The sequence below is a fragment of the Salvelinus namaycush genome, chromosome 6, assembly GCF_016432855.1.
Source record: "Salvelinus namaycush isolate Seneca chromosome 6, SaNama_1.0, whole genome shotgun sequence".
NCBI lineage: Eukaryota > Metazoa > Chordata > Actinopteri > Salmoniformes > Salmonidae > Salvelinus > Salvelinus namaycush.
Genome location: NC_052312.1, coordinates 10,521,351 through 10,806,643, shown reverse-complemented (window position 1 = coordinate 10,806,643; position 285,293 = coordinate 10,521,351). Strand labels below are relative to the sequence as shown.

General features: G+C 43.4%; 16 protein-coding genes, 1 long non-coding RNA gene and 3 other non-coding genes across 31 annotated transcripts; 9 read left to right on the top strand and 11 right to left on the bottom strand.

Moving 5' to 3' along the window:
- Nucleotides 1–825: 825 nt before the first annotated feature.
- LOC120049640 (tetraspanin-5-like) lies at nucleotides 826–43,836 on the bottom strand. The gene is made up of 10 exons (XM_038995958.1): nucleotides 43,508–43,836; nucleotides 26,559–26,609; nucleotides 18,536–18,682; nucleotides 16,907–17,077; nucleotides 13,625–13,750; nucleotides 13,024–13,071; nucleotides 12,651–12,767; nucleotides 5,147–5,208; nucleotides 1,919–1,964; nucleotides 826–1,740 (listed from the first exon to the last, which is right to left on the bottom strand). Exons 1-9 carry the CDS (start codon nucleotides 43,586–43,588, stop codon nucleotides 1,952–1,954), a joined length of 816 nt encoding a protein of 271 aa, XP_038851886.1. The 5' UTR covers nucleotides 43,589–43,836; the 3' UTR covers nucleotides 826–1,740; nucleotides 1,919–1,951.
- A 12,423-nt stretch (nucleotides 43,837–56,259) lies between these two features.
- LOC120049639 (DENN domain-containing protein 4C-like) lies at nucleotides 56,260–111,262 on the bottom strand. Its single transcript, XM_038995957.1, has 34 exons — nucleotides 110,872–111,262; nucleotides 87,785–88,095; nucleotides 86,066–86,318; nucleotides 85,441–85,510; nucleotides 83,946–84,115; nucleotides 83,177–83,418; nucleotides 82,883–82,949; nucleotides 82,744–82,802; nucleotides 81,449–81,593; nucleotides 81,045–81,220; nucleotides 80,773–80,873; nucleotides 80,343–80,561; nucleotides 77,732–77,877; nucleotides 77,218–77,256; nucleotides 76,446–76,579; nucleotides 76,143–76,275; nucleotides 71,416–71,622; nucleotides 71,105–71,233; nucleotides 68,854–69,001; nucleotides 68,393–68,524; nucleotides 67,995–68,120; nucleotides 67,698–67,841; nucleotides 66,396–67,516; nucleotides 65,894–66,095; nucleotides 65,562–65,653; nucleotides 65,141–65,316; nucleotides 62,169–62,360; nucleotides 59,634–59,823; nucleotides 58,725–58,835; nucleotides 58,301–58,438; nucleotides 57,905–58,022; nucleotides 57,517–57,670; nucleotides 57,316–57,380; nucleotides 56,260–57,091 (listed from the first exon to the last, which is right to left on the bottom strand). Exons 2-34 carry the CDS (start codon nucleotides 88,081–88,083, stop codon nucleotides 56,955–56,957), a joined length of 5,835 nt encoding a protein of 1,944 aa, XP_038851885.1. The 5' UTR covers nucleotides 88,084–88,095; nucleotides 110,872–111,262; the 3' UTR covers nucleotides 56,260–56,954.
- Nucleotides 111,263–115,211: 3,949 nt separating this feature from the next.
- Nucleotides 115,212–122,726, bottom strand: LOC120049638 (HAUS augmin-like complex subunit 6). The gene is made up of 16 exons (XM_038995956.1): nucleotides 122,290–122,726; nucleotides 121,991–122,086; nucleotides 121,826–121,904; nucleotides 121,578–121,710; nucleotides 119,978–120,122; nucleotides 119,585–119,647; nucleotides 119,386–119,440; nucleotides 119,103–119,276; nucleotides 118,617–118,816; nucleotides 118,268–118,397; nucleotides 118,046–118,148; nucleotides 117,873–117,951; nucleotides 117,454–117,586; nucleotides 117,172–117,258; nucleotides 116,330–116,462; nucleotides 115,212–116,224 (listed from the first exon to the last, which is right to left on the bottom strand). The coding sequence occupies exons 1-16, from the start codon at nucleotides 122,415–122,417 to the stop codon at nucleotides 115,458–115,460; spliced, it is 2,505 nt and encodes an 834-aa protein (XP_038851884.1). The 5' UTR covers nucleotides 122,418–122,726; the 3' UTR covers nucleotides 115,212–115,457.
- LOC120050175 lies at nucleotides 117,015–117,145 on the bottom strand. Its single transcript, XR_005477178.1, has one exon.
- On the bottom strand, nucleotides 117,673–117,803 carry LOC120050174. Its single transcript, XR_005477177.1, has one exon.
- Nucleotides 122,727–122,797: 71 nt separating the features above from the next.
- On the top strand, nucleotides 122,798–126,097 carry LOC120049233 (tripartite motif-containing protein 16-like). Its single transcript, XM_038995468.1, has 6 exons — nucleotides 122,798–123,622; nucleotides 123,768–123,863; nucleotides 124,072–124,305; nucleotides 124,544–124,703; nucleotides 124,825–124,884; nucleotides 124,999–126,097. Exons 1-6 carry the CDS (start codon nucleotides 123,032–123,034, stop codon nucleotides 125,526–125,528), a joined length of 1,671 nt encoding a protein of 556 aa, XP_038851396.1. The 5' UTR covers nucleotides 122,798–123,031; the 3' UTR covers nucleotides 125,529–126,097.
- A 618-nt stretch (nucleotides 126,098–126,715) lies between these two features.
- Nucleotides 126,716–130,567, bottom strand: LOC120049637. Of its 3 annotated transcripts, XR_005477129.1 has the most exons (7): nucleotides 129,214–130,567; nucleotides 129,001–129,044; nucleotides 128,813–128,852; nucleotides 128,525–128,695; nucleotides 128,390–128,426; nucleotides 127,925–128,240; nucleotides 126,716–127,637 (listed from the first exon to the last, which is right to left on the bottom strand). It is a non-coding gene; the product is annotated as an uncharacterized LOC120049637 (long non-coding RNA). The 3 variants fall into 3 exon arrangements; XR_005477127.1 differs by having other exon boundaries at nucleotides 129,001–130,567; XR_005477128.1 differs by having other exon boundaries at nucleotides 127,925–128,171; nucleotides 129,001–130,566.
- A 1,662-nt stretch (nucleotides 130,568–132,229) lies between these two features.
- On the top strand, nucleotides 132,230–136,821 carry LOC120049483 (translation initiation factor IF-2-like). Its single transcript, XM_038995748.1, has 4 exons — nucleotides 132,230–132,335; nucleotides 133,641–134,273; nucleotides 134,389–134,676; nucleotides 135,414–136,821. The coding sequence occupies exons 1-3, from the start codon at nucleotides 132,230–132,232 to the stop codon at nucleotides 134,502–134,504; spliced, it is 855 nt and encodes a 284-aa protein (XP_038851676.1). The 3' UTR covers nucleotides 134,505–134,676; nucleotides 135,414–136,821.
- A 2,127-nt stretch (nucleotides 136,822–138,948) lies between these two features.
- On the bottom strand, nucleotides 138,949–144,027 carry LOC120049636 (perilipin-2-like). Of its 2 annotated transcripts, XM_038995953.1 has the most exons (9): nucleotides 143,929–144,027; nucleotides 143,576–143,607; nucleotides 143,019–143,214; nucleotides 142,470–142,552; nucleotides 141,856–142,141; nucleotides 141,088–141,272; nucleotides 140,789–140,896; nucleotides 140,307–140,597; nucleotides 138,949–139,536 (listed from the first exon to the last, which is right to left on the bottom strand). In XM_038995953.1, the coding sequence occupies exons 2-9, from the start codon at nucleotides 143,603–143,605 to the stop codon at nucleotides 139,414–139,416; spliced, it is 1,302 nt and encodes a 433-aa protein (XP_038851881.1). In that variant the 5' UTR covers nucleotides 143,606–143,607; nucleotides 143,929–144,027; the 3' UTR covers nucleotides 138,949–139,413. The 2 variants fall into 2 exon arrangements, with proteins under 2 accessions (XP_038851881.1, XP_038851882.1); XM_038995954.1 differs by lacking the exon at nucleotides 138,949–139,536 and having other exon boundaries at nucleotides 139,834–140,597; nucleotides 143,929–144,024.
- A 3,287-nt stretch (nucleotides 144,028–147,314) lies between these two features.
- LOC120049634 (stabilizer of axonemal microtubules 2-like) lies at nucleotides 147,315–149,931 on the top strand. The gene is made up of 4 exons (XM_038995952.1): nucleotides 147,315–147,460; nucleotides 147,940–148,122; nucleotides 148,259–148,458; nucleotides 148,552–149,931. The coding sequence occupies exons 1-4, from the start codon at nucleotides 147,402–147,404 to the stop codon at nucleotides 149,589–149,591; spliced, it is 1,482 nt and encodes a 493-aa protein (XP_038851880.1). The 5' UTR covers nucleotides 147,315–147,401; the 3' UTR covers nucleotides 149,592–149,931.
- Nucleotides 149,705–158,763, bottom strand: larp7 (La ribonucleoprotein 7, transcriptional regulator). Its single transcript, XM_038995951.1, has 13 exons — nucleotides 158,485–158,763; nucleotides 157,967–158,200; nucleotides 157,527–157,627; nucleotides 157,340–157,423; nucleotides 157,085–157,249; nucleotides 156,881–156,986; nucleotides 156,352–156,714; nucleotides 156,061–156,196; nucleotides 155,671–155,825; nucleotides 155,315–155,430; nucleotides 155,041–155,200; nucleotides 151,178–151,269; nucleotides 149,705–150,995 (listed from the first exon to the last, which is right to left on the bottom strand). The coding sequence occupies exons 2-13, from the start codon at nucleotides 158,181–158,183 to the stop codon at nucleotides 150,918–150,920; spliced, it is 1,773 nt and encodes a 590-aa protein (XP_038851879.1). The 5' UTR covers nucleotides 158,184–158,200; nucleotides 158,485–158,763; the 3' UTR covers nucleotides 149,705–150,917.
- Nucleotides 158,764–170,475: 11,712 nt separating this feature from the next.
- LOC120049632 lies at nucleotides 170,476–173,472 on the top strand. The gene is made up of 3 exons (XM_038995950.1): nucleotides 170,476–171,186; nucleotides 171,386–171,476; nucleotides 173,266–173,472. Exons 1-3 carry the CDS (start codon nucleotides 170,752–170,754, stop codon nucleotides 173,415–173,417), a joined length of 678 nt encoding a protein of 225 aa, XP_038851878.1. The 5' UTR covers nucleotides 170,476–170,751; the 3' UTR covers nucleotides 173,418–173,472.
- A 1,017-nt stretch (nucleotides 173,473–174,489) lies between these two features.
- On the bottom strand, nucleotides 174,490–177,189 carry LOC120049631 (ceramide-1-phosphate transfer protein-like). Of its 2 annotated transcripts, none has more exons than XM_038995949.1 (5): nucleotides 176,871–177,189; nucleotides 176,699–176,764; nucleotides 175,663–175,880; nucleotides 175,156–175,524; nucleotides 174,490–174,948 (listed from the first exon to the last, which is right to left on the bottom strand). In XM_038995949.1, exons 1-5 carry the CDS (start codon nucleotides 176,943–176,945, stop codon nucleotides 174,720–174,722), a joined length of 957 nt encoding a protein of 318 aa, XP_038851877.1. In that variant the 5' UTR covers nucleotides 176,946–177,189; the 3' UTR covers nucleotides 174,490–174,719. The 2 variants fall into 2 exon arrangements, with proteins under 2 accessions (XP_038851877.1, XP_038851876.1); XM_038995948.1 differs by having other exon boundaries at nucleotides 176,699–176,769; nucleotides 176,871–177,184.
- Nucleotides 177,190–177,450: 261 nt separating this feature from the next.
- LOC120049630 (extensin-like) lies at nucleotides 177,451–186,101 on the bottom strand. 2 transcript variants are annotated; one of them, XM_038995946.1, is made up of 5 exons: nucleotides 185,616–186,100; nucleotides 185,127–185,180; nucleotides 183,394–184,408; nucleotides 178,553–178,689; nucleotides 177,451–178,001 (listed from the first exon to the last, which is right to left on the bottom strand). In XM_038995946.1, exons 2-5 carry the CDS (start codon nucleotides 185,139–185,141, stop codon nucleotides 177,888–177,890), a joined length of 1,281 nt encoding a protein of 426 aa, XP_038851874.1. In that variant the 5' UTR covers nucleotides 185,142–185,180; nucleotides 185,616–186,100; the 3' UTR covers nucleotides 177,451–177,887. The 2 variants fall into 2 exon arrangements, with proteins under 2 accessions (XP_038851874.1, XP_038851875.1); XM_038995947.1 differs by lacking the exon at nucleotides 185,127–185,180 and having other exon boundaries at nucleotides 185,616–186,101.
- A 1,331-nt stretch (nucleotides 186,102–187,432) lies between these two features.
- On the bottom strand, nucleotides 187,433–193,692 carry LOC120049231 (zinc finger HIT domain-containing protein 1-like). The gene is made up of 5 exons (XM_038995467.1): nucleotides 193,615–193,692; nucleotides 191,740–191,916; nucleotides 191,479–191,558; nucleotides 188,440–188,609; nucleotides 187,433–187,916 (listed from the first exon to the last, which is right to left on the bottom strand). Exons 1-5 carry the CDS (start codon nucleotides 193,637–193,639, stop codon nucleotides 187,895–187,897), a joined length of 474 nt encoding a protein of 157 aa, XP_038851395.1. The 5' UTR covers nucleotides 193,640–193,692; the 3' UTR covers nucleotides 187,433–187,894.
- Nucleotides 193,693–207,504: 13,812 nt separating this feature from the next.
- On the top strand, nucleotides 207,505–226,832 carry LOC120049629 (coronin-1B-like). Of its 2 annotated transcripts, none has more exons than XM_038995943.1 (11): nucleotides 207,505–207,584; nucleotides 208,940–209,145; nucleotides 209,798–209,920; nucleotides 210,257–210,386; nucleotides 218,512–218,693; nucleotides 221,133–221,252; nucleotides 223,077–223,181; nucleotides 223,302–223,447; nucleotides 223,697–223,754; nucleotides 223,958–224,296; nucleotides 224,868–226,832. In XM_038995943.1, the coding sequence occupies exons 2-11, from the start codon at nucleotides 208,942–208,944 to the stop codon at nucleotides 224,988–224,990; spliced, it is 1,530 nt and encodes a 509-aa protein (XP_038851871.1). In that variant the 5' UTR covers nucleotides 207,505–207,584; nucleotides 208,940–208,941; the 3' UTR covers nucleotides 224,991–226,832. The 2 variants fall into 2 exon arrangements, with proteins under 2 accessions (XP_038851871.1, XP_038851873.1); XM_038995945.1 differs by lacking the exon at nucleotides 207,505–207,584 and adding an exon at nucleotides 207,611–207,942.
- A 6,216-nt stretch (nucleotides 226,833–233,048) lies between these two features.
- On the top strand, nucleotides 233,049–245,230 carry LOC120049628 (ribosome biogenesis protein BOP1 homolog). Of its 3 annotated transcripts, none has more exons than XM_038995942.1 (3): nucleotides 233,049–233,093; nucleotides 242,869–242,998; nucleotides 243,320–245,230. In XM_038995942.1, the coding sequence occupies exon 3, from the start codon at nucleotides 243,322–243,324 to the stop codon at nucleotides 243,985–243,987; it is 666 nt and encodes a 221-aa protein (XP_038851870.1). In that variant the 5' UTR covers nucleotides 233,049–233,093; nucleotides 242,869–242,998; nucleotides 243,320–243,321; the 3' UTR covers nucleotides 243,988–245,230. The 3 variants fall into 3 exon arrangements, with proteins under 3 accessions (XP_038851870.1, XP_038851868.1, XP_038851869.1); XM_038995940.1 differs by lacking the exon at nucleotides 233,049–233,093 and adding an exon at nucleotides 235,835–236,018; XM_038995941.1 differs by lacking the exon at nucleotides 233,049–233,093 and adding an exon at nucleotides 240,029–240,245.
- A 385-nt stretch (nucleotides 245,231–245,615) lies between these two features.
- trnaa-cgc lies at nucleotides 245,616–245,687 on the top strand. Its single transcript has one exon. It is a non-coding gene; the product is annotated as a tRNA-Ala (tRNA).
- Nucleotides 245,688–245,985: 298 nt separating this feature from the next.
- LOC120049625 (E3 ubiquitin-protein ligase DTX4-like) lies at nucleotides 245,986–269,939 on the top strand. 3 transcript variants are annotated; one of them, XM_038995938.1, is made up of 8 exons: nucleotides 245,986–246,319; nucleotides 247,021–247,235; nucleotides 250,026–251,130; nucleotides 266,783–266,844; nucleotides 267,148–267,309; nucleotides 267,722–268,104; nucleotides 268,250–268,339; nucleotides 268,492–269,939. In XM_038995938.1, the coding sequence occupies exons 2-8, from the start codon at nucleotides 247,028–247,030 to the stop codon at nucleotides 268,720–268,722; spliced, it is 2,241 nt and encodes a 746-aa protein (XP_038851866.1). In that variant the 5' UTR covers nucleotides 245,986–246,319; nucleotides 247,021–247,027; the 3' UTR covers nucleotides 268,723–269,939. The 3 variants fall into 3 exon arrangements, with proteins under 3 accessions (XP_038851866.1, XP_038851865.1, XP_038851867.1); XM_038995937.1 differs by having other exon boundaries at nucleotides 245,986–246,337; XM_038995939.1 differs by lacking the exon at nucleotides 245,986–246,319 and adding an exon at nucleotides 246,367–246,822.
- A 10,746-nt stretch (nucleotides 269,940–280,685) lies between these two features.
- LOC120049230 (myb/SANT-like DNA-binding domain-containing protein 1) lies at nucleotides 280,686–283,462 on the top strand. Of its 2 annotated transcripts, none has more exons than XM_038995465.1 (3): nucleotides 280,686–281,230; nucleotides 281,507–281,794; nucleotides 282,336–283,462. In XM_038995465.1, the coding sequence occupies exons 1-3, from the start codon at nucleotides 280,971–280,973 to the stop codon at nucleotides 282,634–282,636; spliced, it is 849 nt and encodes a 282-aa protein (XP_038851393.1). In that variant the 5' UTR covers nucleotides 280,686–280,970; the 3' UTR covers nucleotides 282,637–283,462. The 2 variants fall into 2 exon arrangements, with proteins under 2 accessions (XP_038851393.1, XP_038851394.1); XM_038995466.1 differs by having other exon boundaries at nucleotides 280,687–281,224.
- The last annotated feature ends 1,831 nt before the right edge of the window (nucleotides 283,463–285,293 follow it).

Here is a 285,293-nt window from a genome sequence, read left to right as displayed (position 1 = left end):
GGTTGGAAAACAAGACATGAGGATCCTAGTCTCGTAACCTGTATTTAACTCTCCTGCCACCTCCCTACAAGCATTTATTTAATTGTTTTGACTCACTGCTGTACACTCCACTCACTGATCATTGAGCTAGAAAACTGAAAGCACACAGGGATTTGAGCCAGGAACCCTCAGCACGGCAACCCATGTGTTACGCCCTCCACCACCAACAAATGTCAGGAAGTGAGTTCGTTTTATTCACTCACTGGTCAGCTCCCCCTGCTGAGCAATCGAACAAATCACATTCAGCCCTCAGAACAAGATTGAATATGAAGTGACAGGGATTCCTAAAGATTGACACGTCACAGAGGTATTGAAAACAGAAGACCACCATCGCAAGAAATGGACATTAAGTTCTATCCCTGTTTTTCAGTTCATTGAATGTATTGACAATTCATTTTTTTATTTTTTTTTTATTTTTTTTTTTATAAATGTTATCCCCTTTTCTCGTGGTATCCAATCGCTGGTAATTACTATCTTGTCTCATCGCTACAACTCCCGTACGGGCTCGGGAGAGACGAAGGTCGAAAGCCATGCGTCCTCCGAAGCACAACCCAACCAAGCCGCACTGCTTCTTTAACACAGCGCGCCTCCAACCCGGAAGCCAGCCGCACCAATGTGTCGGAGGAAACACCGTGCACCTGGCCCCCTTGGTTAGCGCGCACTGCGCCCGGCCCGCCACAGGAGTCGCTGGAGCGCGATGAGACAAGGATATCCCTACCGGCCAAACCCTCCCTAACCCGGACGACGCTAGCCCAATTGTGCGTCGCCCCACGGACCTCCCGGTCGCGGCCGGCTGCGACAGAGCCTGGGCGCGAACCCAGAGACTGGTGGCGCAGTTAGCACTGCGATGCAGTGCTCTAGACCACTGCGCCACCCGGGAGGCCCGACAATTCATTTTAATGTAGAGTGTGCAGAGATCAGACCTTGGTCAAATACATTGATACTTGGAAGTGTGCTTGATTTAGCTTGTCTGTTACAATAGAACCAATCGACTAGTCCCCCCAAAAGTGCAAACTCTTGCTAAATCAGGCCCACCTCAAGTATTAAGGTATGTAACGTACCTGTATGTATTTCACCCAGGTAGAGATGCCATGAAATATAACGAATGCCCATCTGTGCCACAAAAACGCTTGAGCCGACAAGGCTACTGCAGTTCAAAGCAAACGACTTGAGGGCTGCGACTACTAATATACATTTGCATTCTAGCACCATTACTCTCTTCCCTAATGCTCAGTGTCGCCACAAATACAGCTACCATTTTACTGTTAAAAATACCTGTGTCAATAAGAACTTCTGTCCATCATGAATTTAAACGAGAGTCCATGCCATTGTGATAGGCATGCAGTGCATTTACAAACACCCCCCAAGTTAATTTTGTCTTCGTTATTTTCTGTACATTTCTACACAAAGTGTTTACCACATGGATGGAACCGCATGGAACAAATGGGATGCAAAGCGTGGGTAACTTTCCCCAAATTCCCAAAAATCCTGATTGGAGGAATCTTCCAACTGGGATTTCTGGAAAACCTGGGAATTTCTGGAAAGTTACAGTAATTTTGCAACGCCAAACACATCTTTAAAATGGATCACAATGTGCCAGTCATCATGACGGAATATGGTGCAGGTGGTATCCTTCCCAGTTCTAGCAGGCTTCTAGCATCTTTTGATGCTCTGAAACTGGCGTAGCCATGCTGAAGAGACCTTGGGGCAAATGGAAATCAAGGTCAGACACAGCTCTTAAAACAAACTAATCATAGTCCCAGTATTACTAGGGCAAACGTTGAGAAAAGTCAACAACACGGTTGTATTTGCGACAAAACAGAACTATGATGTATTGTACCATTTACGCTCAGCTAGGTGACTTGGTAGTGATCCTTACCTGTGCGTTCCTGGGTCAAGACGGGCCGCGACATCAGGTAAATAAACTACACAGCAAGAGAAAGCAAAAGGAAGGTTTAAAACATGTTCCTTTCATTACATAAGAGCAAAGCCAGGGAGGGGGAGCATTCAGAATGCCTGAAGTTGTCAAATATTATCAGGTGTTTTTCAGTCCCACTCTGCTGCATATTCAGTAGTGTTCTCAATACTCTGGAACCACATGTTAAATTCAATTCTATTTACATTCCTGAGTTTTCGGTGAACATGTAATGCATCATCAATACACCCCTGGTGGAGAAGTTGGGTGGGAATGGTGCAGGGAGTCACAGAGTGATGGCATGGCACAGGGCATCAGAGTGGCAGAGTTTGAGACAGTGACAAGAGTGGGAGAGTGGCCAAAGGATTGGTGGAGGGATCTGAGGGAAGTTGGGGGTTATTCTGAAACTGTTTCCATTCTTCATGACGACAGGATCTGGGTTGAACTGATGGCTGAAGGAAATGGGTCATGTCCTTAAATCTATTGGCAGACTGCTGCCAACAGGGAGCTAGTTAAGCCTCCATCTTATCCTGACATTTTGATTTACATACCCATGCGAATGTTATACGTCAGGGATCATCAATTAAATTCAGCCGCAGGACAATTATTTTCTTGAGCGGATGGTCGTGGTTCCAGAGCACAAAAAAATATATATTTTTAGACTGCCAATTGACAGCAAGAAGCCTAAATGGATATAATATTTGACTAAAACAATTCTTTCAAACCTTGATTACATTTGGGAACATAGTCCTGCTTAAGGTGCCGTCTTTCGGATGGGACGTTAAAACGGTGTCCTGACTCTCTGTGGTCATTCAAAATCCCATGACGGTTATTGTAAGAGTAGGAGTGTTGAGCCCGGTGTCATGGCTACATTTCCAACATGGTCACCTAATCCTCCCCCTCATCCCTGATTGGCATATCACTCCTCACCCTGCCACCTGATGTGTGTCGCTGTGCATTACAGAGGTGGGTGCCGCTCATTGCTGGTGGATGAGTTGAGTTTCCCCCTACTATGTAAAGCGCTTTGAGTACCTCAGTTGGATAATATAACATATTATACAACTCTATTATGCTTGGGAATACTTGGGAACAGATTTCCTAAATTAAAATCCTTTGGAGCTAATTTCCTGTTTTTACAGTCGTTTACGACCAACAATAAAAACACATTTTTGCTCAGAAAACTTTGGCCAAATAAAACACATTCAATCTATAATCTTAATAATCTTAAGGACAACAACAACACCCACCGGCTACAGTTCATACGGAGGACAACCACAACACCCACCTGCTACAGTTCATACGGAGGACAACCACAACACCCACCTGCTACAGTTCATACGGAGGACAACCACAACACCCACCTGCTACAGTTCATACGGAGGACAACCACAACACCCACCTGCTACAGTTCATACGGAGGACAACCACAACACCCACCTGCTACAGTTCATACGGAGGACAACCACAACACCCACCGGCTACAGTTCATACGGAGGACAGCCACAACACCCACCTGCTACAGTTCATACGGAGGACAACCACAACACCCACCTGCTACAGTTCATACGGAGGACAGCCACAACACCCACCTGCTACAGTTCATACGGAGGACAACCACAACACCCACCTGCTACAGTTCATACGGAGGACAACCACAACACCCACCTGCTACAGTTCATACGGAGGACAACCACAACACCCACCGGCTACAGTTCATACGGAGGACAACCACAACACCCACCGGCTACAGTTCATACGGAGGACAACCACAACACCCACCTGCTACAGTTCATACGGAGGACAACCACAACACCCACCTGCTACAGTTCATACGGAGGACAGCCACAACACCCACCTGCTACAGTTCATACGGAGGACAACCACAACACCCACCTGCTACAGTTCATACGGAGGACAACCACAACACCCACCGGCTACAGTTCATACGGAGGACAACCACAACACCCACCTGCTACAGTTCATACGGAGGACAACCACAACACCCACCGGCTACAGTTCATACGGAGGACAACCACAACACCCACCTGCTACAGTTCATACGGAGGACAACCACAACACCCACCTGCTACAGTTCATACGGAGGACAACCACAACACCCACCGGCTACAGTTCATACGGAGGACAGCCACAACACCCACCTGCTACAGTTCATACGGAGGACAACCACAACACCCACCTGCTACAGTTCATACGGAGGACGAGCACAACACCCACCGGCTACAGTTCATACGGAGGACGAGCACAACACCCACCTGCTACAGTTCATACGGAGGACAACCACAACACCCACCTGCTACAGTTCATACGGAGGACGAGCACAACACCCACCGGCTACAGGTCATACACACGCTCGCGAGTATGTTCCTCATGCGTAGTATGCAGACCCTTTTTTTCCAGAGTGAGGCAGGGGTCGGTGCATGGAGAGAGAGTGCGGGGGCACCCTGACAAAGTATGGGGGATGAAAAATGAAGCATGAGGTGAGTTGGCATGACGATGGTGTGGCAGAGTAGCATTGTGGCACAGGGATGGGATAGTTATGTGGACAGGGGGTGCTGTGCTCCTGTCTCCTAGCTGAGTGGCCAGCTGGAAGTAGCACAGCGCAGAACCTTTGCTAAATGACTCAGTCAAACTAATAGGTTAAGTTAGCAAGCAGAGCAAAGTCAAAGAAAGTACAAATAAAAGTTTTTATAAAAGTTTTACTCAGCATATTCTGGATCTAGGTTGATATGTATCCAAAAACTAGTAAGAGCCTTGTAAAATGCAGATTTAGTGGTTACAAACATCAATACTGTTGAACTTTTCTTCATTTTAAGAGAAGGAGTTAAATTCCACCATTTGTTTCTTTTACAGCAGCTTGATACATACGGCGCAATATCTTCTTACTTTATTCTATGCCAAATATAATGAAGCACTTTTTCTAAAATAGTGTCTGGTTTTGAAAATGTGATTCCAAATTCCCTTTAGGTCCACATAATGGCACACTTTCAAACAAAACACCATTTAGAACCTTGGATTCAGTGATTGATTTTCCATGCTGTTAAAGCCTATCCTACGGAGTGTCAAAATCAATAATGAATCCAGTTAATAAAACGTGGTCGGGAATGAGGAAATACATCAGATGTGATAGAATTAACTTGAGACGTTCATTTGAAGTATTTTATATTTTCTCACCAGCTTGCTCTCACAGCTTCGATGTCACTAACTAAGTTTTGTGCCAAGCATATTCCAAATATCTGTAAAAGAAAGATAGATAATTATGAATGTGATGTCTTTTGTAATTAAATCATGTTTCATTAACATTTAAAAAAAAAATATATACATACATACATACATACTGAACATAAACACAACATGCAACAATTTATTTCAAAGATTTGACTGCGTTACAGTTCATATATGTTATGCTGGTGAATGAGGACCCAAAAGCGACGTAATAGAAACAGAGTCTTTATTCCAGTCTTAAACAAACAATGATTCTCCTGGATATTATCAAAGGTAAATCCAAAACAGGAAACTGAAATCCTCTCGTCAGAAGAGAGGAACGACTGGAGACGCGACCACAGACTGCAGGTCGCTTCAGGAAGGCACAGGCCGTAGCTGACATAGACACCTGCTCACACGCAGCATCTGAAGAAGGCAAAAACACGACAGGGCGGAACAAGGACACAGAACAGCAAACATCAAACAAGAATCCGACAAGGACAGAAGCGGAAGACAGAGGGTAAAATAGGGGACAGGTGTGAAAGAGTAAATGAGGTAGTTAGGAGAATGGGAAACAGCTGGGAGCAGGAACGGAACGATAGAGAGAGAGAGCGAGAGAGGGAGAGAGGGAGGGGGAGAGAGAGGGATAGAAAGAGGGAAAGAACCTAATAAGACCAGCAGAGGGAAGCACAGGGACAAGACATGATGATCAATGACAAAACATGACAGTACCCCCCCACTCACCGAGCGCCTCCTGGCGCACTCGAGGAGGAACCCTGGCGGCAACGGAGGAAATCATCAATCAACGAACGGTCCAGCACGTCCCGAGATGGAACCCAACTCCTCTCCTCAGGACCGTAACCCTCCCAATCCACTAAGTACTGGTGACCACGTCCCCGAGAACGCATGTCCATGATCTTCCGTACCTTGTAAATAGGTGCGCCCTCGACAAGGACGGGGGGGGGGGGAGGGAAGACGAACGGGGGCGCGAAGAAAAGGCTTGACACAGGAGACATGGAAGACAGGGTGGACGCGACGAAGATGTCGCGGAAGAAGCAGTCGCACAGCGACAGGATTGACGACCTGAGAGACACGGAACGGACCAATGAACCGCGGAGTCAACTTGCGAGAAGCTGTCGTAAGGGGAAGGTTACGAGTGGAAAGCCACACTCTCTGACCGCGACAATACCTAGGGCTCTTAATCCTACGTTTGTTGGCGGCTCTCACAGTCTGCGCCCTGTAACGGCAAAGTGCAGACCTGACCCTCCTCCAGGTGCGCTCACAACGTTGGACAAAAGCCTGAGCGGAGGGAACGCTGGACTCGGCGAGCTGGGACGAGAACAGAGGAGGCTGGTACCCAAGACTACTCTGAAACGGAGATAGCCCGGTAGCAGACGAAGGAAGCGAGTTGTGAGCGTATTCTGCCCAGGGGAGCTGTTCTGCCCAAGACGCAGGGTTTCGAAAAGAAAGGCTGCGTAAAATGCGACCAATCGACTGATTGGCCCTTTCTGCTTGACCGTTAGACTGGGGATGAAACCCGGAAGAGAGACTGACGGAAGCACCAATCAAACGACAGAACTCCCTCCAAAACTGTGACGTGAATTGCGGGCCTCTGTCTGAAACGGCGTCTAACGGGAGGCCATGAATTCTGAACACATTCTCAATGATGATTTGTGCCGTCTCCTTAGCGGAAGGAAGCTTAGCGAGGGGAATGAAATGTGCCGCCTTAGAGAACCTATCGACAACCGTAAGAATCACAGTCTTCCCCGCAGACGAAGGCAGACCGGTAATAAAGTCTAAGGCGATGTGAGACCATGGTCGAGAAGGAATGGGAAGCGGTCTGAGACGACCGGCAGGAGGAGAGTTACCTGACTTAGTCTGCGCGCAGTCCGAACAAGCAGCCACGAAACGGCGCGTGTCACGCTCCTGAGTAGGCCACCAAAACCGCTGGCGAATAGAAGCAAGCGTACCCCGAACGCCGGGGTGGCCAGCTAACTTGGCAGAGTGAGCCCACTGAAGAACAGCCAGACGAGTAGAGACAGGAACGAACAGAAGGTTACTAGGACAAGCGCGCGGCGACGCAGTGTGAGTGAGTGCTTGCTTTACCTGTCTCTCAATTCCCCAGACAGTCAACCCGACAACACGCCCCTCAGGGAGAATCCCCTCGGGGTCGGTAGAAGCCACAGAAGAACTAAAGAGACGGGATAAGGCATCAGGCTTGGTGTTCTTATTTCCCGGGCGATAAGAAATCACTAACTCGAAACGAGCGAAAAACAACGCCCAACGAGCTTGACGTGCATTAAGTCGTTTGGCAGAACGGATGTACTCAAGGTTCTTATGGTCAGTCCAAACGACAAAAGGGACGGTCGCCCCCTCCAACCACTGTCGCCATTCGCCTAGGGCTAAGCGGATGGCGAGCAGTTCGCGGTTACCCACATCATAGTTGCGTTCCGATGGCGATAGGCGATGAGAAAAATAAGCGCAAGGATGGACCTTATCGTCAGACTGGAAGCGCTGGGACAGAATGGCTCCCACGCCCACCTCTGAAGCGTCAACCTCGACAATAAATTGTTTAGTGACGTCAGGAGTAACAAGGATAGGAGCGGATGTAAAACGCTTCTTGAGGAGATCAAAAGCTCCCTGGGCGGAACCGGACCACTTAAAGCACGTCTTGACAGAAGTCAGAGCTGTGAGAGGAGCAGCCACTTGACCGAAATTACGAATGAAACGCCGATAGAAATTAGCGAAACCGAGAAAGCGCTGCAACTCGACACGTGACTTAGGAACGGGCCAATCGCTGACAGCCTGGACCTTAGCGGGATCCATCTGAATGCCTTCAGCGGAAATAACAGAACCGAGAAATGTGACAGAGGAGACATGAAAGGCGCACTTCTCAGCCTTCACGTAGAGACAATTCTCTAAAAGGCGCTGGAGTACACGTCGAACGTGCTGAACATGAATCTCGAGTGACGGTGAAAAAAATCAGGATATCGTCAAGGTAAACGAAAACAAAGATGTTCAGCATGTCTCTCAGTACATCATTAACTAATGCCTGAAAGACAGCTGGAGCATTAGCGAGACCGAACGGCAGAACCCGGTATTCAAAATGCCCTAACGGAGTGTTAAACGCCGTTTTCCACTCGTCCCCCTCTCTGATGCGCACGAGATGGTAAGCGTTACGAAGGTCCAACTTAGTAAAGAACCTGGCTCCCTGCAGAATCTCGAAGGCTGACGACATAAGGGGAAGCGGATAACGATTCTTAACCGTTATGTCATTCAACCCTCGATAATCCACGCAGGGGCGCAGAGTACCGTCCTTCTTCTTAACAAAAAAAAACCCCGCTCCGGCGGGAGAGGAAGAAGGCACCACGGTACCGGCGTCGAGAGAAACAGACAGATAATCCTCGAGAGCCTTACGTTCGGGAGCCGACAGAGAGTATAGTCTACCCCGAGGAGGAGTGGTCCCCGGAAGGAGATCAATACAACAATCATACGACCGGTGAGGAGGAAGAGAGTTGGCTCTGGACCGACTGAAGACCGTGCGCAGATCATGATATTCCTCCGGCACTCCTGTCAAATCACCAGGTTCCTCCTGAGAAGAGGGGACAGAAGAAACAGGAGGGATAGCAGACATTAAACACTTCACATGACAAGAAACGTTCCAGGATAGGATAGAATTACTAGACCAATTAATAGAAGGATTATGACATACTAGCCAGGGATGACCCAAAACAACAGGTGTAAAAGGTGAACGAAAAATCAAAAAGGAAATGGTCTCACTGTGGTTACCAGATACTGTGAGGGTTAAAGGTAGTGTCTCACATCTGATACTGGGGAGAAGACTACCATCTAAGGCGAACATGGGCGTGGGCTTCCCTAACTGTCTGAGAGGAATGTCATGTTTCCGAGCCCATGCTTCGTCCATAAAACAACCCTCAGCCCCAGAGTCTATCAAGGCACTGCAGGAAGCAGCCGAACCGGTCCAGCGTAGATGGACCGACAAGGTAGTACAGGATCTTGATGGAGAGACCTGAGTAGTAGCGCTCACCAGTAGCCCTCCGCTTACTGATGAGCTCTGGCCTTTTACTGGACATGACATGACAAAATGTCCAGCAGAACCGCAATAGAGGCAAAGGCGGTTGGTGATTCTCCGTTCCCTCTCCTTAGTCGAGATGCGAATACCTCCCAGCTGCATGGGCTCAGTCTCTGAGCCGGTGGGAGGAGATGGTTGAGATGCGGAGAGGGGGAACACCGTTAACGCGAGCTCTCTTCCACGAGCTCGGTGACGAAGATCTACCCGTCGTTCTATGCGGATGGCGAGTGCAATCAAAGAGTCCACGCTGGAAGGAACCTCCCGGGAGAGAATCTCATCCTTAACCTCAGCGTGGAGTCCCTCCAGAAAACGAGCGAGCAACGCCGGCTCGTTCCAGTCACTGGAGGCAGCAAGAGTGCGAAACTCTATAGAGTAATCCGTTATGGATCGATCACCTTGACATAGGGAAGCCAGGGCCCTGGAAGCCTCCTTCCCAAAAACTGAACGATCAAAAACCCGTATCATCTCCTCTTTAAAGTTCTGATAATCGTTAGAACACTCAGCCCTTGCCTCCCAGATAGCTGTGCCCCACTCCCGAGCCCGACCAGTAAGGAGTGATATGACGTAAGCGATCCGAGCTCTCTCTCTTGAGTATGTGTTGGGCTGGAGAGAGAACACAATATCACACTGGGTGAGAAAGGAGCGACACTCAGTGGGTTGCCCAGAGTAACATGGTGGGTTATTAACCCTAGGTTCCGGAGACTCGGAAGACCAGGAAGTAGCTGGTGGCACGAGACGAAGACTCTGAAACTGTCCTGAGAGGTCGGAGACCTGAGCGGCCAGGGTCTCAACGGCATGACGAGCAGCAGACAATTCCTGCTCGTGTCTGCCGAGCATTGCTCCCTGGAACTCGACGGCAGTGTTGCGAGAATCCGTAGTCGCTGGGTCCATTCTTGGTCGGATTCTTCTGTTATGCTGGTGAATGAGGACCCAAAAGCGACGTAATAGAAACAGAGTCTTTATTCCAGTCTTAAACAAACAATGATTCTCCTGGATATTATCAAAGGTAAATCCAAAACAGGAAACTGAAATCCTCTCGTCAGAAGAGAGGAACGACTGGAGACGCGACCACAGACTGCAGGTCGCTTCAGGAAGGCACAGGCCGTAGCTGACATAGACACCTGCTCACACGCAGCATCTGAAGAAGGCAAAAACACGACAGGGCGGAACAAGGACACAGAACAGCAAACATCAAACAAGAATCCGACAAGGACAGAAGCGGAAGACAGAGGGAGAAATAGGGACTCTAATCAGAGGGTAAAATAGGGGACAGGTGTGAAAGAGTAAATGAGGTAGTTAGGAGAATGGGAAACAGCTGGGAGCAGGAACGGAACGATAGAGAGAGAGAGCGAGAGAGGGAGAGAGGGAGGGGGAGAGAGAGGGATAGAAAGAGGGAAAGAACCTAATAAGACCAGCAGAGGGAAGCACAGGGACAAGACATGATGATCAATGACAAAACATGACAATATAAGGAAATCAGTCAATTTAAATAAATGTATTAGGCATTAATCTATGGATATTACGAGTGGGAATACAGATATGCATCTGTTGGTCACAGATTCCTTAAAAAGGTAGGGGTGTGGATCAGAAAACCAGTCAGTATCTTGTGTGACCAACATTTGCCTCATGCAGCGCGACACATCTCCTTCCCATAGAGTTGATCAGGCTGTTGATTGTGGCTGGTGGAATGTCGTCCCATTCCTCATCAACGGCTCTGCGAAGTTGCTGGATATTGGCAGGAACTGGAACATGCTGTCGTACCTGTTGATCCAGAGCATCCCAAACATGCTCAATGGGTGACATGTCTGGTGAGTATGCAGACCATGGAAGAACTCAGACATTTTCAGCTTCCAAGAGTTGTGTACAGATCCTTGCAACATGGGGCCATGCATTATCATGCTGAAACATGAGTTGATGGCGACGGATGAATGGCACAACAATGGGCCTCAGGATCTTGTCACTGTATGTCTGTGCATTCAAATTGCCATTGATAAAATGCAATTGTATTTGTTGTCTGTACCTTATGCCTGCCCATACCATAACCCCACCATGGGGCACTCTGTTCACAACGTTGACATCAGCAAACCGCTCACCCACACAACGCCATACACGTGGTCTGAGGTTGTGAGGCTGGTTGGACTTATTACCAAATTCTCAAAAATGACATTGGTAGAGAAATTAACATTAAATTCTCAGATCAAGACCCTGGTGAGGACAAACAAGCACGCAGATGAGCTTCCCTGAGACCGTTTCTGACAGTTGTTCAAACCCACATTTTCATCAGCTGTCCAGGTGGCTGTCATTAGATGATCCCCGCAGGGGAAGAAGCCGGATGTGAAGGTCCTGGCCTGGCGTGGTTACACGAGGTCTGCGGTTGTGAGGCCGGTTAGTACTAACAAATTCTCAAAAATTACGTTTGGCTCGGCTTATGGTAGAGAAATGAACATTACATTATCTGGCAACAGCTCTGGTGGACATTCAGCAGTCAGCATGCCAATTGCACGCTCCCTCAAAACATCTGTGGCATTGTGTTGCGTAACAAAACTGCAAGTTTTAAAGCAGCCTTTTATTGTCCCCAGGACAATGCTGTGTAATGTTCGTGCTGTTTAATCAGCTTCCTCATATGCCACATCTGTCAGGTGGATGGATCATCTTGGCTAAGAATAAATGCTCACTAACAGGGATGTAAACAAATTTGGGCACAACATTTGAGAGAAATATGCTTTTTGTGGATATGGAAAATGTCAGGGATCTTTTATTTCAGCTCATGAAACATGAGACCAACACTACATGTTGCGTTTATATTTTTTGTTCAGTGTATACGTGTTTATATTGTCACATATGCCAGACAGGTGCAGTGAAATGTGTTGTTTTACATGGCCAGCCATAGTAACCAGTGACTGAGTCACATGCAAGCTTCTCTGCTCTGAATTTCTGCTCGTTTAATCCACTTCAATCAGTGTAGATGAAGAGGAGGAGACAGGTTAAAGAAGGATTTTTAAGCCTTGAGACAATTGAGACATGGATTGTGTATGTGTGCCATTCAGAGGGTGAATGGACAAGACAAAAGATTGCAGTGCCTTTGAACAGGTTATGGTAGTAGGTGCCAGGTGCACCGGTTTATGCCAAGAACTGCAACGCTGCTGGGTTTTTCACGCTCAACAGTTTCCCGTGTGTGTCAAGAATGGTCCACCACCCAAAGGACATCCAGCCAACTTGACACAACTGTGAGAAGCATTGGAGTCAACACTGGCCAGCATCCCTATGGAACGCCTTCAACACCTTGTCACCCTGATGAGACAAGTTAATGTTCTGAGTCGGAGTGTAGCTAGTCTTGTTTGTACAGTAGGCTAAAAGGAGTCAAAGAAACGTTTCTCTCACCTGTAACAACGCAACTCCTATGAAGATCCCAGCCACTACCGTCAGGTTGTCCTGTAACCACCTCTCAAACTGTGGCACACAGCCTTTCACATGGATGTAGGTCTTCTGCTCTACGTCCTACAACAAGGGACAGTAACATGTTAATTAGAGAGAGCTCCTTAGCTTGCAAATGGCATGAAAGTCAAACATACACCTTCATTATACAACCATATGTGATCATTAATTATATAACCCTTTATAATATAATTTGACTTTCTATATTCTGAGTATTATCTCTTAGATGCCATAATAATAAAGGTCACTATATCAAGGAAAAGTGTAAAAGGAAAAAGGAAAGAGGTAGATGGAAAGAGAGAAATGGAACAGCACTCACAGTTTTGGCTCGTACGTCATAGCCACACTGCGTGTTTATCACGTCCTCCTAATGAAGAGAAATAGAAGTGTTATCAAAAAAAGCAGATGTCAACTGTCATCATAACCCTGACCACCACTGATAATACCACTGCCACACATGACCATTTCCTGTTCAAAAGATGGACAGTTTTTCGTCGGACAATCATCATTCGTTGTCATTTAGCCGGCAACTCCCAATTAAGTGTTAGCTCCATCCAAAATTCTCGGGACACAAAATTCCAGTGTGTTGGTGCCCTTAACCTTGGTGCCAGTCTGAGAAATGAGTTTTGCCCTCTCATAGATACTGTCATCGGGACAAACCAAATAATGGAAAACCATGTAAATCTGTATTTTCAGCGACTATAGTACTCATTCATTTCAATGTAGGATCTTAATTTGACCACTCTTTTGTTGCAGAGAATGTTCCTGCACAGTAGCAAATGCAAACTTGTAGTCTAGTTGAGGTTTAAAAAGGCTTCTGAAGTTTGTAATTTTCACTTTAAAATGTAAGACTTGATTTGCCGAACCCCATGACCCATGTCTCTGACCAACCCTCCCTAGCCCCTGTGAGAGTTCCTTGCCGCAGGGTCCTTGGTGCAGCAGGAGAAGGGGACCCCACATTTCTCCCGGCTGGGGTTGGTGTCCGTGCAGTTAAAATAGATGTTGAGGTTCCAGTCGTCCGCTCCGAATGCGCCGCAACAATCCCACTAAGGAGAAGAAAGCAGAGAAGAAGAGAACGTCAATAAGGAATCCATGTTTTATTTACCTTTTTATTTAACCTTTAATTATCCAGGAAGTCCCATTGAGATCAGGATAATTATTTTACCCCACAACACATGCACGCGCACACACACACGCACACACACACACACACACACACACACACCTCTTCTGCAACGGTATCATACACGATCAAAACAAAAGAGGTTCAATGTTTAGAGGGGATAACGTTGTAGTGAATTCCTCTCTCGTCTCACACAGCATCAGTGTGGGTGGAGTGTGACCAACAGAGATTGGGGAAGGCTTGACAACAAGGCCCGTATTCACAGTGTCTCAGAGGAGTGCTGATCTAGGATCAGTTTTGCCTTTCAGACCCTAATGAATAACAAAGGGGTGAACTGATCCTAGATCAGCATTCTAACTCTGAGTTGCTTTGTGAATAGAGGCTCAGATGGAATATGATCTGGGAGTCATATGGTCAGAGTCGCCACAAGCGTCTCTGCCAACCAGTTGGCTACACTAACAAAGGTCTGCTACTGAATAGAGAAACTGACTCTAAGACCAATCCAGCGCCAGAGAGGAGATTCTACTCAAGAAAGCCGTTGTGAATTCAATAAAAACGTGGGGTTTTCTTACAATATAAGAAACCTGAGTGACGATTTTAAGACACATTCTTAAGTGAAGCAAAACAACTTAAATGTAGATGTCATGTATTACAGTATATCATATTTCATGTTTTATTACACAGCAAGCTGTTGCAAAACTACTGTATTGCACTGTAAGTAATTCAGCATAACTCTAAACTGGTAATCTCACAAGAAGCGTAAGCTTAATAGCTTTAGCACGTAATAATAATTTGACGAGGTGATTAGCAGCCCAATAAGGAAACAGAGTTCAGCTAGTGCCGGGGTAAATTGTATTGAACACTGTCATTAGCTTCCCACTGTTTATCTCCCTTTTTCCCCCCTCTCTTTCACATTTTGTCTGTATAAAGCCATTTCCATAAAGAAATGTTTTAAACATAAATGTGTTTTTTTGTCACATTTAGGTCATAGGTGCTTAAGACTATGATTTGTCTTGAGAAGTTCATACCCTTTACACACAGAGCAATAAGACATTTTCAAACACATTTGAAACAATCTGGAACAAATATAGGGATCAATTATGAAACATGTACAAGGTTATTAATTTGACACACAACCTAAGTACAGCAATGGTAGTAACTGCAGTTTCACAGCAATCTAGTGAGTTCATTGATTAGATTCAAGAGAAGCAAATCCCAGTAGACACTTGGGCCCTCAAGGACTTGCCCTCTTCTGAAATATCTACTGGAAGTCATTGAAGTGTTTAAAAAAGGCAATCTCGATTTCAGTAACTTAGCCTATGGATGCCACAGTTTGTTTTGGTTGCAGTGCCCCAGGTGGGTGGAGATTTCAATTTAGTGCCAGTGGTGGCTGGTGCCACTAAATTGGAGGAGGAGCGCATTGTAATAGCTGGAATGGAATAATGGAAATGTATCAAACACATGATTCTGTCACATCCTGTTTCCATGTGGTTGATACTGTTCCATGTATTCCATTCCAGTCTTAACTATGAGCCTTCCTAGCGGCATCCATACTCCGCCACCTCATTGCCAAAGTCAATCAAATATGAACACCACCACTGTGAACACCTGCACTCATTTAGCTGCTCTGTGATTGTTCCCCCATGTATCTCAAGTGTGATGAGAGAGTTGCAGTCCTCTTTTACCCGTCTCAGGTTAGAGCACTGATACTGTGGTTTGTCACATCTCCACCCAGAAACGGTTAACTTGATGTCTTTACGTCCTTGGGATCCACAAAGTACTCTGATCGCCTCCTGTGTCAGCCAAGTGCAGAACAACTTACCGTTATGGTCTTCTCTGGCGAGCCTCGTCTTGTAACAAGAAAACGAAAACACCATGACCATTCATTCCTGCTGGAAATATAGGCATGGAAAAGGATGCCAATCAAGCTGAGCAGAGATGTATAACTTCATGGGGGGGGTTCAGACTTCGGGTAAGTTGATTCTTTTATCCAGTATCGTAACTGTAAATCAGTTGGCAGGTCAATGTGGAAATGCTCCTTCAGGAAGCAACTCGTTTTTCTGTTAAACAGGCCAAATAGAAATGGCAAAATTCCATTTCCCAAGTTGATTGCAATTCCATCAGCAAATCCTTCTTAGCTTGGTGATCCTTCTCTCTGACTCTTGCTCATCACACAGAGCCAATGATAGTGCTGTGAAGAACTCTTAGAGGGTGAGGTGAGCAAAGCTGTAATCAGTTTGGCAGCTGATTGTCTTTTTCATTAAGATCTTGTTCAAAAACAATGACACTTGGGAGAGCCCAGAAAACTCTTGAATCTTAATAAACAATAATAAACAATGATTAATTTAAGATTGACTTTGAGTGTCCCATGTGTAGAATTCAAACGACAACAGCATGATCATTACACAGGTGCACCTTGTGCTGGGGAACAATAAAAGGCCACTCTAAAATGTGCAGTTGTCACACAACACAATGCCACAGATGTCTCAAGTTTTGAAGGAGCGTGCAATTGGCATGCTGACTGCAGGAATGTCCACCAGAGCTGTTGCCAGAGAATTGAATGCTAATTGCTCTACCATAAACCACCTCCAACATCATTCCAACTGGCCTCACAACCGCAGACCACATCAAACCACGCCAGCCCAGGACCTCTACATCTGGCTTCTTCACCTGCAGGATAGTCTGAGACCAGCCACCCGCACAGCTGATGAAACTGAGGAGTATTTCTGTCTGTGGGGAAAAACGTATTCTGATTGGCTGGGCCTGGCTCCCTAGTAGTTGGGCCTATGCCCTCCCATGCCTGTGAGTGGGGCTACCAGGCTCTCTCCTAATCACTCACACATTCACACTCACACACACACACACACACACCTGCTCCTAACCCCGCACCTTACCAACTCTTCACCTCACTCAAACCAGAGCTCCATGGAATAAATGGAACAGTATAAAACACATCAAACATTTGGAAACCTCATGCTTGACTCAGTTCCATGTATTCCATTACAATGAGCCCATCCTCCTATAGCTCCTCCCACCAGCCTCCTCTGACACACATTCACACTGATTTTCAAACGCGTACATATTCCTGAGTGAAGTCTATAAGGTTCTGGAGGTCGATGTCGTCACGGTATGCCCGGATGTTGTTATTGATGAAGAAGTTGAGCTGGTCCTTGATCCAGTCCTTGAAGGTGAAGGCCAACACTCCAGCTGTCAGCTCCAGGAAGAAGATGATCCCCAGGAACACAGAGAACTGGAACAGAATGGGGGGGGGGGGGGGGGGGGGGGGGCATGTGAGCAAACATAGAACAAAGCTACGATTAAGCCCCAAAGTCCAGTGTTTCTCACTCCATTCTTGGGGGATCTAGAGGGATACAGGGGGTGTATATTTGTGTTCTAACCCAGCACTAACACACCTGATTAATCAGCTGTAATTCTGACATGTCATAGAGGGGACATGGAGGGCTGGTCTCTCAGACTCAGATTAAGCCTACTCATCATGGACTATACAGCGTGGGACAGTCCAAGAATAAGCTTAATTTGAGTCCAGGAAACTGGGGAGGGAGTGGGATTTCAAAGTGGAGTCAATGATGAATATACACTGCTCAAAAAAATAAAGGGAACACTTAAACAACACAATGTAACTCCAAGTCAATCACACTTCTGTGAAATCAAACTGTCCACTTAGGAAGCAACACTGATTGACAATAAATTTCACATGCTGTTGTGCAAATGGAATAGACAAAAGGTGGAAATTATAGACAATTAGCAAGACACCCCCAATAAAGGAGTGGTTCTGCAGGTGGTGACCACAGACCACTTCTCAGTTCCTATGCTTCCTGGCTGATGTTTTGGTCACTTTTGAATGCTGGCGGTGCTTTCACTCTAGTGGTAGCATGAGACGGAGTCTACAACCCACACAAGTGGCTCAGGTTGTGCAGCTCATCCAGGATGGCACATCAATGCGAGCTGTGGCAAGAAGGTTTGCTGTGTCTGTCAGCATAGTGTCCAGAGCATGGAGGTGCTACCAGGAGACAGGCCAGTACATCAGGAGACGTGGAGGCCGTAGGAGGGCAACAACCCAGCAGCAGGACCGCTACCTCCGCCTTTGTGCAAGGAGGAGCACTGCCAGAGCCCTGCAAAATGACCTCCAGCAGGCCACCTCCGCTTTTCATGGACAAAGACATATACACTCCCCTCTGTATTTATTTCGACAGTGAAGCTAAAACTTTTAGTTTGTGACTCCAAAATGACCCAATACATTATTCACCATTCAGTTCCTATTGGGCACAACATAATCCGAAACACAAGCAAAACAAACTGCAAATGCATCCAACAAGTTTGCAGTCACAAGTTTGATGTAGTCAATGTGTGCTAGGACTATGGAACCAAATACTAAACTTTTGACTACTTTAATACACTATAAGTGGATTTGTCCCAAAACGTATTACACATTCAAATAGAGGGACTAAATACTGTACATAAAGTGCTTTAATTTCTAAACGGTAAAACATACATGTATGAAAATACCCTCAAATAAATGGTTTACATTCTTTACTGTCATCTCATATGAAAGATTTGATCTCAAATCCCAAATGCTGGAGTATAGAGCCAAATTAAATAAATACAGAGGGGAGTGTATATTCATATATTTGTTAATGTCCATGTCTAAGGGGCGAGCCGAGTGGGAGTGAGAGAGTTGTGGACGTACAAACTTGAGCAGGAAGGTGTTTTCCCTCAGCGCTCCGATGCAGCCGGCAAAGCCCAGGATGAACATGACCCCTCCCGTCACCAAGAAGAGCCAGACGGGGTCAAAGCCCCCCAGGTCTGTGATGGACGAGATGTTGGAGAGAACACCCTAGAGACAGAGAGAGAGAGAGAGAGAGAGAGAGAGAGAGAGAGACAGAGAGAGAGAGAGAGAGAGACACATAGAGAGAGAGAGAGAGAGAGAGAGAGAGAGAGAGAGAGAGAGAGAGACACAGAGAGAGAGACACAGAGAGAGAGAGACACAGAGAGAGACACAGAGAGAAAGAGAGAGACACACAGAGAGAGCGAGAGCGAGAGCGAGGAGAGAGAGAGCTTCAATGTGTTAACAGTGAGCACAGTTAGAATTGTATGCTTTGCTACTCTTCCAGACACGAGGGCGGTCCAGGAAAAAGACTGATCATCTATTGTACTTATCAGATTATTTATTTGTGTAATATATACACTATGTGGATACCTGCTCGTCGAACATCTCATTACAAAATCATGGGCATTAATATGGGCATTAATATGGAGTTTTTCCCCTCTTTGCTACTATAACAGCCTGGCTTGCAGTCGGTGTACCAATTCATCCCAAAGGTGTTTGATGGGGTTGAGGTCAGGGCTCTGTGCAGGCCAGTTAAGTTCTTCCACACCGATCTCGACAAACCATTTCTGTACAGACCTCACATTGTGCACAGGGGCATTGTCATGCTGAAACAGGAAACATCCCCAAACTGTTGCCACAAAGTTGGAAGCACAGAATCATCTAGAATGTCATTGTACGCTATAAGATTTCCTATCACTGGAACTAAGGGACCTTGCCCGAACCATGAAAAACTGCCCCACATGATTATTCATTCATCCTCCACCAAACTTTACACTTGGCACTATGCATTCGGGCAGGTTGCCTTCTTCTGGCATCCACCAAACCCAGATTGGTGGATTCACCAACTTCCAGTTGGTGAAGAGTGATTCATCACTCCAAAGAAAGCGTTTCCACTGCTCCAATGCTGGCGAGCTTTACACCACTCCAGCCGACGCTTAGCATTGCGCATGGTGATCTTAGGCTTGGCCATGGAAACCCATTTCATGAAGCTCCCGACGAACAGGTCTAGTGCTGACATTGCCTCCAGAGGCAGTTTGGAACTCGGTGAGTGTTACGATTTTTACACGCTACGGAACTGCAGCACTCGGCGGTCCTGTTCTGTGAGCTTGTGTGGCCTACCACTTCGTGGCTGAGCCGTTGTTGCTCCTAGACATTTCCACTTCACAATAACAGCACTTACAGTTGACTGGGGCAGCTCTAGCATGGCATACATTCAACGAACTGACTTAATCCTATGACGGTGCCACTTTGAAAGTCACTGAGCTCTTCAGTACGGGCCATTCTACTGCCAATGTTTGTCTATGGAGATTGCATGGCTGTGTGCTCGATTTTATACACCTGTCAGCAACGGGTGTGGCTGAAATAGCCAAATCCACCAATTTGAAGGGGTGTCCACATGCTTTTGGCCATGTAGTGTATGAGACCTTACCCAGCTAGCACATTTGGCTCCTTGGAAGTTGCGGGAACTAAGTTTTTGGTTTCCCATTGGTTCCGGGAACGAAACAATACGTTTCCTGAGCATTAAAACAGAACGTTTTTTTTTACGTTCTGAGACCGGAAGTAAAACGTTCGCCTGTTCTGAGAAAAGATATTTTTAGGTTGCGGGGAGGTTCTGAAAACGTTTTACTCTGGTTCATTGCAAGTTTTCCTTGGAGGTTTTATTAACATTCTGAGAACAGAAATGCTAGGTTATTTGAAGGTAATGAAGTAATGTTCTGAGAACATTCTTTAAATGTTGTGAATGTTTTGAACAAAATGTAAAGGTTATTTGGAGGTTTTTTAATAACTTCCTTAAAACTTTCACTGAATGTTTCAATAAGACTTCTAGCTTAAGTTAATTGTTTTGAACTCCAGCACAGATAGGACACATGGACATTCATTAAATTAGGCATTAATCATGCAAAGACATTTATTTTTTATGATGACACGGATTCAATGAGATTCAAACCTCTAATCTTATTTTTTCTATCCATGGAGTAAGTCCCCTTCGACACCAGGATCGAGCTAGCATGCCAGTTTTCTTTTTACTCATACTGTTAATTTTAGTTTATTCAAACAGACCCCATTTCAAAGGAAACAAGCACTCATTAAGATCAGGTGTGGCCAATTAGTGGCCACGGCCAACACACCTGAACATACTTAACAAGATAGCGGATAGAGAGAGTTTTATTGACGCTGAGAACAGAATGTACAGTGCTTTCAGAAAATATTCATACCCCTGGACTTAAGCCACATTTTGTTGTGCTACAGCCTCAATTCAAAATGGATTAAATATATATTTTTCTCACCCACCTACACACAATACCCCGATATGACAAAGTCAAAACATGTTTTTCGAAATGTTAGGAAATGTACTGAAAATGAAATACATCTCATTTACATGAGTATTCACACCCCTGAGTCAATACATGTTAGAATCACCTTTGGCAGCGATTACAGCTGTGAGTCTTTCTGAGTAAGTGTCTAAGAGCTTTGCACACCTAGATTGTACAATATTTGCACATTATTCTTTTAGAAAATTCTTCAAGCTCTGTCAAGTTGATTTGTGAATATTGCTAGACAGCCATTTTCAAGTCTTGCAAAAGATTTTTAAGACAATTTAAGTCAAAACTGTAACTCGGCCACTCAGGAACATTAAAGGTAGCTTTGGTAAGCAATTCAAGTGAATATTTGGCCTTGCGTTTTAGATTATAGTCCTGCTGAAAGGTGAATTTGTCTCCACGTGTCTATTGGAAAGCAGACTGAACCAGGTTTTCCTCTAGGATTTTGCCTGTGCTTAGCTTAATTCCGTTTCTTTTTATCCTAAAAAACTCCCTAGTCCTTGCCAATTTCAAGCAACATGCTTGAAAATGTGATGAGTGGTACTCAGTGATGTGTTGTGTTGGATTTGCCCCAAACATAACACTTTGTATTCAGGACATAAAGTTCATTTCTTTTCCACATTTTTGCAGTTTTACTTTAGTACCTTACAGCCATTCAACTATGTAACTGTTTTAAAGTCACCATTGGCCTCATGGTTAAATCCATGAGCGGTTTCATTCCTATCAGGCAAGTGAGTTAGGAAGGACGCCTGTATCTTTGTAGTGACTGGGTGTATTGGTACACCGTCCAAAGTGTAATTAATAACTTCACCATGCTCAAAGAGATATTCTATGTCTGCTACCAATAGCTGCCCTTAGTTGCGAGGCAATAAAAAACCTCCCAGGTCTTTGTGGTTGAATCTGTATTTGAAATTCACTGCTCGACTGAGGGGCCATACAGATAATTGTATGTGTGGGGTACAGAGATAAGGTAGTCATTGAAAAATCATGTTAAACACTGTTATTGCACACAAAGGAACGTATTATGTCACTTGTTAAGCAGAGTTTTACTCCTGAACTTATTTAGGCTTGCCATAATAAAGAGGTTGACTACTTATTGACTCAAGACATTTCAGCCTTTCATTTTTTTATTAATTTGTACAAATGTCTAAAAACATAGTTCCACTTTTATATTATGGGGTATTGTGTGTAGGCTGGTAAAACAAAATCTTAATTTAACCCCTTTTAAATTCATGCTGTAACACAACAAAATGTGGAAAAAGTCAAGGGGTGTGAATTCTTTCTGAAGGTAGTGTATATGTGGGGAAGGTAGTGTATATGTGGGGGCGGCAGGTAGCCTAGTGGTTAGTGTTGGGCCAGTAACCGAAAGGTTGCTAGATCAAATCCCCGAGCTGACAAGGTAAAAATCTGTTGTTCTGCCCCTGAACAAGGCAGTGTTCCTAGGCCGTCATTGTAAATAGGAATTTGTTCTTAACTGACTTGCCTAGTTAAATAAATATGTTTTTAAATAACATTCTTAGAACGTTATGTTGAACTACTGAATTTCCCGCAGAAGAACGTTGTTTCTTAACGTTCTCTGAAAAATTTGAGAACATTACTTTAAATGGAACCATGAGGAAACCTGTAGGAAACGTTATGCTGAAGTATTGAAATTCCCACAGAAGAACGTTGTTCATTAACATCCTCTGAACTACCAAACATTACATTAAATGTAACCATGTTTGAACTTTTAGGAAACGTTCTGTTAAAGTAATGTAATACCAAGAAAATAACTTTAAAGTTCCTTAAATGTGCTAAGAATGTTCCAAAGCTAAGGAACTACCCTGCGCCATTCCTAGAATGCTGTGGGAAGGTTGTATGGAGAATATCCATATCACAACCACTCTCTCACCAAGCTCTAAGAAATACGGTTCTCAGAACGTTATGTGCTAGCTGGGTATGTTCTGTTCTTACTGTATATTGTTCTTCTTATGGTATAATTTCTTTGTGCAATATACAGTACCAGTCCAAAGTTCCGACATACCTACTCATTCAAGAGTTTTTCTTTATTTTTTATTATTTTCTACATTGTAGAATAACAGTGAACCTATGAAATAACACATATGGAATCATGTAGTAACCAAATTGTTAAACAAATCAAAATATATTTTATATTTGAGATTCTTCAAAGTAGCCACCCTTTGACTTGATGACAGCATTGCACACTCTTGACATTCTCTCAACCAGCTTCAGGAGGAATGCTTTTCCAACAGTCTTGAAGGAGTTCCCACATATGCTGAGCACTTGTCGGCTGCTTTTTCTTCACTCCGAAGTCCAACTCATCCCAAACCATCTCATTTGGGTTGAGGTCAGGTGATTGTGGAGGTCAGGTCATCTGATGCAGCACTCCATCACTCTCCTTCTTGGTCAGATAGCCCTTACACAGCCTGGAGGTGTATTGGGTCATTGTCCTGTTGAAAAACAAATGATAGTCCCACTAAGCGCAAAGCAGATGGGATGGCGTATTACTGCAGAATGCTGTGGTAGCCATGCCGGTTAAGTGTGCCTTGACTTCTAAATAAATCACTGACAGTGTCACCAGAAAAGCACCACCACACCAACACACCTCCTCCTCCATGCTTCATGGTGGGAACCACACATGTAGAGATAATCCGCTCACTTACTGTGCGTCTCACAAAGACACGGCGGTTGGAACCAACAATCTCATATTTGGACTTATCAGACCAAAGGACAGATTTACACCGGTCCAATGTCCATTGCTCGTGTTTCTTGGCCCAAGCAAGTCTCTTCTTCTTATTGGTGTCCTTTAGTAGTGGTTTCTTTGCAGCAATTCAACCATGAAGACCTGATTCACACAGTCTCCTCTGAACAATTGATGTTGAGATGTGTCTTTTACTTGAACTCTGTGAAGCATTTATTTGGGCTGCAATCTGAGGTGCAGTTAACTCAAATGAACGTATCCTCTGAAGCAGAGGTAATTCTGGATCTTCCTTTCCTGTGTCGGTCCTCATGAGAGCCAGTTTCATCATAGCGCTTGATGGTTTTTGAGACTGCACTTGAAGAAACTTTCAAAGTTCTTGACATTTTGACTGACCTTCATGTCTTAAAGTAATGATGGACTGTCGTTACTCTTTGCTTATTTGAGCTGTTCTTGCCATAATATGTAAATGGTCATTACAAAAAATAAAAATAAAAAGTATGAATGTATGTACTTGTAAGTCGCTCTGGATAAGAGCGTCTGCTAAATGACTTAAATGTAAATGTAAATGTCATTTACCAAATAGGGCTGTATACCACCCCTACCATGTCACAACACAACTGACTGGCTCAAACACATTAAGAAGGATAGAAATTCCGCAAATTAACTTTTAACAAGGCACACCTGTTAACTTCTCTGGGATATGTAGGACGGTAGCGTCCCACCTAACCAACAGCCAGGGAAATTGCAGGGCGCCAAATTCAAAACAACAGAAATCTCATAATTAAAATTCCTCAAACATACAAGTATTATACACCATTTTAAAGATAAACTTCTCGTTAATCCAGCCACAGTGTCTGATTTCAAAAAGGATTTACGGCGAAAGCACACCTTGCGATTATGTTAGGTCAGTACATAGCCACAGAAAAACACAGCCATTTTTCCAGCCAAAGAGAGGAGTAACAAAAAGCAGAAATAGAGTTAAAATTAATCACTAACCTTTGATGATCTTCATCAGATGACACTCATAGGACTTCATGTTACACAAAACATGTATGTTTTGTTCGGTAAAGTTCATATTTATATCCAAAAATCTGAGTTTAGGCGGGACGCTACTGTCTCACTTGGCCAAAAGCCAGAGAAAATGCAGCGCGCCAAATTCAAATAAATTACTATAAAAATCAAACTTTCATGAAATTACACATGAAAGATACCAAATTAAAGCTACACTGGTTGTGAATCCAGCCAACATGTCAGAATTCAAATAGTATTTTCGGCGAAAGCAAACGATGCTATTATCTGAGGATAGCACAATTGTAAACAAAGAGAGAGAAGCATATTTCAACCCTGCAGGCACGACACAAAACGCAGAAATAAAAATTTAATTCATGCCTTACCTTTGACGAGCTTCTGTTGTTGGCACTCCAATATGTCCCATAAACATCACAAATGGTCCTTTTGTTCGATTAATTCCGTCGTTATATATCCAAAATGTCCATTTATTTGGCGCGTTTGATCCAGAAAAACACCGGTTCCAACTTGCTCAAAGTGGCTACAAAATATCTCAAGGTTACCTGTAAACTTTGCCAAAACATTTCAAACTACTTTTGTAATACAACTTTAGGTATTTTTTAACGTAAATAATCGATAAAATTGAAGACGGGATGATCTGTGTTCAATACAGGATTAAAACAAACTGTAGCATGCTTTCTGGTTACGCGCCTCTAACAAACAGTACACTTCACTCGACCGTCGTTCTGAACAGGGCTACTTCTTCATTACACAAAGGAAAAACCCTCAACCAATTTCTAAAGACTGTTGACATCCAGTAGAAGCGGTAGGAATTGCAAGAAGGTCCCTTAGAATTCTGTATTCCCAATGAAAACTCATTGAAAAGAGAGTGACCTCAAAAAAATTAAAATCTGAATGGTTTGTCCTCAGGGTTTCGCCTGCTAAATAAGTTCTGTTATACTCACAGACATGATTCAAACAGTTTTAGAAACTTCCGAGTGTTTTCTATCCAAATCTACTAATGATATGCATATCTTATCTTCTGGGGATGAGTAGCTGGCAGTTGAATTTGGGTATGCTTTTCATCCAAACGTGAAAATGCTGCCCCCTATCCTAGAGAAGTTAATTTAAATGCATTCCAGGTGACTACCTCATGAAGCTGGTTGAGAGTGTCATCAAGGCAGAGGGTGGCTACTTAGAAGAATCTCAAATATAAAATATATTTTGATTTGTTTAACACTTTTTTGGTTACTACATGATTCCATATGTGTTATTTCATAGTGTTGATGTCTTCACTATTATTCTACAATTTAGAAAATAGTAAAAATAAAGAAAAACCCTGGAATGAGAAGGTGTGTCCAAACTTTTGACTGGTACAGTACATGTATATCTTAATCTCTTCATTCAAAGACTCAATCATGGACACTCTTACTGCCATTTGTGGCTGCTTTGCGTGATGTATTGTTGCCTCTACCTTTCTTGCCCTTTGTGCTGTTGTCTGTACCCAATAATGTTTGTACCCTGTTTTGTGCTGCTACCATGTTGTGCTGCTGCATGTTGTTGTCATGTTGGTGTTTCTACCATGCTGTGTTGTTGTCTTAGGTCTCTCTTTATGTAGTGTCCTATTGTCTCTCGTCGTGATGTGTGTTTTGTCCTATATATTTATTTATTTTTAATCCCAGCCCCCGCCCTCGCAGGAGACCTTTTGCCTTTTGGTAGGCCGTCATTGTAAATAAGAATTTGTCCTTAACTGACTTGCCTAGTTAAATAAAGGTTAAATAAAATAAATAAAAGTATATTAGACATCATTGTATGTTCTTATAGGGTTCTTATGTTACCCAGTCTCACTCACCTTCTCATTCCAGGCCCATAGTCCAATCCCCAGGAAGGCCACACCGAGCAACTGAAAGAGGACAGACAATAAGTAACATTAATAATCACATAACAAACCTCAGGGAGATACCCAAAGGGTGAAACCTCCCCCTCAAGTTCACTTTTGTTGAAATTCCCGGAGGATGAATTATCTTTCAATTTCACCTTCGATGCTTACAAAGGTTACAGAAACACACAACTCCCATTACTTCACTTTCGAGTACTAAATTTCATGTTTGGACATCTTCAATTGGGTAATCTAAACAGGAGTCAAGCAACAATAAGCAGGAATGTACAATCCTCCTGAGGAGTTTCTTCACCCTTAATAAGTAGCCTACAATGTCTGCAAAGTAAAGAAATCATTGGTTTAATCATTTCTTGGCCGATTTTTCAATTTAACATTTTAGTCATTTAGCAGACGCTCTTATCCAGAGCAACTTACAATTAGTGCATTCATCTTAAGATAGCTTGATGAGACAACGACACATCACAAGTACATCAAGAACATTTTCCCTGAAGAAAGTATTTATCATCAAAGTCAGTGGTAGTAGGAAAAGTGCCTTTTTTTGAAGAGGGGGAGGGCGGGGGGGGCGTGAGAGTTATTTAAGATAGTCTTCAGAGAGGTAGGATTTCAGATGTTTTCGGAAGATGGGCAGTTCCCCTTGACGCCACACTGTCCTGACTTTAGGGGGAAGCTTGTTCCTCCATTGGAGTCCCAAGACAGAGAAACGCTTTGACTGGGCTGAGCGGGAGCTGGGGTGGGACGGCCAAGAGGCCAGTAGTGGTGGAATGGAATGCTTGAGGATTCCTGAGAGGAAGAGCAGCTCCGTTTTGTTGAGGTTGGCCATGAAGTGGTGGGCCGATATTCAAGCTGAGATGTCTGCCATGCATGCAATGCATGCAGAGATGCGTGTCACCAACTGGGTGTTAGAAGGGTAGTTGAGTGTCATCCGCATAGCAATTATTGGAGAGACCATGTGAGGATATGACAGGGACAAGTGACTTGGTGCAAAGAGAATTGAAATTTTGAAGCCCTTTAAATTCCAGGTTTGTCTCGGTTTGACAGAACTAAAGGTAGGCTTGGTGGTAACATTTAAAACCACTGTCTCAGGGTAAGTTGAGGGGGGGGAGTTCGAAGTGTCTGCCTGCCTGTCTATCTGCATGTCTGTCTATCTGTCTATCTATTTGCCTGCCTATCTGCCTGCCTATCTGTCTGCCTATCTGTCTGCCTGTTTATCTGCCTGTCTGTCTAACTGCCTGTCTGACCGTCTGTCTATTCTGTTTTTCTGCCTGTTCATCCTTCTGCCTGTCTGTCTGAGAGGATGCTGTGGGGGCCGGGCATTTGGAAGCTGACAATGCCGGGGCCAATTCAAACAACAACAACAACAAGTGAACGGGACAGGCCCAAGCTCCACCCTTCTAGCTTGTCTTGATCAGGCCATGTCAGCCAGCTATGTTTAACTCTGCTTGTCCTATAATGTCACTGAATGATACGAACAAACTGCTGCATCTACAAGCCAGCAACAGAGGACACTGGCAGAGTGGCTATTGCACCAAGAGCCACTTCATGTGGTTGTAATACAGAGCTGTTGGTTAAGGGCTGGTCTGAGATCAGAGGCTAGAGGGGAGTGCAAAGATGGTGACACAACCAAAAGAGATGTGTGGCTACATGAGCTGAGCTGTAAAGAGGAGCAGCACACCTCTAACTTTCAATCAGCCTTCGTTCGATGATCAACGATGCAAGTTCATTGACACTCTGGAGAAGAATAACTGCAAGGTCATTACATGTAAAAGGAAGGCCCAATATTGATGGCCATAGTGATGATCCTATTTACTGTCCGTCAGTGGCAGGGGCCCACTAGGCAAACACTTTCCACGTCATTTCAACAACAAAAAGTCTATGTGATGACATTGAATCAACGTGGAAAACAAATTATATATTTTGAAAGTCATCAACGTAAGGGAATTGTCTTTTTTTCACACAACTTTTAACCTAAATCCGATGACATTGTGAATTTTTTTGTTGAATTCACATTTAGTTGACAACTCAACCAAATGTAAATCAAAACTAGAAGTTGAACTGACATCTGTGACCAGTGAGGCAGAATGAGCAGTCCTGTTTGTCCTGATGGTCGGAACACCCCAAGGGCTTGGATCAATATGCTGTACCAACACGAGAAACAGCTAAGCCTCATCAGCTGGGGGTTTCACACTGTCAATAAACACATACACGGCACACACACCCACGCACACATTCAGACATGCAAACTGTAACACTCGTCTAATGCCTCCTCCTCAGACGAGGAGGAGGAGTAAGGCTCGGACCAAAATGCAGCGTAGGTTGAATCCATAATGATTTATTATACAAGACGAAACACTATGAACACTAGAACAAACTACAAAACAATAAACGAAGTAGACAGACCTGAACTTACGAACTTACAATAATAACACGAAGAACGCACGAACAGGAACAGACTACAAACAAGAACGAAAACGAAACAGTCCCGTGTGGTGCGACATACACAGACACGGAAGACAATCACCCACAAACGAACAGTGTGAACAGCCTACCTTTATATGGTTCTCAATCAGAGGAAACGTCAAACACCTGTCCCTGATTGAGAACCATACAAGGCTAATACCAATGAACCTAAACATAGAAACACATAACATAGAATGCCCACCCCAACTCACGCCCTGACCAACTAAACACATACAAAAACAACAGAAAACAGGTCAGGAACATGACAGAACCCCCCCCCCTCAAGGTGCGAACTCCGGGCGCACCCCTAAAACTCAAGGGGAGGGTCTGGGTGGGCATCTGTCCGCGGTGGCGGCTCCGGCGCAGGACGAGGACACCACTCCACCATTGTCTTTGTCCCCCTCCTTAGCGTCCCTTGAGTGGCGACCCTCGCCCCCGACCATGGTCCATGAACCTTCACCAAGGCCCCTCCTAAATATAGACAACTCAGGACAGATAGGTAGCTCAGGACAGAGAGGTAGCTCAGGACAGAGAGGTAGCTCAGGACAGAGAGGTAGCTCAGGACAGAGGGGCAACTCCGGACTAATGGCAGCTCCGGACTGAGTGGCAGCTCCGGACTGAGTGGCAGCTCCGGACTGTAGGGCAGCTCCGGACTGTAGGGCAGCTCATGACTGTAGGGCAGCTCATGACTGTAGGGCAGCTCATGACTGTAGGGCAGCTCATGACTGAAGGGCAGCTCATGACTGGAAGGGCAGCTCATGACTGAAGGGCAGCTCATGACTGAAGGGCAGCTCATGACTGAAGGGCAGCTCATGACTGGAGGGCAGCTCATGACTGGAGGGCAGCTCATGACTGTAGGGCAGCTCATGACTGTAGGGCAGCTCATGACTGTAGGGCAGCTCATGACTGTAGGGCAGCTCATGACTGAAGGGCAGCTCATGACTGGAGGGCAGCTCATGACTGTAGGGCAGCTCATGACTGAAGGGCAGCTCATGACTGAAGGTCAGCTCATGACTGGCAGATGGCTCTGGCGGATCCTGGCTGACTGACGGCTCTGGCAGATCCTGGCTGGCTGGCGGCTCTGGCAGATCCTGGCTGGCTGGCGGCTCTGGCGGATCCTGGCTGGCTGGCGGCTCTGGCGGATCCTGGCTGGCTGGCGGCTCTGGCGGATCCTGGCTGGCTGGCGGCTCTGGCTGCTCATGGCTGGCTGGCGGCTCTGGCTGCTCCTGTCTGGCGGAAGGCTCTGGCTGCTCCTGTCTGGCGGAAGGCTCTGGCTGCTCCTGTCTGGCGGAAGGCTCTGGCGGCTCCTGTCTGGCGGACGGCTCTAGCGGCTCCTGTCTGGCGGATGGCTCTGAAGGCTCATGACAGACGGGCGGCTTTGAAGGCTCAGTACAGATGGGCAGTTCATGCGGCGCTTGGCAGACGGACAGTTCAGACGGCGTTGGGCAGACGGGCAGTTCAGGCACTGTTGGGCAGACGGGCAGTTCAGGCGCCATTGGGCAGACGGGCAGTTCAGGCGCCGTTGGGCAGACGGGCAGTTCAGGCGCCGCTGGGCAGACGGCAGACTCTGGCCGGCTGAGGCGCACTGTAGGCCTGGTGCGTGGTGCAGACTACAAACAAGAACGAAAACGAAACAGTCCCGTGTGGTGCGACATACACAGACACGGAAGACAATCACCCACAAACGAACAGTGTGAACAGCCTACCTTTATATGGTTCTCAATCAGAGGAAACGTCAAACACCTGTCCCTGATTGAGAACCATACAAGGCTAATACCAATGAACCTAAACATAGAAACACATAACATAGAATGCCCACCCCAACTCACGCCCTGACCAACTAAACACATACAAAAACAACAGAAAACAGGTCAGGAACATGACACAAACATTCATGCAAATCACAAATGGAGTGATACACAGAAATGTGGTAGCTTGGTAGCTAAAGGCATCCGTTGTCGTGACGTCAGAGAGGACTTCGACCTGTCACTCATCTCAGCTTGGCTCACGGTCACATATAACCCTGCATGACATGCTCACACCAAACATGCCACTGTAATAACTGACACTCACAATGTCACTGTAACAGAGTGGGAGCAGAATAAGCCATCACACCACCACAATCAGTATTATCATTACTGTGTAATTACAGTCCTAGTTTTGATTTCATGACAGAGACAATGGAGTTAAAAGTAAGCTGTATTTTCATATATTTACAATTGAGTCATTTAGCAGATGCTCTTATCCAGAGTGACTTACAGGAGCAATTAGGGTTAAGTGCCTTGGTCAAGGGCACATCGGCAGATGTTTCACTTAGTCGGCTTACGGATTCAAACCAGTGACCTTTCGGTTACTAGCCCAACGCTCTTAACCATTAGGCTACCTGCCACCCTATACATGATGACTCACTTTGGGAAGAGAATAATGGTGTTAAATCTCAGGTTGTTCAGTGCTGTATCAGAGCCACCTTATCAACACACACTGTGAATCACGTAGTCTAGATATGGTTAGTTTACTGTGTGTTTTGAAGAACCATGCGCGGCTCTAGGGAAAAGAGAAAGTGGGTCTGGTCCTCTGGGTACCATTTTGAAGGTAACCTGGTTGAGGGAAGAGAGAGCCATGATAATTGAAGACACCCTAAATAAAGTAAACCATCTAACATGTTAGGATAAGGTATATTTTATATCTGCATCATTGAAAGATGGATTAAAGGTTACTTTACACATAAATACTAGCTATTTGTTTATAAAACGTGTGTGAATTATAACCCTCTCTATAATGAATTCTCCCTTCAGCCATTGAAAACAAGACGAGTGCAACGTTAGCGCAGGAAAATGCATACTGTCACTTTAATTCCCTGAGATGGCATTGAATATTAAAATGGGTGGCAAGACCTGATAGCTTTTCCGAAAACCTATACACATTCAAATGTAGGTAACTTGACCTGACGATGTCCCGGACATTTTCTGGAGGGTCTTTTACACAGCTCACTGCTCACATAAATATTGCAGTGGAGCCAAATGTCAGCTTGCAAGCTCATGCTGTTTCTATGGCGACGCCTCTAGTGTCTAGATTGGTGGAGGGGGTGCCGGTGAAGTTAACTGGGCTGCTGGGGGGCACAGAGCTGAGCACTAAGCATTGAGCTATGGGAGAGACATTGGGAAAAGAAGTCCGCCAATACGCATGTGTGTCAAATCAATATATAGAGAGAGGGCACCGTATAGGCACCGTATAAGGCACCGTATAAGGCACCCTATTCCCTATATAGTGCACTACTTTTCACCATGCGCCCATAGACCTCTGGTAAAAAGTAGTGCACTATGTGTAGGGAATAGGGTGCCTTTTGGGGGATAGACATACATTATGCTACACAGATTCACACTCCTTGGTTGGACTGAGAGTATTGCTTCAGAGATGATTGACAACGAGACAAATCCATATACTAAAACCGTCAGACACTATATCAGAACTGATTAAAATGAGAATATCTCCAAGGGCCAGAGGATAAATGTCCATTCAGCATTATTTCAACACTCTCGGGGGTCTCTGTCTAAACTCACATGGATAGATTTAAGCGACGAGGAGGATTATCATACTGTATAAAGCTATAGCCATATTTCCCCCACACTCCTCTGTGTCCATACAGATTTAACTAGATCCACTGAGGTGACAGTGACAAATTACACCCTAACCCTTTGGTTTCCATGGTTCTTGTTTTGTAAAGACTCCAATTGTGTAACATGTTACCCCGAACTTCACCAGACACTGCGAGGTCCTCCAGACTTTGGTCCCAGACGGACCACTCTCCTGGCTGCGGTTCTATTACTATAGCTGTGTCCAAAGCCTTCATTTATCCACTGACCTTCAGTTCATTACAACTCCATGAGAACTTTCTGTAATGTTGATAGAATGTAGTGTAGATACAACTTTTATATAATGCAAATATTGACTTCCAATGCCAGAAAGAACAAAATGATTTGGGTTATAAATGATCATGTTAAAAAGTGGTTGAGTGCATTCAGTGAGTTACAACCTTTACATTTTACTCATTTAGCAAACGCTCTTATCCTGAGCGACTTACAGGAGCTTTCCTCAAGGGCACAGACAGATGTTTCACCTAGTCGACTCAGGGACTCGAACCAGCGACTTATTGGTTACTGGCCCAACGCTCTTAAAATCACTAAGCTACCTGCCGTCAAAAGTCGTGCTCACCTATGAGGTCGCACAATATTTGGAAATACTGAATGTATGAATTACATTGGGCATCATGTGAATGTGTGGCCACACAAGGAGAACGTTTTTGAGAAGGTGTTGGATCAGATAGCATATGCCATGACAGAACGTTTTAGGCTGACACTGCACTCATAATCCCATTGAAAAGCAATCAATTATTGACACAACCTCTCTTCAGCTCACTAGCTCCATTAGTTAAATCTGATGTCATACGCACCTACACTACCGTTCAAAAGTTTGGGGTCACTTAGAAATGTTCTTGTTTTTGAAAGAAAAGCACATCATTTTGTCTATCAAAATCACATCAAATTGATCAGAAATACAGTGTAGACATTGTTAATGTTGTCAATAGTACCCGCAAAACACCAATCTCAACGTCAACAGTGAAGAGGCGACTCCAGGATACAATAGTCATTTACAACATTAACAATGTCTACACTGTATTTCTGATCAATTTGATGTTATTTTAAATGGACAAAAAAAATGCTTTTCTTTCAAAAACAAGGACATTTCTAAGTGACCCTAAACTTTTGAACGGTAGTGTATGTATTACACAATGCACGGTAGCCTGGGGCGGCAGGTAGCCTAGTGGTTAGAGTGTTGGGCCAGTAACTGAAAGGTTGCTGGATCGAATCCCTGAGCTGACAAGGTAAAAATGTCTCATTCTGCCCCTGAGCAAGGCAGTTAACCCACTGTTCCCAGGGCACTGAAGACAAGGATGTCAATTACGGCAGACCCCCGCACCACTCTGATTCAGAGGGGTTTGGTTAAATGCGGAAGCCGCATTCAGTTCTCTTCCAAAGACATTTAAGTTGTAGTCCTGTAGTTTATCGAAGCCTTCTCTCACACACACAGGCTATATGGTTACATCTTGAAGGCAACAGGAGAGGGGATCTCCCACTCTATGGTTCTGGCCTTTGCATCTCAGCAGCAGATATGCATTAGCCATAAAGAGCTCAACTCTTCACCAGCAACCGTATTAATCTCAACATCAGCTTTACGAAAAATATCAAAAGCACATATTTTATAGGCCTAAGCATGCCGGCGACATGGCTACATTGCACTAACATGAAAGGTTAAACAGGCACTTGCTGCCCCATTACTGAAGACCTCACTAATGGCAAAACTATCAGTACAACACTGGCTCTCACGGTCATGGACATGGCAAACGGCACTGAAAGCAGACAATGGCGAATGGGAAAGACTTTAGGAGGGTGGCAAGAGGGAGGGGTGGAGGGGTTGAGGGAAACAAAGGCGATGGAGGGCGTTGAATGGGATTACATTAGCATTGAATTGACCAGGAAACCGGCCTGTCGGTATCAATTCGGCCAAACTCCTGTGAGCCAGAATGAGACCTGAGAGAGTCACATGACCTCAACGTGACATCATCTGAATGGGACAAGGGGAGAAAATCTCTAGTCTCCTATTCCCAGTCCAAAACCAGACAGAGCCATCCTTCAGGGAAAGACGTTGAAGAGCCAAATTAGATTATCCGGCCCATACGGTTATTATATTACAATGACATTGTTATTGTCTTTGTCCCTCTGGAGATGAGAAATTACTATTGAGCTCAGGCTTGTGCATTTCTCTAAGAGAGCAGTTGAAACTAATAAGAAAACATGTTCCACCAACAATAGAATCTGAAAGGTTTATTTAGTACATGTTCCAGCTACAGGTTATTCTATAATGAGCTCTTCCTGTGTCTGAGATGAAGTCCCTGAAATAATGGTTGGAGCTTTAGAAGCTATCCTCCTCTTCAGTGTGTACTCGTAGTCCAGCAATCCATGACAGGCTATAGTTTCGCAGTAGATTTGAGACAATTCACTAATTGGCCTAGTCACAATTCGATTATTGTTCACCTAACACTAACACACCTAAACTGTCTTGGAATCAGTGGCGATTTTAGCATGTAAATCTTGGTGGGTCAAACAAAACAAAAAAAATTAGGATGCATGCCAGCAAAGCCACTACACAACACTAATCAATAAATGAATTGCACTATAACAGTGACAAATGGTGCCCACAAACTGTTAGGGCCTACATAAAGCTGTCCCAACAGCAGTCCCAACACCTTACCACTGATACACCTGGCTATCAGCAGAGCCTTGTCTGGCAGTGAAACAGTTCATTCAGCCTCATTTACTGCCTTTAAAAAAAAAGCTGATGTGGCTGACTTGCTTAAACAAATGTGGTTTCTACAGACAATTTACAGTGCTGCTTGAAAGTATGTGAACCCTACAGGGCTGGTCATTATTTTGCTATAAAATATTAAAATAACATATAAAATCCTTTAATGACAGAAACAAAAAATATATATATTTCATTGTTTATTTAACAAAAGTGGATTATTTAACAAAAACTCAGATTTGATGTGTGCAAACATATGTGAACCCCTTCAGTCAATAGCTTGTGACACCTCCATTAGCAGCAATAACTTGGAGTAAACATCTCCTATAGCCAGTAATCAGTCTCTGACATCTGTTTTGAGGGATTTTTGTCCACTCCTCCTTACAGAACTCAGCCAATTGAGTGAAGTTTGAGGGGTGTCTGGCATGAACTGCCCGCTTCAGGTCCTGCCACAGCATCTCGATTGGATTTAGGTCAGGACATTGACTTGGCCAATCCAAAACACAAATCGTCCTTCTCCTGAGCCATTCTTTGGTAGATTTGCTTCAATAGGTTCAATTGGGGCGTTGTCTTGTTGGAAGATCAATTTTCGGCCCAGCTTTAGCTCTTTTACTGATGGCCTGATATTCTGTTCCAGAATCTCCTGGTAATATCTCAGAATTCATGGTTCCCTTGACGATGTGGAGTAATCCAGGTCCAGAGGAGGAAAAGCAGCTCAAGATCTTGACATTCCCACCACCATGCTTGACTGTTGGGATAAGGTGGTCTCTGGCAAAGTTAAGAAGGGCAGTTTGGTTATTTTTGACAGCAAAGGCTTCTTCCTAGCAACCCTCTCATGAATGGCATTTCGATTCAGTGTTCTTCTTATTGTTGAAGCATGCACAGTTACCTGAGATGCAGCAAGGGAGGTCTGCAAATCTCTAGATGTTATGTCCAAAACTCTTGAACGTGCCGTCCTTGGCCAGCTCTCCTGCTATCTCTCTCAGAATGACCTTCTCGATCCAAATCAGTCAGGTTTCAAGACTAGTCATTCAACTGAGACTGCTCTTCTCTGTGTCACGGAGGCGCTCCGCACTGCTAAAGCTAACTCTCTCTCCTCTGCTCTCATCCTTCTAGACCTATCGGCTGCCTTTGATACTGTGAACCATCAGATCCTCCTCTCCACCCTCTCCGAGTTGGGCATCTCCGGCGCGGCCCTCGCTTGGATTGCGTCCTACCTGACAGGTCGCTCCTACCAGGTGGCGTGGCGAGAATCTGTCTCCTCACCACGTGCTCTCACCACTGGTGTCCCCCAGGGCTCTGTTCTAGGCCCTCTCCTATTCTCGCTATACACCAAGTCACTTGGCTCTGTCATAACCTCACATGGTCTCTCCTATCATTGCTATGCAGACGACACACAATTAATCTTCTCCTTTCCCCCTTCTGATAACCAGGTGGCGAATCGCATCTCTGCATGTCTGGCAGACATATCAGTGTGGATGACGGATCACCACCTCAAGCTGAACCTCGGCAAGACGGAGCTGCTCTTCCTCCCGGGGAAGGACTGCCCGTTCCATGATCTCGCCATCACGGTTGACAACTCCATTGTGTCCTCCTCCCAGAGCGCTAAGAACCTTGGCGTGATCCTGGACAACACCCTGTCGTTCTCAACTAACATCAAGGCGGTGGCCCGTTCCTGTAGGTTCATGCTCTACAACATCCGCAGAGTACGACCCTGCCTCACACAGGAAGCGGCGCAGGTCCTAATCCAGGCACTTGTCATCTCCCGTCTGGATTACTGCAACTCGCTGTTGGCTGGGCTCCCTGCCTGTGCGATTAAACCCCTACAACTCATCCAGAACGCCGCAGCCCGTCTGGTGTTCAACCTTCCCAAGTTCTCTCACGTCACCCCGCTCCTCCGCTCTCTCCACTGGCTTCCAGTTGAAGCTCGCATCCGCTACAAGACCATGGTGCTTGCTTACGGAGCTGTGAGGGGAACGGCACCTCCGTACCTTCAGGCTCTGATCAGGCCCTACACCCAAACAAGGGCACTGCGTTCATCCACCTCTGGCCTGCTCGCCTCCCTACCTCTGAGGAAGTACAGTTCCCGCTCAGCCCAGTCAAAACTGTTCGCTGCTCTGGCACCCCAATGGTGGAACAAACTCCCTCACGACGCCAGGACAGCGGAGTCAATCACCACCTTCCGGAGACACCTGAAACCCCACCTCTTTAAGGAATACCTAGGATAGGATAAAGTAATCCTTCTAACCCCCCCCCCCCCCCCCCCCCCCCCCCCCCCCCCCCCCCCCCCCCCCATCCCCTTAAAAGATTTAGATGCACTATTGTAAAGTGGCTGTTCCACTGGATATCATAAGGTGAATGCACCAATTTGTAAGTCGCTCTGGATAAGAGCGTCTGCTAAATGACTTAAATGTAAATGTAAATGTTTGGGTTGGCTTTTACCTGATTTATTATCGTTCTTGTGGCTCTTGGGGATATTTTGAAAGGGCGTCCACTTCTAGGCCGAGTTGCTGTCATGTTAAATGCTCTCCATTTGTAAATGATTTGCCTCACAGTGGACTGATGGAGCTCAAATATTTTTGAGATGATTGTATAGCCTTCCCCAGACTGATGTCCTCTGAGATCTCCTTTCCTCTCGGCATGGTGTGGTTTGTATTCACTTGGATGGGTAGCACCAAACTGACCACGTTTCTTATCTCTATTTATCAGAGTCCCACCCAAACTCTTTCCTAACAATCTCTCCTTTGATTGATTCATTTTGTACCCAATTATTTACCCACCTGATTCTACTTACCTACTTAATTTAACCAATGCAACTTGGGGTTCACTTATTTTTGCACCTGCACTAATTCCTTTTTAATTCTGTTTTTCTACGACACGCATGATTTCCTCTACACCAGTGGAGGCTCCTCAGAGGAGGAAGGGGGGGACCATCCTCCTCAGTAAACTTCATAAAATAAAATAAACATTTAAAAAGTTTTAATTTTTAGATAAAACTATTCTAAATATATTCACATTTCACCAAATAATTTATTAAAACTAGAGGTCGACCGATTATGATTTTTCAACACTGATACCGATTATTGGAGGACCAAAAAAGCCGATACCGATTAATCGGACATTTTTTTAAATTTATTTCTAATAATGACAATTACAACAATACTGAATGAACACTTATTTTAACTTAATATAATACATCAATAAAATCAATTTAGCCTCAAATAAATAATGAAACATGTTCAATTTGGTTTAAATAATGCAAAAACAAAGTGTTGGAGAAGAAAGTAAAAGTGCAATATGTGCTATGTAAGAAAGCTAACGTTTCAGTTTAAGTACCTTGCTCAGAACATGAGAACATATGAAAGCTGGTGGTTCCTTTTAACATGAGTCTTCAATATTCCCAGGTAAGAAGTTTAAGGTTGAGGTTATTATAGGAATTATAGGACTATTTCTCTCTATACCATTTGTATTTCATATACCTTTGACTATTGGATGTTCTTATAGGCACTTTAGTATTGCCAGTGTAACAGTATAGCTTCCGTCCCTCTCCTCGCTCCTACCTGGGCTCGAACCAGGAACACATCGACAACAGCCACCCTCGAAGCAGCGTTACCCATGCAGAGCAAAGGGAACAACTACTCCAAGTCTCAGAGCGAGTGACGTTTGAAACGCTATTAGCGCGCACCCCGCTAACTAGCTAGCCATTTCACATCGGTTACACCAGCCTAATCTCGGGAGTTGATAGGCTTGAAGTCATAAACAGCACAATGCTTGAAGCATTGCGAAAAGCTGCTGGCAAAACGCACAAAAGTGCTGTTTGAATGAATGCCTACGAGCCTGCTGGTGCCTACCATCGCTCAGTCAGACTGCTCTATCAAATCATAGACTTAATTATAACATAATAACACACAGAAATACGAGCCTTAGGTCATTAATATGGTAGAATCCGGAAATTATCATCTCAAAAACAAAACGTTTATTCTTTCAGTGAAATACGGAACCGTTCCGTATTTTATTTAACGGGTGGCATCCATAAGTCTAAATATTCCTGTTACATTGCACAACCTTCAATGTTATGTCATAATTACGTAAAATTCTGGCAAATTAGTTTGCAACGAGCCAGGCGGCCCAAACTGTTGCATATACCCTGACTCTGCGTGCAATGAACGCAAGAGAAGTGACACAACTTCATCTGGTTAATATTGCCTGCTAACCTGGATTTCTTTTAGCTAAATATGCAGGTTTAAAAATATATACTTCTGTGTATTGGTTTTAAGAAAGGCATTGATGTTTTTGGTTAGGTACAGTCATGCAACGATTGTGCTTTTTTCGCAAATGCACTTTTGTTAAATCATCCCCCGTTTGGCGAAGTCTTTGTTAGGAAAAAATAGTCTTCACACAGTTTGCAAATAGCCAGGCGGCCCAAACTGCTGCATATACCCTGACTCTGTTGCAAGAGAAGTGACACAATTTTCCTAGTTAAAAGAAATTCATGTTAGCAGGCAATATTAACTAAATATGCAGGTTAAAAATATATACTTGTGTATTGATTTTAAGAAAGGCATTGATGTTTATGGTTAGGTACACGTTGGAGCAACGACAGTCCTTTTCGCGAATGCGCACCGCATCGATTATATGCAACGCAGGACACGCTAGATAAACTAGTAATATCATCAACCATGTGTAGTTAACTAGTGATTATGATTAATTGATTGATTGTTTTTTATAAGATAAGTTCAATGCTAGCTAGCAACTTACCTTGGCTTCTTACTGCATTCGCGTAACAGGCAGGCTCCTCGTGGAGTGCAATGTAAGGCAGGTGGTTAGAGCGTTGGACTAGTTAACCCTAAGGTTGCAAGATTGAATCCCCGAGCTGACAAGGTAAAAATCTGTTGTTCTGCCCCTGAACAAGGCAGTTAACCCACCGTTCCTAGGCCATCATTGAAAATAGAATGTGTTCTTAACTGACTTGCCTAGTTAACCTCTAATTCCTCCCAAACCCGGATCCGGGAGCACCCCCATCAGTAAAAAAGCTGACTAGCATAGCCTAGCATAGCGTCACAAGTAAATACTAGCATCTAAATATCATTAAATCACAAGTCCAAGACACCAGATGAAAGATACACATCTTGTGAATCCAGCCATCATTTCTGATTTTTAAAATGTTTTACAGGGAAGACACAATATGTAAATCTATTAGCTAACCACGTTAGCAAAAGACACCACTTTCTTACTCCACCATTTTTTTACTCCATCAGTAGCTATCACAAATTCGACCAAATAAAGATATAAATAGCCACTAACCAAGAAACAACTTCATCAGATGACAGTCTGATAACATATTTATTGTATAGCATATGTTTTGTTAGAAAAATGTGCATATTTCAGGTATAAATCATAGTTTACCATTGCAGCCACCATCACAACTCTCACCAAAGCGACTAGAATAACTACAGAGACCATCGTGTATTACCTAATTACTCATCATAAAACATTTCTTAAAAATACACAGCGTACATCAAATGAAAGACACAGATCTTGTGAATCCAGCCAATATTTCAGATTTTCTAAGTGTTTTACAGCGAAAACACAATATAGCGTTATATTAGCTTACCACAATAGCAAACATCACAACAGCATTGATTCAAGCCAAAAATAGCGATAACGTATAAACCACCAAAATATATTAATTTTTTCACTAACCTTCTCAGAATTCTTCAGATGACAGTCCTATAACATCATATTACACAATGCATATAGAGTTTGTTCGAAAATGTGCATATTTAGCGGCACAAATCGTGGTTATACAATGTGATTAGTGGCCAAAACTTCAAGCAATCTGTCCGGCGCCATCTTGGAGAGGCACCTAATCTAATCGAAAACTATTCATAAACTTTACTAAAAAATACAGATTGGACAGCAAATGAAAGATAAATTAGTTCTTAATGCAATCGCTGTGTTATATTTTTAAAATTAACGTTACTGCGCAATACAGCGTGCGCTAAAGCGAGACCGCACTGAAATTCATGGCGGAATTATTATTTGACATTTGTCAACATAAATACGAATTAACAGCATAAAGACTGCTTACTATTTGCTGAGCTTCCATCAGAATCTTGGGCAAGGTGTCCTTTCTCCAGAACAATCGTCTTTTGGTTGAAAGATGTCCTCTTGTCCTGTCGAAATAGCAGCTAACGATAGCCACCCACTGGAGAGGTGTCCAACTCGTGAAAGCGCATGACAAAGAAATCCCAGAAAATCGCAATAAACTGATATAAACTGCTATAAGTCGGTTTAAATTAACTACCTTATGATGTCTTTAACAACTATAACGAATAAAAACATGACCGGAGATACAGAACTGCTAAAACGAAAGCTTTGCAGGAGGCCATAGTGATGTCCCTGATGCGCCAGGCGCACCGTTGAAAAGAACGGTACTTCCGTTCCACGGTCTTATATAGGGCCCCAGATTGCGCAATCGACTCCATTCAAATTCTCCCCGCTTACTGACATCTAGAGGAAGGCGTATGCAGTGCATGTAGCCCGATGGCTTACATGGGGACTTATAAACTGACCTCAGAACAGGGACCTCGATTTCTGAAATCTCACTCCCTGACAGGAAATGTGCTGCAGAATGAGTTCTGTTTCACTCAGAGAAATAATTCAAACGGTTTTAGAAACTAGAGAGTGTTTTCTATCCAATAGTAATAATAATATGCATATTGTACGAGCAAGAATTGAGTACGAGGCAGTTTAATTTGGGAACGAATTTTTACAAAGTCGAAATGGCGCCCCCCTGGTGTCAAGAGGTTAAATAAAGGTGTAAAAAATATATAAAAAAATATATATTTTTAAAAAATCGTCCAAATCGGTGTCCGATTTCCGATTGTTATGAAAACTTGAAATCGGCCCTATTTAATCAGCCATTCCAATTAATTGGTCGACCTCTAATTAAAACACTCTGTTTTGTAATGAAGGCCTACAGTAGCCTCAACAGCACTCTGTACCAGGGTGTAGCTAGAGGACATCTAGCTTCCGTCCTCCTCTTGGTACATTGACTTCAATACAAATCCCAGGAGGCTCTTGGTTCTCACCCCCTTCCATAGACTTACACAATAATTATGACAACTCCCGGAGGACGTCCTCCAACCTATCAGAGCTCTTGCAACATGAACTGACATGTTGTCCACCCCAATCAAAGGATCAGAGAATTAATCTAGTGCTGAAAGCATAAACTACAGCGAGCTAGCACTGCAGTGCATACAATGTGGCTGAAACACCTGCATTTTGGAGCTGCCTTACTCAAGAAAGCAAAGAGACCATCCATATTTGTATGGAAGCTTTATTAACTCGATTTTATTTTACATTGTTTGCAAACGGATATGTGACACGTATTAATGCCAAAATAACATGCAAAACAGGCAACTACAAAAAATGTGGGGCTCAAAACAGGTAGGGCTCTGCACCTGCCAAGAATGACTGGTCGCCACTGCCTGGAATGAACATTCAAATCAGGCTTAGTGTACTATCTTACGCAGTGGGAATTGAATGGGACATAATGTTGTCTGATGATGATATATTGCATATTCATGTTTATTCATACATTTGCATGTGAGGACAATAAGCTTCTCACGTGTCACGTACGTGAGTTCGTCACGACAAACAAGGACAGAAAGCCGATTACCGGGGACACTGGAGTGTAGGCGACTTTAAATTAAAAAGTGCTCTGGGTAGCAGCCTACAGTATGTGAAGGCTATTGTGAATGTCAACAAATCTAAATAATCAAGATTAAAAAGCGCTTGTAATGCATATCAACACAAACAAAAGGTTTTGCTGCTATTCACATATCGAACGATCACATTTGAATGTTTATCATCGGCTATTATAGCATATTATTATAGACATAGTTAGCTTGTGAGGGATTGGTTGTAAAATAAGCATGGAAAAATGACAAATGATCATTTCATTTATGAAGCCATTTCCTCTAGATGGGCCTACTGTTTAATTTAACAACATGGATGGAAGATTGCCCAATAAAAGACAACGAGAGACAAATATAGCAAAAATTAAAAAAAACACTTACCCAAAATATTATGTTAAATCCAAAAATAAAATATTTGATGCAGCAACTGACTTCATGACCTTTAAATTGTTTCCCTGACATGCTTGAATTTCATCAACATACAGTACGCTTCATACGCGGATAAGTCAACGGGATCTTGGGCTCGCAAGTGGCAGGTTCAGCGATCCAGTTCTTGCAACTTGCTGCCTGCTCGATTCATCCAAATAAACATAATGTAGTCTATCCCTTGATACGGATGTCACACTGATAAAAGCAGAACAATGCACAATCCAGCACAGGAAAGAGCAACAAACGTCAACCTACTAGGCTATGTATTTAGAACTAACTGACTAGTGTTCTGCCCGCAGCACAAACGATGTCACGTTCGTATGATAACGAGGAAACCTTCAAAATAAAATCCCGCATTTCAAAGCATTGCAATGTCAATAACTAGTTAAAATTATTTATAAATGATACTCAAGAAGAGGCTATGCGTTCTATGGAAAATAATGAACTATGTATAATGTTTGTTCGAACGCGCTAGCAGACTGGAATTTACCTTCCACAAAGTTGCATTATTTTCCAGAGAATGCATAGAGCCCCTAGTTGATTATATCGTTAATACCATGCCTATACATTTGCCACTAGAAATGTGTTCAACATCCACTGAAGTAGCTAGCAAATTTAGGCTACAGTAGTTGCCATGGTAACCAAACACACATATTTAGCTAGTTTAGCTAACAAAAACATCAGAATATGAAAATCGAATTCAACAATAGCAATACTGTTTTCAATTAGACTTTTTCTTTCAAAATCATCTCAAACAAAACTTGTAAAAAACTATAGCCATTGAGTTCTACCATGCAAATATACAGTGCTTTATTGTAATCGCTCCTCTTTCACCCCAGCTGCCAAACTAACCCTGATTCAGATGACCATCCTACTCGTGCTAGATTACGGAGACGTAATTCATAAATCAGTAGGTAAAGGTGCTCTCGAGCGGCTAGATGTTCTTTACCATTCGGCCATCAGATTTGCCACCAATGCTCATTTTAGGACACATCACTGCACTCTATACTGGTCATCTCTGTATAACCGTCGCAAAACCCACTGGTTGATGCTTAGTTATAAAACTATTTTAGACCTCACTCCCCCCTATCTGAGACATCAACTGCAGCCCTCCTCCTCCACATACAACACCCGTTCTGCCAGTCACATTCTGTTAAAGGTCCCCAAAGCACACACATCCCTGGGTCGCTCATCTTTTCAGTTCGCTTATCAGTTCCAGCTAGCGACTGGAACGAGCTGCAACTACAAACTGGACAGTTTTATCTCAATCTCTTCATTCAAAGACTCAACCACGTACACTCTTACTGACAGTTGTGGCTGCTTTGCGTGATGTATTGTTGTCTCTACACTCTAGCCATTTGTGCTGTTGTCTGTGCCGAATAATGTTTGTACCCTGTTTTGTGCTGTGTTGCTACCATGCTGTGTTGTCGTCTTAGGTCTCTCTTCATGTAGTGTTGTCGTGATGTGTGTTTTCTCCTATATCTTTATTTAATTTATTTGGAATCCCTGCCCTCGTACCCGCAGGAGGCCTTTTAGTAGGCCGTCATTGTAAATAAGAATGTGTTCTTAACTGAATTGCCTAGCTAAATTTAAAAAAAAAAAAAAAGGAAATAATGCATGTCTAGAATGCCCTTCAAGGCAATCAGAAATGAGTATTCAACAATGCCATGGTATCCACCTAGGGCGTGTTCGTAAATTCACTCTGGCTATCTACTCCGATTTCAGAGCGCTCTCATCTGAGTGTGCCAGAGCGCAGAATAACTGATGAATTTATGAACAATCAACACCCGTTGAATATGGCCGGTGTCAGTAAACATGCAATTAAATTGTTGCCAGGAGCACAGTTACAGTCAGTCACCAATGCTCTGGATAACATGAAAACGGCCTAACCAGCTCTGCTAGGGTGACAAAAATGGTCAGAGTGAAGTGTTCTCTCATTTATGTCTGGAAGTATCTAGCAAGCTAGCCATCCTACAATCTAAGCTTGATGCCCTCAATCTCACACAAATTATCAATGAACCTACCAGGTACAACTCCAAATCCGTAAACACTGGCACCCTCATAGATGTCATCCTAACTAACTCGCCCTCCAAATACACCTCTGCTGTTTTCAATCAAGATCTCAGCGATCACTGCCTCATTGCCTGCATCCGTAATGGGTCTGCGACCAAACGACCACCCCTCATCACTGTCAAACGCTCCCTAAAACACTTCTGCGAGCAGGCCTTTATAATCGACCTGGCCGGGGTATCCTGGAATGACATTGACCTCATCCCGTCAGTAGATGAGATTCTTTAAAAGTGCCTTCCTCACCATCTTAAATAAACATGCCCCAATCAAAAAATGTAGAACTAGGAATAGATATAGTGCTTGGTTCACTCCAGACCTGTCTGCCCTTGACCAGCACAAAAACATCCCTGTGGCGTTCTGCATTAGCATCGAATAGCCCCCGTGATATGCAACTTTTCAGGGAAGTTAGGAACAATAATACACAGGCAGTTAGGAAAGCTAAGGATAGCTTTTTCAAACAGAAATTTGTATCCTGTAGCACTAACTCAAAAAAGTTCTGGGACCCTGTAAAGTCCATGGAGAATAAGAGCACCTCCTCCCAGCTGCCCACTGCTCTGAGGCTAGAAAACACTGTCACCACCGATAAATCCACTATAATTGAGAATTTCAATAAGCATTTCTCTACGGCTGGCCATGCTTTCCACCTGGCTACCCCTACCCCGGTCAACTGCCCGGCACCCTCCACAGCAACCCGCCAAAGCCCCCACCACTTCTCCTTCACCCAAATCCAGATAGCTGATGTTCTGAAAGAGCTGCAAAATCTGGACCCCTACAAATCAGCCGGGCTAGACAATCTGGACCCTCTCTTTCAAAAATTATCTGCCAAAATTGTTGCAACCCCTATTACTAGCCTGTTCAGTCTCTCTTTCGTATCTTCTGAGATTCCCAAAGATTGGAAAGCTGCCGCGGTCATCCCCCTCTTCAAAGGGGGTGACACTCTAGACCCAAACTGCTACAGACCTATATCTATCCTACCCTGTCTTTCTAAGGTCTTCGAAAGCCAAGTTAACAAACAGATCACCGACCATTTCGAATCCCACCGTACCTTTTCCGCTATGCAATCTGGTTTCAGAGCTGGTCATGGGTGCACCTCAGCCACGCTCAAGGTCCTAAACGACATCATAACCGCCATCGATAAGAGACATTACTGCGCAGCCGTATTCATCGACCTGGCCAAGGCTTTCGACTCTGTCAATCACCACATTCTTATTGGCAGACTCGACAGCCTTGGTTTCTCAAATGATTGCCTCGCCTGGTTTACCAACTACTTCTCTGATAGAGTTCAGTGTGTCAAACTCTCCTTCCGTGGCCTCCAACTGCTCTTAAACGCAAGTAAAACTAAATGCATGCTATTAAACCGATCACTGCCCGCACCTGCTCGCCAGTCCAGCATCACTACTCTGGACGGCTCTGACTTAGAATACGTGGACAACTACAAATACTTAGGTGTCTGGTTAGACTGTAAACTCTCCTTCCAGACTCACATTAAACATCTCCAATCCAAAATTAAATCTAGAATCGGCTTCCTATTTCGCAACAAAGCACCCTTCACTCATGCTGCCAAACATACCCTCATAAAACTGACCATCCTACCGATCCTCGACTTCGGTGATGTCATCTATAAAATAACCTCCAACACTCTACTCAACAAACTGGATACAGTCTACCACAGTGCCATCAATTTTGTCACCAAAGCCCCATACACTACCCACCATTGCAACCTGTACGCTCTTGTTGGTTGGCCCTCGCTTCATACTCGTCGCCAAACCAACTGGCTACAGGTTATCTACAAGTCTCTGCTAGGTAAAGCCCCGCCTTATCTCAGCTCACTGGTCACCATAGCAGCACCCACTCGTAGCACGCGCTCCAGCAGGTATATCTCACTGGTCACCCCCAAAGCCAATTCCTCCTTTGGTCGTCTTTCCTTCCAGTTCTCTGCTGCCAATGACTGGAACAAACTGCAAAAATCTCTGAAGCTGGAAACACTTATCTCCCTCACTAGCTTTAAGCACCAGCTGTCAGAGCAGCTCACAGATTACTGCACCTGTACATAGCCTATCTATAATTTAGCCCAAACAACTACCTCTTCCCCTACTGTATTTATTTATTTATTTATTTTGCTCCTTTGCACCCCATTATTTCAATTTCTACTTTGCACATTCTTCCACTGCAAATCTACCATTCCAGTGTTTTACTTGCTATATTGTATTTACCTTGCCACCATGGCCTTTTTTTGCCTTTACCTCCCTTATCTCACCTCATTTGCTCACATTGTATATAGACTTATTTTTCTACTGTATTATTGACTGTATGTTTTGTTTATTCCATGTGTAACTCTGTGTTGTTGTATGTGTCGAATTGTTATGCTTTATCTTGGCCAGGTCGCAGTTGCAAATGAGAACTTGTTCTCAACTAGCCTACCTGGTTAAATAAAGGTGAAATAAATCAAATAAATAGCCTATTGGACGAGATCCACGCTCGCTCTCGCTTGTTGAATGTGAAATAGGCTACACTACAGCATTAAGAACGGGTGGGGAGTTGGAAAGGAGAAACCCATACTTTCCGATAGTAGGCCAATCTTAACCCTGGGCTACATACATCCTGACAAAATACGTCATATGAGTTACCTGGTAATGTACCTTTCTGGACCTTATAAACGGTCGAGAATAGAGCTAAACTGAATTATTTCATAATGAAACAAAATAGGACGTTTAAGAGGTTACTCAAATTAGCCTACATCACTGTAGTTTATGGCCTATGGACAATAATTGTGTACTCACTTGATAAAAATAATAAATTCCTCATTGTACTTTGTTGTTGTAGCCCAAGGATAAAAATGATCGTCTAAAAATATAGGCCTAATCATCATGTTGTGGGGGTGCTTTGCTGCAGGAGGGACAAAATAGATGGCATCATGAGAGAGGAAAATTATGTGGATATATTGAAGCAACATCTCAAGACATCAGTCATGAAGTTAAAGCTTGGTCGCAAATGGGTCTTCCAAATGGACAATGACCACAAGCATACTTCCAAAGTTGTGGCAAAATGGCTTAAGGACAACAAAGTCAAGGTATTGGAGTGGCCATCACAAAGCCCTGACCTCAATCCTATAGAACATTTGTGGGCAGAACTGGTAAAGTGTGTGCGAGCAAGGAGGCCTACAAACCTGACGCAGTTACACCAGCTCTGTCAGGAGGAATGGGCCAAAATTCACCCAACTTATTGTGGGAAGATTGTGGAAGGCTACCCAAAAGGTTTGACCCAAGTTAAACAATTTAAAGGCAATGCTACCAAATACTAATTGAGTGTATGTAAACTTCTGACCCACTGGGAATGTGATGAAAGAAATAAAAGCTGAAATAAATCATTCTCTCTACTATTATTCTGACATTTCACATTCTTAAAATAAAGTGGTGATCCTAACTGACTTAAGACAGGGAATTTTTACTAGGATTAAATGTCAGGAATAGTGAAAAACTGAGTTTAAATGTATTTGGCTAAGGTGTATGTAAACTTCCGACTTCAACTGTACATATTACCTCAACTAACCGGTGACCCGCACATTGACTCTGTACAGGTACCCCCCCTGTATATAGTCTCGCAATTGTTATTTTACTGCTGCTCTTTAATTACTTGTTACTTTTATTTCTTATTCTTATCCATATATTTTTTAAACTGCATTGTTGGTTAGGGGCTCGTAAGTAAGCATTTCACTGTAAGGTCTACACCTGTTGTATTCGGCGCATGTGACTAATAACATTTGATTTGATTTGAATGTTGGGCTGTAGAGAACTTTTGTATCTGTCTCAGCTAAAGTCCGGTGGAAAATACTCAGTAGGGTCTCTACTAACCAAGTATGGTTAGCTTTGGAGAGGGACTGTGTCGCACGGCCTTCTGCTGGCTTTTTACTCCACCCCCTCCATAGCCCCCAATGCAATACACTGTAATAGACTGTACATGGGATACATATTGGCTTGTAGAGATACGTTTTCTACCTGTCTCAGCAAAAGTAGGGTGGGAAATACTCAGTAGGGTCTCTACTAGCCGTTTCTTTATAGAGAAATAAAATCAAGAACTTTGTGGAACACTGGGCTGAAGGGAGTTGTAATTTTCATTAAGCAAGTATTCAACCTAGTTCAGTGCAAAAATGTGATAATTAATTACAATGAGCATAATCCGTTGCGCCAGTTTGTTCCGGCTCAGAGGAAGAGGCGAAGCGAGAGGTTTCACGCGCGCCAAAATCTGTCCAAAATAAACCCAATGTGTTTCTGTGGGCTTATTTTGGATTTAAGCTTGTCGCCTGCCTGCCTTCCCACCGTTGAGACAACAACTCCCATTGTTAGGGCATAGACATGAGCACCTCGTCATTTTATACAGATCTCTGGATGGAAAGGCCTACACTTTTAAGCCTGTACCTTAGGTTAGATACACACAGACCACATGAGAGAGGAATGTACACAACACAAGGACGAGATGGACAGAGACAGTTCATGAACACCTTATCTACTTTGAAGAACTAGTCAAATGATTTTGTCAGACAGCTGTGCAGCATACTTAGGCAGGCTAGCTAAATAGGATGACTAAGGGGTGCACATTGGCTGACTGCTACTGCCTGAGCAGAGATGAGATAGTTACTTTAAAGGAAAAATCCACCCAAAACCACTTATTCCTTTAATTTACAGTGTTAAATAGCACTAATATGTTAAACAATTTTTGGGGTGAACAAATGTTTCATTTTGACGTTTTAAGGTTGGTAGCAACATGGAAAATCGTTGTGGAAATCTGTTGCAACTCCAGTCGACTACAGTCCACTACAAAGTCCACAAGCTCTCTCTAAGGGCTGGTCGGCAAGCTAGCAAACGTAGCAAAACACAATAATACCAAAGACAATATCAGCATGTAACATAGTTAGTTAGCTGTAAAATCGCCTAAACAAGCTGCACTATCAATTTAGGAGTCTGCAACCACACCATGTTCAACCTGCAGATCCTTCAAGGAGTGTCTGGGAGTCTATTAGGCACTAGCTCAAAAACCCAACATTAGCAATAATTTTGTGCAATGAGGGCGTTATATGTTCCTTCATTCATTGAATTCCTATCTCCTTTCTATAATGTCTCGGGCAATGGAACCATATGCAATGCACCCTGGACTAAAGAGGCAGGCAAATAGGGAAAATGTGCTAGACCCTCCGTTAAATTAAACATTTATCGAGGTAGGAATATCGCAAATATATGATCAATGGCTCATTCGAGAGAAGACATCCTCCCGATTTTTGACATCGGCCAGTATTAAAATCTGACATGTATGATAGACGTTTTCACGATCTAAAAGTCGTATTCCTATTCACTTCCAGTGTAGTGAGCGCGAGTTTATCACGGTGCTATGTCATATCGGACGGATTTCTGCCTGCTTTAATGCCAATAACTCAGATACACAGGAAAACATGACATGACAGAGGGAATTGACAGAAAATCACTCAGAGATGCACAAAAACAATATAACATTCAAAATGGGTGAACCTTTAAGAAATGAAAAATAGTTATCAAATAAAAAAGTAATACACAACTGAAATATTTTATTATTTCATAGTCTTTTCCTATTTTTCTTTTGATGTCTATCCAATGAGGACCTGACAGAGACAATGGAACATTTTCAATGTTTTGGTAATTCAATGTTCACTATTTTTGGCTTTGAAATGTCCATTAAAAAGCCCGACAATCATTGTAAGGTCATTATTTCGTAATGCATTTCATGTTTAAAAAAATAAAAATTCGCACTGAAACTGAACCGACCTCAACAAGCACTAATCGGGCGCTTTAGAGGGGGCGGAGAACGACACACTCCAAAACTAACCATATTTGGTTAGTAGAGACTGTAGTGACTATTTCCCACCCCACTTCAGCTGAGTATACCGTGTATTGCGTTGCAGTGATAGGAGTCGTTGGTGTAAAGAGTCACCAGTACATTTAGGTTTTGCAGACTCTATTGAGTAATTCCAATAACATATATTTGTATTTGATTAAAAGTGTATTTCTTTAAATATAGCGTACACAATAGCTTTAAATACACCAGTGTTTGTGTAAACTTTCAAAATAAATGCTGGGCTCCCGAGTGGCGCAGCAGTCTAAGGCACTGCATCTCAGTGCTGAGGCGTCACTACAGACCCTGGTACGATTCCAGGCTGTGTCACAACCGGCCATGATTGGGAGTCCTTTCGGGCGGCGCACAATTGGTAATGCATAGGGTATATGAAACTACACAAAGTGGATGTCTACATATATCCAGGCTACTGCAGTAGGCTATCTATAATGCATAGTGGATATGAAACTACACAAAGTGGATGTCTACATATATCCAGGCTACTGCAGTAGGCTATCTATAATGTATGGTGGATATTGAGTTCTCAACACATCTATTGACTGACCTCTCCTCAATTGGTCTTCTCTGTCTAAATCCTTCTATGGACACTCCTGAATTCCCGATGTGGCAGGTACCTCTGAATGGGATGGCACTCATTATAAAAGCTTAGGAGTTGGATGATCACTTCACTACCCAGTCAGCGGGCAAGATTGTTGTAATGATGGTTGTTTACTAATGGTTAAATAAAACATTTACACATGAATTTGCCTTGTGGAGCACCAGGCTCCCATTCTCGTCTGTGTAGCACAGCTAGAAGCCCACCACGTCCAGAGGCTTGGAGGAGAACATGAAGGGGGACACGCCGAACACGTCGTAGCCGGACGAGGGTAGCTGATCCAGGGTGGAGAGCCTCTCTACCAGGGGGGTGTCATGCTCAGGCCCCCCGCGTCAGGCTGTGTAAAGCTACTGTGACACTGAGGGTGTCGGGGTGGAGGGTCTTGCAGAGCAGGACAAGCTTGGAAGCCATGGAAGGCTTCAGGTTATGGGCCTGCTCGGTCCAAGGAACATAAAGATAGACCATGTTGATCAATGGAGTTGATTGCATCCAAAGTCAGCCCATAGCACACAACACACAGACATGACGTTCCTGGAATAAGACACAGGCATCAATTAACAACATCACATACATAACTTTCCTGGGACAACTATGGTATAATGTAGTTGATATTAGCGAACTACAAGCTAATATTATTTTCAGGACTAAGAGGAATTTCACTAGCTATAAAACATATTGCTCAAATTCCATATGAGGACCAATCAATGTCAGGAAAAAATCGTATTTATGGTAACCGTTTCAAGTTAGCCTCCTACCCAGGACTCTTTGTAAACTCTGCACCAGTCCCGGGCCTCTTGTGTGTGTAGGAGCTGGTAAACCTGTCTCATATATGGGTGTGGTTTGGCTTGATGCGGTGCAGACAGCTTATTGATTTGCAGTATCTCCAAGTCGTCTGTTAGAAATATGCCCCAGGCACAATTCAACAGCAGAAGGAACAGCATGACATGCAGGCATCTCAAACAGGCAGTAGGCTAATGCACCTAATAAGCTGATTTGCACAGAAGAACCTTTAATTCAAAAACCTTAAACTTCGCGAACAGGATTTTGAGGTAATTCACCTAAAAAGCTGGTTTGCACACCACCATAAAACTCTAAATACAAACCTTTGATCAAAAAATCTTCTCAAACAGGTGTCGTGGATGAGCCAATGTGTAATCATCTTCTTATCTGATCCCAGGATGATGGGAAATGCTATTTCTGTCTATAGAAAAACTCATTCAGATTGGCTGGGCTTGGCTCCCCAGTCGGTGGACCTGGCTCACAAGTGGGTGGGCCTCTGCCCAGTCATGTGAAATCCATAGAGTGGGGCCTAATGAATTCTATTCAATTGACTGATTTCCTTCGATGAACTGTAACTCAGTAAAATCTTTGAAATAGTTGCTTGTTGCAGTTATACACTGCTCAAAAAATAAAGGGAACACTTAAACAACACAATGTAACTCCAAGTCAATCACACTTCTGTGAAAACAAACTGTCCACTTAGGAAGCAACACTGATTGACAATAAATTTCACATGCTGTTGTGCAAATGGAATAGACAAAAGGTGGAAATTATAGGCAATTAGCAAGACACCCCCAATAAAGGAGTGGTTCTGCAGGTGGTGACCACAGACCACTTCTCAGTTCCTATGCTTCCTGGCTGATGTTTTGGTCACTTTTGAATGCTGGCGGTGCTTTCACTCTAGTGGTAGCATGAGACGGAGTCTACAACCCACACAAGTGGCTCAGGTAGTGCGGAAGTAGGAGAGATAAAGACGTAGATAAACTAGAAAGAAAACATGCTATGAATATGTTTTTCTTGCAGTCATAATGAGATATGAAAAATATTATTCTAATCTCAGCCCACTCCCTGTATACAATGACAAAGGTCTTGGTCCCAACCACAATGCCCTGGGAGAACTTAGTTGTTCATGCAGTTGTGCTCTTCCTTCCTGGTCCTCTTCAGGCATGATATTGTGTGTATTTGTTAAGACCAAGAACTGTAAGTCTTCAGAAGCAGTACACTGTAAGAGTAGTATGTACAGATACACCAATAAAGTTGATGATCTTGTACATGACTTGACTTACCTTGTACTCATGCATTGATGTTTTTGCATCTTGTATCATTTAATCGGCTATTGCAAAGGGCTATGATGATAATTGTCAAATGTGCATTCATGTGTGCGTGCATTCAAATTGTGTGCTCAAATTTGTTTACATACCTTTTAGTGAGCATTTCTCCTTTGCCACGATAATCCATCCACCTGACAGGTGTGGCATACCAAGAAGCTGATTAAACAGCATGATCATTACACAGGTGCACCTTGTGCTGAGGCCAAGAAAAGGACACTAAAATCCATAGATTAGGGCCGGATTAAATAATTTAAATTGACTGATTTCCGTATGAACTGTAACTCAGTGAAATCTTTGAAATTGTTGCATGCTGTATTAATATTTTTGTTCAGTATATATATATATATATATTTGTATTATTATTATTTTTTTTTATACATATTGTTAGTATTTTAAAATCATTAATTCTAAAAAGGTATTTTTCCAGAACTGTGTTGGTGTTTTGGTGGCAAGATGTACTCCCTTAATGCCATGTTGAAGAGTGGGTTAGTAATTGTCTCCAAACCAATGCAGTGACTAATGCAAATAAATCACTAGATGCAGGGTTTGTTTTGAATCAGGTCACAACTAATTTATTGCGGCACAATAGTGTATAGACATTCACATCAATTCCACAGGACAGTAGAGGGTCCGTTTAACCATTTTGTATAGAACGGTCTTTCTGTACATCCTCTGGCAAGCATATCATCATAAGCTCTTAGCCAACAGGAAACGCTCAAATGTACAATACCACATATGGTGGAATCACTTCAATATAAGAAGTTAGTCAAATGTATAACACCACTGTGTGATTGGACTGATACATGTTCTATAGTCCGTCCATATGTTACCATATCATAATAACAAATCGTTGGAATTAGGTTTATTTTAGGTTTCCTGTAGGTTTTAGATTCTCATCCCATTTACTGATTTGGAAAGAAATGGTGAATTAAATGTTCATCGGTGGTAATGTTTGATGTTTAAACCTTTAAAATGTTGGAACAGAGGATAACAATTGTGGTTAAATCATGTACTAATCTAAGCAGGGCAATCTGAACAATGAACAGTATATTTACACATCTGTATATTCACCCATTGTCCTACAACGCGGTGTGTAGAGCCGTTGTAGGAGTTAGGATACTTTCTGGAATGTAATTTGGGTCCGTATTCTTAAAGCATCTTAGAGTGCTGATCTAGGATCGGCACTTCTATTCATAGGCGCTGGGCACATCTCTCCTGTTTGAATACACTATACCACGTTTGTTTTAAGTCCTTTACGTTCTGTGTAAAGTCTCTTCCGCTCTTCATTGTCAAAATTGATATTCCATTCACAATCAATGGAAAACAAGAGACGTGACAAAATGAATTAAGGCAGACCACACTAACATGTAAACCTTTAAAGCTAGCTTGTCCAAAGAAAACAGTATTTGCCATAACTACAATGCTTCATAATGCTTTCCAAGGGAGATGTAATAATCTATATATTATGGTTTATGATTAAGGAGTAACCCAAGCATGTACACAAGCAGATTTTTTATCACATGAATGCATATATTGGCATATTTTACCATAATCGTTTTACTGTACTGTATGTTGCAGTTAAAAATGAAATCGTTAAAAACATAACACATTGGACTGACTGACTGGTCACTACTGAGGTACCGCAGTAACTTACCATGGTTTCTTTTCATGTGAGAGAACCGCTCTCGTCTCTTGCTTAAGGCATGGAGCGATGGCAGGAGAAGGAAAGAGCTGCACTTCAGTGGTTTGGCATCTTAGTTCCCTTCCAATTCACGCTTACGTTTGATGTCTAGCCCCAAAATATCTGGAACATTCAAGGTTTTTGGGTATACTATCTCTCTCCTATTGGGATGTCAATATTGTAAGAATCCAACCTCATATAGTTCTTGCTTTTCTTTAAGACACAAGTGCAGGGTTCTGGAATGTTCTCGAACTGATTTAGACTGACTGTGGCAGCCTCAAACCGCCCTTATCCAACACTTATTCACACACAAACAAGAGAAAAGTACTCCTCAAAAATAAATTGCATCGAGAGAAACACCCACAAAGACAATAGCATTTGTTTATATGACTGAATCTGGAGAAATTATCAAGGAATCAATATTCCTCCTCGTTTTGAAAAAAAGGCAACCCCGGTTTTCAAATTTCCCACATGTAGAAAAATATGTACAAAAAAGACAAGCAATGGACTGGTAAAGTTACCGTTTCTAAAAGTGCACATCAATGACAGTGACGATCAGTATTCTGTCCATGGGTGAATGGCCTCCTAGGTTACTACAAGGTGGTTCTAGAGGTCACCGTGGGGCTACAGGACAGTAGGACAGAGCTGGAGCAAGGTCACTCAGGACTGGGCAGTGAGATACAGACTTCACTCGCTCTACAACATCGATAAAGAAACACACCATTTCATAAAGAACAAGTCTCTCTCCCTCACCCTCCAGAATATTCACATAAATAACTATTTGAGTTACAATCGGCCTGCGGGAAGAGCTACAATAGGCAGGAGAAAAAACAGGGCCTTTCAGGATAGGGATAAAAACAAAAGTACCATCTTTGGGCGATAGGAGGGTGTAAAAATGATCTGTCCAAGATTCTCCCTTACACCCTGACCCACCACTACCCATCAAGTTTCTTTCCCCTTTTTCTCTGTCCCCTCTCTCTCTCTGCTTCTCTCAATGGCGTGAGTGAGGGCCACAGGTGGAGTGCTTCTCAGACCGTCCAGTAGAGGGCAGCGGTGGCAAGGTCAGATGACTGGAGCTCCAAAGCACTTGAGGCACCACTGGACATTGCTGTTGGGTGGCCGGTCAATCTTGTGCAGGGTCTTGAGCTGCTCTGTGCTCAGATCATCAAAGGCCAGGCGGTATTCACGGTCAAAGGCCTCTGTTGGAAACACAGGAGGGAAGATTATCGAATCAGAACATGATAGAAACCTGGAAATATAATTTGTTTTTTTTATACAAATAGCTTATCAAACTCAGGATAGAAAAGCTCATAGTAGTTGTGGTAACTATAGCAGTCTCAACAACACATTGGTTGATTGGAATTACCCAAATCCAAGTCTTGGTTTAAAGAGAGTGGTTGGGTTATGAAAACAGTTCACTCACCGACATCAATGTCCTCCCGTCCCAATGCCACAAGCGCCAGGAAGAGGATCTCCCTATAGATACCCCTGATAAGATACAGATCGATTGATTCATGAATAGATCAAAACAGTACAGACAGACACCAACAGAGAACATTGACAAATGCAATGCTTTCATCTCACAAAATGGATCACCCAAAATCATAAGCTTCAGAGGACGTACCTTTGGCGTTTGACCTCTGGGTGCCGCTTGACCTCTCGGAGGAGCAGATTGATGGGGCCGTATACGTCGTTGGTCTGGATGCTGCGGACGATGCTGTTGAGGAGGGTCCGTGTCTCCTGATGGTCCGTGGGGGCCAGGGTGCCCTTCTTCTCCACTGGGGAACAACAGATGGCTCATTACTCATTACATTCACTGTTCAATACATTAGAATAATGTGTGTCATGGGTATGGATATTTTTAAATAGCACACATCCCAAAGTGCTGTCCATTAATGAATATGGCCAAAAATACATCACACACACACAGACAGACAGAGACCCAGAGAGAGAATGCACAGTGTTCTGATTGATCAGACGTACGAGCTCTCTCTCTCTCTCTTTGTACTCACGCAGGGTCCTCCAGCTCTGGTAGAGGGGATCGCCAGGCTCCTGGTGCAGGTTGATGTTGTCCCACAGCAGCTGCACATACACCTGTTTACTGTCCTGGGACAGGGAGGTCTGGGGGAGCTGCAAACATAGTGAATGAAAAATACAGACAAACACAGTCATCTTCTGTTGCCCTACTTGAACAGTGCTCCGGCGTGATCATAAGTAGAGAGAGCAATGTTCCTAAACTGCATGTGACTATCTGCGTGAGATTGACCACTAGTCTATTGTTACAGTATTCTCAGGTGGAGAGGAGTAGTATGTGTGTGTGTCTGTCTGGGTGGGAGGGTGTGTGTGTGTGTGTGTGTGGGTGGGTGGGTGAGCATGGGTGTGTGCGGGAGCTCTGCATGGCCATGTACCTGTACTCCGTTGTTGCAGTGTTCTGAGGTGAGGATGAGGCCAGGCAGGTAGCTAGGCAGGTCCAGGCGACAGAAATAAAACACCAGGTTCCAGAAGATGATGGGGTGCTGACTCAGGAATTTATGGGTGTAGATCACCTGGTTGTGAATTAAACAGTGCTCAAAAAGGGGTACTACAGCTTATTGTTCAAATCTGTCAAGTCACTGGGATGATGGAAACAGCAAAAGCAAGGTTGAAAAATGACCAGATCTGCTAAATGACTTAAAAAGTCAAATGGGACACACACAATAGCATCTTGACATTATTGACACATAACTAAGTCATAATACATGTGACAATCTATGGGTTCCATTTTGCGGTCCTGTCTAGTTGAAATGTTGCATCTTTCTGAACATATTCTTAGGTCTGTTAAATGTGCGTTACCTGGTCCCCCTCGTTCTCTAGTAGGGTCTCCAGTTCTTTGCGGAGGACCAGGGGGCTGAGGTAGGGCACAGACACTGGCATGGGGTTGGGCCGCTTTGGTCCCAGGCCATCCTGAGGGAGACACATACAGACGGCTTTAGGCAGTTGCGTAACTCCTTCTGACCATCCACACAAGATAACATTTGTTGGAAGGTGAACCTTCGCCCCAGTCTGAGGTCCTGAGCGCTCTGGAGCAGGTTTTCATCAAGGATCTCTATGTACTTTGCTCTGTTCATCTTTCCATTCGATCCTGACTAGTCTCCCGGTCGCTGAAAAACATCCCCACAGCATGATGCCTCCACCACTGTGCTTCACTGTAGGGATGGTGCAAAGTTTCCTCCAGACATGCCAGTTGGCATTGAGGCCAAAGAGTTCAATCTTGGTTTCATCAGACCAGAGAATCTTGTTTCTCATGGTCCGAATCATTTAGGTGCCTTTTGGCAAACTCTAAGCGGGCTGTCATGTGCCTTTTTCTGAGGAGAGGCTTCCGTCTGGCCACTCAACCATAAAGGCCTGATTGGTAGAGTGCTGCAGAGATGGTTGTCCTTCTGGAAGGTTTTCCAATCTCCACAGATGAACTCTGGAGCTCTGCCAGAGTAACCATCGGGTTTTGGTCACCTCCCTGACCAAGGCCAATGCACTGTAAATGCATGGCCAGTATGCATGCTGCAGTTTTAGAGTACAGGAAAATTACATTTCAATGAAAGTCCACAAATAGAAAGTAATTTTCGACTCAAAGATGAATTTCAATTGATACCCTGAATTGACTCAAGTCCTGGTGCGCTGGAAGTGGTAAGGTTTGAGAGGACATTACTGGGACATTGTGAGGACATTATTGGTACGTTAAGAAAACATTCTAAGGACACTCACCACCTCTGTCAGGCTGCAGGGCAGGCTGGTGGTGGACACGCCGTGTCCGGGTTGTCTCTGGGCAGAGACCAGGCTCTGTAGTGGCCCGCCCACGCTGTTACTGCGCGTCAGAGACGTCCCCCGCTTCCCTGCCTGGAGTTCCAGCAAGCCCAGAGGGTCCGACTGAGCCGGCTCCGGTACCGGTACCAAACTGACAACCGTACAGAGGAGGGGAAATACAGAGACATAGGAACTTTAACAACAGAAACATTTACAGCAAGAGTGAGTCAAGTCGTCAGCTTGTGATGTTTCGGCTCTGACAGTTCAATTTAAAAGAGGAAGAAGTTAACATCATTTGGGTACACGTGATGGCCCTTATAATAGTATCAAATATATTTAGAACTGGCCTCTCGAGTGGCGCAGTGGTCTAAGGCACTGCATCGCAGTACTAGCTGTGCCACTAGAGATTCTGGGTTCGAGTACAGGCTCTGTCGCAGCCGGCCCATTGGCCCAGTGTCGTCCAGGTTAGGGGAGGGTTTGGCCCGGCAGGGATGTCCTTGTTCCATCGCGCACTTGTGACTCCTGTGGCGGGCCGGGCGCAGTGCACGCTGACACTGTTGCCAGGAGTACGGTGTTTCCTCTGACACACAGCTGTGGCTGGCTTCCGGGTTAAGCGGGTGTTGTGTCAAGAAGCAGTGCAGCTTGGCTGGGATGTGTTTCGGTGGGTGCATGGCTCTCGACCTTTGCCTCTCCCGAGTCCGTACGGGAGGTGCAGCGATAAGACAAGACCAATTGGATACCACGATATTGGGGAGAAAAAGGGGCTTTTATAAAATTGTATATATTTTTTTAAAACACACACTATATATATATGTAAACTCAGCAAAATAAGAAACGTCCTCTCACTGTCAACTGCATTGATTTTCAGCAAACATAACATGTGTAAATATTTGTATGAACATAACAAGATTCAAACAACTGAGACAAACTCAACAAGTTGCACAGACATGTGACTAACAGAAATGGAATAATGTGTCCCTGAACAAAGGAGGGGGTCAAAATCAAAAGTCAGTAAGTATCTGGTGTGGCCACCAGCTGCATTAAGTACTGCAGTGCATCTCCTCCTCATGGACTGCACCAGATTTGCCAGTTCTTGCTGTGAGATGTTACCCCACACTTCCACCAAGGCACCTGAAAGTTCCCGAAATATTTCTGGGGGGAATGGCCCTAACCCTCACCCTCCGATCCGATCCAACAGGTCCCAGACGTGCTCAATGGGATTGAGATCCGGGCTCTTCACTGACATTCCTGTCTTGCAGGAAATCACGCACAGAACGAGCAGTATGGCTGGTGGCATTGTCATGCTGGAGGGTCATGTCAGGATGAGCCTGCAGGAAGGGTACCACATCAGGGAGGAGGATGTCTTCCCTGTAATACAGAGCATTGAGATTGCCTGCAATGACAACAAGCTCAGTCCGATGATGCTGTGACACCGCCCCAGACCATGACGGACCCTCCACCTCCAAATCGATCCCGCTCCAGAGTACAGGCCTCGGTGTAACACTCATTCCTTCGACGATAAACGCAAATCTGACCATCACCCCTGGTGAGACAAAACCGTGACTCGTCAGAGAAGAGCACTTTTTGCCAGTCCTGTCTGGTACAGCAACGGTGGGTTTGTGCCCATAGGCGACGTTGTTGCCGGTGATGTCTGGTGAGGACCTGCCTTACAACAGGCCTACAAGCCCTCAGTCCAGCCTCTCTCAGCCTATTGCAGACAGTCTGAGCACTGACGGAGGGATTGTGTGTTCCGGGTGTAACTCGGGTAGTTGTTGTTGCCATCCTGTACTTGTCCCGCAGGTGTGATGTTCGGATGTACCGATCCTGCTTAGGTGTTGTAAATGTGGTCTGCCACTGCGAGGACGATCAGCTGTCTAAGGCACATTCACACAAATGAGCAGGGACCCTGGGCATCTTTCTTTTGGTGTTTTTCAGAGTCAGTAGAAAGGCCTCTTTAGTGTCCTAAGTTTTCATAACTGTGACCTTAATTGCCTACCGTCTGTAAGCTGTTAGTGTCTTAACGACCGTTCCACAGGTGCATATTCATTAATTGTTTATGGTTCATTGAACAAGCATGGGAAACAGTGTTTAAACCCATTTAAATGAAGATCTGTGAAGTTATTTGGATTTTTACGTATTTTCTTTGAAAGACAGGGTCCTGAAAAAGGGACGTTTCTTTTTTTGCTGAGTTTATATATAGAACTAAACCAAGATACTTCATCTGTGTTCTTTTCAATGGGAGTAAATGAAGCATAGTGGGCAGAGCCAAGAACAAGCTAGTGAGACCCCATTGGCACATTCCAACATGCATTTGCATATTTCTGTTAGGGAACGTCTGCAGAATGTAGGCCCAGTTGCATTTCGCTCCATACTCCCCCCACTGGGCTTCCTCTCCTCACCAGATTTATACATCCGGTGAAACATCTGGGTCCTTGTTCTACCTGTGTTAGTATCGTCACTAAGTCATTCATGAGACAGGCATTTCTGTGAACAGACCTCTTGTGAGTGGCGGTTTGGCTGGCCGGGGCTTCCCCTGGGTCCTCAGAGGAGGATTCTGGGAAGCTGATGAGGTCCAGGCGCGGGGTGTCTGCTGCAGCCCCCACCTTGAGCACAGTGGAACCCGTAGTTGTGGGCTGGTGGCTGGCGCTGTGGATACTGTCTCCTGATGCACTGGGCTTCAGGTAGAACCTGTAGGGGAGATCAACACTATGAAACAGAATAGAGCATACACAACTATCCAGCCAAATACAGTACTGAGAAAAAGTATTCGCCCCCTTTCTAATTGTCTCTATTTTTTCATATTTTTATACTGAATGCTATCAGATCTTCAACCAAAACCTAATATTAGATAAAGGGAACCTGAGTGAATAAATAACCCAACAATTACATACTTATTTCATTCATTTCATAAACAAAGTCATGCAACACCCAATGCCCCTGTGTGAAAAAGTAATTGCCCCCTTACACTCAATAACTGGTTTTGCCATCTTTAGCTGCAATGACTGCAACCAAACACTTCCTGTAGTTGTTGATCAGTCTCTCACATAACTGTGCAGCAATTTTTGCCCACTCTTCCACGCAGAACTGCTTTAACTCAGCGACATTTGTGGGTTTTCAAGCATGAACTACTCGTTTCAAGACCTGCCACAACATCTCAATTGGGATTAGGTCTGCACTTTGACTAGGCCATTCCAAAACTTCAACTTTTTAGCCATTTTTATGTCGACTTGATAGTGTGTTTCAGATCATTTTCTTGCTGCATGACCCAGCTGAGCTTCAGCTCACAGACAGATGGCCTGACATTCTCCTTTAGAATTCTCTGATATAGAAGGAACCATGTATTCTGCTCTGTAAAGGTAAGTCATCCAGGTCCTGAGGCAGCAAAGCATCTCCAAACCATCACACTACCACCACGCTTGACCGTTGGTATAAGGTTCTTAGTGTGGAATGCGGTGTTTGATTTGTCAGGCGTAACAGGACCCATTTGGTCCAAAAAAGTTATACTTTTGACTCATCTGTCCATAGAACATTCTTCCACGAGTCTTGATGATCATCCAGGTGCTTCCAGATGCTTTTTGGCAAACCTGAGTCAACTTTTTGGATGAGATGGGTCCCATATATACACACACATGTTTGCAGCCACTTAGAACATTTTAAAGACTTTGACAACTGCAATAAGGTATCTAACATTATCCCGTTAAAATGTTTTCAAAGTTTCTGACAAAGCCTTCCACCTTATCCTTGAATGCAGACATTTTTGTGTGAGCGCTTGATTGTGTTTTGTACATGAAATCTGATTTAGTGTGTCCAAATTAATTGAGGTTAAAGGTCCAATGCAGCAGTTCTCAATATCAAAAACAAAACAAAAGTAGCATCTTCGCAAAGATTAAGAATTTTCTAGGACTGGTCTGAGTGGGGAGGGGGAAACTGAAAACTAGCTGTTATTGACAGAGATTTGGAACTATTTCTTATTGGTCTAAAAACGAATTTACTGCCTGGTGATGTCACCGGGCAGTCCAAAACTCCATCCCACCAAAACAGGCAAAAATAAGTACTTTCAAACAGCTCGTACAATAAAAGGGCATTATCATTAATTTCACAGCATTATTCCAACCTCAGTGTGGAAATATACACTACCGTTCAAAAGTTGTGTCACTTCGAAATGTCCTTGTTTTTGAAAGAAAAGCTAATTTTTTGTTCATTAAAATAACATCAAATTGATCAGAAATACAGCGTAGACATTGTTAATGTTGTAAAGGACTATTGTAGCTGGAAACAGCAGATTTCTTATGGAATATCTACATAGGCGTACAGAGGCCCATTATCAGCAACCATCACTCCTGTGTTCCAATGGCACGTTGTGTTAGCTAATCCAAATTTATCATTTTAAAATGCTAGTTGATCATTAGAAAACCCTTTTGCAATTATGTTAGCACAGCAGAAAACTGTTGTTCTGATTAAAGAAGCCATAAAACTGGCGTTCTTTAGACTAGTTTAGTATCTGGAGCATCAGCATTTGTGGGTTCGATTACAGGCTCAAAATGGCCAGAGTTCCTCTGTCCAGTGTCTGTTCTTTTGCCCATCTTAATTTTTTATTTTTATTGGCCAGTGTGAGATATGGCTTTTTCTTTGCAACTCTGCCTAGAAGGCCAGTATCCCGGAGTCGCCTCTTCACTGTTGACGTTGAGACTGGTGTTTTGCGGGTACTATTTAATGAAGCTAGTTGAAGGACTTGTGAGGCGTCCGTTTCTCAAACTAGACACTAATGTATTTGTCCTCTTGCTCAGTTGTGCACCGAGGCCTCCCACTCCTCTTTCTATTCTGGGTAGAGCCAGTTTGCGCTGTTCTGTGAAGGGAGTAGTATACGGTGTTGTATGAGATCTTCAGTTTCTTGGCCATTTCTCGCATGGAATAGCCTTCATTTCTCAGAACAAGAATAGACTGACGAGTTTCAGAAGAAAGTCCTTTGTTTCTGGCCATTTTGAGCCTGAAATCGAACCCCCAAATGATGCTCCAGATAATCAACTAGTCTAAAGAAGGCCAGTTTTATGGCTTCTTTAAACAGAACAACAGTTTTCAGCTGTGCTAACATAATTGCAAGAGGGTTTTCTAATAATCAATTAGCCTTTTAAAATGATAAACTTGAATTAGCTAACAACGTGCCATTGGAACACAGGAGTGATGGTTGCTGATAATGGGCCTCTGTACGACTACGTAGATATTCCATTTCCAGCTACAATAGTCATTTACAACATTAACAATGTCTACACTGAATTTCTGATCAATTTGATGTTATTTTAAAAGGACAAAAAAAAGTTGCTTTTCTTTCAAAAACAAGGACATTTCGAAGTGACCCCAAACTTTTAAACGGTAGTGTATATAAAACACAGGGAAATCACTGGGTTTTAAACAGGAAAGATATACTATTAAACGGATCTATTCAACGATCAACAAATCCAGACACCCACGCTGTGTTGGTGCGCAGGTCGTGGAACTCAACGTGGAGCAGAGGCAGGAAGGCGGTGCGGCAGAAAGGACAGGTGGTGTTGAGGTTGGAGTCGTCTGCCGTCCAGCCCGCCATGATCTCCTCGTCGTACACCAGACACTCACACGACCGACACAGGGAGCAGCTGGACATCAGCACCTAGGAACACGCGGAAACGCACACAGAAACATTACAGATGCACCTGGCATAGGCTACTTGAGGATCCCTGGCTAGATAACAGCAGCAAACTCATGTTATGGATAGCAAGATGTCACAGTCTAAAATGACTCTATAGCTCCTATGTATGTACTGCCAGGTTACTAAAGCACTTGTACTCACTCTTTGACTCGGTGAGACAGAATGTTGAGTACTGTAGCCAGTAATTGTGAGTATGATATTCTCACCTCTAGGGCACAGTTTTGGTAGATACTTGAGGAGCTGGTGTGGTGGGAGCCTTGATCAGAGTCTGGACCTCTCCCTGGCCGTCCTGGAGTCACTACACACACACACACACAGAGTATACAGTCACTCACTTCTACACTCAGTTTTCAACCATACACCCGTCCACATATTTTTTGTGTGTTTACTGTGCGCGCACAGGTAACGTTTCGACTGTGTATACGGGTAACGTTGTTTGTCTCTGCGTGCATGCATAGGAGTATGTGAGTATATGCCTACATACTTTTGTATTTATATAAGCTGTGTGTGTGTGTGTGTGCGAGCGCGTGTATCTTACGTGTGGAGTGAGGTCCTCTTCCTGTGTCACTGCTGCTACTGCTGCTGGCCAGGCTGGTGCTGCTCTGTGTCAGTCCGTTGGACACCAGGCCTTGGGTTGGCCCTCTGTGGGTGGGACTGTCCCCTCCACCCCCTGACAGCATGGACTCATCCAGCCCGGCAGGGAAACTATCCCTATCCCTGTAGCCCGGGGCCAGCTCATCCTGGGGAGAGGGGGGAAATAAGAAAAAATTCAAACTTCCAAACGATTCTGAATCTTCATATTATTCCCATGTACAACATTGAACGCATTCTGCAATATGATTTGCGAGGTGAAACTGAAATGAGAAGCTCTGCTTGCATAATGAAAGTCTTACATAATTTTTCTGTATATAATGGTGTTTGACCGTGTGGTATCTATATCATCCGGCTGTTGCAGGTTATTTTTGTGCAATTAATTACCATTTTACTGTTATTTCTTAGTTAATCTATGTATGCATGTTCTGCAGTCCATCCCCGCTCACCTCGTCATCGGAGTAGGAATAGGCTGAGGCCACGGCCCCCCACACTTTGCTGGCCAGGTTCCCTGCCTGCTTCATGCCTGACTTCAACACGTCCATCTTGGGACCAGAGAGCAAGGTGTCCATCTTCATGCCTGAGATGGAGTTGATGACCGAGCCCAGCGAGCCGTTTTGCGATGACCTCACCAGCGCCGTCAGTGACGACCTCGGGCTGGCCACAACACCGCCGGAAGAGGCGGGGCTCCTGGTGGCCATACCGGTGAAGGTCTTGGAGCGCGTGACAGCGGCAGGGCTGCGTTTGGGCGTCGAGTCCCCGCTTGAACCCCCTGGGTGTTTGACAGGGGGCACAGGGAGGCTGGACCTCCGTTCTAGAGCTTGCTTAACTGGGGCAGTGTCCGGGGAAGAGCCCCCTCCCTGGCCCCCCTGGTGGAACTCCATACTGGAGGACTTGGGGCCCAGTGGGCTTCGCAGGCTCATGTACATCTCAATTTCGTCTGCCAGGTTTCGGGACACCACGGCGGGCAGGGAGTGCGGCAGCTCCTGGCTGGTTACGGACGCCAACTCTTCGTGCTCTGAGACCAGCAGGGAGAGGGGATCAGCCCCGACCTCCACCTCCTTCATCTCCAGGGTTGGCAGAGAGCTATCACCACTCCCCCCTAAATCTCCTTCCTCCTCCAACTTCAGTCCCATCTCATCCTCCCCGTCCATTCTCTTCTCCTCTTTCCCTAGCCCCTCCTCCAGTGCGGTTGGGTCCAGTACAGAACCCTCCTCTGACAGTTTCCCCAGCATCGGACCACGCCCCTCTGACTCCAACTCCTTAAAAAGGGCCTTGGATGGCAGATTTGTAGGCGGTTGGGTGGTGCCACACCCAGAAAGGGCAGCGGCGAGGATTCGGGCATCGGCGCCCATGCGTCTCGCAATGTGGTCCACGCCATGTTTCTCCATCAGCATGCCGGCACGACTCTCGACGCTGAAGCTGCAGCTGCGCTCCGAGAAGGCCTTCTGGCGCTGGCCCTGAACTGCAGGCCCCTCCTCCCCAGAGCCACCCGGGGCTGCAGACTCACCCTCCTCCGGCAGAGAGACATCCTCACTCTGGCTGCGCAGAGAGAACAGCTTCCCTGGGCCTGGTGGTAGAGATGAACACAGAAGCATGCCTTCAATTCTGGGGGCCTTTTTCTGTCCGGAAGTTTACTCAACCCCCCCCAGTGATATTCAGTGATATTGCAGATGTTACCCTTAATATCAAATGTGTCAACCTCAGATTGAGATCAGGTTTATAAGTTTGGGTCTGCTCCTGTCACTTACCAGTGTCTCCTCTCTTCGTGGCGGTATCGAAGCTCCCTCCTGTGGACAGCTTGACGATGCTGGGGACATGTGGGATGGCTTCAACAGGGCTGGTGGGCTCCGCTACGACCACAGAACTGTCCACCGAGCCAGCTATGTCCCCACCTGAAGAGACATTATCCCACATCAATTGATTTTTTTTTATTTTATTCATTTTTGCTGATAGAAAATCCTGAATAAAAGTGCATGCTCAACCAGCAGACGAGTTCTTCTAGATTAGACTGGTGTTTATATTTTGGAAACGCCTGATTTGGTTACCATTGTGCTGTGCTTTGGGCTTGCTGCGGTGATCCACATCGACAAGAGGGGCTGCTGATTGAGCCAAATCCACTTGCTCCTGATGCAACTCATCTTTAGAGCCGTAGCCCTGGTCAGACTGACCTCCTGTGGGACACAAACATATTGTTTTCATCAACCCAGTCCGTTCAGATCTGTGCATTTCTAAGGAGTTGGGGCTCAGTGCTCGGAGCTATAGGCTAGTATCTAGGGGTGAGGGGCTAGCAGCTAGGGGATAGGGGCTAGGAGCTAGCAGCTAGGGGCTGGGCAAAGTTGTGTGAGTGGCCTGGTCCAGTGTTTCCAGGCTGTAGCCTACCTGTGCTGCAGCCTACCTGTGCTGCAGCCTACCTGTGCTGCAGCCTACCTGTGCTGCAGCCTACCTGTGCTGCAGTGGTTGTCCGTGGCATCTCCTATGATGAGGCTGCGTGCGAACAGCGTGTGATCCTCTCCGTTCACCTCACTGGAGTGGTCTGCACTCCCGTGGCTCAGCCGGTCACCGCTCACTGACACCACTACAGACAGAGAACAAGCCTACATCACTTCCTGTGTCCCAGATCAGAGTTTTAGGTGAGTAAGGTAAAAGGGAGCTACTGCCTTTTACCATGTAGTAGTTATACAAAGAAACAAAGCAATACAGCCTGTACAGTATAATACTGTATTATTGTGAATTGACTTTACTGTCCTACAATCAAGCACTGATTCATTACATTGCATCGTTAAAATGGATTTAAAACATTTAGAAAGAAATATGCATTTGGTGCAAAACCTGTTGTGATTCCACTCCAACCTAAGTGAACGACACTCTCCCATGCTCTGTCCCTGTAGTGTTCTGACACCTCACCTGTCGTGATGATGGTAGGTCCTTCCGTGGCGGGCATCCGGTGGAGTGCCTGTTTAAATTGGGCCACAGTGCGCACCACGTTGCGAACCTTGGCCCACATGAAGAGACCGCTGCGGTTCCGACTTGGCCAGGGGCCTTCCAGAACAGCCTGGAGGAAAGAGCGGATTGCAAGTTAACATGGACCTGCTTTCAATTTAGGTATTTGTATGAGCTAGTTTAAAGTGCCCTAACCCTCCCTACACCTTTGCCCTAATCTTAAATGTTTGCAGATATATAAGGTATAAGCAATATGGTGGAATCTCCACCACTAAACATATTAAAGGGATAGTTCAATATTTTGGTAATGAAGCCCTTTATCTACTTCCTCAGAGCCTGATGAACTAGTGGATACCATTTTTATGTCTCTGTGTCCAGTATGAAGGTAGCATGCCAATGTTTCCTGTAGACTTCCAGTCATTGCGCTAACGCTTGTTAGCATTATCTCACAAAACTACTGCTAACTTCCTTCATACTGGACGCAGAGACACAGAAATGGTGTCCATGCGTTCATCAGACTCTCGGGAAATTGACCAAATCTATCCCTTCAACCCTATCCAGACCAAACACTGAAGGGTCAAAGGAGATGGGGCAGGGAGCTAATTGGACTGCCAAAATAAAGGAAACACGTGAGTAAATGAGGGATACAAGGTATATTGAAAGCAGGTGCCTCCACACAGGTATGGTTCCTAAGTAATTAACATCCCATTATGCTTAGGGTCAAGTATAAAAATACCCAGTTGCCCATTATTTTGGCTACCATGGCTAGTTGGAAATCTCAGTGACTTTGAAAGAGGGGTCTCAAAGGAGTATAGGGTGGGTGTGTATGTATATATACACACACATATATATACATACATACATACATTAATACACATATATATATACATACATACACACATACATACATACATACATATATACATATATACATACATACATACATACACACACACACCCACCCTATACTCCTTTGAGACCCCTCTTTCAAAGTCACTGAGATTTCCAACTAGCCATGGTAGCCAAAATAATGGGCAACTGGGTATTTATATATATATATATATATATATATAATATATACACACACATACATACATACACACACAAAAGTTTGGGGTCACTTAGAAATGTCTTTTTTTTAAAGCACATTTTTTGTCCATTAAAATAACATAAAATTGATCACAAATACAGTGTAGACACCATCACTCCTGTGCTTCAATGGCACGTTATGTTAGCTAATCCAAGTTTATGGTACTTGTCCTTTTGCGCAGTTGTGCACCGGGGCCACCCACTCCTCTTTCTATTCTGGTTAGTGCCAGTTCGCGCTGTTCTGTGAAGGGAGTAGTACACAGCGTTGTACGAGATCTTCAGTTTCTTGGCCATTTCTCGCATGGAATAGCCTTCATTTCTCAGAACAAGAATAGACTGACGAGTTTCAGAAGAAAGTTATTTGTTTCTGGCCATTTTGAGCCTGTAATTAAACCCACAAATTCTGATGCTCCAGATACTCAACTAGTCTAAAGGAGGCCAGTTTTATTGCTTCTTTAATAAGCACAACAGTTTTCAGCTGTGCTAACATAATTGCAAAAGGGTTTTCTAATGATCAATTAGCCTTTTAAAACGATAAACTTGGATTAGCTAACACAACGTGCCATTGGAACACAGGTGTGATGGTTGCTGATAATGGGCCTCTGTACGACTACGTAGATATTCCATAAAAAAAAAAAATCAGCCATTTCCAGCTACAATAGTCATTTACAACAATGTCTACACTGTATTTTTGATCAATTTGATGTTATTTTATTGGACAAAAAATATGCTTTTCTTTCAAAAACAAGGACCTTTCTAAGTGACCCCAAACTTTTTAACAGTAGTGTATACATACATACATACATACATACATACATACATACATACATACATACATACATACGTGTCTCTGTCACCAGATCTCAACCCAATTGAACACTTAAAGGAGATTCTGGAGCGGCGCCTGAGACAGCGTTCTCCACAACCATCAACAAAACACCAAATTATGGAATTTCTCGTGGAAGAACGGTGTCGCATCCCTCCAATAAAGTTCCAGACACTTGTAGAATCTATAACAAGGCGCATTGAAGCCGTTCTGGCCCAACGTCCTATTAAGACACTACGTTGGCGTTTCCTTTATTTTGGCAGTTACCTGTAAGTGTATGGGCTGGTTAAAGTAACCTACCTTGTTGTAGTAGCCATAGGTGATAGCGTTAGGGTGCACCCCTGCCTTCTTCATCTCCACCAGAACACGGACGGCCATGACCGGCTGACCGTACAAACCACACAGCTGCATCACTACACGGTAACACACCTACAGAGGGAGAGATGGTGGCTAATAATAACAACCTAATAGCTACAGTAGACTTCCACTGTCCACACACAACCACACATGTTAACGTTGACAAACACCTTTACACACCAATCTCCCCACCATCCCCACAACCAAAACCCCACAACCCAACCCTTCCTATACCCCAACTCCCCTCCCTTCACCTCATCCAGGACCTCCACCTCAGAGGTCCTCATCTTGAGCAGGACGTTGTAGGCCTGCTGCATGGCCCAGCTCTTTGACTGGACCAGCCTCACCCCCACGGGCAGACAGATGAACCACAGACTGTAGCAGTGGCTGAACAGACACTTGGCCCACAGTGGAGGGTCGGAGTAGAAGCGCTTGGCCATCTTGTAGGCCAGCTTGATCTCCTGCAGAGGGGCAAAGTTCATTTCTGTTCAGTTTAAATGAGCTTTATTTGTCACTTTAATGGGGGTGGGAGACATGAATACAGTTGAATGATTATGAGTGATTCCAGATGATGTTAAGTTTATTATTATCCTGTGCTATTTCCTCATGGTCAGAGTTGGGAGGAGAGTGTGTGACTGTGCACGTTCCTAATGGTGAACCTTCCCTCTCTCCGTACAACAATGGCCTAATAATACTGCATGTGGCCTTCTGAGGCGAGAGTCTTTCAAGTGCCACAGAAATATTAACGCCCACATACTGACACCCACCACGCAGTGTTTGTGGTATGTGTTTGAATATAAAAATGTGTGGTGCATGTTATGGAATCTATTTATATAATTAGATTAGTAAAAATAAATGTTTTGTAATACCCGTGGTATACGGTCTAACATACCACGGCTTTCAGCCAAATCAGCATTCAGGGCTCGAACCACCCAGTTTATATTATGTAATCTATTTATTTTCAAGGTACTTTTTAGGTCTTCTACACGTAGCCAGACAAGCGCTACACATACACAGCAAACAGTTTTGTCTGACCTGGAAAAATATATTGGCCTCCCACAAAAGCAGAGGACAACAAAACAACAAGAATCACAAGACAAAGAAAGCCTGTTTCCTGGGAGGTCTATTATTCTAAAAACGGGTCACAGTGACCCCCTTCCCCAAAACACACACACCCCCTCTTCCATCTCTGTCCAAAGTAAGCTGGTTGTCTGTACTTGGCCTAGACAGAACTCAAAGAGCAGCAGTGTTACAGGCCAGAGTCTGCTATTCTACTCTGCCCTATTGTAAATAAGTTGCTGCTGATGACAGTGGTGAGTGACTTATTTTTATTAGAACCAGCTTGTGTACCATTCCAGAAGGAGAATGGTTGTCCAAAATGGCACCATATTCCCTACATAGTGCACACATCACCCTATAGGCCCTGGTGAAAAGTACAGTACTATATAGGGAACAGGGTGCCATTTGGGACACCGGGTGAGAGAATGACTCAGCAGCCGACAGCGTCCATGGCAGGCAACGTTATTCCCTGACTGGGGAATTGGTCATGTGGTCAGGGCAGTAGACAGGGCACAGTGAGTTAAACTAAAATGATCAGGACAATGTTGTTGACCAATGTCTGTTGACCAAGATGGCGCTGCAGTGAATTGTAGCAGTTTTACGGGCTCCTGAGCAATTCTGCTTTTTGTGTTTTTTTACCCTGGTCTTAACTTTATTTTTTATTTTATTTTTTTATACATAATGTCTCCGACATAATTTTCTATGACCAAAAACAGCATCTGGACATCAGAACAGCTTCGAGGCACGCAACACTGAACCATGCATGAGAGCCCCAGCTGTTCCGGACAACTGTGTGATCTCGCTTTCCAGAGCCGATGTGAGTAAGACCTTTAAACAGGTTAACATTCGCAAGGCCACGGGGTCAGACAGAATACCAGGACACGTACTCAGAGCATGTGCTGACTAGCTGGCAAGTGTCTTCACTCACCTGGTCTGTAATACCAATTTGTTTCAAGCAGACTACCATAGTCCTTGTGCCAAGAACACCAAGGTAATCTGCCTAAATGACTATCGCCCCTTAGCACTCACATCATCAGACACACTGACCATCAACACAGGGGCCCCTCAGGGGTGTGTAATTCATCCCCTCCTGTACTCCCTGTTCAACCAGGACTGCGTGGTCTGACGACACAACAGTGGTAGGACTGATCACCGACGACGATGAGGCAGCCTATAGGGAAGAGGTCAGAGACCTGGCAGTGTGGTGCCAGGTCTCTGATTTGAGGGCCAATGTCATGGACTACAGGAAATGGAGGAGCGAGCACACCCCCATCCACATCGATGGGGCTGTAGTTGAGCGGGTCAAGAACTTCAAGTACCTCAGTGTCTACACACCCTTAGGAGGTTGAAAAGGTTTGACATTGGCCCTCAAATTTCAAAAACTTCTACAGCTGTACTGCCATCCAGGACCTCTATATCAGGCGGTGTAAAAGGAATGCCTGAAAAATCGTTAAAGACTCCAACCACCCAAGCCATAGACTGTTCTCTCTGCTTCCGCATGGCAAGTGGTACCGGCGCATCAATCCCGACACCAACAGGCTCCTGAACAGCTTTTATCCCCATGCCATAAAACTGCTAAATAGATACACCACATGACCAAAAATATGTGGACACCTGCTCATCGAACATATCATTCCAAAATCATGGGCATTTAACACTGAGTTGGTCCGCCCCTTTGCTGCAATAACAGCCTCCACTCTTCTGGGAAGGCTTTCCACTAGATGTTGGAACATTGCTGCGGGGACTTGCTTCCATTCAGCCACAAGAGCATAAGTGGGGCACTGATGTTGGGCGGTTAGGCCTGGCTCGCAATCGGCATTCCAATTCGTCCCAAAGATGTTAGATGGGATTGAGGTCAGGGCTCTGTGCAGGCCAATCAAGTTCTTCCACACCTATCTCAAAAACCATTTCTGTATGGACATTGCTTTGTGCACGGGGGCATTGTCATGCTAAAACAGCAAAGTGCTTCCCAAAAATGTTGCCACAAACTTGGAAGCACAGAATCGTCTAGAATGTCATTGTATGCTGTAGCGTTAAGATTTCCCTTCACTGGAACTAAGGAGCCTAGCCTGAACCATGAAAAACAGCCCCATTATTCCTCCTAAACCAAACTTCACAGTTGGTACTATGCATTGGGGCAGGTAGCTTTCGACTGGAATCCGCCAAACCAAGATTTGGCCATCGGACTGCCAGATGGTGAAGAGTGATTCACCACACCAGAGAACACATTTCCACTGCTCCAGAGTCCAATGGCGGCAAGCTTTACACCACTCCAGATGATGCATGGCATTGCGCATAGTGATCTTAGGCATGTGAGCGGCTGCTCAGCCATGGAATCCCATTTCATGAAGCTCTGAACGAACAGTTCTTGTGCTGACGTTGCTTCCAGAGGCAGTTCAGAACTTGGTAGTGAATGTTGCGTGCTACAGCACTCGGCGGTGCCGTTCTGTGAGCTTGTGTGGCCTACCACTTCGACGCTGAGCCGTTGTTGCTCCTAGACATTTCCACTTCCCAGTAACAGCACTTAGTTGACCGGGGCAGCTCTAGCAGAGCAGAAATTCGAAGAACTGACTTGATCCTATGACGGTGCCACTTTGAAAGTCATTGAGCTCTTCAGTACTGGCCAATTTACTGCCAATGTTTGTCTATGGAGATTGCATGGCTGTGTGCTCGATTTTATACACCTGTCAGCAACGGGTGTGGCTGAAATAGCTGAATCCACTAATTTGAAGGGGTGTCCACATATGGGGCGACAGCGTAGCCTAGTGGTTAGAGTGTTGGACTAGTAACCGAAAGGTTGCAAGATCGAATCCCCGAGCTGGCAAGGTACAAATCTGTCGTTCTGCCCCTGAACAAGGCAGTTAACCCACTGTTCCTAGGCCATCATTGAAAATAAGAATTTGTTCTTAACTGACTTGCCTAGTTAAATAAAGGTAAAATTAAAAATGAAAAAATACTTGTGTGTAGCTAAGAAAATGGCTCCACGGACTATCTGAGTTGACCTTTGTATTTTAATTTTGCACTGTCTCTATCGTCACTCACAGGGCTCTACGCACACGTCACTCACACACTCTATGCACACTCCAACATAAACACTCACTCCATAATTTGCTCACACACACACATTTATACTGACACTACAAACACTCACATACAATCATCATATACACTGCTGCTACTCTGTTTATCATATATCCTGATGCCTAGTCACCATAGCCCTATACATATCTACCTCTATCGATCCAGTATCCCTACACATTGTAAATATGGTACTGGAACTGACCCTGTGTATAGTATGCTTATTTACTTTATCGTGTTCTTATTTTTATATCTCTTGTGTTTTTGTTCTACCTTGTTATTTGTAGTATTACATTGTTATTGATTATTGCATTTTAGGGGATAGAGCTTGCAAGAAACGCACTGACATTAAAAATGGAAACATACACCCTACCGCACTAACTCTCCTGCACTCTACCCACACACACACACACTATACGCCCACACTTTCACACTCACCACGTACGCTCTGCTACGGTTTTACCTATCCTGTTGCCTAGTAACTTTACCCCTAACTATATGTACATACCTTCCTCAATTTCCTCATACCACTGCACATCGACTCGGTACTGGTACTTCCTGTATATAGCCATGTTATTTTCACTCTTTATTTTTATTAACTGTGTATTTATTCCTCATGTCACCATTTCGATTTTATCTTTAACTTTACATTGTTGGAAAAGGACCCGTAAGTAAGCATTTCACGGTCAGTCTAAACCTGTTGTTTTACAAAGCAAATAAAACGTACTGTACCAGAAGTAGCCTGTTACACCTGATCCTCTGGCTAACTGTTTGTTATTGTACACACCATTGAATCTATCCCATGATCCTGCAACTGTGCGTGTGTGTGTGCGCACGCGTGTACCTGCTTGGTCCTCTTGGCCAGCAGTGCAGGGCTGCTGGACAGGCTGGCCCCTGGTGTACTGCTCCTCAGCGCTGGTATCACCTCTCTGGGACGGTCAAACAGGTCCATACGCAACCGAGGGAAACTCTTATAACTAACAGAGTGAGAAAGGAAAAAAAACACCACAGGTATGAGAGTGAAGCTAATTCAGACCCGCTTCCCTTCCTCTGAGCCAGACGTCCACTGTAAAACACTACCGGTCTCACTGGTGTTATTGTGCTGTCAATTTGTTGGTGGTGCAGCATGTACTGGGGGGTAGCTCACCTGTAGCGGGTAGGGGGATCAGATTCATCCTCGGTGTTGGGAGGTTCTGGGGGCATGACGAAGACTGTATGCTCGCTCTTCTGTGATTCGTCTAGTTCCATGAGCTTAGTGTCCTCTGAGGACTCACCCTCCACCTATGGAGAGAAAAACATGTTGTCAGTGTCAGCGCACATGGCCATACACACACAGACAAGCCTCTCGAGTGGCTCAGTGGTCTTAGGCACTGTATCGCAGTGCTAGCTGTGCCACTAGAGATTCTGGGTTTGAGTCCAGGCTCTGTTGCAGCCTGCTGCGACCGGGAGACCCATGGGGCGGCGCACAATTGGCCCAGCATCATCCGGGTTAGGGGAGGGTTTGGCCGGCAGGGATGTCCTTGTCCCATCGTGCACTAGCAACTCCTGTGGCGGACCGGGCGCAGTGCACGCTGACCAGGTCGCTAGGTGTACGGTGTTTCCTCCGACACATTGGTGCGGCTGGCTTCCGGGTTAAGTGGGCATTGCGTCAAGAAGCAGTGCGGCTTGATTGGGTTGTGTTTCGGAGGATGCATGGCTCTCGACTGTCGCCTCTCCTCAGTCCGTACGGGAGTTGCAGCGATGAGACAATTGGATACCACGAAATTGGGGAGAAAAAGGGGTAAAAATGAAATAGAAAAAAATCTATAAATAAAAACAGACAAATCAAAATCACTAAAACCATTCTTCTAATGCATAAAAATGAGAGACTAGTTGGAAAAGGAGATATGTTAAAACTTGATTAGTGTCCGAGGGATTACCTTAGTGCCTTTGTCGTTGCCTTTATCAGAGGGAAATAGCTGCAGGGGGAAAAAAGTAAAGGAACAGATTAAATCAGAGGAAAATGAGCCTTCCTCCGTCAGTCTCCTCTGGAGGAATGTTACGACTGAGTCACCAATAAAACACATTAAAAACAGTACCACAGAAATTGGGTTCCGAAAATTGACATTGCTCTAGGGCCATGTTCTTGTCTAGCAGGGTTTGGGGGGAAATTCCAATTAAAAAAATCTAAAAGTGAAGTTCATTTTCAAAGATACATTTTCAATTAATTAATTGATGTTCAGTTCACTTCCTGGCTTGATGGGAGTTGGAATGGAATTGGCCAACCCAGCAGGCAAAGCATAAAAAAAATGGCATCATTACAAGCAGTTTTAGCTGCAGGGAACACTGTTGGAACTCAAAATCATTCATTGAATTTCAATTAACTCCCTGGATTGACGGCGTTGATATTAAACTGACCCCCCACACGGACTCCTGTTGCTTGATAATGCTCACCTTCTCGATGCAGTCGTCGAAGAAGGCAAGGCCTGTGTCCTTGTCGCTGACGAATGTGCACTCCTCGATGAAGCGGATGAAGATCTGAGTCTTGGTCAGCTGCGAATAGAACTTCTGGTGGGCTCGCTCCCTGCTCTTTAGGAAACCTGGGAGAGGACAGAGAGCCAGGTCAATGGGCCTATCCCATAGGAAACCCTCAGGAAATGCTACACAAATGTTATCTAAACACTAAAACGCTGTGTGGCCAGAGTCAAAATAAAATGCCAAAAGAAATTTGCATTGTGTGGATTTTATAGTGTCCTTATTTTAAATTACAATTCTCCAGTATTAAAAACCAAATGTATATTCAGTGAATGGGTAGTGTGGGACTCAGTGAGATGGTGAACTAACCTTTTAAATCAAACGGGCAATAGAATATAATGGTATAAGTATATTTTCTTACGAATGCATTATGTAGTTGAAAGTATTTAACCCAGGATGAAGACAATATAGCCATTACAGATGGTCACATAACCAAGATGTGTAGCTCTTTCCCCACTGGTTCTGCAGCCTCCATTGGCCTCCATGGACCTAAATGAGGATGTGATCCCTTTCCAAGAAGCCTACATCAGTGGAAAGTCTTTGCAGCCAATGCCACGGATGGTTGATTTCAGATACTTTGAGCAATGACTGAGTAGGCCTGTGAAATTAAAGATTTGCCTGTTATGAACACTTGGAGCAGCAGTCAGATACGCTGTCTGGTTAGCACAGCTCCTGGATGACATTAAAACAATGTATAATATACAGTACCAGTCAAAAGTTTGGACACAACTACTCATTCAAGGGTTTTTCTTTATTTTGACTATTTTCTACATTGTGGCATCAAAACTATGAAATAACACATATGGAATCATGTAGCAACCAAAAAAAGTGTTAAACAAATTAAAATATATTTAATAATTGACATTCTTCAAACTAGCCACCCTTTGCCTTGATGACAGCTTTGCACACTCTTGGCATTCTCTCAACCAACTTCATGGGGAATGTTAATCCAACAGTCTTGAAGTAATTCCCACATATGCTGAGCACTTGTTGGCTGCTTTTCCTACACTCTGCAGTCCAACTCATCCCAAACCATCTCCATTGGGTTGAGGTCAGGTGACTGTGGAGGCCAGGTTATCTGATGCAGCACTCCATCCCTCTCCGTCTTGGTCAAATAGCCCTTACACAGCCTGGAGGTGTGTTTAAGGTCATTGTCCAGTTGAAAAACAAATTATAGTCCCACTAAGCGCAAACCAGATGGGATAGCATATCGCTGCAGAGTGCTGTGGTAGCCATGCTGATTAAGTTTGCCTTGAATTCTAAATAAACCACTGACAGCCACCAGCAAAGCAACCCCACACCTGCTCCTCCATGCATTACACATGCAGGGATCATACGTTCACCTACTCTGCATCTCACAAAGACACAGCGGTTGGAACCAAAAATCTCACATTTCGACTCATCAGACAAAAAGGACAGATTTCCACAAGTCTAATGTATATTGCTTGTGTTTCTTGGCCCAAGCAAGTCTCCTCTTCTTATTGGTGTCCTTTAGTAGTGGTTTCTTTGCAGCAATTCGACCACGAAGGCCTGATTCAGTCTCCTCTAAACAGTTGATGTTGAGATGTGTCTGCTACTTGAACTCTGAAGCATGTATTTTTGGGCTGCAATTTCTGAGGCTGGTAACTCTAATGAACTTATCCTCTGCAGCAGAGGCAACTCTGGGTCTTCCTTTGCTGTGGCTGTCCTCATGAGAGCCAGTTTTCATCATAGCGCTTGATGGTTTATGCGACAGCACTTGGAGAATCTTTCAAAGTTCTTGAAATTTTCTGGATTGACTGACCTTCATGTCTTAAAGTAATGATGGACTGTTGTTTCTCTTTGCTTATTTTAGCTGTATAAATAAATAAAAACCCTGTAATGAGTAGGTGTCCAAACTTTTGACTGGAACTGTACATTGTACAATTATAATACTTTGATAAATGTGTTAGATTGCAACAAATAAATTATCATTTGACTGTTATTTTAACGTTTTTTGTTGTGGTATTTTTACGCCACTTTTTCTCCCCAATTTTGGTGATATACAATTGGAATCCAATTATGATCTTCTTTCATCGCAGCAACTCCCCAACGAGCTCGGGAGAGGCGAAGGTCGATTCATGCCTCCTCCAAAACATGAGCCGCCAAGCCGCGCTTCTTAACACCCGCTCGCTTAACCCGGAAGTCAGCCGCACCAATGTGTCGGAGGAAACATCGTTCAACTGACGACCGAAATTCAGCTTGCAGGCGCCCGGCCCGCCACAAGGAGTCGCTTGAGCACGATGAGCCAAGTAAAGTTTTAGTATACAAATTATTTTCTTAACTGTCTATTAGCACATTTTACGTCCGTTTTGTGTACAGCATGTGTGCAAGATTTTGTTCTGGGTACCGTGATAAATGTTGTGGGCAAATAAATGAATTAAGGACTAAAAACGACCCATTCCCCATTGTTTCGGTGTAGGTCATTTAGTGAGTCGGAGGCGGTGGCCTTATTGGAGGGGACTTGGGTGATGGGTTTGAGATGAGAGTGGTGAAACACATCCACACTAACCCTGTAGGTCATATAGTGAGTCTGCAGAGGTGGCTTTCTCAGAGGGGGCCTGGGTGATGGGTTTGAGGTAGGAACGGTAGCCCTTCAGGATGTGGGCCATGAAGCGCAGCAGGGCCTCTTGGATCTCCATCTCCAGGGAGGTCATCTTCTTGTGCCAGGTGAAGTCCGCCTCGATGGGGGTCATCTCCACCGCCAAGCCCTCCTGGGCCGTCCTACGCACTGGAAAACAGCCACCAGATAGGGATAATTACATTTCACATACTAAAGGACTAGGGATAGCAGGCTAAACATGCTATTGACTTATATCCTTTTCACCAATCACACTATGCTGTATCAGATATTTTCCAGCACGGTTCCATGTCTCAGGCATGAAGCAGTTTCTATGAGACTCGAGAGTAAAGTTGAACTAGAATTATATGACTGTTTGTACCGATGCCCAGCTGGTGTTGCAGGTTGGTCAGGGAGTTAAACAGACTCTTGCAGGGCTTCTTTGGGAGGTTCTTCCAGTTGCTGTGTTTCTTCTCATCAGACCTGCAAAGATGGTTCAGAATGTTAGGTGTTATTGGAATATGCACATGCTGGTGTAAATTATAAAATACCTCATACGCGATATAACGACTGAAAAACGGTTTCTATCGACAACAGTGAGGATAGGTGTGTTAACAGATGGGGGAATGCTACTTTAAAGTGTATGGATCTTACAGGTAGATCGTATTGGTGTCCAGGTCCACACAGACCACGTCCGGCGGGGGGTCATAGAGGTCAAAGTAGCGGGAGTCCACACCCACAATGAAGGGACAGGGTGCGTTGAGGACCCCCGCCAGGGAGAGCGGGCAGAGGGGGATGTACGGGCACTGCCACTGGAATGGAAAAATCATCTAGATAGCAGGACATAGACAGAGAGAAAATCAAACTTCTATTTCACATTTTGCTCCAACTTTTTCACATTTTAACCTAATGTCATTCCTACATGGGCCACATAATGTATACAAGCGGTAACTGGATAAAAAAACTCCAACCAACCAACCCATCCATCTTATTTATATAGTCCTTTTTAAAACACTTGTCACAATTAAAGCTGAGTGACCATATCCTTTATCACTCACCGCCACCACAGCCTCTGCTACCCCGGTGAGTACAGCGGGTCTCAAGGAGTGCAGCAGGATCTTACTCTCCAGCAGGACAAAGTGCAATAGCGTGGCACAGTTCTCTGAGCCCAGGTTAATCAGCAGTGTACTGTAGTCTGCACCACTGAGGAGAGAGAGCAAGGGACGAGAGATAGGAGAGGGGGAAAGGAGAGTTGGGAAGAGAGGAGCACAGAGGTATTGGGGAAAGGATTCAAACGAGACTCAGGGATACAACGTGTCATGAAAGGTTAGATTGGATGAAAAGTTTGTAAACGGTACATGTGCAGTGAAGAAGGTGTGTGGTTAAATCAGAAAGGGGTGAAGGTAAACTGGGGGTAAATCAGGGAGGTGTGAAGGTAAACTGTATTGAGACAAAAGATCAGGTTACAAAACCTGGTTCTTTTAAAAACCTTTTAAGGGGAAAAACACTTTATTTTATTTTCAGAGAGTAATAGGTTCAAACTTTACATAGCAGCAAACGCTTGTAAATCTGTGCCAAAGGCACTAGCCAGCAAGTCTTCCAGTCCCAAAAGGCATGAACTCACTAGCTGACCATCTATTGAAGAGTTTGTGGTCATAGACACATCTTTATGAAAATAAAAAGAACTGAAAGTCCCGCACGCTGAATATGCTACCAATTTAGCACCTTTATTGACAATGTTTTGAATCGACACAGTTCTTCTTCAGGTCAAACGAAAATCCATGTTGGATAGAAACATTGTGCAGGCCTTTCTGTTCTTCTCACTAGCTGAGCAACAACAACATATTCAATTCTGAAATGAAAAGTCTGGAAAGGAAAAAGCCTGATGGAAGACATGAGGTTTCTTGGCAGAATGCAATAGCAGCACAACAGTTTATTTCATCTGTACAGGCTCTGTTTCTGCACTAAATAATGACGGACCTTTCCACAATGTGACAGACAGGCAGTGCTGTTTCTGGGACAGTCCTAGTGCCTGTTTTCCAGTGGTAGTTTCAAAGTGTGAATATTTGACCTGGGAAAACTGTCAGGAATTCACGCGTTTACCGAGACAGAAAGTTTGGAGTGTGCTTGGTGGATGATTGCCTTTTCTAACCCCGGTATTTCCTCTGGAAAAACTGTAGTTGATGCTCTACCATGACAACGGAAACGACCGGGCCCTTTCTCTCTCTCTGTTCCTGAAGTTTTTCCTTAGGCCCTAGATTATCCTGTCACTAAACCAGTTGTCGAACGGACGTACCCTCTGAAATCAAGCTATTGAAAAAAAAAAAAATTGATAGCCTAGAAAAGGTCTTACCTGAGAGGCATAGGAGTACACACAGGTTGTGCGAGCATCAAAGTGTCGTGTGCAGAGAGCTGAAAGAGAATACAACGCTGTCACAACAGCGACACCAACATAAACTGCCTTCGCCAGCATAGAAATAACGACATCTCACCTGGACCAAGATTCTGGGCCTCTGAGGTGAGGGGAAGGACACGTTGTGCATGAAATGTGAGATGTGCCTGGCAAAGAAACACACGCAAGCAAAATAACAGCATTAGCTTCAAACATCCACCTACTCCTCTCCAGACCCGGGTCAAATACATACGTCAAACACTTTAATCTTGAGCTGCGTCTGATTTCCAGGTACAATGAAACAACGGAATAGTCCCAAAAGTGAAAACCCCAAGCTAAATCAAGCACATCTCCAACTCAAATCCCCAACATTGACAAATGACGTCATCCTTACTTTTCGATGGGCAGCGGGTGGGGGCCCGAGACGGACAGCTTGTAGAGGAACATGAGGAATTTGCGGAAAGACTCGAAGAAGGGCCAGCGGGAAAGGAGGCAGATGCACTTGTTGGTGTTGACTGTCCGGTTGGGGATCATCTTCTTCTCCACGGTGGTGAGCAGGCCCAGCTGCACCTTCTGCTTCTCACTGAGGAGATCTATGGGGTAGGCCTCATAGAACTGGATGGCCGCGCCGTACACCTGGGACAGAGCAAATTAGATGAAAGACATATTGACAAGAATTTTAGGGACTTTATCGAACACCCTTCACACATTTTTATGATAGGGTGAGTAACATTTATGCACACTTTAAAATAAATTGCGAAATGCAACACAATTATATAACTAAGTACATTTTGAAAAGCAAATTCCCTACTCCTAGCTCAGGGAAATGCAACGTGGTTTGTGACATAACTTGTGATGAGATTGTAGTTCAGGTGCCTTGATACACACAACCTGAGGAGAAAAGTAATAATTCTCCCCAATCCCAATGTCACATGCAGCTCGGGAAGTGAGACTTGAATGTTGACTATTACAACTATCACAGGGCTGTTCAATTCCTGTCCTGGAGGACCAAAAGACTTCCGGTTTTCATTCTCTCCTAAAGAAAAACTAAAACAAGTGTTTCAGCCCTGCAGGACATAAACCGAACAGCCCTGATCAATCTATTCACGAATCATTGTAAATCCCTGTTCACTGATATAATGCCATTGTTATAGTCCACCTACCTTTTCCCCAGAGGAGTTGGTTAACACAAAGGTGGAGAAAACAGGCAGAGGGTAGCGTGTGTTAGGGGTCCAGCATTCGATCTTAGCCCCCATGGGGAGGCAGAACAGGGGCACAGACTCAGACAGGGGGAATGACTCATAGTTATCCTCTGGGTAGCGGAAGATGAGGCCTGGAGGAGAGAGAGCAATCAATCCATCTTTTTTTATACTGCCAGTCACACACAAGACATGTAATAAACCTAGCTACATGTAATGTGAATCTAACTGGGGTACACATGATGTCAACAGATCCCACTACACAACATTGAAGGGACGAGAGGAGGATGAAAGGACAGAAATTGGAATAAGATCAAACCCCTTTCACTCGTCATCCCTTCATTAAAGTCAGCCAGTGTGTTGAGATTTAGAACACATTATTTTCAAAAGAAATCAACACTTTGCTGACCAATACCTTGTCACCCATGGCCTATTGTGAACGTTAGAGAATGTTGTAAACAAAAAAGCAACTGAAGGAGTAGGCGGGGTAGGAAGCAGTGTGTGGTCTGGCAAACAAACGTCGTCACCTCACAGGAAGAAGGCTTAGTGAAGATAAAGCGTATGTGCATGTGGAGTCTCTGAACAGGGGCCCGTCTAAGCCAACACCCAGCTCTGAACTCAGAAAGTAGCAAGTTGGAGACGGGGACAAACTGCTGCATTTACAAGAAGGTGGATACATAGCGTTAATGAAACCATCTGAACAATTTAAGGGGTAAATGTGTTCAGAAACATTACAAATGCATGTGTAGAAAGGTATAGTCCATAAGAACCTGTTTGGAGGTCATTTAAGTGAAAAACCCAAAAGTGAAAGGATAAACCATTTAACACCGGGTGACAGCATTGACGCACACCCCTATTTTCCACCTTGAAATAAATTGGCACCAGAAATATGCCAATGAGAGTCGCCGTGAACCCGTCTAATGTGAGGCCGGTGCCCTTTTCTAAACTCCAGGTGGATGAATAGTGATTTCAACCTAGGACTGTGTCCCAAATGACACCCTATTCCCTATATATAGTGCACTACTTTTGACCAGTGCCTATAGGAAATAGAGTGGCATTTGTGACGCAAAACATATCTCGAGATTCAAAAACGCTGACAACAGCCCCCAAATCAATCCTGCCAATTTCTAGCCATTTATTCCAGGAATCATCAGGGAGAATGTGGTTCAGTTTCCAGGTATTTGAGTGACAGATAATAGAGCTGTCATTTGCCAGTGCATTTAGTCTTATCGACAGCACACAGAAAGCTCCTTTCAAATGAGATCAATCATAGGAGATCAACGTACAATTACTGTGAAGTCAACTCAGGCACAAAGCAAGTGGAAACATATGGTAAACAGCATTGAACAAAGGCTAGAGAAAATAATAGCTATCCATCAATGAGCGCAGAAAAGAAAGACTGATGCGGAGAGATGGGTAGATTGAGAGTAACAAAGAACCAATAGCGCGTGAGACTCACCGGCTTTGTAATTAATGGAGTTGGACACCGACACTGATTTCTTGTAGCACAGGAAAACACTAGAGCCCCACTGGAGGAGGAAAAACAAGACCACGTGACTTTGGGCTACAAACAACATTTTCAACGATTCATTTCGACAGAATGTGCTCAGCGAGGTTGAGTGGCATGGCCTGAATTTCATATCACGGTATATTCCAGCTCCATACTGTAGATTCCATACCCATTGATTCCCCAAAGCTCTACTTTTGTGGGCCAGACGAAGACCCTTTTAGGGGTCGAAATGTTGTAAACCAACCGAAAAGCTATGTGTTGGAGCAATTGAGTTTGTGGACATGGTTAAGAAAGTAGCCGTGTCTAAACCAGAACTGCCCGTAGGGCAGGAGCCCATCTCCTGTTTCTGTAGCGTGAGGGAGCTTGATGTACAAGTCCACCCCTGGACAGGGCTCTAGTCTATCTCCTAATGCAGAATGTCAAGCACAGAGGCATCGGGTGCCATTTTTACAGTCTTTGATATGACTCGATGAGGGATGGAAGCCCCAACCTTCCAATCACAGGAGGGAAACTCTAATCACAAGGCCACTGAGTTAGTCATGAGCCTACTTCATTACCAGTGGCCTCAACTCACCATGCCACAGTTGAGGTTCTTGTCCACCTTGCAGAAGGTGTGCGGCGGCGTCTCGCCCTTGCTGGTGACGATGACGCAGATGTCGGTGACGGACAGGGAGTTCTGGGGCTGGACGGGCGGCGCGCGGCGTAAGGTGATGAAGATACGCTGTGAGGTGGCAGAGCTGTTGTTGACGTTGGCACAGCGGCCATACGGCGTGGCCTGGATTACCTCACAGCCCTGGATGAGACGCTCCTTACCTTCATATAACACCCTGAGATACAGAGAGGGGGGGGGGGGGGGGACAGACAGAGAGGGGGGGACAGAGAAAGAGGGGGGGAGAGAGGAGAGAGAGATAATATTAGTGTATAATATGTACACATTCACCCACATCACACATGAACACATACAACAACAAACACATTCACAAACTAGACAGAATCATTCTGCAGATGAAGTGGATTGGAGGTTGGGGAAAAATGGATTCAGATGGATGAGCAATTACTTTCACAGAGTTACAGAGTCTTTCACAAACTGGTAAGAATGAAAGGGAAACAGAAAGACCCAGTACCACCATGGCCAAAAGAAAATAAGCCTAGGTATGGCCAGCGTCTCCAACTACAGGACACCACTGGAGTGAATTTTCGAAATGTTGTCCTACATATCCCACTGTAGGTAAAAACTGAGAAAGAAAGAAGGAAAGAGTGTCACAGACTAATGCCTTCGCCCACGCGGCTACCCTCTGACCTGCATTCAAAAGGCCTGAGCGTCAACTTGTGAGGAAGCTGAGATTGGCAGATAGAGTGTTGCAAAGTGCTGGCAGCGGAATGACTCCTGCCTACACAATCAGTGCTCACTCAGACCTGGCTTCTTGTTCACTCTCTGCAGACAGAGTGTGACCTACTGTAGTAGGCAGTCACTACCACAGAACACAAATGTTTCACTGAGCCATCTCTGGAGTTTAACCCCAATAGATACCGCACAGTCTACTTCAGAAAACATACAAATTGTAAATAACCTGGTCTTTTGAAGTTTATTCAACCTTGCAACACCAAAAGAGGTTTTGGAGTCTCGATGAGTTTGCATGGTGCAAAGTTTAAAACTTCAGTGTAGTCCTATTTCAAGTAAAGCCAATGGGGGTTATTGCTACGCACCTCCCTCTCTGGCCACAGAACGTTACATGGCCGCTGGAAACAAAACAGAACTGCAGTGAAGGCAAAACGCAAAAGAGTAGATATTGTCCACTGGTGGGGGAATATCTGTGGTTTCTAGACACTAATTGAAGTGGGTGACGTCACTCTTCCAAAATGCAACATTATTGGGAGCTCTTATTTCCCTAATAGACAGAAAAGGAAAAGTGCCTGAAAATGAAATGATTTACTTCACAAATTGGGATGCATTCAATAAATCTAGCATATAACCCATTAACTCATAATAAGCACGCACTATATTACCAAGGGTTAGTCCACAAAAGCGCAATAATATACCAGAAGCAATATTTCACTACCATTTTCTCTCTTATCAGTGGAAATGTATTAAACCAGATGTACTTAGCAGCTTTATTAGAGATGACTACTCCGGTAATTGGTCTCATTAGGATGAGTAAGGGACTTAGAGGTTATGGCTTTCCTGTTTTAGAGTTACACAATGGTATCACTAGGGTTAACACTTTAACTAGTGTGGTGCTCACACACTTTGAATAGTTAATTTGGGTTCACAGAAGTGCACACACACACATACCCGATGTCAATGAGCGGGGGCTTGTCGTGGCCCCTCTTGTAGCAGAGAAATATCTCGGGGCTCTTAAGGCTACCATGGTTGAGGTTGGCCTGCTGCGCGCTGTAGGTGCTCTCGATGCAGGTGAAGCCCTCCGGCACCGTCTCGCCCGCCGACTTGTTGATGACAGCCAGGTCAGTGATGGGCGCCTTGGGCCCGCTGGACTTGGTCTCCGACAGGTCCTGCTCCAGTGGCGTGGACTTGTCCGTCAGCCCGGCCACCACAAAGTAGTCGGTCACACGGTGACCCTTGTCCTCGATCATGACTGGGCGTGCCTGAGGAGAGAGAAGATCAAAGGTGAGGATAGAGGTCAGAGAATGTAGCCTAGGTCTTAGGGTGCCATTTGTGACGTAGCCTATGCGCACTATGTAGGGAATATTTATTTAACTCGGCGTGTCAGTTAAGAACAAATTCTTATTTACAATGACGGCCTACACCGGCCAAACCAGGACGACGCTGGGCCAATTGTGCGCCGCCCTATGGGACTCCCAATCACGGCCGGTTGTGATAAAGCCTGCAATCGAACCAGGGTGTCTGTAGTGACGCCTCAAGCACTGAGATGCAGTACCTTAGACCACTGCGCCACTTGGGAGCCCAATAGGTTGCCATTAGGGTGTTAAAAGTATAAAGGGAATAGGTTCACTTTTAGGACAGCCTTAGTCTATAGATGGTACTGAGGAAGTCACATGGGAACGATCGCCTACTTATACCTCACTTTCACCATGGGACAGTCCTATACATTCTAACAGCATATGTAGAATCCCTGATATGATTGTATATGTCTAACATTAAGTGAGTGCCTGAACAGCATCCCACCATAAAGTACCTAATGTACTTAAGGAATGACAGGGGTCTTCTGAAATGACTGGACTTGTTCACTTCCTGGTCGCAGACTGAGGGGCATGGAGAGAGTTAGGAGCTTCGTGACTCGGGAGAGGCAGAGCAGTGTGGAATCCACTGTGAGCATAAATCAAGACGAAACACAAGTCTTAAAAAAAAACAGTGTGAAAACTAAAGAATTGGAGTCTTGTTATTCTTTTCACATGGGATATAAAACGTTTCCATCCGGAGAATAAGGACGGCTATGCTAAAGCTCAGAGATGATTTAACAGATGTTCCTGCTGTAGAAGACGTAACATGACTCACCAATTAGCAGTAATAAGCACCATGGCAAATATTTAGTAATTAGCATATGTATTAGTGATATGCAATTTATTCCTCGTGTTACTATTTTTCGCTCTGCATTGTTGGGAAGCAGTTTACACCTGTTATTTACAACGCAAGTTTGACTCAGAGGGGGTGGCAACTATCATAGCTGCTCTCTCTTTGTGGGTATAAAAACCAATGACTTTTATAATAGTCTATATGGTACTCAAATCCCTCAACATATCTCTGAACAAGCCATTGGCTGGGCACGATAAACACAAGCATAAATACTGTCAACGGTACAGCCCCTCAAATAACTTGCCAGCGTAAGTCCAGGTCATCTTGCATAATGTGACATGTGAGAGTGTGGGGATCCCATTGAAGACAAACTGCTTTATACACTTTGGAGCAATTGGAGGAGTTCTCTGTGGTGCAAACAGGGCTTATTCAGACGTCCAATAAAAACACTGGGCTTTGGAAGGAGAATATAGCATAAAGAAGCAACACGGCCGTGTAAGAAGAAAGAAAAGCTAAGAAAGCAGCGGAGACCCACACAGGAAGAGACATTTTCCAGTCGTGAGTCAGGAGTCAGCTGCAGCATGGGGCAGGAGCCAGAACGAAGAAAGGAGCAACGTGGCTCCTCTGAACTGAAAGAGCACACGGCTCTGGACTTAATTTAGCCGGCTTCATAATAGTGTTTAAATCATCTCTGTCTCAGACTTTTAGCACGGCACCATGACCTCGTTCTTGCCACTTAACAGGGCAGACGTTATCCAGTGCGTCACGTGTAGCAACATGAGCAGCAGAGGAAGAAAGAGGTTCAATCTCCACACAGGCGGTTGGGGAGGGAAGCATAGCAGGGTTTCTTTATTCACCAGCAGCAAAGTCAAATGGGAGTTTCAGGATATCCCTCTGGATTTAGCAGCCTTTAATTATCTCACTAAAAAGGTGTAGGGATAAAAAGAACTGCTACCAACTCAACGAGGAGCAATATTTTAGATCAGAGGTACACAGCTCAGCATCAAGAATCTCAGAGTAGGAGTGCTGAACTAGGATCAGATTCTCCCGTCATGTAATTTTATAAACTGTCATCAAAAAGGCTAAACTCATCCTAAATCAGCACTCTTACTCTAAGGCACTTGATACAGTCGCAGTATGCTAATCAAAGACTGATTTCTCAGCACGACTCAAGAGTCTGAGTGGTGCAGCCCTGTTGGATTTCACCCTCAAAGCATTACATCATGGTCCAGAGCCAGACAATACAGTTTCATGTTTTGTGAAAGATCGAGGGCTTCCACAAACAAGGAAGGCCATAAAAAAAAACGCCTTGATTAATGAGCAAGGGGTGGCATCCCCTCTGATGGGGTTTGGTTGTAGAATACAATGGAAATGCTAAAGTTCCCTGGAGCGTTCCAATGGTCAAATGGTGAGGGAAGGCGGGTGGACGACATATGCACACAGTAGCTTCCTCTTTGGCTAGCTCAATGGAGAGAGTGAGTGGGACAGACAGGCCCTCAAGCTCAAAGGAGCACACAGATGCATCCCATAGAACACTCTTTCCCGTGGCCGTCTCCTTCGCTCTGAGGAAGGGGGGGGGGTGCAAACCACAGCCAGCATTCCTTCCATACCATGAGGGTTTGTCATGCTATTGAATCTATACATGTCCCATGTAGTCCAACCTAGAGGGTAATGTTAGCCTACTTAGTGGTACTTTCCAAATCAGGGGACAGAGACATACGCAGAGTACTGATCATGGCTGATATTGAATCTTGGCCAAAATACTTCCTCCGAGAATGTGTGTGTGTGTGCAAATCAAAAAATGCATGCAAATTTATTTTCGCGTCGCGCATTAAACAAAGTTCTCATCCAAATGAATCCGAACATGCTTTCTCTTACCACAAATATGTTGTTTGTCCAACCCCTTCACCATTCAGATAGTGAGTTAGTTTGATTCAACAGAACCCGTAGTATGCTATGCAGTGCACTATAGCAGACAGAGGAGATAAGGCACTGACAGTCCTACTTTCTGCAGAGATTTAAACCATCGTATCCATGGTTACACCTCACTGGTAACAGAGTCGAGAACTAGACTTTTGTTTTTTTTATACATTGTTTACCATATAATAAAGCACACCATAAAATGTGTTCCAGCTAAACGCTCCGTTATGACACAGAGAACGTGTTGGTCTGGTGGTGGTTAGTGGACTTGTGACTGGAAAACAACTTGTCTTGTTAGTTTTTAAATGTGTATGCGTAGGCAGAGGGGTCTGGCGCTCTCAAAGTAGTGTCAGACATTTCACATCAAAACTCTGAAGACCACTAATTGGTCTTTTGACAAAGCACATCAGTGCTATTCACATCCGATCTTTTTCAGATCTGATTGGTCAAAAGACCAATTAGTGAAAAAAAAGATCAGAATTGGACTGCCAAAGTAAACACACACACACAAAAAACACAGCTGAATTTACAGGTTTTTGCACTATGGCAACATAACACAAAACTTAGTGACTGACGTATTGTTTGTTTCAGAGCTAATCAATACTATACTGTATTGCCATAATATCTAAATTATAACATTGCATTACACACAGCTTAACGAGGCTAGCCTGAATGGGCTTTTAAAGCAGCTTGCCAAGTGCCTTGTGACAACGAAAATATCGATATTGATGGACTAGGGACACACTGTCATGATAACTAGACCAGAAGCATACACCTATTTAGAGTAGCCTCTAGACTTGTTCATTCAAGCAGCTGTCACTCAAAGTGTGTTGTCACGTTTGTCTGAGTCTGACGCCTAAAGGGGTCTACACAAAGAGCCGACAGAGGTCCGTTTGTGTCGCTCTACACGTAGTTGTATGTACATTTGTGTGGCCAAATTATTTGGAACCTCTGTCAGCTCCGTTTGAGTACACTGTGTAGATCCCTTAGAGTGAACATAGTGTTGAGAATTAAACTATGAATTGACATTGCGCTAGGGTGGATGGGTGCTAGCCTTAGCCTAGCTACGCATGGTGCTATCCTGAGGTGCTAAGCTCATGTTAACTGATGAGAGGTCAGGGGTCAGCAGCAGAGCAGTGTTCATTCCTTGACCCAGAGGCCCTCATTCTTTAGCACTGTCCATGTGGTGCCAGTATGGAGGAACCTGATTTCAAAATCATCACTTAAATGTAGTAATTAGTAGTAGTAGGCTTAGTAGTAGGCTTAGTAGTAGTAGTAGTAGTAGTAATAGTAATAGCAGCACCAGCAGTAAAAGCACTACTACAAGTAGTAGTAGCAGCAGTAGTAGCAGTAGTAGTAGTATAGTATTAGCGGCACTAGTAGTAGCAGTTGCAGTAGCAGCAGCAGGAGTACTAGTAGCAGCAGCAGGAGTACTAGTAGCAGCAGCATCAGCACTAGTAGTAGCAGCAGCACTAGTAGTAGTAGCAGCAGCAGCACTAGTAGCAGTAGTACTAGTCATAGTAGTAACAGTAGTAGCAGCAGGAGTAGTAGTACTAGTACTGGCACTTTTTGCCAGCCCTGTCTGGTCCAGCGACAGTGAGTTTGTGCCCATCGGTGACGTTGTTGCCGGTGATGTCTGGTGAGGACTTGCCTTACAACAGGCCTACAAGCCCTCTGTCCAGCCTCTCTCAGCCTATTGCGGACAGTCTGCAGCACTCATAGTAGTAGTAGTAGTAGTAGTAGTAGTAGTAGTAACAGCAAAACTAGCACTAGTAGTAGTAGTAGTAGCACTAATCGTAGTAGAAGCAGCGGCACTAGCTGTAACCTAGCAGTAGTAGCAGCCGCAGCCTAGCACTACTACTAGTAGTAGCCTAGCACTACTACTAGTAGTAGCCTAGCACTACTACTAGTAGTAGTAGTAGTCTAGCACTACTACTAGTAGTAGTAGTAGTAGTAGCAGCCTAGCACTACTACTAGTAGTAGTAGTAGTAGTAGCAGCCTAGCACTACTAGTAGTAGTAGTAGCAGCCGCAGCCTAGCACTACTACTAGTAGTAGCCTAGCACTACTACTAGTAGTGGTCTAGCACTACTACTAGTAGTCTAGCACTACTACTAGTAGTAGTAGTAGTAGTCTAGCACTACTACTAGTAGTAGTAGTAGTAGTAGTAGCAGCAGCAGCAGCCTGGCACTACTAGTAGTAGTAGTAGCAGCCTAGCACTACTAGTAGTAGTAGTAGCAGTAGTAGTAGCAGCCTAGCACTACTAGTAGTAGTAGTAGTAGTAGTAGTAGTAGCAGCCTAGCACTACTAGTAGTAGTAGTAGTAGCAGCCGCAGCCTAGCACTACTACTAGTAGTAGTCTAGCACTACTACTAGTAGTGGTCTAGCACTACTACTAGTAGTCTAGCACTACTACTAGTAGTAGTAGTAGTAGTAGTCTAGCACTACTACTAGTAGTAGTAGTAGTAGTAGTAGTAGCAGCCTGGCACTACTAGTAGTAGCAGCCTAGCACTACTACTAGTAGTAGTAGTAGTAGTAGTAGTAGTAGTAGTCTAGCACTACTACTAGTAGTAGTAGTAGCAGCAGCAGCCTGGCACTACTAGTAGTAGTAGTAGCAGCACCCTAGCACTGCTAGTAGTAGTAGTAGTAGTAGTAGTAGCAGCAGCCTAGCACTACTAGTAAAAGCAGCAGCAGCATTAGTCATAGTAGCAGCAGCACGAGGAGTAGCAGCAGCAGGTGTGTGTATGTGTGTAAACCAGAAATGATCGACACTGATCACTTATTGCAGGCATTTTGCTAAAATCGTTCATTACGATAAGTAGCCTATACTAGAGAAATGTGAAGTTTTAAATGAAATAAGTTGACTAATATGACAGATTGTTAATGGGACAATTGATGGCTACAACCATAAACCTAGTTGTAGTAGTTGAGAGAAATACAATTTAAAAAAAGGTGGGACAGATTAATGTTAAAAACGTATCATTCTATTTATCATTATACCATCAATTAGTCAATTTATCGTGATATGGATTTGTCCATACAGCCCAGGTGTGGGGATTAGGACACTAAAATCCACTAACATAAACCATATTGCCTTTTGGTACATATTTTCTGTTGAATAAAATTACCAACTCAAACGATTAGTTCACAATCTCACTGGATTATTGAAGACTACTCATACACGGAGCATAAAACATTGTGGACAGTTAACGTTAGACCACGAACATCCACAAAAAGAGCTCCTTATTCCTCTAGCTGTCTGTGTGGTGCCAGCAGGAGTCGTGAACAAACCCTTATCCCAGATCATCCTTTAAGGTGGTAGAAGTAGTAGTAGTGGGGGGTATGACTCATTCATGGCCATGCCAGCTTCCCGGCAGCGTGGGCACAGATGCCTGCTCCCTCACATAAACAAGCAACACAGGCACGCAGACAGACACACTGTACTGCCAGTCCTGCCAACACGCCATTATACCAACGCAGTTAGGCCTACATCAAATCTGTCAATCTGCACCTTGTAAGGCTCAGAACAAAATAAATCCCCCAAAACTCCCTACAACCACAACAAAGTCATGTCGTAATTTGTGTAGGCCTAAGTAAACTAATGCACACAGCATCTCATATCAAACACACCCTTCGCTGGAATTAAACAGAGGAAACATCACCCTTTATAATCACTGTCTGGTATGGATGATACTTCCTTTATCCCCCGGGATAAGAGGCATCACGGCTTCGTATTCAGCACAGGGTCCTGACAAAGTGATTAGCTCCACCGCCGTTTCCCTGACAACGGCACTCTCAACCAACCCAATTGCTTGGAATTCTGCAGCACAATGGATTACCTGCTGAACACCTACACTTAGAAAAGTACCCCCAACACACACCACACCCACACATCCTGAGAGATGTGTTGCCTGCCTGCCAAAAACCTGATCCACCATGCCAAGAGCCTCCTTCTGACACATAGGGCCAGATCAAATTCCTCCAGTAGACAGAGGGAAAGAGAGGAAAGAGACAGTGAGAGACAGAAAGAGAGAGTTGAGAGAGAGGCCCTTGTCAGGTGTGTCAGGCCACATGCCCCACAGAGCAGAGAATGTGTGTTTCCTTGTGGGAAACAGTTACCCAGAACACACACGATATGACTCACATATTGCACTAGTACAATAAGACGACAAGTAGGCGGCCAGTACTTTACAATAAACTTTAGTGAACTAACAGAAAACATTTACATAATAAAACATATAGGAGCAGATAAGCATTGTACATCAGGAGGCACAACTGCAAAGCGTTGAGACAACTAGTCTTCCAATGAGAGAAGAACAAGCAGAAGTTCTTCTCTTTGTGGGCAGACTATGCAGGGTAGACAAACACTGGCGCTGCCATGGCAACGCAACCCCAACAATGCCAGGCAGCCTCGTGTTGTTATTCTATCTGGCCAGGGGTGAGTTGCCATAGGAAATCAATCTGGTGTGAGTCTTTAAAAGGGTGGCGCGCAGAGACTGTATCCCTACATGCACTCTGAGGTCTACAAACAGTTAAATTCAGATGTAGGCCTACAGTAAATAAAAGCAGGGAAGGGCTGTTTTAAAGTCCACTTTAAACATCCGGAAAGCAAATAAAGATAGCTTAGGTAGGGATTGAACTAAAAGCCTTTGAGGTTTGTGGTGCTGTAAGGTTCAGTTGGTAGAGCATGGCTGTAAAGCATCTCTCTACACCCGCAATAACATTGCTAAATATGTGTAAGAGACGAATAAAATGTGATTTTTATTCTATTGGGAGTTCAATACCCGGTGCCACCCATACATAAAATGTATACACGTTGCTTTGGATAAAAGTACCTAGTGGACTTGTGACTGGAAAACAACTTGTCTTGTTAGTTTTTAAATGTGTATGCGTAGGCAGAGGGGTCTGGCGCTGGATGGATTAAATAGATTATTATAAATTAAAAAGCGTGCATGGACTCCATTCTCGTTCGGCCATCTTGTCTTGTGAGGATAGCAGTCTGTGTAGACTACGGGGAAACATGGAAGAGGCATCGGCCAATCAGACTGCGTGGCCAGAACTAACCGTTTTACAATCTGACACCAACATAAAATGAGTCAGCAATAAAATGTGTTGAGACAAAACAGTGACAAAAGCAACTGCAGGCCTCAGGCTAATAAAACAAATGAATATGAGAGCATTATCAAGCCCAGAGGTTCATAATAATAATAATAATAATAATAGACAATTGAACTGGTCTGTGAAATGTCCATTGTACTAACTACAGTCTTTCCTAATGTTGTAACTTGAGCCCGAGTCACTAAAGGTTGTGAAAAAAAAAAAAAAAAAAAAAGGCCCCTCCCTAACAAAAACCTGTTCCTGTGTACCTCTGGGGCAGAGCTGAACTACTCGGGCGTCACACTGTATTTGTTTGGCCTTTACTATAGGAGCGCTGTCTCCGCTATGCTGGCTGTGTGACTGAGCAACAGAGGGCCATATCAAGTGCCAACACTACTCAAACCACTCTTGTTTTCACCCAACTTTCACATGTTGTATTCATTAGACACCAAAACAGAAGACAACGGACAGGGGGGGGGGAGACAAACAGGGAGGGCCAACCTGAACTGCAAAACGTTTTGCTACGGTGTTCCCCAATGAATATGTCCCAAGAAAAAAAACATTCTGACATGGAGGCATGACCTGAACTTGTCCAATAAGAACGCACATTTTCTGTTTCAAAACATTTCCGTACATTGTGCTCTTCAGAACACAGCTCTGTTGTAGCCATATGGCAGAAATTCCCTTCGTCTTTGGCCAACCACGGGGGCGTGCTGGCCAGTTCCTCACACCCAAATTATATATATATATTTTTATTTTTTTTTTTATTTTTTTTTAAATCTCCATTGAGTCTCTCGATTCACAGGGAACGAGAGGCCAGGCCCCTCTATGCATGTGTTTTGATGGAAGTCATGTTTTTTTGGCTGTTGGGCTGGTCTCAACTTGAAAACCTGACCTGCAAGCAGCCCTTCGCAGCTGATTCTGAACGGACCAAAGAAATTACAAGAGCAATATGTATATTTATAGATGTGGAAATGCGCCCATTCTCAGTGGGTGAGAATAGGGGGTTTCAGCATCTTGTGTAAGTGCCCGAGCCACGTTACGAACTTCGCCCGCTCGTACCCATTTCAGCAAACAGGTAGTACTCGCTCTCTATAAGCAAGCTAAAGCCCAAGTTGTCAATGAATTGGCCAATGCACCCAGTGTTGCGTTTAATTACAGATTGATGGACCTCCAGGGTTACAGAGCGCTCAGAGTTTCTAAACTATGAGGTGTAACATCGCGAGACTTCCGGGAACGCTTGCAAAAATGACCAAACAGAACAGGCCGGGGTTTGGGATTGAGAAGTGAAAAATTATTTGTTAGTTGTTCATTTAATCAAAATCTAAAAAGGCACAAGCTAGATTTGACAGGCCATTACATTACCCCGGACTGTGAAAGACACACCCTCTTTATGAAAGTCACACAAGTGCACATATTTTTTATCTTTGTAAGAAAATATTATAGCATAGACCTATACAATGTCAGCCTTACATATTGATTTCACGAACATATTTCACTTTATTTTACTGTTGTTTTCATTTAGGAAAATACAAAGGGTTGTTATTCCTGATTGTGCTCTCATCAGGCATTATGACTCATGATCATATATGGAATACCAACACTTTGTATTTTCTTAAATGAAGCACACAATTACTCAACACTAAAATAAAGTGCAATATGCGTGTGAAATCAATGTAAACATGGCTATTAAATAAACAAAAATTAACTACAGTAACTGTTGGCATTACATTTTCCTGCTATACCAAAACGTGACCCCAAAACCGCAATACGTATCGAACCATGGGTTTGGTGAATCATTACACCCCTAACCGTATTTTAAAAATCCATACCGGTATGTACGATATATCCCCCTTCCCAGCACTCTTATAAAGTTTATGATAGTACCTTGTCAACTTCTAAGCAAGATCTACACAAATCAAGGGAATAAGCAGTAGGGGCAAAAAGCCTCATCTATAGGGTTATAGTGGTTCCTTCTTCAGCGTGAGCTGTAGAGTGGAACACCCCTAACTACATCCCCAATGGTCTCCCCCACCCACAGTTAGTGATCTCATTCCTGTCACACAAAACACCATGGATGCTAGATCTTGTGGGGGGAAGGATGGGTGCTTGTGTGTGGTGTGTCGTCATGGACAGCAGACAGCTTTGTCTCAATTATTCCAGTAGATCAGAGCCCCCGTCATGCAGCTCCATTTAGTGGGGACTGGGGACCAGCTTGTCTGAGGAGAATGGCAATGGCAGTGAGTGACACATATACAGTTGAAGTCGGAAGTTTACATACACCTTAGCCAAATACATTTAAACTCAGTTTTTCAAAATTCCTGACATTTATTCCTAGTAAAAATTCCCTGTCTTAGGTCAGTTAGGATCACCACTTTATTTTAAGGATGTGAAATGTCAGAATAATAGTAGAGATAATGATTTATTTCAGCTTTTATTTATTTTATCACATTCCCAGTGGGTCAGAAATGTACATGCTACCAAATACTAAATTTAGTTTATTGCCTTTAAATTGTTTAACTTGGGTCAAACGTTTCCGGTAGCCTTCCACAAGCTAGATGTGTGTTTCATCAGACCAGAGGACATTTCTCCAAAAGTACGATCTTTGTCCCCATGTGCGGTTGCAAACCGTAGTCTGGCTTTTTTATGGCGGTTTCGGAGCTGTGGCTTCTTCCTTGCTGAGCGGGCTTTCAGGTTATGTCGATATAGGACTCGTTTTACTGTGGATATAGATACTTTTGTACCCGTTTCCTCCAGAATCTTCACAAGGTCCTTTGCCGTTGTTCTGGGATTGATTCACACTTTTCGCACCAAAGTACATTAATCTCTAGGAGACAGAACGTGTCTCCTTCCTGAGTGGTATAATGGCTGCGTGGTCCCATGGTGTTTTTACTTGCGTACTATTGTTTGAAACAGATGAAGGCAGTACCCTCAGACGTTTGGAAATTGCTCCCAAGGATGAACCAGACTTGTGGAGGTCTCCAGTTTATTTTCTGAGGTCTTGGCTGATTTCTTTTGATTTTCCCATGATGTCAAGCAAAGAGGCAGTGAGTTTGAAGGTAGGCCTTGAAATACATCCACAGGTACATCTCCAATTGACTCAAATGATGTCAATTAGCCTATCAGAAGCTTCTAAAGCCATGACATCATTTTCTGGAATTTTCCAAGCTGTTTAAAGGCACAGTCAACTTAGTGTATGTAAACTTCTGACCCACTGGAATTGTGATACAGTGAATTATAAGTGAAATAATCTGTCTGTAAACAATTGTTGGAAAAATTACTTGTGTCATGCACAAAGTAGATGTCCTAACTGACTTGCCAAAACTATAGTTTGTTAACAAGAAATTTGTGGAGTGGTTGAAAAACGAGTTTTAATGACTCCAACCTAAGTGTATGTAAACTTCTGACTTCAACTGTATACACAAACACACCTGTCATACAGAGTTAGTGAGAGAGAGATATGAGCGTATCACAGAAAGAACTAACAGAGTTCGTCTACCGAAGAACAGATGCTTCTCTCTCGATAACTGTTTACAGAAAGTTTCAATAGGTTGCAATGACAGGAATCCCATTGCCTTATTTTCATGCATCTGAGTTGAAACCCTACACAATTTAGTAAGCCATCTCCTTCCCATTTACAGTGCTATAATCAAACAATACTTCTGATCGAACACAAACAGGATTCAGCAATATCTCCAGGGAATCAAATAGAACACAAACTAATATCCAGAGGGTCCTGAGAGAGGGCAAAGCAATTAAATTCATATAAATTTGAGGCTCATTCCAGTTCACACAGCAAATATTGCTCTGACAATTAATTCAAACCTACATTCTTCAAAGACAAGAACAATGTGTTTGTCTCACCCCCATAACATCAGGATATAGATTGATTGAATATACTTCAAAATACTTTCATATACAAGATACATCAGCATATTACGTATAGCCTGCCCTAAACACATGGTAAGAGCCTGCTTTCGTCAATCTGGTGACAGCTTGGACTAATACCCCCATCGTGCAGGACCCATGTCTCCCTCAAGTGCCACTCCATGGTTTTAGTCTGCCTAGAGCTCGTGGCAAAGCAGCGGCCCTGCCACCTGTCATCACAGAGTGGTTTCTGTCTGCGCCACAGAGCTGGGACAAGGTTGCAACAAAACTCCCATTTGAAAGGAAAGAATAACAGTAAAACCAGGTCTTCTGGTCTGGGGGAGGAAAGCAGGCTTTTAATGGGGTCAATTCAAGTGGTGAAAAACCCTTTGCCTGTTGGGATTCAGATGGAATTCCCCCCCCCCCCCCCCCCAACACACAAAAATGAAGTCAAATAGTGACTTCAGTGATCTTCAGAGCTCGGTCTTGTCTACACTTGACACTTACATGTGACTTCTGCTCTCAGAATACGAAGCTCACATTGAAGAATACAGGTCTAGGTGCACAAAAGTTGCTTTGTGGTCTGATTATATTCAGAACTGGCTGACCACTTCAGGTGGTGATTGTGTGCGAATTTCTCCTCAGTCTGGACACAATTAGGCTACCAAAAGGCAATCCAGTGGCCGATGTCATCAGCACTCCTCCCAAAAAGTCTCCCGAAAACATGTGTTTTTGGGACCGAGGCACCTTTTCATTATAACGTTGAAGGAAATCCATTCCTAGTGTGTGAGGAACGTGTTTGCTGGCCTCAAATGCTAGCCAGCTAGCTAATATTTAAAATAAATAAAAAATGGGGGGGGGGGGGGGGGGGGGGGGGTCTGCTAACCCATTTGCAATCCCTTTAACGTTGCTTGCTAGTTAGCTACTGCCATAGTTGTGATTGTCGCGTTACCATATTTAGCCTATTCCACCATTAATAGAACGCATACTGGCATTTGATATAGCGCGGGAAAAGGGAATCCGGACACACTGTGGACACGGTCGACACATTCAAAATGTACAGTACCAGTCAAAAGTTGACACCTACAAGGGTTTTTCTTTATTTGATTCCATATGTGTTATTTCATTGTTTTGATGTCTTCAATATTATTCTACAATGTAGAAAATAGTACAAATAAATAAAAACCCTGGAATGAGTAGGTGTGTCCAAACTTTTGACTGGTGCTGTAGGTGTAGATGCATGACGCGTTTGGAACACTAAAGCTGCATGAACTGTCAAGTCTAGACACGGCCTTTGATAACAGGCAGCAATCAGCCAAAAATTCCACCGATGCGCAGGTAAAGCGGAAAACATCGAATAGCTTATTGAAAATGTTTGCCAGAGGCAATGAGCCTCATCTGCAATTTGCAGCAAAAAGGGAAAACAAATCTGTCTACGGAAATGGAGAAAATAATGCAGCCATCCAGCAGAATGGGAAAACAAGAAGCTGAGTGAAAACCCACATGACTGGGAAAAAGAGTGATTAAAACGTACTCCATGGGCACCAGCTGTTTTTCAGTGTAAGCAACATGTTGACTCAACTCTGATTCAACTCCTGATGTTTTTTCCCTGCTCTGGGTAACCAAGTGCAGTCCGACGTCAAGACTAATACATTACACAGTGTTTCCCAAACTCGGTCCTGCACGTTTTGGTTTTTGCCCAAGCACTGCGCAGTTGGTTCAAATAATCAAATCTTGATGAGAAGTTGGTTATATGAATCACTTAAAATAAGGGCTGTATTTAGTGTAGGCTTAGCCTGTCGTGATGATTTGATAACCATGTAAATCATTAGGACAAGGTGACTTATCAATATATCCCCAGCAAGCTCCTACACGGCATCTCTAGCTGACACCTTTGCTAACAGGTATTGTATCGATTTAAAACTTGCACAAGACAGTTCACAGAATTGTCCATTTAAGACATTTTGCCAATTTATTCATTACTACATTTAGCTAACATTAGAGAGTTAATCCAGAAATTTTTACATTAGCCTCGATTCGGCAGTCTCATCCAGATCATCATGGCATTTGTAGTTCTTTATGATTACCACATGAGCAGCTAATCAGCATTTCATTTTGCAGGGGGTAAATACAGGCAAATATACTGATAAAAGTCACCCTATCCTAGAGAGACTTACATGGTTTTCAAAACGTCACACCAGGGTAAGCCTACACGAAACACAGCCCTTACTTTAAGTGTCTCTAAAATCCCCTATGGGAAAAATTTATGGTGGAAAAACGATTGGAACCATTTCCCTGTTTGACCTCTAGGTTTTATGGGTATTATGACTCATACTGTGGTACTACTCTATGATAATGTCATATTCCTAAGTCTTCCAGGTCCTAGTGATTATCCAATTTCACGTCGGAGCATCATCTGATTTCAACAGACAAGCAGAGTATACACAACAGTTGAGAAATAGAGCGGCAGAACAATCAATTCTACACACGACAAGCTGTAAACTTCCCTCGCATCAATTCTATGAAAAGCTGTGTCAAAAGCTGAGTTTTCCAAGGCAATTTCATGATGCATCTCATGCAGGCATAAGAGCACAATAACACATCAGCACTAAAAATTACAAATATGTTTTGTCACATATACCAGACAGTTGCAGGGAAATGTGTTGTTTTACAGTCAGCCATAGTAGTAGGGCACCCCGGTGCAAATTAGGGTCAAGTGCCCTGCACAAGGGCACGTTAACAGATTTTTCACCTTGTCGGCTCGGGTATTCGAACCAGCAACCTTCCAGTTACTGGCCCAACACACTAACTGCTAGGCTAAATGCAACCCACAAGTTCAATACAATAGGCTACATTACAGTGAATACATAGATTTGAAGTCAGGAGTTTAAATGTATTTGGCTAAGGTGTATGTAAACTCAGTTTTTCACAACTCCTGACATTTAATCCTAGTAAAAATGCCCTGTCTTAGGTCAGTTAGGATCACCACTTTATTTTAAGAATGTGAAATGTCAGAATAATAGTAGAGAATTATTTATTTCAGCTTTTATTTATTTCATCACATTCCCAGTGGGTCAGAAGTTTACATACACTCATTTAGTATTTGGTAGCATTGCCTTTATGTTGTTTAACTTAATTCAAACGTTTCAGGTAGCCTTCCACAAGCATCCCACAATAAATTGGGTGAATTTTGGCCCATTCCTCCTGACAGGGCTGGTGTAACTGAGTCAGGTTTGTAGGCCTCCTTCCTCGCACACACTTTCAGTACTGCCCACAAATTGTCTATAAGATTGAGGTCAGGGATTTGTGATGGCCACTCCAATACCTTGACATTGTTGTCCTTAAGCCATTTTGCCACAACTTTGGAAGTATGCTTGGGTCATTGTCCATTTGGAAGACCCATTTGCGACCAAGCTTTAACTTCCTGACTGATGCCTTGAGATCTTGCTTCAATATATCCACATAATTTCCTATCCACATAATTTCCCTTCCTCATGATGCCATCTATTTTGTGAAGTACACCAGTCCCTCCTGCAGCAAGCACCCCCACAACATGATGCTGCCACCCCCGTGCTTCACAGTTGGGATGGTGTTCTTCAGCTTGCAAGCATCCCCCTTTTTCCTCCAAATATAACGATGGTCATTATGGCCAAGCAGTTCTATTTTTTTTCCTCCATTAGACCAAAGGACATTTCTCAAAAAAGTACGATCTTTGTCCCCATGTGCAGTTGCAAACCGTAATCTGGCTTTTTTATGACATTTTTGGAGCAGTGGCTTCTTCCTTGCTGAGCGGCCTTTCAGGTTATGTCGATATAGGACTCGTTTTACTGTGGATATAGATACTTTTGTACCCATTTCCCCCAGCATCTTCACAAGGTCCTTTGCTGTTGTTCTGGGATTGATTTGCACTTTTCGCACCAAAGTACGTTCATCTCTAGGAGACAGAACGCGTCTCCTTCCTGAGCGATATGACGGCTGCGTGGTCCCATGGTGTTTATACTTTCGTACTATTGTTTGTACAGATGAATGTGGTACCTTCAGGCGTTTGGAAATTGCTCCCAAGGATGAACCAGACTTGTGGACGTCTACAATGTTTTTTCTGAGGTCTTGGCTGATTTCTTTTGATTTTCCCATGATGTCAAGCAAAGAGGAACTAATTTTGAAGGTAGGCCTTGAAATACATCCACAGGTACACCTCCAATTGACTCAAATTATGTCAATTAGCCTATCAGAAGCTTCTAACGCCATGACATCATTTTCTGTAATTTCCCAAGCTGTTTAAAGGCACAGTCAACTTAATGTATGTAAACTTCTGACCCACTGGAATTGTGATACTGTGAATTATAAGGGAAATAATCTGTAAACAATTGTTTGAAAAATTACTTGTGTCATGCACAAAGTAGATGTCCTAACTGACTTGCCAAAACTATAGTTTGTTAACAAGAAATTTGTGGAGTGGTTGAAAAACAGGTTAATGACTCCAACCTAACTGTATGTAAACTTCCGATTTCAACTGTACGCAAGAACACAATATCCCAATGCATATTTGTGGCTTTCCCAGGTGGAGTGCCCCCTTGACTACCAGCCAATGGAAAAAGGTGACATGCAGGCAGTGTCCATTTTTATTCAAGTCTACTAGTTGGAGGCAAAGGGCCTAATACCGACACGGGGTTGGTTCACTGACTGTATGAGGTTATGAGGGTCATGTATGGGTCCTTTTGAATGACACCAGTGTGTTTACAGTGCCTTCAGAAAGTATTCACACCCCTTGACTTTTTCCCCATTTTGTTGTGTTACATCCTGAATTTACCATCGATTCAAATTAGATTTTTAGTCACTGGACTACACACAATACCCCATAAGGTCAAAGTGGAATTTAATTCATTAAACATTAAAAGCTGAAATGTCTTGAATTAATAAGTATTCTACCCCTTTATGGCAAGCCTAAATACATTCAGGAATAAAAATTTGCTTAACAAGTCACATAATAATTTGCATGGATTCACTGTGTGTGCAATACATGTTTAACAGGATGTTTTAATGACTACCTCCTCTCTGTACCCAACACATACAGATAATTGTAAGGTCCCTCAGTCGAGCAGTGAATTTCAAACAAAAATTCAACCCCAAAGACCTGGGAGGTTTTCAAATGGCTCGCAAAGAAGGGCACCTATTGGTGTATCTGGGTAAAAAAAAAAAAAAAAAAAAAAAAAAAAAGATGACATTGAATATCCCTTTGATCATGGTGAAGTTATTAATTACACTTTGGATGGTGTATCAATACACCCAATCACTACAAAGATGCAGGCACCCTTCCTAACTCAGTTGCCGCAGAGGAAGTAAACTGCTCAGGGATTTCACCATGAGACCAATGGTGACTTTCAAACAGTTGGAGTTTAAATGGCTGTGATAGGAGAAAACTGAGGATGGATCAACAACATTGTAGTTACTCTACAATACTAACCTAATTGAGAGTGAAAAGGAAGACTGTACAAAATATTCAAAAAAAAAACATGCATCCTGTTTGCAACAAGGCACTAAAGTAATACTGCACAAAATGTGGCAAAGCAATTAACACTTTGTATTCAGGACAAAGTTGTTTGGGGCAAATCCAATACAAGACATTACGGAGTACCACTCTCCATATTTTCAAGCATAGTGGTGGCTGCATCATGTTATGGGTATGCTTGTAATTGTTAAGGACTGGGGAGTTTTTCAGGATAAAAAAAGAATGCTAAGCACAGACAAAATCCTAGAGGAAAACCTGGTTCAAATTGGCTTTCCACCAGACACTGGGAAATTAATTCACCTTTCAGCAGGACAATAATGTAAAACATAGGACCAAATCTACACTGGAAATTTTATACAGAAGACAGTGAATGTTCCTGAGTGGTCAAGTTACAGTTGACTTAAGACTACTTGAAAATCTATGGCAAAACCAAAACATTGTTGTCTAGCAATTATCAACAACCAATATGACAGAGCTTGAAGAATTTTGAAGAGAGTAATGGGCAAATGTCACACAATATAGGTGTGGCAAGCTCTTAGAGGCTTACCTAGAAAGACTCACATCTGTAAATCGCTGCCAAAATGTGCTTATACAAAGTACTGACTCAGTGGTGTGAACACTTATCTAAATTAGATATTTCTGTATTTCATTTTCAATACATTTGAAAAAAAATTCTAAAAACATGTTTTCACTTGGTCATTATGGGGTATTTGTGTGTAGATGAGAATATATATATTTTTTATCCATTTTGAATTCCGGCTGTAACAACAAAATGTGGAATACGTCAAGGGGTATGAATACTTTCTGAAGGCACTGTAACTACTAAAGTCGGGACAATACCAGTATTGCAATATTGTTATCCATGGCAAAAATGAAAAAAACTGCGCAGACCAAACTCTTTGGTCCTTTAAAACCCTCCTGTATGTAAAATATAGTCTACTATAACTTGGAAAATAAATAACTCTGGATGACAACAATGATGTACGTAGAACACCATCTCTAAAGAGTCTTGTAAAGAGAGATGTCAATACAACCTGACAAAATGTTCACTCGTCTTTCTACCCCTCTTTTCACTCATCAGACAGCAACTAAAAGCAGGTTCTCTGTGTCAGTGTTCCATTCGAAGATGGCTTTGTTACCATCTGAAAGTTGGGCACTATGAAATATAGTACTGTTGCGTTGGTGTTTATAATGCACTTAATGTCAAAGAATTCATACCGCCTACATATCCAACAAAAGACATGCTTTATATACAAGCCTGATAAAATGTTTGCACTGCAAGGCGTGATGTTGTCTTCTGCCCATGAGTGTAGTGTTGGCTGTAGGAGATACAGAATAAATACAAGGCTAACAAACACTCTTCATCATCTGTCTGACGTATTTTTGTTTAACCTTTATTTTACTTGGCAAGTCAGTTAAGAACAATTCTTATTTTCAATGACGGCCTAGGAACAGTGGGTTAATTGCCTTGTTCAGGGGCAGAATGACAGATTTTTACCTTATCAGTTTGGCGATTCAATCCACCAACCTTTCAGTTACTGGCCCAACACTCTAACCACTAGGCTACCTGCTTATGATGACTATAAGCAGGAAACAGGGAGAGAAAAATGGGAGAGAATGAGTTTTCAAAAGGCTAAAATATACTTGAAAAAGGCTTAATTACAATATTTATAATTGAATAGCTCTGGTGCCATTATAATACTTTGGGGTACTCATTAACAGGTGAAATGCAGCGGTTTAGAATCACACAGAGGAAGCTGAAGAGTGAAGGAAAGCTCAGCTGAAACGTCAAGACTCACTGCCTCCTTCCTCAAGCGTGACGGGCGGCCAGACAAAAAGCATTGTTTCCACAGGGAAGTGGAGGGAGAGGGGAAACACTCACTGCCCTAACTAACTACACTGACAGACGAAGCACCCAGATCCATTGAAAGTTCAGAACAAAAAGATTGCAGAGACATCCGAGTCAGAGGAAATGAATACGTCACCTGAGAAGACACCAAAGAATGGATTCTTTCAATGATCCTTTGCAAAGTTGGAAGAGTAGGCCTATCTCCATTTATAAACGACTTCCTGATTGTGTGTGATGTGCACGTCTTATTTAGAAAACTGAAGGCATGTGCTAGTGTCAATACTGCACTGTGGCTTCAGGTGAATTGAGGCCTATTATGGTCTATAGAAACATGAGTATTGGGATGCAAAATCTTCAAACTAAGAGTAGGACTAAATTAAAATACAGTATTTAGAAAACAAGGCCATTTAAAAAAAAGTTAAAATGGCAAAACATAAAGCTTTGTTGTGAGCACTAGAACACCAATGAATTCTAACTCTACTTGGCCAAACTAAATTCCCTCATATGAACTATTGCTATAACTCAATTAAGAGACTGAAGCCATATTCTGATTCTCCTCTGCTTCACACAGAACGAACCACAATATCAATTTCCTCTGTGGCACATCTGAGACGCACCTAAACAGCATGCGGAAGTGAAGCATATAAATGGTATCATATTTATTTTTTGCAGGAAAAGGCCTACCTAAGTACATGCTGCACAAATTAATTATTACTTTTTCAACATTGTATTTGTCAGAGGATGGGCAGTGCCATTGAGGCCAGCTCCATTTTGAAGTAGTCAATTTTCTTCTTCTACGAATTGGTAAACAAACTAAGACTGTGTACTGCCCCCTGGAGTGTGTTGTATGAACAGGTACCAAAGCCACAGTTGGCAATTTACTGCCACATGCAGTTATGGAATGTTTGCTCAAGAGTATAATTCATTGGCTGAACACTCCTGATGACCTGGATGGAATTATGTGATCCTTTCTTTACCCATCGGAAGTCCCACCCAATTGACTACTAAAAAAATGGTTAAAGTTCTCAATGGTGTTGCCCATGCTAACACAGGCTTTTCGGCACTAGAGTCCTCTATCTATCTCTATGTTTGAGCCCTGTTCATTGTTGTTCCCTTGCCAGACTGCTTCCTTATTTTCCCCTGTCACCTGACACAGATGTCCTGGCACCTAGTTGAAATATCTAATTTACCTAGTGTCAGTCAAGTCTGGACACAGCTACCTCATGAAGCTGGTTGAGAGAATGCCAAGAGTGTGCAAAGCTGTCATCAAGGCAAAGGGTGGCTACTTTGAAGAATGTCAAATATAAAATATATTTTGATTAGTTTAACACTTTTTTTGGTTACTACATGATTCCATGTGTGTTATTTCATAGTTCTGTCTTCACTTATTTCTACAATGTAGAAAATAGTAAAAAAAATAAAGAAAAACCCTTGAATGAGTAGGTGTGTCCAAACTTTTGACTGGTACTGTATGCATGAAGACACACCCAACTGGGGCCATGACCCAGTTAGTCATGGCATAACATTGAATGTGCCAAAACTTACTCAGTCACAAGTTCTCACAACAGACACACTAGTAAGTACTATGGCACCACTTGCTAGAGCGCAGCATTTCATTGCATTCCAACACTAGCGGTTGGCCTGAAACAATATTCAAGATAGAAATCTGAATAGATTGTGTAATTCATTGTTTCCCATGCACAGAGACAAGTCAGATTATGTTCCTCCTCACGAGAGTATAGTCTTATTTTAGGGAATACTGTGCCACAAACTGCATTGCTAGTAAAATGCCTGAGCTGACACACACCCCAAAATGTTTGTAGAGGCGCTGACTAACAAAGAATAAACTGTAGAAAAATAAAGTCACACTTCACATATGGTCCCAACAATTTCATGTGTTAATAATTTAACATAAAATCAACATTTCGGCAATGCAGCACCAATTAACCCATTAAATTTGGTAGCATATAGAGCAGGGATGGGCAACTGGCAGTTCCGCCTGCAACCCCCGAATCAATTACCCCCCTTATATAATAGCAAAATCTCTCCACCCATGGAATAGTGTAAAATTGTAGCAAACTTGCTTTAAAACTGCAACATTTTCTCTATGCCCATGGCAAAATGTGTAAAATTACAGGAAATTAACTCTAAAACAAAATTACACTTAGGGCCCCAAAAGGTTAGGGCCTGCTCTGACTGCATGAGTGGGTATGGATGTGGGTACGCAGACCCGCGAGCCATTGTGGCCCCTCATAATGAGTTCAGATTTTTTTTCACCTGCATCAAAGTTGCCCATCCCTGATTTAGAGGGTGAGACTTTCTTTTAGCACAAACGCATTGCTACCCTAATGGAAACCAAAATGTGGCTACAGTACCTGTGGGGAAATACCATTCTTTGCCCTGCTGGGACTAATGCCGTAGACGACTGGCACAGAGATGCCATCAAATCAAGCTTTACTTATACAGCACATTTTAGAGATAAATGCAACGCAATTTTCTTCACAGAATAATATATATTTTTTTAACTATGAAAATAAAAACTGAAAATATGTACTACAAAACAAGAGGATAAAAACAGAAAGACTAACAAAGCACCCTAAGGAAAAGCAAAGCTAAAAAGGTGTATCAAGATCTCTTAAATATGCCCACAGTTTTGGCCCTCAGGTTGCCATGGCAGACACACATGGAGGCCCGCATAGAGGTTAGGGAGGAAGGAATGACACATTCTGTTTGTCACTGCAGCGCCTCAGTTGCTTACTGGCAATCAGTCAAGTGCTGAGCAACATATACTGTATGTGAGCATCTTGGCTTGCAGGAACCTGTAGGTTACAGAGCGTCATTGACAGACATTTAATTCTTACTCAACTTAGTCAGTGTCACACGAATGCAGACGGACATTGCAAATTCAGTAACAAAAGTCCACTTAGGCTTAGCCTAAACTGAGGTCCACACTTTGAATGACATGTAGTAGAGAATTGTTTTGGAATTACTAGGCTACTACAAGTGCTCTCTGCATGTTTATTTTTTTAGGCCCATTACCACATGAAACGTATATTTTCCTGTGGAGAATGGCATTTGTGAAAAACAACAATTAAATGTTCTAGTAAAAAAACAAAAAAAAGTTATAGTATGAGTGGTGGTTGTTTCATTTGATAGTATATTGTTGGAATTGATCTTAAGACTTTTTTTGCTGGGAAAGCGAGGCAGATATTTCAAAAGACAATGGTTTTGCCTGACAATAGACTACCTGAGTGTTGACACACCCAAGGCCTACAGGAGAACCCATCTCTCACAGTATAAGGGGCCTAGAGGGGGCGGGGGAAGTGTTACGTTCCAACTGTTGCATCGTAGCCTATGGCTTTATTATAAAAGTAGGTCAACATTTGATCACTGAAAACAAAGCATTTCATTCTCAATAAGAGACAGTCCGTCTGTTGCGCAGTAAAAAAAACTAATTACGCAGACACCGGGCTCTAGCAATACATTCACGCAAAGGATTGCAATTTAAATGTTTGAAACATTGCATACCGTTAAACTGCATCATAAAGTACGTTTATTGATACAAAGTTAAAGCGCATAGAACCCTAACAAAAACAAACTTGCTTTAGCTCCCTAACCAGAATAGGCAGGCAGTGCTGTAATACTTACCAGCTGTTTACAACACTACAAGAGACAATTTTGACATGTAGGCAATTTGCAGCTTTCACCCGCTCGAGTTATTCCGATCCAGTTTTAGATTACAAAACCACCACTGAAGGCACAAAGTAAACGCACTTCGATAATCCTTGGAAACTTTGTCACACTTGTTCGCTGAGGTATAGCTTGTTCACGACACTCTTATCGGTAGCTGTCGGTGCAAGCAGTCGCCATGTTTGCGTTTGGTCACACTTTGGTGAGCAATTTTTTATTTTTTTTACACTGCTGCATGAGACAGAATGAAACCGCCCAGGGGATAGTGACTGGCACTCAGATGACAAACCCTCTCCGCCTTTTTCCAACCGCCTCTTGAAGCCAGTTTATGCTTAATCTGAAAATGTGGTCGGAGGCTTCGTATGGCGTGCGTGACGCAATCGCGGAGCCTCCAGCGGCCAAATCAAGCTCTGTACCGCATCGCCGTGCGCCTATCAAATTGTGTAACAATGCGGAGGGCTCTGTACAGCTGCATTGACATGATTGGTTGACGGTAGGTGGGGGCGGGAGGTCCTATACAAACACAAACTCACTTCCTTGACAACTTCCTTCACAACAGCTCATCTCTGCTCCACGAAGCGCAAAAAGTATGTTTTCTTTGACTTCTGCGGAGGCGCATTTACTGTATGGTCACTGCAGATTTCGGCTTGACCATGTAAAGCCTATGCCCCTACCCCCATGTGAAATGTAATGCATGATGTCTTGACACCAGAATATTGTAGGCTGTAAATTCAACAGGTGTTGAATTTTTTTTCATTTAGTGACAATATATTTTATCTACAAGCTCCCTTAGTCAGTTTGGGTGTTATATAGCCAATACTAGGTCTACTGCATAAATAAGCAATTTTTCAAAAATCAAGTAGGCCCATATTTCATGAATTGAAAAGTCCAATGAGAATTAATCCCAAAATAATCCAATGATTATTCTGGATAACGTATAGTTTCCCATGACTAAATGTTCTTACTGATGAGACCCTTAAACCCTTAAGAAGCTGAAATATTTCACTTTTATACATTCCCCAAACGCTAGAAAAATGGGACTGAATTATACTGAACAAACATATAAACAGAACACGTAAAGTGTTGGTCCCATGTTTCATGAGCTGAAATAAGAGATCCAGAAATGTTCCATACGCACAAAAAGCTCATTTCTCTCACATTTTGGACACAAATGTATTTGTTTATATCCCTGTTAGTGAGCATTTCTCCTTTGCGAAGAAAATCATCCAACTGATGGGGCATATTAAGAAGATGATTAAACAGCATGATCATTACACAGGTGCACCTTGTGCTGGAGACAATAAAAGGCCACGCTAAAATGTGCAGTTGTCGTCAAACACCGTCACAGATGTCTCAAGTTGAGGGAGCGTGCAATTGGCATGCTGACTGCAGGAATGTCCACCAGAGCTATTGCCAGAGAATTTAATGTTAATTTCTCTAACATAAGCCGCATTTTAGAGAATTTGGCAGTACCTCCAACTGGAAGCTCATCTGCTTGGTCGTCGTCCTCGCCAGGGTTTTGACCTGACTGCAGTTCTGCCACAAGTGAATTCAGTGGGGAACACCCAATCTTTCTGTTAAGATACCTTAACAGAAAATGAAAACAAAGTTATCCAGTAAAATACTTCTTGATTTCACTCAAGTAGTATTTGGTTTTAAATATGTAATTGCTAAAATATATTTAAGTGTCAAAAAAATGTATTTCAAATTCCTTATATACTGAACAAAAATATATGCAACAATTTCAAAGGTTTTACTGAGTTACAGTTCATATAAGGAAATCAGTCAATTAAAATAAATTCATTAGGCCCTAATCTATGGATTTCACTTGACTGGGAATACAGATCTCTTGTAGAACAAGACTTGTTCACAGACACCTCAACAACAAAGTAGGGACGTGGATCAGTAAACCAGTCAGTATCTGGTGTGACCACCATTTGCCTCATGCAGCAGGATACATCTCCTTTGCATAGTGTTGATCAGGCTGTTGATTGTGGCTGGTGGAATGTTGTCCCACTCCTCTTCAATGGCTGTGCGAAGTTGCTGTTAAATTGGCAGGAACTGCAATGCGCTGTTGTACACGTCAACCAAGAGCATCCCAAACATGTGCAATGTGTGACATGTCTGGTGAGTATGCAGGCCATGGAAAAACTGGGACATCTTCAGCTTTCAGGAATTGTGTACAGATCCTTGCGATACGAGGCTGAACAGCACGACGCTGGGCCTCAGGATCTCTATAAAATGCAATTGCGTTCGTTGTCCGTGGCTTATGCCTGCCCATATCCCCACTGCTACCATGGGGCACGAGAGTATAGTCTTATTTTAGGGAATACTGTGCCACAAACTGCATTGCTAGTAAAATGCCTGAGCTGACACACCCAAAAATGTTGACATCTTTGACACCAGCAAATCGCTCGCCCACACCATCTGCCCGGTAGTTGAAACCAGGATTCATCTGTAAACACACTTCTCCATCGAAGGTGAGCATTTGCCCACTGAAGTCAGTTATGACACCGAACTGTAGTCAGGTCAAGACCCTGGTGAGGACGACTAGCACGCAGATGAGTGTTTTCCTGAGACAGCTTCAGACAGTTTGTGCAGGAATTCTTCAGTTGTGCAAACCCACAGTTTCATCACCTGTCCGTGTGGCTGGTCTCAGACGATCCCGCAGGTGAAGAAGCCGGACATGGAGGTCCTGGGCTGGTGTGGTTACATGTGGTACTGAGGCCGATTGGACATACTGACAAATTCTCTAAAACGACATTGGAGGCTTAAGGTTCGAGAATTTAACATTAAATTCTCTGGCAACAGTTCTGGTGGACATTCCTGCAGTCAGCATGCCAATTGTACACTCCCTCAAAACATGAGACATCTGTGGCATTGTGTTTTGACCAAACTGCTTCTTTTAGTGTCCATTTATTGTCCCCAGCACAAGGTACACCTATGTGATGATCATGCTGTTTAATCAGCTTCTTGATATGCCACACCTGTCAGGTGGATGGATTATCTTGGCAATGAACTGCTCACATCCCGGTTACATACATTTGTACACAATGAGAGAAATGTTTTTTGTGCATATGGAAAATGTATGTGATTTATTTCAGCTCATGAAACCAACACCTTACATGTTTATATTTTTGTTGTGTATTAAGCAAAGCAGACTGCACAATTTTCTTGTGTTCTTAAATTTACAGATAGTCAGGGGCACAACCCAACATAATTTAAAAACATAGCATGTGTGTTTGGTAGGTCCACCAGATCTGAGTCAGTAGGGATGACCAAGGATGTTCTTTTGTGAATTGGACCATTTTCCTGTCCTGCTAAGCATTCAAAATGTAACACGTACCTTTGGGTGTCAGGGACAATGTATGGAGTAAAAAGTACATTTCTTTAGGAATGTAGTAACATAAAAGTAGTCCAAAATAAAAATTCAGAAGTACAGATATCCCCCAAAAAACAACTTATGTTGTACTTTTAACAACACTATGCTCACTGGCATACTGAAGAGGTGTGCTCTTCAATGACTAATCCTGGTTTCAACTGTACCAGGCAGACAGCGTGTATGACCTGTGGGCGAGCAGTTTGCTGATGGCAACTTTGTGAACAGAGACTACATACAACAAACACAATTGCATTTTATCGATGGGAATTTGAATGCAGAAATACCTTGACAAGATCCTGAAGGCCATTGTCGTGCCATTCATCTGCCGCCATCACCTCATGTTTCAGCATGATAATGCACGGCGCCATGTCGCAAGGATCTGTACACAATTCCTAGAAGCTGAAAAATGTCCCAGTTCTTCCATGGCCTGCATACTCACCAGACATGTCACCCATTGAGCATGTTTGGGATGCTCTGGATCGACGTGTATGACAGCATGTTCCAGTTCACTCCAATATCCAGCAACTTCGCACAGCCATTGAAGACAAGTGGGACAACATTCCACAGGCCACAATCAACAGCCTGATCAACTATGTGAAGGAGATGTGTCGTGCTGCATGACGCAAATGGTGGTCACACCAGACACTAATTGGTTCTGATCCACATCATGTTTTTTTCTTATTGTATCTGACCAACTGATGCATGTCTGTATCCCAGTTATGTGAAATCCATAGATTTGGGATTAAGGAAATCAGTCAATTGAAAAAAAGATGCATTATGAACTTTAACTCAGTAAAATCTTTGAAATGGTTGCATCAGTGTAGTTTAGATGATTGAACCCCCAATAACGCCATGCAAGTGTAAACAAGGCCTTTACAAGCCCAGGAACTGAATCCCCAAAAATATTTAACCCTGATTGACATTGGTAAGAATTTAATTCATTTAACAATATACAATTCATGTTTGTTTATTCTCACCCATCATATGTCATTTTAGACAAAAAAAAATATTTAACTTGTTTCTATAGGAAAAACAGACCATGTTAGATTGGCACAGATATGTACAAATATTTTAATTGCATGTGCTTTGAAATTAGTTAGCCTTAATTGTGAAAAAGTAAGAAACTAGAAGACTGCTCAGAAAATATATAAATGTGGTGACACTACAGGTCATCTATGGGGGAGAATGTGAACAATTGCGGGAGGTTATACTGCCCTGTTCTTGGCGGTGAGGGGCTCTCTAGAGTGTCCAGATCCAGGGAAAAGACCTTGTCTGTCACTTCCACTGTGGCTGCAGTCTCCAGTGTTGCTGCCATCAGCCAGTCGCTGGTGTCCAGGCTCCTCTTGTCATGCTGTGAGGGAGAGGGCTCTGGCGCCCCCTGGCGGTGGTCCATGAAGGAGGCCTCTCCAAAAGCCTGCTGGATGTTGTCCAAACGCCTGCGTGCGTCCAGCAGGGCTGGCTCAGTCTCTGTGGTGAGGAGATATGGGATGTGGGGGAGGAGCAGCTCTTCCTCCTCGGTGTTGGATATGTCCCTGGAGTTAATGGAGGTCAGGAGGCTGCTGTCGTTGCCCGGCAGCTCAGGAAGTGTCTCCTGATCTATACTGAACTGCTCGGGGAACACCTCTTGGTTGATGCTGAACTGGACCACGTCGCTGTTGCTCAGGCTATTGAGGGCCTCCATGTTGGAGGAGTCCCAGGACAGGGTGGACATGAGGGAAGCCTGCTGGGGGGCTGCAGTACTGCACCCGTTGGTGGGATCCAGGCTTGTGTTCAGGGAGGTAAAGTCGTGGCCAAGGGAGGCCTCATGTACCTCACTGAGGGGCATGAGGCACCCGAGAATGTTGTCGCAGTCAAACGTAGCAGACAGGGGAGGCTCAAAAGGCCTGCCTTCCTTCACTGCCCTTCGCCAGGAACTCTTCACATCCAAAACTGAAGGGGGGGAAAAATGAAAGAATTGCTCCTCTGGCCAACAAAAGTCAAAATTGAAGAGCATTCTGCCCTTCAAATTACATCAAATAAAGGTCCAATACTCACTCAAACTCTCTGGGGTACGTGGAATCTGCTTCCTGGTGGAGAAAGGGTCTTCGCCAAGAGTATGGAGTAGGTCTCCCAGCTCAAGTCCTCGTAAACTTATGTTGCCAGGGCTGGTGGTCACAGCCTCCGCAAACTAAAAACGCACACAAACAGTAAGGAATTGAAAATGCTCCATGCATGGCATGTTAAGCAACATGGTACAGACAATACCAGTCATACGCAGATCAGAGGTTAGAACAGAAATGTTCCACTCGTGCCGAGCAGAACCCCTATTTATTTAGTTCCGTTCCAGTGTTCCGACTAGCATTATACAGTTCTGCACCAGTTCAAACCCCAAAAAAGTAATGCTTCAAATAGTTATTTTTTACCATTTAAAATTAGCAGTTTTTACATTTAGCCAAATCATTAACTCCACCAATTAGCGTGGACAGAGCAGCTTGCTATGGAACATGTAAGCTAGTTGTTTACATGCTTGATGGACAGTTAAGTGCAGGCGCGTGATGTGACAGATTTGACGGGTGTGGATAGAGTGAAAGAGGGGTGAACATTGAGGGGGCTTGGCTTGAAGCGCTGAGCATCATGACATATGAATTGGAATGGTTTAGGCCATTATTAGCATCCTAACTTCACTGAATTATACATTCTCCTCTGTTCCCAGAACCAGTTCCAACCCGATGCAGGTATGGATTGTCTGCTCCGTATCTGTCCGTTGCGATTTCACTCAACTCGCCCCGGTCATCAGAGAGCAGGTATGCTATAAGGAGAGCTAGCGACAGTCAGAGCACAGCTCAGGACTGACCAGATATCTGCCTCCCATCAACCCCCCCATATGGAAACTGTACCCGATTTGCTAAGTTGTCAAACTCAGAGTCAAGGATCTGAGCCTTTTTCTTCACCGCAAACACACGAGGAGTCTTCCTTACACTGGCCTATAAGGAAACAGAATGGTCACAAAGGTGATTAAACATGTACATAAATTAGGGACATATTTTGGTATTCAGGGGTGAATAAAAGGCCAAAAGCCTTTAAATCTAAAAAAGATTTATAACATTGAATTAGCTAAAACAAAGCCTTAAAATATATATTTTTAAAGCCAATTAGGATGTTTGTTGCACATCACCTACCGGCAGGTGGCTTGGTGAGGGAGCTTTGGCAGGGACAGCCAGAGGAGATTCACAAAGTGCAGGGAGGGGAGTCAGTGGGAAAATGTCCACACTAGGAAGATATGCAATCATCTCAACAGCTGGAGGGCAAAGGCTGTCAAAAAAAGAGACCTGTTATAAAGACATTCTGTGGATCAAATGATGTTGGAGATATGGTTAGAAAAAACAAGACTGGATAACGGTTGTCTGCTCCGTATCTGTCCGTTGCGATTTCATTCAACTCGCCCCGGTCATCAGAGAGCACGTATGCTATAGGGAGGGCTTGTGACGGACAGAGCACAGCTCAGGACTGACCAGGTATCTGCCTCCCAACAACGGAGTATTCAGAATATTAGTTGCCCATTAGCAATGAATGCAAGGCAAGAAGAGTTTTAATATACCTTTTGAGGGTATAATCCACTGTGGTAACGGTCTCCATTGGAACAGAGTCAGTCGCCACAGGCTTCTCCTCAGGAAATTCTAAGTTATGAAATCACCACAAGGTACCACTTGTTAAAATATTCAGTTAAACAATAAAAGCAACTTAGAAGTGGAAATGTTTTGTTTTACTCACCGGGTAGCTTGGCCGGATACTGAGAGAAGATGCTGGATTTGAAGCTGGCGTCGGTGGCCGGCTCAAAGGACAGAGGAGCCATGGGGAACAGAAAATCCAGGGCCTAAAGGGATAGAGAGTACACCCCTCAGTCAGATTTGAATAGCCCTGGCCTAGGGAGTAGGGGCTGTTGCTGGACAAAGCCATTTAATACATCCATGTCAAACTAGAAAAGGCACTTACAGGATCCTCGTTGAGGAACGAGGTCAGCGGCGTGCGTTTCAAACAGTCCGCCCACTTCCGGTCCCACTCCGCCTCCAACTTTCTGATGAGGCTCTTCACCTCGGGAATTTCTTCCTTTGAAATCCTCTTCCTGGTAAGAGAAAGACAGTGATGCCAGAGAGAACAGAGCTTGACAGTTTAAAATAGCTATTAATACTGTCCAAGACGGATTTAAATTGCTGCTGTCTTGTGTTAAAAGACAACGAATTACAAACATGTTAAATGCTGCTACGCAATTCAAACAGTATTACATAAACTGGGTAGCAGTACCCCAACAAGCAAGCCTCTGCGATAGCAGTTTGTAGCCCACCTCATGACTCGGAGATCCTCAATGGCGCGGGCCATCTGTAGGTTCCTCTCCTGCAGGTGCAAGGGGTGGAGCTGGGCGATGGGGGTGTGTCCTGCCACCCGGGTCCTTTCCTCCCCTAGGAGGACCAGAGCCTGGTGGAGCAGCTCCAGCATACGGAGGATGTTTAGCTGGCCTGCCTCGTAAACACCGCCCACACTCGACTGGCGAACACACAGAACTTACTTAGTGATAAACACTAGAGCAGTACCCACAGCACTCAGAAAGTTCCACTTATTTGTAGCATTTCCAGTACTAGCATACCTGATTCAATCAGTTAACTAATCACCATTCATTCGTTTCATCGGTTGTGCTAGCTCTGGAACATATCAAACATGTGGAACAGCTGGGGTTACTTGAGAGGTTTGGGAAACATTGCGCTGACATAAGGACTAGATTCCAAATGCACCATCACCCGCTAAACTAAAAAGACATTTTTGCGCATCTCACCAGGTGGGACAACTGCTCTATCCGCTCTAGCAGAACCCGGGGGATTTTGAGGGCAAGGTCCGTCCCATCCAGGGTGTACTGGTCCACATCTCCCCTGATGACACTCTCCACCACCCGCCGCGCCTCCTCCAGGGTGGACAGCACTCCGTCCATGGACGACCACAAGGAGCGAACCTGAGGTGTGTTCAGAGGTGAAACGGTCAGACTATTGCAGATAGAAATGTTATGAATGTCCATTTCTAGTCATGTTATACAAACTATAAGTCATTTATAAAATGAAAACCTTCTGAATCTTGTCAGCTTGAGGGGTTCCCTCCTGTTCAACTTTCTTGTGACGCCTGGGCAGGGGAAATACATTTATTTTACCAGCTGCCATTGATTATTAGCACTTGGTGTGTAATGTTTGATACAAAAAAGTTTTACATCTCAACTACAGCCCCCCAAAAATACTTCAAAAAGGGTAGATGGAGACTCATACATACTTGTGCAAATCATCATACTTTGCATCTTCAGCCCTCCAATCTCTCAAAGACTTCACTCTTGACCTACAAGAGAGAACAGATGTAGAATGGCAAAACAAGGCACATTTGAAAAGAAACAACAGTTGACTGGCAAAGGCAAGACATTCACCTCCGGCCATACAAACTCCAAACCTCTGTGACCACCTGGTTTTAAGAGGGCGGCTTAATGATTACCTGCTCATCATTTGCACCTGTGCTAATTAGCCAGAATCACGACACACCTAACCAATGAATTTTTTTTTATCCAACCGAATTGGTCTCAACATAAATGACACTTTTCTAGTCATTGTAAACATCAGTGTATCTACAAAAACACATCCAATGCCTGTGGTTTGTGTAGTTGCCATGACTTACTGGGCCTGTCTCTGGTACTCCTGCAGCATCCGGTCCTGTTCCACAGCTCCTCTCAGGAATCTGGTCTTGATCAGCTGAAACCGCTTCAGCGCCATTTCCACAGAAGAGGCAGGGGCTGCCGCTGCCTCTGGGACCCACGTGCCATCTAACACACATTGGCTGCGTTCACACAGGTAGCCCAATTCTGATATTCTTTCACTAAATCGGTCTTTGACCAATCACAGACCTTTTCACATTAGTTTTTTTTTTTTTTACAGAGCTCATCTGATATCAGAATTGGGCTGACTGAACATACCCACTAGCTAGGTTTCCATCCAATTGTTGACAAAGTGATTATTGTAAAATATGGCAATTTTCCCACAAGAGATGTTTCCATCAAAAGTACCTCTTGCGGATAAAAAATAATAATTTAAAGTCTGTGCGTGATGACATAGTGCACATAAAATAACTTAGCAGTTAAATCCCCATGTACCAAAAAAACAAACAAGTTAAATTGGTTTGCTTCACATGTAACTCTACTGATGGGTTTGTCACACAAAAAAAGTGCGTTATATAGTGAATATGCCCACTGTTAATGGCACGTGCACTCTAACCAATAGCTTGCAGATACAATGCGGGTATAGTCTACATGAGACTATTATGGACAAAAGAGCAAGATTATGTAATTTGTCAAACAGCAGCCAAGCATCGATCATCATGTCACCAGAATAAGACCCTGGATATTTATTGGAAAGCAGCATCACGCTCATCACATTGCACTTTCACCACCCTGTGAAGCTCATGATTTATTTCATCTGTAGCCTAATAAACTGCATGTCTTCGAGTCGTAGTGGGAGGACCACACAGCATGTCATCGCGTGACTCCAAGTTTCCCTCAATATAATGGTTATTATACCAATATTTGTGCATAAAAGCATTTCCACCGCCATTTCTCACATAATCTTATAGACACAAACACCCCACCTTCTCTAGCATATTTTGTTTTGTCGACATTTGGAAAGTTACCCAACAAATAAGCTGTTTCCATCAGGCCTGTCGTGACATGTACTTTATGTGCATAGAAAGGTTAGATGGGACCTGGTTATTGACAAACAGTTGCAATTCACAGGGAGATGAAAAGCCAATTCTGCCTTTTTATTTTACCTTTATTTAACTAGGCAAGTCAGTTAAGAACAAATTCTTAATTTGGTAACTGCCTTGTTCAGGGGCAGAAGGACAGATTTTTTACCTTGTCAGCTCGGGGATTCGATCTTGCAACCTTTCGGTTACTGACCCAACGCTCTAACCACTAGGCTACCTGCGTTTAGACAGGCAGCCCAATTCTGCCATTTTTTTCACTAATTGGTCTTTCGACCAATCAGATTAGCTCTGAAAAAGATCAAAATCTGCTTGTGTGAAAGCAGCATAAGAAGTCCAAACCTTGGGCTAGTCATAGTGTAAATTTGATAGCCCCATAATGACAAAGCAAAAACAGGTTATTGTGTGTAGCTTGAGGGGGGGAAAACAATTTAATCCATTTTAGAATAAGGCTGTAACATAACAAAATGTGGAAAAGTCAAGGTCTGAATACTTTCTGAATGCACTGTATAGGTCTTACTACCTGTTGAAAATGTCTTCATCTCATGCAACATGACATGATTGGCTAGATGGAGCATAAGGTTGACGAACTTGGGTCCACCAGGCGAGAGGAATAGTGACGCCACCACTTTGGGAACTGTGCTCCCCTGCTCATCCTGAAAGCACAGATCAAGTTCAAACACTTTAGACCTGTTGACCAGACAGTATGCGTCTGCTGCAACAAGTAGGTCAAATCGTGTACATCTGAAAGAAGACATGTCAAATCCTTACCATTAGATCTCGCAGCCAAGCACAGGTCACCTTACGGAATTCGGCATCTGCTTTGTGGCCCAACACTGGCCAGCAATGCCTGCATACAAGACCCAGCATTTTACATGATTGCAAAAAATGACAAATGTGTTGAGAAACAAGCCGGGAATGGGACCATCATCATACCTGTATGCATCGTGGAAGCGTGCAGGGTTGAGTTTTTCTAACAGGAAATGGGTAACTATGTAGAATGCGTCCTTGTTTGGTTTGTCAAACATATTGCTGTTGGTGAAAAACTGGTGTCAAAACAGGCTTTTGACTGACCTGAGAGAATGGAGTCGTTCTACCTCTGCCTATTATTTTATTTTCATTGTCATGACATCGCCAGTTTGTCTCACTGGTTTGAAACAGGGTTGCAAAACTGATGTTGATACTGTCAACGCTAACTGTTAACGTTAGCTGTTACCACAACAATCAATACTTACGGTCCAAGAATCATGTGTTTGACATTGGCTTTGCTGGCTCCTGATGATGCTGCGACTTCGGGTTGAAATCCAAGACCCACAAGAGACCACCACAGATATTTGCCGTTCGTTCTCTGAAGAGTCGACATTCTTCCAGCAAGCTGACAGTTTTGAGATCTAAAAGTTATCTAACTGCTAGCTAGCAGAAGACTGAAACATACGATGCAACTAAATTAACGGTAGCTAACTAAATTGTCTAGCTAGTTAACGTTAGTTGGGCAGAAAGCGAACATAGCTAGCGATAGTAACTAACGTTACCGTCGTCGAATTTCAACAAATGATACAAATACAATTGCCGTAAAAAATTAAAGCATGTACACCATACATATGTAGTTACTCGATATTACGCATGCCAACTTCGATGAATGTCTTCTTCAAACCGCCAAATATTTCAAGAAGAAAATAATTAGCCGGATGCTGATATGCATACTTCCTGTGTTGCGCATAATTTTGTCCCCTGCAGATCTCGGATTGATCCTTCGCTGCTAGTCGATTCAACAATAATAACCACATTTGAATTGTCATATCTTGAATTGATAATCACGACTGGTAAAATGTGTATTATTGAATTGGAATTAGACTAGTTCAACTGGGGGACTGGGATATATTTTAAACGTCTAGCTGTCTAGATTAATTCATTAATTCACGTTTTGTTTGTATGTAGCATTGCTACCGGGGTGTGTCTTTGTGAGTGATCGGTGAAATGGCTGAGCAGGGAGTTCTCCTGGACCAGGGCCAGTTCTGCTGCTCTATCTGCCTGGATTTACTGAAAGAGCCGGTCACTATCAACTGTGGACACAGTTACTGTAGCAACTGTATTGAGGACTCCTGGGATAAGGATGACCCAACGGGTGTCTACAGCTGTCCCCAGTGTAGACAGACCTTCTCTCCAAGGCCTGCTCTGATGAAGAATAGCCTGCTAGCCATGGTGGTCGGGAACATGAAGAAGACAGGGCTCCAGGCTACTTCTCCTGCTCTGTGCTTTGCTGGACCTGGAGATGTGGAATGTGATTTCTGCAATGGGAGAAAGCAGAAAGCTCTCAAGTCATGTCTGGTGTGTCTAGCCTCTTACTGCGAGACTCATCTCCAGCCTCACTATAATGTAGCTCCTTTGATGAAGCACAAGCTGGTCAAAGCCACCACACAATTACAGGACAATATCTGCTCTCATCATGACAAACTGATGGAGATTTTCTGCCGGACCGATCAGCAGTGTATCTGTTATCTGTGTACCATGGATGAACATAAAGGCCATGATACAGTCTCAATCACTGCAGAAAAGACTGAGAAACAGGTGAGAATCAGAGCTAATCTTAAGTTATTGTGATCAAAACAACATAGCAAAAAAACATCACATGTAGATAGGCATATGAGACAGATTTGCATTGTTAAATCGCATCACTGCCATGTAGCTCAATAAAGTGTTTTTTTGTCCACAGAAGCAGATAGGGACGAGTCAGCAGAAGGTCAACCAGAGAGTCCAGGAGAGGGAGAAAGAGTTGAAGGAACTGCAACAGGCTGTGGAGTCTCTCAGCGTGAGTATTGACCAGAGGAGATTAACCATGTCATCTTTGTTGCAGTCGTGTTGGGCAGATCATATGATCCCAAACCGCCTGGAGAAGCGTTTGATATCTCAGGAACCACAACGATATGATATAGCAATCTTCTGAGGCTCCAAGTCAGAGAAAGAGAATAGACTTTTTAACATAAAGCCATCTCTTGTCTACATTTGTGTTTTAACAGCGCTCTGCACAGGCAGCAGTGGAAGAAAGTGAGAGGATCTTTACAGAGTTAATTGACTACATTGAGAGAAGGCGCTCGGAGATGAAGGAGCTGATCGTAGCCCAGGAGAATTCAGCTGTGAGTCAAGCTGAAGCCCTCATGGAGCGTTTGGAGCAGGAGATCACTGAGCTGAAGAGGAGAGAGATTGAGCTGGAGAAGCTGACACACACAGAGGATCACATCCATTTCCTGGAGGTAGCTTCACTGAGTGACCATCTGTCTGTTATTGCAAAAGGAACTCGTTATTCTGGGGTGGGTTTACCAAAGCCTTTGTAGCTAGCTAAAGTAGTGAGTAGTATGTTATTTATATAGCTAGCGGACTTAGACTTATGTCTCTCGTAGAGTAGCAAAGTGCTTCATTTTAGGAATTTGTTAGTTCACACACAGAAGATTGACTGTCAAACATCCATACAAATAAATTCTCTCTCTGCAGAGTTATCAGTCTCTCGCCAGTCCCAGTGTATTTTCAGACTTGCCCACCATCGATGTCCGTCCTCTTCAGTACTTTGAGGATGTGAGTGAGGCTGTGTCTAACCTGAGAGAGAAACTGGAGGGCATCTTGAAGAGAGAATGGTGCAGAATCTCCACCAGAGGTAGGTTAGAAAGTACCATCTGTTCCATCTGCATACTTTGATGACATTGAAGTTCTAGCCTACACTGCATTATATTGTCTAATCATAACACTCTTTCACTGTGTGTGAATGTGCGTTTCAGTGAATCTAGTGGATGTTCTACACCCACCCGAGCCCAAGACCAGAGCCGACTTCTTACAATGTGAGTCCAATTGCTAACAGTTGTCTTTTCAATGATACTCACCACAAACCCTGAGATGCAAGTAAAGAGGGGGACTCATATCATATCTTTTTTTCTTAATTTCTCTTCCCTCAGATTCATGTCGGCTCACCCTGGACCCAAACACGTTATACAGACAACTCTTTCTGTCTGAGCGGAACAGAAAGGTGAAACTGAAGCGCAAAGGCTACTCCTACCCCAGTCGTCCAGACAGATTCACTCAATTGTGTCAGGTGCTGTGCAGGGAAGGTCTGTCTGGGCGCTGTTACTGGGAGGTGGAGTGGAGTGGGTGGAAGATTTATGCAGGCGTTTCGTATAAAGACATCAGCCGATCTGGGCCTGCGGATGATTGTCAATTTGGACACAATGACAAGTCCTGGAGTTTAGAGTGCTGTAGTAATGGTTACTTTTTCCGACATAATAATGTAAAGACTGAAGTGGCACGCCCTCAGTCCTCCAGAGTAGGAGTGTACCTGGATCACCAGGCGGGCACTCTGTCCTTCTACAGTGTCTCTGACACAATGACCCTCCTCCACAGTGTCCAGACCAGATTCACGCAGCCCCTCTATCCTGGGTTCTGGCTTCATTGCTTTAAGACCACAGCTGAGTTATGTGAGTTAGACTAGAGACCTATGTCAGTGATGCTTTACCCTACTATTCTGTGAGTTGTTTATCAGATATAAAACTTTCCTTCTATGAACCTCAGAGGATTGACTCTCACAGATTGAGCTCTCTGTAGTCTAGATAGAATTTGAGGTTATTTTCCCCAAATTGTAGGATGTTTAAAATCAAGTAGTCGAGTTAATCTAATGTCTGTGTTAGTCAGACAATCCATATCACTAGTGAGATTTTACTTCTGACAGTATGTATTAGGGCAGGCAATACATTGTTTTCAGAATGATCTCTGAACTTGACATGTCTGTGTGTTATTGCGTATTCTATGTCAGCAATTTTTATGTAGGCTACTGTGCATATATTGCAGTCAGCGTTTTTTTTGTTGTTGATGGTATATTCAATTTGTATGTGTCCTAGAACTCATGTTGCATCATGTTACAGGTCCCCTCGAGGTCCATATTATACCAATAGTTTTTCAATCAACTGAAGTAAGTAGTTTACTGAGCCCTTATTAACTCAATATTGACAATGCTGAAGCAAATGCAAACTGATAAATAAACTGTGTATTTGTTGAACATCTGATTAGTGTATTACTTCTTAAACCTTCAGAGCCTCCTAATGCTCTCGTGACAATCAGTCGTTGGTGTCATATTTACATTTGAGTCATTTAGCAGATTATATTATTGTTATGAGAATTTTGTTATCAATGTTCATAAACTTCAATTAACCTACTCAGTCTGCAACCCAGAGTTTGTAAGATTCTGGTTTAAATGAAACAGACAGATTTCTCAGCTTACAATAGTCAAAATGTTTATTCACGAGGACGTCCTAACATCAAAAATGCAAACCCAGTCTTTATAACACACAAACAAGTTCAAATCTTAAGTTACGCCTTGCTCAGACAGTCTGTGTTTTTCCACTACATAGATACATTGTTTAATCTGCAACGATGTTTCATCATTTTCTGCAAGCCTAACAGTTTCTCCCCTCCACGGGTGGAGACAGAATGTCCTGTAAGGAACACAGTATTACAACTTGTCTGTCGATAGCTCCTCTTATCATTTGTTTCCTACTTGCACCATGCTTACGTACTAAAAAGGAACAAAAGGTCCTTGTTCTAATTCTGACTAAAACGACACACATCATCAGATTATAGTTTTATGATTCTAATCAATTTCATACAATTATATGGTTTCAGAGTGGAATTATTTAATCATTATCTTTCAACATATAAAATATTTTATCAATTATCCAGAGCGATTTACAGTAGTTTGCCTTGTTTCACAGCCTGAGGAGAACTGGAACCACTCTGGGCCTGCTCCTCAGAAAGGAATCCATCATTTCAGAGGCTTCAGAACCTACATTAATTGTAGTTGTTAAATGGTCTTCTGACATAGCTGGCAGATTCCTTTCACTGGCCAGATTACTTGAAAGCTCAGGTGTGCAAGCAGACGTTTGTGCAGATAGACTTCACTAAAAACTTTAGTAGCTTCTGACTTCAATTCATCACTGGATAATTTATCAATGGTTGTCATTACAGGAGATCCAAACATTTTCTCAGAAGGTGAAAGTACGAGGATGTTTTGACTCACCAAGCTGCCAGGGGATACAGTCTCTTTCAGATATTTTTTCTCAGCTAGGGAGTCTTACAGAAGACCACCAACACTATCCCTTGAAGCGGGAAAAAAATATGGACTTTGTGCGATTTCTCAAAGCGCATCCATTGTTCCTTACTCTCCTTCCTGGCATTCTCTGGAGTTGACCATAACAGCCATGACCTCTCCTGTCGACAGTGCAAAGGAAGCCTCAATGTCCACATTCTCCTTAGATGGATCGGTTTTGGCTTGAGGCGCAGCCTGTCCAGTGACTCCAAACCTCCACAGCTTGGCACAGATAGCAGACACCAGCTTCTGGGCGGCCTGCATGGTATATCGCCTGCAGGTGTCACACAACACCGGTCTTGATTTACCTGAGCTGGAACAGGAGATGATCAGTGCGATGTCAGAGTTCACCTGACTCACGACATCTCTGGCCACAGATCTTTGATCCCAAAGAGGGCATTAAGAGGATCTGTCAGTTGAGCGTCTCCTCTATGTGCCCTCTGCAACGACGTCTGGGAACTTCAAAACAAACACAAGAATCGATCAATCTTGAATAATTTTACATATTGATCTCTACAAATAAATACTTTAAATTCACCTAAATCACAATAATTGTAATATTTAGTTCTCTAAATATGTGGTGTCTGCCTTCTTACTACCATAAAAACAGTCGTTCTTTAGCTTTTCATTCTTAGAACTGTCATATGCTGTGTAATGTGTGAAAAAGTTAGCCTGAGTTCAGTATGTATACGGTGCTAAGATCAGTCAGGTCAGGCACACAGTTGAAGTGTGGTTGGTGAACATACCTTGTGGAAGAACGTGGAGGGGGTGTGTGGGAGCTGTAAAATTATCTGCCACTGCCACTCGTCCTCAATTCTCTGTTGTGGTAACTGTGTTCGGGGATCATTTCTTGACCCGTTGACTACACATGGCCTTTCCACTGCCAGGCCTCTTAGGTAGACCTTCATTAAATTTCACCACATGTTCCTGGATGCACGCACTCTGATCCAGTCAGCGAGGGAGAGGCGCTAGCTTCTTTAACGGCATCTAGCTCTAATATATGTGCAAGGGTCAGGGTGAGGATTTCTTCCGCTATATGGAAAACTGTTTTCGCTCTATTCCCTAAATATTTTGGTTTCAATACAAAAAAAGAGCATGATATTTATTCTTGAGGGGCTGTGGTGTCAAGTGCTTAGTTAGTCAATATGATAAACTTCATGTCCAACTTTCTATCAAATAATCACACATCAAATGTTGACAGATAAACTTACAGGATTTCTCATGCCCTCCTGAATCACCTTCCACTGCCTGATAAAGACACAAGTTAACATGTTCAGTTGTTTTGTAGTGGTCCAGACAGGGTTGTTGTATAAAGAATGGACGCTATTGAAAGATTTTGAGCATACCTATCAGTGAGATTCCTCATGAAATTGATGAGGATTGGGAAGCAGACGTCCTCTCGGATAAAGTAGACTCTTCCGTAGTTCCTTCCTCCTGTAAGAGTTGAATTACTGCCACTCTGTTTTGGTATTTATCTGGATACTGAGCTCGGGGTGAACAGAATGCCACCGAGGGACCTAAAGGACATGAGCTGTTGTGTTTTTAAAAGAATGAATCTGAACAACAAAGGGCACACTAACCAAACAGTACATGTACTGGGAAAAGCAATAATTTAATATAGAAAAATCTCTAACCTGCTTCAGAAGTTTTCTTGGAACTTGATTTTCTCTTCATCTTCAAGGAAACAGATTTCAGGTCCCACATTAATTATTATCCTTAATGTGTTGCACCAAGTCAAGGCAGCCCATAATTTAGCCAATACATAGGCAGATAGTAATTAAAACCTAGCAAGGAACCCAAATGACCAGAGGACTAATCTTACCTTCCTCTCATTGTTCAGCTGAACTCTTCTTTCTTCACCTTCTCCTATACAGTGTTCATCAAAATGAAAGTAAGAGTTTTTTTTATATGTATGAAGCTGTCGAAAGACATAGGACTGCCTCTTTTTCGTCTGACATTGAATCAAGTTTGTAAAATGAAACAAGATAGCTTAAAACTGAGCAACAAAAAGAAATGACCAAAGGATCAATCCTACCTTGACAGACTTGTCCTTCTCCTTTAGTTGAGTATCTCTTCCTTCACCTCCTCCTTCATCCCTTTCTCCTGATGACTATCTTATAATTCATGTTATAAGCAACTTTTGTTGTTATAATCATCATAGCCTACAGTATATATACAGTGTTCATGAAAATTAAGCTTTACATTTTCTTCCTTCATATTTTAATCTGTAGACATTTTATAAACGTTTTGTTGAAAAGACTATAACACAAAGCTGCCAAATAGACCTAGAGCGTTTTCATCTAACATTGGATCAAGTTTGTAAAAGGAAACTTAAAAGCGCAGAATTGTGTCCTAGTTATAGGCTATGCCCTCTAAACAGTCTGATCCGTGGACACAGAGGGTCTGTCTGAAATGCAGCCAAAGTAAGGATAAACAGGTGTTGAGCTTTTTGACATCATAATGGTGTAGTTGTGACAACAGTGGCCCTGGACAGGAATTGAAGTCCATGCAATCATGTCCCATTAAAATAGCCTACTGTAGTCATAATAAGACTTGTGTTGTAGGCATAGACCCAATAACTGACATGTGCAGCCCATAGCTCAAAATCTGTAAGTTCTTATACTAGGGTTATATTTTTTGAATGTACAATAAATTATAATGTGGGTACTTAGCATAGGCTAGGCGATTCCATGGCAAGACTAGTCTACTAAAGGCACAGTTCAGTCATAGTCTATTTAAACCAAATCGGTGTATATAGTTGTTTTCAGGGGTAGAAATTAGGTTCTCTGAGCAAAGTACAATAGGTGTCAACTATGATTAGACAGAGAAATCAAAGTAGTTTGTGAAATTATGCTGCGTTCAAGACAACTTGGAACTCAGAAATCTCCGACATCCGACTTCAGTGCATTCAAGGGCTTGTATTCGGCGCATGTGACAAATACAATTTGATTTGACAACTGGAACTCTGGAAAAATACAAGGATTCGACTGGGCAAAATGTTTTTTGTATGGTCATCCATGTTGGAATTCCAAGTCGGAAACTCTGGGATCATCCTCTGGCGTCTAGACTTGACAGTTCATGCAGCTTTTGTTTTCTGAAAATGATGTTCTGAACACGTTCTGCGTCTACATTTACATTGAAATGTGTCTACCATGTCCACATTGTGTCCGTTCCCGCACTATATTCAAATCCCAATATGGGTTCTAAAAACGGTGGAGTAGGTAAAATATGATAACACAACAACAACTGATGGCAGTAGCTAACTACTGTAGCTAAGTAGCCAGCTAACCTCTGTAGCTAGTTAGCAAGCAACGCTAAAGGGAATGCACATGAGCTAGCATAACTCTAGCCAAAAAAAAAAAAAAAAAATCTAAATATTAGCTAGCTGGCTAGAATTTAAGAGGCTGGAAAACACATTCCCCACACGCTAGGAACGTATTTCCTCCAACTTTATAATGAAAAGTGCTGATGACGTCACCCACTGTATGCACTTTCGGTAGCCTGATTGCATCCAGACTGAGGAGAAATCCGCACACAGTGCATCCCTGACCACCACCTGAAGTGGTCAGACAGATCTGAACACAATCAGACCACAACGCAACTTTTTGTTGCATCTAGATCTGTATTTTCAACGCAATCTTCCTATTCTGAGAGCAGAAGTCACATGTAAGTGTCAAGTGTAGACAAGACAGAGCTCTGAAATCACTGAAGTCACTATTTGACCTCATTCTTTTCTGAGTTTCCTGTTGTCTTGAAAGCATCATATCTCTAGACCTAGGCTATATAATTGTGATTCTCATAACTATTGCAATTTATTTTGTTTAATAGTCATATAGTTTCTGTTAATGAAATGTGTTGGAAGTCGCTTACCTTTTCTTCATCCATATTTGTGTTGAATTGCTCATGTGACTTTCCGTTGTCTGATGTAATCGATTATGATGGACAGTAGGACAAACTCCTCCTGGACATATTAAAATGTCATGTATGTTGTACATGACGTCATAGATGTGTGTGTGTGTGTGTTGATGAGGCCCAAAAATTGCTACCTAACATTTATAATAACGTTTTGCCTAAGCATCTATACGAATGGTGTGCTGGTATTTTAAAAAACAACAACATATGTTTAAATAATGCCAAACAAAATAATATCCAAATGACCTTACTTCAACCGATAAGGAAAAGCAAAACGCTAGAGAGGAAGTCACAAACTATTGAGACGTACCCCGTTTCCATAGGGTTATGCCTCTCCAGTGCTTTCCTTTAGTTTACGTGACACACCAGATAGGGGTTACATCACATTCATTCAGTGAGCTAAAGGCAAATGGAAAGCTCTGCTTCATACCACGTGACTTACATAATGTGGAAAAAATTTGCGTGGCGCGCAAAGCTGCGAGTATGAAAATCTTTCTGGTGGCAGAAAATAAGAATTAAGAAGAAATATCCGACATCCGAAGAATATAAAGCAGTTAGTTAGCTAAATGGTTGTAAGAAGCTAAGCCAAGTAAGTTAGTTCAGAAAATATTCAAACCCTATCTTATGGCGAAATATTGTTTACTAGCCAGGACAGCTTGCCGTGATGTTTTGTTGACAATCAATGCATAACAATTAAGACGTTAAAACCACGTTTTGCCGCACCTGCTAGCTAGCTAATTGGAAAGTTCCCCAAGTGAGTGAGGAAATGGACCCTACATCAAGATTTTCAGGTTTGTTGAATTGTTGTTTTAATAATGATTTTCATTGTCTGTCACTTCGACAAGCCTAGTCCTGCCACTTCTTTGGTAAGTTGCCGAGGAAGTACAAATAGCTAGCTAGCTAAAGAGCGAATGTAAGGACTGACATTCCATGAGACTGACATTGTACTTTCAAACATATAACGACATTGTTTACAACTAATTTCATGACACACCAAAACAGTGGAGTGTACTGACAGGAACTGCCTAACTTCCACCTCTGATAACAGGTGCTGATCTCCCTCTATCCTCCCTAGTCTCCTGGTGTCACCACTACTCTGATGTCTGCTTCCATGTGGCAAGTGGCTCAGCAGCGTGACGATGCAGTATGGGAAGCTGGAGGAGTTTGTGACTCTGGTGACAGATGGTTCCGGAGCTGCTGACCTTCAGGCAGAGGGTCCAACTCATCCTGGGACTGAGAGCGAGGGTGAGATGGGTGGAAGTGTTTAGGGTTGAGAATGATGTAGGGTCGGGGGTGAAATTCAGACTTTTGTTCGCCCCTAGCCCCTGGATCTCAGTGACATGGGATTGGTGACCGAAGATCGCTCTCTTCACAATTTCCTGAACGCCTTGTATTCACTCCTTATCAGTTACATATTTGACTCCTCAGTTTGTCTCCTCAGTATATAAAATGCATACATCTCCTGTTTCAGCTGGTTCTTGAATTGTGTGGTGGTGTGTAGTCTAACCCAGCTGGGTACAAAACCATCCAGCCCCATCTAGACAGAATCCATTCATGCACAATGTGTGAGGGGGTACTTAACCTGCAATATGTGTAACACACACCAGTCTGTTAAAGGCAAGTCTGCTTTACCTAGTTGCAGATGTTTACAGTTGTTTTGTGTGTGATTGCATATTCAGAGCAAAGTCAAAGAAGTGGAGGTATCAACGGATAACTTTGTGGAGTTGGTCCAAACACTGCTAGAAGACCCAACGAAGAGGGAACACATCAGGTGAGATAATATCTAACGTCTAGATCCTGTCACAAATCCCTGCTTCAAAGGACTAGAATGACCTTGAGGGGAATATTGAGTATGATTTGACTACTACATACATTATGCCTGGGTTTAAACTACATAATGACTACATAACACCTGTGTTGGAGGTGTTCGCTGTGCAGTACAGCTCTAGGTATGATACAGCGCTGCAGATACTGGTGTGGCGGTTATTTGACAGACTGGAGGAGATGCTGCCAGTTGCCAGCTTTACACAGTACTGACGCCATCTCACAGGAGGTTGGTGGCACCATAATTGGGGAGGACAGGCTCGTGGTAATGGCTGGAGCAGAATAAGTGCAATGGTATCAAACGGGGTTTCCATGTGTTTGATGCTATTCCATTTACTCCGTTCCAGACATTATAAACCTTCCTCCCCTCAGCAACCTCCCTCCTATTAGATCATCTAAAACACGTCGACATTCATTTGTAAACTTGCTTGAAATGTAGGTAAAAAATATATATTTTTAAATGGCCCCCTCCATGAATGAAAAAACATCCCTAAGTATCAACAGAGTAGGGGTCCTGTGGGATTGGGCTGTGCTTTTCTCCGTTCTTCAGGCATGCTTATGTAACCGGTGTGAAATGGCTGGCTAGTTAGTGGTGCGTGCTAGTGGCTTTTCAATCAGTGACGTCACTCTCACTGAGACCTTGAAGTAGTTGTTTCCTTTGCTCTGCGGCTTTTGTGGAGCGATTGGTAATGATGCTTTGAGGGTGACTGTTGTCGACGTGTGCAGGGGGTCCCTGGTTCAGGCCCTGGTTGGAGCGAGGAGAGGTCCCTGGTTCAGGCCCTGGTTGGAGCGAGGAGAGGTCCCTGGTTCAGGCCCTGGTTGGAGCGAGGAGAGGTCCCTGGTTCAGGCCCTGGTTGGAGCAAGGAGAGGTCCCTGGTTCAGGCCCTGGTTGGAGCAAGGAGAGGTCCCTGGTTCAGGCCCTGGTTGGAGCAAGGAGAGGTCCCTGGTTCAGGCCCTGGTGGGGGTGTGGACAGGGCCCTGGTGGGGGCGAGGAGAAGTCCCTGGTTGGGGTGAGGAGAGGGCCCTGGTTGGTGCGAGGACAGGGCCCTGGTGCGGCCTTGGTTGGAGCGAGGACAGGGCCGTGGTTGGGGCGAGGGGAGGGCCCTGGTGCGGGCCCTGGATGGGGCGAGAGGAGGGCCCTGGTTGGGGCGAGAGGAGGGCCCTGGTGCGGGCCCTGGTTGGGGCGCGGAGAGAGATGGAAGCTGTTCTACTTATTATTCTCAACCTCTCAGACAGCATCTATTCTCAACCTGACCCTTACTGACCTGGAGGAGTGTGAGCAGTCTGTCTCTGTCTCTGACCCTGAGCATCTGAAGACACTGCTGCAGCATCATAGACATCCTGGGCACCTTAAAGAAGGTAAGGATCCCTCAGGTGATCTACTTGAACTTCACCTCTGTGGTAAATGCTTGTGGGGGATTCTCCTGAAAGAGAACAGCTTTAGTAAGCCGGTTGGATTCTCTCTTTTTTCCAGATGTTCTCTTCTACGACTCTGATACCATCCTGTCCACATTGTTCCTCCTCGTTCCCTCACTGGAGTCTAAACCGACCCAGAGAGGTGGAGGAAAAGGCAGGGTGAAGACGGAGTGATGTGACGACAGAAGGAAGGAAAGACAGAAAGAATTGGAGCATGGCGAGGAGGGACAGCAAGAAGTCAGCGGGGAAGATGAAGACACCAATGAGGAAAGTGATGAGGACACTAAAAGACTGGAAGAGGCTGGGAACTCTGGGCAGCAGAAACGGCCATCAGGGGCCGTCAATGGTATTGAGATTAAGGACAGAATATTTTGCATAGATACACTGAGTATACAAAACATTTAAGAACACCTGACTGACCAGGTGAATCTTATTGATGTCACTTGTTAAATCCACTTCCATCACTGTAGATAAAGGGGAGGAGACAGGTTAAAGAAGGATTTTTAAGCCTTGAGACAATTGAGACATGGATTGTGTATGTGTGCCATTCAGAGGGTGAATGGGCAAGACAAAATATTTAAGTGCCTTTGAACGGGGTATGGCAGTAGATGCCAGGCACACTGGTTTGTGTCAAGAACTGCAATGCTGCTGGGTTTTTCACACGCAAAAGTTTCCTGTGTGTATCAAGAATGGTCCACCACCCAAAGGACATCCGGCCAACTTGACATACCTGTTGGAAGCATTGGATGTGTTCCTAATGTTTGGTATGCACAGTACTCTATACATGGTCTCCTGAGTTTAAGTTTGGTTACTTTTTCGAGAAGCAGGGTCTAGGTTTGACTACCGCCTATCTTACAATAACATTGTAAAGTAACTTATCCCACCTTTTTGCTTTTTTGTTGTTGTTATTGAATTTCTCACTCTACTCCGTAACTCAATTTAGTGGACAGTTTCTATAACTGCACAACAGATTTCTGCATATTTAAAATTTTAAAAAGATTATCGTCTCATCAGCTGCTGATGACAATCTGCAATGGAACGTTGAACTCAGCAATTTCACTCTCCTGTGTTTTGTACCTGCAGGACAAGCTAAAGCCGAGCCCCCACAGTCCCAGGGCTTCTGCTCACAGTGTCAATTCTCTGACAGGCGATAGACCACCCTCCAAGAGCATGTCATGAAGAACCATCCGAATGAGGACAGCAGGATCCTGGGCTCTGGAGAAGCTGGAGCTGAGAACAACTCCCTGCCTGTCAGTGAGACAGAGAACTCCTAAGTCAAGAAGACCAGGGAGAACAGGTACATTTGTTCCCAGTGTGGGAAGGGTCACAAAAACTAATCTGACCTGAGACGACATGAAACAGTTCACTCTGAGGCAAAGCCGTTCCATTGTGACCAGTGTGAGAAGAAATTTCATTCAAATGTGGCTCTGAAATAGCACCGTCGAGTTCACACTGGAGAAAGGCCATACGTTTGCTCACATTGTGGCAGGGGCTTTAGGAACACGGAAGTCTTGAAATCACATGTACGCACTCACACTGGGGAGCGACCTTTTGTCTGTTCCATCTGTGGGAAGGGATGAAACCAACAGCGAATACTAGTAGGTCACCTCAGGTGGCATAGAGGGGAGAAACCGTTCTCGTGTACCGTTTTTGGAAATATTGTTTCGTACCTTAGGTGCCTTGTTGGTGCACTGACTAACACACACGGATGAACGCCCCAAAATCTGTGAGCATTGTGGGAAGAGGTTTTAGAAGAGCTTGCGATCTCACAGTACATCGGCAGATCCACACAGGCGAGCGGCCGTTCTCCTGCACAGAGTGTGACAAATGCTTCACCTCCCACAGCGACCTTAGCAGACACAAGCGAATTCAAACAGGAGAGAAACCTTACAAGTGTAGAATGTGCAGTAAGAGGTTCACTGAAAGTGGCAACCTGAAAGTATACCAGCGGATTCATCGGGAAAAGGCCACATTTACAGGTTTCAGTGAGTAATATCAGTACAGTCCACCACCAGTCACCAAGTGTGGCAAGAAAGACAAACAAACACACATTATATTGGGGATTTTTTTTTCTTCCTGTTTATAACATAATTGTTATTTCATAATAACAAATGATTGACTTGCATCGTAATATGATCTTTCTCGTAATAATAAGGTAATTGGTTATTTTGTTTCTCCAAGTGGCAGCTTTTCGACACCGTATATTAGGTAATCACACAAATATTAATTGAATCCTGCCCACTAACAGTCACCGACATGAAAGCTAGTCAGTCAGGGAGTGTCGAACATTTGAAAACAGATTGCTACAGGAGTACAGGGCATTGTGCTCTATAGGACTCTACAGAACTCTACGGTGGTGAAGATAAAGGGATGCTCGCTAGAATTATAGTTTGACCACGGAACGTGACTTGACATAACCACCTTATCATATACAGTTGAAGTCGGAAGTTTACATACACTTAGGTTGGAGTCATTAAAACTTGTTTTTCAACCACTCCACAAATTTCTTGTTAACAAACTATAGTTTTGGCAAGTCAGTTAGGACATCTACTTTGTGCATGACACAAGTAATTTTTCCAACAATTGTTTACAGACAGATTATTTCACTTATAATTCACTGTATCACAATTCGTGGGTCAGAAATTTACATACACTAAGTTGACTGTGCCTTTAAACAGCTTGGAAAATTCCAGAAAATTATGTCATGGCTTTAGAAGCTTCTGATAGGCTAATTGACATCATTTGAGTCAATTGGAGGTGTACCTGTGGATGCATTTCGTGCCTCTTTGATTGACATCACAGGAAAATCAAAAGAAATCAGCCAAGACCTTGTAGACCTCAACAAGTCTGGTTCATCCTTGGGAGCAATTTCCAAACGCCTGAAGTTACCACGTTCATCTGTACAAACAATAGTACGCAAGTATAAACACCATGGGACCACGCAGCTGTCATACCGCTCAGGAAGGAGATGCGTTCTGTCTCCTAGAGATGAAAATACTTTGGTGCGAATAGTGCAAATCGATCCCAGAACAACAGCAAAGGACCTTGTGAAGATTCTGGAGGAAACAGGTACAAAAGTATCTATATCCACAGTAAAACAAGTCCTATATCGACATAACCTGAAAGGCCGCTCAGCTAGGAAGAAGCCACTGCTCCAAACACACCATTAAAAAAAGGCAGACTACGGTTTGCAACTGCACATGGGGACAAAGATTGTACTGAAAAAGCATGTGCGAGCAAGGAGGCCTACAAACCTGACACCAGCTCTGTCAGGCGGAATGGGCCAAAATTCACCCAACTTATTGTGGGAAGCTGGTGGAAGGCTATCTGAAACCTTTGACCCAAGTCAAACAATTTTAAGGCAATGCTACCAAATACTTATTGAGTGTATGTAAACGTCTGACCCACTGGGAATGTGATGAAAGAAATAAAAGATGAAAGAAATCATTCTCTTCTATTATTCTGACATTTCACATCCTTAAAATAAAGTGGTGATCCTAACTGACCTAAGACAGACAATTGTTACTAGGATTAAATGTCAGGAATTGCGAAAAACTGAGTTTAAATGTATTTGGCTAAGGTGTATGTCAACTTCCGACTTCAACTGTATCTATACTTCTCTCATCAAATCAACGGGTACACCTGCTCCCAGTGTGGGAAGGGTTTCAGAAACCACTGTGACCTGAGACGACATGAAAGTGTTCACTCTGAAGCCAGGCAGTTCCTTTGCAACTAGTGTGAGAAGAGATTCACACTGGAGCAAGGCCGTATGTTTGTTCACATTGTGGCAGCGGCTTTGGGACTAAAGCAGTTTTGCAATCACATGTACGCACACACCCCGGGGAGAGACATTTTATCTGTTCCATCTGTGGGAAGGGATTTACAGTCGAATATACTGACATTACACCTCGGGGTGCACAGAGGGGAGAAAACGTGCTTATGTAGCGTTTGTGAAATGGCCTTTTACATCTCGGGTCACTCAATGGTACACATGAGAAAACACACAGGTGAACGGCCCTACAGCTGTGAACATTGTGGGAAGAGGTTCAGCGTACCATGAATGCTCGCACAGTATCTGCGGAGTCACACAGGCCGCAGCAAGCTGTATGAAAAACGTTTTTTCTCCAACAGCGGCATTAGAAACCACATGAGAACTCATACAGGGGAGAAACTTTATCAGTGTATAAAGTGTGGCAAGAGATTCACTGAAAGCGGCAACCTGAAAATACACCAGCGACTTCATTGAGATTAAGTCTCAATGTTGTCAAAAAGGTCTTGAGGGATGTTGTGCTCTACAGTTTTTGCCATATGTCATTAAGACTTGATCGGAAGTCATGTTAAGGATTCCTGGCAATGCTTTTGTAGAGATTTTGTGTAAATGACTATTCCTCATATTTGTTAGACATTGTCATGAAGGCGTTATGAGCATTATGTCAAATAAAGTGGTCCCAGCTTTTCTTTAGTTTTGTAAGTGTCTTTACTGAATAAAGAACGGATCATTGAAACACAACCACACACAGGTTACATTTACTCCTAAATGATCTGCAACTGAGAATGATGTATTCTTGTTAGTCTGTATCCCACTGTCTTCCATTATATTCAGCAAAGGACACCATGGTTACTGTATAGCTGCAATGTTTATTTAAAGGCTTTAACCTGCCATGAAAATACGCTGGGAACGTGGCCACCTTCTGTGCCTTGTAGTTTTTAAACGGTTTAGTGCAAGAAGTACAAAAATGAAAAACGCTGTCATTAAGGCATCAGTAGATAATCCACAAAAATGGTATCTTAAATGACTGCGTTCATGGATTCTATGATATCTTGAATCCCATTCAAAACTGTATTTTTTTTTCACAGCGAATAAATATTTTTTCATTCCACAACAGAACAGACCTTTGTTCAAATCCATGTGTATTTAATACCTACATATTAAAAACATAGTGTATTTTCAAATACAGTGTCCAAATCAACTACTATGAATGTCTACCAATGGTATTTCAAAAATATTAGAATCTATTTTCAAATATAACTAAGCATTACAGACAGATGATCTGTGGACATTTTATTTATCTGACAATGCAGGTTATTGGTGGGCAAGGGGAGCTGATAGGGGTTCGTTGCTGTTGGACTCATCTGACATGCCATCGTCCTCAACTGAGGAGAGGTCAGGTTCCGAGGCCAAGTCTGAGAAGGTGAAGTCTGGTACCTGCCAATGGAAAATGCAACTAAGTCCAACAAATAAAACAGCCTAATGGTATGTTCTTAAGACTACAAATAAATACAGGGAGGGTTGCATCATTCTTGCAAAACCTAGTCCTGGAAAAGCATACCACTACTGTTCAGTTAGTTTAATCACTCAACTCCATATCCAAGATATCTCAATGCATTACACACACAATTCACTGAAGCGGAAGATGGGTGTGACAATGTATAAAAACACCAAATTCCATTTTCTCATGCTTTCAAACCGGCTTATTTTCAAGGCAGCAAGGCAACACACACATGAAATATTAACCCATTTATTAAGACTTGTATAAAGATGAAAGCATACATGGTTATGCGTTAACATGAGTCTATAACTACTATATGGCAAGTTATGATTACAACAGGATATAAAGTGATGTCAAAAACAACCGTATCAAAAGCACTGTGCTGCATAAGACAAGGCATGGGCAAATGTAGCTAGATTATTGAGCACACACGGAGCAAAGTTCAGTCAGAATGCCTAAACATTGTCAAACAGTATGTCAACATTTATTCATCAACATGCTGAATAAATGCAGGCTCATTAGTGTGACTATCAGGGATGTTTGATGAAGGAATAATACTATGGGATATGATAGAAAGTCGTTAAACAGGCAGCTAGTGCTTAGAGTCCATGGATTTCATCTCCACCTCTGCGGGGGCTGGTGTCTTCTGGGACGGGGAAGATGCAGCGGTGTGGGGTGGGGCCAGCCGGGGGTAAAAGGGACCTACCAGCCAGTTGAGGGGCGTGTTGTTCACCAGGTAGTCCATGACGTCATCCAGCGACTCCTTCATCTTGTTCAGATGGGCCTTGCTGCTGGCTAGAACGCCATCCGACAGGTCCCCGAACGCCGACGCTTTGCTGAAGCTGGAGTAGATTTGCGAGGCAGAGTGGCTAAGGGACAGCGCCTCCTCCTGGATGTTCTGTGGAAGGCCCTGCAGACCAGAGACTAGCGCCAGGCACGTTGTCTGCAGCTGCTGAGTGAGGGAGCGCGCCATCGCCAGGGTCCTCGACTCTATGTTCTGGGGGAGAAATGAGGAAGTCCGTTTAATGAATCTGTATCTTCACATTAAAATAGCCTTTCCCCAATGATTAGCCAAATAAAATAACTGAAATATGCAATTTAGATGCAACCTGCCAGAGGGTAGATGTACAATCTGACTTGGCTAAAATAGTATTTTATGAGGACTGCTCTTTGGAACGTGATCATTACCTCTGCCTCATTGCCATCTCCTTCATTAGACTTCCACTCGACCAGGGAGCTCAGTTTGCCTTTCACCTTCTGGTTAGCTCCGTCAATATTCTTTCTGGCGTAATCAATCTAAAAGGGTTGAAAATAAAATAATAGATTAAAAAAAATCTGTCTCATTCTCTCAGTATAAAACGAGTCTCATGAGATCTATAGGATCTTAATTTTCAATCATTTGAAAGAAAGGTAATCTCATCCTCTGAAAATGTCCACATTCTATGGACAATAAAAGTTCTCGATTTCCACAATTTGATGTCACTCACCAGGTCCACAGTGTGGTTGAGCTGTGAGATGGACTCCTGGCTGCGCTGCTTGGTGTCTTTGACCTGGGCCAGGGCCTTGTGGTACGCCCTCTTACGCAGCTTGGTAGACAGAGAGCCCAGACGGACATAGTAGTTAGGTGCATCCTTGGCCACGTCGAACCCTTTCACCGTTTTAGCCTCCATTTCTGTCCAGATGAAAAGAGGAACATGAAATAAAGCATTGCATTACTTTGAGAGTTTTGTGTAAAAAACATCAAGCGCCTTATAAAATCATTATTGTAATCATCGTAAATGCTGACCTTGTATGGGTTTAGAAGTTAGCATGCGTATTGAATGTTTTCACACATTCTAGGAAATGGATTTATGAGTAGTTCACTTTCTAACACAAAGTCCATTGACAACATTTATGTTTTGGATTGTAGGAAAACATTGTGTACAGGATTATGCCTCTTTATATCTGTACTCCAAACCAAGATAATTCAGCCCCCCAAAAAACAGACTTTTCCCTCATTTGGTCATTAGAAAACACTCTGAACAAGTTTATTATCTGTGATCATGACCGAAGCCGAATAAGCTCCCCTTTTGCTGGAAAATGTATGAATTTAGATGTGGTTGTTTAACCTAATTTAGTTGAATGTGCTGATTGTAAGTCACTCTGGAGAAGAGTGCCTGCTAAATATCACCAGCATAGCTCAATTGTATCAATGACTGATCCTAATGCTCGGGTTGTCAGCCCACTGAGCCACAAGTTAGAAGCCTGACACTCACCCAGCTCGTCCTCAGTGCGAGGCAGGTACTGGTCCACCAAGCGCTCGGAGGTGGTGAGGGCCGTGTCCATTCCACTGCTGACCATCTGGGCCATGCGGCTCTCCATCACCGTGTTTACGCTACCACTGACCGCAGCCCGGGTCATCTGCATACTGTCCTGCACAGCGCCCCTAGTCCGGTCCACCGCGCTAGTCAAGGTGTGGGACACACTGTCCTTGGCCCCCGTGACGGTGACAGACATCACGTCTTTGACACCGGTCACTGCATCCTTGGTGTTGGCAACAATCTAAACAGGAAGAATTGGATTGAGAGAAAAGAAATAAGGTAATTTTTCAGTTATCCTTCATTTAAAAAGTGAAGTCACATCGAGGTTGACATCTGATTTTCAAGTGAGCCCTGTGCTTTAAATGACCGCTAACTGACTAGACACTTATTTACGACACAGGGAGAGCCAGATCCAAATGGGTGACCCGTTTGTCACCCAAGGGTACGAGTCATTACTCCTCTCTCTACGGTTGGCCTCCCTGACTGGCATGTGCTTGATTCGTTGTGAAGTGTGTTGTCGCGATGCCAGTCAGTGCTAAGTAAAGACTGGGCAGCGAGTCATCACATACCTGCTCAGAAGGCTGGTGTAGGATTGGCAAGGTCTTCTCAATCTTATCCAAACCTTTACAGGCCAGGTCATTGGCCATGGCAACTGGGGTCAGAAAAAGGCAGAAAATAATGAGCTAAATGTATCACATTCAAGGTTGGGAAGGGAGAGTAATAATTTGTATCACTACACAGGAATACATACACAAAAAAAGTCTTACTGCTTCAAGGCAAGGCCTTACACATTACTGGGTAAAAGGTCATGTTGTTGAGCAACAGCTCAGAGATGACTGGCCAGACTTCATGCTCCTTACAAATGTATTAGGAAGTCGGACTCAATCTTCTCATCGTCACAAAAGGCTTGGCAGTTCACCTCAGTGTTAGTAATAAGCATGTGCTTAAAATATTATGCTAAAAATGCAATTCTGGCATCTCACAATAGCGTATTTTTTCCCGTTTTTTTAGGTCTCCGGATTTTACCAATGAATCAAACAGATGAAACTCAATATGTAGGTCTACATTAGTGAAAGTATACCAGGTTGCTATAGATTTGGAGATGGCTAGATTCTTACTTTGTGGCTCCAGCTTGCCGATGATCGGCGCTGCACCAGTGAGGGCCACAGTGGTGATGGTTCGCACCCCCAGCTCGGCCACCTCACACATGGACTTGAGGTAGGGGTGGTTATCCTTGGTGGTGCAGTAGGCACTGGACACCATGTCATAGGTGGAGCTCACCAAGGGGAGGCTGGCCACCCTCTCAACCACATTCTGGTGACAGTTGAAAATGGATGTTAGAACACTCGGTCAACAAAATATCTCAAGTACAAACAAATACTAGGTTACAGGTTGCTAAGGAGGTTAGGATGAGCAACCCAAATCATATCAACTGGAGGCAATTAGCTAAATAATGATTGTGAATCCATGTCTGGGACACTGGTCCTGCCTACAGTAGTATAGTGTAAAACGGTGTAACTTGCTAGGATTTTTCACAATACTGGACAAGAAAACACCGAATCAATAAAAAAAAGTAATTATCAATGCCACTTGAACATGTTAGTTATTTGACTTTGTGTATGTTATATTCTGCTCTCATGTTTCATTTTTAGATACTTTAGTCCCAAAGTCAAACCTGATTATTGACGACTTCAACTGACTCCATGTCTGCAAACATAAACAAGAGGAGAAAAGTAAATGTTATACAAAATAAATCAGTCGTTTCATTAAAAAGATAAAAAGAGAACTAGTTCATTATTTTCTGCTGACTAAACGAATTAAACTATCTACCTCTGTATGTTCTGACCTACCCCACGACAGCATACACATTAGTGCAAGTGATATTGATTGATACAGTATAGCAAAGGTTACAGCAGCGCAGTCAAAATCGAAAGATGAACTCTCACGTTCGGACAGTTTTCCACAAAACACAACCACCGTCACTCATAAGCAGCCTATATAATAAAAAAAATTGAAAAATGTACCTACCAAATCTGTTGGTTAACTTTGGTAAATGATGTTCCCAGCAGTATAGTAACTCACTCTATATCAGGTTTGATTTGACAGTGAACAGACAGCGTCCGTATTTATAATATCTGCTTCTCGCGAGATATTGCTCATAACTTGACGTGGACGCCACTAAAAAATCTAGGGCAAAGGTAACGGGCACGAATTGTCCTGCATCACTTGAGAGTAAATGATGTCAGACATACATTGTATGTGCTTTATACTTGATAGTCAACATATAGTGGATATCCCATAGTGATATGGTCTATTTATTTCAGTGCATACAATGTCATAACTTTCTGCTGTTTGGATTCTATTCTATGCTGGTTATGTTCAGAGAATATCTTTGAATCGTGGTCCCTAAAAGTAGGTGCTGGCCATTTTGGATTACATCCCGAGCAAAAAGTCCTAGGATTCCATAGACTGACCAGCTATTGAACCTGGATTTTACAGTACTTGAGTCTTTACAGTCAGGGGTGTCCGAATAATGGATACTTTTATCAAAACATTTAGGTTGTATGGTACAGTCATTGGGCCCTGGACAGTGTGCCTATAATTACAATGCCTGTAATTAAGTGTAATTAATCTTTAGGCTGAATCATCATGCCATGTGATTTTGAAATACTCAATACTTTGGTGTTACTCAATGAACTATTCCCCAGTTGGCTATTATTTTTGGCCATGCTCAAACGTCTGGTTTAAATAGATATTGAACTAAGATACTGATATTTTCTACATAACTGACCTAAACCCCATTTCCTTTGCCTTTTATAGTTATAAGCAGGAAGTAGTGGTAAAATAGGATACATTCTGAACACCATGGGTAAATAGGTGGGCATAAATAAATCCCCTCCAAAATGTAACCTTTATTTAACTAGGCAAGTCAGTTAAGAACAAATTCTTATTTACAATGACTGCCTACACCGGCCAAACACGGACGACACTGGGCCAGTTGTGCGCCACCCTATGGGACTCCCAATCACGGCCGGTTGTGATACAGTCTGGATTCGAACCAGGGTGTCTGTAGTGATGCCTCTAGCACGGAGATGCAGTGCCTTAGACCGCTGTGCCCTTCGGGAGCCCAAATGATCTATAGTAATAGGTGGTTAACCCTATTCACAACATAAAAAAGTGGGTAAAAACAAAGTTTACACTCCACTACGTCACTGGTTATAAAATGTAGGCTAGAACCTTCCAATGACTAAGTGACGTTTGTGATTACTACGCTGTACTGGTGTGAACTATGATACAATCACATAGTGTATTATAATCCAGAATGGATCATCATATAATTTGAATTGCCCAGCATGATGTGATGACAAGCAAAGTACAACCTATGAATCAAGAACAAACAATGAATGTCATCACTTTTTTTATTCACTTTGTGATGTCACCATTGTACTAGCAGTTACTGATGTCTTGAATCTTATACTATAGGTGCTCTAGACCTATACATATCATAGACAATAAGCGATATTTGCATTTGGAAATATTAGGAAAGTCTAACGCAGCTTTAACTAATCAACAAGTTGAAGTTGTCTAGCATGTGTAGCTTTGTGTTTTTGTCACATTGGGTTTTGTCATTAGGCCTAGGCTATGTCTAGCATGTGACACGAGAAACTGACAAGATGATGTATTTGTACAGGATGTGGTAGGTTTTGTAATACAACTTTATATAAATGTTTACTCAATGTTGATTGATAGTGAACGCAGCTCCAATGGCCCGTTAAGTGTTATCAAAGTTCAATGTCCTATTTTGACTTCCTGTCATGCCACAGCTTTACAGTTTATAGTTATCTCTCTCTCTCTCTCTCTCTCTCAATGTGATTCAATCATGTAATATGAAACCAAGAAGGTAGTACGATTGTGATTGTGTTGATAATGTAAAAAACAGGATATGGCTGCCTCTGTGTGGACTTTTTGAGACATTGCAGGCTAAAATTGGAAATGCTTTTGGATTAGGGTCCACTCACTACGTACTATATTATGGGCCTTATGCCCAGCGATGCATTAATGGCATAATGTAATTTATTTAATATAGGTTGAGGTCACTATGACAAATCCACAGAAATATAATGATTACAGCCCAAATATCAATGTCATAAAGTCTGTCACGTCCAAAGAATTTGTTCCAATTCTATGATCACACTCGTGGAACAAGCCTAATTATGACACAAACAATAGCACAATCTCGAATATTAAATTGCAAGCTTGGAATCATTATTCTTTCAAAACACGAAACTGTTATTAAAAATGCAATAATATATCTGGAGCTTCGAGTCAACATACCGACACCATGGCAATCCAATGTATGTGCCAGATATGCACCTGCGGGTAGGTACCAATATCCCGACCGACCGGTGCACTCACCCAGCGCTTTCAGCTGCAGTCTACTGCTTTTTTTGGCTAGGAAAAGGTAACAGATGGACAGCACTGCAACTACGACACGGCCTAGGCCATGGAGATCGCACACTGACTCAAAATCTGCTGCAACATGTATCATAGCCTATTCTCACTGGTAGCCTACACTGACTGTACAACACATTAGGGTAACATCTTCTTAATGTTGAGATGCACCCCCTTTTGCCCTCAGAACAGCCTCAATTCGTCGGAGCGTGGATTCTACAAGGTGTCGGGTGCTGGCCCATGTTGACTCCAATGCTTCCCACAGTTGTGTCAAATTGTCTGGATGTACTTTGGGTGGTGGACCATTCTTGATACACACGGGAAACTGTTGAGCGTGAAAAACCCAACAGCGTTGCAGTTTTTGACACAAACCGGTGCGCCTGGCACCTTGTACCATACCAGGTTCAAAGGCACTTAAATATTTTGTCTTGCCCATTTACCCTCTGAATGGCACACATACACAATCCATGTCTCAAGGTTTAAACATCCTTCTTTAATCTGTCTCCGCCCCTTAATCTACACTGATTGAAGTGACATCAATAAGGGATCATAGCCTTCACTTTGATTTACCTGGTTAGGCTATGTCATGGAAAGTGCAGGGGTTCCTAATGTTTTGTACCGTCAGTGTATTTCAATCATTAATTTCCAACTGGAGTGAACATGGAATGACCTATATAACTGCTGTTCATTCATTTAAATGTAACTATTTTTGTTTACTAAAAGTAGCTGGACTTTATGTAATCCATTTCCAGCACGAAAACCCTAAAAATAATCCTCTAGTACAGAGCAAAAGCACAGCCGCGTCCAGAACTTCTCATCCTCATCAAAGACGCATCTGTCTTCGCTCAGTGCTTCAAACGCGTCAGTTAGAGAGGGAGTAATCCAAGTGCATTTATTTTTAGAAGCGCTCTCTGTCACTACGCACTTCATTTGTAGCCTACTACAACACAATCCATGTTCTTCTGGTCAATAATTTCAACGCTGTTTGGGTACGATGGATTGGGTCACAACGCCCGAGTGTAAAGCGTAAAGATGCGCAGGGATATTCCATGAGGGCGATGTTTCAAGGTATATCCAGAATTTGGAGATGCCCACCTTTGCCAAGGAGGTAAGATTAATGTTTAAACGTTGCGGTCGTTAATACATCGGAGTTCCTATCTGATCGTGCATGGATTGCGAGTTATATTCTGGTGATAGAGAGAGTAAACTATATGACTGATAAATCGTTGATGAGAGGAAGAAAAAACTGAGTATGGGTTGCAATACATGTTTACTTGAAGGTAGGGTAGGCTTAGGTCTATGCCTTCCAAAATAATGCAAACAAATTGACTGAACTGATTAAACGACATTATCAAGTTTAAGTGCTGTAGACTTGATTTCCATGCTGTGTGGGAGCAAATCATTATTTGAATGTAGCTGAGAGACACAAAATAACCGGTGATCAATATAATTTAAATATTTTTCTGATAAGAAAAACTACATTCCGTTACTGTTTTGAACACCAACTTGGCCTAAAGCATATTCTCAACAACACACTCTCTTGGCCATTCTAACCAATCCCAACACTTAATCCCTTTTTCCTAGTAGGAAGCACCACTGTTTACAAGGATCCCATCCAGAGGAGCCGTGTGTCCTGATCCCAGGCTGCATGGTCTCGGAATACCAGGAAAAGTACCCTGCCTACTTCAACACTGTTGTCCGGGCAGCCAAGAAGCCGAAGAATGAGTACCAGCCAATGGAAGGAAAGATATCCAACATGACCACTTTCAGGTACGAGACAAACACATAATTCATCAAGGACAATATGATATTCTGATTCTGACAACATTCCCTCTTTAATAGTTTGCGTAGTTCATTCAGTCTGCACGTTGCAAGTCATGAGTGTAACGTTTTTAATGTCTTTCAGGTCAGACTACGTGGCCCATGAAGTGACCCAGAGGCCACCAAAGGTCACCAAGTTGTATGTGCCACCTGATGGGAGAATGAGACACAGCAGCACTTACGTCAGGGACTACCCAACTCACCCTGTTCAGAAGCACATCGTGACCAAGCCAGATGGGTACCATCCGCCCACAGCAAAAATGGTTGCCCAGTCTTTATACAAAGGTACAGTATGTGCGTCTTCGGGAATGTAATCAGATACCAATAAACTATAGATTTCAAATGAAACTAAGTCCTCTCTTTAATTATTATTTTCAGAGGATTATCGAGCATGGCACACCCAGAAAGTCCAACCCTGCAGGACGCGTGACAACCTGAAGTTGAACAACAGCAAATTTGAGGTGACCACCACCTATCAAGAGGAATTCTGCCACAAGATCCCAGCCGAGGCCAGGGAGAGATTCAAACCAGCCCCCGACGCCCCAGAGACCCTGCCCTTCGATGGCGCCACCAACTACCAGATGCAGTATATGTCCCATCCTGTCCAGCCCAGGCAGCCCAAGGAGAAGGCCGTCTACAGGCCCACCAGCGCCCCCCTCAATGGGGTCTCCACCTACAGGCAGGACTACCTGGGCCTGCCGGCCAAGCCCTTCAGGGCCAAGGTGGCTTGGGAGAGCAGCCCGGCAATCTTTCAGGGGACCACCGAGTTCCAGGATCAGTACAAGTCCTGGCCCCTGCAGCCCAAGCACCGGCACCATGCTGAGGAGTACTGCCCAACTGAGGGCACTTTGGTTGGTCTGTCCACAGCTCATGCTGACTATGTCGGCCACGAGTGCCAACAACGGCCCCAGTCCTCTCGCCCCCCGGTCGAGGCCTGGACAAAGGAGGCCAGGGCACCCCTCCAGACCAGGTCCACCATGAAGGAGCACTACCGTGCCTGGGACATGTTGCGTCCCCGCCCCACTTTACACACAGATGAGCTAGAGAAACCCAAGGGGGCTTTCGCCAAGACCACCACCTTCCGCTCAGCATACACACCCAAGACAGCCCAGCGCGCCACTAGCTTCAAGCCCACTCAGACGCTGCTGAGCCCCCAGGCCATGAATGAAGACTCTGTCTGTCGCCCCACCAACAAGCCCAAGGAGATCCCATCTTGCCCAGCCTGGGATGGCTGTCCTCCTGGCTTTGAGTACAGCTCCATGGGGGCTGGAGGACACAGGCTGTACCGGACCATTTCGATACAGGAAACAGGGCCGAGTCAGCTGGCCGCAGCCACGAGCGATAAGTCTCCTTACTCCCACAGCAGGAAGAGCTGCATGGTCCCCAGCCGCCAAGCCAAGAGGGCACCAGAGTCCTGATTACTGACCTGTACACACATAGCTAGCTAGAGGACTTTCTTATTTTTCTATTCAAATAGAGCACCTTCGGTATTTTTTATAGTCACATTAAAAAAAAAACGGGATAATGCTAGTTGTGCATTTTATTTATTTTATACAGAGGTCACACAAATTCTTACTTGAACATTTCATCGTTAAGCTTTTTGCTATTTTTTCTTCTTCACATAAGTTAACAATGTGGACACGAACGTAAAAGATCAGACACCATCTATCATAGTAACGCACCAGATGCAACAGAATGTGTGTGCCAGCAATATAATCAATGAAGTTTTTATTAATGAGCTGAATAAAGCCAGTCCATTAAAGGCCCAATGCAGCTGTTTTTATCTCAATATCAAATAATTTATGGGTAACACTCCATCCTGGTTACTGTGTTGTCTGGGTGAGGGTGGTAAGTACCTTAGTGTGATTGTTTTCAATTAAAATGGTCAAAAAGAAACAAAAATAGCTTCTTAGCAAAGAGCAATTTCTCAAGCAAGAGACCGTCTGGGAGTGGTCTGAGTGGGGACGGGAAAACTGAAAACAAGCTGTTATTGGCAGAGAGGTTTGGAACTCTTTGTTGGTCTATAAACTACTTTATCTCCTGGTGATGTCTCCAGGCAGGCCCGAAACTCCATCCCATCAAAACAGGCAGAAATTTCAAACAGCTCTTTAACTAAAAGGGCATTTTCACAATATTATTCCAACCACAGTGTGGAAACACATAAAACACAGGAAATTCACTTTTTGTTTTTTTTACTTCACTGGGCCTTTAACCACCAAAATGTATGTTTATTAATTAGAAAATAGGTACATTACTTCAAAAAGAAAAGGTTATCGGTGCCATGACAAGTTACAGAAAACAGATCATGGGCAAAGCTCTGGGCAAGTTTTGAAATCCTATGTACAGCATATATACATTCATATTTCCTAACTGAAATTCGGGCAGCTCGCACTACAACACAATCAAAGAAGACTAGTGAGCAAATCTATTCGCAATTTAAATAATGCAGCTGCTTTCTGCTTGTAGAACAGCAGCCATACATAACTTTCCAGTTAGCGGAACTGAAACTACATTGGACAGAATGGCTGTTTAAAAAATAAACACAACGTTACCATGACTTATTAAAATTCTATTTTAAAACCATGGCTTCTCTCTGCTTGTACCACTCATGAACAGTAAAACAAAACATCATACTATTTAGGAATGACAAAATGGCCGACATTTCAATAAACTCTTAGGGAAGAAAAGGATTCAGAAAATGATTCAGAAAAGAGAGGACGCACAGTAGAACTTGACAGTCTTGATCAGTCTTCCATGAAGCGGATGTGCTTAGTGGCCTCCTTGGCCCGGGCTATGATGATTTTCTCGGCTTTGGAAATGAGCTGGGGCAGAAACAGAGATGAAAGGGAGACATTGCTCTGTTAAAACCAATTTTAAGGCCTAGAATAATATGAGTGAACAACATGCTCATTCAAAAATGGTTTTCCTCAAAAGAAAATGGTTGGGTGCTGCTAGAGATACTTGTAAATAATCCATAAAAAAATGTAAATAGAGGGAACTCTACCTTCTCTGTGCCCCGTTTCTTGTCTCTGGGCCGGTTCAACTTAGCTTGGCGGTCCACCAGGATCTTCTGCCAGTACCTTTGTTCGTGGTCGCCTACAAGTACAAATTAATGAAGAAATTAGCAATTGTCCATTTCAATGTAACCACCAGCCCTTCCACTGGAACGCAGCAGCACATGAAAACTCACTCAAACATCTCTTTCCAAAGTGCAACAAATAATTCAGCTACATTCTCCTCTTAATAAGCAAATGAAGCCAAAACAGTCAGACATATTTTGGTTAAGGACATGCCTTCATGAATATGCTTTCTTGATCCTCAAATTAAGATGCAGTAAGAGGACTCGAAAAACGTAATATATAACAATTGAATAATAATATATAATAATTCATTACTGTATGAAATATTATAATAATAATAACATGCTATTTAGCCGATGCTTTTATCCAAAGGGACTTAGTCATGTGTGCATACATTTTACATATGGGTGGTCCCGGAAATCAAACCCACTATCCTGGCGTTGCAAGTGCCATGCTCTACCAACTGAGCTACAGAGGACCAGCAATTGTTATTGAACAAAGATATGACAGTGAATTTGGAAAGTATTCAGACCCCTTGACTTCTTCCATATTTTGTTACGTTACAGCCGTATTCTAAAAATGTTTTTCCCCCTCAAAATCTAAACATAATATACCATAACAGGTTTTTAGAAATGTTTGCAAATGTATAAGAAAAAAATCACATTTACATTTAGTATTCAGACCCTTTACTCAGTACTTTGTTGAAGCACCTTGGCAGCAACTACAGCCTTCTTGGGTATGATGCTACAAGCTTGGCACACCTGTATTTGGGGAGTTTCTCCCATTCTTCTCTGAAGATCCTCTCAAGCTGTCAGGTTGGATGGAGAGCGTCGCTGGACTAGAGGTCGACCGATTAATCGGAATGGTCGATTAATTAGGGCCAATTTCAAGTTTTCATAACAATCGGTAATCAGCATTTTTGGACATCGATCATGGCTGATTACATTGCACTCCACGAGGAGACTGCGTGGCAGGCTGACTACCTGTTATGCGAGTGCAGCAAGGAGCTAAGATAAGGTGCTAGCTAGCATTAAACGTATCTTATAAAAAAACTATCAATCTTAACATCATCACTAGTTAACTACACATGGTTGATGATATTACTAGTTTATCTAGCTTGTCCTGCGTTGCATATAATCGATGCGGTACCTGTTAATTTATCATTGAATCATAGCCTACTTCGCCAAACGGGTGATTTAACAAGCGCATTCGCGAAAAAAGCACTGTCGTTGCACCAATGTGTACCTAACCATAAACATCAACGCCTTTCTTAAAATCAATACACAAGTATATATTTTTAAACTGCATATTTAGTTAATATTGCCTGCTAACATGAATTTCTTTTAACTAGGGAAATTGTGTCACTTCTCTTGCGTTCATTGCACGCAGAGTCAGGGTATATGCAGCAGTTTGGGCCGCCTGGCTCGTTGCGAACTAATTTGCCAGAATTTCACGTAACTATGATATAACATTGAAGGTTGTGCAATGTAACAGGAATATTTAGACTTATGGATGCCACCCGTTAGATAGAATACGTGACGGTTCCGTATTTCACTGAAATAAACGTTTTGTTTTCGAGATGATAGTTTACGGATTTGACCATATTAAATGACCCAAGGCTCGTATTTCTGTGTGTTATTATATTATAATTAAGTCTATGATTTGATAGAGCAGTCTAACTGAGCGGTGGTAGGTAGCAGCAGGCTCGTAAGCATTCATTCAAACAGCACTTCACTGCGTTTGCCAGCAGCTCTTTAAGCATTGCGCTGTTTATGACTTCAAGCCTATCAACTCCCGAGATTAGGCTGGTAATACTAAAGTACCTATTAGAACATTCAATAGTCAAAGGTATATGAAGTACAAATGGTATAGAGAGAAATAGTCCTATAATAACTACAACCTAAAACTTCTTACCTGGGAATATTGAAGACTCATGTTAAAAGGAACAACCAGCTTTCATATGTTCTCATGTTCTGAGCAAGGAACTTGAACGTTAGCTTTTTTACATGGCACATATTGCACTTTTACTTTCTTCTCCAACACTTTGTTTTTTCATTATTTAAACATGTTTCATTATTTGAGGCTAAATTGATTTTATTGATGTATTATATTAAGTTAAAATAAAAGTGTTCATTGAGTATTGTTGTATTTGTCATTATTACACATATATATATATACATACATATAGAGGTTGACCGTAGAGATACCGATACCGATTTATTGGAGGACCAAAAAAAGCTGATACCGATTAATCGGCCGATTTTTATTTCTATATATATATATATATATATATATATATATATATATATATATATATATATATATATATATATATATATATATATATAGATCTGTGGCTCGACACAATGCTCCATCGGAGCTCTACGGACAATTGCTTCGACCTCAAAGGCTTGGTTTTGCTCTGACCTGCACTGCCAACTGTAGGACCTTATATAGACAGGTGTATGCCTTTCCAAATAAATTATTTATTAATAAATAAAATTTAAAAAACGGCCGATTAATCGGTATCGTCCTTTTTTGGTCCTCCAATAAATCAGTATCGGTATCGGCGTTGAAAAATCATAATCGGTCAACCTCTACGCTGGACAGCTATTTTCAGGTCTCTCCAGAGAGGTTTGATCAGGTTTAAGTCCGGGCTCTGGCTGGACCACTCAAGAACATTCAGAGACTTGTCCCGAAGCCACTCCTGCGTTGTCATGGCTGTATGCTTTGGGTCGTTGTCCTGTTGGAATGTAAACCTTCGCCCCAGTCTGAGGTCCTGGGCGCTCTGGAGCAGGTTTTCATCAAGGATCTCTCTGTACTTTGCTCCGTTCAATCCTGACTAGTCTCCCAGTCCCTGCCGCTGAAAAACATCACCACAGCATGATGCTGCCACCACCACGTTTCACCGTAGGGATGGTGCCAGGTTTCCTCCAGACTTGGTGCTTGGCATTTAGGCCAAAGAGTTCAATCCTGGTTTTATCAGTCCAGAAAATCTTGTTTCTCATGGTCTGAGAGTCCTTTAGGTGATGCCTTTTGGCAAACTCCAAGCGGGCTGTCATGTGCCTTTTACTGAGGAGTGGCTTCCGTCTGGCCACTCTACCAAAAAGGCCTGAGTGCTGCAGAGACGGTTATCCTTCTATAAGGTTCTCCCATCTCCAAAGAGACTGTAGGACCTTATATAGACAGGTGTATGCCTTTCCAAATCATGTCCAATGAATTGAATTTACCACAGGTGGACTCCAATCAAGTTGTAGAAACATCTCAAGGATGATCAATGGAAACAGGATGCACCTGAGCTCAATTTCAAGTCTAATAACAAAGGGTCCGAATTAATATGTAAATAAGCTATCTGTTTTTTATTTTTAATACATTTGAAAAAAAAATCAACAAATCTGATTTTGCTTTGTCATTATGGTGTATTGTGTGTAGATTGATGAGTAAATCCATTTTAGAATAAGGCTGTAACGTAATAAAATGTGGAAAAAGTCAAGGGGTCTGAATACTTTACGAATGCACTGTATATAGCCATTGCCTCTTTTCAATGTAGTAAATAGTTTATGGCCCCGTTTGAACTCTCCCAAATACATCCATCCCTTCTCCCATCCTTGAAGAAATCCCTAATATGATTTGATAGACGTGAGCAAGGCTACCTCTGTGTTGCTGTCACTAGTCATGTCATGTCAGCGCTTACCTCAAAGAAGGGAGGAAGGAAGGATGCAAATAAAGATGCTTTGAACAGGACCCTTGGTGAACTATAGTGGTAGTAGTGGGAGAGTCAGCCTACCAGAGAGGATCTCCAGCTGCCAGCTGTGTTTGTTCTGCAGCTCGGTGCGAGCGTCAATGATGGCCTTGGCCTCTGCTGGAGTCTTGAAGCGGACGTGACCCTCGGCGTCCCCCTCTAGGGTGTCCACATACACCACTGGGGACACCTCAGAGAGAGCGTCCTAGATACACACATACTTTGAGTTAGAAGAACACATGGCTCTAATCAATTGTATGTGAAACAATGAATGCGTAATAAACATGGTAAACGAAGAGCGTTAAAAGCTCATCTCTACCTTGATGACTTTTCTGCCAGGTAAGGGTTTGGTGTGGGTGATCCTGACGATGCAGCCACTCTCAAACTGAGGGCCGAGGGGGCTCTCCTTTTCACCTGCCTTCTTACTCTCCTCAGCTTAGGAAAAAAATACATGGTGAAGAAGACATAATATTGTGTTTGGAAATGGTCAACTGTATGGGAACCGGTTTCAAAAGATTTTCAGCATTTATTCTGATGTAATATGTGGACAGCAAACTAACATTTGACTCAATATCAATATTTGGGGTGTTTATTTGAGAGTACTAGGGGTTTTAAACATGCAGAAGTTGTACTACTGACAGATAGGTAAGTAGTGGATAACTATTAGGCACTAACGAGGTGTCTGTTTCTGTTGGAGACAAGTGTCCATCTCCATTTTCTCTCCTGCTCCTGCCCCCTTGTGGTGGAACTTGGTCAGGCACGCCTTCAGAGCTCCCATGCTCCTCTTCTGCAGGGTCAGATACTCCACCTTCAACTTCAGCCAGTCTTTCCTTCCATCCAGACAGCAAAAAGGAAAGTATGGAGAGAAGGAGGAAGAGAAAGAAGAGAACGAGAGAGCAAGCTCTCGATTTGAATAACAATATCTTGTCTAACACTGGGGTATTGGATTGTTCAATAAAGATGCTACGGTTTAGACCAATTTAATTAGGGATTTATTTAGATTAAATCCATTGGTCTGATTGACTCAGAGCAGGCTATTAGTCAAAGATGCATGAAGGTTCTTACTTGGAGAGAACCCGGAGGGGAATGACCTCTTCACCAATCTTCACCCTCTCCTTGTGCTTCTTCTTCCTCTTCCTCTTAGCTTTTAGCAGGGAGTCGTCCATCTTCTCCTCTTCCTCCTCAACCTTGACAGGCAAATCTGAAGACACCAGATTACTATTAGGCATTATTTGTCACTGCTGACCAGTAGACCATCTTTTGGACTGGATTTAGTCAAACCTGCGCACATGTATTTTCTTCTACCCAAAACCAGTGATTTTATCTGTTCACAAGCAATACAATGAAGATCCTTACCTTTCCCATCGCTCTCCTTCACCTCGTCTTCCTCCTTCACCTTGCCCTCCTCCCCCTCGCTCATCCTTCTCAGCTTGGCCGGCATGTCTCCCTGGACGTCACTCTCTGAGCTTTCCCCTGCCTGGGACCGCCGTCTCTTCTTCTCTAGCCTTTTGGCCGGGGCCTTATCTGTGCCCCCCTCGGGTGCTACAACCTCTGCACCCTCGGCCGTGCATTTCCTCTTCCTGTCAGAGGGCTTAGACTCAGATTCTATTTCCTGTTCTTTGGCCCCGCCCACTGTTGTCTCTGCCTGTGACGGGGCGTCCTCTTTGGTGCTGCCCCTGGACTTCTTCTTTTTCCTCCTTTTCTTTTCCTCTTCCTCGTCTGCAAAAAACAGACACACACAGTAGTTTAACAGATGGTAAAGGGCTTTAACTTGACACTTAAATGTTGGCACTTAACTAAAAAGTTTCCAACATATGCATTTGTTGTGATTGTGTGTAGTCACTCTGGAGTTAACCAGCAATGCTTTATTCTTCCCAATACCCACCTAGTGTGGTGTTCAGGGTGGGTGGATCGGGGATAGGCTTCCTGTTCTTGGTCTTGGGGAAGATGCCAGGTTTCCTGGGGGCGTCCTCTGGAGGGTTGTTCAGCATCTGGACGAGGAGAACATGGTTAGTTCTCTACCTTATTACTAGGTAGGACACATCCATTTGATCACAAAATTCATTACAGAGGAATCTTTATATCTCACCTCTATGGCTTTCTGTGCTTCCTCTTTCGTCTCAAACTCAATGAAGGCGAACCCTTTGGAGTGGCCCGTGGTTTTGTATCTCGGCACACTGACGTAAACCACATTTCCACATTTGGTAAACACTCGTTCTAGCCAGTCGTGTGTTACTTTCTTGGGCAGAAGCTCCTGGGGTAAAAATATATTTATTTAATATAGCGTTTTGTATTCAAAGGACCACATCATGACTTGACAAACATGAACAAAACTGGTATTTACCACATAGACTGTTCGGTTGTCTACATCTTTCGGATCCTCTCCAATTGGACGCTGCCGTCGCACTTTAGTTCCCTCTAGGTTGACCTGAAAGACCAAAACAGATCACAGTGAACACCATACGTCTAAGAATTCAATACAAAATTCCAACCAGCAACTGAAAAACAGATTATGTACAGTAATACTTGACCTCAACGACAGATGAATTTTTCAGTGCCCTTGCAATCAGCTTGCAATCAGTTGTCAGATTTTTCATTCGGTTGAAGGATGTCAAAACAGATATATCAACATCTGTAGAAAATAAAACCACTGTTAGTTAACAGGAACATAATCCCAAAGGAGCAGTACAGGACAAGTGAGAATAGGATGATTGTTGTATGGTATCCCTTAATCTCCATCACAAATCTGGGCCAAAATTCTACCCTGACCACAAGATAGACAAAACACTTATTGTTGGTGTTTCCAGCTATGTTAGCCTGGTCCCAGATCTGTTTGTGCTGTCTTGTCATTTGTCAACTCAATGACCATAGGAGTTGGAGTTGGCAAGACAGCACAAACAGATCTGGGATAAGGCAACAGCTACATAGGATGGGACAATGACGCCAAATGCTGCCCATTACAACTACTTACATCCATCTCGTGACTCTTCAATGAGTCGTCTCAGAAACCTGTCCTTGTGAAGGTTGACATCCCCAAACCAGAAGTCCACCTGCTTCTTCACGTCTGCAAGCAGCTGTTTCACACGGGACCTCTTCTTCTTCTCATTCTCTTTGTTCTTTCCACCTGGGTTCATGGTAGATGATAGGGCACCACCACCACCTACGACTCTTTCCTCTGTGTCTACCATTATGTGTTTAACTACACCTGTGAATGATCATATCTCATGGCTGAGTAACATTGCACTGAAGGTATTGGCATTCATTCATCATTAGTTATCTAGTGTTTTGAATTCTACAAGTGAGAACACGGAGTCTACGTTATGTAGCTAATGTGCATGCATAACGTTATATGTATTTAGCTCTTTCGAGCTAAGTTAGCTAACAAACTAATTAAACGTTAACTTCCTAGCGACTTACTCAGTTTGACAAATAACAGTATGGCTGTTTCAAAATATTTTAAAATGTAGCAAATCAAACAGAAGACATTACCTTATTATCTGCGGCAGTAAGTAATCATTTAGCTAGCTATATTTTAGAATTCAGAGCTACTGGCGTGTGTGTTTCGTTTTCGAGTGAGGTCCTCGCACAGTTGAGAAACAGTCAGAGTCGCTCAAATTTTCCTGACGAACAATTAATTAGTTAATACACTATAATTTAGCAAATTAGTACACCCAAATTACAAATGTGATTATACATATCAGATGAAATGCGTTAAACACAGGTAATAGTACCAAAAGCTAAATTAGATGGTCTGTATTTCTCTAAAAAGGCTTTCCTTTGGAAACCTATTTTGTCTCTTGTTGATGACGTTTCCTCCACGGGAATACGAAAAAAGGAGCGAAATACAAACATACTGCAGCAGCCAAATTGGCCGTGTTCGAGAGGATCAAAACCGTAATGTATCATGGGTAAATTGTGACTGACTGACGGATCTACAAATAACAATGAGAGTTATTTATGATGCAAGGTTCTTTGTATTGTAGATCAGTAAGTCGGAAATCGCCTGCACTTTCGGCTGCAATGTAGAACAAGCCTATAGACACATACACACATCGTTACGTTATGTACAACTAAACATAATCAAAACCTTCTATTTTGCTACAATTTAGATTAGAACGGACAGATAGTGTTATGGGCACGTGTCGTTGTTTTCCCCTAGTTTGCCCTAAAGCTACAATCCTTATTCGTTTTCCAGCTAAACAACACTGCTGCCCAGCCACTTTTTTTATATAGGCCTATTAATAAGGGATGGGGTGGCTCTATGGTGAGCAAACCATAGAGCCAACAAATGTTATGGATTGAGATTTTTTTACGCATGTTTGAATGCTTATGGAAAAACTGTTTTATTTTAAAATCTTAGCATTTATTTTGCTTCATGAAAAGATTGATAACCCCCACAAAGACATACACACGCCCATCTCTCTGTTACGTCATGTACAACCATTGTGTAGCCTACATGACGTATTACGGTAAGGACGAGTTCGGTTTCCTATACCATCCTTTATCATTAATTGACATCCCACCACAGAACATTTTTCAGCAATTCAACACAGAGATGGATGAAGAAAAAGTAAGTGCCTTATGTCGTTTATTTAAAGCTATGGCTATATTTAAAAATGTTTCTTACTTTGCCTAATGCAAAATATAGGCAAAACCTTGTATTTCGCTACCATCCAGATCAGAATGGACAGATAGTGCTATCGCCCATGTCATTTCCCCCCATAGTTTGCCTTAAAGCTGCAATCTTTACTTCGTTTTTTCACCCAAACTGCAGCCCGCCACTTTTTGTTATAGGCCTATTACTGAAGGATGGAGTTGCACGAGAGACGACTGCTGTCCACTGCACTTTGGTGCTGGACGCGAGATCGCGGTATTCCGATTCAGTCGCTATCAATTAAAATTATTCTTAAAATGAATCTCCAATCGCGTCTGTTTTCGTGTTGTTTACGTAGTCCTACTTTCACACCATCGTTTTTTTTTTTGCTGACAACTGTAACAAAGTCGACACACGGTTTGTAGACGTAAAGAATTGTGAGTAATAGCAGAAATCTTTTTTGAAATCAACCAAGTTGAACTTCTATTAGGTTGACTTGCAGGTGATGTTGACTTGCAGATGATGTTGACTTGCAGATGATGTTGACTTGCATGTGATGAAGGAAATATATCACATAGACTTAGCTGTGATATTGTCACGTAGGTCTAACTGTGTGGATGGAACCAGTTATTATGCCTTATCAGAGGGTTTGGGATAAATGCGGAAGACACATTTCAATTGAATGCAATTCATTTGCGCAACTGACTAGGTATCCCCTTTCCTTCCATATAGGCCTTATTATTACTGCAACCGAGATTGTTTTTTTTATCACATTATGCTATTTTTAATGGTTGCATTCAAATTCCTGTGCAGGGCCACCCGTTGTCCACTATGCCATCATTATGACGTCAATAAGGTCAACACCATAGAATTAGGAATTAGAATTCTTTTATTTAATAGGATCTCTAATGGCCAACACCTGTTTGAGTACTTTGGCTGCAGTTCAGACAGACCCTTCTCTGCTGTGTCCTTGGTGCAGACTGTGCTTAGATGGCATAGCATATAACTAGAACACATTTCTGCACTTTTTGGTTTCGTTTTACAAATTCATTCAAAGTCAGACAAAAAGGAGGTAGGTCTATTTTGGCAGCTTTGTGTTACCGTCTTATTAACACAACTTTTTACAATGTCTACAGATAAAAAGCTTCATGGTTTAAAATACTTTTAATGACTTTCATTTTGAGGATAACTGCAATAGGCTAGTTATGATGATTATAACAACAACAACACTTGATTACAACATGACTTGGAAGATAGCCACCAGGAGAAAGGGATGGAAGAGGAGGTGAAGGCAGAGAAGCCAGATGCTCAACTAAAGGAAGAGAAGGTCACGTCTGGCAAGGTAAGATTGGTCCTCTTGTCATTTAAAAAACATTTTTTGCTAGGTTTTAATCTATCCTGTTTCATTTTACAAACTTGATTCAATGTCAGATGAAAAGGAGGCAGGCCTATGTCTTTCAACAGCTTCACAGCTTTTCAACAAAAAGTTTACAGAATCTCTACATATTAAAAAAACTCATTACTTTCATTTTGATAAACACTGTATGGGATAGAAAGAATGAGAGGAAGGTGTGATTGGTCCTCTGGCCACTTGTGTTATTTTCTAGGTTTTAATCTATCTTGCTATCTATTGGCTAAATAATGGGCTGCTTTAACTTGATGTTACAAATAATGTGTGATTTGGTGGCCGTATTGTGGGTGTTTCAGGGAAAAGGTGTACATTTGACCTCCATCATCTAGGATGTGACAATGGTAAATAAATCTCTACATTTATGCTCATTTTTTGTGCGGTCTTGCAGGCCTTCTCATGCAGCTGCAACTGCAAGTACATTTGTAAATCATGACCTATCTTGAGTTGGGCTCTGGGATGGTGCAATTGTTGAGAAAGTGAGCTTATGGTTGTGTGGGGGTAAGGGCTGAATGTGTGTGGGTGTATGTGTGTATCCCACAACTGTTGCGAAGGAAGAAGTAAAAGATGTTAGGGACTATAGAGGATGATCCACAGCAATATATAATAAAAATCGAGGTGAGGGCGATGGAAATGCATTTGGCAATGGATCTACTTCAATTCGGTAAATGGCACTGTGTGCCCTTTTCAAAGGATGGATCCCAGTCGGTCCAGGGCTATGGGATACAGGGGGTCGAGGGTGGTCTGCCGGGCATTGGGATGACAACCCAACTCGAGATGAGGGCTTTTAGCGGGTGGAATAGTAGGGACCAATTGGAGGTTTACTTAGTAGCAATGCAAATATCATGGTACAACTATATAGACACTCAATCATTATGTTACTTTTTAATAGGACGTTTACAAACATATATTTTGATAAAAATAATTGAAAGGTGTGTCTCATTATGGTAAGTGGTGAAATAAGTATAGCCAGTTACAATTGTAATGGCTTAGCAGACAATAAGAAAAGACGATCAGTATTTACCTGGCTAAAAGAGAAGGATTATAATATCTATTGTTTACAGGAAACCCATTCAACAGTTTTAGATGAAGTTTTGTGGAAAAAGAACTGGGGGGGCGAAATATATTTCTCCCATGGGCAAAGAAATTCAAAAGGGGTGATGGTTTTAATTAACAGTAATTTTGATCCAAATGTGCAACTTGTCCAAACAGATCCTCAAGGTAGATGGATTATTTTAAATATGTTATTGGACAATAAACAGATATGGCTTATTAACCTATACGGTCCGAATAATGATGATCCAAGCTTCTTTGACAATATATATAAGAATGTATCAACTCTACAAGCAACACTAGACTCTATTATTATAGTGGGAGATTTTAATACGGTCTTAAATACCTCTATGGACCGGAAAGGAAATCACACTACAAACTATCACCCTCAGGCACTTAAGGAAATCAGGAATGTCATGGATATATTGGAATTAGTGGATATATGGAGACTTAAATACCCTGACCTAGTGAGATATACATGGCGGAGGCTTAATCAAGCTAGTCGCCTTGACTACTTTCTTATATCATTCTCTCTGGCACCAAAAGTTAAAAAGTGTTTGATAGGGGACAGAATGCGGTCGGACCATCACATAATTGGCATATATATTACTCTTACAGAATTTCCACGTGGGCGAGGATATTGGAAATTTAATCAAAGCCTACTAGATGATAAATTGTTTAGAACTAGGACAGAAGAATTTATAACTGACTTTTTTAGACATAACATAGGTACAGCAGATCCCCATATTGTATGGGACACTTTTAAGTGTGCCTTTAGAGGCCATGCAATTCAGTACTCATCTATAAAACAAAAGCAATTTAGATCAAAAGAGTCCATATTAACAAAGGAAATTGAAGGACTAACAGTACAGTTAGATAACAATAAAAACGGTACCATAGAGGCACAGAATAAGTTAGAGGAAAAACAAAAAGAAATGGAGGAACTTATTCAAGAAAGATCCAGTGTAATATATTATAAAAATAAAGCGAACTGGATGGAATATGGGGAAAAATGCACCAAATTATTTTTCAATTTTCAATATAGAAATGCTACCAAAAAAACCGTATTAAAACTTGTTACAAATGATGGAGTCACGCATGATTCACCAAATGATATTTTGAAAGAGGAAGTAAAGTACTTTAAGAATATGTTTTCGTTTCAGGCTCCTCCATCTCCACTAACTGAAACTAATTGTATGGATTTTTTCCCTAATAATAATGTAAAATTAACATCTGTACAGAAAGACTCATGTGAAGGCCTAATTACAGAGGAGGAACTACTTGATGCAATTGGGGCCTTTAAGGATGGGAAAACTCCAGGGCTGGATGGCATACCAGTGGAAGTATACAATTTTTTTTTTGATATACTCAAAGGACCATTATTAGCTTGTTTTAACCACTCCTATATAAATGATAGATTATCAGACACGCAACAAGAAGGTGTGATATCATTATTACTGAAACAGGACCCAAGTGGTATATATAAAGATCCAGTCCATTTAAAAAATTGGAGACCTCTTACACTTCAGTGTTGTGATGCAAAAATCCTAGCAAAATGCTTGGCGCATAGAATAAAAAAAGGTTTTGTCAGATATTATTCATCCTAATCAGACAGGTTTTTTACATGGACGATACATTGGAGATAATATAAGGCAAGTACTGGAAACAATAGAACACTATGAAATATCGGGGACACCAGGCCTGGTTTTCATAGCTGATTTTGAAAAGGCTTTTGATAAAGTACGACTGGAGTTTATATATAAATGCCTAGAATATTTCAATTTTGGGGAATCTCTTATAAAATGGGTTAAAATTATGTATAGTAACCCTAGGTGTAAAATAGTAAATAATGGCTACATCTCAGAAAGTTTTAAACTATCTAGAGGAGTAAAACAAGGTTGTCCACTATCGGCATATCTATTTATTATTGCCATCGAAATGTTAGCTGTTAAAATTAGATCAAACATTAATATTAAGGGATTAGAAATCCAGGGCCTAAAAACTAAGGTGTCATTGTACGCTGATGATTCATGTTTTCTTTTAAAACCACAACTAGAGTCTCTCCACGGCCTCTTAGAGGATCTAGATACATTTGCTATCCTCTCTGGATTAAAACCAAATTATGATAAATGTACCATATTACGTATTGGATCACTAAAAAATACACATTTTACATTGCCATGTAGTTTACCAATTAAATGGTCTGACGGAGATGTGGACATACTCGGTATACAAATCCCAAAAGAAAGAAATGATCTCACTCCAATAAATTTTTATAGAAAGTTAGCAAAAATAGATAAGATCTTGCTACCATGGAAAGGAAAATACCTGTCTATTTGTGGGAAAATCACCCTGATTAACTCTTTAATCATATCACAGTTTACCTATTTGCTTATGGTTTTGCCTACACCTAGTGACCTGCTTTTTAAATTATATGAACAAAAAATATTCCATTTTATTTGGAACGGCAAGCCAGATAAAATTAAAAGGGCCTATTTATATAACGAATATGAATTCGGAGGGCAGAAATTATTAAATATTAAAGCGTTAGACCTCTCACTAAAGGCATCAGTCATACAAAAGTTATACTTAAATCCAAACTGGTTCTCTAGTAAATTGGTAAGAATGTCTCATCCTATGTTCAAGAAGGGCCTTTTTCCCTTTATTCAGATTACACCTGCTCACTTTCGGTTGTTTGAAAAGGAAATAATCTCCAAAATATCTTTATTTTTTAAACAAGCCTTAGAAAGTTGGTTGCAATTTCAGTTTAATCCACCTGAAAGGACAGAACAAATAGTACAACAAATATTGTGGTTAAATTCAAATATAGTAATTGATAAAAAAAACTGTATTTATTGAAGAAATGTTTAAAAAAGGTATAATTTTTGTGAATGATATCATAAATAGGACTGGTGGAGTAATGTCACACATGCAGCTAACACAGACATATGGAAATGTCTGCTCTACCCAAAATTACAACCAATTAATTGCAGCATTACCACAAAAATGGAAGAGGCAAGTAGAAGGGGAAAAAAGTAAGGAACTTGTATGTCGGCCCTATATTAAAGAACATAAATGGTTAAAGAAAAGTGTGATAAATAAAAACATATACCAATTTAATTTAAGGACCAAAAAACTGACAGCTGTGCCATATAAATTGCAAAATAGTTGGGAAGAGATTTTTGATGTACCCATTCCATGGCACATGGTTTATGAATTGATACGCAAAACAACGCCGGATTCAAAACTTCGAATTTTTCAATTTAAATTACTGTACAAAATTCTTGCAACTAATAGAATGTTATATATATGGGGGATACAATCTTCCCAGCTCTGCAGATTCTGCTGTGAGGAGGCAGAGTCACTAGATCATTTATTTTGGTATTGTCCGTATGTAGCTCGTTTTTGGTCACAGGTCCAGGAATGGCTGAAGAATTGCAACATTTGCGTAGAACTAACGCTACAGATAGCAATACTGGGGGATTTGAAAAGCCATAGTCAATCAATCAATAATATAATAATTATTTTAGCAAAAATGTTTATTTTTAATTTACAATCCGTGGAAGCTATGAGAATAGGAAGATTCAAATCTTTTGTGAAGCATCACAGCACAGTTGAAAAATATATGGCAAATAAAAATCCGAAATGGATGATGTTGGAAGATAGATGGGAAGGGTTGAGTGGAGCTGAAGGGTGGGACTAATAACAAGATAAACAATGTAGGGCATACGGGATCTGTGAAATGTGTATAGGGGCGGAGCTTTTGTGAAATAGCACAGTTACAAGTGGAAATCAAACTGGATGGACAACAGAAATAGAGGAAGGACTAAGAACAAACAAGAGAGAACTATTATAAAGTAGACTGTGTCTGTAAAATGTGTATAAGATGTATAAATTGAAGGTAAAAACAGAAATGTTTATCAGTTTACTCCAATTGGGGGATCGGTGGTAGGGTTTGCGGGGAATAATAATAAAGGTATATTCTTTAAAAAAGTATGTATGTCTATATAGGTATGTGTATGTATATATGTGTATATGTATGCATACGTGTATGGATATATATATTTACCCAAAAAAATATGGGGGATTGGAAATGATGCAGACGATTACATTGGAAGCAACATTCTTTCCGCAATATTAAGCTGATCCACCCCTAAAAGAAAAAAATATATATAATAATAATAATAATAATAATAATAAAAATAAAAAAAAATAAAAAAAATAATGTGTGATTTGAAAACTGTATTCTTGAAGGCCAAAAATAAATCAGCAGACCAAGGCAATGAAGAAGGTTAGAGATTTTTCTATATTAAACTATTTATTTTCCTAGTACATGTACTGTTTTGTTAGTGTTCATATTGTTGTGCAGATTCATTATTTTAAAAGCAAAATTATTTTTGTCCTTTAGGTCCCTCAGTGGCATTCTGTTCACCCCGAGCTCACTATCCAGATAAATACCAAAACAGAGTGGCAGTAATTCAACTCTTACAGGAGGAAGGAACTACGGAAGAGTCTACTTTATCCGAGAGGACGTCTGCTTCCCAATCCTCATCAATTTCATGAGGAATCTCACTGATAGGTATGCTCAAAATCTTTCAATAACGTCCATCTTTATACAACAACCCTGTCTGGACCACTAAAAAACAACTGAACATGTTAACTTGTGTCTTTATCAGGCAGTGGAAGGTGATTCAGGAGGGCATGAGAAATCCTGTAAGTTTATTTGTCAACATTTGATGTGTGATTATTTGATAGAAAGTTGGACATTAAGTTTATCATATTGACTAACTAAGCACTTGACAACACAGCCCCTCAAGAATAAATATCATGCTCTTTTTTTGTATTGAAACAGACAACCAAAGTACACCTTGCCAAAATGTGTAGGAAGATAGCGAAAACGGTTTCCCACATTGCGGTAGAGATCCTCATCCCGACCCTTGCACAAATATTAGAGCTTGATGCCGCTGGAGAAGCTAGTTCCTCTCCCTCGCTGACTGGATCAGAGTGCGCCAACATTGCAAGCATCCAGGAACATGTGGTGAAATTGAATGAAGATGGTCTACCTAAGAGGCCTGGCAGTGGAAGGTCCCTGTGCAGTCAACGGGTCAGGACTCCCTACCTCTCGGCCACTGATTTTGAGCAGTCACACATGGTGACATTTGATGACAAAGATCTATCCACAAGGCCCAGCAGTGGAAGGTCTCTGTGCAGTCAACGGGTCAAGAGTCCCTACCCCTCATCCACTGAATTTGAACAGAGGCTGGAATTGATCCGCAAACACAGTTACCACAACAGAGAATTGAGGACGAGCGGCAGTGGCAGACATTATTACAGCTCCCACACACACACCCACTCCACGTTCTTCCACAAGGTATGTTCACCAACCACACTTCAACTGTGTGCCTGACCTGGTCTCCCTGGTGGCGCAGTGGTCTAGGGCACTGCATCACAGCGTTAGCTGCGCCACCAGAGACTCTGGGTTCGCGTCCAGGCTCTGTCGCAGCCGGCCGCGACCGGGAGGTCCGTGGGGCGACGCACAATTGGCCTAGCGTCGTCCGGGTTAGGGAGGGTTTGGCCGGTAGGGATATCCTTGTCTCATCGCGCACCAGCGACTCCTGTGCCGGGCGCAGTGCGCGCTAACCAAGGGAGGCAGGTGCACGGTGTTTCCTCCGACACATTGGTGCGGCTGGCTTCCGGGTTGGAGGCGCGCTGTGTTAAGAAGCAGTGCGGCTTGGTTGGGTTGTGTTTCGGAGGACGCATGGCTTTCGACCTTCGTCTCTCCCGAGCCCGTACGGGAGTTGTAGCGATGAGACAAGATAGTAATTACTAGCAATTGGATACCACGAGAATTGGGGAGAAAATGGGGTAAAATTAAAATTAAAATAAAAAACTGTGTGCCTGACCTGACTGATCTTGGCACCGTATACATACTAAATTCAAGCCAACTTTTTCATACATTACACAGCATATGACACTTCTAAGAATGAAAAGCTAATGAACGACTGTTTTTATGGTAAAGTAAGAAGGCAGACACCACATCTTTAGAGAACTAAATATTATAATTATTGTGATTTAGGTGAATTTAAAGTATTTATTTTTAGAGATCAATATGTAAACATTAGCCAAGATTGATAAATTCTTGTGTTTGTTTTGAAGTTCCCAGACATCATTGCAGAGGGCACATTGAGGAGATGCTCGACTGACAGATCCTCTGAATGCCCTCTTTGGGATCACAGAGGCCACAATTCTCCAAACGCTGGGTGATCAATCCTGCTCTTCTGGCTCACCTGGATTGACCAGATCTGTGGTCAGAGATGTCGTGAGTCAGGTGAACTCTGACATCTCACTGATCATCTCCTGTTCCAGCTCAGGTAAATCAAGACCAGTGTTGTGTGACACTGGCAGGCGATATACCATGCAGGCCAAGTTGTGCCAAGTTGCGGAGGTTTGGAGTCACTGGACAGGCTGCGCCTCAAGCCAAAACCAATCCATCTAAGGAGAATGTGGACATTGAGGCTTCCCTTGCACCATTGACAGAAGAGGTCATGGCTGTTATGGTCAACTCCAGAGAATGCCAGGGAGGAGAGCAAGGAACAATGGATGTGCTTCGAGAAATAACACACAAAGTAAAGTTTTGGCTTCAAGGGATAGTGTTGGTGGTCTTCTGGAAGACTCCCTAGCAGAGAAAAAATATCTGAAAGAGACTGTATCCTCTGGCAACATGGTGAGTTCAAACATCCTCATACTTTCACCTTCTGAGAAAAAGCTTAGATCTCCTGTAATGTCAACCATTGAGAAATTCTCCAGTGGTGAATTGAAGTCAGAAGCCACTAACGCTATTAGCGAAGTGCTCATTAGGTCTAGCAGAAGTCTATCTGCACAAATGTCTGCTTGCACACCTGAGCATTCAAGTAATCTGGCCAGTGAAAGGAATCTGCCAGCTATGCCAGAACTTTTAACAACTACAATTAATGTAGGTTCTGAAGCCTCTGAAATGATGGATTCCTTTCTGAGCGATATGACATGTATCGCACAATCAGATTTCACAAAAATGAAAGCTCTACCCGTGGCCCTTAACCTTTCTAAAAGGTTGCAGAATACGCTGAGGGGATTTTACTCTCGACTTTTGGCCCCTAACAGCTCAGATCGAGACAAATAGGAGAATCTAGAGCAAGCTAAAAACATTTCTGCTCCTACTTTGATCCAAAAGTAATTTGGATCCAACAAGAGTGAGCGTATGCTTCCAGGGGTCATCTCACCAGGAGAAGTGGCTCTTCATAGACATCAGAGCGAAAGCTCCAGACCTATGATGGCTTTTAGCCCTCAGATCATTCAGCTTCACCTCGAGTCTACCACTAAGGAGGTTGTGAGCACAATTGTGTCATGTTACAAGCCAGAAGTTCCTGAGGAAGTATTGACATATTCAGATGAAAAGATGTCATCGGATACGTCCCTTTTGGCTACTGAGTTTGTGGACCACGTCATAGCTTGGTTAAAGGTCATCTCTGCCGCAAGTTCTGCAACTTCTTCATCAGAGAGTTTGTGCGTTTCTCCTAATGCATTAATTTGCGAACTCTCCAGTGAAATGTTTCAGACACAGGCTGTGAAACGAGTGAAACAAGTCCTAATTAAATCTGTCAGGTGTTTTCCAACTCAGGAAGTTCCAGCATATCAGAGTCCCACACTAGTCGGGTCAGTCAATCAGATTTGGCATTCAACAGGATTCCTCCTCAACTTCCTTTATGAGCAAGGACTCATCTACTTTTGGTGTTGTTGCAGCCGTTGTGAAAGACATGAAGAGCCTGTTGCAGACCACCGAATCAACTGATAGTCTACAGCCAACTGATTCTGCCCTTCTACATGGTACCACAAGTTATTCTGAAACTTCAAGCAAGAGCTGGCAAAGTGGTGTTGCCATTTCTGACTTTAAACTTTGGTCTACAGCACAGACTATTTATAGGCACCTGCGGAACAACCTGAGAGAGTTTTTCATCCGGCATCATCAACCAGATGTAAAAACCACGGATGCTACCCTGACGCAAGCCAAGAAAAGCAGCAGTCAAATCTTGCTTGCCATCCAAGAGGACATGACCAGATCGGAGGAATTGATGACCTCACGGGAGCTGGTGCAACTCCATGACATTGTGGGAACGATGCTGGAGGGTGTGGAGACAGTTTGCAGTGAGGATGATACAGAGCAGGAGTGGCAAGAGCTTCAAAGGCCTTCAACTTCTTTATCTACTGCTTCTAAAGGCTCAAGGTCTCAGAGATTGAACAATACTCACACTCTCCCAGGAACTCCAATGTCAACTGAGTTACTGGACAGTAGCTTCCTTGTCATTAGAAGCACATGTATTGATGCAAGAGATGATATTACATTCGGGGCCTCATTGAGTGGCCTAGGAAAAACCCTGAATGGTGTGGTGAGCTTTATCATTGAACATCTTGATCCTGAAGTGATGCAGCAGATCACTTCTCCAGACTCTGATCTACATCACTAGAAGAACTTATCTCAAAGGAGAAGATTCACTCATTGTGCCATGACCTTGCTGCTCAACTTGAGAGCCTCATTCGGGCGCAGAACAGCATCCCACTAATCAAATCGGTGGCAGTCGCTAAGTGTGTCTCTGACACAGTTTTGCTTAACCTTGCAAGGAGGGAAAACCAAGTGGGGAAACCCTTCTCCTCCAAACTCATCTACATGTTCGCTGAGGAATTAGTGAAGCAATTGCTGCTTCCTTTGATCTTCCCTCCTTCATTGTGGGGCTTGGATCAGGAAGTCTCCCTTTACGATGTTCTGTCGAGCACATCTAGTCACCGCAGCTCAAGTTCCACTACTTCTCGAGTGACTGTACTTGATGGTAGTAGCTCTCTGGTGTCTTCTAGTTCTTCGCAGATTTACGATGACACAGTGAATCTGTTCACAAGCGCGATCTGTCACCAAGTGATGGACAACATTTCTGGAGCCTCTAGTCACACAGTGGAGGACAACATCCATGACAGAGAGGCATCCATCATTGCTACTGGGTCTGTGGAGCAGGCCCAGAGTGATTCCAATTCTCCTCAGGCTGTGAAACAAGGCAAATGGATGTTCAGATTCCTCCCAAAGATTTCCAAGTTCAGACTCAACCTCAAGGTAAACCAGAAATGGGTCTAAGTGAAATGTTATTATTGAGTTTTGCTGTAATGTTTTGGTGTTTATTACTTGCTGTTTGGTATCTTACTACACAATATGAAAACCTCTCAATGGTATTACTTTATACTTGTTGCTGTTGAATAAATTATGTAGTTTTAAGAATTACATTCAGTAAGACATTTTATTTTGAAACAATAAGTGCTTCAGGCGGCGCAACAAAAAGGAGGTACAGCCCTCAGAGGAATTCCAGGACCAGATTAAGGTTCCCCGGGAAGAGGACCATTGCATACGTAAGTCTAACTGCTATTTATTATTTTATCACAGTTTTTTTTATATACAGTGGGCTCCAAAATTACTGGCACCCCTGACTGGCAATGCACAAATAATGCTTAAACAAATATAAACAATATAAATATAGAGATAAACTCAAAATACCAACATGTGAGAAATACAATACTTTATTAATGTTTCAATGGAACCAACCAAAATAATTTATTGATTTAATTAAAAATCAATGTCCTCCAAATCAAGGTTTCACAATTAATGGCACCCTTAAAGATTATTGTAAATAACATCTACCAAAATTTAACCACAAATTAAATTCCACTTATTTAAGTTTATCTAAGTCTTAAGGAACTATATTGAGCCATTACATCACTTCCTGTTTCACTAGGGTATAAAAATGAGGTAACACACATGCAATATCCCACTGTCATCCAACACCATGAAGAAAACAAAAGAACTGGCAGTTAAAAAGAGACAGATGGTCATAGACCTTCATAAATCTGGTAATGGCTACAAGAAGATTGAATATACCACTGAGCACTGTCAGGGCAATTATTTAAAAATGCAAAAGATATGGAACAGTTGAAAACCTCACGGGTAGAGGACGCAAATGCATTTTGCCTCCCATGATAGGGAGGATGGTGAGAGAAGCAACAAAATCCCCAAGAATCACTGTGAAAGAATTGCAGGCCATGGTGGCGTCTTGGGGTCACCAGGTTTCAAAAAGCACCATCAGACGCCACCTCCACAACCACAGGCTTTTTGGAAGGGTTTCCAGAAGAAAGCCCTTTCTGACCACAAGACATAGACGCAAGCGCTTGGAGTTTGCCAAATGTCATTTAAATTATGACTGGAAGAAGGTGCTCTGGTCAGATAAGACCAAAATTGAAAGTTTTTGTCAGATACAGCATCGGCATGTTTGGCGTTGAAACAGAGATGCATACAAGGAGAGGTACCTCATACCCACGGTGAAATATGGAGGGGTGTCAGTGATGTTTTGGGGCTGTTATAATTCCAGAGGTCCAGGGGCACTGGTTAAGATTGATGGCATAATGAATTCCACCAAGTATCAGGCAATTTTGGCTGACAATCTGGTTGCCTCTGCCAGAAGGCTGGGACTTGGCCGTAGTTGGACTTTCCAAAAAGACAATGACCCGAAACATACCTTAAGATCCACACAGAAATGGTTCTCTGACAACAAAATCAATGTTCTGCCATGGCCATCTCAGTCGCCGGACCTCAATCCAATCAAAAACCTGTGGGCTGAGTGGAAGAGGGCAGTTGATAAGCGCAAACCCAAGAATGTGAAGGATCTTGAAAGGATCTGAATAGAGGAATGGTTCAAAATCCCTCCAAATGTGTTCCTTAACCTTGTCAAACATTACAGGAAAAGACTCCATGCTGTTATCCTTGCCAGAGGTGGTTGCAGTAAGTACTAAATGAGGAGTGCCAATAATTATGAAACCTTGATTTTGGTTCAATTTATTTTGTATTAAATAGTTGTATGATTTTGGTTGGTTCCGTTGAAACATTAATAAAGTACAGTATTTCTCACATGTTGGTATTTTGAGTTTATCTCTATAATTATATTGTTTATATTTTTTTAAGTATTGTTTGTGCATTGCCAGTCAGGGGTGCCAGTAATTTTGGAGCCCACTATATATAAACGGCATAATATTTCACTGTCCCACAACATTAGCAACATGAAAGGATGCACACACAATCATTTTAAAACCTAAAGTCCATGTAGGCTTGTTGACTGAAGTTCATGCCAACTTTCCCTTCGGTCTCCAGCACCCAACATAGTGCCAAAGGCTGTCATGGCTCCACTTCAAGAGAGTTGTCTCTCCACTTCTCAACCCAAGGAGAAGAAACACAAACCCTCAATCTTTGTCAGGATGTTCTCGGCCATCAACAAAGGCTTTTGGAGCACCTTAAAATGTTAATCTAACAAGTAACAATTGTTAAAACAAGTAACAGCACTTAATTAAGAAAATAAAGATTTACTGCATTCAAGTAATTTCCATTGTAATCATTTCATGTCGTTTTTCACAAAAAGACACTGTAAAATGAAATGTAACTCACTTGGTGAAATGTATTTCATAACAGATTATTCATGCTGCTTTGTGATTGCCACTAGAGCATTAGGAGGCTCTGACTGTGAAAGTAGTTCACTAATCAGATGCTCAACAAATACGCTGTTTATTTATCAGTTTGCATTTGGTTCAGCATTGTCAATATTGAGTGAACACTGTAAATAAGGTTTCAGTAAACTACTTACTTCAGTTGATTGAAAAACTATTGGTATAATATGGACCTCGAGGGGACCTGTAACATCAAGCATTTGAGAGATCTAGGATAAATACACATAGAATATACAGCAACATATGCACTGTAGCCTACATAAAAAATGGCCACCTCTGAAAAAGAATACACGATAACAAAGGGAAAGAACAGGTTGAGAAATTATTCTGAAAACAATGTATGGCCTATCACATGCTGCCTTCAGAGGTAAAGTCTCACTGGAGTTACAGATTAATTTTCAACATCATAGGATTGGGGGAAAATAACTTTGAATTCTAGAAATAACTGAATCTGTAAAAGTCAATCCTCTGCTATTCAAAGAAAAGGAAAACCTCACAGAATAGTAAGGTATGGTAAACCATAACCTCAAATTATATCTAGACTACAGAGAGCTCAATCTGTGAGAGCCAATCCTCTGGGGGTCACAGAAGAAGGAAATAAACAATTCTGATAAACAATTCACATAATAGTAGGGTAAAGCATCACTGACATAGGTCTCTAGTCTAACTCACATAACTCAGCTGTGGTCTTAAAGCAATGAAGCCAGAACCCAGGATAGAGGGGCTGCGTGAATCTGGTCTGGACACTGTGGAGGAGGGTCATTTTGTCAGAGACACTGCAGAAGGACAGAGTGCCCGCCTGGGGATCCAGGTACTTATTCTAGTTCTGTGATTTACAGCAGTAGACACACACACAGAAGAACAACTACAGACATGTGAATAAATAACATGTTTATTCACTCCTTTCACTGACACAAAGCAGGTATTCCAAGGTTATCATTAGTTATATGGGCTTTTCTACATATACAGTTGTTAACAGGCTTATACGGTAGGCCTAACTAACTGAGTTGCTGTGTGTTTCTACAGTCTTTCTAACACGTGTCTTTATAGTCTGTGCAGGCTATGTGTGCTGGCGTACGTGTCTGTCTGTCTGTCTGTGTCTTTCTATGGCAGCTCCATCATGTTGTGTTCTTCCAGTATGCTCTGTGTGCGTGTGTATACCTCTCTCATAACGTCTACAACAATGTTGAGCACCGGCCCAACCTCCTCCTCTTTTCTCACACAAACTATATCCAGGAACACGCTTCTGTCTGGCAGCGCTACAAACACCAGCTCAGCCGCGCTGCGGATCAACCAGGGGTGATGGGGGGCCAGGGCCACGGTGTACGCATCCCTAGGGAACAGGGGCAAGGTTAGGGTTAGTGTGTGCGTGTGTGTGCATGAGTGAGAGAGCAGGCATCTGTGCCCACGGTACTGGCAAGCTGGCATGGCCATCAGGCTATGGGTAGTGTGAGACTTGGTCTTCAATAATTTAGTGAAATTGTGAAGTAACCTTTTGAGTGTGTGTGCAAGTGTGTGTATGCTTTCTGTCTAAAGATACCTGCAGAGCTCCCCAGGGGTGCGGTAAACCCCCTGTGCGTCCGGTCCCTCCCCCAGGCCCTGCAGTAGCAGCAGGATCCAGAGCAGCGAACGGTGGAGCCGCAGCAGATTTCTGCAGCCGGAGCGCGTCCGCACACTGAAGTTCACCAAGCCCCTTTGCAGCTCCGACTCCACCATGGAACGCACTGAACTGTAGGCCGCTGGGCCTTGTAGTCCTGATGTGAGAGTTTGTAGTCCAGAGTGTCCTTCTACTGGACTACGTTTCTCAAGGTCCTCTTTCTCCTGCTGGGCCAGCTCTCTGATGACAGCGATCTTATCGTTGACCTTCTGAGAGAAAAAACTGACCAGAGGTCCGAGAGATTCCATAAACCTAGAGAGAGAGGAGTGGGGAATCAATGTAGAGCCCTTCACCTAACAACTCCTTACTGCATCATTCATGGCAAGTTTAAAAGTTGTTCCCCTTATAAACACTCTCACACACACACACACAGACACACACACACCATACTTGATGAGTTCGTCCCAGCTGTAGAGGTAGTGTTCCAGCAGAACATCATCAGAGTGCGTAGCCATGGAAGAGGTCAGGTGGGACATGAGACGCCACACCTGGAACTGTTGACCTTGACACACCTGGAGAGGGGGCACAGAACCTAACACTACACCCCTCTCACCCTGCTGTCCCCCACTCTGCACCCCTCCTGGATGAGGAATAACAGGGCTCTCCGGCTGGAACAAGGGAGAGAGGCAGAGAAGATGAATGCACAAAACGAGAGGTATCATCTACACTACATGACCAAAAGTATGTGAACACCCTTTCAAATTAGTCAATTCAGCTATTTCAGGCACACCCGTTGCTGACAGGTGTATAAACTGAGCACACAGCCATGCAATCTCCATAGACAAACACTGACAGTAAAGCTGCCCTGGTCAACTGTAAGTGATGTTATTGTGAAGTGGAAACTTTCAGGAGCAACAACGGCTCAGCCGTGAAGTGGTAGGCCACACAAGCTCACAGAACGGGACAGCGGAGTGCTGAAAAATTGTCTGTCCTCGGTTGCAACACTCACTCCCACGTTCTAAACTGCCTCTGGAAGCAACGTCAGCACAAGAACTGTTTCGTTGGGAGTGCCATGAAATGGGTTTCCATGGCTGAGCAGCCGCACACACGCCTAAGATCACCATTGGAATGCCGACTGCAAGCCAGGCCTAATCACCCAACATCAGTACTCGACCTCACTAATGCTCTTATGGCTGAATGGAAGCAAGTCCCAGAAGCAATGTTCCAACATCTAGTAGAAATCCTTCCCAGAAGAGTGGAGGCTGTTATTGCAGCAAAGGGGGGGACCAACTCCACATTAATGCCCATGATTTTGGAATGAGATGTTCGACGAGCAGGTGTCCAAATACTGTGACACCTTTAATATATCTTTATTATATATTAAAATCTTTCACTTGGTTTCACACTACAATATAAATTATAGAACAACTAACTAACTGTTAAGACATTTCCCTACAGGCTAAATTGTGTGTGTGTGTTTACTCACTGTTGGAAGGTAGAAATTGAAACTCAGACAGGGGTGCCAGGAGGTCTCACAATCACCCATTGCAACCTGAGCTGAGAGCGAGAGAGACACGTGTACAGTTTGTCACAATATACACACACAGCCACACAGAGAACAGTATCAGCTAAACCCTATGGTTAAAGTGGAAACTCACGGAGCCAGAAGGAACTGAGGAAGAGCAGCAGAGCCATGATGGAGGCTGGCAGCAGGTAGCGTTGCAGTCGCCCATTAATGCCCATCTTGTCTACACAAACAGGTACTGTCCTGAACAGACACTGTCCTGAACACAGACACACTCAGTAGACCACCCCTCACATACTGGTAGGTAACCTCGTCCCCAGGCTATTCGCGACAGAGAGATCCGGCTGGGGAATACGACTAACTAGTAGTAAACGGCTATAGTAAAGAAACACTTCCTATTTAAGCCACACCTCCTGGAACACTCTGTACTTAACCTTTAACCTTTGGCTCTTATCTCAACCACTGTTTCATCAGCCCTCTATCAACGCACACACACACACACAGTCCCTGTATCTCATGAGGTCTCTAGACTCTGACCATGGGTTGGATCTTATCAGTGAAGTCACACACACACACGCACACACACACACACACACACACACACACACACACACACACACACACACACACACACACACACACACACACACACACACACACACACACACACACACACACACACACACACACACACACAGAGACAAACAAGTGTGTTATGATACATTTGATCATTTATTTTTACAGAGACCTGCTTCACCTCACCACATTGCTTTTAAATCAAATCAAATCAATTTATATAGCCCTTCTTACATCAGCTGATATCTCAAAGTGCTGTACAGAAACCCAGCTTAAAACCCCAAACAGCAAGCAATGCAGGTGTAGAAGCACGTCCATGTCTTACATGAAGAGGTACAGTGTGTGTGTTTTACAGTGTGTGTGTGTTACAGTGTGTGTGTAAGTCTGTCGGTGGGTTGGCATTGTGTCTATGATGTTAGTGTGTTGGCAATGGCACATGGCAGTATAGATAGTGTTTGATAATGTGTCATTCAGTTCTCAACTCCACAGGGGGAGGGCCACAGGACTGCTGGTTTTCATTCATTTCAATTACATTATACAGTAGCTGGGGTCATCAGAGGCACTTTAGCTTAGTCTAACGCTTTGTCCCATTAGACAGCCTGGGACCTGCCTGTCCTCTCCTATTGGCCATGGAGTCTGAGCGGAGTGTCTGGTTGGCTGCTCCTGAGGCAGTGGCAGGGCTAGGATTCTGGAGCACAGAGAGAGAGTCAGGAAGAGTTTATATACACCACAGTAGATCAATTCTCACATCTTGCCCCAAATACTTTCTGTCCTCCCGCCTTCCAGAGAAGACCGTGGTGTGACACACACACACACACCTTACCGTTATGCCTCTGCCCCATCCAGAGAAGACAGTGGTGTGACACACACACACACACCTTACCGTTATGTCCCTGCCCCGTCCAGAGAAGACAGTGGTGTGACACACACACCTTACCGTTATGTCCCTGCCCCGTCCAGAGAAGACAGTGGTGTGACACACACACACACCTTACCGTTATGCCCCTGCCCCGTCCTGAGAAGACCGTGGTGTGATACAAACACACCTTACCGTTATGCCCCTGCCCCGTCCAGAGAAGACAGTGGTGTGACACACACACACACCTTACCGTTATGCCCCTGCCCCGTCCAGAGAAGACAGTGGTGTAACACACACACACACACACACACACACCTCACCGTTATGCCCCTGCCCCGTCCAGAGAAGACAGTGGTGTAACACACACACACACACCTCACCGTTATGCCCCTGCCCCGTCCAGAGAAGACAGTGGTGAGTCCTTTAGAGACAGAGACGTGGTTCATAGGACGGGACTGAGATTGACACAGCTCAGTTAGTAGCTCAGGACTGGAGAGAGACAGGAGAGTAGTGCAACCTACACACACACACACACACACACAAATGTTATTGTACACCACTACGTTACACACAGCAGCTCGACTGGAGACACACACACACACACATTACTACTGTACTAGTATACCATAACTACACTACTACTAGCAGTATACTATAATGGCACTACTACTGTTAGTATACTGTAACTACACTACTAGTCAGTGGTGGAAAACGTACCCAATTGTCATACTTGAGTAAAAGTAAAGATACCTTAAGAAAATTACTCTAAGGTATCTTTGTGAAAGTCACCCAGTAAAATACTACTTGATTAAAAGTCTAAAAGCATTTGGTTTTAAATATTCTAAAGTATCAAAACTAAATGTAATTGTTAAAATATACTTAAGTATTGAAAGTAAAAGCATAAATCATTTCAAATTCCTTATATTAAGCAAACCAGACGGCACCATTTTCTTGTTTTTTTATTTACGGATAGCCAGGGGCACGCTCCAACACTCAGACATCATTTACAAACTAAGCTTTTGTGTTTAGTAAGTCCGCAAGATCAGAGGCAACAGGGATGACCATGGATGTTCTCTTGATAAGTGCATGAATTGGACAATTTTCCTGTTTTGCTAAGCATTCAAAATGTAACGAGTACTTTTGGGTTTCAGAGAAAACGTATTGAGTAAAAAGTACATTATTTTCTTTAGGAATGTAGTGAAGTAAAAGTAGTCAAAAATATAAATAGTAAAGTAAAGTTTAGATACCTAAAAAAATACTTAAGTAGTACTTTCAAGTATTTTTACTGAAGTACTTTACACCACTGCTACTAGTATACTATGACTACACTACTACTACTACTAGTATACTATAGCCACACTACTACTGCCAGTACTACTACTATTAGTATACTATTACTACACTACGAACACTAGTGTACCATAACCACACTACTACTGGAATATTATAACTACACTGCTACTACTAGTATACTACAACTACACCACAACTACTACTAGTATACTATAACTACACTACTATTGCTAGTGTACTAGTGTACTATAACTACACTTCTACTAGTGTACTATAACTACACTATTACTAATAGTGTACTATAACTACACTGACTGCCAGTGTACTATAATGTCACTACCACTAGTGTACTATAACTACACTACTACTACTAGTGTACTATAACTACACTACTACTACTAGTGTACTATAACTACACTACTACTACTAGTGTACTATAACTACACTACTACTACTAGTGTACTATAATGACACTACTACTAGTATACTATAACAACACAAGTATTACTAGTATACTATAACGACACTACTATAACTAGTACACTAACTACATTACCACTACTAGTATACTATGACGACACTTCTACTACTAGTATACTATAACGACACCACTGCTACTAGTGTACTATATATACACACTACTACTACTAGTGTACTATATATACACTACGACCAGAATACTATAAGTACACTACTAATACTAGTATACTATAACTACACAACTAATACTAGTGTACTACAACTACACAACTACTATAATATACCTACACTACTACTAGCATACTGTAACCCCACTACTACCACGAGTATACTAAAACTACACTTCTACTAGTATACTATAACTACACTACTACTAGTAGTATACTATACCGACACACCTACTACTAGTATACTATAACTACACTACTACTACTAGTATACTATACCGGCACTACGACCACTAGTATACTATAACTACAATTCTACTACTAGTGTACTGTAACGACACTAGTATTACTAGTATAGTATAACTACACTACTACTACACTATAACTACACTTCCACTATATACAATAACTACACTACCACTAGTATAACATAACTACACTACTACTAGTATAACATAACTACACTATGACTAGTATACTATAATTACATTACTACTACTAGTATACTACACTTCTACTACTAGAATACTGTAACGACACTACTACTAGTAGTATACTATAACGGCACTACTGCTAGTTGTATACTATAACGACACTACTGCTAGTACTAGTATACTATAACTATACTACTACGGGTATACTACAGCTGCACTACTACTACACTATAACTACACTTCTACTAGTGTACTAGAACTACACTTCTACTAGTAATGTACTATAACGACACTACTACTAGTATACCATATCGACACTACTACTACTAGTAGTATACTATAACGACACTACTACTACCAGTGTACTACAACGACACTACTACTAGTATACTATAACACTAGTATTACTAGTATACTATAACGACACTACTGCTACCAGAGTACTATAACCACACTACTACTACTAGTATACTATACTACTACTGGTATACTACAGTTACACCACTACTACTACTGCTATACTATAACTACACTTCTACTAGTATATTATAACTACACTTCTAATAGTATACTGTAACTACACTTCTACTACTAGTGTACTATAACGATACGACTACTACTTGTGTACTATAACGACACTAGTATTACTAGTATACTATAATGACACTACTATTACTAGTATAGTATAACTACACTACTACACTATAACTACACTGCCACTATATACAATAACTACACTACTACTAGTATAACATAGCTACACTACTACTAGTATAACATAGCTACACTACTACTAGTATAACATAACGACACTACTACTAGTATACTATATCGACACTACTATTACTAGTATACTATAACGGCACTACTACTACTAGTGTACTATAACGACACTACTACTAGTATACTATAACACTAGTATTACTAGTATACTATAATGACAAGTATAACTAGTATACTATAACTACACTAATACTACTAGTATACTATAACTACACTAATACTACTAGTATACTATAACTACACTACCACTCGTACTATATACAATAACTACACTGCTACTAGTATACCATAACTACATTACCACTACTAGTATACGATAACAACATTACTACTACTAGTATACTATAACGACATTTCTACTACTAGTATTCTGTAACGACACTACTACTAGTAGTATACTATAACGACACTACTGCTACTAGTGTACTATATATATACACACGACTAATACTAGTGTACTATATATACACTACCAGTATACGATAACTACACTACTACTTCTAGTATACTATAACTATACCACTACGGGTATACTACAGCTACACCACTACTACTACTACCAGAGCACTATAACTACACTACTAATACTAGTATAATATAGCTACACTGCTAATACTCGTGTACTACAACTACACAACTACTAGTATACTATACCTACACTACTACCAGCATACTATAACTCCACTACAAGTATACTAAAACCACACTACTACTAGTATACTAAAACGACATTACCACTAGTATACTATAACGCCACTACTACTGATAATATACTATAACGACACTACTTCTGCAGGTATACTATAACGACACTACTACTTTTAGTATACTATAACGATACTACTACTGCTAGAATACTATAACGACACTACTACTCGTATACTAAAACGACACTACTACTCGTATACTAAAACGACACTACTACTATTATACTAAAACGACACTACTACTAGTATACTATAACGACACTACTTCTGCAGGTATACTATAACGACACTACTACTTTTAGTATACTATAACGATACTAATACTGCTAGAATACTATAACGACACTACTACTAGTATACTAAAAACACACTACTACTAGTATACTAAAACGACACTACTACTAGTATACTATAACAACACTACTACTAGTATACTATAACGACACTCCTACTATTAGACTGTAAGTACATTACTAGTAGTACACTACAACTACACTACTACTACTACTTGTATACTATAACTACACTATTGACAGTAAACTACACATTCACTACTAGTAGTATTCTATAACGACACTGCTACCACTACTAGTATACTATAACGACACTACTACCACACTATAACTCCATTACTATTACTAGTATACTATACCTCCATTACTACCACTGGTATACTATAACACATTACTACTACTGGTATACTATAACACCACTACTACTACTAGTATACTGTAACGACACTACTACTGGTAGTTTACTATAACTACACTACTTTTACTATAACTACACTACTACTACTACTGGTAGTTTACTATAACGACACTACTACTACTCTAACGACACTACTACTACTCTATAACGACACTACTACTACTCTATAACGACACTACTACTAGTAGTATACCATAACGACACTACTACTACTCTATAACGACACTACTACTAGTAGTATGCTATAACGACACTACTACTAGTAGTATGCAATAATGACACTACAATTAGTAGTATGCAATGACACTACAATTAGTAGTATGCTATAACGACACTACTACTAGTAGTATGCTATAACGACACTACAATTAGTAGTATGCTATAACGACACTACTACTACTAGTATGCAATAATGACACTACTACTACTAGTATACTATAACGACACTACTACTACTAGTATACTATACTGACACTACTACTAGTATACTATACGACAATACTACTCGCATACTATACCGACATTACTACTAGTATACTATAACGACACTACTACTACTACTATTCAGTAGCTGAAAACTGGAGAGAGACAAGCATCACATGACTTTACTATCAGTACTAGACCATGGCACTGCTTCAAAACTCACCCTCTTTAGTGGGCATGGAGAGGGACAGGGGCTGTGGGGGGGAGGTAAGGGTGGAGGTGGTGATGGAGGTAAAGGGGGAGACCAGGGTGGAGCTGGGGGAGGTGAGGACATCGCTGGTGTCACAGGAGACAGTTCTCAGACCACGGCTAGCTCTCCTCAGAAACTCAGCCTGGAGCTGGGGACTGGACAGGGAGAGGGGTGGAGGAGGGGAGGAAAGAGGTGGAGGAGGGGAGGAAAGGGGGGGAGGAGGGGAGGAGAAGAGGGACACAGAGGGGGAGACAGAGGGAGAGAGTTGGTGGGGAAGGTTTTGGTGTCTAGCCGAATCGTTGTCGGGGGAAGCAGCTCTGGGAGCTCTTCTCAGAAACTCAGCCTGGAGCTGGGGACTGGACAGAGAGAGGGGTGGAGGAGGGGAGGAAAGAGTGGGAGGAGGGGAGGAGAAGGGGGAGACAGAGGGAGAGAGTTGGTGGGGAAGGTTTTGGTGTCTAGCCGAATCGTTGTCGGGGGAAGCAGCTCTGGGAGCTCTTCTCAGAAACTCAGCCTGGAGCTGGGGACTGGACAGAGAGAGGGGTGGAGGAGGGGAGGAAAGAGTGGGAGGAGGGGAGGAGAAGGGGGAGACAGAGGGAGAGGGTTGGTGGGGAAGGTTTTGGTGTCTAGCCGAATCGTTGTCAGGGGAAGCAGCTCTGGGAGCTCTCCTCAGAAACTCAGCCTGGAGCTGGGGACTGGACAGAGAGAGGGGTGGAGGAGGGGAGGAAAGAGTGGGAGGAGGGAAGGAGAAGGGGGAGACAGAGGGAGAGGGTTGGTGGGGAAGGTTTTGGTGTCTAGCCGAATCATTGTCAGGGGAAGCAGCTCTGGGAGCTCTCCTCAGAAACTCAGCCTGGAGCTGGTGACTGGACAGAGAGGGGGGGGGAGGAGGGGAGGAGGGCTGGAGGGGAAGGGTTTGGGGTCGAGCTGAATTCTGGGGCGAAAGTAATGTTGAAGATCTCATTGGAATGATGAGGACTTCTCCAACTGGATGCTGTAGGAGAGGACAAGAAAGAGAGAGACAGAAGAGAGAAAGAACGAGAGGTAGAGAGAGAGGGGGGTTGGTGTATGATCAGTGGTGGAAAAAGTACCCAATTGTCATACTTGAGTAAAAGTAAAGATACATTAATAGAAAATGACTCAAGTAAAAGTGAAAGTCACACAGTAAAATACTACTGGAGTAAAAGTCTAAAAGTATTTGGTTTTAAATATACTTAAGTATCAAAAGTAAATGTAACTGCTAAAATATACTTAAGTATTGAAAGTAAAAGTAAAAATAATTTCAAATTCCTTATATTTTGCAAACCAGATGGCACCATTTTCTTGTTTTTTTTAAGGATAGCCAGGGGCACACTCCAACACTTAGACATCATTTACAAACTAAGCATTTGTGTTTAGTGAGTCCGCCAGATCAGATAAGTGTATGAATTTGACCATTTTCCTGTCCTGCTAAGCATTCAAAATGTAACGAGTACTTTTGGGTTTCAGAGAAAATGTATGGAGTAAAAAGTACATTATTTTCTTTAGGAATGTAGTGTAGTAAAAGTAGTCAAAAATATATAAACAGTAAAGTACAGATACCCCAAAAAACTACTTAAGTAGTACTTCCAAGTATTTTTACTTAAGTACTTTACACCATTGGGTATGATGATCAGACGTTCTGCAACAGATACTGTTTCATTGAATCACAATAAAATATTCCGATATTTTACCTCTTTCCTCTCCATGGCAGCAGTAGTATCAATGGGGGTCTGGGCTATATAGCCCTGCACACAGAGAAACACACACACACAACATATTCACACAATCTGTGCAGTGTGCACACCTCTAATCCAATCGGTTTTGCGCTCCTCAGAGAACACAGAGCTTGGCCAATCAAGGGATGATGTCTATAGGCAGTGTTGAGAGGATTTTCAGCATCAAATAAATCATATAAAAAAGCGAAAATAAACATTAAAATAAAATCATGCTTCTCTGAGTGAAAACGGAGTTATTTGGCTTGGCTATACCCGTTTGAAATGGACGCCAGCTGTAGCCTAAAGTTTATTGTGCCTAATGATCACCGCGCATTGAAAGAGGGATTAATCTGCCCGCGGTCTCTGCCATCCCCCGATAGTGGTTTAGGGTTTGGGTAGGATAATCGGATCCAAGATCTGTGTTAAAAGGACGACCCATACACCCATTCATTCCAGTCTACTCACCTTGCGCGCTCCAGCGGTCGACTCGCTTGAAAGCTCGAGGCGCCCCCGTTCCGCTACAAGCTTTGCTTGACAGCTGCTCGCGCCACGTTCCTGGATTTCCGTACATACAACACTCCCTCACCGGGCAAAGTCTGCCGTGCGAACATTGACCGATTATTGTACCGAGCCTAGCGCAGTCATCCGCCATTTTCACAGCGCCCGATGCAAGCGCAGCTTTCACTCGTTGGTAGGAGCACTCAACCTCCCAGTTCTGTAAATGGGCTACAAACACACATACAGCCTACTCCGACGTCCTGTCTGTGCCAAATCAGGCGCTACCATCGCTCTCATCAACCGCTTGTCACTATAGTTAGCACAGCCACAAAGTCATAAACCCGCCTATTTCGACCATTTCTCTTCTTTAAACGATTTTAACCCTAATCCTACCCACACTACTGCTGACCTTATGCCTAACCATAAATTAAGAGAACAAAGCTCTTTATTTTTTTCTTTAAGTTTTACAATATAGCCAATTTTGACTTTGTGGCTGTGGTCACTAGTGGAACCCCCCCCAATATGCGTGCATTAATAATTAACGTCCCTTTACAGCTGAGGTTCAGGGGTTGTTGCCCATAATTACCACTTGACCCCTCTGCCCCCTTCCTCCAATATAATTATATAACCTATTCATAACATGCAATACATAAACATATAATCATATACTTTACCACTGGTAGACTTTAGTCAGTTATGCAGAAGGGTGTGTGTTGATGTCAGGATGTGTGTGAGCAGTGGTTTCAGAAAAAGAAAGTTGTTTTAATCCTCCTGGAAGCGGATAAGCGTACAACCTGTTGTTCCCTCTAAGAACATTCTTCCTAACAGGACAGAGCTTATAAACAAACATCTGTATACAAACCTAAACCAGGGTACACACACACCAGTCACACAAACAGGCTCCACGTGCACACATACACAGGAGGTTACGCTATAGCATAAAGGTTTACAATACACACACTGAGTCATAATCAGACATGTTTAATTAAATCATTACAGCAAGTTAGACAGACAAAGATAGTCAGACCCCCCCTACTACACACCATACGACACAAACCCATCCCTTACTCCTGCCCTGTCTGTCCCCTTCAGACCAGTGGCGTGTATTCATGGATGCCAAGCTTCCCCCAAAAATTGACCAAGAAGAAAAAAAAAAGTTTATTTTGTGTCTGTTTTTCATCATTTTCAATTCGCATGAGGCGTAATGTATCTCACTGGAGAAAGCTTCCGGGCGAGCGAAACAGCGCCCCTCTGTCTCTACACGTGTAGGCCATCTATCTGATGCTGTCTGGTCCATTGTTGCAGTCCGTAGCATTGAACAGAATGCAAGGGAAGCCAGCGAGCATCTGGCCTCTTGATAAAAAAAAAGTATAAACAATTAGCCAGTCAACGTTGAGCTAAATTGAACAAGCTCAACTGTGAAGGGTCCTGGTCTGCCAAAAAAAAAAAGGGTCAAGGAAAGCCAGCTTGGATTTTGGCATCACTCCTATCAAAACGCATTGAAAGCCTACGTCATTGACAGAAACAAATTGAATTGTTGCATCTCGTTGTGTTGTTGTCCTCCGGTGACTAGCTAGCTAAAGTTGCCCCTTTCTTAAATTAGCCATGGATGGAGATAGGGATTTGAACTTGTGGTTCTACTTAATTCTCCGTACCGGCCAATGATTATAACGGCGATTCTGATCCAACCATAAACTCATACATTGTTGTGCCCCTGGCCTGAGAGGATGGAAGTTCAATATGTAGCTAGATGTAGAAGGCTAATGATAATTAGCTAACGTTTCCCATGAATGGAAGTTAAGCTAGCGAGCAAGCATTTTAGCCAGGTAACCTAGGACAACAAAAAAATAAAAGTGTGTACTGTATGACAGAGTGATAGACCTATTCGTGAAGTAATATGAATTAACAAGTTATAGAGCAAACAATGCAATTATCACAACACATAGGTTGTAATATGACTTTTTTTCTGGCTTCCCCAGTGATTTTACCCACGCACCACTACTGCTTTAGACCCTACTCCACAACACTGACGTCACACCGCAGAGTGCTGAGCCACTGTGTGCATGTTTGTAACTTTCTAGTAGCGTTCCCTATTACTTCTCTGGTAGTGTTCTCTCCATAGCATCTCTGGTACACGGTCATTATCCGTAGCGCCGTTCCTGTGTTGTAACATTCTATACAGCTACAGGTAGACGAATTTACCATCCACATTTTGTGAGCATGCCCAGGTATAGTCAGATCAGCTGCTACAGAGTCATCTTCAGACACCTGAAAGAGAGAGAGAGAAGAGATGTGAGGCTAAGGGTAGTAGGGTTAATATACAATCCTGTGTGTATGGTATTGTGTGTGGGGGGGGGGGGGGGGGGTGTAATGTGTGTGTGTTGTATTCATGTTACGTAGCCTCTGTGTGTCGACAGCGTATGAAACAGTGTGTGTGTGTGTGTGTGTGTGTGTGTGTGTGTGTGTGTTAGAGCTGGGCGATATGGACAAAAATTATCGCGATAAATTGCCTAATTGATGCGATAACAATAAATCGAACAATAAGTTAATAACAATGTGCACCACAGTTTTTATTGTATTACCCTTCAAACTACTACTATTGGTTTTTGTCCCATTAACAATCACCCATATTAGCAAACGCATTTCATTTCAAACGTCACATTTCTTTAGTATAGGCTACTTATCGTAATGAACAACATAAACAAAATGCCTGTGATAAGTGATCGGTATGGTTGGTGTCGATCACTTTCAGTTTATGGTCCCAGCTCTAGCTTAGTGTAGTGTGAGTTACCTGGTCTCTCTGTGCGTGATAAGACAGCGCGTGGAACAGTAGCGCCCCCCACAGGAGCAACAGGTGTAGGAGGAAGGAAATCCACAGACGGAGCAGAACAGACGAGGGGGGAGCGAGGAGGGAGGGGCTGCAGCTGACAGGTAGTTAGGCGCCTCCCTCTCAGACACATTCTGCCAATCACAACACAGCAAGGACAGGGTTAGCCTCTCAGCAAAGACGGGGGCTATAGATGGGTTAGTGAACAAAGCGCTTCCTTGGTGCAGAAATCAGCGTATTGTTGTGATTCTGGATGGCCAGATTGCTAGCAAAAATGACAAGAAACTGCCATGTGGGGAATCGTAAGTAGGATAGTTTCAGCTCGTTTTATCTTGTTCTTGTGGTGTTCTGACTGATTTCATATCAATGCTAATATGGCTAAAATTCGTTAGCTAGCTAACCAACCAACAACTCTAAGGATGTATTGGAGAGGATACAAGAGCTCATTGTGCAAATGTATGTTTTCAATAAACATTGGAGACAAAATATAGCTTACATGTTGTCAACAATCTAAGCCAACCCTTCTATTTTGCATGCATTGGTTTTGTTGCTAAACAACCAACCAGTCTATGGGAAGATCTCAATTAATGATTTCAAAGGAAATTATTAATATAAGAAATATGGTGGAAGCTCCCACTAGCCAATTCCTCCACCAATCCAATGCTTTTAGATTCGTGGGTAGTAGTGAATGGGTTTACTTTGGGGCGTTCTGGATCAGACAAGGCTTAAGTTTACTTTTTTGAATTTAGTGAATGAGTTCACACTTCAGGAGAAAGGTGATATTATTGGTACGCACCCAGGGTCACGTTCAGAAGTCTCCATAGTAGAGGTAGACCAATTAAATCGGAATGGCCGATTAATTAGGGCCGATTTCAAGTTTTCATAACAATCGGTAATCAGCATTTTTGGACACCGATCATGGCTGATTACATTGCACCCCACAAGGAGACTGCGTGGCAGGCTGACTACCTGTTATGCGAGTGCAGCAAGGAGCCACGGTAAGGTGCTAGCTAGCATTAAACGTATCTTATAAAAAACTAACATAATCACTAGTTAACTACACATGGTTGATGATATTACTAGTTTATCTAGCTTGTCCTGCGTTGCATATAATCAATGTGGTACCTGTTAATTTATCATTGAATCACAGCCTACTTCGCCAAACAGGTGATTTAACAAGCGAAAAAAGCACTGTCGTTGCACCAATGTGTACCTAACCATAAACATCAACGCCTTTCTTAAAATCAATACACAAGTATATATTTTTAAACCTGCATATTTAGTTAATATTGCCTGCTAACATGAATTTCTTTTAACTAGGGAAATTGTGTCACTTCTCTTGCGTTCATTGCACGCAGAGTCAGGGTATATGCAACAGTTTGGGCCGCCTGGCTCGTTGCGAACTCACTTGCCAGAATTTTACGTAATTATGACATAACATTGAAGGTTGTGCAATGTAACAGGAATATTTAGACTTATGGATGCCACCTGTTAGAATACGGAACGGTTCCGTATTTCATTGAAAGAATAAACGTTTTATTTTCGAAATGATAGGATTCCGGATTTGACCATATTAATGACCTAAGGCTCGTATTTCTGTGTGTTATTATGTTATAATTAAATCTATGATTTGATATTTAATAGAGCAGTCTGACTGAGCGGTGGTAGGCAGCAGCAGGCTCGTAAGCATTCATTCAAACAGCACTTTCGTGCGTTTGCCAGCAGCTCTTCGCAATGCTTCAAGCATTACGCTGTTTATGACTTCAAGGCTATCAACTCCCGAGATTACGCTGGTGTAACCGATGTGAAATGGCTAGCTAGTTAGCGGGGTGCGCGCTAATAGCGTTTCAAACGTCTCTCGCTCTGAGACTTGGAGTAGTTGTTCCCCTTGCTCTGCAAGGGCCGTGGCTTTTGTGGAGCAATGGGTAACGCTGCTTCGAGGGTGGCTGTTGTCGATGTGTTCCTGGTTCGAGCCCAGGTAGGGGCGAGGAGAGGGACAGAAGCTATACTGTTACACTGGCAATACTAAAGTGCCTATAAGAACATCCAATAGTCAAAGGTATATGAAATACAAATGGTATAGAGAGAAATAGTCCTATAATTCCAATAATAACCTCAACCTAAAACTTCTTATCTGGGAATATTGAGGACTCATGTTAAAAGGAACCCCCAGCTTTCATATGTTCTCATGTTCTGAGCAAGGAGCTTGAACGTTAGCTTTTTTACATGGCACATATTGCACTTTTACTTTCTTCTCCAACACTTTGTTTTTTCATTATTTAAACATGTTTCATTATTTATTTGAGGCTAAATTGATTTGATTGATGTATTATATTAAGTTAAAATAAAAGTGTTCATTCAGTATTGTTGTAATGGTCATTATTACAAATAAATAAATATAATAATAATTTTTTTAAATTATTATTTATTATTATTTTTAAAATCGGCCGATTGATCGGCATCAGCTTTTTTTGGTCCTCCAATAATCGGTATCGGTATCAGTGTAGAATAATCGGTCGACCTCTACTCTATAGAGCTGACGTCATAGAGCTGACGTGAGAGAAATGTGCTACATGGCATTTAGCAGACACTTTTATCCAAAGCACTTTACAGTCACGCGTGCATACATTTTTATCACTTGGGTGATCCCGGGACTTGAACCAGTTACAAGCATCATGTTCTACCAACTGAGCTACAGAGGACCATACATACGAGGGTTAGCGTCAATTCCGTTTCAATTCAGAAAGTAAACAAAATTCCAATTCAACATTTCCCTTACTGAAAAGCATTGGAATTTCAGTGTACTTCCTGAATTGACTGGAATTAAAATGGAATTGACACCAACCCTGATACATACCATCATAATCTATTTCTATCTGAAAGTTCTGTCAGGATGCACCCCTCTGCACATGATGCTGGTGTGTTCCAAATGACACCCACTTCTCTAAATGGCGGACTACTTGTGGGGTTAGAGGTCAGAGGTGTTCTCATTCTATTACCTACCTCTTCTTCTAGTAGAGTCTGGAAGTTTTTGCGAAATCTCTGTTTGAAGTGATCACCTCTAGTTTTCCTCTTCTTCTTACCTAGAGACAGAAAGAAAGAGGGAAGGCGGAAGAGAGGCAGGAGAAGAGGGAGAGAAAGAGAGAGGAGGATGAAGAGATCAAAGAGAAGGGAGGCAGAAGTACACGTGAACAAATTAATATAGAGCTCTCCACCAAACAATAGCGCTGGGCAGGTCTAAAAGGTGTTCCCTCACACACACACCCGGTTCCTCTCCTTCGCTAAAGGCGGGCAGGCGGGCGGTAGGACCAGAGGGAGGCAGGGAGGAGAGAGGGTCATCCTGGAAGTTGTCCTTCTCTAGAGCATCCAGCTGGCGATTTAACCTCCGCTGGCGTGTTGCATCGTCCAACACACGCCTCTGTCCTGCCTCCGCTACACGGGCTGGGAGAGATAGAGGGAGTAGGGGTAGTGAGAGAGATGTTTTTATTAAAATATCCAATACCTGTAGTCATATGGATTAAGTCATTCGAGTCTACATTGGGCTCATGTTTTAAAGGCTCCCAACAAGTGCTCAGCATGTGTGGGAACTGTTGGAAAAGCATTCCAGGTGAAGCTGGTTGAGAGAATGCCAAGAGCGAGCAAAGCTTTCATCAAGGCAAAGGGTGGCTACTTTGAAGAATGTCAAAAATAAATATATTTTGATTTAACATTTTTTTGGTTACTACATGATTACAGATGTGTTATTTCATAGTTTTGATGTCTTCCCTATTATTCTACAATGTAGACAATAGTACAAATAAAGAAAAACCCTTGAATGAGTAGAGAATATTCAAAAATATAAACAAATCCATGTTTTGTATCGAGTGAGAAATTCCAGCTTGCATGTATTTACATATTTTGGTCCACTGTGTGACGCGCTGTCATCTACTTCTACACATGGTCGTGTCGCTTAGAAAAGAGCTGGACACAGGCATTTATAAGATACACTTTTCTTCGGAATCGAAAACGAAGAAAGTATCGCCAAGTACAGGTTAGTTGAATATGTGCCTGCTATGCTTTACTCAGACCCGACCTTTCTTAAAGCTGCAATAGGGTTGGACAGGTTTCCTGTGTAGATTAAGACGCAGCGGAGCCAGCGCGAGATATGGCTCGGAAAACGTTCCTCAATCCATGGATGAGAAATGCATTGTACTCCGAATTGTTCCATTATCCCAACTGTTATACCGAGATAATTGTACGACTGCTAGTTAAGTAAACTGCCATGTTTCGTTCTCATCCTAGCTAACATTAGCCACTGCAGCCAATCTCTCATTCCATTCAAAGTGGTTTGGAGGCTGGATAATTTTTGAGTGGATTAAAGTGCGCAGGTAGCCTAGTAAAATACCCATTTGAAGTAATTGTTTGACAATCAGATAAAACATCATGACTGGTTCTGTTGGCCACATTAAAAAGTAATACATTTTTTAAGTTAAAATCTCAAATCTTTACAACTAGTCCCACAGAGATCCTATTGAATTAATAGGGATTCTATATGTAATTCTATGATTCGGCCCATACATGTTTTTGGTTTAGGAGGTACTGTATAGCGAAGAAATTAAATCTACTTTCATCCCTGTTTAAGCTACACGTCTTTCCGACCCTAGTGCAGCTGTAAGCAAGTGGGTCAGATCTGCTGGCTAGGTTTACACTAGCTACATATCAACGACTATCACACAGCTGGAACAGCTATAGCCGGGCTAGAAAAACTAGTAACGGTCGGACTAGACGATGATGTATTAGCTAACCTTGCTGTTGGAAAAGTACTGAAAATTACTTTCTGTTGTCATGTACTTCCTCTCATTGCAATTGAATAACTTTTTCGCCTGCTTTCTAGGTTAATATGAGATGCTCTAGTTATATGTTTCAGTATAGTATGTCAAACGTGCTCACAACCGGTATTTTTTGTGATGATAGCGCCTTTGTACGATCTGGACACAACACCACCAGGTTAGCCAGTTAGCAAGCTCAAGTGACAAACGAACGGTTGTTTGTTAATTCAATTGTTGTTGTATTATTGACTTGTGAACTCAAGTTATGTACTCGATATAGTTATTATAATCAGAAGCAACCATTTCACTAAGAAAAAAGAGTTCAACTCACCCGAAGACTTCTTTTCAAAAACCATTTGATCCTTTCTACTTTAGCAGGAAACGTGTTCGGATAATCTACGTAGGCCTGCAGCGAACAATTTGTCCCAGATTATTTTCTTGCGCGTTTCTCTTCGTGTGACATGGTCGCCTTCTTGTGGTATGTAGGAGAATGGAATTCAAATGATATTTCTAGTGGTAAGAAATAGATAAAATATGATCATATGGATTATGATAACTTCCTGACCCAAATAAATCACACAAATAAATACACCGGTATATAATTATTTAGCCCTATTAAAATGTTTAAACTTTATTTCTCAATGGTAACAAATCATTTACATTTGTACTAATCACGAAATAAAAATCAAATCAAAGGGATGACATACTTTGAGAGCTCTAGAGTCTTCTAGAAATTAAACAATTAAAGTATATAGGCCTACATACCCTTACATGAAACCCCCAAAACAATGGAAGGATTATGGAATGTAAAAAAAATAAACAAATTATGAATATCTTCATTAATTTGAACCTCTAAACGTCTAGGGAGTATTGGTTCCATGGAAATACACTCTGGCATAGTGGTATATGCAGTGAAAACATTGTTTACTATGCAAAAACCTGGATGTGGGTCGGTCATACCTGAAGCAACATGGAACAGGCATATCTGAGTGCATACACATAACCCTTACGGTGCAGTCGGAAAGTATTCAGACCCCTTGACTTTTTCCACATTGTGTTACGCTACAGCCTTATTCTAAAATTGATTAAATCGTTTTTTCCCCTCATCAATCTACACACAATACCTCATAATGACAAAGCGAAAACAGGTTCTTAGAAATGTTAGCAAATGTATATATATATATATATATATATATATATATATAAAAAGCGTAACTTATTTACATAAGTATTCGGACCCTTTGCTATGAGACTCGAAATTGAGCTCAGGTGCATCCTGTTTCCATTGATTATTTATTTTTTTAAATGTTTTTATTTAACCTTTATTTAACTAGGCAAGTCAGTTAAGAGCAAATTCTTATTTACAATGACGGCCTACCAAAAGGCAAAATGCCTCCTGCGGGGATGGGGGCTGGAATTAAATATAAAAAATATAGGACAAAACACACATCACGATAAAAGAGACACTACAACACTACATAAAGAGAGACCTAAGACAATAACATAGCATGGCAGCAACACATGACAACATAGCATGTTAGCAACACCACATGACAACAACATGGTAACAACACAACATGGTAGCACCACAAAACATGGTACAAACATTATTGGGCACAAAGGCAAGAAGGTAGAGACAACAATACATCACGCTAAGCAGCCACAACTGTCAGTAAGAGTGTCCATGATTGAGTCTTTGAATGAAGAGATGGAGATAAAACTGTCCAGTTTAAGTGTTTTTTGCAGCTCGTTCCAGTCGCTAGCTGCAGTGAACTGAAAAGAGGAGAGACCGAGACATGTGTGTGCTTTGGGTATCTTTAACAGAATGTGACTGACAGAACGGATGTTGTATGTGGAGGATGAGGGCTGCAGTAGGTATCTCAGATGGGGGGAAGTGAGGCCTAAGAGAGTTTTATAAATAAACATCAACCAGTGGGTCTTGGGACAGGTATACAGAGGTGACCAGTTTACAGAGGAGTATAGAGTTCAGTGATGTGTCCTATAAGGAGCATTGGTGGCAAATCTGATGGCCGAATGGTAAATCGTCCATGAGATGTTTCTACAACTTGATTGGTCCACCTGTGGTAAATTCAGTTGATTGGACATGATTTGGAAAGGCACACACCTGTATACAGTGTGGCAAAAAAGTATTTAGTCAGCCACCAATTGTGCAAGTTCTCCCACTTAAAAAGATGAGAGAGGCCTGTAATTTTCATCATAGGTACACTTCAACTATGACAGACAAAATGAGGGGAAAAAATCCTGAAAATCACATTGTAGGATTTTTTATGAATTTATTTGCAAATTATGGTGGAAAATAAGTATTTGGTCAATAACAAAAGTTTATCTCAATACTTTGTTATATACCCTTTGTTGGCAATGACAGAGGTCAAACGTTTTCTGTAAGTTTTCACAAGGTTTTCACACACTGTTGCTGGTATTTTGGCCCATTCCTCCATGCAGATATCCTCTAGAGCAGTGATGTTTTGGGGCTGTTGCTGGGCAACACGGACTTTCAACTCCCTCCAAAGATTTTCTATGGGGTTGAGATCTGGAGACTGGCTAGGCCACTCCAGGACCTTGAAATGCTTCTTACGAAGCCACTCCTTCGTTGCCCGGGCGGTGTGTTTGGGATCATTGTCATGCTGAAAGACCCAGCCACGTTTCATCTTCAAAGCCCTTGCTGATGGAAGGAGGTTTTCACTCAAAATCTCACGATACATGGCCCCATTCATTCTTTCCTTTACACGGATCAGTCGTCCTTGTCCCTTTGCAGAAAAACAGCCCCAAAGCATGATGTTTCCACCCCCATGCTTCACAGTAGGTATGGTGTTCTTTGGATGCAACTCAGCATTCTTTGTCCTCCAAACACGACGAGTTGAGATTTTACCAAAAAGTTCTATTTTGGTTTCATCTGACCATATGACATTCTCCCAATCTTCTTCTGGATCATCCAAATGCTCTCTAGCAAACTTCAGACGGGCCTGGACATGTACTGGCTTAAGCAGGGGGACACGTCTGGCACTGCAGGATTTGAGTCCCTGGCGGCGTAGTGTGTTACTGATGGTAGGCTTTGTTACTTTGGTCCCAGCTCTCTGCAGGTCATTCACTAGGTCCCCCCGTGTGGTTCTGGGATTTTTGCTCACCGTTCTAGTGATCATTTTGACCCCACGGGGTGAGATCTTGCGTGGAGCCCCAGATCGAGGGAGATTATCAGTGGTCTTGTATGTCTTCCATTTCCTAATAATTGCTCCCACAGTTGATTTCTTCAAACCAAGTTGCTTACCTATTGCAGATTCAGTCTTCCCAGCCTGGTGCAGGTCTACAATTTTGTTTCTGGTGTCCTTTGACAGCTCTTTGGTCTTGGCCATAGTGGAGTTTGGAGTGTGACTGTTTGAGGTTGTGGACAGGTGTCTTTTATACTGATAACAAGTTCAAACAGGTGCCATTAATACAGGTAACGAGTGGAGGACAGAGGAGCCTCTTAAAGAAGAAGTTACAGGTCTGTGAGAGCCAGAAATCTTGCTTGTTTGTAGGTGACCAAATACTTATTTTCCACCATAATTTGCAAATAAATTCATTAAAAATCCTACAATGTGATTTTCAGGATTTTTTCCCCTCATTTTGTCTGTCATAGTTGAAGTGTACCTATGATGAAAATTACAGGCCTCTCTCATCTTTTTAAGTGGGAGAACTTGCACAATTGGTGGCTGACTAAATACTTTTTTGCCACACTGTATATAAGGTCCCACAGTTGACAGTGCATGTCAGAGCAAAAACCTAGCCATGAGGTTGACGGAATTGTCCGTTGAGCTCCAAGACAGGATTGTGTCGAGGCACAGATCTGAGGAAGGGTACCAAAACATTTCTGCAGCATTGAAGGTCCCCAAGAACACCGTGGCCTCCACAATTCTTAAATGGAGAAGTTTGGAACCACCAAGACTCTTCCTAGAGCTGGCCACCTGGCCAAACTGAGCAATCAGAGGAGAAGGGCCTTGGTCAGAGAGGTGACCAAGAACCTGATGTTCACTCTGACAGAGCTCCAGAGTTCCTATGTGGAGATAGGAGAGCCTTCCAGAAGGACAACCATCTCTGAAGCGCTCCACCAATCTGGGATTTATGGTAGAGTGGCCATACGGAAGCCACTCCTCAGTAACAGCCCACTTGGAGTTTGCCAAAAGGCACCTAAAGACTCTCAGACCATGAGAAACAACATTCTCTTGTCTGATGAAACCAAGATTGAACTCTTTGGCCTGAATGCCAAGCGTCACGTCTGAAGGAAACCTGGCACCATCCCTATAGTGAAGCATGGTGCTGGCAGCATCATGCTGTGGGGATGTTTTTCAGCGGCAGGGACTGGGAGACTAGTCAGGGTCGAGGGAAAGATGAACAGAGCAAAGTGCAGAGAGATCCTTGATGAAAACCTGCTCCAGAGTCCTCAGGACCTCAGACCGGGGCAAAGGTTCACCTTTCAAACAGTCAACGACCCTAAGCACACAGTCAAGACAATGCAGGAGTGGCTTCGGGACAAGTCTTTGAATGTCCTTGTGTGGCCCAGACAGAGCCTGGACTTGAACCCGATCGAACATCTCTGGAGACCTGAAAATAGCTGTGCAGCGACGCTCCCCACCCAATCTGATAGAACTTGAGAGGATCTGCAGAGAAGAATGGGAGAAACTCCTCAAATACCCAAGAAGACTTTAGGCTGTAATCGCTGCCAAAGGTACTTCAACAAAGTTCTGAGTAAAGAGTCTGAATACTTATGTAAATGTGATATTTCTGTTTTTTATTTGAAATAAATTAGCAAAAATGTCTAAAACCGTTTTTGCTTTGTCATTGTGGGGTGGTGTGTGTAGATTCATGAGCGAAAAAAACACACAATTGAATGCATTTTAGAATAAGGCTGTAATGTGAAAAAAGTCAAGGGGTCTAAATACTTTCCAAATGCACTGTATATGGCCAGCTTTTGACGTGGTTAAATGATACTGACTGCTTTTGCCATACAGTTGAAGTCATAAGTTTACATACACTTAGGTTGGAGTCATTAAAACTCATTTTCAACCACTCCACAAATGTATTGTTAACAAACTATAGTTTTGGCAAATCATCTACTTTGTGCATGACAAGTAATTTTTCCAACAATTGTTTACAGACAGATTATTTCACTTATAATTCACTGTATCACAATTCCAGTGGGTCAGAAGTTTACATACACTAAAATGATGTAATGGCTTTAGAATCTTCTGATAAATGATGTCAATTAGCCTGAGTCAACTGGAGGTGTACCTGTGGATGTATTTCAAGGCCTACCTTCAAACTCAGTGCCTCTTTGCTTGACATCATGGAAAAATCTAAAGAAATCAGCCAAGACCTCAGAAGAAAAAATTGCAGACCTCCACAAGTCTGGTTCATCCTTGGGAGCAATTTCCAAATGCCTGAAGGTACCACGTTCATCTGTACAAACAATAGTACGTAAGTATAAACACCTTGGGACCACGCAGCCGTCATACCGATCAGAAAGGAGACGCGTTCTGTCTCCTAGCGAAGAACGTACTTTGGTGCGAAAAGTGCAAATCAATCCCAGAACAACAGCAAAGGACCTTGTGAAGATGCTGGAGGCAACAGGTACAAAAGTATCTATATCCACAGTAAAGCGAGTCCTATGTCGACATAACCTGAAAGGCCGCTCAGCAAGGAAGAAGGCACTGCTCCAAAACAGCCATAAAAAAGCCAGACTACGGTTTGCAACTGCACATGGGGACAAAGATCGTACTTTTTGGAGAAATGTCCTCTGGTCTGATGAAACAAAAACATAACAGTTTGGCCATAATGACCATTGTTATGTTTGGAGGAAAAAGGCGGAGGCTTGCAAGCCGACGAACACCATCCCAACTTTGAAGCACGGGGGTGGCAGCATCATGTTGTGGGGGTGCTTTGCTGCAGGAGGGACTGGTGTACTTCACAAAATAGATGGCATCATGAGGCAGGGAAATTGTCGATGTATTGAAGCAACATCTCAAGACATCAGTCAGGAAGTTAAAGCTTGGTCGCAAATGGGTCTTCCAAATGGACAATGACCCCAAACATACTTCCAAAGTTGTGGCAAAAAGGACAACAAAGTCAAGGTATTGGAGTGGCCATCACAAAGACCTGACCTCAATCGCATAGAAAATGTGTGGGCAGAACTGAAAAAGCATGTGCGAGCAAGGAGACCTACAAACCTGACTCAGTTACATCAGATCTGTCAGGAGGAATGGGCCAAAATTCACCCAACCTATTGTGGGAAGTGTGTGGAAGGCTACCCGAAACGTTTGAACCAAGTGAAACAATTTAAAGGCAATGCTACCAAATACTAATTGAGTGTATGTAAACTTCTGACCCACTGGGAATGTGATGAAATAAATAAAAGCTGAAATAAATGATTCTCTCTTCTAATATTCTGACATTTCACATTCTTAAAATAAAATGGTGATCCTAACTGACCTAAGACAGGGAATTTTTACTCTGATTAAATGTCAGGAATTGTGAAAACCTGAGTTTAAATGTATTTGGCTATGGTGTATGTAAACTTCCGACTGCAACTGTATATGTGCAAATACAGTACCAGTCAAAAGTTTGGACACACCTACTCATTCAAGGGTTGTCCTTTATTTTTTATATTTTCTACATTGTATAATAATAGTGAAGACATCAAAACTATGAAATAACACACATGGAATCGCGTAGTAACCAAAAAAGTTTTTAACAAACACATGTTGGCTGCTTTTCCTTCACTCTGCGGTCCAACTCACCCAAACCATCTCAATTGGGTTGAATTCTGGTGATTGTAGAGGCCAGGTCATCTGATTCAGCTCTCCATCACTCTCCTTCTTGGTCAAATAGCCATTACACAGCCTGGAGGTGTGGTTTGGGTCATTGTCCTGTTGAAAAACAAATGATTGTTCCACTAAGCGCAAACCAGATGGGATGGCGTATTGCTGCAGAATTCTGTGGTAGCCATGCTGGTTAAGTGTGTGTTGAATTCTAAATAAATCAGAGTGTCACCAGCAAAGCACCCCCACAACATCACACCTCCTCCTCCATGCTTCACGGTGGGAACCACACATGCGGAGATCATCTGTTCACCTAGTCTGTGTCTCACAAAGACATAGCGATTGGAACCAAACATCTTAAATTTGAACTCATCAGACCAAAGGACAGAGTTCCACTGGTCTAATGTTCATTGCTCGTGTTTCTTGGCCCATGCAAGTCTCTTCTTATTATTGGTGTCTTTTAGTAGTGTTTTTTTTGCAGCAATTCAACCAGCAATTTGCAGCAATTCAACCTGATTCATGCAGTCTCCATTCAAAAGTTGATGAGATGTGTCTGTTACTTGAACTCTGTGAAGCATTTATTTGGGCTGCAATTTCTGGTAGGCTGGTAATTCTAATGAACATATCCTCTGCATCAGAGTTAACTCTTGGTCTTCCTTTCCTGTGGTGGTCCTCATGGGAGCCAGTTTCAGCATAGCGCTTGAGGGTTTTTGCGACTGCACTTGAAGAAACTTTCAAAGTTCTTGACATTTTTCGGATTGACTGACCTACATGTCTTAAAGTAATGATGGACTGTTTCTCTTTGCTTATTTGAGCTGTTCTTGCCATAATATGGACTTGGTCTTTTACCAAATAGGGCTATCTTCTGTATACCACCCCTACCTTGTCACAACACAACTGATTGGCTCAAACTCATTAAGAAGGACAGAAATTCCACAATGAACTTTTAATACGGACCCCCCCCCTCCCGGATCCGGGATCATCCTCATCAGAAAAGCTGACTAGCATAGCCTAGCGCCACAGGGATATCATATAATATAATTTCATGAAATCACAAGTCCAATACAGCAAATGAAAGATAAACATCTTGTGAATCCAGCCAACATTTCCGATTTTTAAAATGTTTTACAGCGAAAATACATATATTTATGTTAGTTCACCACAATAGCCAAACACACAACGCCATTTTTTCACCGCAAAGATAGCTTTCACAAAACCCACAAATAGAGATAAAATTAATCACTAACCTTTGAACAACTTCATCAGATGACAGTCTTATGACATCATGTTATACAATACATTTATGTTTTGTTCGAAAATGTGCATATTTATAGGTATAAATCGTAGTTTTACATTGCAGCCATAGTCACAAATGGCACCAAAACAGCCAGAATAATTACAGAGAGCAACGTGAAATACATAAATACTCATCATAAAACTTTTATGAAAAATACATGTTGTACAGCAAATGAAAGATAAACATCTTGTGAATCCAGCCAATATTTCCGATTTTTTAAGTGTTTTACAGCGAAAACATAACATATATTTATATTAGCTCACCACAATAGCCCAAAACACAATGCCATTTTTTCACCGTAAAGATAGCTTTCACAAAACCCACAAATAGAGATAAAATTAATCACTAACCTTTGAACAACTTCATCAGATGACAGTCTTATGACATCATGTTATACAATACATTTATGTTTTGTTCGAAAATGTGCATATTTATAGCTACAAATCTGGGTTTTACAACGCAGCCATCGTCACAAATAGCACCAAAATGTCCGGAGAAATTTTAGACAACGACGTAATCTAACAGAAAAACTCATCAAAACTTTGCTGAAAAATACATGTTGTACAGCAAATGAAAGATACACTGGTTCTTAATGCAACCGCTGTGTTAGATTTAAAAAAATAACTTTAGTACAAAGCACAGCATACAATAATCTGAGACAGCGCTCAGACATTCTCCTGCATGTTGGAGTCCAAAGAGTCCACAAAAATACGAAATAACATCATAAATATTCCCTTACCTTTGATGAACTTTCATCAGAATGCAGTGCCAGGAGTCCTAGTTCCATAATAAATCGTTGATTTGTTTTAGAATGTCCATTTCTTCTGTCGAATTAGCAACTTTGGCTAGCATAGTGGAGCGCACATGTCCATGAACGTTTGGCGCATGGAACGAAAAATTCCAAAAGTCATAATAAAAGTCGAATAAACTGGTCAAACTCAGTTGAAAATCCATCTTTAGGATGTTTTTCTCATATGTATCCAATAACGTCCCAGACGGAGCATTTCTTCATGTCTACCTAACGCATTGCAGAAAAAGATATGGTGCTCTCAGGTGCGCAGCAAAATACTGCCAATATGGCTGACCTGTCACTCCAAAAGCTCTCATTCGGTCCCACATCAGGCTAGACACCTCATTCAATGTTCTACTGCCTGTTGACATCTAGTGGAAGGCGTATGAAGTGCATACATATCCATAAATAAAAGGCAATTGAATAGGAGCAGCCCTTCACAGAGACCCATTTCAGAATTTTCACTTCCTGTTTGGAAATTTGCCTGCCAAATGAGTTCTGTTTTACTCACAGATATAATTCAAACAGTTTTAGAAACTTCAGAGTGTTTTCTATCCAATAGTAATAATAATATGCATATCATATGATCTAGAACAGAGTATGAGGCCGTTTAATTTGGGCACTATTTTTTCCCAAAGTGGAAATGGCGCCCCCTATTAAGAAGAAGTTAACAAGGCACACCTGTTAATTGAAATGCATTCCAGGTGACTACCTCATGAAGCTGGTTGAGAGAATGCAAAGCTGTCATCAAGGCAAAGGGTTGCTACTTTGATGAATCTAAAATCTTTTTTGGTTTTACGTGATTCCATATAGCCAGCAGCATACCACCCTGCATACCACTGCTGGCTTGCTTCTGAAGCTAAGCAGGGTTGGTCCTGGTCTGTCCCTGGATGGGAGACTAGATGTTGCTGGAAGTGGTATTGGAGGGCCAGTAGGAGGCACTCTTTCCTCTGGTCTAAAAAAAATATCCCAGGGCAGTGATTGGGGACACTTCCCTGTGTAGGGGGATGTTAAATGGGTGTCCTGACTCTCTGAGGTCATTAAAGATCCCATGGCACTTATTGTAAGAGTAGGGGTGTTAACCCCAGTGTCCTGGCTAAATTCCCAATCTGGCCCTCAAACCATCACGGTCACCTAATAATCCCCAGTTTACAATTGGCTCTTTCATCCCTCTCCCCTGTAACTATTCCCCAGGTCGTTGCTGCAAATGAGAATGTGTTCTCAGTCAACTTACCTGGTAAAATAAAGGATAAATAAAATATGTGTTATTTAATTGTGTTTTCTACAATGTAGAAAATAGTGAAAATATAGAAAAACCCTGGAATGAGAAGGTGTGTCTGAACTTTTGACTGGTACTGTATATGCATTGTCACTTTACACTCATCTATGCATAGTCACTTTACAAATTACCATGACTAACCTGTACCCCTGCACATTGACTTTGTACCGGTGTTGTGCCGAAAATCTCCCCCCTGACAGAGTTCTCCCCCCTCTTCGCGTGAACGCGCACACACTCAATTCTTCATTGCTGCGACTTGCTTGATAGTAGAGGTCGACCGATTAATCGGAAAGGCCGATTAATTATAATTTTGGACGCCGATTTTGCGATTTTAAATAATATTTCTGTGTGTTATTATGTTATAATTAAGTCTATGATTTGATAGAGCAGTCTGACTGAGCGATGGTGGGCACCAGCAGGCTCGTAAGCATTCATTCAAACAGCACTTTCGTGCGTTTTGCCAGCAGCTCTGCTGTTTATGAATTCAAGCCTATCAACTCCCGAGATTAGGCTGGTGTAACCAATGTGAAATGGCTAGCTAGTTAGCGGGGTGCACGCTAATAGCGTTTCAAACGTCACTCGCTCTGGGACTTGGAGTAGTTGTTCCCCTTGCTCTGCATGGGTAACGCTGCTTCGAGGGTGGCTGTTGTCGATGTGTTTCCGGTTCGAGCCCAGGTAGCGGCGAGGAGAGGGATGGAAGCTATACTGTTACACTGGCAATACTAAAGTGCCTATAAGAACATCCAATAGTCAAAGGTATATGAAATACAAATGGTATAGAGAGAAATAGTCCTATAATTCCTATAATAACCTCAACCTTAAACTTCTTACCTGGGAATATTGAAGACTCATGTTAAAAGGAACCACCAGCTTTCATATGTTCTCATGTTCTGAGCAAGGAACTTGCGTTAGCTTTCTTACATGGCACATATTGCACTTTTACTTTCTTCTCCAACACTTTGTTTTTGCATTATTTAAACCAAATTGAACATGTTTCATTATTTATTAGAGGCTAAATTGATTTTATTGATGTATTATATTAAGTTAAAATAAGTGTTCATGGGCCTCCCGGGTGGCGCAGTGGTCTAAGGCATTGCATCGCAGTGCTAGCTGTGCCACCAGAGACTCTGGGTTCGAGCCCAGGCTCTGTCGCAGCCGGCCGCGACCGGGAGGTCCATGGAGCGACGCACAATTGGACTAGCGTTGTCCGGGTTAGGGGGGTTTGGCCGGTAGGGATATCCTTGTCTCATCGTGCACTAGTGACTCCTGTGGTGGGCCGGGCACAGTGCGCACTGACCAGGTCGCTAGGTGCACGGTGTTTCCTCCGACACATTGGTGCGGCTGGCATACGGGTTGGATGCGCACTGTGTTAAGAAGCAATGCTCGTCGAATAATCGGTATTGGTGTTGAAAAATCATAATCGGTCGACCTCTACTTGATAGTTGAGATTTCTGATCACATTAGGCTGCATTTCATTTGATTTTTTTATGTCGGTTTGATCGTAATGTCTGCAGTTTTTGGTTTGGCTAAGTGTATTAGTCTATAAATAAAGCTCTTTGCCAAAATTCATCACCCCCCCATGTCTTATTCGACTAGTAGTTGTTCTGAAATGTGTATTGCTTGCCTAAATTTTACTCCCTCCTCTATGTTTAATATAACACACATAGAGTTGAATTCAGAAGTTTACATCAAATCAAATCAAAGTTTATTATCACATGCGCCGAATACAACAGGTAGACCTTACAGTGAAATGCTTACTTACAGGCTCTAACCAATAGTGCAAAAAAAGTATTAGGTGAACAATAGGTAAGTAAAGAAATAAAAACAACAGTAAAAAGACAGTGAAAAACAGTAGCGAGGTGTGGTGTACAGCAGGTCAGCCACCAGGGGGAGACTCGTAGAGGAGACCTATTCTTTTGGACTATTATTTTAATAAATACCTTTGAAACTGAGCTACTCCTACTCTGTCCGTGTCTGATCTGTGTAAACGTTTTGACCCAACCCCCTGGTCTGACACAGAGGCTATATACAGGAGCGAGGCTATGAAAGTAGCGAGGGTACAAACAGACACCGGTTAGTCAGGCTGATTGAGGTAGTATGTACATGTAGATGTGGTTAAAGTGACTGTGCATATATGATGAACAGAGAGTAGGAGTAGCGTAAAGAGGGCTTGGCGGGTGGCGGGACACAATGCAGAAGCCTGGTTAGCCAATGTGCGGGCGCACTGGTTGGTCAGGCCAATTGAGGTAGTATGTACATTCATCAATGTATAGTTAAAGTGACTATGCATATATGATAAACAGAGTAGCAGCAGCGTAAAAGAGGGGTTGGAGTGGGGGGGAACACAATGCAGATAGTCCGGGTATCCATTTGATTATCTGTTCAGGAGTCTTATGGCTTGGGGGTAAAAACTGTTGAGAAGCTTTAATGTCCTACACTTGGCACTCTGGTACCACTTGCCATGCGTTAGTAGAGAGAACAGTCTATGACTAGGGTGGCTGGGGTCTTTGACAATGTTTTGGGCCTTCCTCTGACACCGCCTGGTGTAGAGGTCCTGGATGGCTGGCAGCTTAGCCCCAGTGATGTACTGGGCTGTACGCACTACCCTCTGTACTGCCTTGCAGTCGGAGGCTGAGCAATTGCCGTACCAGGCAGTGACGCAACCAGTCAGGATGCTCTCAATGTCGCAGCTGTATAACCTTGAGGATCTCAGGACCCATGCCAAGTCTTTTTAGTTTCCTGAGGGGGAATAGGCTTTGTCGTGCCCTCTTCACGACTGTCTTGGTGTGTTTGGACCATGATAGTTTGTTGGTGATGTGGACACCAAGGAACTTGAAGCTCTCAACCTGCTCCACTACAGCCCCGTCGATGAGAATGGGGGCGTGCTCGGTCCTCCTTTTCCTGTAGTCCACAATCATCTCCTTAGTCTTGGTTACATACACTTAGGTTGGAGTCATTGAAACTAATTTTTCAACCACTCCACAAACTTCTTGTCAACAAACTATAGTTTTGGTAAGTCGGTTAGGACATCTACTTTGTGCATGACAATAATTTTTTCCAACAATTGTTTACAGACAGATTATTTCACTTATAGTAAACTGTATCACAATTCCAGTGGGCCAGAAGTTTACATACACTAAATTGACTGTGCCTTTAAACAGCTTGGAAAATTCCAGAAAATGATGTCATAGCTTTAGAAGCTTCTGACAGGCTAATTGACACCATTTGAGTCAATTGGAGGTGTACCTGTGGATGTATTTCAAGGCCTACCTTCAAACTCAGTGACTCTTTGCTTGACATCATAGGAATATCAAAAGAAGTCAACCAAGACCTCAGAAAGAAAATGTAAACTTCTGAATTCAACTGTACGTTAATTATTAATTTCGGTTGACTTTCCTGATGTGAAGTTTGTTCTATAGAAAGTATTTGACTCTAGCCACAAAATTAAGGAAATTAGAAGGGGGGATTTCGGCAAGGCCATGTTCTTGCCTTCCAAAATCCCCACTTCTAAATTCCAAAATTTTGTGGCTAGAGTCAAGTACATTCTGTGGCACACATCAGAGTCAAATACTTTCTATAGAACAAACTTTACGTCAGGATAGGCAACCGAAATGAATAATTAATGTGTTTTATATTAAACATAGAGGGAGTAAAATGTAGGCAAGCAATAAACACTTCAGAGCAACTAATAGTCGAATTAGACATGGGAGCGATGACGAATTTTGGCAAAGAGATTTTCGGCACAACACCTGTACCACATGTATATAGCCTCGTTATTGTTATTTCAGTCACATGAGTGCATGTATGGCCTGATATATGCTTCTGATGTGGTTCAACAGCTTTTTTTTGCTGCCATCATGTAATGCCAATGTTGACAGAATACGTCACTTACACACATATTTCAAACACTTGTTTAGCATTTCAGGTAGTACAGTAGGCCTTTGTTTTTAGTGCAGCAAGCCAATCCAATAGAAAACTGTTGAGAAATGCGATGGATACAACAACGCTACATCCACTATATCCTGCCAGGGGCGGAAGTCTGGAAGTCTGTTCCAAACAGTAATCATTCCAACACGGAGTGTGAAGTGTCAGCATCTCTCCCGTCGCACGCCCATAATTCCTGGTAACCATTCTCTTGTTGTCTACATTTTAATTTACCATTATTTTGACGCGTTTTAAATGTTTGTTCATTTTAAGTATTGCACCACAGATACGCATTTTTTTACCAACTAGGTGGAAAATAATTTTGCAACAGGATTGTGCGCCGCGCGTCTTTATTTTTTTGAGCGCTAATCATCGCTTATGTTTATCCATCTACAACAATTATTTCCTGCCATCGTGGTAGGTCGGCTGTGTAGCCGTCTCTCAGACATAGCAAAGGATTAAGTTACTGCTGGTGGCGGATTATTCTATTGGCTTCCTCTTGTCACGTTCTAGTCTTCGGCCTTTATCTTTTCCAATTGAAGTTGCCTGAAATCGAGGTAGAGTAACTGAAAAAATTTCCGTTTTGTTTAACTAAAACTCCTTGCTATTGTATTTCGACTAATCTCCTAAAACCTCACATTGTCGAATCGCTTCTCCAAGTAGGGCAGGCTACTTTTAGGCTATTTGTTGTGTTACATTCTCTTAGTTGTATTTTGTGTCCTTTTTATTTTGATATTTTCTGACCCACCTTTTCCATTAATGTTGATGCTAATAATGTGCGTTGTGCATCTACAGTATTTGCTAACTACACCTACCACTCCCTGTGACATTCTTACATTCAAATTATCTGGATGCAAGCCAAGCCAACATTTCTCGTTGTTATAGGCTACATTGTTACGTTAGATGTAACACATGTTAACACCCTTGTTTAGATGGATACTGCATCGTCAACTATAAAGCATTGAGTAGCACCCCCTCCTCTCTCTAGCCGTCTGTCTCTAGCTGCCAATCCCCTCAATGTTCTTCTTAGAACTGACTGACTCACATTATTGGAGAATTTAGCTGTTGCACATTGTTTACTTCCTTTCTTATCCCCAGTCTCATTAAATGTTACTGATTAACTGAATATACATTTCTTTATTGGTTAGTGCCATATTGTGTACCCCAATCAGCTGGTTTCACAGAGACAGGACGAGACAACTTGTTTCATAGGCTTGACTCTTGACATTGTAGCCTCCTTGAGGATGTTCTTAAAAGAACATGGCTCAAAAAGTTTTGGAACTCATAGGCCTACCAGCTACCACGTGTCTATTAGTACTGACTTGCAAGAAGCAAAACTAGCACCACCAGAATTCTAATCGCTACTTGCATGCGAGTGTCTCAATATGTATTTGATGTGGTAGATATATTGGAACCATGGTACATTTCTCACCTGGGGTGTGGCTGCATAGGCTAGCTACATCATTACAAGTTGAGGATAAAAACCTCCACATCGATTTGTCATGTTGTTGCTTAGGGTGCATTATGGTTAACAAGTAATATCTCCCTCTTCAGTCATGTCGTTCCGAAGAGGCGTGGTCAGACAGAGCAAATTTAGGCACGTTTTCGCCCAGGCTTGGAAGGCTGAGCACTGCATCGATGATGTCCGAGTGTCCCGTGTCACATGGGACGGGCCCCTCTGTGCTGTGAACCCCAAATTCACCGCAGTCATCATTGAATCAGGCGGAGGAGGGGCCTTCCTCGTTCTGCCACTCAACAAGGTTGGTACTCGCCCACTTAAGCATCTAACCTCTCTCAGATTGAGGATAAGCATCGGATCAATACCCTAAAGGTGTTTATGGGCAATTCCATGGTAATGGTATTATGCTGAGACTCAGATTTTTCACTTTAAAATATATACCAAACAAAAACCATTGATTTCAAAGTTTAACAAACCAAAGAACTCAGAACATTTTACAAAAACACATTCAGAGGAAGAACTGTGCACCTACAAAGTTTAGAATAAAACTGACGGCGATTTTACCGTAATTCTGTTACCAAACTTGCATCTGCACAGTTTTTCCAGTAAATGTTTTTATTTATTTTTTATTGACCATGTAAATTGTACAAAGTAGTCATTGTGCATAGAGTTCTATGGTTTGTTAAACTTTGAAATCTTGGCTTTTGTTTGACATGCATTTTAAAGTGAAAGCATAATTCCGTTGCCATGGAATTGCTCTTACTGGGCTGACATTACTGGATGGGTTGTAGCAATATGTTAGCTACTCTGAGTCTTCCTGACCCACTGATTTTCATGTAAAACAGTGCTTTTCTGTTAGTGAGTAAGTCGTATTGAGATCTACCTTGGAGGTTGTGACTTATCTGATGATGACTTGTCACCTGGCCCACCTTACACCTGCTTCTCTCTCACAGAGTGGCAGGATTGACCAGGCCACTCCCACGGTGTGTGGACACGCAGCCCCGGTGCTGGACGTCCAGTGGTGTCCTCATGACGACAACATCATCGCCAGTGCCTCGGAGGACTGCACCGTAAAGGTGAGTGATGGGAACGTAGCTGCCCTCTAAAAAAGCAGCGTAAGCAGTTCACAGTAGTCTGATGACACTTTCAACCCTTCTCCAGATCTTTGCTTAGATTTAGGTGGACCGCTGGATGATAGTTATGTGTTCATTAAGGGGACATAGTAGATGCACTATTATATGATGGCATTATGTTTAGCTTGTGATATATGTTCTACTATCCAGAGGGAATATTTGTGTTGAGAATGCTGCAGATGCAGTCATTGGTTAGGCCTATAGAGTTGAAACAAAGGTTCAGTTGTATGCTCTACTCCTGTAACAAAGTGTTGTCATTGATTGTATTGTCTATGACAGGTTTGGGAGGTCCCTGATGGAGGGCTGACAGGGCCAATGACAGAGCCTGTAGTGACACTGGAGGGCCACAGCAAACGAGTGGGGATCCTGGCCTGGCACCCGACAGCCTTCAACATCCTCCTAACTGCAGGTATCTGCACCTCGTTGTCTCACGTCGGATACTGTGATCATAATGCCATGGCCGTCTGAGAGGACAATGCATGGCAGACTACTTGAGGTGCAGACATTGTCCTCTGTCTTTGGACTATCCAACTCACTAGCGATGCCTCTTGTATCAATGAATGTGATTGGTAAAAGGAAAGGTAGACATGGTAGGGGCACAATTGGATCCCCAGGTCCATGATAATGGGAGACCTCTTATGTTAGGACTTTTCTGAGAAAGAAGAACTGAGTGTTTTAAGAGGGAAGTGTTGCATGTAGTCACGCTCACACCTGGAAATGTAGACATAATGATAGTGTTAGGACACAGTTTGGTCACGAGTCAGGGTAGCATGTAGCTAGCTAGTTAGTCACCCATGTGTCGAACATTGGACCCTGTGTGATTGCCAGAGAAAGCTAACGTGTAGCGGTAAATGTAAATGGTGAGAGTCTAAGGACAGCTCTAAACGCACTGGAGAGGTGTTACATGAAAGACAGTTCAATTCCAAATGCATTATACAAGCTAGGAATTGAGTTTCCTTCCTCTGCAATTAACAGCATGTGATTATTATTTGACCCTGCTGGTCAACTATGAACGTTTGAACATCTTGAAGAAAAATATGGCCTTAATGGCCATGTACTCTTATAATCTCTACCCGGCACAGCCAAAAGAAGACTGGCCACCCCTCAGAGCCTGGTTCTTCTCTAGGTTTCTTCCAAGGTTCCTGCCTTTTTAGGGAGTTTTTCCTAGCCACCGTGCTTCTTTTCTGCATAGCTTGCTGTTTGGGGTTTTAGGCTGGGTTTCTGTATAAGCACTTTGTGACATCTGCTGATGTAAAAAGGGCTTTATAAATACATTTGATGTGGTTTGCAAGTTTTAAAGGAGACTGTGGTTAAGGTTAACATGAAACTAAAGAGGTTTCAAGAGGTTGTGGGAAGGTTTCAAATGTTAGAATAAAAAACATGAGCTGGCGCACACCGAGAATTGTTTTATGTAGAGGTGCTGACTAATGGCGGATAAGCTATAAAAATAATAGTCGCAGTCGTATACAGTGAGCACCATAATTCATTGGACAGTGACCATTTTTTGGTTCTTTTGGTTTTGTACTCTAGCACTTTGAGTTTGAAAGGACACAATGAGGGTGAAGTGCAGACTGTCAGCTTTAATTTGGGGGTATTTTCATACATATTGGATGAACCGTTTAGAAATGACAGCACCTTTTGTACATTGTCCTCCCCCCATTTTAAGGTACTACAAGTATTTGTTGTATTGGCTTCACAGATGTGTGTCGTTAGGCAGGTGTATTCATTTGTGTCGTTAGTGAATGCAGGAGAGCTGTTGATGAATAGTGTTGATTCTAGACTTTGCTATTGCCTTTGGAGGTTGTTGTTGGGATGTGACAACATGAGGAAGACAGCAGTGTCGATGCAAATGAAGCTGGCCATCATAAGGCTCAGAAATGAAAATCAATCAGGAACATTGCAAAAACCCTGGACATGCCCAAGTCAACAGTTTGGTTCATCATTAACAAGAAGAAAACAACCGGTGAACTCAATTATGTCAAAAGACCCAGTAGACGGAGGAAGACCACTGTAGTGGACGACCGGAGAATGTTCTCTATGGTGTAGAAACCCCCCCTGACAACAGCCCAACAGATCAAAAACACTCTAAAGGCGAGATTACAGTTTGCTAAAAAGCACCTAAAAGAGCCCCAAGAGTTCTGGAATAAAGCATTGTGGACAGATGAGACAAAGATGATCATGTACCAGAGTGATGGAAAGAGGAAAGTGTGGAGAGAAAAAAGACATGCTCATGATCCAAAGCATACCACCTCATCTGTGAAACATGGTGGAGGGGGTGTTATGGCTTGAGCCTGTATGGCTGCCAGTGGAACAGGCTCACTTGTCTTCATCAATGATGTGACTGCAGACAGAAGTAGAACAATTAATTCTGAAGTCTACAGAAATATTTGATCTGCTCAGATAAAACCAAATGCCTCACCTCATTGGACGGCACTTCATCATGCAACAAGGCAATGACCCTGAACATACTGCTAGAGCAACAAAGGTTTTTTTTGATGGCCAAAAAGTGGAAAAACCTTGACTGGCCGAGTCAATCACCGGATCTGAATACAATTGAACATGCATTTTACATGCTGAAGAGGAGACTGAAGGCAATAAGTCCCCGAAATAAGCAGGAACTGAAGATTGCTGCAGTACAGGCAGAGCATCACCAGGGAAGATACCCAGCGTCTGGTGATGTCGATGCATCGCAGACTTCAATCACTCATTGCATGCAAAGGATATGCGACCAAATATTAACAATGATTACTTTATTCTACATTATGTTAAACTGTCCAATGTTTGGGACTATGTACAAAAGCTTCTATCATTTCCAAACGGTTCATCCGATATGTATGAAAATACCCTCAAATTAAAGCCGACACCCTCATTATTATTGTATCCTTTCAAACTCTGCTCAGTACAGAACCAAAATAACCAAAAAATGGTCACTGTCCAATGAATTATGGTGCTCACTGTGTGTGTGTGTGTATATATACACTACTAAAAAATAAAGGGAACACTTAAACAACACAATGTAACTCCAAGTCAATCACACTTCTGTGAAATCAAACTGTCCACTTAGGAAGCAACACTGATTGACAATAAATTTCACATCCCGTTGTGCAAATGGAATAGACAAAAGGTGGAAATTATAGGCAATTAGCAAGACACCCCCAATAAAGGAGTGGTTCTGCAGGTGGTGACCACAGACCACTTCTCAGTTCCTATGCTTCCTGGCTGATGTTTTGGTCACTTTTGAATGCTGGCGGTGCTTTCACTCTAGTGGTAGCATGAGACGGAGTCTACAACCCACACAAGTGGCTCAGGTAGTGCAGCTCATCCAGGATGGCACATCAATGCGAGCTGTGGCAAGAAGGTTTGCTGTGTCTGTCAGCGTAGTGTCCAGAGCATGGAGGCGCTACCAGGAGACAGGCCAGTACATTAGGAGATGTGGAGGAGGCCGTAGGAGGGCAACAACCCAGCAACAGGACCGCTACCTCCGCCTTTGTGCAAGGAGGAGCAGGTGGAGCACTGCCAGAGCCCTGCAAAATGACCTCCAGCAGGCCACAAATGTGCATGTTCTGCTCAAACGGTCAGAAACAGACTCCATGAGGGTGGTATGAGGGCCCGACGTCCACAGGTGGGGGTTGTGCTTACAGCCCAACACCGTGCAGGACGTTTGGCATTTGCCAGAGAACACCAAGATTGGCAAATTCGCCACTGGCGCCCTGTGCTCTTCACAGATGAAAGCAGGTTCACACTGAGCACATGTGACAGACGTGACAGAGTCTGGAGACGCCGTGGAGAACGTTCTGCTGCCTGCAACATCCTCCAGCATGACCGGTTTGGCGGTGGGTCAGTCATGGTGTGCGGTGGCATTTCTTTGGGGGGCCGCACAGCCCTCCATGTGCTCGCCAGAGGTAGCCTGACTGCCATTAGGTACCGAGATGAGATCCTCAGACCCCTTGTGAGACCATATGCTGGTGCGGTTGGCCCTGGGTTCCTCCTAATGCAAGACAATGCTAGACCTCATGTGGCTGGAGTGTCAGCAGTTCCTGCAAGAGGACGGCATTGATGCTATGGACTGGCCCGCCCGTTCCCCAGACCTGAATCAAATTGAGCACATCTGGGACATCATGTCTCGCTCCATCCACCAACGCCACGTTGCACCACAGACTGTCCAGGAGTTGGCGGATGCTTTAGTCCAGGTCTGGGAGGAGATCCCTCAGGAGACCATCCGCCACCTCATCAGGAGCATGCCCAGGCGTTGTAGGGAGGTCATACAGGTACGTGGAGGCCACACACACTACTGAGCCTCATTTTGACTTGTTTAAGGACATTACATCAAAGTTGGATCAGCCTGTAGTGTGGTTTTCCACTTTAATTTTGAGTGTGACTCCAAATCCAGACCTCCATGAGTTGATAAATTTGATTTCCATTGATAATTTTTGTGTGATTTTGTTGTCAGCACATTCAACTATGTAAAGAAAAAAGTATTTAATAAGAATATTTCATTCATTCAGATCTAGGATGTGTTATTTTAGTGTTCCCTTTATTTTTTTGAGCAGTGTATATACAGTGGGGAGAACAAGTATTTGATACACTGCCGATTTTGCAGGTTTTCCTACTTACAAAGCATGTAGAGGTCTGTAATTTGTATCATAGGTACACTTCAACTGTGAGAGACGGAATCTAAAACAAAAATCCAGAAAATCACATTGTATGATTTTTAAGTAATTAATTTGCATTTTATTGCATGACATAAGTATTTGATACATCAGAAAAGCAGAACTTAATATTTGGTACAGAAACCTTTGTTTGCAATTACAGAGATCATACGTTTCCTGTAGTTCTTGACCAGGTTTGCACACACTGCAGCAGGGATTTTGGCTCACTGCTCCATACAGACCTTCTCCAGATCCTTCAGGTTTCGGGGCTGTCGCTGGGCAATACGGACTTTCAGCTCCCTCCAAAGATTTTCTATTGGGTTCAGGTCTGGAGACTGGCTAGGCCACTCCAGGACCTTGAGATGCTTCTTACGGAGCCACTCCTTAGTTGCCCTGGCTATGTGTTTCGGGTCATTGTCATGCTGGAAGACCCAGCCACGACCCATCTTCAATGCTCTTACTGAGGGAAGGAGGTTGTTGGCCAAGATCTCGCGATACATGGCCCCATCCACCCTCCCCTCAATACGGTGCAGTCTTCCTGTCCCCTTTGCAGAAAAGCATCCCCAAAGAATGATGTTTCCACCTCCATGCTTCACGGTTGGGATGGTGTTCTTGGGGTTGTACTCATCCTCCTTCTTCCTCCAAACACGACGAGTGGAGTTTAGACCAAAAAGCTCTATTTTTGTCTCATCAGACCACATTCCCATCTCCCGTTCCTCCTCTGGATCATCCAGATGGTCATTGGCAAACTTCAGATGGGCCTGGACATGCGCTGGCTTGAGCATGGGGACCTTGCGTGCGCTGCAGAATTTTAATCCATGACGGCGTAGTGTTTTACTAATGGTTTTCTTTGAGACTGTGGTCCCAGCTCTCGTCAGGTCATTGACCAGGTCCTGCTGTGTAGTTCTGGGCTGATCCCTCACCTTCCTCATGATCATTGATGCCCCACGAGGTGAGATCTTGCATGGAGCCCCAGACCGAGGGTGATTGACCGTCATCTTGAACTTCTTCCATTTTCTAATAATTGCGCCAACAGTTGTTGCCTTCTCACCAAGCTGCTTGCCTATTGTCATGTAGCCCATCCCAGCCTTGTGCAGGTCTACAATTTTATCCCTGATGTCCTTACACTTCTCTCTGGTCTTGGCCATTGTGGAGAGGTTGGAGTCTGTGTGTGGACAGGTGTCTTTTATACAGGTAACGAGTTCAAACAGGTGCAGTTAATACAGGTAATGAGTGGAGAACAGGAGGGCTTCTTAAAGAAAAACTAACAGGTCTGTGGGAGCTGGAATTCTTACTGGTTGGTAGGTGATCAAATACTTATGTCATGCAATAAAATGCAAATTAATTACTGAAAAATCATACAATGTGATTTTCTGGATTTTTGTTTTAGATTCCGCCTCTCACAGTTGAAGTGTACCTATGATAAAAATTACGGACCTCTACATGCTTTGTAAGTAGGAAACACTGCCGATTTTGCAGGTTATCAAATACTTGTTCTCCCCACTGTATATGTATATACACACACACAGTGGGGCAAAAAAGTATTTAGTCAGCCACCAATTGTGCAAGTTCTCCCACTTAAAAAGATGAGAGGCCTGTAATTTTCATCATAGGTACACTTCAACTATGACAGACAAAATGAGGGAAAAAAATCCAGAAATTCACATTGTAGGATTTTTTATGAATTTATTTGCAAATTATGGTGGAAAATAAGTATTTGGTCACCTACAAACAAGCAAGATTTCTGTCTCTCACAGACCTGTAACTTCTTCTTTAAGAGGCTCCTCTGTCCTCCACTCGTTACCTGTATTAATGGCACCTGTTTGAACTTGTTATCAGTATAAAAGACACCTGTCCACAACCTCAAACAGTCACACTCCAAACTCCACTATGGCCAAGACCAAAAAGCTGTCAAAGGACACCAGAAACAAAATTGTAGACCTGCACCAGGCTGGGAAGACTGAATCTGCAATAGGTAAGCAGCTTGGTTTGAAGAAATCAACTGTGGGAGCAATTATTAGGAAATGGAAGACATACAAGACCACTGATAATCTCCCTCGATCTGGGGCTCCACGCAAGATCTCACCCCGTGGGGTCAAAATGATCACAAGAACGGTGAGCAAAAATCCCAGAACCACACGGGGGGACCTAGTGAATGACCTGCAGAGAGCCTACCATCAGTAACACACTACGCCACCAGGGACTCAAATCCTGCAGTGCCAGACGTGTCCCCCTGCTTAAGCCAGTACATGTCCAGGCCCGTCTGAAGTTTGCTAGAGAGCATTTGGATGATCCAGAAGAAGATTGGGAGAATGTCATATGGTCAGATGAAACCAAAATAGAACTTTTTGGTAAAATCTCAACTCGTCGTGTTTGGAGGACAAAGAATACTGAGTTGCATCCAAAGAACACCATACCTACTGTGAAGCATGGGGGTGGAAACATCATGCTTTGGGGCTGTTTTTCTGCAAAGGGACCAGGACGACTGATCCGTGTAAAGGAAAGAATGAATGGGGCCATGTATCGTGAGATTTTGAGTGAAAACCTCCTTCCATCAGCAAGGGCTTTGAAGATGAAACGTGGCTGGGTCTTTCAGCATGACAATGATCCCAAACACACCGCCCGGGCAATGGAGTGGCTTCGTAAGAAGCATTTCAAGGTCCTGGAGTGGCCTAGCCAGTCTCCAGATCTCAACCCCATAGAAAATCTTTGGAGGGAGTTGAAAGTCCGTGTTGCCCAGCAACAGCCCCAAAACATCATTGCTCTCGAGGAGATCTGCATGGAGGAATGGGCCAAAATACCAGCAACAGTGTGTGAAAACCTTGTGAAGAATTACAGAAAACGTTTGACCTCTGTCATTGCCAACAAAGGGTATATAACAAAGTATTGAGAAACTTTTGTTATTGACCAAATACTTATTTTCCACCATTTGCAAATAAATTCATAAAAAATCCTACAATGTGATTTTCTGGATTTTTTTTCTAATTTTGTCTGTCATAGTTGAAGTGTACCTATGATGAAAATTACAGGCCTCTCTCATCTTTTTAAGTGGGAGAACTTGCACAATTGGTGGCTGACTAAATACTTTTTTGCCCCACTGTGTGTGTTTGTGTGTGTGTGTATATGTATGTGTGTGTATATATATATATATATATATATATATATATATATACTCATTTTCAGGTGACCCTGAAGAAGGCACAGTGATGCTGAAACGTTGGTCATTTACCCAATAAATTACTGGGTGTTTATATATTTTTTTTATTTCACATTTTATTTAACTAGGCAAGTCAGTTAAGAACAAATTCTTATTTTCAATGACGTCCTAGGAACAGTGGACACTGCCTTGTTCAGGGGCAGAACGACAGATTTTTACCTTGTCGGCTCGGATTTGAACTTGCAACCTTTCGGTTACTAGTCCAACGCTCTAACCACTAGGCTAACCTGCCGCCCCGATATAGTGTGTGCAACTATTTTTTTTACATTTTTATATATAGCTTAAGGTTTCAAATGTTGAAAGCAATTTGATTTGTCTTTTTGTCTGCATTACTTAGGATGTTATGTCTGTATTATGACTATTTGCATGCTGTTCATATACATTTGATTGTATCCATATGACATAGTTTTTATGTTTTAGTTGTCTACAACTACAGAACTCCTACACACAATTTAACTAATGCACTTTTATTGTGGTTGACGTCTTGATAAACTGAGATTGGTAGTGTGCATGTTAACCCTCTTCTGTAAACACTGTTTTGTTTGTGCTTTCCTAGATGCTGTGTGAACACCTGTTTTGAATATTGCATCTTTTCTCTCCTTGTCTCTCTCTCGCTCTCTCTGTGTCTTTGTCTCTCTCTGTATGTGTTGCTCTCTCCTCTCTCTCAGGCTGTGATAACCTGGTGTGTGTGTGGGACGTGGGCACGGGGGAGCTGGTCTACCAGATAGCCGATGCCCACCCAGACCTGATCTACAGCGTGAGCTGGAACCGGGAGGGCAGTGCCATCTGCACCGTGTGCAAGGACAAGGCTTTGCGTGTCATCGACCCGCGACGGGGCACCGTCCTCAAGGTGAGTCCTGTCTGTCCTATGTCGTATGACACACCCATGCAAATGAATGGAAAGAAGTCGTAAGAGATTTGGATATAATGACGAGATATCTACAGTTGAAGTCGGAGGTTTACATACACCATAGCCAAATACCTTTAAACTCAGTTTTTCACAATTGCTGACATTTAATCCTCGTAATAATTCCCTGTCTTAGGTCAGTTAGGAACGCCACTTTATTTTAAGAATGTGAGATGTCAGAATAATAGTAGAGGGAATTACTTATTTCAGCTTTTATTTCTTTCATCACATTCCCAGTGGGTCAGATGTTTACATACACTCAATTAGTATTTGGTAGCATTTCCTTTAAATTGTTTAACTTGGGTCAAACATTTCGAGTAGGCTTCCACAAGCTTCCCACAATAAGTTGGGTGAATTTTGGCCCATTCCTCCTGACAGAGCTGGTGTAACTAAGTCAGGTTTGTAGGCCTCCTTGCTCGCACACGCTTTTTCAGTTCTGCACACAAACGTTCTATAGGATTGAGGTTAGGGCTTTGTGATGGCCACTCCAATACCTTGACTTTGTTGTCCAGCCATTTTGCCACAACTTTGGAAGGATGCTTGGGGTCATTGTCCATTTGGAAAACCCATTTGCGACCAAGCTTTAACTTCCTGACTGATGTCTTGAGATGTTGCTTCAATATATCCACAATTTCCCTTCCTTATGTTGCCATCTATTTTTGTGAAATGCACCAGTCCCTCCTGCAGCAAAGCACCCACACAACATGATGCTGCCACCCACGTCCTTCAAGGTTGGGATGGTGTTCTTCAGCTTGCAAGTGCCCCCCTTTTTCCTCCAAACATAACAATGGTCATTATGGCCAAACAGTTAGATGTGTGTTTCATCAGACCAGAGGACATTTCTCCACGAAGTACGATCTTTGTCCCCATGTGCAGTTGCAAACCATAGTCTGGCTTTTTTTTATGGCAGTTTTGGAGCTGTGGCTTCTTCCTTGCTGAGCGGCCTTTCAGGTTATGTCGATATAGAACTCGTTTTACTGTGGATATAGATACTTTTGTACCTTTTTCCTCCAGTATCTTCACAAGGTCCTTTGCTGTTCTGGGATTGATTTTCACTTTTCGACCAAAGTATGTTCATCTCTAGGAGACAGAACGCGTCTCCTTCCTGAGCAGTATGACGGCTGCGTGGTCCCATGGTGTTTATACTTGCGTACTATTGTTTGTATAGATGCACATAGTATCTTCAGGCATTTGGTAATTGCTCCCAAGGATGAACCAAACTTGTGGAGGTCTACAATTTTTTTTTTTTGCGGTCTTGACTGATTTATTTTTATTTTCCCATGATGTCAAGCAAAGAGGCACTGAGTTTGAAGGTAGGCCTTGAAATACATCCACAGGTACACCTCCAATTGACTCAAATGATGTCAATTAGCCTATCAGAAGCTTCTAAAGCCATGACATCATTTTCTGGAATTTTCCAAGCTGTTTAAAGGCACAGTCAATTTAGTGTATGTAAACTTCTGACCCACTGGAATTGTGAAATAATCTGTCTAAACAATATTTGGAGAAATTATTTGTCATGCACAAAGTAGATGTCCTAACCGACTTGCCAAAACTATAGTTTGTTAACAAGAAATTTGTGGAGTGATTGAAAACAAGTTTTAATGACTCCAACCTAAGTGTATGTAAACTTCCGACTTCAACTGTACATCTCCATCTTAAAAACGGGATTTGTTGTCCACAGAGCGGAACGGTGGGCTGTCAAGCTCCTGCCTATATCCTCTCTTTGGATTGATGTCTGCATTTAGTTTATAGTTTTTTGAATATTAGAATTTGGGGTGTTAATGTCAACCGCCTGTATTCAATGGAGAGAGATGCTATGCTACTAGCCACATGTCATGAATGCGCATAGCCATCTCAAGACAATTCTGATGTAAAAAATTCTTAAAGTTGCCGGGGTGTCACGAGTCCTACTTATATCAGTATGCTCGTAACAACCTGAGTATTATGACACTTCTATTAGATAAAATAAACCTCACGTAGCAAATAAGCCATTACATTTATTGTTGTTGACCAAATTCGACACTCATTGACTTTCATACGAAAAGTCCTCACTTGGTGAGCGAAATAAATTAAATAAATCTCTCTGGAGAAGACAGATTTTTCGCCCAGCTGTTCCTCTCGCTTCGCCTTTTCCTCTGGTCTTTAAGTACCAAAAACAAGCAATACAACTTTATTATCCTTCAAGGGGAAAGTAACCAACACAAAGTGGACTGTAACACACAAACTCTCCACTGCTTAAGAAAATATCCTTATCAAAGAGAATTGGATTCAGCCAAATCCCCCAAGTACTGTATATTGTTTAGTTTGTATGAACTCTACCTTCTGTACATGTGGCTTTTGACATTGACTCTACCTACCACTTGTTGCTGTGTGCCTCAGGTGAAAGAGAAGGTCCACGACGGCACCAGGCCCATGAGGGCCGTGTTCCTCTCCGACGGGAAGATCCTGACCACGGGCTTCAGCCGCATGAGTGAAAGGCAGCTGGCCTTGTGGGATACGGTACGGCGGCTGGATGGACACACTTCATATACACTGAGTATAGCAAACATTAGGAACATTTTCCTAATATTGAGTTGCACCCCCCCTTTTGGTCTCAGAAGAGCCTAAATTGGAGCATGCACTCTACAAGGTGTCAAAAGAGTTCCACAGGGATGCTGCCCCATGTTGACTCCAAAGCTTCCCACAGTTGTCAAGTTGGATGGATGTCCTTTGGTTGGTGGACCATTCTTGATACACACAGGAAACTGTTGAGTTTGATAAACCCAGCAGTGTTGCAGCTCTTGACACAAACCGGTGCGCTCAGCACCTACTACCATACTCCGTTCAAGGACACTTCAATATTTTGTCTTGCCCATTCACCCTCTGAAGGATACACATACACAATCCATGTCTCAATTGTCTCAAGGCCTCGAAATCCTTCTTTAATCCGTCTTCTCCCCTTCTACACTGATTTTGAAGAGACATCAATAGGATCATAGCTTTCACCTGGTCAGTTTGTCATGGAAATGTGTTCAATGTTTTGTACACAGTGTACATGACCTTGTTGAGTCTTATGAGAGTGTATGGTAGAGTGTTGTGCTGCGGTGTCATGGCAGCACAGTTCAGGTCAGCCCTGTTTATTTTCCCTTGACGCAGCACCTAGGGGTTCACTACACACACTGACCAAATAGTGGGAGCTAAGTGAACACTAACTGTAAACAATGGAATCTTCATAGTGCCTTGGAAAGGTAGCTAGATCAACAGGTTCAGCTGCTACATGTTCAGCCAGGCACAGCAGTGACGTACGTTATCAGCATGAGATTAAGTACATTCAAATCCAAGCTCATAGTTTCAAGTTTTATTAGTCGTAAGGGACACATACAGATGGTATACACGGTACAACAATCTCGACAATGCAACAATAAGAAATAATTAAATATAAGAATACAAAGTAAATGTCTCAGTAGAATAAAATAAACATTTTAGCATAAGTATAATACAGGAAGGAACAATTTGTTCCAATATTTACACATGTATCAGGGAATGGGCAGTGGGGGGGACTTTTTTTTCTTTTTTTTTCAGTATTAGCAATGATAAATAAGTCTGGTAGCAGCATGTGTGAATGTGTACGTGATTGCACTCAGACCTCGTGCTCCGATACAGTCTGCTTGACGGTAAAGGAGTGAACAGCATGTGGCTGGGGTGTGTGGGGTCCTTGATGCTGCAGGACTTCCTCAGGCACTGTTTCAAGTAGATGTCCTGGATGGGTGGGAACACGGCCCCAGTGACGTATTAGGTCCTCTTCATCACCCGCTGGAGGGCCTTGTGGTCGTGGACAGAGCAATTCCTGTACCAGGCCGTGATGCAACCGGTCAAGACGCTCTCGATGGTGCAGCGGTAGTATTTGGAGAGAACCTGGGGTGGTGTTGGTCCATGTCAAATTATCGGTGATGTGTACGCCGAGGAACTTAAATGCTGACTGTTTCTACTGCAGTCGCGGTGAAGTTGTTGGGGGCTTGTTCCCCCCTCTGCTTCCTGAAGTCAACAATCAACTTCATGTCCTGGCACCACAATGCTAGTTAATTTACCTCCTGAGAGGTTGACTCGTTGTTGGTATCAGGCCTACAACCGTGGTGTTGCGCAAAGGCACACAGTCGTGGGTAAACAGTGAGTGAGGACACACCCCTGGGGGGCACCTGTGTTAAGTCAGTGTGGAGGTGTTGTTGCCAATCCTCACAGCCTGTGGTCTTCCCGTCAGGGCTCTGAGTTTGGTGACGAGCTTGGAGGGAACAATAGGATTCGAATGCTGTAGTCAATGAACAGTATTTGGTATTTGTGTTGCAGAATGATATGTCTGAGCCAATGGCAGTGCAGGAGATGGACACCAGTAACGGTGTTCTCCTTCCCTACTACGACCCTGACACTAACATTGTCTACCTGTGTGGAAAGGTACTGTACACCCATTTCCTACAACACTTTCAACAAATTCTGCTGGTGGCATATGATCAGATTAGAAGATCCCCCTCTGGATGTTTGGTTCAGTCCCTTTTGTCTGTTGATCACTCTCAGGGGGACTGCACCATCCGGTACTTTGAGGTGACGGACGAGTCGCCTTACGTCCATTTCCTCAGCCTGTACAGCAGCAAAGAGCCCCAGCGAGGAGCAGGCTTTCTTAGCAAGAGGGGCGTGGACGTCAACAAGTGTGAGATCGCCAGGTGAACAGGTTTTTCAGCATGACTTCATGGTTGTTAGTTGAATTCTTCCTCTGTGTATTTGCTTCCTTTGTTTTCTCTTTCACCCCTCCTCTCTCCCTCCTACATTCCCCCTTTCATGCCCTCCCACTGTAATTAATTTCTATCGTCTTTCTTTCATTCATTCACGCTTTCATTCTCTCATTCACTCTTTCATTCACTTTCTCGCTTTCTTTCATTTAATCTCGGTCTCCTCTCTTTCTCATATTGCAGGTTCTACAAATTGCATGAGAGGAAAGTAGAGCCCATTTCTATGACGGTACCACGGAAGGTAAGCCATGCATTTCGAAACAAAGCCATTTGAAGTCAATAATTTTTGGACAAAGGCCATATTCCAATAGCCATACTAGCGTCCCACTTAGAATCCATGCCCAAAACATAACATTCTACTAAGTGGCATGTTAATGTGGATATTGGAACAGAGAATTTTACTCAAACCTCCCCCTCCCCCTCCCCTCTCTCTTGCCTCCTCAGTCAGACCTGTTCCAGGGGGACCTGTACCCAGACACTGCCGGTGTGGAGCCCTCTCTCCTGGCCGAGGATTGGATCGCTGGGCAGGATGCGGCGCCCCTGCTAGTCTCTCTGAGCGGGGGCTATGCTGGCACCCCCTCCAAGCACAGGGACAAGCTCAGGAACAAGCCCAAGCTGCTGTCGCAGGGCCCTGGGACGGATTCTTCCCCAGTCCCCCGGCAGGCCGCCTCTCCCACGGCAACCACCACCGCCAGGGAAATGGAGAGCGAGGGGGTGGGGGTGGTGCAGCAGAGGGTCACTCGAGCAGAAGGAGAAGGAGCATCCGATAGGGCGAGAAGAGAGGTGAGAATGGAGTTTGGTTATACGTGGGTGTGGCAGTAAGCATAGCCGGGGTGTATTCACCAGGACACACTGTAGCCACTAATAAACAGATCACTTGTCACTTTAATAATGCCACTTTAATAATATTTATATCTTGCATTACTCATCCCATATGTATATGCTGTTTTTTATACCATCTATTGTATCTTGCCTATGCCGCTCTGTCATTGCTCATCCGTATATTTATGTACATATTCTTATTCCATTCCTTTACTTAGATTTTTGTGTATTAGGTAGTTGTTGTGGAATTGTTAGATATTACTGCACTGTCGGAACTAGAGGCACAAGCATTTCGCTACTCGCAATAACATCTGCTAACCAGGTGTATGTGACGAATTTATTTGGGATTTAGCAAACCGTTTTGTATCGAGAGTTTCTTATTGCTCAAGTTTAGGTTGTCTCACTTAGAGAAGTAAGTATGAGTATGGAGGTAGAAGTGCCAGAAAAGTGACACTTTAGGCTGTCATGTATGTGACTGCATTCTCCCTCTTCACCTCCCTCTCGTCCCATCCATCCCTCTCCCCCGCTCCAGGAGGAGGTGCTGAGTGAGGTGCTAGCAGAGGTGAAGGCCCTCCGTTTGGTGGTCTTGGCCCAGGGCCAGAGGATTGAGCTGTTGGAGAGGCAGCTGGTCCGCATCGAGGACGGGGATGTCTGATTGGCCGATGGGGCATCACCACTACACCCAAAGGGCATTCTTACTAAAACTCCATAGACCATAGCCTTACTAGAATCAACAGCAGTACCTTAAGCTGAGTGGGAGGATGTAGTGAAGTGTAGCTCCGTGACTAACTATGTATATCACAGAGGGGCCGAGAATAAGGTGAACTGTTATAGTGAAGGTGTGCTGTGGGTGAATCTAAATTGTGTTTCCTTGTTCCCTCGCATCCTCTCCCCTCACCTTCTCAAAACGCATTGGAGGACAAGGTCAGAGGGTCCTCCCCTCAGACCTTCTCTTCCAATGGGTTTTGAGAAGGAGGGAACAAGGAAACACAATTGAGATGCACCCTACAACTCTTCAGATGCTGCTTCAGATAGGATGAATGGAGATCATCTGTATAAAACATCCATACTGCAGTAAGACATGTCACTGGATTTTTTGAAGGAGCATCGATGGTGACAGTATTTGAAGGTGTATCACTACAAAACTTAAGACATGCGGAATCAATCATAGCCTACTCACGAATCCTTATGACATCTGGCACAAAGGTCTATGTTAATTTGGTACATTTTGAAAAATGGCACATCAGTATACATTGTATGTATGTGTGTACACCCTCAATAAATAGTACCAAGTAGATTGCCAGATCATTTACAGTTGCTGTGTTCATTGAAGCACTCGCATTGTGAATCCATTCGGGATTGTTTCATCAGGTAGTTACAGCTGCTAATCATGTCATATCAAATGTGATACTCCATTATTAATACTTATACATTTGTACATGTATGGCTTTATACATTACCATCATAGGAAGCTATTACTCTACAATCAGACCATTGGTATTATAAATATAATTGTTAATGCTAATAGCGCTATGCTGTTTAAAAAACTGCACTGGTTCATTGCGATTGGATTAGTTGTATTGAATTGTGCTGTACAGCGCCTATATTGACATAAAGAAAAAGATGGGTCAATTTCCAAATAATGTTTATTTTGATATGAAGCTCTTTTTCTTACAAATTATGTGAAAGATGTGAGTTGGAGGTAGCTTAAAAACATTCTTATCATGTATGTTTATCTCTTTTTGGGTGATTTTTGTAATTATTTTTTTCAACCTTAGAAGGTAATACTTAATTTTTGCTCTCCAACTTAAGTTGTCTTAGGTGAATGAAGCAACATGCAGTATCATTTGTCACAAAGGGTTATAAACTCCAATGACAGCTTATAACAGAGTTCAAGTTAAGTGTTACCTCAGAGAATGTGTTCCAAGCAGAACAAACGTAATATACCATTAAAACCATAGCAGTTCTATGAGTGTCACGAGGCACAGAACTTTAAAACGTTACAATGAAATTAGATTAAACTTATTTTTTTTACTGTGAATGATGTAATCCAAGCCAGTAGAACCTACTAGACTAATGTAGCAGCAGCTGCTGTGTTTCTATTTGAAGATGGGGAAGGGCATACGCTGCACGACTGTTGGACGGAACTGAAAAATAATAGTTCACTGTGTTACATTTAGATTCTTTTTGCGTTTATCAGCAGTTTATACCTCACCCCTTTTGCAGCCTTGAGTACTGTTCACATATAGCCTGATCCCAGATCTGTTTAAGGCTGTATTGTCTACAACGAGTACAGGAGTTGGCGAGACAGCACAAACAGTCCTGGGACCAGGTTAGTTCACATCGGGCTCATCATGTGTTTGTTTTATTTACCTGATTAATATTTCTGTATGCTCTGTCATAATACAAATTTTATGTGTGTGGTTGTGAACCAATAGAGGATGAAAATGACACTCCACTGTGCAAATCTTCCAATAAACACTCCTTTTGCATTGTGCAACAGGCACTTAATTATCCTCACTGGTCACGTGTCAGGAAGTCATAGCTGTCATTGAAATGTATTAGTAAGCCAGTGTGCTGACATACACACACACAAAAATAGGAAAGTAAACAAACGGGTAATATGTTCTAACAGTAGTACAATTATTTAGTCTCATAGCGAACGTGTGTCCTATATACATGGGGGTACCGGTACAAAGTCAATGTGTGGCTGCACCGGTTAGTTGAGGTAGTATGTACATGTGGGTAGAGTTATTAAAGTGACTATGCATAGATGACGACAACCGAGAGTAGCAGCGGTGTAAAGGGGGGGGGGGGGGGGGGGGGGGCCTTTTAATTTTTTTATTTAAAAAACAATAATTCAGGTAGCCATTTGAGTAGATGTTCAGGAGTCTTGTGGCTTGGGGGTAGAAGCTGTTTAGAAGCCTCTTGGACCTAGACTTGGCGCTCCGGTACCGCTTGCAGTGCGGTAGCAAAGAGAACAGTCTATGACTAGGGTGTCTGAAGTCTTTGACAATTCCTGGTATAGAGGAACTACAAGTCCTGGTTTGCAAGCCCTGCCACATCCGACGAGTGCCAGAGCCGGTGTAGTACGATTCGATCTTAGTCCTGTATTGACGCTTTGCCTGTTTGATGATTCGTCGGAGGGCATAGCGGGATTTCTTATAAGCTTCCGGGTTAGAGTCCCCCTCCTTGAAAGCGGCAGCTCTAGCCTTTAGCTCAGTGCGGATGCTGTCTGTAATCCATGGCTTCTGGTTGGGGTATGTACGTACGATCACTGTGGGGACGACGTCATCGATGCACTTATTGATGAAGCAAATGACTGATGTGGTGTACTCCCGGAACATATTCCAGTCTGTGCTAGCAAAACAGTCCTTTAGCTTAGCATCTGCTTCATCTGACTACTTTTTTATTGATCTAGTCACTGGTGCTTCCTGCTTTAATTTTGCTTGCAAGCAGGAATCAAGAGGATATAACTATGTTCAGATTTGCCAAATGGAGGTCGAGAGAGCTTTGTATGCGTCTCTGTGTGTGGAGTATAGGTGGCCCAGCGATTTTTTTATTTTATTTTTTATTTTATTTCTTTATTTTTTTCCCCTTTGGTTCCACATGCTGATAAAAATTTGGTAAAACGGATTTAAGTTTCCCTGCATTAAAGTCCCTGGCTACTAGGAGCACCACCTCTGGGTGAGCGTTTTCTTGTTTGCTTATGGTGGAATATAGCTCATTCAATTCTGTCTTAGTGCCAGCCTCTGACTGTGGTGGTATGTGAACAGCTACGAGAAATACAGATAAACTCTAGGTAGAAAGTGTGGTCTACAGCTTATCATGAGATACTCTACCTCAGGCGAACAATAGCGCGATACTTCATTGGATATCGTGCACCAGCTGTTTTTTACAAAAATACATAGTCCGCCGCCCCATGTCTACCCTGCCGGAATAGCGTGTAACCAGCCAGCTGTATATTGATAGTGTCGACGTTTAGCCACGACGCCGTGAAGCAAAAGATGTTAGTTTTAATGTCCCGTTGGTAGTTTAATATTCAGCGTAGCTCGTCGATTTTATTCTCCATGTTTGCTATCAGAATGGAGGGAAGTGGGGGTTTATTAGATCGCCTACAAATTCACGCAAATCGCGGGGATCTGGGCCTGTTCCCGAGAAAGCAGTATATCCTTCGCGTCGGGTTCGTCAGAGTCGTGAAAGGGAAAAAATGATTCTGCTTCGTAAAATGTCTGCCTTCATCTCTGGCGCCATAACCCAGTGGTTATCATCTTATGTTATCTTGTGTTATCATACACTGTAACCCAGTGGTTATCTTGTGTTATCATACAGGGTAAGCATGCTCCTGAAGCTTTTCTGATTGGTTCCTCAACGCTTTGGAAAGAAGAACTCAATTATATTCAGCATTAGAAATGGACTGTCAAGTTTAGTCCTCCCACAACATCATAGCAAAATGTACATGAATTCAAATCTACCTCTACGGTTCCCCAGAAGTTTATTGGGTTGTGTTTGTACTAGCCAGTGGAGCACATAACAGGATGTGGTCCCAGGTTAAAAAAGCATCAGCTCTGTGTCTCTTGAACCACTCACTTCCTGCCTCTGGGCTATGCAGTGTCTGTCAGCCGAGTGGTTCTGCACTGCTTCAACTCTTAACATAGTGCATTCGGAAAGTATTCAGACCCTTCCACTTTTTCCACATTTTGTTACGTTACAGCCTTATTCTAAAATTAATGAAATTGTTTTCCCTCATCAATCTACACACAATACCCCCCATAATGACAAAGCAAAAATTTAGTTTTAGAAATGTTTGCAATTGTATAAAGAAATACAAACTGAAATATAACATTTACATAAGTATTCAGACCCCAGGCTCCGTTCATCTTTCCCTCGATCCTGACTAGTCTCCCAGTCCCTGACGCTGAAAAACATCACCACAGCATGATGCTGCCACTACCATACTTCACCGTAGGGATGGTATTGGCCAGGTGATGAGCGGGGCCTGGTTTCCTCCAGATATGACGCTTAGCATTCAGGCCAAAGAGTTCAATCTTGGTTTCATCAGACCAGAAAATATTGTTTCTCGTGGTTTGAGAGTCCTTTGGGTGCCTTTTGGCAAACTCCAAGCGGGCTGTCGTGTGCATTTTACTGAGGAGTGGCTTCCGTCTGGCCACTCTACTATAAAGGCCTGATTGGTGGAGTGTTGCAGAGATGGTTGTCCTTCTGGAAGGTTCTCCACAGAGGAACTCTAGAGCTCTGTCAGAGTGACCATCGGATTCTTGGTCATCTCCCTGACCAAGGCCCTTCTCTCCCGATTGCTCAATTTGGCCGAGCAGCCAGCTCTAGGAAGAGTCTTGGTGGTTCCAAACTTCATCCATTTAAGAATTATGGAGGCCACTGTGTTCTTGGGGACCGTCAATGCTGCAGAAATGTTTTGGTACCCTTCTCTAGATCTGTGCCTCAACACAATTCTGTCTCGGAACTCTACGGACAATTCCTTCGACCTCAGGGCTTGGTTTTTGCTCTAACATGCACTGTCAACTGTGGGATCTTATATAGTCAGGTGTGTGCCTTTACAGGAACGAGTTTGGGAAATCCTGATACAACTGATATCAATTGCTCTTTAGAGTGCGAGCTGCTTTTATAAGAGTTGGTATTTATTAGCAGAATCACTATGTCCAGTTAGGTTCAGCCACTCTGTTGTCATTGGACTGTATGCATCTGTGAACCTTGAACTTCAAATTTTATTTGTCACATACACATGGTTAGCAGATGTTAATGCGAGTGTAGCGAAATGCTTGTGCTTCTAGTTCCGACAATGCAGTAATAACCAACGAGTAATCTAACCTAACAATTCCACAACAACTACCTTATACACACAGTGTAAAGGAATGAAAGAATATGTACATACAAATATATGAATGAGTGATGGTACAGAACGGCATAGGCAAGATGCAGTAGATGGTATCGAGTACAGTATATACATATGAGATGAGTAATGTAGGGTATGTAAACATTATATGAAGTGGCATTGTTTAAAGTGGCTAGTGATACATTTTTTTACATACATTTTTACATTATTAAAGTGGCTGGAGTTGAGTCAGTATGTTTGCAGCAGCCACTCAATGTTAGTGGTGGCTGTTTAACAGTCTGATGTCCTTGAGATTTAAGCTGTTTTTCAGTCTCTTGGTCCCTGCTTTGATGCACCTGTACTGACCTCGCCTTCTGGATGATAGCGGGGTGAACAGGCAGTGGCTCCAGTGGTTGTTGTCCTTGATGATCTTTATGGCCTTCCTGTGACGTCGGGTGGTGTAGGTGTCCTGGAGGGCAGGTAGTGCCCCCGGTGATGCGTTGTGCAGACCTCACTACCCTCTGGTGAGCCGTACGGTTGTGGGTGGAGCAGTTGCCCTACCAGGCGGTGATACAGCCCGACAGGATGCTCTCGATTGTGCATCTGTAAAAGTTTGTGAGTGCTTTTGGCGACAAGCCAAATTTCTTCAGCCTCCTGAGGTTGAAGAGGCGCTGCTGCGCCTTCTTCACCACACTGTCTGTGTGGGTGGACCAATTCAGTTTGTCCGTGATGTGTACGCCGAGGAACTTATAACTTACTACCCTCTCCACTACTGTCCCGTCGATGTGGATTGGGGGGTGCTCCTTCTGCTGTTTCCTGAAGTCCACGATCATCTCCTTTGTTTTGTTGATGTTGAGTGTGAGGTTATTTTTCTGACACCACACTCCGAGGGCCCTCACCTCCTCCCTGTAGGCCGTCTCGCCGTTGTTGGTAATCAAGCCTACCACTGTAGTGTCGTCTGCAAACTTGATGATTGAGTTGGAGGCGTGCATGGCCACGCAGTCGTGGGTGAACAGGGAGTACAGGAGAGGGCTCAGAACGCACCCTTGTGGGGCCCCAGTGTTGAGGATCAGCGGGGTGGAGATGTTGTTACCTACCCTCACCACCTGGGGGCGGCCCGTCAGGACGTCCAGTACCCAGTTGCACAGGGCGGGGTCGAGACCCAGCGTCTCAAGCTTGATGACGAGTTTGGAGGGTACTATGGTGTTAAATGCTGAGCTGTAGTCGATGAACAGCATTCTCACACAGGTATTCTTCTTGTCCAGATGGGTTAGGGCAGTGTGCAGTGTGGTTGCGTCGTCTGTGGACCTGTTGGGGCGGTAAGCAAATTGGATTGGGTCTAGGGTGTCAGGTAGGGTGGAGGTGATATGGTCCTTGACTAGTCTCTCAAAGCACTTCATGATGACGGAAGTGAGTGCTACGGGGCGGTAGTCGTTTAGCTCAGTTACCTTAGCTTTCTTGGGAACAGGAACAATGGTGGCCCTCTTGAAGCATGTGGGAACAGCAGACTGGGATAAGGATTGTGTCCGTAAACACGCCAGCCAGCTGGTTTACGCATGCTCTGAGGACGCGGCTGGGGATGCCGTCTGGGCCTGCAGCCTTGCGAGGGTTAACACGTTTAAATGTTTTACTCACGTCGGCTGCAGTGAAGGAGAGTCCGCAGGTTTTGGTAGCGGGCCGTGTCAGTGGCACTGTATTGTCCTCAAAGCGAGCAAAGAAGTTGTTTAGTCTGTCTGGGAGCAAGACATCCTGGTCCGCGACGGGGTTGGTTTTCTTTTTGTAATCCGTGATTGACTGTAGACCCTGCCACATACCTCTCGTGTCTGAGCCGTTGAATTGCGACTCTACTTTGTCTCTATACTGACGCTTAGCTTGTTTGATTGCCTTGCGGAGGGAATAGCTACACTGTTTGTATTCGGTCATGTTTCTGGTCACCTTGCCCTGATTAAAAGCAGTGGTTCGCGCTTTCAGTTTCGCTCGAATGCTGCCATCAATCCACAGTTTCTGGTTGGGGAATGTTTTAATAAACGCTGTGGGTACAACATCACCGATGCACTTGCTAATAAACTCGCTCACCGAATCAGCATATTCATCAATGTTGTTGTTTGACGCAATGCGGAACATTTCCCAGTCCACGTGATCGAAGCAATCTTGAGGCGTGGAATCAGATTGGTCGGACCAGTGTTGAACAGACCTGAGCGCGGGAGCTTCCTGTTTTAGTTTCTGTCTATAGGCAGGGAGCAACAAAATGGAGTCGTGGTCAGCTTTTCCGAAAGGAGGGCGCGGGAGTGCCTTATATGCGTCGCGGAAGTTAGAATAACAATGATCCAGGGTTTTACCAGCCCTGGTCTGCTTGGGGGGAATATATGCGGCTGTGATTATAATCGAAGAGAATTCTCTTGGTAGATAATGCGGTCGGCATTTGATTGTGAGGAATTCTAAGTCAGGTGAACAGAAGGACTTGAGTTCCTGTATGTTGTTATGATCACACCACGTCTCGTTAATCATAAGGCATACCCCCCCGCCCTTCTTCTTACCAGAAAGATGCTTGTTTCTGTCGGCGCGATGCGTGAAGAAACCAGCTGGCTGTACCGACTCCGATAGCGTGTCTCGAGTGTGCCATATTTCCGTGAAGCAAAGAACGTTACAGTCTCTGATGTCTCTCTGGAATGCTACCCTTGCTCAGATTTCATCTACCTTGTTGTCAAGAGACTGGACATTGGCGAGTAGTATGCTCGGGAGCGGTGCGCGATGTGCCCGTCTCCGGAGCCTGACCAGAAGACCGCTTCGTCTGCCCCTTTTACGGCGTCGTTGTTTTGGGTCGCTGGCTGGGATCCGATCCATTGTCCTGGGTGGTAGGCAAAACAGAGGATCCACTTCGGGAAAGTCGTATTCCTGGTCATAATGTTGGTGAGTTGACGTTGCTCTTATATCCAATAGTTCCTCCCGACTGTACGTAATAAAACCTAAGACTACCTGGGGTAACAATTGTCGTGGCAATTTCCTGTATTACCAAATGAGGAGAGTTACAAACCACACACCAGTCAGAGTTATACTTAAACTTCATCTTTAATAATGTGAGCTTTACCATAGCCCTGTGACTTTCAACAATTCACTATCTATAATGAATTGTTGAGAGTCCCAACATAATGGCAACTGAGATATTTTATAGCAAAGATACACCCCTCTCAACTTACATGACGAACCACAGATCTTTAGGAACTCTTCACAAAGGGCCTTTTACTTGAGAAAGGAGTATCCCATAGCCAGATAGCATTAGCTATAAATTATCGCTCAGTTTGGTCTCTAAAACGAGGTTCTAATCTCGTTCCTGGTACTTCATAGTACCAAAACATTACCTCATCCAAGGCATAACTCAATTGTCAACTCTTATATACTCCTATCTCAAGTAAACCCCCTCTTCTCCCCACTCCTAGACAAGCTCACTGAGGGGAGTGACTTGCACACAGACATTGTGGAGCCAAGAGATAATTGGTTCCCCCTTAATCACGCCATCCCTTCACATGGTTTAACAGATACATTCACATATGAAGACAATGTTCCATTCTGACCTCTCCCCTCTCTGGGCCCCAAGTGACTGAGCCCTAGCTGAGAAGGAAAAAGTGCAACTGCCAACAGTATAGTCCAAAAGGATACATTCTAATGACAAGTATCTCACATAAGCATATTATATAAATAAAACATCTTATTTATCTATGTTACTCAACTAATTCTGATTCATCTGCCACACAATGTAAGAAATAACACGTAAAAAAACAAAATACTGCATAGTTTCCTAGGAACGCAAAGCGAGGCGGCCATCTGTCGGCGCCGGAATTTGACTTTGCACATACAGTATGTTAATTGGTGGGTTCCTTTAGTGACATCAACCCTCCATTGTTGTACAAATCAATTCCATAGAATATTTTCTTGTCTATTTTCAAAGGATAAAGCTAAGAGCTGTTGTGGAAATTCTTACACAGGGACACTCGAAGTCAATCTTAAATGAATCATACTTTTTTGTCAGCAAAGCTGGAGAGGTCGCAGTCAAACTTAGATGCATAAAGTACCGGTCTGAAGTGAGCTCTAACGGGGCAGTCCCGTTAGTTCCCTTATATACTGACAAGTTATATTTGCATGATGTAGCTTATTCATCATTCATAATTAATGTTTGCTTCATTCATGTGACGACCAAATACTGGGTCATGCATGTGACAGACCAACACCCCACAAGGCTTCTTCTCTCTAAGCTGAGACCTTGAAACTGAGATATCCCTTTCTCTAAACAAGGTTCTAGGCGTACTGCCAAATTGCAGATACTGACAGTGAGGATTCGTTCAATCAGTCACTTGCATGAACACAGAAATTGGTTTATAGAAAAGCACAAACATAACACACAAATTTGTTATTAGAAAAGCACAAACATACACATTTCCATAACATTCCATTCTCTTATCACTTGTGTGATGATAATCATTACATTTTAATGTAAGCATTTAGATTTTAGCTTCTATATCATAATATTCTATACTCCTATTAAAGTTAGGGAAATCAACGCAGAAAAAAACAGCCACTTCATAATTTCAAACCCTTCATTCTGGGTTATACAATCTAAATAGTATGGTAATACAATTTTTTATTTAACCTTTATTTAACTAGGCAAGTCAGTTAAGAACAAATTCTTATTTACAATGACGACCTAGGAACAGTGGGTTAACTGCCTTGTTCAGGTGCAGAATTACTTCTTTTTTTTACCTTGTCAGCTCGGGGATTCGATCTAGCAACCTTTCAAACAGGGATTCCAACCAAGTTGCAGGCGTCCACTCTGGTTGTGGGGAATTATTCTTAGCAACAGTGGCAATGTATTCGGCGAGATCAGTCATATTAGAAGAGTGATCTGGGACAAAAGTACAACATTCATCGCCAATGATTGCACAAGTGCCCTCTTGACCTGCCAAAAGATAGTCAAGAGCCTCTCTGTTTTGCAGAGCCAATTTACGCAATTCTTTTAGCATTGCCAATTTTCTCTATGTCTCTAGAGATCTCCCGAATTTGGCCTAGAGCACATGCATATTAACTTTCACAGGGAAGAGAGAGAACACATGTTATAACAGTTTCACACCAACCTTGATAAGAATGGGATTGGGGCAAGGTTAGCCCAAGCTACAATCTAGTGGCTCTCCTCACAATTTAGGGGTATAGCTCTGTCTCTACAAGCCTCTCCTTCCCATATCATAATTATAAATATTGATAAATTATCCAACCCAAATTTAGAATGACAGTCCTTAGTGCTTCACATTGGTTCTATCACTTTAATTTAAGACCCTCATCAATAAATCAAACAGAGTATTAACCACTAACAAATATTAATTAACAGGTGGGTTGTGTGTGGGTGCTGGCATGGTGCCCCCTTGTATATAGATTCCTTGCCCGCTATAATTACCATTCTATATTAACAGCTGGATTCGGGTATCTTTAACTGCTCTCCTAAGGCACTTGCCTTGGGAATCCTTTCAAAGGGAGAGATACAGAATCATTGATAAACATAGAAAAAAAACTTGATAGACACATCAGATGATACAGTGTCCCGTCAAGCTGAATAGGCACCTTCCAAAGTAAACAAACCCAGAGCCCCTCTCTTGTAATCATTGTCATTTCGACCTGTTGCGTTGACATACAATTCCATACAAACTATCCCTGGGACATAAACTTAGTCACAATTTAACCTGTTGAACAAATCTGCTAGGACCTTCAAAAAGTTGGTGCTGGCTTATCAGCTCAATATTCGGTACTAAAACATTTACTTGGATCTACTTCTTCTGGACACAGTTCCAGGTAATGGAAACATATTGTTGTTTTAGATTACATTACCTTCTTACTTTAATCCCTGGTGCTACCCATACTATAGAATTGAGTAATACATTGTCAAAAACGTGTCTTAATCAATTATTCATACCTCTGTCCCAAATTTCCCCACTGTGTCTCGTACAGCCTATTTGAGTTCAGTGTGTACTGGCAGCTATTGTTCCACAGGAAGCTGATCTCTAACCCAAACAACAGATTACTTAAACACAAGAGCAATGGACCAGACCTTGAAGAGTGAGCAGCCTCTAATTTAATATCAGTCCCAATGCTCAATCCCTTTGTCTTATTACTTGAAATTACACAATTATTGCATTATTGGAGTGCTATCTGAAAGCCAATTACTATTCACTTTGTTACTTTCACTAGTCTCCATATCTGTTTCTTTCTTTCCCAATAGGAAGATCTTCTCAATCACTTTGTTAATACACACAGATCACTCTCAAACAACATTCTGCTTTTCCCCCTTTTGCAAGGTTTAAAACAAAACAAACATGATAACCTTCTCCATATTGGAAGGCATTGATTTCATTTTAGTCTACCCTAACAATGTTAGTCTATATATTTATTTCACTTTCTGCTTCACACTTATTAAATGTCTATTTTAAGCTTCGTATCTAATATGCCAAATGTATAAAATACATTGGTCAATTTAGAAGGGGAGAGAGAGGCCGTGCTAGCCTAGTTATAATAACTGTTTATCAGTTCACTGTCATTGGAATGTTCTATCCATAAGGTTTCTGGCACTTTAGACAAAATAGACTGGGAGGCAGTGTCAGACCCCCAGTCATCCTGGGGGACTGGTTCAATTTGCCTGCTTACTCATTGGTTTAATATCTCATCGTTTGGGATATCAACAAAAATCAGGAGTACAATCAATTGTTGCCTTAAGTTTAGTTAATAGAAAATCATGTTCAACATTCATTGGTTCTATTTATAGTTTTATTGGTTAGGGGTAAGTCAAGTCCCATACAATGCTTTAACCTTATCACACCTCAAATTATCCAAAAAGGGACCACTCTGAACATTTCTCATAATACTTTTTACACCACTTACATACGTCTACGTGTGGGTGTGCAAATTGTATATATATTTGTTTCTATTGTTACATCTCTAGTAACCCATTATACTCAATATTATGTTACTTTATCTCTAAAGTTTCAATCTCTTAATATCCACATTTCAATCAATCAGCTTAATTTGTCAGATCTCACAATCACGCAACTTTCACATCGACTTTCACTTTCACAAAATCACTCCCTAAAAACAAAATCCTATGGAACAATCCTTGGATAGCTTTTCAGAATGCACAGATAAATTGGTCCACATGGACAACTAGGTGAAGGATTTTTAAACTAACAAAAAGAGTTCTACAAGCAGTTGTTACAAAAATAACAAAATAGCTTGAAGTGTTTTGTCCAATTACTGGTGGAGTAAACTAATAAAATAATGTATGACCTGATCAGAGAGGTCCAGGACCTGAAGAACAGTTTGCAGTTCTCCCAGGGTGCTCTTGATGAGTTTAAACAGGAGAACGGCAAGATGATAGCAATCTGTAAATCATTGAGAGAGGACATCAATTCTCTGTATGAATCCATGATAACAATAACAGATAAACCAGATTATCTCGAGGTACAATCAAGACGGAACAACATGGTTGTGGACGGAATTGCAGAATCTCCACGAGACCTGGAGGGAGTCTGAGGACAAAGTGAGGGAAGTGATCTCATAGAAATTGAAGATGGACCAGCGGAAGATTGAGGTGGAGCGCGCCAACAGAACTGGAAATCCCACCACCGGTCCAGGTGACATGCCCAGGCCGAGGTAGCTGTTCTGGAAGGTAGCTGTTCTAGAAAGAGCCAAGAACTTGAGAGGAATGTATATCTTCCTCAACAAGGACTATCCTGAAGCTATGCGCCAGAAGAGAAAAGACCTTATCCCAGCCATGAAAGCTGCCAGAGCGCGTGTGGACATAGCTTACATCCGCTATGACAGGCTCATTGTCCACCCTCCCTCCCAAAAATGCCTGGAAGGGATGAGAGAACCAAGACTATAGGTTCATAGCTTTAACCTCGCAGCACACACCACACTTTCACACACCAATTGATTAATGAACTGCTGAATGAATATTTTTTTCTCTTGCTTTATCTCTGATAAGCTACCCAGGAAAGGGCTGAAAATAGCCCATATTAATATATGTAACCATAGAAATAAGGTTAATGAAATCAATAACTTGCTGACATCAGATAACATTCATATATTAGCCATTTCTGAGACTCACTTAGATAATTCATTTGATGATACAGCAGTAGCAATACAAGGATATACCATCTATAGAAGAGGCAGAAATGCTTATGGGGAAGTGTTGCTGTATATATTCAGAGCCATATCCCTGTAATGCTTAGAGAAGCTCATATGTCAAGTGTTATTGAAGTGTTGTGGTTTCAGGTTCACTTGGCACATTTAAAGCCTTTTCTGTTGGGGTGTTGCTATAGGCCAACAAGTGCTAACAGTCAGTATCTAAATAATATGTGTGAAATGCTTGATAGTGTATGTGAGGTAAACAGAGAGGTCTACTTTCTTTATTGACTGGTTTTCATCAAGCTGCCCACTCAAGAGGAAGCTTCTTACTGTAACCAGTGACTGTAATCTGGTTCAGGTTATTAATCAACCTACCAGGGTGTTTACAAACACTACAGGAACAAGATCATCCACATGTATCGATCACATTTGTAGAACTTTGTTCTAAAGCTGTATCTGTACCCATTGGATGCAGTGATCACAATATAGTGGCTATATCCAGGAAAGCCTAAATTCCAAAAGCTGGGCCTAAAATTGTGTATAAGGGATCATACAAAAGATTTTGCTGTAGATGATGTAAAAAATATTTGTTTGCAAGTCAGTTAAGAACAAGTTCTTATTTACAATGATGGCCTACAAGGGAACATTGGGTTAACTGCTTTGTTCAGGGACAGGTAGACAGATTTTTTAACCTTGTCAGCTCAGAGATTCGATCCAGCAACCTTTCATTTACTGGCCCAACACTCTAACCACTAGGCTACCTACCGCTCTAAAATTAATAAGGAGCATCCAGATGCTGCACTTGATGAATTTATGAAATTGCTTCTTACAATTATTGATAAACATGCACCTGTTAAGAAACTGACTGTTTGAACTGTTGAGGCTCCATGGATTGATGAGGAATCGAAAAACGTTATGGTTGAAAGAGAAGAGGCAAAAGGAGTGGCTAATACGTCTGGCTGCACATCTGATACTCATGTAGCTACCCTGCACACCAGCTGCCAAACCTTCAATCTGCACTACAGCTAAAGTACACAGAACACTACAGCTTCCTCTTTCTATGTATATTTGGGTGCACACTTTACTTGCTTATCACCCCTTGCAACATTTCCCCTCCACCCTGCTTGAGTTAGTGGTTTGGTTTATCTATCAATTATCAATTGTCATTGCAAATAAGAATTTGTTCTTAACTGACTTGCCTGGTTAAATAAAGGTTAAATATATATTTTTTAAATAAAGTCATCTCTGCCCTTCGCTCTGTCTCTCTCGCTCTCTCTGTCTCTCTCTATCTGTCTCTCTATCTGTCTCTCTCTCTGTCTCTCTCTCTCTGTCTCTCTCTATCTGTCTCTCTCTCTGTCTCTGTCTCTGTCTCTCTCTATCTGTCTCTCTCTATCTGTCTCTCTCTCTGTCTTTCTCTCTCTGTCTCAGTGTTGTAATGATGTGCAAATAGTTAAAGTACGAAAGGTAAAATAAATAAACATAAATATAGGTTGTATTTACAATGGTGTTTGTTCTTCACTGGTTGCCCTTTTCTTGTGGCAACAGGATAGACATCTTGCTGATGTGATTGCACACTGTGGTATTTCACCCAATAGATATGGGAGTTTATCAAAATTGGATTTGTTTTCGAATTCTTTGTGGGTCTGTGTAATCTGAGGGAAATATGTGTCTCTAATATGGTCATACATTCGGCAGGAGGTTCTCTCTGTCTCTGTCTCGCTGTGTTTCTCTCTCTCCACCCACATTATATCCCCTCTCGCTCTATTTCTTACACGCCTATCTTTAAGTTTCTGTATCCCCCTCTCTTGTTTAAAAAAGTGCCACCACTAACACCTGCCTCGTTGGGTCTGTCTCTTTTGAAACCATCGTTCAGACTGTTCATTTTATAGCAACACATTGGTGAGTTTACATTTTTTTAATCAATGATAATTCATCAAATCTCCCCTATGTTTGGCATTTTATGGTGTGGATCTGTTTGAACATTTTCTTCCATCTTTCTGACATTTCTCTCATCTTCCTATGTGTGACCATCTTGTCACGGCTCTTTCCACTCTCTCTGTATGTCCATCCTTCAGCTTCACACTCTCCACTCAATCTCTCTTTCCACATCTCCTCCTCACTTTTCTCCCACCACTGTTTCTCTCCTTCCACTGTGTTTTTATTTAGTCTTTTTAGGACTTTTACATATTTCCCCCCCTTTTTCTTTTTTTTGGGTGTGACCCTGGTGTATTTAGTTTCAGAACTGTAAGAAGAATGTTAGTGTATGTAGTTCAGTCCTTGAGCTGTTCTTGTCTATTGAGGTTTTGTATTATATCATGTTTTATGTCTTGTGTGGAGCCCAGGAAGAGTAGCTGCACCTTCAGCAACAGCTAATGGGTATCTGAATAAAATGCCAATACCCAATCTACAAAATGAAAGAATTGCATTGGGGTTAAAGGGTGTGGTTAATGGTTACATATCAAGTGGGCCTTTGCTTAAAACATTTACGTTATCTGTGCTAATGCTGCGTAAGTATTATGCATATAAACAGAGTATGTAAACAGCACATCCCTAAGTGAGATCCTTTTTAAAGATCCTTATTAAATCAGTGCTCCACCCCAATACGGCTGCCTTTACAAAGGCAGTCTAATTCTAATATTTTTCCTACTAATTGGTCTTTTGACCAATCACATCAGCTCTGAAAAAGATCTGATGTGAAAAGATCTACTGTGGTTGTTCAAAAGACCAATGAGTGGAAAAAAGATCAGAATTGGCTGCCTGTCTAAACGCAGCCTACTGTACCCTGCCTGCCTGCACCACATGAAAACATGTAACGGGAAATGTTCAGATATGCCTTCGACTTATTGGCTGGTTGGTCATATGCATAAATGTAAAGGCATTGTAGGATGTAGAAAGAGAGAGCAAACATTGCTTAACGTATTTTGCATAATCAAGTTGGCAATCTAGGATGAACTATGCCTTGTTGATAACTTTCATCTGATGAGCAGAATGTCACATTTGTACGTCATATGAAACAACAAGTCCACATACTCTACCGTTCAAAAGTTTGGGGTCACTTAGAAATGTCCTTGTTTTTGAAAGAAAAGCACATTTTTTTATCCATTAAAATAACATAAAAAGGATCAGAAATACAGTGTAGTATTGTTAATGTTGTAAATGACTATTGTAGCTGGAAATGGCAGATTTTTTATGGAATATCTACATAGGCGTATAGAGGGCCATTATCAGCAACCATCACTCATGTGTTCCAATCGCACGTTGTGTTAGCTAATCCAAGTTTATCATTTTAAAAGACTAATTGATCACAGAAACCCTTTTGCAATTATGTTAGCACAGCTGAAAACTGTTGTGCTGTTTAAAGAAGCAATAAAACTGTCCTTCTTTAGACTAGTTGAGTATCTGGAGCATCAGCATTTGTGGGTTCGATTACAGGCTCAAAATAGACAGAAACAAAGGACTTTCTTCTGAAACTCGTCAGTCTATTCCAGTCACTTACAACATTAACAATGTCTACACTGTATTTCTGAAAAATTAGATGTTATTTTAATGGACAAAAAAAAAAGATTTTCTTTCAAAACCAAGGACATTTCTAAGTGACCCCAAACGTTTGAAAGGTTGTGTACATGAATCCCATTGCATTCCTGTCTGAACTAGAACTATAAACTAGTCTTTACTCAATATGTCAGCTATCCACACAGATTTGGGAAAACCACAGGTGCACTTATTTTAAAATGCATTTGTCGACTCTGACAGGCATCCATATTTATCTATACAAGCATCCATATTCATCTATATAACAGTTTCCAATTGACTGTTATAATTATTCAACTAGAAGTGAGCAAGACTGAGGGAGAGAAAGCATCTGCTGGCTTCCTGTTAGTGAGTCACACAGGCAGAATCAGGGGGAGAATCTCAATTGCATACTCCCCGCGTCCTCTCTCCGCTCTCCTCGCCTCCTTCTCAAAACCCATTGGATGAGAAAAATAGAGGTCCCACCCCTCTGACCTTCTCCTCCAATGGGTTTTGAGAAGAAGGTGAGGAGACAGGAGAGAGGACGCGAAGAGTATGCAATTGAGATTCTCCCATTGCCTACGCCTCACACTCACTTCCTGTGTTTGTGAGGTGTGACGTGCTGTATCTGCAGGGACAGTACAGCACAATGAAACAATAGCATGGCACATCAATCACCATGACACCACAACTGTCAGAACCATTCACAACCAGTCAGTGTGACAGTTTCTGCTTACAATAATCATATTATTATTCATGGGCAGGTTTTAGTCTACATTTAAAACCAGCCATACTTTATCCTGTAAAATATTCTTTTCTGAGAGTCCACCTTTCCGCCACAAACATTTCCAGGTGTAATTATCTGTATATATATTTAAAAAAAATTGCTGCATGGATATTGTAATTGGGAGGTGAAATGTGTTGCTTGTCAGGAGGTATAATGAACACTACTCAATTATACTGCAAACATTTTCGTCAGTAGGAAGCTAATGTTACTATATTTTCTTTACAGATCCAGTCATTAATAAATCAATGTATGGATCACCTCTAATTGAAAGGAAATAAACTGGATCTCCACCGCAGCAGTTTTACCTTGGATTGAGCAAAGATTTCTTCAACTTTTCTGAGAACTATTTGAAGAGGTACGTTGCGACATCAAATCTATCTTACCCTGCTAACCCCAATAATAACAGATTTATGGTTTTGTTCTAATAAGAGGCCAAACATGACTGGATTTGAACAGCTTTAGAATAAGAGACTTGTATTTTGTGACTGTCACAGTTGGGGTCAATTCCATTTCAATTCAGTCTGACAATTGAAATGTAATATTTATAGTGCAGATGAGGACCAACCAATCACTTCAGGATCTGAATCAGAGATACTGTATATGCCTTTAGATCCAACCCAATGTCCCTGTCAAATGTCAGTTTAAACAGTTTTTCCAATGTTACTCTCTCTTGTAGGCATGACTACTTACGATCCAGAAATCAAAGACCAAACCACATCCTCCTTTGTCGTCTTGACTGTCTTCTTCATCCTGTTCACCCTCGTTGCCCTCCTGGTCGTTCTGTACATGTGGCTAAACCGCCAGACTAATGGCCAGTACACAGTCCACCAACTGGTCCTTGGGGAGGGTGGGGCCAGGGACCGGGTGAGGGGCGGGGTCCAAGTCCTGGAGGTGTGGTTCAGGCGTCGCCTTTGGCCTCTCAGTGAGGATGAGGAGACTGTAGGAGAGGAGGAACAGAGAGACGAAGAGGAGGATGTAGAGAGAGTGAGTGAGGGAGGGGAAAGCGAGGGGGAGGGGAAGAAGGAGGAGGGGGATAAGGAGGAGGGGGATGAGAGGGAGGGCCGAGTGGACAACTCTTCGGATGACTACTCCAGTGCGGAGGGCTGTGGCCTGACGGAGAGAGTGAAGGTCATGGACGCGAAGAAGGAGAAGAGAGAGTGTGAGGGGAAGAGAGAGAAGAATATGGAGGAAAAGGGGGATAGCAAAGGTGATGAGGGAGCAGCGGGAGGAGAAGAAAGTGGACGGGGAGGTTTGCTGATACACCTGCATCAGTACTCTGGTAGTGCTATCTGGTCTGAAGATTATGAGGGAGGCAAAGACAACAATGATGTGACTGCATTGTGAGGAAAGGATCAGAAAGGGGAAAGAGTTCCATAATACATTTGTGTACAGTAATAGCGCTTGACAGAACATTGGCTACTTGTCATCATCACCATCATCATCATCGTCATAATTGTCATAATTGTAAACCTTACAAACCAGTGTTATAACAATCAAGGCAGAGAGCAACAGAGAGTGTACTAAATCAATCATATTATCAAAGTGACTGACAAGAGCAACAATTGCAGCTTGAATACATGAAGCTATATTAATGTATTTTAGATATAAAATATCATTTTTAAACGGTTTCGGAGTTTTGGGGTTTGCACTGTTGCTATGAGATGATTTGTATTGTAAATATTTGTGTTCTGTATATTTTATGAATTGAATAGCTATTTAGATAGGCCTGCCCAACCTTCTTCCTGGAGATCTACTGTCCTGAAGGTTTTCAGTCCAATCCTAATTTAGCATATCTGATTCAGCTAGTTAAGGTATTGTTGAGCAGCTAATTAGTAGAATCAGGTGTGTTAAATTAGGGTTGGACTGAAAACCCATAGGACGGTTAATCTCCAGGAAGAGGGTTGTGCAGCCCAGGCCTATGGCTTGACTTTGTGCTATACTGTTTCATGTCTTTTGTGCATGATGTTTATTTCCAGAGAAATCCATGTAGTGAATTGGCGCCTCTGCCACAGTCAGAGAGCCATAGGCCAATCATTTCATTGATTTGCATGTGACAATTTTTTATTTTCTGATACAACTGATACAACTTTCTGATACAACAGTGCAGTCAAAATTATGTTTCGCTTATGTTTTGTATGATGTTGTACAGCAACTGATGAAACAAACACTGTAAAAGTGTGAACATATTTGATCAGTGTTATTCCTGATAGTTGCTGGTTGAAAATACAATCTACACAGGGCCTTTACATTTTTATTTTTGATGAGAGACTGTTACAGAGGAGTGTAAATGTTTTTTTTTAGGCTGGAACATGTTGTTGAATTGTATTGTTGTATGTTATAATTGTATAATGTTTTGATTGTTGCTGCCTTTTTGGCCAGGTCTCCATTGAAAAAGAGGGTCTTAATGTGCTTTTATAAAGGTTAATTTTTTTTTTTAAATCAGCAGGTTTGCATGGCATTCCCCTCCCACTCAGACCACTCCCTGACAGTCCTAGCAAAATTCTTGCTTGAGAAATATTTTTCTGCAAAAAGGCTATTTTTGTCCATTTGAATGAAAAACTATTATAGTAAAGGTTCTTAATTGTTACCCAGAAGTCATTTGATATTGATATAATAACGGTTGCATGAGGCTTTTAAGTGTTTGCGCTGATGTGATTATATTGTCTGTTTCCTTTTCTTAAAACTGCATTGTTGGTCAAGGGCTTGTAAGCAAGCAATTCACTGTTGTATTCGGCGCATGTGACATATAATATTTGATTCGATTTGATTTGATAGTTATATTGTTGAAATAAAAAAATATTTTCTAAATTACTATTATTTAAAGTGTGTTTTTCAAAAAAATAAATATAAGTATTATAAAAAGTGTAGGCTATAATACTTATACTTTTTCAAGTCATAAATATAATTTTAGTGATTATTTTATGAGATTTACTAGCTTTATAACCCTTTTTGCAACTTCGTTTATAGCCAATGGGGATGTAGCTCAGTGGTAGAGCGCATGCTTCGCATGTATGAGGCCCCGGGTTCAATCCCCGGCATCTCCATGTTTTTACCTATTGTCAACCCAAGAAATTCATCAAAATTATAATTTGGAGTTACACTCATACTAACTCCTAATAACACATTTAATCATGTCATTTATTTATTATGTTTTATTATAGGGCTGTGACAATGGATGCTGCTTGCACATTACGCTTCCTTGTCCGCTCAGCCATGGGCGGAGTATTGGGCATTGCTTCTGAAATTTGATTGGTTACTTTACCTATAAACTGGGCGGGGTGAAACACTGGTCCAAGCATTCACGCCAACATTTAGTCAAATATTATTTTTGCCGGGAGCACCCACGGAATAATTTTCAGTGGTCCTCTCATATAAATGCAACCCACTCATAAAACCAAGACACATCATGGACCAATTGCACGACCTGGCTATGCAGACCCAAATGCGCTTTCATAGAGATTCAAACAAATAGTCTAAACAAAGCTATTGCATTGAACGTCAGGGCAATTATATAACGCGAATCCGTGATTTTTCTCGCCACAAACGTCTTGGATTTGCAATACTAGGCTATCTTTTCTAACAGAACGAGATGGATAATCGCTAAACCGTATAACCGAAAATACCATAGCCCACACTGGATTGGCTTTGATTGGAGGTAGAAGAAGGCGAACTAAAAGTAGGCTACCCGGCATTGGTAAATATGTCTATATTGATTTACTTTAGGCTATAGCCTACCTACAAATAAACCAATACGCCTAACATGTTTAGGGAATACAGTGGAATAAAGCTGTGGAACTCCTGACAGTTGTTGGTCTTTTCAGTGACCAGTGGGCGCTCGCTGCTTATCTCTTACATTTTATCTATTAAAATAATGCATAATGAAACCATATCTGGCACTTGTTACAGTAACCCACTTTATTCATGTTTGATGTATCCAAACTCAGTGCACCACCACCATAGCACATAGCATCTTCACACACCCAAATTGGATTGTGCCATATAAATGATTTCAGTAGCCTAACCTATACGTCATTTTTCTGCATACGGACCAAAATGCAAGGAACCTGCTTGTTTTTTTGCCCTGCTATATGAAAAACGATTCTAATGATTTATTGATTCGCTTGAACAAAGCAACGAAATATTGTTGTATGCTACCTGTACGGGATATCAACATGGAAGGTAGGCTGCACAGACAATAGGTAGCCTACCTATGACAGAGCTGCAATATTATAGTTAATATAAACATATTTCGATAGCCTATCCTAGCTGGTAAATGTCTCAAGATGGATGCAGCTGCGCACGGAGATGTGTGTAAAATAGGACATTTCTAAAAAGAAAACCACTTAGACGCGTAATTTGTGCTATTTTCTTTTGCAGGAGTAGGATGTTACTAGCGTCGGCCGTGGTGGTATGGGAATGGCTGAACGAGCACGGGCGCTGGCGGCCTTACAGCCCAGCGGTCTCTCACCACATCGAGGCAGTCATCCGCAACGACCCACGGGGTGGTAGTGTTGTCTTAGGCCAGGTGGACACTCGCCTCTCGCCCTACATCGTCGACTTGCATTCCATGCACCAGTTCCGACAAGATACCGGTAAGACGAATGTGATTGACAACCGCCCTATTTGTATTGAGGGAATATGAATTGGCCCTATGCTATTACAGTGTTATTACTGCAGTGAAACCGACGATGTAGCATACGACACAGCAATACAATAGCCTGCACTTCTAATTTAACTCATATAACCTACATTTGATTTCATGTTTTAAATAACAGCCTTTCTGTTATTGTTTGATGCGACATCTTATGTAGACTAGGCTATAGCCTATGTGTGCATGCACGGTTGCAGACTGTTGTTGTTCACTGATATTTTTCAAGGCCTTGTTTGTTAACTGCAGTTGCCTCCATTATCCCAAACCGTTTTCTTTTTCTTTTTCTCTTGATCATGTGTTTTGCATTTTACAAAACAATATTTCACAAGATTCTGTCAGCATCATCACTGTTATCATATTTACATTTTAGATCTGGATAACATGGTTAGGGGCTAAAGAGAAACCTAGCATAGAGATAGTTAAATAAAAAATCTAATATAAAATAGAGAGGTAGCCAAATTGTGCTATTCATATCTTAAACCTCAACACCGAGTAGCCTGCATCACTTCCATGTTGCTACAAGCTGATTTTATGCTCCTTCTCTCCACATCTTGCAAGTGCAGTCTACTCTTGATAAATGCAACGCTTGGAATACGCCTTTACATCATGCAGTAAACTGGAGCATACTGGTATCTGGAAATAAATATTTGGAAATATATGGAAAGCAACTGAAATGGGCCTGGAAAACTGCATGCTTAAAAAGTTTGTTCTCATTAGGGAGTCCACTTATCATTAGGTACATGCAATCTCATTCATTGTAATCTAAAAGGAAAAACTGATCCTAAATCAGCGCTCATATTCTGAGACACTTGATGCATACAGGCCCCTGGAACCTGCTATGCACATTGAATACATACAGTACGACTGGAGGGTTTTTCAGCTTCTGTGTTCACGACTTCAAAGGCTGTGAGCGTACAGTGTGCCAATACTCAGTGGTTAGTCACTGGTTGTAGTGTGTATGTGGACATCTACAGTGTATGTAGGCCAAAGTTATGGATGAGCTGTTCAGGCCTCTCATTATGAGTATGCAAAACATGATCATGAATAAAGATGAGAAGGCAGAGGGGAAATTGGGGTCGATTTTAGCTTGCCCACTTGTTTGTGTGGAGTTATACCACATTGATCAGTAGTATGTTTTTGTTGGAAGCAGAGGGTACACACTATTTTATCACACAGTCATCATGACACATACCCATACCATGCAATCCTGGATTGGATTCACAGTGCAACTGCAAGGCTCACATCATTTCTCATGAGCAGCACATTTCCAAATTAAATCCCTATAAAACTCCTGTATATACTCTACTCTCACCTATGACTGGCTATCTGAATAGAGAGGGTGAAGGTGAAATGCTATCTGAACCTTCCTTCATCCCCACACTTTCCCTTATAGGTCTCTTATTAAGGCTGTTAATGCTATTCTGTAGAATGGTACTGATTGTCTCAAGCCCTCCAGACTTTAGGTGCTGGCAAAGAGAGAAGTCTTCACACATTGAAGTGAGGAAAGTATGGGATAACACAAAGGGAAGAATTGTCACTTTGGCCAAGACCACCGCCCTCCTCTCAACTTTGGCTGACAAAAGCTTTTGTGCAGTCTGCCTGCTTCCCAGGCCGGGATAGCTGTGGGGAGAGGGGGTAGGCTGCCCTTGTCCCAAAACTAGAGGGAGAGATGAATTGCAGAAGTCTGAGGTCATTGAGAGAAGGGGGTAGTTGGGTTGAGTTCAGATTCAATTAAATAATTACTCTTGCATTCCAGGCATTGTTGTGTGTCTAGTATAGTCTCTAAATTGTAATAGACTATACTAAGTATGTATGTTTTTCAAGTATACTTTACATTCAAACCCTATTGTTTTGAACAACATACTGTATTGATAGATTCATTATATTGGTTTGTCTCTTCTTAGTTGAAGCTTTCGTTTTTTATTGTCGCAGTTGTAAATGAGAACTTGTTCTCAACTGGCCTACCTGGTTAAATAAAGGTGAAAAAAAAAAGAAGCCCTTTTACACAATTTATTCTCCCAAAATGTAGTTTTCGTTAAAACAAGCAACCGTCATTCATTGTCTGCCAGTCATTCTCAATTTAATCTTTTTGCAGGATTAGAAGTGATTTAATTCCCATTTAATAGGTGAACAGTATGGACAGGGCTTTATTGAACATTCTCTGAGTTTAGTCTCTGGACTCCCTGGGAAAGCAAACATGACCCGCTCTGAGCCCGACCAAGGCCAGCGACCAATCACAATCCAGAACATGGTGTGCGGTTACCAAGGGAAAGCTGTTAGCCTGTTTGCCCAAATTCTTAGCGAGCACACACCTATATGTCAAATTTGCTGGTTGTGTAATCTGCTTGACTACAACAAATATTACAGCAGGGCCTACAGAACATTTAGCTCATGTAGCTCTGTTGGTCTCAGTCAACAACAAAGCCTTATTTAAAACATTTATTCATATTTTTCCTTTTCTTTTTTCTTTTTACTTGAACTGGTCATATCAAATCACATAAAAGTAGAAACACAATCATGTCTAGAGATATGGCTAGAAACATATTAGTGATTTGTGTCAATGTTTGTCTATTAATGCAGTGTCTTAGTGTAATAATACATGTTGTCAGTGTTGTGAACAGTGGGTGTGTGACAGTGTGTGGTTAGTTGACAGGTCTTCTGGAACAGGTCCTTCTTGTTCCCCTCTCTGTAGTTCTGTGGCGTGACCCTCGTCTTTCTACCGTTACCCCAGGTACCCTCAGACCGGTGCGCCGCAGCTTCTACGACCCCACTTCGGCGCCGGGTCAGGGCTGGCTGTGGGAGTGGGAGAACGACACAGGCTCGTGGACAGCCTACGACACAGAGGTGGGCATCGCCATCCAGGCGGCACGCGACCGCCAGCAGCCCTGGCTGGACTTGGCGCCACTGGGATTCTGCTACCTCATCCACTTCCAGAGCATGACCCAGATCAACGGGCAGACGCAACGCTGCCGCCGCATCCAGCGCCGCTCTGACCTGGCTTACCCACTTGTTTCGGGTCCCCTTCCCAAGTCACACCACGCCTGGGGGCCCGGCCCCGGGGCACTTTTGGGGGTGTCCGGAGTAGGCATGGGGGTGGGGTTGAGCGGGATGGGGAACGGGAACGGTAGCGCCTACCCCAGCGGCGCCTTGCCAGCCTCCGCAATCACCTCCCTGGGCCAGCCCTGCGCCTGTCAGCAATGCATGCTGCTCCTAAGCGTCAAGGCGGGCGCCATGGCAACAGCCCACACCCTGGGCAGGAGGCCACCCCAGAACAAGCCTCCCAGCCCCAAACTGGGTGGGGGTTACTCGGCCATGGGGGGGTCCTACTCGCTCACCCTCCCCCGTCCCCCCTCCTCCATGGGCAGGTCCCTTCCTCCCCACAGGACGTCCGTGGGCGGGGCTAGCGGTGGCTTGGGGGTCGGAGGGGGCGGTGGCTTTGCCCACTCGCTCTCCCTCCTGGGTTCGGCCACCGCTGCCCTGTCCCTCTCCTCCACCCGGCCCCCTCCCCCGCCTCTACCCCCTCTTCCGCCTCCTCCGCCTCCTCCGCCCTCCTCCATCACCTCCAACAGTGCTGCTCTTACCCCCTCCTCTTCCTTCTCCATGGCATCCATGGCTTCCTCTGCCCCTCTGTCGATGCCCGTGCCCCCCCCTCCTCTCATCTCCACATCAGCTTCCTCCTGCACCCCCTCGCCCTCTGCCCGTGTCCTGGGGCCGGTGTCTTCAGCGGCGGCGGCCTGTGCCGCCCCCCTGCCTCCCCGTGCCAGCCTGGCTGGGCTGAGCCGACCCGCCCTGCAGCGCATCGCCATGGCCCAGTCCAGAGCCCTTATCGCCTCCGGGTGAGTCACTGCTCCAGCTGTTGCTATGTCACTACAGTTCACTTAATATTACACCTTGTCCTTTTATATGATCAATTATCCAGGTACTATCCCAATACTACACCTGTTCGGGCAGAGACTTCACTATACAATATTATCACGATACTTACAGTAGGTAAACGATACAATTTGTGTCACGATTTATCACCATATGCACTTCGATTTGATACTGCGATTTTATTGCAATTCGATGTTCCAAACATATTGCTCACTGTATGTCTGCTGCAGAGGGACAAGAGAGAGCCATAATAACATGAGTTTTGATCAGTCATGTAAAAAAAAAGTGCTGAAAATGTCACGTCCTGACCATAGTGCTTATGTGTTTTGCTTGTTTTAGTGTTGGTCAGGACGTGAGCTGGGTGGGCATTCTATGTTGTGTGTCTAGTTTGTCTGTTTCTGTGTTCAGCCTAATATGGTTCTCAATCAGAGGCAGCTGTCAATCGTTGTCCCTGATTGAGAATCATATATAGGTGGCTTGTTTTGTGTTGGGATTTTGTGGGTGGTTGTTTTCTGTGTCAGTGTTTGTGCCACACGGGACTGTGACGGTTAGTTTGTTTTGTTATTTTGTATTGTATATAGTTTTCATGTTATTAAATCATGGAAACTTACCACGCTGTACATTGGTCCTCCGATCCTTCTCGCCTCTCCTCGTCCGATGAGGAGGACGAAATAGACTGCCGTTACAGAACCACCCACCAATTTCGGACCAAGCAGCATAGCAACGGGCAGCAGCGGCAGCAGCAGCGGGACCAGGAGAAATGGACTTGGGAGGACGTGTTGGACGGAAAGGGTTGCTACACATGGGAGGAGATCCTGGCTGGTAAGGATCGCCTTCCATGGGAACAGGTGGAGGCAGCTAGGAGAGCGAAAGCAGCTGAGAAGGGGAACCGGTGTTATGAGGGAACACGGCTGGCCAGGAAGCCCGAGAAGAAACCCCAAAAATTTCTTGGGGGGGGGGCTAAAGGGTAGTGTGGGGAAGTCGGGTAGGAGACCTGCGCCAACTTCCCGTGCTTACCGTGGAGTGAGAGGGCGTCGTACTGGTCAGACACCGTGTTATGCGGTGGAGCGCACGGTGTCCCCAGTACGCGTGCTTAGCCCAGTGCGGGCTATTCCACCTCGCCGCACTGGTAGGGCTAGGTTGGGCATCGAGCCGGGTGTCATGAAGCCGGCCCAACGCATCTGGTCTCCAGTGCGTCTCCTCGGGCCGGCGTACATGGCACCAGCCTTACAAATGGTGTCCCCGGTTCGCCAGCATAGCCCAGTGCGGGCTATTCCACCTCGCCGCACTGGCAGGGCTACGGGGACCATTCAACCAGGTAAGGTTGGGCAGGCTCGGTGCTCACGAGCTCGTGTACTCCTTCACGGTCCGGTATATCCGGCGCCACCTTCCCGCCCCAGCCCAGTACCATCAGTGCCTACACCACGCACCAGGCTTCCAGTGCGTCTCCAGAGCCCTGTTCCTCCTCCACGGACTCTCCCTGTGGTGCGTGTCTCCAGCCCAGTACCTCCAGTTCCGGCACCACGCACTAAGCCTCCTGTGCGTCTCCAGAGCCCTGTTCCTCCTCCACGCACTCTCCCTGTGGTGCGTGTCTCCAGCCCAGTACCTCCAGTTCCAGCACCACGCACTAAGCCTCCTGTGCGTCTCCAGAGCCCTGTACGCACTGTTCCTGCTCCCCGCACTAGCCTTGAGGTGCGTGTCTCCAGTCCGGTACCACCAGTTCCGGCACCACGCACCAGGCCTACTGTGCGCCTCAGCAGGTCAGAGTCGGTCGTCTGCCCAGCGCAGTCTGAGCTGCTTGCCTGCCCAGCGCCGTCTGAGCTGCCTGCCTGCCCAGCGCAGTCTGAGCTGCTTGCCTGCCCAGCGCCGTCTGAGCCATCCGTCTGCCCAGCGCCATCCGAGCCATCCGTCTGCCCAGCGCCATCTGTCCCGAGCCGTCAGAGCCGCCCGTCTGTCCCGAGCCATCAGAGCCGTCAGTCAGTCAGGAGCCGCCAGAGCCGCCAGCCACGTCAGTCAGTCAGGAGCCGCCAGAGCCGCCAGCCAGTCAGGAGCCGCCAGAGCCGCCAGCTAGTCAGGAGCTGCCAGAGCCGCCAGCCAGTCAGGAGCTGCCAGAGCCGCCAGCCAGTCAGGAGCTGCCAGAGCCGCCAGCCAGTCAGGAGCTGCCAGAGCCGCCAGCCAGTAATGAGCCGCCAGCCAGTCATGAGCTGCCCTCCAGTCATGAGCTGCCCTCCAGTCATGAGCTGCCCTCCAGTCATGAGCTGCCTTCCAGTCATGAGCTGCCCTCCAGTCATGAGCTGCCCTCCAGTCATGAGCTGCCCTCCAGTCATGAGCTGCCCTCCAGTCATGAGCTGCCACTCAGTCCGGAGCTGCCACTCAGTCCGAAGCTGCCCCTCAGTCCGGAGCTGCCATTAGTCCGGAGCTGCCCTTCAGTCCAGAGCTGCCTCTCTGTCCGGAGCTGCCCTTCAGTCCGGAGTTGCCCCTCTGTCCTGAGCTACCTCTCTGTCCTGAGCTACATCTCTGTCTCTCTGTCCTGAGCTACCTCTCTGTCCTGAGCTGTCTCCTAAATCTAGGGGGGACCTTTGTGAAGGTTCCTAGATCAGGGTCGGGGGCGAGGGTCGCCACTCAAAGGACGCTAAGGAGGGGGACAAAAACAATGGTGGAGTGGTGTCCTCGTCCTGCGCCGGAGCCGCCACCGCGGACAGATGCCCACCCAGACCCTCCCCTTGAGTTTTAGGGGTGTGTTCGGAGTCCGCACCTCAGGAGGGGGGTACTGTCACGTCCTGACCATAGTGCTTATGTGTTTTGCTTGTTTTAGTGTTGGTCAGGACGTGAGCTGGGTGGGCATTCTATGTTGTGTGTCTAGTTTGTCTGTTTCTGTGTTCAGCCTAATATGGTTCTCAATCAGAGGCAGCTGTCAATCGTTGTCCCTGATTGAGAATCATATATAGGTGGCTTGTTTTGTGTTGGGATTTTGTGGGTGGTTGTTTTCTGTGTCAGTGTTTGTGCCACACGGGACTGTGACGGTTAGTTTGTTTTGTTATTTTGTATTGTACATAGTTTTTTATTATGTTTTTTATTAAATCATGGAAACTTACCACGCTGTACATTGGTCCTCCGATCCTTCTCGCCTCTCCTCGTCCGATGAGGAGGACGAAATAGACTGCCGTTACAGAAAACATATTGGCTCACCATTTAAAAAGAAGATATTGGCCAAGCTATAGGAGGATAAATACTCAAGTTTTGGTGCAAGCACAGCCGACTACCACTAGCAATTTTTTGTTGTTGCTGTTGTTGAGAATCTATACTTGAAGTCATAGAATCAGTATATTATCATTAAAATCAATAGACATGGGAACACTGCTTGTGTTGTTCTTACATATTGAATGGCTCTTCAGAGAATCTCTATTGAACATGCATTTTACTACAGAACTAGGCTTAACCCATCTCTGGGAAGTCGTCCCAAAGAGTTTTGCCAAGTTTTCTTTCTGAAGACAAGGGGCTTTCAGTGTTGAGAATGAGATTCAGTAGTGTTGTGTACCCTATGCAATGGGTAATGCCATCATGATACACGGTCGACTAACACAACGTACAGACTTGTCTCTCGCAGATAAACACGACACGAGGTAGGAAAAATGAGGATAGGCAAGGAATTTATACATTTTGATCCGAAGCGTTACCACTAGCGTAGACATGCCTCCATAATCACTGCCCATATCTGACATAAACAGCTCATTAGAATTCATAAGCCTTTAATCCTTATGACAAATTCTGTTAGCCTGTTCATTTCCATGTGAAAGCAACACCCAAACAACGTATTCATATAAAGAATGCCGCATTTTCACAAGTGTCACTCAGATTTGATTCACCCAGTTAGAATGTGAGGGACAGGAGGGGGGAGGAGGGTGGAGGAGGGAGTGGGGAGATACTGACATCTTCCCTAACACACACAGTTCCCAGGCCTATTCTCATTCTTACAAGCCCCTCTACCCCTGTTAGTGTGAGTGTGAGTGTGAGTGTGTGTGTGTGTGTGTGTGTGTGTGTGTGTGTGTGTGTGTGTGTGTGTGTGTGTGTGTATGTCAGGGTGCGGTCACCGTGACAACCATTGTGGGCACAGCCGAGGCCTGGTTCCCATTTACAAAACAATGTTGGGACATGGGCAGAGGCAGGGGGTTCTCAGGGCAGGGGGTATGGGGAGATCCCAACGTTGTAGCGACTGGCCCAAGTGTTACCCTGAGAAACCGAAGCTGCATGACTGCCCTGTGGTATTGGTTGGGGAGTTGGCCCTGAGAGTGAATGTGACATTGATGGGGGGTGGCGATGGGGGTAATATGGAGACATGAGACTTGTTGATAGGGGACATTTGGTTGAGGAGGGAGTGGGAAGGGGAGGGAGAGGCATACGTCTCCAGTCTTGGAGACACAAAGCAGCGTCTCACTTTGAGATGTGTTCCTGGTGCCTGAGAGGCTTGGTTTAGACAACTACTATATTGCTTCCACCAATGCCATCTTTTCAGATTGACAAGGGGCCATTGAGAAGTGTCTAGGGGTAGGGACTTGGGGTCATGTCATACTGGTAAATGCTATAATAAGCCACTATCCAGTACCCAAGCATGTGTAGATGGGAAAGCATAGGAGAGACAGGTTTAAGCTCCACATTCTTCCATATCACTTTTGCATGTGCCATATTACCTGTCTAATCTTTTCAAATCTGTGTATAGGGGTAAGGGGGTGATTTGAGATTGAATGCAAGATACTGTGTGGTTTGGGATCCTGGCAAAGGACAACCCAGGTCGTTTTTAAACTGAGGTAGCAGATACTTAGGTAATACATACATACATGCAAATAGATGAGTTGTCACCTGAGGATAGGCCCACAGGGCAGGGTATCAATATTGACATAGTTACTGGCGCTGTTTGAAGGAATGTGTTATTGTGAGAAGAGTGAGAGTGTAGCAATGATCTCCTCTTAGCATTAGAGGGCACTTTTTGCTGAGTGACCAACTCACTGGGAAGAGCTAAGACTTCTTTTTATTTTACCTTTATTTAACTAGGGAAGCCAGTTAAGAACAAATTCATATTTACAATGACGGCCTACCCTAACCCGAACGACACTGGGCCAATTGTGCGCAACCCTATGGGACTCCCAATCATGACCGGTTGTGATACAGCCTGGAATCGAAACCAGGGTCTATAGTGATGCCTCTAGCACTGAGATGCAGTGTCTTAGACCGCTGCGCCACTCGGGAGCCCCAAACTATACTTGAACTATACCAGACAGAGAGTAGCTGAAGTCTGGTGTCAGAGGCTGAGAGATGTATTTGTGGGCTTGTGGAGGGTCGGCTATTTGTGGACACCTAGTTTGTTTTACAAGAATCACTGATAACTTGCTTATTAATTAATTTTCAATTATAATTTTTTGTGAAGTGACATATAGTTTTATGAGAGGGCAGTTTCAGACAGTTTCAGGCCTATTTTGTGGGGGGGAAATGGGATTTCCAAAATAATAAACTGATTACCAACAATGACGAGACAGCCTACAGGGAGGAGGTGAGGGCCCTGGGAGTGTGGTGCCAGGAAAATAACCACTCACTCAACGTCAACAAAACAAAGGAGCTGATTGTGGACTTCAGGAAACAGCAGAGGGAGCACTCCTATCCACATTGACGGGACCGCAGTGGAGAAGATGGAAAGCTTCAAGTTCCTCGGCGTACACATCACTGACAAACTGAAATGGTCCACCCACACAGACACTGTGGTGAAGAAGGCGCAACAGAGCCTCTTCAACCTCAGGATGCTGAAGGAATTTGGCTTGGCACCTAAAACCCTCACAAACTTTTACAGATGCACAATTGAGAGCATCCTGTCGGGCTGTATCACCGCCTGGTACGGCAATTGCACCTGCCCTCCAGGACACCTACAGCACCCGATGTCACAGGAAGGCCAAAAAGATAATCAAGGACAAAAACCAACCGAGCCACTGCCTGTTCACCCTGCGATCATCTAGAAGGCGAGGTCAGTACAGGTACATCAAAGCTGGGACCCGAGAGACTGAAAAACAGCTTCTATCTCAAGGCATCAGACTGTTAAATAGCCATCACTAGCACATTAGAGGCTGCTGCCCTATATACATAGACTTGAAATCACTGACCACTTAATAATGGAACACTAGTCACTTTAATTGTCACACCCTGGCCTTAGTTATCTTTGTTTTCATTATTATTTTAGTTAGGTCAGGGTGTGACATGGGGAAGTTTGTGTGTTTTTGTATTGTCTAGGGTGTTGTATGGTTTAGGGGGTTAAATAGAGTAGATGGGTTAGTGTTCAGTGTAGGTGTCTAGGAAAGTCTATGGTTGCCTGAATTGGTTCTCAATCAGAGACAGCTGGTTATTGTTGTCTCTGATTGGGAGCCATATTTAAGGCAGCCATGGGCTTTAGCTGTTTGTGGGTAATTGTCTATGTCTAAGTGTTTAGTGTCAGCACTTATGTTTGTATAGCTTCACGGTCGTCTGTTTTGTTGTTTTGTATAGTGTTCGTTTCGTTTTCGTCTTCTTCCTTAAATAAAGAAGATGTACTTTCCACACGCTGCATTTTGGTCCTCACTCTCTCCCATTGACGATCATGACAGAATTACCCACCAATCTAGGACCAAGCGGCGTGTCAAGCGGCAACAGGACCCACCTACACAGGATTCATGGACATGGGAGGAGATACTGGATGGTAAGGGACCTTGGGCACAACCGGGAGAATATCGCCTCCCTCGTGAAGAGCTGGAGGCAGCTAAAGCCGAGAGGAGGCGATATGAGGAGGCAGCACGGAAGCAAGGCTGGAAGCCCGTGAGTACAACCCAAAAATTTCTTGGGGGGGGCCTTAAAGGGAGTGTGGCGAAGTCAGGTAGGAGACCTGCGCCTACTCCCTGTACTTACCGTGGAGAGCGAGAGTACGGGCAGACACCGTGTTACGCAGTAGAGCGCATGGTGTCTCCTGTACGCGTGCATAGCCCTGTTCGGTACATTCCAGCTCCACGTATCGGCCGGGCTAGATTGAGCGTTGAGCCGGATGTCATGAAGCCGGCCCAACGCATCTGGCCACCAGTGCGTCTCCTCGGGCCGGCTTACATGGCACCAGCCTTACGCATGGTGTCCCCGGTTCGCCTACATAGCCCGGTGCGGGTTATTCCACCTCCCCGCACTGGTCGGGCGACGGGGAGCATACAACCAGGTAAGGTTGGACAGGCTCAGTGCTCAAGGGAGCCAGTACGCCTGCACGGTCCGGTATTTCCGACGCCACCTCCCCGCTCCAGCCCAGTACCACCAGTGCCTACACCACGCACCAGGCTTCCTGTGCGTCTTCAGAGCCCTGTGCCTCCTCCACGCACTAGCTCTATGGTGCGTGTCTCCAGCCCTTTACCACCAGTGCCTACACCACGCACCAAGCCTCCTGTGTGTCCCCAGAGTCCTGTGCGTCCTGTTGCTGCTCCCCGCACTAGCCCTGAGATGCGTGTCCTCAGCCCGGTACCACCAGTTCCGGCACCACGCACTAGGCCTAATGTGCGTCCCCAGGGTCCAGCATGCCCTGTTCCTTCTCCCCGCACTAGCCCTGAGATGCGTGTCCTCAGCCCGGTACCTCCAGTTCCGGCACCACGCACCAGGCCTACAGTGCGTCTCAGCCGGCCAGAGTCTGCCGTCTGCCCAACGGCGCCTGAACTGCCCGTCTGCCCAACGGCGCCTGAACTGCCCGTCTGCCCAACGGCGCCTGAACTGCCCGTCTGCCCAACGCCGTCTGAACTGTCCGTCTGCCAAGCGCCGCATGAACTGCCCGTCTGTACTGAGTATTCAAAGCCGCCCGTCTGTACTGAGCCTGCAAAGCCGCCCGTCTGCCATGAGCCTTCAGAGCCGTCCGCCAGACAGGAGCCGCTAGAGCCGTCCGCCAGACAGGAGCCGCTAGAGCCTTCCGCCAGACAGGATCAGCCAGAGCCTTCCGCCAGACAGGATCAGCCAGAGCCTTCCGCCAGACAGGATCAGCCAGAGCCTTCCGCCAGACAGGATCAGCCAGAGCCTTCCGCCAGCCATGAGCAGCCAGATCCGTCAGCCAGCCATGAGCAGCCAGATCCGTCAGCCAGCCATGAGCAGCCAGATCCGTCAGCCAGCCATGAGCAGCCAGATCCGTCAGCCAGCCATGAGCAGCCAGATCCGTCAGCCAGCCATGAGCAGCCAGAGCCAGCCAGCCAGGATCCGCCATTCAGTCCGGTGCTGTCCCTCAGTCCGGTGCTGTCCCTCAGTCCGGAGCTGCCGTCCCTCAGTCCGGAGCTGCCGTCCCTCAGTCCGGAGCTGCCCCTTATCCTGGTGCTGCCCCTTAGTCCGGTGCTGCCCTTTAGTCCGGTGCTGCCACTTAGTCCGGTGCTGCCCCTTATTCCAGTGGGGTTAAGTTGGCGGGTGGTCATTTGGAGGAGGCTACGAAAGCGGGTAGTGACTATGGTGGGGTGGGGACCACGACCAGTGCCAGAGCCGCCACCGTGGACAGACGCCCACCCAGACCCTCCCCTAGACTTTATGCTGGTGCGCCCGGAGTTCGCACCTTAAGGGGGGGGTTATGTCACACCCTGGCCTTAGTTATCTTTGTTTTCATTATTATTTTAGTTAGGTCAGGGTGTGACATGGGGAAGTTTGTGTGTTTTTGTATTGTCTAGGGTGTTGTATGGTTTAGGGGGTTAAATAGAGTAGATGGGTTAGTGTTCAGTGTAGGTGTCTAGGAAAGTCTATGGTTGCCTGAATTGGTTCTCAATCAGAGACAGCTGGTTATTGTTGTCTCTGATTGGGAGCCATATTTAAGGCAGCCATGGGCTTTAGCTGTTTGTGGGTAATTGTCTATGTCTAAGTGTTTAGTGTCAGCACTTATGTTTGTATAGCTTCACGGTCGTCTGTTTTGTTGTTTTGTATAGTGTTCGTTTCGTTTTCGTCTTCTTCCTTAAATAAAGAAGATGTACTTTCCACACGCTGCATTTTGGTCCTCACTCTCTCCCATTGACAATCGTGACATTAATAATGTTTACATATTTATATTCTGTATTCTATTCTACTGTATTTTAGTCTATGCCGCTCCGATATTGCTCTTCCAAATATTTATATATTCTTAATTCCATTCCTTTACTTTAGATTTGTGTATATTGTGTATATTGTTATGAAATTGTTAGATATTTCTTGTTAGATATTACTGCACTGTTGGAGCTAGAAACACTCGCTACACCCGCAATAACATCTGCTAAACACGTGTGTGTGACTAATAACGTTTGATTTGAGGGACAAATTCGAAGTGCTTCCAGGACTAGGCTTAATCTGTGTCCAGGACACCGGCCCAATACGTTTAATTGATTAATGCATTCAACACTTCATAGCATAGTTGTAAACTCTGTTCACGTTTGTTTGGCAAGTTTTCCTTTGAAAAAAGTGAAGTGTGTGAGGACAGACGCTGGGAGACGACAAGCAAGTACAGGGAGTGAATATTTAATAAATAACCGACATGAAACAAAACAAGGACAGCGTCTGGACAGGGGGAACAAAACAACATTAATTCGGACATGGGGATGAAACTGAGGAATAGACAGATATAGGGGAGGCAATCAATAAGTGATGGAGTCCAGCTGAAGCGATGATGCACGTAACGATGGTGACAGGTGTGCGTAATGATGGGCTGTCTGGCGCCCTCGAGCGCCAGAGAGGGGGAGCGTAAGCAGGCGTGACAATAGCCCCCCCTCTAGGGGTGCCACCCGGCGTTCCACCTGGGCGAGCCTGACGGGCCGACTGAGGCATGGGAGCTGACTGAGGCGTGGAAGCCCGACGAGCCGGCTGAGGCGTGGGAGCCCGACGAGCCTGCTGAGGCGTGGGAGCCCGACGAGCCGGCTGAGGTATGACGTGGGATGGGAGCCTGCTGAGCCAAATGAGGCAAGAAAACCTCTCAAGCCAGCTAAGGCACCCCCGGTTCCTTCGGCAGCGGCACCCGGACCCGACGTCACCAACAAAAAAACAGAAACAAAAAACTCCCTGATGCTTCCAATATTGTGGTGTCAGCATTCTGTGATGACAAATGCTGGGAAACGGAGGAATAGACAGATATAGGGGAGGCAATCAATAAGTGATGGATTTCAGGGGATTCCAATGAACCGATGATGCACATAACGATGGTGATAGGTGTGCGTAAGGATGGGCCGCTTGGCGCCTTCGAGCGCCAGAGAGGGGGAGCAGGGGGCAGGCGTGACAAAAGGAGTGGTTGGGGCATGGTCAACCACGTCAAGAGATTAACCCATGACGTTACAGGGTCAACCCCTTTCTCCCCTGTCACGTGTGTGCATGTCAGTGGTCCAGGCACAGTGTTCCTGGCAATTGTGTGTGTATTTCCAGGTATCTGTGAACCAGACGGTTGTTTTAGGATCTGACCCACAACACATGATTTTAGAGCTTGTGGGTGTATATGTTTCCTATGGCCAGGCTGTGTGTGACTATTCTTGTCATATAATTTCTAGTGCTCCAGGGATCAAACAAACGTGACTAAACAACACAGTTAACTCCCAAGTCCCAACTCCTCCTCACCTTGTCGCTCTCCCTCCCCTCCTTCACTCTTTTCCTCTCTCCTCCACCCGTTCTCCATCCTTCCGTATCTCACACCTTGCAGGTTCGCTCCCTGGCACGAGTGTGTTCCCCAATGTGTTTATATCTACTGCTCTAGTTCAGAAGGTGCTGTTTCATTCATACATTCGTCAACACCTTAATATCCCTGTAACGATCGTCGTAATCCTCCTCCTCGGACGAGGAGGAGAGGCGAGAAGGATCAGACCAATATGCGCAGTGGTTTGTGTCCATGATTATTTTAATGAACAAAATACTGAACACTTAAACATACAAAACAACAAACGTGACAAAACCGAAACGAACCGACAAACAGTCCCGTGTGGCACGAATACAGACACGAGATACAACCACCCACAAAACACACGTGAAACCCCGGCTGCCTTAGTATGATTCTCAATCAGGGACAAACGATCTACAGCTGCCTCTGATTGAGAATCATACCAGGCCGAACACAAAACCCCAACATAGAAAAACACACATAGACAACCCACCCCAACTCACGCCCTGACCAACTAAATAAATAAAAGAAAAAGGAACAATAGGTCAGGAACGTGACAATCCCTGAGCGAACCATGGGGATAGATAACCCAGACAGTCACTTGTTTACCATACAGGAGGGTGGTGACCCAATGAAATGCATGGGGTTTCCCTATTGGTCAGCCAATTTAGGGGATGACACCAGACAGGTCCTGTGGAGGGATGGGGTCATTTTCTTTAGCCTTTGGAGGTTACTTGGGATAATGTTAAAAGCGCTATGGCCTACAATTGAAAGTTGATTGAGTGTTTGGACGGTGCAATGAGTAAGAGGTTCACAGACTATTACAGATGCTCAAATGATTAACTAAATATTGTCATTGGATGAATTAGAAGTAATCTACAACTGTTGACGTGTAATAGCTAGTTTAATTTCCTCAGCCACTCAAGTTTTAAAATGAGTTGTAACATGTTGCAGCTGATACACTTGATAAATGAAACCAATTGTACTTATGGAACATCTACACTAGATCATCTGTAGGGGTCAGGGGCTTTCCAAATAAAGTGATACCAACATTTTTAAAGAGGGACTGATGGGGGTTTAACTAGTTCTAAATGTGCAGATGAGGAATATCTCTGTTGAGGAATGGACCTTGGGTATGGTGGATGGTAATGTATATTCAACGAATGATCCACAGTTGGTCAGTGCAGTGTTGTCTTCATAAACAGAAAGATGCTAAGAAATATCCAAGTTGCTGGGCTAACAGTATGTTTCAGTACCTATTTAAAATCATTTGCATATGTGGATGAACCGGACTTTGGTTAATGTAGCATTTTTACTATTCGCTCTAATGTGATTAGCATGATGGTGTAAGTAACAAGAACATTTCCCAGGACATAGATATCTGATATGGGCAGAAAGCTTAAATTCTTGGTAATCTAACTGCACTGTCTAATTTACAGTAGCTAATACAGTGAAAGAATACCATGCTAGACAAACCATCAAACAAGCAAAGCGTCAATACAGGATTAAGATTGAATCCTACTACACCGGCTCTGACGCTCGTCGGATGTGGCAGGGCTTGAAAACTATTACGGACTACAAAGGGAAACCCAGACGCGAGCTGCCCAGTGACAAGAGCCTACCAGACGAGCTAAATGCCTTTATGCTCGCTTCGAGGCAAGCATCACTGAAGCATGCACGAGAGCACCAGCTGTTCTGGATGACTGTGTGATAACGCTCTCGGTAGCCGATGTGAACAAAACCTTTAAACAGGTCAACATTCACAAAGCCACTGGGCCAGACAGATTACCAGGATGTGTACTCAAAGCATGCGCGGACCAACTGTCAAGTGTCTTCACTGACATTTTCAACCTCTCCCTGACCGAGTCTGTAATACCTACATGTTTCAAGCAGACCACCATAGTCCCTGTGCCCAAGGAAGCGAAGGTAACCTGCATAAATGATTACCGCCCCGTGGCACTCATGTCGGTAGCCATGAAGTGCTTTGAAAGGCTGGTCATGGCACACATCAACAGCATCCTCCCGGACAACCTAGACCCACTCCAATTCCCATACCACCCCTACAGATCCACAGATGACGCAATCTCAATCGCACTCCACACTGCCCTTTCACCTGGACAAAAGGAACACCTATGTGAGAATGCTGGTCATTGACGACAGCTCAGCGTTCAACACCATATTGCCCAGGAAGCTCATCACTAAGTTAATGACTCTGGGACTAAACACCTCCCTCTGCAACTGGATCCTGTACTTCCTGACAGGCTGCCCCCAGGTGGTAAGAGTAGACAACAACACGTCTGCCACACTGATCCTTAACACTGGGGCCCCTCAGGGGTGTGTACTTAGTCCCCTCCTGTATTCCCTGTTCACCCACGACTGCATGGCCAAACACGACTCCAACACAATCATTAAGTTTGCTGACAACACAACAGTCGACAACGATGAGACAGCCTATAGGGAGGAGGTCAGATAACTGGCAGTGTGGTGCCAGGACAACAACCTCTCCCTCAATGTGAGCAAGACAAAGGAGCTGATCTTGGACTACAAGAAAGGCGGGCCGAACAGGCCCCCATTCTCATCGACGGGGCTGTAGTGGAGCAGGTCGAGAGTTTCAAGTTCCTTGGTGTCCACATCACCAACGAACTATCATGGTCCAAACATACCAAGACAGTCGTGAAGAGGGCACGACAAAACATTTTCCCCCTCAGGAGACTGAAAAGATTGGGCATGGGTCCCCAGATCCTCAATAGGTTCTACAGCTGCACCATTGAGAGCATCCTGACCAGTTGCATCACCGCCTTGTATGTCAACTACTCGGCATCTGACCATAAGGCGCTACAGAGGGTAGTGCGAATGGCCCAGTACATCTCTGGGGCCAAGCTTCCTGCTATCCAGGACCTATATAATAGGCGGTGTCAGAGGAAAGCCCATAAAATTATCAGAGACTCCAGTCACCCAAGTTATAGACTGCTTTCTCTGCTACCGCACTGCAAGCGGTACCGGCGCGCCAAGTCTAGGACCAAAAGGCTCCTCAACAGCTTCTACCCCCAAGCCATTAGACTGTTGAACAATTCATAAAAATCGCCACCCGGACTATTTACATTGACTGCTACTCGCTGCTGCTACTCGCTGTTTGTTACCTATGCAGTCACTTCGCCCCCACCTACATGTACAGATTACCTCAACTAGCCTGTACCACTGCACACTGACTCGGTACCGGTGCCCCCTGTATATAGCCTCATTGTTGTTATTCTTATTGTGTTACTTTTTATTATTACTTTTTATTTTAGCCTACTTGGTAAATATTTTCTTCTTCTTGAACTGCATTGTTGGTTAAGGGCTTGTAAGTAAGCATGTCACGGTAAAGTCTACACTTGTTGTATTCGGCGCATGGGGCAAATAAAGTTTGATTTGATATGCTATAGTTGATTGGATCAGTCTAAAACTTTGCACATACACTGCTGACATCTAGTGACCAAGGTCTAAATTGCGCCTGGGCTAGAATAATTCGTTATGACCTTTCTCTTGCATTTCAAAGATGATGGTACAAAAAACCACATGTTCTTTTCTTTGTATTATCTTTTACCAGATCTAATGTGTTATATTCTCCTACATTTATTGCACATTACCACAAACTTCAAAGTGTTTCCTTTCAAATGGTATCAAGAATAGGCATATCCTTGCTTCAGGTCCTGAGCTACAGGCAGTTAGATTAGGGTATGTCATTTTTGGCAAAATGTAAAAAAAAGGGGGCGGATCCTTATTAATCACCCGAGACCAATCCCAGCCCCTGCTTCACGTCATGTACTATCCCTCAGTGAAATCCCACAGCATTGCCTAGAGGGTTAGTGTCGAGGGTTAGAGGGTGTGACCCCAGCTAATGTCATTACTACAGTATGCGCTGGTGTCTGTCTGCCGTATGGCGGCCTTGCACGGTGATGTGCTAATAGACAGGTAATCTCGGTGTGGTGACATCAACAGATGGAAACAGGCGGATTATCCCTATAAGAGCCAGAGGAATAAGATGGGACAATCATACACCTACTGACTGATCTAGAGAGGGAGACTGGAGCAGGGAGATACGGCGTATCTGAGGTTAACAAGGATTTATTCTTTAGATTTGGAAAGGAGAAGTAAAATAGAATTGAGAAAGATTAAAGCTTGGAGAAGCGATAGCGGGAAGCGTCTTTGGGATAAAACATTTATTCGTAGCTGAGGTGTTGTGCAGATTCAGCTGAGAAACAAACTCCACAATCAAAGTCAAGATGACCATAATCAAATTCAACGCAAAGTGAGTACGGTTTCTGATTGGATTATACTGCGAATAATGTGGAGTCTCATCATGAGAATGATACAGCACAGCAATCTTTCAGTTGTCTCACAGAGAAGACCGTAGGGAATGATGGGCAATTTCAATCCTGGCTATTGAATTCTGTTTCAATTCCTGTCAGTTATATTGGGCATGGAATTTTTCTATAGGAGCGATATTCCATTTCTGGTGTGATTGGAATTAAGATGAAATTGACCAACGGGCCAACTCTGCTGACTCCAAAGGGTTCTATTTCCTGTTGATAAATATTCAGAAGTTTCACAACCTTCTATGTACTGAACGATAAAGCAGTGCTGGCTCAGATTAGGGTTGTTGTTTTCAGCCAGGGCTTAGACAACTAGGGGAGTCCTGGTTGGCGCAGCGACATGTCAACATGGTGCTATTCTAGTCCATGAGCCACTTAGCCATTGTGTCTAAAACGTGACTTGGTAAAAGCTCTTTGACTTGTAAACAAGATGTGAGCCTTGACACAGCAAACAGCAGACGCTATGGTCACTTGTGCGTTTCCCACCTGCAGTTTACCTATGACACAGCAATTAGTGTGCCTAATCCTAATCCGAATGTGTGTGTGTGTCTGTCTGTGTGGTGTGTGTTTGTGTCTGCTAGCTGTGTGTGTGTGTGTGTTACGGAGTGGTTTTTTAACCCTAGTGTGTGTTTTGTATTTCAGAGTCCCAACGGTTCCTGTGAAGAACCTCAATGGATCCAGCCCTGTCCACCCTGCATTGGCAGGTAGGAACAGCCATTAAGACACTATCAAAACAATATAAACAACAAGCCTAGTTTCTTAGTTGAGCTATTAAGGAAATGCCAGTGTCCAAATTCATTTTCGCTCTTAGTTGCTAGGCCTATCAACGTCCACTTTATCTAACAATGATAGACAGTGTTACAGAGAATCAGGCTTCATTTCTTAATTAATGTGACCCACATATGGTCAATGAGAGTAGCTTCTGATGGATGAGATTGTGTGTAAACAGTGTCAATAGATGGTGATGGAGAAGTGGTCTAACTGCTCCTTCTGCTGGTTGTCTTTAGGTATTACAGGGATCCTGATGAGCGCCGCAGGACTTCCTGTCTGTCTGACCCGACCCCCCAAGCTGGTGCTCCACCCCCCGCCCGTCAGCAAGAGTGACATCAAGCCCGTTCCCGGCCTCGGCCACTGCTGCCGCAAGACCACCAAAAAGCAGGCTCGCAAAGGTGGGTGTAGCATGCAGAGACACACAAACACACACACACACACACACACACACACACACACACACACACACACACACACACACACACACACACACACACACACACAGACAGAGACAGAGACAGAGACAGACACACACACACACACACACACACACACACACACACACACACACACACACACACACACACACAGAGACACACAGACAGACAGACACGCACGCACCAACACACAGAGACACACAGACAGACACACACACACACACACACACACACACACACACACACACACACACACACACACACACACACACACACACACACACACACACACACACACACACACACACAGTCAGACACCAGCATAGGAAATTTGTGAAAATCTCTCTCTCATCCATTCCTCCCTTTCTCTCAGGCAAGACCCCTGAGGAAGTAGTGAAGAGGTACCTTCAGAAGGTCCGCAGCCCCCCAGAGGAGGACTGCACTATCTGCATGGAGGCCCTGCCTGGGCCCTCGGGCTACAAAGGCCCCGGTGTTGGGGGCATCCAGCGGGCAGAGTCGGTGGGTCGCCTGGCCCAGTGTGGGCACCAGTACCACCTACAGTGTCTGGTGGCCATGTACAACAATGGCAACAAGGATGGCAGCCTTCAGTGCCCCACCTGCAAGACCATCTACGGCGTGAAGACGGGCAACCAGCCGCCTGGCAAGATGGAGTACCACGTTATCCCCCATTCGCTCCCCGGCCACCCCGACTGCAAGACCATCCGCATCATCTATAACATCCCGCCAGGCATCCAGGTAACAGCCTTACTGCTTATCCACATCTGATGTTCTGTAAATCATGATGTTGACCATCATTTTCAATTCACTCTTTAGTACTTAGGAAGAACTACTGTACATGTCACTTGTTTACATTCTAATCGTGACCTTTCACCTTTCCCAGGGCCCTGAGCACCCGAACCCAGGCAAGCCCTTCACCGCCCGGGGATTCCCCCGACACTGCTACCTCCCTGACAGCGAGAAGGGACGCAAGGTAAACACCAGCCTACTTCCTGTTTAATGTTTAACTTCTTGATTACTAGTTTACCCAGTTGTACCGGTTTGCAGTGGATGAAATGACTGGACTATGTGGCTAACTAATTTCCTCCTTCTCTCTCTCTCACTCCGTCTCTTTCTCCCCCCCAGGTACTGAGGCTGCTGCTGGTGGCGTGGGACCGGCGGCTCATCTTCTCAGTGGGCACATCCAGCACCACGGGCGAGTCGGACACAGTCATCTGGAATGAGGTGCACCACAAGACGGAGTTCGGCTCCAACCTGACAGGACACGGCTACCCCGACCCAGGCCACCTGGACAACGTTCTGGAGGAGCTTAAGGCCCAGGGGATCACCGAGGAGGAGTGCCTACCCAGAGACTGAGCTAGACGGGCTGATGGGGAAACAGCAACAGAGAGACTTGTCAGACACTGGAGGGCATGGCTAAAACAATGAACATACAGTCAGAGAGACAAAGAATGGAGAGGGGGAGTCATAGACATATGAATATGTTTTAAAAAAGAGAAGTACAGAAATGAACACAGACGGTACAATTGTGACACCCACAGAAACAGACAGCCTGAAAGACAGCATACGAGAAGAAATTAATGAACCGATGAACAGATGAGCCAAAAAAAGAACCAACGGGACATAAAACAAATAGAGAAACAGACAAATAGACTTTCTGGCTCTAGTTTCTAGGGACGCTAACTGAGGTACGACATTAGAAACCCTCTGAGCAGGTGGGCTGTGGGTCGGCTCCGCTGCATGGGTCAGTTGTATGATGGAATGTATATTTTTTTTCTGCTACATTAATGGGGCTGTCACAAAATGTAATTCAGTGAGAGGTTTGAGGCCACAGGGCACATGCAATTCATTGTTGGACAGAAGCTGTCGTTTAGACCCTGAGAGTTCGACAAGAATGTACTGAATCTTAATTGGTCCATTTGAATTCAATGGTGTACCAAGTTTACCAGAGCGGCTGTAAGTGGTATGATGAGCGCAAAAAATGGGTATTAAAGGGAATATGCTTAATAGGGTATTGAGTGGAAGAGGGCAAGAGAGAATACTAGGCTTAAAGTATTAGACCTTTGGCAGCATAGTAACAAATCTCTTGTTACAGAAAACATAACCTAACATAGCAGGCTTAAAAGAATCGTCTGAGCGGCGTTTCTTTCTTTCTAGTCCTGACAAGAAAATAAAAAACTGTTAGGGGATTTTCTCTTCTGAATCTGCACTGTTTAACCAATCCAGTAAATGTGGAGGAGTTGAGATGGAGTGTCACCAAAGACGGTTAGCTCTGTGATGTCGCCTCGTTAAAGTCCAAAAGAAGAAGTCCGTCTCTATTTCCATTTGCTATGAAAACCGGATGCATCCGGTTGAACCTTCCCCACTGAGGGTGCAGAAAACTTTACAGAGAACGTTCAAAATATCTCAAGTTTATGACTGGATATGTGTGAGCATGAGTGTTTACTGCCCTCTAGTGGTACTTATCGAAAATACATTCCCTTTTCCTCTAGGTTCTTATCGGTATTTTATTAATTGCTGTACCATTTGGAAAATGCATTGTTGTACATTTTAAATAGTTGATATATATTGGCTCAGTTGAGTTGAGTATCATTTTTACATTCCATTTTGTTCTTAATTTTTAACATTGTACGTTGTCTATTTGATTGCCAGAGCATTATTTTCTATATGTGGCATTGTAAGGAGATGTGTCAAGCTTGAGTCTTCTCGGGAGGGCTCGCTCCTGAGTATTACGAGCCACTATGAGTGTGTTCAAAAAATTTCACTGAACATCGATTTTAGACTCATCCGTTGCCAATCAATATGAATGATTTGGGAACCCTCTTGATGGGGTGGGTGAGTCTAAATGTACAAAATAAGAGTCCACCTCAGACCATGGGTGCATCTCAATAGTCTTGTGTAGCTTCCTCTCCTATTCTTTCATGTCAATTCAGATGAAAGAACAGGAAGTGAAAAAAGGCCCCTATAGACGGTTGAGAAGTCAGAAATAAAGCTATGATTGGACCTGCCACCAGAGGTCAAATTTGCACTGCACAGGGCATTCTCTCTTTTTTCCTTCAGTCAAAAGGAAACATGGAATGTTAGATAAACAGTTAAAACTACTTTGGGTTTCATTGTATTTTCTTTGTTTTGGACACCGTTGGCACCATTGGCAGCTCTAAGGAAAGCAAACCTTCTATTGTTTTTGCCATAACGAGGTACACGTTTGAAAGATTTGCTCTGTCGTCAGTCTAACCTGTGGTCAAACAGTCCAGTCGGTTTGTGTTAGGTTCATGACGGACCTGCTTATAAAGTGGTACTGTTGACAATATTTATTGGTATGTGTTAACATACAATGTTAGGCCAATATTTATACTTTCTGTATGCACTGGATGTATGTGTTAATGTACACGACTTAAAACCATTAAACCATTTTTAAAGGTACGAGTATAACGTAACTGTACACTTAATACCTCCTTTATTTAATGTGCTCTCTATTTTTTAATCGTTTGTATCAAATTGTTAAGTTCAAATAATTCAAAACCACTATTTTTTCACTTTGAGGTATTGTTTAGCCACATTTAAAGCTGTGTGACTACATGAAGACTACATAGCCATTCTACTTTGTGAGTAGGGGTACATGCATTTGGTACGTCATGTGACCTTGTAATTCTTTCGATGACTCCTGCAGCTGGATTGGGAAATGTAGGACTTTATGTAGTCAGTCATGTTTTATGTCAGTTCTTGCAATGCTCAGTTTGGTACATATCATTTTCTTTCCCAGGCACATGTCTGTCAATGGGAATAAAACAACGGTTGAAGGCTCATTCACACTTTGTATAAAACCTCTGTAAAAGTTGTAATGGTGAGAACGAGTGACGTGGAGACATCTATGATGGCAGAGAAAGTGGTAACATGTATAAAAGTAAAAAAGATTTGAAGTAACCGTGGGACTATTAAATGAACATGACTATTATGATAACGGTGTTGGTGTTTTTTAATGTGTGACATTAAGGGTTTCCCTATTACCCGGGGCAAGTAAACTAAGCAGTTGGTAAAGGCGTGCAATTATTTTACTGAAACAACCAAACTGCAAGAATTCCAGTAGCCTTAACCTGATCTCTGGTTCCTCACCATTGTTAAAGTGAAAGATGGCCAGTTTATGGCATTTCTGTGTGTAAACGTGTTTGGGCAAGTGACCATTTTCAGGCAACCAAAAAATATTCCTGATTTGTCTGATGGAAAGTGCCTTTCAGAATACAGTAATTCTCCCCCCCCCCCCCCATTGTTTTCTCATTTATGATTTTTCTTAATACAAAGAATACAGTAATTCTATTAGGTTCTTCTCCAGATTAGTTACAGTCTATTGGTTCAGTCTAACCATGCGAAACCACGAGGGACAGGTCATCTCTAGATTAGTCTATGCTCTGGATTAGTTGTCTGGATTATGTCCACTTTAAAGAATGAGAAAAGCCATATACAGTAGCGTGAGTAGCCTATTAGATTACACAATGACTGTTGAATTTCTGCTCTTCTTTTAGTTGCTAGGCAAATGTGTAGCACAGTAGCCAACACACCTACTAGCATTTGGCAGTCTTTGTAGACTACCAGTCAGTTGCTATATATCACTGTGCGGTTATGAGAGGACTTTTGTGCCACAAAGTGCAATTTCTGGCGAATTAAGTCCAATTTCTGATTAGGTTTTGATCTATTTGACAGGCTCGAGCTGCTTGAATACATTTGCGGATATGCAGACGGTCAAGAGGTATAAGTAGATTAACATAGTCTGTGTCTGTGAAATGGCTATGGTTGTAATAGGCTCCAAATTCATAAGGACTCTATGAGGCTTGCCATTGTTGGAAGTCTTGGAGTTCCCTTTTTCAGATAACAACACATTATTTGATTCTTGTACAGGGTTAATTTGACGAATGAAGTGAGAACATGGCCCTGGCACCACCAAGTTACTACAGGCATAATCCTTACAATATCAAAAGGGGTGTCACGTTCCTGACCTGTTTTCTGTTGTTTTTGTATGTGTGTAGTTGGTCAGGGCGTGAGTTGGGGTGGGCATTCTATGTTTTGTGTTTCTATGTTTAGGTCATTGGTAATTAGCCTTATATGGTTCTCAGACAGGTGTTTGACGTTTCCTCTGATTGAGAACCATATAAAGGTAGGCTGTTCACACTGTTTGTTTGTGGGTGGTTGTCTTCTGTGTCTGTATGTTCGTTCGTACCACACGGGACTGTAGCGTTTGTTCATTCGTTTGTTATAGTCTGTACCTGTTCCTGCGTTCTTCGTGTTATATGTAAGTTCTCATGTTTTAGGTCAGTCTACGTTCGTTTTGTTATTTTGTAGTCATTCCAAGTGTTTGTTTTCGTGTTCGTTTTCAGCAGTTAATAAATTCATTATGTTTTCAAAACCCGCTGCATTTTGGTCTGATCACTACTCCTCCTCTTCGGATGAAGAGGAGGAGGAAAACCGTTACAGAACCACCCTCCAATCCAGGACCAAGCAGCGGCAGCAGGAGAGGCTGAATTATTTGGAGAAATGGACATGGGAGGACGACCTAGAAGGCAAAGGACCCTGGGCACAGCCAGGAGAATATCGCCGCCCCAAAGAGGAGCTGGAGGCAGCTAAAGCTGAGAGGCGGCGATATGAGGAGGCAGCACGGAAACAAGGCTGGAAGCCCGTAAGTCAAACCCAAAAATTTCTTGGGGGGGGGCTCTCGGGAAGTGTAGTTGGGTCAGTCAGGAGACGTGAGCCAACTCCTAGTGCTTACCGTAAGGAGCCGGTGAGGGCGGAGTTGGAGGTGAGTGACGCAGAGACAGTAAAGGAGTTAATGGAGAAATTGGAGGAGAGAGTTATGAGGGATGTACTGGTTTGGTGCTTTAGGCACGGCATCCGTCCGACTGAACGTGTTGGTGAGTTGATGTCACCGGGTACCGCTCTCCATACTCGTCCTGAGGTGCGTGCCAGCCGTCTGGTTAAGACAGTGCCTACACCACGCACCAAGCCTCCTGTGCGTCTCCAGAGTCCTGTGCGTCCTGTTACTGCTCCCCGCACTAGCCCTGTGGTGCGTGTCTCCAGCCCAGTACCACCAGTGCTGATACCACGCACCAAGCCTCCTGTGCGTATCCAGAGCCCTGTTCCTCCTCCACACACTCTCCCTGTGGTGCGTGTCTCCAGCCCAGTGCCTCCAGTTCCGGCAACACGCATCAAGCCTCCTGTGCGTCTCCAGAGCCCTGTACGCACTGTTCCTTCTCCCCGTACTCGCCATGATGTGCGTGCCCTCAGCCCAGTACCACCAGTGCCGGTACCACGCATCAGGCCTATAGTACGCCTTGAGAGTCCAGTGTGCCCGGTTGTTGTTCCCCGCACTAGCCTGATGGTGCATGTCTTTAGCCCGGTACCTCCAGTTCCGGCACCACGCACTAGGCCTACAGTGCGCCTCAGCCGGCCAGAATCTGTCGTCTGCCCAACGGCGTGTGAACTGCCCGTCTGCCCTACGGCACCTGAACTGCCCGTCTGCCCAACGGCACCTGAACTGCCCGTCTGCCCAACGGCACCTGAACTGCCCGTCTGCCCAACGGCACCTGAACTGCCCGTCTGCCCAACGGCACCTGAACTGCCCGTCTGCCCAACGGCACCTGAACTGCCCGTCTGCCCAACGGCACCTGAACTGCCCGTCTGCCCAACGGCACCTGAACTTCCCGTCTGCCCAACAGCACCTGAACTGGCCGTCTGTTCAATGCCGTCTGACCTGTCCGTCTGCCAAGCGCCGCATGAACTGCCCGTCTGTACTGAGCTTTCAAAGCCGCCCGTCTGTACTGAGCCTGCAAAGCCGCCCGTCTGCCATGAGCCTTCAGAGCCGTCCGCCAGACAGGAGCCGCTAGAGCCTTCCGCCAGACAGGAGCCGCTAGAGCCTTCCGCCAGACAGGAGCCGCCAAAGCCTTCCGCCAGACAGGATCAGCCAGAGCCTTCCGCCAGACAGGATCAGCCAGAGCCTTCCGCCAGACAGGATCAGCCAGGGCCTTCCGCCAGACAGGATCAGCCAGAGCCTTCCGCCAGACAGGATCAGCCAGAGCCTTCCGCCAGACAGGATCAGCCAGAGCCTTCCGCCAGACAGGATCAGCCAGAGCCTTCCGCCAGACAGGATCAGCCAGAGCCTTCCGCTAGCCATGAGCAGCCAGAGCCTTCCGCTAGCCATGAGCCGCCAGCCAGCCAGGATCCGCCAGAGCCGCCAGCCAGCCAGGATCCGCCAGAGCCGCCAGCCAGCCAGGATCCGCCAGGATCCGCCAGCCAGTCCGGTGCTGCCCTACAGTCATGAGCTGCCTTCCAGTCATGAGCTGCCCTCCAGTCATGAGCTGCCCTCCAGTCGTGAGCTGCCCTTCAGTCATGAGCTGCCTTCCAGTCATGAGCTGCCCTTCAGTCATGAGCTGCCCTTCAGTCATGAGCTGCCCTTCAGTCATGAGCTGCCCTCCAGTCATGAGCTGCCCTCCAGTCATGAGCTGCCCTCCAGTCATGAGCTGCCTTCCAGTCATGAGCTGCCTTCCAGTTATGAGCTGCCTTCCAGTTATGAGCTGCCTTCCAGTTATGAGCTGCCTTCCAGTCATGAGCTGCCTTCCAGTCATGAGCTGCCCTACAGTCATGAGCTGCCCTACAGTCATGAGCTGCCCTACAGTCATGAGCTGCCCTACAGTCCGGAGCTGCCCTACAGTCCGGAGCTGCCCTACACTCCGGAGCTGCCACTCAGTCCGGAGCTGCCACTCAGTCCGGAGCTGCCACTCAGTCCGGAGCTGCCAGTAGTCCAGAGCTACCCTTCTGTCCTGAGCTACCCTTCTGTCCTGAGCTACCTCTCTGTCCTGAGCTACCTCTCTGTCCTGAGCTACCTCTATGTCCTGAATTATCTAGGGGGGACCGGTGTGAAGGTTCCTAGACCAGGGTTGGGGGCGAGGATCGCCACTCGGAGGACGCTAAGGAGGGGGACAAAGACAGTGGTGGAGTGGTGTCCTCGTCCTGCGCCGGAGCCGCCACCGCGGACAGATGCCCACCCAGACCCTCCCCTTGAGTTTTAGGGGTGCGTTCGGAGTTCGCACCTTGAGGGGGGGGTTCTGTCACGTTCCTGACCTGTTTTCTGTTGTTTTTGTATGTGTGTAGTTGGTCAGGGCGTGAGTTGGGGTGGGCATTCTATGTTTTGTGTTTCTATGTTTAGGTCGTTGGTAATTAGCCTTATATGGTTCTCAATCAGGGACAGGTGTTTGACGTTTCCTCTGATTGAGAACCATATAAAGGTAGGCTGTTCACACTTTGTTTGTGGGTGGTTGTCTTCTGTGTCTGTATGTTCGTTCGTACCACACGGGACTGTAGCGTTTGTTCGTTCGTTTGTTATAGTCTGTACCTGTTCCTGCGTTCGTGTTATATGTAAGTTCTCATGTTTTAGGTCAGTCTACGTTCGTTTTGTTATTTTGTAGTCATTCCAAGTGTTTGTTTTCGTGTTCGTTTTCAGCAGTTAATAAATTCATTATGTTTTCAAAACCCGCTGCATTTTGGTCTGATCACTACTCCTCCTCTTCGGATGAAGAGGAGGAGGAAAACCGTTACAAGGGGTCTCTTGAAACATTATCCAAGTTTGATATTATACAAATTATTTAATTATGTATAATGAACAAAAATATAAACGGTCAGTCAATTGAAATAAATTCATTAGGCCCTAATCTATGGATTTCCCATGACTGGGCAGAGGCGCAGCCATGGATGGGCACGGGAGGGCATAAGCCCACCCACTGGGGAGCCAGGCCCAGCTAATCAGAATTATGTTTTCCTCACGAAAGGGCGTTATTACAGACAGAAATACTCCTCAGTTTCATCAGCTGTCCGGGTGGCTGGTCTCAGACGATCCCGCAGGTGAAGAAGCCGGATGTGGAGGTCCTGGGCTGGTGTGGTTACATGTGGTCTGTGGTTGTGAGGCCGATTGGACATACTGCCAAATTCTCTAAATCGACATTGGAGGAGACTTAAGGTAGAGAAATTAACATTCCATTTTCTGGCGGACATTCCTGCAGTCAGCATGCCAATTGCACGCTCCCTCAAAACTTGAGACATCTGTGGCATTGTTTTGTGTGACAAAACTTAACATTTTAGAGTGGCCTTTTATTGTCCACAGCACAAGGTGCACCTGTTCCTGTCAGCTTCTTGATATGCCACACCTGTCAGGTGGATGGATTATCTTGGCAAAGGAGAAATGCTCACTAACAAGGATGTAAAAAAATGTGTGCACAAAATTTGAGAGAAATAAGCTTTTTGTGCGTATAGAACATTTCTGGTATATTTTATTTCAGCTCATGAAACATGGGACCAACACTTTACATGTTGCGTTTATATTTTTGTTAAGTATAGAACTAGAAATACATTTGAAGCAAGGTTTGCTCTTCTGCCATCTTTAGCCACCTCAGGACAGACATAAAAACACATCAATATGTAGTGTTTTGTGGTCATGCGTGACTTAGCAACGATCATGGGTTCAAACTCCCACAGGGAACACTTACAAAAAATGTATGTATTCAATTTATTGTAAGTTGCTTTGTGTAACAGTGTCTGGTAAGTGCTCTAACATAAACCTCTAGTTCTCTGTCCATTTCAATAATGGATGTTTTCTATAGGTAAGTGACAGCAGTGATGGATTGTGAGAAGCTGCCAGTGTTATGGCATGATTAAACGACTGTCAGTTTCTATGGAGCAGATGGACCAGGAGGTCTAATAAGGGCAATATAGGGTAAAGACACAGTGACAGAAAGTGTCACTAATAAAGACAAAGTGATGGTAAGTCACAGATGGATCCGTCTATTAGTGGCAATAAAATCTCTTTCGACTTCAATGAGGCCCCTTCTTGGAAATTTGAGGATTGGTTGGGGGTGTTTTCACATGTAGCCCTCTTTAAAAGCAAACTCCAAGGTGAGAAAAGGATGTACTATGTACTCCTGTTGGAGATCTCAGCAGGCTATCCGAACAGACACTATTACGTCCATGTTGTCTCCAGAGTGTTTTATGGAAACTAGTATTGAAACCTGCCATTGACTACAGTATAATGGAAACTAGTATTGAAACCTGCCATTGACTACAGTATAATGGAAACTAGTATTGAAACCTGCCATTAACGACAGTATAATGGAAACTAGTATTGAAACCTGCCATTGACTACAGTATAATGGAAACTAGTATTGAAACCTGCCATTGACGACAGTATAATGGAAACTAGTATTGAAACCTGCCATTGACTACAGTATAATGGAAACTAGTATTGAAACCTGCCATTGACGACAGTATAATGGAAACTAGTATTGAAACCTGCCATTGACTACAGTATAATGGAAACTAGTATTGAAACCTGCCATTGACGACAGTATAATGGAAACTAGTATTGAAACCTGCCATTGACGACAGTATAATGGAAACTAATATTGAAACCTGCCATTGACGACAGTATAATGGAAACTAGTATTGAAACCTGCCATTGACTACAGTATAATGGCTCGTATCCATCAGTGCACTCTGTTTTGTAGGCCCGGGGCGATACCGGTATCGCAATATTTTTTCCATGACAGAAATGAAAAAGCAAACCAGACCAAACTCAGACAAAAAACCTCCTGTATGTAAAATATTGTGTGCTATAGCTTGGGAAATAAATACATGTGACTCTGGATGACAGCATAATGACGTTTGTTTCCAACATTAGGGCTGTTTTTCTAAAGAAGTTTTAATCTGCGAGAGAGAGATAGAGAGTGAACTTGAGAGAAAGAGAGAGAGAGAGAGAAAGGGAGGGAGAGACATTGTAAATACCACCAATATTGATCTGTTTATTTACTGGATCTTCCCCCACTATTAGTACTACAACTATTTTCACATTGCTAAAACTAACATCAACCCAAAAACTATTAGAAATTAACAGTAAACATTGCAATCAAAAAGGTTGAAAAAAGATAAGCATTTCAAGTGTTACATTATGAGTGTTGTAGTACGAATAGAGGGGGAAGATCCAGTAAATAAACAGATCAATATTGGTGGTATTTACAATGTCTCTCCCTCCCTTTCTCTCGGTTTTTTGTTGATGTTAAATGTATTTCTTCTCACTTTAATTGATTGTTTATTTCACTTGCTTAGGCAAGGTGAACATGTTTCCCATAAAGCCCCTTAGAAATGAATTGAGAGAGAGAGAGAGAGAGAGAGAGAGAGAGAGAGAGAGAGAGAGAGAGAGAGAGAGAGAGAGAGAGAGAGAGAGAGAGAGAGAGAGAGAGAGAGAGAGAGAGAGAGAGAGAGAGAGAGAGAGAGAGAGAGAGAGAGAGAGAGAGAGAGAGAGAGAGAGAGAGAGAGAGAGAGAGAGAATTCAACATCCCAATTAGGATCTGGCTAAAAATACTTGAAACAGTTATAGAACCCTTTGATGTCTGCGTTCTGCTTACCAACCAATAATTCACAAAATGGGACATGCAGAATTCTGCAAAAACATCCTCTGTATCTAACGTAAAACACCAAATAATGCATGTAGAGCAGAATTAGGACGATACCCAATGATCAAAATCCAGAAAAGAGCCGTTAAATTCTACAACCACCTAAAAGGAAGCAATTTCCAAACCTTCTATAACAAAGCCATCACTTACAGAGAGATTAACCTAGAGAAGAGTCCCCTCAGCAAGCTGGTCCTGGGGTTCTGTTCACAAACACAAACCCCACAGAGCCTCAGGACAGAAACAAAATTAGACCCAAACAAATCATGAGAAAACAAAAAGATAATTACTTGACACGTTGGAAAGAATTAACCAAAAAACTAAGCAAACTGGAATGCTGTTTGGCCCTAAACAGAGAGTACACAGTGGCAGAATACCTGACCACTGTGACTGACCCCAAATGAAGGAGAACTCTGACTATACACAGACTCAGTGAGCACACTGAAAGTTTGCTGGATCGAATCCCCGAGCTGACAAGGTCAACATCTGTCGTTCTGCCCCTGAGCAAGGCAGTTAACTCATTGTTCCCTGGGAGTCGAAGACGTGGATGTTAATTATGGTTGCCTCTTTGATTCAGAGGGGTTGGGTTAAATGCGGAAGGCACATTTCAGTTGAATGCATTCAGTTGTACAACTGACTAGGTATACCCCTTTCCCTTTCCCTTAGCCTTGCTATTGAGAGAGGCCGCCATAGGCAGACCTAGCTCTCAAGAGAAGACAGGCTATGTGCACACTGCCCACAAAATGAGCTGGATAATTAGCTGCACTTCCTAACCTCCTGCCAAATATATGACCATATTAGAGACACGTATTTTCCTCAGATTACACAGACCCACAAAGAATTTGAATACAAATCAGATTTTCATAAACTCCCATATCTATTAGGTGAAATATCACAGTGTGCCATCACAGCAGCAAGATTTGTGATCTTTCGTCACAAAAAAGGGTGAACCAGTGAAGCACAAACATCATTGTAAATACAAACTATATTTATGTTGAGTTATTTGCCCTTTTGCACATTGTTGCAACACTTGAAATGTCTCTATTCTTTTGAAACTTTTTGGAGAGTAATGCTTACTGTTAATTTGTAATTGTTTATTTCACTTACATTTATTATCTATTTCAATTGCTTTGGCAATGTAAACATATGTTTCCCATGCCAATAAAGTCCATTGAATTGAATTGAGAGAGAGATAACATGCTGAGCTCACCCTTGCAGGCCAAGGTCCATATTGTGGTGTGGGTGGGGGAGGGTGTTCAATTGTCCACGCATAAGCTGACCTACCGACAGGACTACCATTGTCTTGGATGATTAGAATACACTGACTCCCCCCCTGAATGTACTCTACAACTCCCCATACATATCCATTTCAATACAATTGTTTCCCCTGCACTTTCATATCATTTGCATATAATTTAATTGTGCATTGAGAATAGTATCCACACACTGCCAAAGTATGTTGCTTTTGATAACAAATGTAGGTGTATTTTCCTCAGGTGAAGAGTAATATACTACTGTTTGCACCACTTTGACTGCAAAAAGCCAGTCCCTGTCTGTTATTAAAAGCATTTAAATGCAGTAACATCTTGGCAGCCTGCCCAGTCCAAAGGCCTGTTGCCAAGGAAACAAATGACACCTGCTCTCTTGCTCTACTCCCTCCCTCCCCCAAGGCTCATATTTCAAATCTGTTTTTCCTGTAATCTCTGGTATACCTCATTGCCTTTCAGCTAAAAGCTTTTTGTTGTGGCATTGGAGCAAGAGAGCGAGAGAGAGGAAGTGAAAGAGAGGGAGTGGTTAAGAGAGGGGGAGGGAGGGAGAAAGAGGGGCCTCCTCCTAGTTGCTAGGGCAACTTGACATCACAGTGACGATTTCCTCCATTTAAAAGCTTTTAACCGGATCCCTCTCCTGCCCTAGGCCCCATTTTGAGTCCTCTTTCAGCTAAGCTCGGGGGAAGGGCACAGCACAGGCAGAGCGGTGTGTGACTGTTTGCAACCACATTCCACTGACAGCATAAGAAATAATGCTAAACAGCAGAGAAGGGCTTTCAAACTAAACCGTTTTTGGGGCCTATTTTTGTTTACAAAACCAAAACAGGAAGAGAGTGCTTTTGAGAGGGCTTTCAAAATGGCTGCCGAGGAGAGTTTTAGTTACCTCATTCCGGGCCACAGCGAGAAGCACAGAAGGGCCCGAAACTGGACCGATGCAGAGATGAAGGGGCTTCTGTATGTATGGGAACAGAATGTCGCCGAGCTGAAGAAATGTAAGAGGAACGCCAAGATCTACGAGAAGATGGCCCAGAGGTTCTTCGAGCTCACTGGAGAACAACGCCATCGGGAGGAGATAAAGATGAAAATCACCAACATGTCTTTCCAGTACAGGCAAGTGTAAGAAATAGCTTTTAATTATTTATTTGGGGGAGGGGGGGGGGAGTTGAAAAAGGTGGCAACATAAATCCACAAAAATCTTGTATTGTATGAACGCACTTTAATATCCAGAAAGAACTGAGGTAGGCTACGTTGGAATGTAACTCCACAGGTGTCAGAGCATCCTGCATAACTAGAACTCAATACGGTCTGCTATGATACTTAGAAACCCAGACTTCTTATGTCCCCTACTTTACCCAAACCAATATATACCATCCTTAACTCCTTATTTGACAGGAAAATGAAGTGCACAACCAATGGGAGCGGTGGGACACCCGACTGGCCGTACTACAAAGCAATAGAGAAGCTCCTCACCAAGACTGACGATAATGGGACTATGAACCCGTTTGAGCTCCAGTCTCCTGGCCCCTCCACCTCCACAGAGGCCTCGATGTCCCATGCAGAGGGCCTCCCCACGGGCTTCCTTCCGGAGTACACAGGCTCCTCGGACGAGATGGAGATGAGGGAGGACCTGGATGGATGGGAGAGCTCTGGCAGCCTGCACTCTGGACTTCCCTGTCCTGAGTAAGGCCATGTTTACATATTGGGCTTCAAATGAGGAAACGGAGAGATAGAAAGAGAGAAAAAGACGACACCTCCTGAGAGAGAGAGAGAGAGAGAGAGAGAGAGAGAGAGAGAGAGAGAGAGAGAGAGAGAGAGAGAGAGAGAGAGAGAGAGAGAGAGAGAGAGAGAGAGAGAGAGAGAGAGAGAGAGAGAGAGAGAGAGAGAGAGGCGGGGGTGCTGAGGTATTGAGCTAAACTGCCCACCCTTGCCGGGAGGGGTTGTCTATTGTCATTGGGACGGACTGATTGTCTCCACAAGGCTCTCTAAGTGATAAACATCACAGTGTATTGTGATGATAGTTAATTAGCATGAGAGTAATTAGCATACAGCAAGTTTACTTTAATTTCACATTATTTTGTAGTTCTCGGCTTATCCCAGAAACCGCTTTACCAAGTTTGATCGAAAAGGGCCCTACATACAGAACTCTTGAATGCTTGTATAACTCTCTCTATAAATTATGTCATTACCATTGCTTTGACTAACAAAACCGCTTTCTGTCCAGTTCCCACCCGGCGCCGGCCAAGAGGAAGAAGGTGCACCAGCACCTGTCTCTGAAGCGGCGGAAGCTGAAGGTGATGGAGGCCATGCTGCAGGAGCAGCGAAAGGTGAGCCGGGCGGTGGAGGAGACGTGCCGCGAGGTGCGCCGCGTCATGCACCAGCAGAACTTCCTCCAGGTGCAGAGCCTGCAGCTCCAGGAGCGCATGATGAACCTGCTGGAGAAGATGATCCAGCCACTGACGGCCCCCACGCCAGCCTGGGGTGCTGCTGCCCAGCCTGGGGTCAAAGAGCCAGGCCAGGGATGAAGGGTCCAGAGTGAGGGGTCAAGGAGGGTGGTGGTGGTGGTCAGGACTCCCTAAAAACACGGCACTTCGATACAAGGGACTTTTCGTAGCAGGTTAGGTGAGCATTTCTGCTGACCCTAAAACCTAACCCTTTCCCTAACCTTAACCTAATTCTCCTAACCTGCTACATTAATTCTCCTAACCTGCTGCGTAAATTCTCCAAACCTGCTACGAAAAGTCGTAGCTATATCGAAATTGCGTCCCTGTGGTGCTCACTATATGGCTATGCTAGAAAATAAATGCCATATGCTACATGGCTATGTGTTATATGCTACATGGCTATGTGTTATATGCTATAATATGGCTATGCTTCATCTGGTGTATGGCACTTTTTAACAACTGATTGAGAGTAAATCATGTCAATCTCACCCTAACCTTACCCCTGACCTGAATGCTCACTGGCAGAGAGAGGAAAAAAGCAACTTGCTCATCAGTGCTGAGAGGCCGGTTTCGTCCTTTCTAGCATGGCCATCTAGTGGTTGCTGTGAGAGAGTGAGAGGTCAGGGGTGAGGGTTCAGAGGTGTATGGCTGAGGCTGCTTTAAGACAAGTTCCACCATTCATTGACCGATTTGAGAGATATCTACAAGCTAGGAAAATACTGTGCTAATTCACAAAAGACAACGTTTGTCCACAAATTCTATATCTTAATGACAAAAGGCATGGGCATTTGGTGTTGTATCACTTATTTTCTAATGTGTGTCCTGCTATGGTGTATGTATCTTCCAACTAGCATAGCCTACTTGTTTGAAATGTATGACTGAAATAAAAACATATGTTCTGTTGTCATTTTTTGTCTGTCTTTCAACTATTCCTGTTACAATCTTGTCTCCCTTTCATCCTAAATATTGTCATAATGTAGCCGACATAAAGTCAGCATTCACACTTTGTGTGTACTGTCATGTAATATGATCTCCATACAATAACACATCATATTAAATGGTAACATACAGTACCAGTCAAAAGTCTGCACACACCTGCTCATTCAAGGTTAAATCTAGACTTGGTTTCCTCTATTGTAATCGCTCCTCTTTAACCCCAGCTGCCAAACTAACCCTTATTCAGATGACCATCCTACCCATGCTAGATTACGGAGACGTAATTTATAGATTGGCAGGTAAGGGTGCTCTCGAGCGGCTAGATATTCTTTACCATTCGGTCATTAGATTTGCAATCAATGCTCCTTATAGGACACATTACTGCACTCTATACTCTTCTGTAAACTGGTCAGCTCTGTATACCCGTCGCAAGACCCACTGAGATATCTGAGATATCTACTGTAGCCCTCATCCTCACAACACCCGGTCTGACAGTAACATTCTGCAGGTGTGTTGAGTCATTGTCCTGATGAAAAATAAATGACAGTCCAACTAAGCGTAAACCAGATGGGATGGCGTATCGCTGCAGAATGCTGTGGTAGCCATGCTGGTTAAGTGTGCCTTTAATTCGAAATAAATCACAGACAGTGTCACCAGTAAAGCACCCCCACACCATCACACCTCCTCCTCCATGCTTCACGGTGGGAACCACACATGCAGAGATTTACATTTTTATTTCATTGAATCTTTATTTAACTAGGCAAGTCAGTTAAGAACAAATTCTTATTTACAATGACGGCCTACCAGAAGGCAAAGGCCTCCTGCGGGGACAAAACACATCACGACAAGAGAGACACCACAACACTACATAAAGAGAGACCTAAGGTCAACAGCATAGCATGGCAGCAACACATGAAAACACAGCATGGTAGCAACCATGATCATCCGTTCACCTACTCTGCGTCTCACAAAGACACGGCGGTTGGAAACAAAAATTGCAAATTTGGAGTAGATGTTGACATGGGTCTGTTACTTGAACTCTGTGAAGCATTTATTTGGGCTGAAATTTCTGAGGCTGGTAACTTTAATGAACTTATCCTCTGCAGTAGAGGTAACTCTGGGTCTTCCTTTTCTGTGGCGGTCCTCATGAGAGCCAGTTTCATCATAGCGCTTGACGGTTTTTGCGACTGCAAAATTGACTGACCGGGTTGACTGACCTTCATGTTTTCAAGTAATGATGGACTGTCGTTTCTCTTTGCTTATTTGAGCGGTTCTTGCCATAATATGGACTTGGTCTTTTACCAAGTAGGACTATCTTCTGTATAACACCACTACCTTGTCACAACACAACTGATTGGCTCAAACGCATTAAAAGTAAATACATTTCACAAATGAACTTTAAACAAGGCACACCTGTTAATTGGAATGCATTCCAAGTGACTAACCCATGAAGCTGGTTGAGAGAATGCCAAGAGTATGGAAAGCTGTCATCAAGTCAAAGGGTAGCTACTTTGAAGAATCTCCAATATAAAATTTGTTTAGATTTTTTGACACTTTTTTTGGTTACTACATGATTCAATGTGTTTTTTCATAGTTTTGATGTCTTCACTATTATTCTACAACGTAGAACATAGTAAAAATAAAGAAAAACCATGTAATAAGAAGGTGTGTCAAAACTTTTGACGGGTACTGTATAATGTGTAACAAAACATACTACAGATGTAGGATCTTAATTTGATCACCCTGAGAACTTCTTTGCGATGCAGGACATTTTTAACTTGTAGTGTATTTGAGGTTTAAAA

Bases quoted from the DNA above. Each gene is read 5' to 3' on its own strand.
- LOC120049640 (XM_038995958.1), bottom strand. From the start codon at position 43,588: ATGTCAGGGAAACAATTTAAAGGTCATGAAGTCAGTTGCTGCATCAAA. The intron at 13,751-16,906 runs GTACGCGTTTGA...TCTTCTCCTTAG, and splicing joins TAGACTTCACTCAGGAATAT to TGGGATTGTTGCGGCGCATT. The intron at 13,072-13,624 runs GCAAGGAACTCT...TCTCTTCATTAG, and splicing joins GCTGCACCAAGGACCCTGCG to GAGGACGTGATAAACACGCA.
- LOC120049639 (XM_038995957.1), bottom strand. From the start codon at position 88,083: ATGATCGAGGACAAGGGTCACCGTGTGACCGACTACTTTGTGGTGGCC. The intron at 86,319-87,784 runs GTATGTGTGTGT...TCTGTATCTCAG, and splicing joins CCCCCGCTCATTGACATCGG to GGTGTTATATGAAGGTAAGG. The intron at 81,221-81,448 runs GTGAGTGATAAA...CCTGCTATCTAG, and splicing joins TAGCAGAGGCTGTGGTGGCG to ATGATTTTTCCATTCCAGTG.
- LOC120049638 (XM_038995956.1), bottom strand. From the start codon at position 122,417: ATGTCGACTCTTCAGAGAACGAACGGCAAATATCTGTGGTGGTCTCTT. The intron at 121,711-121,825 runs GTAAGGATTTGA...CTGTGCTTTCAG, and splicing joins CTTGGCTGCGAGATCTAATG to GATGAGCAGGGGAGCACAGT. The intron at 116,225-116,329 runs GTGAGTATTGGA...CCCCCCCTTCAG, and splicing joins ACGTACCCCAGAGAGTTTGA to TTTTGGATGTGAAGAGTTCC.
- LOC120049233 (XM_038995468.1), top strand. From the start codon at position 123,032: ATGGCTGAGCAGGGAGTTCTCCTGGACCAGGGCCAGTTCTGCTGCTCT. The intron at 123,864-124,071 runs GTGAGTATTGAC...GTGTTTTAACAG, and splicing joins AGGCTGTGGAGTCTCTCAGC to CGCTCTGCACAGGCAGCAGT. The intron at 124,306-124,543 runs GTAGCTTCACTG...CTCTCTCTGCAG, and splicing joins ATCACATCCATTTCCTGGAG to AGTTATCAGTCTCTCGCCAG.
- LOC120049483 (XM_038995748.1), top strand. From the start codon at position 132,230: ATGCAGTATGGGAAGCTGGAGGAGTTTGTGACTCTGGTGACAGATGGT. The intron at 132,336-133,640 runs GTGAGATGGGTG...CGACGTGTGCAG, and splicing joins TCCTGGGACTGAGAGCGAGG to GGGGTCCCTGGTTCAGGCCC. The intron at 134,274-134,388 runs GTAAGGATCCCT...TCTTTTTTCCAG, and splicing joins TCCTGGGCACCTTAAAGAAG to ATGTTCTCTTCTACGACTCT.
- LOC120049636 (XM_038995953.1), bottom strand. From the start codon at position 143,605: ATGGAGTCAGTTGAAGTCGTCAATAATCAG. The intron at 143,215-143,575 runs GTTTGACTTTGG...AACTGTCACCAG, and splicing joins TTGAAGTCGTCAATAATCAG to AATGTGGTTGAGAGGGTGGC. The intron at 142,142-142,469 runs GTATGTGATGAC...CTTCCTGTTTAG, and splicing joins TACACCAGCCTTCTGAGCAG to ATTGTTGCCAACACCAAGGA.
- LOC120049634 (XM_038995952.1), top strand. From the start codon at position 147,402: ATGAGGGCGATGTTTCAAGGTATATCCAGAATTTGGAGATGCCCACCT. The intron at 147,461-147,939 runs GTAAGATTAATG...TTTTCCTAGTAG, and splicing joins TGCCCACCTTTGCCAAGGAG to GAAGCACCACTGTTTACAAG. The intron at 148,459-148,551 runs GTACAGTATGTG...TATTATTTTCAG, and splicing joins TGCCCAGTCTTTATACAAAG to AGGATTATCGAGCATGGCAC.
- larp7 (XM_038995951.1), bottom strand. From the start codon at position 158,183: ATGGTAGACACAGAGGAAAGAGTCGTAGGTGGTGGTGGTGCCCTATCA. The intron at 156,715-156,880 runs GTGGGTATTGGG...TGTTTTTTGCAG, and splicing joins CACCCTGAACACCACACTAG to ACGAGGAAGAGGAAAAGAAA. The intron at 151,270-155,040 runs GTAGGCTGACTC...TTGTACTTGTAG, and splicing joins GCAGCTGGAGATCCTCTCTG to GCGACCACGAACAAAGGTAC.
- LOC120049632 (XM_038995950.1), top strand. From the start codon at position 170,752: ATGTTCGCTGAGGAATTAGTGAAGCAATTGCTGCTTCCTTTGATCTTC. The intron at 171,187-171,385 runs GTAAACCAGAAA...TGAAACAATAAG, and splicing joins AGTTCAGACTCAACCTCAAG to TGCTTCAGGCGGCGCAACAA. The intron at 171,477-173,265 runs GTAAGTCTAACT...TTCGGTCTCCAG, and splicing joins GGAAGAGGACCATTGCATAC to CACCCAACATAGTGCCAAAG.
- LOC120049631 (XM_038995948.1), bottom strand. From the start codon at position 176,955: ATGGGCATTAATGGGCGACTGCAACGCTACCTGCTGCCAGCCTCCATC. The intron at 175,881-176,698 runs GTGAGTAAACAC...CCCTTGTTCCAG, and splicing joins TCAATTTCTACCTTCCAACA to CCGGAGAGCCCTGTTATTCC. The intron at 174,949-175,155 runs GTATCTTTAGAC...CCTGTTCCCTAG, and splicing joins ACCCCTGGGGAGCTCTGCAG to GGATGCGTACACCGTGGCCC.
- LOC120049630 (XM_038995946.1), bottom strand. The intron at 178,690-183,393 runs GTGAGTTTTGAA...GTGTGTGTGTAG, and splicing joins CTCCATGCCCACTAAAGAGG to GTTGCACTACTCTCCTGTCT. The intron at 178,002-178,552 runs GTGAGGTGTGTG...TCTGTGCTCCAG, and splicing joins GACGGGGCAGGGGCATAACG to AATCCTAGCCCTGCCACTGC.
- LOC120049231 (XM_038995467.1), bottom strand. From the start codon at position 193,639: ATGGTTTTTGAAAAGAAGTCTTCGG. The intron at 191,917-193,614 runs GTGAGTTGAACT...TATCTCTCCCAG, and splicing joins TTTTGAAAAGAAGTCTTCGG to CCCGTGTAGCGGAGGCAGGA. The intron at 191,559-191,739 runs GTGTGTGTGTGA...TTCTGTCTCTAG, and splicing joins TAGCGAAGGAGAGGAACCGG to GTAAGAAGAAGAGGAAAACT.
- LOC120049629 (XM_038995943.1), top strand. From the start codon at position 208,942: ATGTCGTTCCGAAGAGGCGTGGTCAGACAGAGCAAATTTAGGCACGTT. The intron at 209,921-210,256 runs GTGAGTGATGGG...TGTCTATGACAG, and splicing joins CGGAGGACTGCACCGTAAAG to GTTTGGGAGGTCCCTGATGG. The intron at 221,253-223,076 runs GTACGGCGGCTG...TTTGTGTTGCAG, and splicing joins AGCTGGCCTTGTGGGATACG to AATGATATGTCTGAGCCAAT.
- LOC120049628 (XM_038995942.1), top strand. From the start codon at position 243,322: ATGACTACTTACGATCCAGAAATCAAAGACCAAACCACATCCTCCTTT.
- LOC120049625 (XM_038995938.1), top strand. From the start codon at position 247,028: ATGTTACTAGCGTCGGCCGTGGTGGTATGGGAATGGCTGAACGAGCAC. The intron at 267,310-267,721 runs GTGGGTGTAGCA...CCTTTCTCTCAG, and splicing joins CAAAAAGCAGGCTCGCAAAG to GCAAGACCCCTGAGGAAGTA. The intron at 268,340-268,491 runs GTAAACACCAGC...TCTCCCCCCCAG, and splicing joins ACAGCGAGAAGGGACGCAAG to GTACTGAGGCTGCTGCTGGT.
- LOC120049230 (XM_038995465.1), top strand. From the start codon at position 280,971: ATGGCTGCCGAGGAGAGTTTTAGTTACCTCATTCCGGGCCACAGCGAG. The intron at 281,231-281,506 runs GTAAGAAATAGC...CTTATTTGACAG, and splicing joins TCTTTCCAGTACAGGCAAGT to GAAAATGAAGTGCACAACCA. The intron at 281,795-282,335 runs GTAAGGCCATGT...CTTTCTGTCCAG, and splicing joins TCTGGACTTCCCTGTCCTGA to TTCCCACCCGGCGCCGGCCA.